At 41.3% G+C, this 268,042-nt stretch overlaps 2 protein-coding genes and 1 non-coding gene across 4 annotated transcripts; 2 read left to right on the top strand and 1 right to left on the bottom strand.

Annotated features, from left to right (window-relative positions):
• The first annotated feature begins 7,607 nt into the window (after positions 1-7,607).
• LOC124776728 (protein BUD31 homolog) lies at positions 7,608-51,882 on the top strand. The gene is made up of 4 exons (XM_047251847.1): positions 7,608-7,847; positions 26,883-27,005; positions 27,087-27,253; positions 51,675-51,882. The coding sequence occupies exons 1-4, from the start codon at positions 7,754-7,756 to the stop codon at positions 51,723-51,725; spliced, it is 435 nt and encodes a 144-aa protein (XP_047107803.1). The 5' UTR covers positions 7,608-7,753; the 3' UTR covers positions 51,726-51,882.
• A 65,808-nt stretch (positions 51,883-117,690) lies between these two features.
• Positions 117,691-117,765, bottom strand: Trnas-cga. Its single transcript has one exon. It is a non-coding gene; the product is annotated as a tRNA-Ser (tRNA).
• A 10,654-nt stretch (positions 117,766-128,419) lies between these two features.
• Positions 128,420-243,004, top strand: LOC124777017 (probable serine incorporator). Of its 2 annotated transcripts, XM_047252269.1 has the most exons (10): positions 128,420-128,652; positions 129,744-129,908; positions 138,211-138,383; positions 156,322-156,531; positions 180,898-180,982; positions 185,464-185,647; positions 221,559-221,756; positions 231,071-231,109; positions 235,612-235,765; positions 242,033-243,004. In XM_047252269.1, the coding sequence occupies exons 1-10, from the start codon at positions 128,617-128,619 to the stop codon at positions 242,169-242,171; spliced, it is 1,383 nt and encodes a 460-aa protein (XP_047108225.1). In that variant the 5' UTR covers positions 128,420-128,616; the 3' UTR covers positions 242,172-243,004. The 2 variants fall into 2 exon arrangements, with proteins under 2 accessions (XP_047108225.1, XP_047108226.1); XM_047252270.1 differs by lacking the exon at positions 231,071-231,109 and having other exon boundaries at positions 128,421-128,652.
• The last annotated feature ends 25,038 nt before the right edge of the window (positions 243,005-268,042 follow it).

Genomic DNA, 268,042 nt, shown 5'->3' with positions numbered 1-268,042 from the left:
AAATCTCGACGCAATAAAATTGTATCGAAATGCAAGAATATCTGCAGAGGAGTGGCAACTGACCCTCAACATAAATAAATATAACCTATTGCGAATAAATTGAAATATATTGCTTCTTCCTATGAATTTCTTGTCAAAAGACCATCAATACAAAATTAGAGAGCTATGAGCCCACACGATGAATTACCAGCAATCGCTCTTCCTGCAAACTGTAAGTGGCTGGAACAGGAAAAGGGGAAGTGACATCGGTGCACCAAGTACCCTCTGCCACATGCCGCACGGTGGCTTGGAGAGTATAGATGTAGATTTAAATGTAGATGCAACTTATGATGTTAGCAGATGATGTGACTGTCAATATTTCCTTCCTGGGGAACCTTGGTGTCGTGTGACGGTCTGTTGAAGGGCTATGTGAATACTGCTACTTGGAATGCATTGCGGGAAGGTGATGTGATAGCCAGTGAGAAACTGTGTTTTGACGTTATTAGTTACATAAGATAAAAAACAAAATAGATAAGGTAAAAAAACTGTATTTATTCCCTTATAGTTAGTTAGTTACTTTCATGTTCCACAGATCATTTTGCACAATAAATCGTCATGATGTCGAATGAGTCATTTTAAATTCGTATTCCAAATTAATTCGTAAATCTATTGGTGTTCTAAACATCACCATATAATAATTATTTATCCCCCAAAATGAAAAAAAGTTATAAAAATTGAGTTATCAATTCCTACCCACCTCCTTTTACACATTACATGCATAGCAATTCTTCTACAGAATGGAAGGAGTTGTCAAGCAGAAACTTTTTCAATTTATTTACAAATTTTATCTTGCTGTCTCTTAGACATTTTATATCACTGGCTAAGTGGCCAAAAATTTTTATTGTAGCGTTGTGCATCCCCTTCTGTGCTAAAGAAAACCTTAATTTTGAGTTATGAATGTCATTTTTTCTTCTAGTATGGTAATTATGTACCTCATTGTTCCTTTTGAACTGTAGTGGATTATTTACAACAATCTTCATGAGGGAATAAGTATACTGTGAAGCAGTAGTCAGAATGCCCAATTCCTCAAAAAGATGTCTACAAGACAATCGCGAGTGAGCACCACATATTATTCTTACAGCACGTTTCTGGGCATTGGAGACATTCTTTCTTAAAGATGAGTTATCTCAGAACATTATTCCATATGACATTACTGAATGAAAATAAGCAAAATATGTCAACTTACAGATTTCTCTCTCCCCAAAATTTGCTATGATTCTAAGTGCAATGTGGCTGAACTAAGTTATTTTAGGAGTTACAAAATTGTTTTATTTTTCAATTTAAATTCTCATCAATATGGAGACCTAAAGATTTTGAATTTTCCACCCTACATATTATTTCATCTCCATGTGTTACACTTATCACTGGTGCAGTCCCCCTAGAGGTCGAATATGATGTGTCTTTGTGAAATACAAGGTGAGAGCATATGCAGAAAACCAGTCAGTGATGCTTTTGAAAACTTTGTTTACCATTTCTGAATGTATACTGGGAATGATTACAATAGTGCTGTCATCTGCAAAACGAACTAATTCTGCCTGTTGTACATTAAACGATAGATCATTAACATAGATGAGAAACAGTAGAGGATCTAAGATTGAGCCTTGGGGAACCCCATACATGATTTCTCCTCAGTCAGAATTATGTCCCTGGATTCTGTTGGTTGAATTACTACTAAGTACAGCTTTGTCCTGTATGAGGAGGAGACAAATTCAAAGAGGTAGGGTCTATTAATCAATGGCAGTTCAAACATATGGTGAATAACGATACCCCTTAGGGTAATGGCAGCAAGGGCCAGGAAGGATCATTAGGTGGACTCAGCGTGTGCGCCTGTGGCCTCATTAATCATTCTGAAGAGGCTATTCTGGCAGCTATTGAGGAAACACGATACAACCATCTGCAGACTGCTGCACACATTGGAGAAAATGAGATCTGTCGTTTAGGCTCTGAGGTCTAATTTGGATCATTCCAGTGATTGGCAGAGAAGGTTGAGAAGACCAGGCTCATGCATGGAGTTTCAAAACAGATCAAAATTTGCCGTATTGATCCCAGAACTGATCATGCCACCCTGTTTCTGAGTCCAGTAGAAGGACTGAACCAAAGACTTTGAAGGTTCTGAGACAAATTATGTTGTGAGTTCCTGGACTTGAAGTGCAGGATGGAGAAATGTAGGGCCCCCTATTAAATGTAGGGCCTCCTAAATGTGTCATGTGTGCACTACACATCAGAGGCTGTTACCCAAGTAGCTGACTGTGTGGGTGGTGCACACAAGGGTTTGTTAGACCAGGTAAGTCTCCTTCGGGTCCAGGAAGCAACAGCTGTAAAAGACCCAGAAGTGTTAGTGCAAGATCCAAAGGAATGCCCATTACAAAACAAAGTAGTAATATCTTAACAGTTTGCTGCCAAAGCATTCACAACAAAGTTCCAGTTCCTAGTATCCTGAAAAGCAATGAAGCTTACATAATAGTTGAACAGAAAGCTGGCTAAAACCTGCAGTTGATAGCAGTGAGATTTTTGAGGAGAATTTAACTTACATCGAAAGGAAGGGCTAACATAAAATGGAGGTAGTGCATTGTCGCAGAAGGCAAGACACTCAAATCCACAGAGATACATAATGTGAGAGTGTTCGGGCGAAATTCAGTATCAGGGGTGGGCATAAAATTGTAATTGGTGCCTCCTATCAACAACTTAACTGACTTAACTGTAAACTTCAGAGAAACACTCAGTTCGCTTGTGCATAAGATCCCTGTTGTTGTTGTTGTTGTTGTGGTCTTCAGTCCTGAGACTGGTTTGATGCAGCTCTCCATGCTACGCTATCCTGTGCAAGTTGCTTCATCTCCCAGTACTTACTGCAACCACCATCCTTCTGAATCTGCTTAGTGTATTCATCTCTTGGTCTCCCTCTACGATTTTTACCCTCCACGCTGCTCTCCAATGCTAAATTTGTGATCCCCTGATGCCTCAGAACATGTTCTATCACCCATTCCCTTCTTCTTGTCAACTTGTGCCACAAACTCCTCTTCTCCTTAATTCATTTTATTCAATACCCCCTCATCAGTTATGTGATCTACCAATCTAATCTTCAGCATTCTTCTGTAGCACCACATTTCGGAAGCTTCTATTCTCTTCTTGTCAAAACTATTTATCGTCCTTGTTTCACTTCCATACATGGCTACACTCCATACAAATACTTTCAGAAACGACTTCCTGACACTTTAATCTATACTCCATGTTAACAAATTTCTCTTCTTCAGAAACGCTTTCCTTGCCATTGCCAGCCTACATTTTATATCCTCTCTACTTCGACCACCATCAGTTATTTTGCTCCCCAAATAGCAAAACTCCTTTACTACTTGAAGTGTCTCATTTCCTAATCTAATTCCCTCAGCATCACCTGACTTAATTCGACTACATTCCATTATCCTCGTTTTGCTTTTGTTGATGTTGATCTTACATCCATCTTTCAAGACACTGTTCATTCCGTTCAACTGCTCTTCCAAGTCCTTTGCTGTCTCTGACAGAATTACAATGTCATCGGCGAACCTCAAAGTATTTATTTCTTCTCCATGGCTTTAATACCCACTCCGAATTTTTCTTTTGTTTCCTTTACTGCTTGCTCAATATACAGGTTGAACAACATCGGGGAGAGGCTACAAGCCTGTCTCACTCCTTTCCCAACCACTGCCTCCCTTTCATGTCCCTCGACTCTTATAACTGCCATCTGGTTTCTGTACAAATTGTAAATAGCCTTTCGCTCCCTGTATTTTACCCCTGCCACCTTTAGTATTTGAAAGAGAGTATTCCAGTCAACACTGTAAAAATCTTTCTCTATGTCTACAGATGCTAGAAACGTAGGTTTGCCTTTCCTCAGTCTTTCTTCTAAGATAAGTCGTAAGGTCAGTATTGCCTCACGTGCTCCAACATTTCTGAGGAATCCAAACTGATCTTCCCCGAGGTCGGCTTCTACCAGTTTTTCCATTCGTCTGTAAAGAATTCGCGTTAGTATTTTGCAGCTGTGACTTATTAAACTGATAGTTCGGTAATTTTCACATCTGTCAACACCTGCTTTCTTTGGGGTTGGAATTATTATATTCTTCTTGAAGTCTGGGGGTATTTCGCCTGTCTCACACATCTTGCTCACCAGATGGTAGAGTTTTTCAGGACTGGCTCTCCCAAGGCTGTCAGTAGTTCTAATGGAATGTTGTCTGTTCCCTGATCATACTGTATTTGTCAGGGGAGGCTTTAATCACCCAGCATCCAGTTTGGAAAATTACAATTCTGTTAGTGGTGAGTATGACAAGACATCCTTTGAAACATTACTAAGTGCCTTCTCTGAAAACTACCTAGGACAGATAGATGGACAATGTTACAGTCCCCAAAGGAATCTGTAGCAGATTATATACGGAATTTGCTGTTGAGTTAGTCCGTCTTCTAACTATAACCTATCACATGTACGACAAAAAAAAAAAAAAAAGAAAAAACCTGCCCAGTAGTTGCAAGAAAACACTGGCCACACCTGTCTGCAAGAAGGGTGGTAGAAGTGATTCACAAAATTACAGTCCACTATCCTTCACACTGATTTGTTGTAGAATCTTAACATATTTTAAACTCAATCTGAAGGAAACATGTCGAACAGAGTTACCTCCTCCATACCAACCAGCATGTATTCAAAATACATCAATCGTGTGAAAACCCAACTCATACTTTTCTCATATGACATACTGAATGCCTTGCGTCAAGGCAGTCCGAGAGGTGCAGCGTTTCCTAATTTTCGAAACGTTTTTGCCTCAGTACCAGTTCTACACTTATAATCTAAAGTATGATCGTATGGGGTATCCAGAGAAATTAGCGAATGGATTGAGGATATCTTGATAGTGAGGACACAGGGAGTTATCTTTGATGGAAAGTTACCAGCACAGGTAGTATGTAATAATTTCGGTGTGTCCCAAGAAGTGTGTAGGGACCCTTGCTATTCATCTTGTACAGTAATGACCCTACAGACAGTATTAATAATAATCTCAAACTTTTTGCAGATTATGCAGTTATCTATAATGAAGTACTGCCTGAAAAAAGCAGCATGAGACTTCAAAGTGATGCAAAGATTGGTAACTTGGTTTAAATGTTCAGAAACATAAAACTGTGCACGTCACAAAACGAAAAAACGTAACAGCTATAGTGTCAATGTCTCACAGGAGGAATTGGCAACTCATTCAAATGTGTGTGTGTAACAGTTTGTAGGGATAATAAATGGAATGATCACGTGGGGTCAGTCATGTTGAAGGAGGCAGTAGACTTCAGTTTATTGGTAGAGTACTGGGAAATACGATAAGTCTTCAAAGGAGTTTTCTTACAAATCACTCTTGCAAATCTTTCTACAATATTGCTCAAGTGTTTGGGTGCCATACCGAATAGGAATAATAGTGGAAACTGAATATGTATGTACAGGGAGGCCAGCACGAATGGTCACAGGTTTGTTTGACCCTTCGGGGAGTATTACAGAGATGCTGAAGAAACTTAACTGGCAGACTCTTGAAGATAGACGTAAACTATCCCGAGAAAGCCTAGTTATAATGTTTCACACACATAGGCTTTAAATGATGACCCTCATAACGATCGCGAGGATGAGATTAATTTATTTATAGCACGTACGAATCCGCGCTCCACACATGAATGGGGTGGGAAAACCTAATAACTGGTAGGCCCTACAGTGGAACGTACCTTCTGCTATGCACTTCACAGTGGTTAGCGGAGTAGGGATGTAGATGTAAATATAGACTTGACGTGGTGGTCCATAGTGTGAAGCGTTCTTTAATGTTTAACAAATTAACTTAACGTTTCATCTATCAGTTCAACGTATTTTTTCGATCTTAAATGTGTGCCTAACCATGCTGAACCTTAGCGTAGGTTAATTTTTAGTAATAGAGCCTCCTAATTCTGTCATTATATGTTATTCTGATATTTCATTTACTTGCATACAGTTGTCATCTAGGTAACACATGTAGTAGGATGCACCTTTGACGCTGTCAAGTGCTGTGGTAACTCGCCTCTAATTCACGTGTTTGGCTACTTGGTGCACACAGTTTCCAACACAGTCTAACATAACAGTCGCGAAACGTCGCCTCGATTTTGTTGCCTACCGTGGCAGCATCGCCCCAAGCGGCAAGTAAGTTAAACTGTGAGTTCGGCGCAACCGTGAAAACGAACAGTGGTTGCTTATTTTGATTTCTTCACTGGTTATTACAAGCGGGAGCTTTTGTAGCGCAATAAATAGCAGCAACAACAAGAAGAAGACACCACAGCTGTCTTTCTTTAGGTTTCCTAAGGATCCTGAGAGGTATATAACATCATGTTACTAAACTGTATCGTCAGGATTCACTAGCAAACTATATATGTATTAATGATTAATGTTTTGTTTTAAGAGCAGAAAATGGCTAGTTGATAGCAGACGAGAAGACCTTATGAAAAAGACCCGGTTTACTGTATAATAATATTAATTTTTGTTCGCTACATTTCGAACAAAACCAGTTCATGAACGCAGACAATAATAAACTTATGTGGAATGTAGTAGCCACACTGTTTGACATCCCAAATAATCCACCTCAACTGACGATGAAGAGGAAACTGCCACAAAGATTCGACAATCCATCTAAAGCTGTAAAACATTCCTATGATACAGAAGCATGTAGAGTTCAACTCTACATGTATGAGTCCCAGATTCGTGCCAATCGTCAACACAGATCTGCTTTGACGATGAGGTGGTTAGATTAAGTAGGTATTCGTGTCTTACAAATGCATAATGTTTGGTTTGTATTTCATTCACTTCTGTTGTTAGTCACTTAATTTTCCTTGCTTCCTTCGTGTGATGACATTATTTTGTTGGCACCTTGTTCACTGACATTGTTTGAAAATTATTCAAATATTTGGTTTTGCGTGAAATGTAATGTAATCAGCTCATTATAATGTTTTCAACGTATTTCTCCCACTATTTGGCAGTTGCTTGTCCCACTTAGAATAATATAAAGGTTGTACTTGTGGCAACGTGACAATGAGAAACACAGTAACGCTACAGAACGATAAATGAGCTGTCGATCGCTTTTGCATGTTGAGGTACATGGTACATGTCTGTGCTTCTTATGTGTGAATCTCTGTGTTTATATTCTTTTGATATCAACGTGGTAAGCTTCAATTCTACCCAACGTTACAAGTGTTTCTTCACGAACGTGTGGTAGCTTGCCAATCGTTTCATGGTTTTTGTCCATACTTGCGCTTATTTTAGAATCATTTTTAGAAGCATATATGCCTCCTGATACTACACAAATCCTTGGAGGCAAGAAAATAACTCAAATACTTCGTAAATTACGTGGGAAATATGCTTCAAAACAAACATTATGCTTACAACGCGTCTGACTTTCACCTTACTCGCCGCTTGGAGCGCTAGTGTCGTTCCATCTGTCAAACAGTAACAACTTTTGCAGCAGTGGCCAGCGAGTGTCGTGACTGCTATGTTAGACTGTCGCGCCCAGTTGTGCGTGTTTATTCTTAAAAGAAACTGAACGCAGATAAAAAAGTTTCAGCGTGCAAAATTTTCAAATCTAAGCGTGTATCGTACAATCCTTGGAAGACTTGCATTAATCTGTGTTATCTTTGGTTTTGTATTATAATTTAAAAGTTAATTGTTTATAATGTTTTGTTATAGTTAAGTACAAGTTACGTCGGAATGCCTAAAGTGCGGAGGAGCAAGAAAGCCCCCCCTGAAGGATGGGAATTGATAGAGCCCACTTTGGAAGAACTAGAGCAGAAGATGAGAGAAGGTAAACCACTGTTCTAGGAGGAGTGCAAAACATAGCCTTTGTGTATTTGATGCCAATCGTTTTCCGTAATATCTTCTTTTTTACTTGTCCGTCTATTACGATTGATATGTGTTCTAGTCAGTGAGCGCGACTGATATACTGAAAGACTTGATTGTAATAGTAATGTGAGTTTCCTATTGTGTCAGTCTGAAAAAAAATAACTTTTGTAAGTATGTGGATTTGTTTGCATGTGTACTTGCGCAACCTAGGCGAATTAACATACATGTGGTAGTTTCACGTGTTTGTGATTAGTGGATTTGATTCTGATCTAAAGGAATTAAGATCAAGCAGAGTGAATAAAAATCTTTAAACAATGCCGATGGCGTAATTCCGCGATAGATGGCCGATATTCTGGAAAATCAGTTGAACGGAATGGATACTGTCATTGAGTAATGGCTACAAATTGAACATCAACAAAACATGTGTATTGATGGGTAGTAGAAACTAAGTTAGTTGGTGCTGAAGGAACCAGGTTTACTGTCTAAAAGCGGTGATCAACCAAGTACGACTTCAGTTTAGATTTGAGGTGACCAATGTTTTGTATGTGTTTAATGGTTTTCCGAACCGTATATTAAAGTCTGCATTTGCTGCATATTTAATTCGATTAAACAATTAAAACTGCATGGTAAATCCATCGTTGAGACCCATCTATTCAACATCATTTACATAAAGAAGTATGTCACATTCTGATTGTGATTTTAAAAAGTTTAACTGTTTAGGACTCATTATTGACATTAGTGCACATTTCAGAATTTTCCAGTAAAAAAAATAGTGCAACAGCAGCTGATAGTTTTCCCATTGTGGTTTTTCATCTAATAGTTTCACACACATTGCTTTTTGTTTTACTGCATAGCATCAAGTCCATCCAAGGGGCTCAGTAAGGCTCAAGCAGAGATGAACAATATATTTTACTGTATATTGCTATTGCTGTAAGTCTGTAATTTTGTTTTCTCCTTTGCTGTCACTAATGTATTTTCCACCCATTAGGTAGTAGTAACAGTGTTTGTAGTGTCATGTACATAAATAGATACTCACAATTCATCCTAAGTATTGAAATGCTGTAATAACAGAATTCCACTTTGAAAGGCAAACAGCTTACTTTACAATTAACAGTGAAAATGAGTCATCATTACTAAAAAGACCCAAATGTTAGTGAAAGAAAAATCACAAACTAACAAGACCCTCATGGAATTGGAAGTGTGTTGGGTAGGGATACCTGTATTCTTATTAATATGTTCAAACTTAGTACAGTGGTTTTCAATCTGAAGACTGATTTGATGCAGCTCTCCAAACTAGTGCAATAAATCTCTTCATCTCTGAATAAGTACTACAATCTACGTCCATTGGAATCTGTTTACTGTGTTGAAGCTTTGGTCTTATTATACTATTTTTAACCCCACACTTCCCTCCATTACCATACTGACAATTCTATCTTGCCTCAGGATGTGTCTTATCAGTTGATCGCCTGATTTGCATGAAAATAGACCATAGTGAGAATACAGAGGGTTTTCATTGTGGTCAAAAAAGTAAGGCATGCAAAGTATGTCTTTTAAATGATTAATCACATGTATTAGTTTTGCCAGCTAACAAGCAAACAGTAACCTTCAAATCTAACATGGACATTGGGCTACTCTACAGTTCAGTTTGTCTGACCACATCATCAGTTAACCCTTTGAGAGAAGGAGAGAGGATGGTGATATCATGATTGAAGCAGATAGTGCCTATCTGCAACTCAGCATCTCCGCTGTACGATTTTGTAATTTTTTTTTTAATTCCTTTGGCCTGCAATATCTTTGTTAGGGGACCAGATAAAAATCTGAAAATTTTGCAGCGAATAGACCTTCTGATATCAAACTTCAGTAGAAATTTCAACTTCGAGGTTCAATTGCAGTGTATGGACTGATGGATAAAGTGTATCAGTTATATAATTTAAACATATCTATGATTAGTTTAAAAAGAAATGAACCAACTAATAACATTATCTTATTTGTTTTTACTATGTTATTCATTGAACAACTGAGAAATTTCTTCACTCAGAGTGGGCATTAGGTTAAAAGTTCACCCACTGTTGTAAATTCCAGGGGAGACAGCTTCTTCAGTACTTTTTCTAACAGGCATCCAGACTTAATCCTTTTCAGCTTTTGTAAAGAAGTTCTTTGGTCCTGGTTGGTAGTAAATGTAAGATAGACATCTTAGTTTTGACAGTCAATATTATCAACTTCGGCAATCTACGACTGTTTGCCATAAATGCAAGTCACACTGTCCTTATTTTGCTGCATCAGTGGGTACAAGTTTTCCACATTGGTGAAGTCAATATTGGGATGTTGATGTGAACTTACACTTGAGCAAGTTGTGTGACTGAAGTACAAAACAATGAAAAGATTGGGTGCCTTTAATCTTCTGACAGGTGTTGAATCGTTCCTCCAAGACGTTGGCATTGAGTTCTTGTATTCTGTCACATTTTACAAAAATGTAAGTAATGCCTTTTACCTGTTCTTTCAAGAGTTTAAACATTTCTTGAGGTGTCAAGATCTGGTTCTCATAGGTCTGCTGCAGACTAGTTTTTGTGACAGTTAACATTGTTGTATCTGTGATGCCATCACATGCATTCATCCCATCATGAAAGGGGGAGGGGGGAGTGCCATTCTGCATCAAGTCCTTGGTCTTCTTCATGAAAGGAGATGTTAAAATATTTTTGTATTGGCTTGTAGCGCTGTAGTATTGTGTTCACGGTATGCACTTATGACACAAAAACTGTGACTCTTTAGCTTGTCTTGATCTTTGTAATGGAACAAAAATGGATGAACTGAGGCATGTTTGTTTACCCAGTAGTGCCCTTGTACTTCATCTTGAACAACAAAGGAATAGTTTTCGGAAAAGTCAATGAGAACTAAGCATTCATCAACTTCCAGAGTTTGATTTTTGTCTTTCATAAACTTACTCTGAGCTTTGGCAATAAAATGATGCATTTTTTGGTTTTCAAGGTTAGCTATCAACTCTTCAAAAAACTGTTCTTGTGGGTTTGTAATTGTTACTATTTCCATTCTATCTTGTGTCAACCATTATTTCTATTCTATATTGTCAGACATCAAATCGTTTGTCTGATTCTTCAGACATGTCAAGTAAAGCTTGTTTGCCCGGACAGTCTTTACATTTTCCCATGATCATACTATTGTAGCGGTCAGTGTTGCAAACCAGACCTTCCAAATGATCCTTCTAGTCAGCTCTAAGATTGGCACAATCTATCTACCAACTTCACATTCTGGTGATACAGACAAATGCAAACATTGTGGGTGCCAGATGCCTGTGCAGCAATACACCATTTTGGTCTTGGCTCGCAAAATTTTTACCTTCCAATTTTAATGTCAAATTTTCTGTCCTTTTTTTTTTTTTTTAAATTCAGTGAACAGTTCGCTTAAATTACACAATATTAACGTCTTTTGTGTCTGAGGCTTAGTACCATTTTCTTCCATAGAAACAGTTTTTTTGCCAGGCATCAAACAGCTGTTATTGTCATTTACATAAAACCCAATAAACTTTATGATCAAGTTTTCATCCATGAAATTAGATGCATTTTTCTTTTGTAATGTAGTTAAATTCCCTGCTCTTTTACTAACTGCCTTGTTAATTTAACCAAATATTCTGACACATTAAATTGATCACCAATTTTTGCTCGACTCCAAGAATTTGGTAGTAAACTGATAGTCTTAATTTTATCCTCTTTGTTTGGAATATGATGTCTAATTTTTAGCTTTTCTACCAAATAATCATATTTGGTCAGATAATTTGTAGAACTTTGATCATGTATAGTGCAACTTTTCTTTTGAAATGAAACTTCCAAACTCTTGTTGACAGAAGTTGCCACTTTCTTCATTTTTGTATTCAGTGCAAAGGTCTTGTTTCTTAACTTAGTTTTCTAATTTTAGTAGTGTGCGATACACCTGGGACTTCACAAGCTAAATCCACATTTTTTTTATAGTTTCCAACAAGTTGAAAATTCTTTATCTGAACTATCACTTCCCTTACTTTAATGACGAATGTCTTAGAACAACATGTTGGACACATGACTTTCTGGTATTACAGAGATAAAAGGGATTTTATTTTTAGAATAATGGGTAAACATTATTTCTCTCAGACCATTTGTTACAGGCTTTTTTGTTTCTTAAGAGTCCAAGCAAGACTACCCAAAAAGGTGATGAAATTTCTTTAAGTACTTAATTTCATGGTTCTTGGAAGGTGAGTTAACCTCTGAACCAACTTATAAGTAAAACAACACTTTTTCTTCTTCACTGTAATTTTCAATTAAAGTAATGTCTGTAGGAAACACTCCATGGGCACTTTTATTGCAAGCTTCATTAATAAGAACACCAATACTCTATTGTTAAACTGCACACTTCAAGAGCTTATTTTTAACAGTGTGAGGATTACAAAGGCTTGTCTGTGAGCCTTTAAAGACTAGCAGATGCTGTCTGCTAGCCTGCTGAAACTTTCTGCAAGGGATTGTTTCAACAAATAATCATTCATTACTTCAGTTTTTTGTGTTTTTTCGTATGTTTAAATTATTCTTTATTCTGTTAGTTCATATTATTTTTTACTCGTATTTGTAATTTTTTTCTGTGATTTCCCATTGAGTCTCAGAGTTGAAATTTATGCTGAAGTTTGATGTCATAAACATCTATAAAGTGTATATCTTTCAGATTTTTACCTGGTCCCCTAACAAAGATATTGCAGGCCAAAGAATAAAAAAATTATCCCCCTCTCCCCCCCCCCCCCCCCCACCACCACCACTGTATTTCTTATAAGTGTAAGCTTCTTGCCCTTGATAGTTTAGAGAAGGTAACATACTGTGTAGTGTAATAGCACAAAAATATCATGGTTGAGGAATTACTACTCCTGTGCAAAAGTACTGTTAAAAAAAATCAGGTCTCTCTTTGTGTCCAGTAACTTTGAGCCATTAAAAATGTATTACAGAATACATTCCACTAGGTGATCATGGTTTTAATTTATAGATGTGTATGCTGAACTAATGCTTCTTATTTGAAAGGTCTGGGGTAACCCATTAATGAGTAATTTAAGAAACAGCGTATACTTGTCAATGCTGAAGAATACTTGCAGCCTGAAACAGAAATAGACACTGTTTTGAAATGATAACCAATAAAAAAAGTTTTAAAAATGTTTTTGAGCCTACTGAATGCAACCAATAATTTTTGTTTTGAATGACTGAAGTGGAAAAATCTAAGATGGCCTTATATGCCACATAAAGTGACATACATGCAATTGGCTTGCATGGTTTGCTAGACCCAAAATTATCTTCATTGGTAAAAGTTTAGCTTGTTAGAGTATTTTAAAATTTGGGACATTCACGACTTGATCTTGGTTTTAAATGACCAAATGTATTTTACTACCTTCACTCTCATAAGCATTGATTGATCTTTAATCAGTTCGCACTCCCTGTACAGTTTATGCCAACTTTTATGTATGATCAGTATTCTCCATGAATTTGACATTAATTTTGATCCACTGCACTTCCCTCCATCGAGATTCTTAATAGTTTGCATTTGCCATCTGGCACTAATGCATACACATGCATGTGTGTGTGACCTCCCATCCAGTATCCTTCCTCCGTCCTTCCCCCCCCCCCCCCCTCTCCCGCTCCAATTGCAATGTGCATTCCATTCAGCATTATCAAAAGCTTATTCTGAATCTGTAAACATGAGTTTGTGTTTTTGGAAGATGTGTTGTCAGTTAAGTTTTAGGGTCAGTATTTCCCGTGTGTGTTCCTACATTTCATAGGCTGATCAGTTTGGCATCTATCAGTAATTCCTTTCTTCCAATACGAGAGAAGGAAAGTTGCTACTCACCATAAAGCGAAGATGGTGAGTCACGATAGGCACAATAAAAAGATTCACACAATCATAGCTTTCGGCCATTAAGGCCTTTGTCAGCAGTACACACACACACACACACACACACACACACACACACCCACGCGCGCGCGCGCAAGTGCAATCTGCACACATGTCTGCAGTCTCAGAGAGCTGAAACTACACTATGAGCAGCAGCAGCAGCAGCAGTGCATGATGGGAGTGGCGACTGGGTGGGGGTAAGGAGGAGGCTGGGGCAGGGAGGGGGAGGGATAGTATGGTGGGAGTGGCGGGCAGTGAAGTGTTGCAGTTTAGACGAAGGGCAGGAGAGAAAGGGGAGAGGGTAAGTAGCGGAAAGGAGAGAAATAAAAAGAAATTAAAAGACTGGGTGTGGTGGTGAAATGACAGCTCTGTAGTGCTGGAATGGGAACATTGAGGGAGCTGGATGGGTGAGGAAAGAAGGTTGAGACCAGGAGGGCTATGGGAACGTAGGATGTATTGCAGGGAAAGTTCCCACCTGCACAATTCAGAAAAGCTGGTGTTGGTGCGAAGGATCCATATGGCATAGGCTATGAAGAAGTCGTTGAGATGAGGGGTATCATGTTTGGCAGCATGTTCAGCTACAGGGTGGTCCACTTGTTTTTTTGCCACAGTTTGTTGGTGGCCATTCATGTGGACAGACAGTTTGTTGGTTGTCATGCCTACATAGAATGCAGCACAGAGGTTGCAGCTTAGCTTGTAGACCACATGACTGGTTTGACAGGTAGCCCTGCCTTTGATGGGATAGGTCATGTTAGTGACTGGACTGGAGTAGGTGGTGGTAAGAGGATGTATGGGACAGGTCTTGCATCTGTATTTATTACAGGGGTATGAGCCTTGAGATAAGGGTTGGAAGCAGGGGTTGTGTAAGGATGGACAAGTATATTGTGTAGGTTGGGTGGATGGCAGAATACCACTGTAGAAGGGGTGGGAAGGATAGTGGGCAGGACATTTCTCATTTCAGGGCACGACGAGAGGTAATCGAAACCATGGTGGAGAATGTAATTCAGTTGCTGCAGTCCCAGATGGTACAGAGTTAAGAGGGGAATGCTCCTCTGTGGCCGGACTTAGGGAGGTGGTGGGAGACTGGAAAGATAAGGCACAGGAGACTTGTTTTTGTACAAGGATGGGAGGATAATTACGGTCAGTGAAGGCTACAGTGAGACCCTCGGTACATTTCGAGAGGGAGTGCTCGTTACTCCAGATGCAATGATCATGGGCGGCTAAGCTGTACGGAAGGGACTTCTTTGTATGAAATGGGTGGCAGCTGTCGAAGTGGAGGTATTGCTGGTGGTTATTAGGTTTGATATGGACGGAGGTACTGATGTAGCCATCTCTGAGGTGGAGGTCCACATCTAGGGAAGTGGCTTGTTGGGTTGAGTAGGGCCAGGTGAAGCAAATGGGGGAGACGTTGTTGAGGTTCTGGAGGAATGTGAATAAGGTGTCTTCACCTTCGATACAGATAGCACCCCTCCAGGTGGTACAGTCTCCCTGACCGAATTGGCTGCACTTGTCGCCCAACTCTCCACGCCTTTTCTTCTCCTGGGGGATTTTACACCCACAATCCCCTGTGGGGTGGAATGAAGGTTACTGGCCGAGGCAGAGAGGTCGAGAATCTCGTCTCCCAACTCGACCTCTGCTTCTTAAACATTGGCGCCTCCACACATTTCAGTGTGGCGCATGGCACGTTCTCGGCCATAGATCTGTCGTTGTGCAGCCCAGGGCTTGTACCATCGGTCCACTGGAGAGTCCACGAGGACTTGTGTGGTAGTGACCATTTTCCCATCTTCGTTTCACTACCACAGCGTCGCTCCCTTGAACGCTTGCCTAGATGGGCATTTAGCAAGGCAAACTGGGACACGTTCTCCTCTGCTGCCACTGTTGAATCTCTCCCCCACGGTACCATCGATGTGGCGGTTGAGACACTGACTGCAGCGATTGTTTCCGCTGCAGAACGTACCATTCCTCGTTCATTAGGTTGCCCCCGGCGAAAATCAGTGCCTTGGTGGTCTCCAGAGGTCGATGAAGCCATTAAAGAACGTCGGCGGGTTCTTCAGCGACATAAGCGGCACCCGTCTCTGGAGAACCTCATTTTATTCAAACGTCTCCGTGCTCAGGTCCGGAGGCTTATCAAACGGCGGAAACAGGAGTGCTGGGAGAGGTACGTTTCCAACATTGGTTCCCGTACTTCAACCTCTCAGGTGTGGACGAAGATTGCGGTACTCTACAGGTGTCCCAGGGCTTACCATCAACGGGGCGGTATCCACCGATGCCGATGCGATCGCCGAGCATTTCGCACAGCACTATGTTCGGGCCTCTGCGTCGGGGAATTACCCGCCTGCGTTTCGCGCACTCAAACGCTGGGAAGAAGGCAAACGGCTTTCTTTTGCTTCTCGCCACCCTGAGGCTTATAACGCCCCATTTAGTTTCCAGGAACTCCAAAGTGCCCTGGCACAGTGCCCCGATACAGCCGCTGGGCCAGATGGCGTCCACAATCAGATGCTCAAACACCTGTCCCCGGACTGTCAGCGATGTGTTCTTGCCATCTTCAGCCGCATATGGGGCGATGGTGTCTTTCCGTCGCAGTGGCGAGAAAGTACCATCATTCCGGTGCTGAAGCCTGGTAAGGACCCGCTTAATGTGGATAGCTATTGGCCCATCAGCTTGACAAATACTCTGTGCAAGCTACTGGAACGTATGGTGAGTCGACGGCTGTGTTGGCTGCTCGAGTCTCGGGGTCTTCTGGCTCAGTGCCAGAGCGGCTTCCGTCAGGGCCGTTCCACCGCCGGTACTTTGGTCATCCTTGAGTCTGCAATCCGCACTGCTTTTTCCAGGCGCCAACACCTCGTCTCTGTCTTTTTCGACCTCTCCAGAGCATATGACACGACGTGGCGGCACCATATTCTCGCCACGTTGCACAAGTGGGGTCTCCGGGGCTCTCTCACCATTTTTATTCAGAATTTTTTATCTGTTCGGACATTCCGCGTTTTAATTGGCACATCCCATAGTTCACTTCATATCCAGGAGAACGGTGTTCCACAGGGCTCTGTATTGAGCGTGCCCCTTTTCCTTGTGGCCATTAATGGCCTTGCAGGAGCAGTAGGGTCGTCTGTCTCACCCACATTATATGCTGACGATTTCTGCCTCTTTTTCAGCTCCTCCACCATTAGTGTTGCAGAACGTAGGTTGCAGGGAGCCGTACGCAAGGCGCAGGCGTGAGCCCTAGCCCATGGGTTTCAATTTTCTCCTGCGAAGACTTGTGTTATGCACTTTTGTCAGCGTCGAACTGTCCATCCCCACCCTGAGCTTTATCTTCAGGATGCCATGCTCAGGGTTGTTGACACTTACCGTTTTCTGGGATTGCTGTTCGATGCCCGGCTTACTTGGCTTCCACATATTCGTCAGCTCAAGCGTCAGTGCTGGCAGCATCTGAATGCCCTCCACTACCTCAGCAACACAAGTTGGGGTGCCAATCATAATACGCTGCTGCAGCTCTACAAAGTCCTCGTGCTGTCCCAACTGGATTATGGGAGTGTGGCGTATGGCTCAGCGTCGCCCTCAGCGTTGCAACTGCTGGATCCCGTTCACCACTGTGGGGTTCGACAGGCGACAGGAGCATTCCGCACCAGTCCTGTTAATAGCCTACTTGCTGAGTCTGGGGTTCCTCCGCTCCACATTCGGCGTCTACAACTCTTAGCCAACTATGCTGCCCACGTTCGTTGTTCGCCTCTCGTCACCCTAACTACAGTCTCCTTTTCGCTAATGCAGCAGTCCATACCCCACACCAGTGGCCTCGATCAGGCCATACCATTGGGATCCGTGTTAGGTCACTCCTTAGTGACCTCGAGTCTTTGCCTCTTCCATCTGCTTTTCAGGTCCACCCACATACACCACCTTGGTGTATTCGTCAGCCGCAGCTTCGGCTGGACCTCTCACAATGGCAAAAGGATTCAGTTCCTCCTGCAGTCTTGCGCCACCAATTTCTTGCTCTCCTCGACGCATCCCGCGACTCAGAGGCTATATATACAGATGGCTCGATGGTTGATGGCCGTGTGGCGTGCGCTTATGCTCATGCGGACTATGTAGACCAGCGCTCCTTGCCGGACGGCTGCAGTGTTTACACCGCAGAGCTAACAGCCATTTTTCGTGCCCTTGAGCGTATTCGTACCAGCACTGGAGAGTCTTTTGTCATTTGCAGTGACTCTCTCAGTAGTCTATAGGCTCTTGACCAGTGCTACCCACGCCATCCCATTGTTGTTGCCATCCAGGAGTCCGTTCATGCTCTTGAACAGCGTGGACATTCAGTAGTGTTCATATGGACCCCGGGACACGCTGGGATAGTGGGAAACGAACACGCCGACAAGTTAGCTAAAGAAGCCACCCGCAAACTGCCGTTGGAGATCGGCCTCCCGGCAACTGATCTCCGATCGGTGTTACGCCGTCGGGTCTTTGGGATGTGGGCAGATGAATGGCGCACTCTGTCTGTACCCAACAAGCTGCGGCGTGTAAAGGAGACCACGACCGTGTGGGGTTCCTCCATGCGGGCCTCTCGCAGGGATTCTGTTATTCTCTGTAGGCTCCGCATTGGTCACTCTTGGCTGACACATGGTCATCTGCTGTGTCGAGAGGACCCCCCTCATTGTCGCTGTGGTGAAACCATGACGGTGGCCCATATATTGTTGGAATGTCCTCTTTTAACCGCCCTCAGGCGAACTTTTAATCTCCTGGGTGATTTATCATCTCTTTTAGGTGACGATGTCTCTATGGCAGATCGTGTTTTAAGTTTTATTCGAGCAAGTGGCTTTTATAGGTCCGTCTAATTTTATTGCATCGCCCTCTTTTGTGCTGTATATTTTACTTAGTTTTGTGTTGTCATTCGACTCCACCCTAATCTTTTAGGCTGGAGGTTTTAATGTGTTGCAGAGTGGCTGGCTCATCCTATTATTTTCGTGATCAGCCAGCCACAGTCCTCTGCTGTGCAGTTTTAATTCCTTCTGCCTTTGTTCTCTCTGTTGGTTTTGTTGCTGTGCTCCGTTTTTCGTGTTGTTTTACCATTGACCATGGGGCTTTTCTTCCCCCGGAATTTTTATTTTAGTTCTTCGGCTGACTGGTGGAAAGTTTCACTGTGCTCTGTGTTTTTATGAAACAAGGGACCGATGACCTTTGCAGTTCGGTCCCTTTAATCATTAAACCAACCAACCAACCTTGCCTTAGTGTCCTATGATTCTGACATGGACGTGTATGACCCTAGTTGTTTTTGTGCCGTAAAATAAAACAAAACAGCTCATGGCATTGCTCCCTCTCTTGGAGAAACAGTGTCTCGCAGTTTCAGAAGTTCTCAATGGAGCTAATTACACCACAGTGGATCTAGATCTTGTCTATGGTCCTCTGTATGGATCCTTGTGTTCTGTCATCCTCTTCATGGAGATTAGTTTCAAAGATAACCCTCCCATCAAACATCGGTGATCGTCAAACGGATCTTAAGTTTCCTTGAACAAGAAACTTCAAAGTTCGACCTGTGCCTCAGGACTGTATTAGGGCTTCGTATGGAGGTCAGTGGGCGACCCCTCTACAATTTTGTGTTCTTAATTAAGTTTTGTAAACCTTGACTTCATATGCGACATCTGACGAACAAGTAAGGGTACAAAACTGCCCAAAGTAGCACTTTTGTAACTTTACTGCACATCCTACTTTCCACACTGACATAAAAATCCATACATAGTCTCCCTGGTCTGTATTCCACTAATCAGTGCTCGGTCTTTCTCGTGGGAGTCCAGGATCCATATACAAGCCAACTGCCTTGATTCTCGGTGCAGATGGTGAGCTGTTTCCGAGAGTCATCCTAAATATTGTCTGATTGAAACGGGAACTTGCACTCTATTATTTTGGATTTGTGACCATGAAGCAGAAATAAGTGTGAAGCCTTTAGTGTCTTGCTTCACTGTGTTATGTGCAAATATCACAACAGGTATTGTTGGATCCCAGTCTCTCTGTTAGAAATCACCATACGTTGAGAGCATATATGTCAACATCATAATAAAGCATTCTGTGAGGCCATTCATCTTGTATGGTAAGCAGTTGTCATCCTGTGGATGATATTGCAAAGTGAAACTATCCAAAATACCAGCATCGACTGGAAAAATTATCGTACTGGAGATCACCCACGGTGCTCCAAACTTCAGAATGATATCTTCTCTGGAGAATTTGTCAATTTCTGGAGATTCGACAGTCAGCACAGCTTTGGAGACGGCACAGTGGATGAGGTAATCAGTGTAGATTATTGTACGTAGATTCCTGTTTGTGGACTTTGGGCACCTCCCTAAGATGGGGATTCCAGTTTGTTCAGATGGTGCTGCTGCAGGTTGGATTAGTACCAAATGTCCCAGAAGTAATTGCAGCTTGTGCTTACAGTAGATCTCATAATGTCTAAAGAATTGATAGAGACCGAGGTGTGATACCTGTATCTTATTCTGTCTGTAGTATTCACAATGGAGCATCATGGAAGTACTTATGGATTGCTGGCTCCAAATGAGCTAGGATGGCAAGCAAACATTTCTGCCCCCATATGATCATCGTCCCTCTTAATACACTATTTTGTTCATTAATTGGAATTGTCCTATGATCGGTTCCTTATTTTTCAAGGTGTCCATGATTTTGTGCCATGCTGGATCACCCCTCCCGTCAGCAGCAGTGTCATTTAATGCAGTATGACAAAGCTTTTGTCCACACTGCTGTGTTCTGCCAAAGGATTCCTTGAAAGACAATCAGTATCATTGTGTTTGCATCAATTTTTGTATGCCATCATGCTGTCATACTCCTGAAGCCTCAAGTCTCCCATCTTGCCAGTCAACCTGACTCATCCTTCAGGCTAGTCAGCCAGTATGGAGAATGGTGCTCCATCATAACGCTGAATGAGTTGCCTAGCAAATATGACTGGAACTTGTTGATGGTCCAAACAACTGCAAGGCACTCTTTCTTGTTGTAATCTATCTTGGACATGGAGAGTACTCTCGGAGCATAAGCTGTCGCCTTTTCAGCACATTTCTGAATTTGTACTAAAGTGCTCATGTAGCTAAACTGTTAGTGTTGATGTGCAGTTTTGTGTTCAACATTCTTGTTAGACATTGCTAGAACTGGAAAATGTCTGTGTGCTGAGGAATTGGAAAATTGGTGACTGCTCTTACTTTCTCTGGATCAGGGCAGACTCCATTGCCATTTACTAGGTGCCACGGGATTTTTATTTCTTCGGTGACAAAGGAGGACTTCTGTGGATTGAGGCGGAGACCTACAGTCTGAACACAACTTCATCACAGTTGTCAAGTAACTTAGATGTTCTTCAGATATCTCTTGGAAAAACAAAAATGTCGTCCAGACGGCAAAGGTACATTGGCCACTTAGTCTCAAACCAAGTTGTCTGTCGTATGTTCTAAGATTGCTGAAGTGTTACACAGTTCAAAAGTCACAGCTTTAAACTAAGAGGCCATCAGGAAATATGAAGGCAGTCTTTTGCTAGTCAGCCTTGTCAAGTGACAGTTGTCATTCATGGCAGATGGTCAAACTTGTAAGCGCTCACCTAAACAGCAGTGATAAAAGAATACCACATGTTATTTTGGATACATTGCAGTGCTTATCATGATCTCTGGATGGTGTCTATGTAATACAGCTATTAAATATATCTTGCTCTTTCTAGTTTTCATTAATTTAATGTCTTCTGTGATTTCAAACTTACGTTCAGTGAAGGTCTGTGTACATTTGAGTGGTAACGTCAGCCTGATATCTAGTACTCAGGTGTTGTTTAAGATTCATTTCAGTGCTTTGCCTGATTGCCTGTTAGTGTTACCTGCCAAAGCATTCACAACAAAGTGCCAGAGTTTGACGTGCTCTTGAAAAATATCGAAGTTCACATAATACTAGGTGCAGAAAACCAGTTGAAACTTGATTGCAGTGAGATTTTTGGAGAAATTTTAAATGTATGTGGAAAGGATGTGCTAGTGGGAAATGGGGCTGGTGTATTTGTTGCAGTAGCCAAGACACTCAAATCCACAGAGGTAGAAATTGAAGCTGCATGTGAGATTGTTTGGGCAAGAATCAGTATCAGGGGTGGGCATAAAATTATAATTGGATTCCTTTATCAATAACAAGACTCACCTCCTTAAGTAACCGAAAACTCAGTTCGCTTGTAAGTAAATTCCCTAATCGCACAGTAATCATTGGTGGAGGCTTTGATCACCCTACAATCGAGTGGGAAGATTACAGTTCTGTTAGTGACCAGCATTACAAGATATCCTGTGAAACCTTACTAAATGCCTTCTATGAAAACTACTTAGGACAGATAGTTCAGAATCCCATGCACGATGGAAATATTCTAGAGCCTATGGCAACTAATAGACATGACCTCTTTGAGGATGTAGGTTTTGAAACTGGTATCAGGACTGTGACACAGTTGTGGCAACAATGATTACCAAAATACAAAGGGTGGCTAAAACACTAGAAAATTTTATTATGTTCAGTAACCTAGGGGAAAAAAAGCAATAGTGTCATGTCTCCATGAGGAACTTGAAACTTTCAGCACAGGACAAGATTATGTAGAGGAACGAGGGCTCAAGTTTGTTTATATATAAAACAAAGATGATATAACTTACCAAACGAAAGCGTTGGTATGTTGATAGTGACTCGTTTGGTAAGTTACATCATCTTTGTTTTTAGATAATTTTTCCCACATGGAATGTTTCCCTCTGACATGTACCCAATAGAACACTTCATGATGGGAGGAAACCTCCGTAGTATACAGTCACTGTAAAAAAAGTAAAAGAACAGTCTGTTGCATAATAGGTGTAAAACAAAGCATAGGGCTATAGATTGAGAGTTGCAAAATGAAACATGTTGGGCCGTCAAGAGAGCAATGCCTGAAGCCTTCAATGACTACTGTGGCAAAAATTGTCTAATGATCCTTCAGAAAACCCAAAGAAATTGTGGTCATATGTAAAAACTGTTAGTGGCACCAAAGTCTGTGTCCAGTCCATGGCGAATGAGACAAGAACTGAAATGTTGCGGTAACACAGCAAAAGCTGAAATACTTAACTCCATTTTCAAATTTTCCATTACATAGAAAAACCCAAGAGAATAGCCACAATTTAATCCATATACCACTGAACAGATGAATGAAATAAATATGTGTCAGTGGAGTTCAGAAACAGCTGAAAATGTTAAAATTGAGCAAAGCACCACGGCTTGATGGAATCCCTTCAGATGCTGTACTGAATTTGCAGCTAAGTTAACCCCCTCTTTTAACTATAATCTATCGTCGATCCCTTGAACAAAAAGCCATGCCCAGGAGAAAGCTCAAGTCACACCCATTTATGAGATGGGTAGTAAAAGTGATTCATAAAACTGCCATCCAGTATCGTTGACAATGATATGTTGTAGAATCTTAGAACATATTCAGAGTTCAAACATAGTGAGGTACCTCGAGCAGAATGACCTCAATGCCAGCAAGCATGGATTCCGAAAACATTGACCATGTGAAACCCAACTCACACTTTTCTCATACAACATACTGAAAGCTTTAAATCAAGGCAGTCAGGTAGACATAGTAATTCTGATTTTCAAAAAGCAATTGACTCATCACTGCACCTACACTTCTTGTTAAAAGCATGATCATATGTGGTATCAAGTGCAATTTGTGACCTGATTGAGGATTTTTGGGTAGGGAGGCAGCAGCATTTTGTTGTGGATGCAGGCTCATAATCACATGTAGAAATAATTTTGGGTGTGCCCCGGGGAAGTGTTTTGGGACCCTTGCCTTTCATGTTGTATTTTAATGGTAACCTCAGGTTTTTTTGCAGATGGTGCAGTATCTATAATGAAGAACTGTCAGAAAGGAGCTACATAAATATGGAGTCATTTCTTGATAAGGTTTCAAAGTGGTGCAGAGATTGGCAACTTGCTTTAAATGTTCAGAAATGTAAACTTGCACACTTCACAAAATTTTAAAAAAAGTGCAGTATCATTTGATCATAATATCAGTGAGTCACAGTTGGTATTGACCAACCCATGGAAAAAATTGGGTGTAACATTCAATAGGGATATGAAATGGAATGGTTACATGGGCTCAGTTGTGGGTAATGTGGGTGTTAGACTTTGCACTACCCCAGTATTTTACCAATAATCCAATCAGACTTTGCACTACCCCAGTATTTTACCAATAATCCAATCAGTCTACAAAAGTGATTGCCTACAAATCACTCGTATGACCCGTTCTAGAATATTTCTCAAGTGTGTAGGACCTGTACCAAATAGGAATAGCAGGGGATATTGAATGTATACAGAGAAGAGCAGCACGAATGGTCACAGATTCATGTGATCCATGGGAAAGTGTCTCAGAGATGCTGAAGAAACTGAACTGACACTCTTGAAGGTAGACGGGCACTGTCCCAGGAAAGGCTACTGACCAAGTTTCAAGAACTGGCTTTAAATGACTATTCTAGAAATATACTGCAACTGCCTATGTATCACTCGCAAAGGGATTTAAGGACAGATTAGAATATTCACAGAAGCACAGAGGCAGTCAGATGTTACTTCCTGCACAAGAGGCCAGTAGCTGCTATCTGCACCAAAAAGACAGCTTGTGTTTTACATGGATCAGTTTGTCTTCCGTTCTCAACTGCTGTGGTGTAATCCTGACAAAGTATTCTGGGGAGAGGAGGAAACCATAATTGGCATGTTTCTAGATGGGTTTATTGGAAAATGAAAATTAACAGCAAGAAAATTCTTTTTCACCAGGGCAACACTCAAGTCAGCACAGTGGTACTAATAAGTGTGAAAGGGCATCATCAGGGATGTAGATTTGACAATATTCCGATGTATTCTCCTAATTCAATCCAAAATGATTTGTTGTCCTGTAACTTACAAATTTAACATAATGGAAAGAAACTTTCTTCAAGTGAAGAAGTGGTTTACTTTAAGAATGCGTTGGAGAATATGATAAAAATAATTTTTCTAATAAACAGAAGAATGGTTTGCAACATAATTTTTTGAGTAAAAATAGAATTTTAGCTATGTATTTCTATTATTATAATATTGTTTGATTAATGCTTTCCTTTTACCAGGTCTATCACACACTTTACTAAATGAATAATGGAAAATCTCATATAAAGATGTGAAACAAATACTAACAAAGAGATAGAGGGGCCGGCCAGTAACTAACAGAGATAGAGGGGCTGGCCAGTACTTACCTCAGTCAGTACAGCCGATAGATACAGAAAACAACAGAAAAATTTTTACCCTAGCTTTCGGAATTTTGTTCCTTCTTCCCCTTTTTTCCTCCCTCTCTCCTCCCTGACAAAGGAACAAAGTTCCGAAAGCTAGGATAAAAAATTTTCTGTTCTGTGTATCTATTGGCTGTACTGAGCTAAGTACTGGCCAGCCCCTCTGTCTCTGTTAGTAAACACACTTTACTATTGGTCAGATTGAACCACACTTGCTGTTAAGATTACTGCCTGCTAATAGTGCCATCATTAGTAGTATTGATACCATTTTCTATTTGTCAGGTCCTCTAAAATATATTCCACAAATAAAAAAAAATACAGCTGTAAAAGGGTAATATATGTAGCTATTGGGAATAAGCTGTTGCAAACTAGCATTGAATTACTTGATAGTTGGGAGCCATTTTCTGTTGCCAGTTCATTAAATGGTTTTTTTTTATGATGAACAGTAGTACTGTGTGTTGTGACGAAGCAAGCTGGGATATTTTTACTTCCCCTCTTGTTTTGCCATCTGCCTCCTTAAAATTGATTTTTTCATTTCTGACTAATTGCCATTAACATACGTGAAAGTAATCTGCATGCCCATAAAAGGGAAAGGTTGGTCCTCAGTTTAAAAAAAAATATAGCGTCAGATCCAATTTTTTGCTTTAGTTTCATGTATGTAATTGATTTCCTAATTTATTTCGATTATTCCTAGTTAATACTTTTGTTATTGGGTAATTGTTTCATAACTTAAATGCTATTGTTGACTTATATTTGTTTATAAGTTCTGTACTAATTATAAATATTCAGAACAACTACTAATAGGATGCTTAAAATATTTATTTGGCTCTATTCGAAAACATGTTAGCAAAGCCAGTCCTTAATTAATTCCAAAGTAATTTGTTTGCGTAACTATATCTTTTAATTTCATCTTTTATACAAATAATTCGGCCTAACTCTTGCAGTAGAAGAAACTGTGATAAAGATGGAATTTTTCGATGTATTCAGTTAATTTAATGAGTTAAGTTTTAATTGTAATTTCTGTAAATTAAATATCAAATAGTGTGTAGTTTTGGTGCTGATATATAAGGGCCTGATTTTTGGTCCCAAGTCAGTCAGTCCACGGCCGAATCTCAGACAAGAACCCGTAGTGGTTAAATCAACAACAATGCATCAACTTAACTGTGAAATAAGTGTTACACAATTAGGCCGTGTGTTAAAACAATGACAGTGTCTGTTCCATATGTACCTTTTTATTCTTCGTGAACTATGTGGTTAGGCTTTTACTGCTCATCTACAGTAAACTATTGTAGCAGTATGTGGATGTTTGCTTGCAACCTATTAATGAGGCTTATCGAAAGTTTAACAATAGTTAATTGGCCATATAACTGAGTAATATTGGGGGATTGTGAACAGTGAAAGTAAGGAACTGTGAAATGCAACTGTGCACCTGTTGGCTACATCATTTAAAGCAGTCGTCGTTTAACTACAATCCCTATTTTTCAGCCGGTATCACAATGCAGTATATCGACACAGAGGACAATCGACAAAGAAATAAAGCAGGCGAACGTCACAGTGTGTCTACAGATCTTTTATATATGCAATGTATTAACCCGTATTTAACAATGGTTTCTGTTATTTTTAGAATAATAACTGAGAAGCTATACTGTAACTTTGTATGTTCTCAACATTACTTTATTATAATCAGAGGACACGCGCAAATTCAGCGGATCTACATTAAGATTTTAATCTGTTATTTAAGATGATTTGAACTAGTCATACATTCCTCCAGTACAAGCAGTCTTAAACTTTTGAAATATGTGTTGTAATGTTTTTTATTGTTAAAGCTGAAACGGAACCTCATGAAGGAAAGCGAAAAGTGGAAGCTCTGTGGCCCATATTTAAAATTCATCATCAGAAATCGAGATATATATATGACCTGTTTTATCGCAGGAAAGCTATCAGCAGAGGTAGGTAGACAGTATTTCATTAATAAAACTAATTATCAGAGGTGTGTGAGATTGTTGAGTTATATTGGCTTGTTTTTCCAGAGCTGTATGAGTACTGCCTCAATGAAAACATTGCAGATAAAAATCTGATAGCAAAATGGAAGAAACAAGGATATGAAAATCTGTGCTGCTTGCGGTGCATACAGACAAGAGATACTAACTTTGCAACAAACTGTATATGCAGGGTACCAAAGGGCAAACTTGAAGAGGTAAGCAGTTATTGATGCTCCAAAGAAAATACTTTATTTTGAATTTTATTTTTTATTGGTTTCAGACAAAGCTCATTTCACTGGATATAATAATGTCGTGTAACGATACAAATGAGATTCATTTGACTTCATTACAAAATATAAAAACACTATATTAAACAACCAAATTATACACAGGTGTGTAGGTAATGAAATATAAGTAAACTCCACAGTTGTCACCAACAGAGGTGTCAGTACTGAGGAGGCTAGTCCCCCATCCCAACTGGTCATGAAAAAATGAATTTCCTGCAGAGTAAATTTCTGAAGCTAGCAATTGCTGATTGAAACTACATATCTGATTGAAACTACATATCTTCTGCAAAACTGATTATAAGGGTGCGCTGTCGGGTGTGCCTGGATTTAGCCATACTGTACGATCATCATTCTTTAGATTTTGATTTATTTGACCACTGAAACATAATCCGCAACAGATTTTGTAATTTAACCATTTCCATTGTAATGGATAATTGATAGAGGATCTGATCCGCAACATGTTGTGGCGAGATAGAACTGTCGTCTCACGATTGAGGAATTGCCAAATTTGCATGTATTAAGGTCCTAGGAAGTTATTATAATACAGTCTCCACAAATATGCATAGCTGCTGATTGGATACAGTCCGAACATTTGGCCATGACACAAGGGCACAGTCATACATGTACCATATTGTTTCTAATTAAGTGTGTACAGATGTGTGTCCTATGGTCAGCTTCCCACTCAGTGCAGTGTAAGACAAAGCTTTCAGGATGTTGAGTATCTTCCATGCTTAGGCTGGAGTTCAGTAACACATCTTTGGTAGTTCAGTCAAATGTGCCACATACCCACAAATATAACAAGAGTATCATTAAAATAGTATGGTTATTAATAAGCAACTGAAAGGTGGCACTAATTCTAGCAGTTCATTCTCCTTTAAACTGTAGTAAATTATTTTTTATTATTATTTTAGATGAACAATATCTACACACACACACACACACACACACACACACACACACACACACACACACACACACACACACACACACACACACACACACCATCTCACTTGAGCAGTGTAAAAGTCCATAACGAAACAGAAAAACAGAAAATAGCAAATTTTTGCATAAATTTCTGTTTTACATATTCCCTGTAGTCTCTCTCTCACGGTTTTTCATAGAATAGAGTATTCGGAAGACCTGCTTCACACTCTGTACATGCAACACTTGTTCTGTGTAGGGATGTCTGTTGATGAACTCCATCTGCCACTCACCACTCAAGGAGTACCTGAAGCAAATAATATAATAAAAAAATAAACATTTGAATGTAAACATAATGCAGGTATGGAAAGTTTCAAATTTCTGGTACTGAAGGGGAAGACAATCATGAAACTGATCGAAAATGTAAATTTTAAATTTAATTTTTGTTTATTAGTAGAACTCCTGGACAGTAATTTCCCATAGTTTCAGTGATGAAATTTCATCTGAAGTGCCTCAAAAGTAATTAAATGTGTGACGTGGTCTTCCTGCCACGCCCACTTTTCTAAGTCGGTGGACAATGATTTTGTGGATTAATTCCGAGCAAACATGCACAGGATACATCTAGAAGGCTGTGATATACACTCTTTGGTTTTATAATCATCTGTGATTTCCACTGGAAGACAGAAAGGGCATTGAACACAACAGACTCAAGACGACGACGATGATGATGATGATAGGCACTCTGAAAGTGTATTATGGCAAGGCTGTCAGACTGCCTATCCAATGTAAGTGACATCAAAAGTGTAGTATGTGCTACATGTTTCCACATAGTCAACAGATGAACATCCCGTTCATCTTCTGTGCCACATTTGGGGGGGGGGGGGGGGGATAGTACACCTGGAAAAAATGACGTCGATTTTGATCCAATTACAGACATCCCACCTGTGGAATAGTACCCGTTCTGATAGTGGTTTCAGCATCGTCCACCAACAGATAGCACAGTGGCATAGTTACCTGAGCAACATCAGTGTCTACCATTTAATACAGGGTGTTTGCGCGGACAAAGAAAAAAAATTCCCAGATTTTTCCCGGTTAAAAATACTTTCTCCTGGATGAAAACACACTTTTATCATGTTAAGTAACTGTATATTTTCCATCGGAACTGTAAAACTTATCAATCCTTTGAGTGGTTATGGTTTGATACACAGGCGTAGAACTTCCGTGCACTTTAGAAAACGAAACTCAGGGATAAAGACAGGTTTTGGAAATATCTGTGATGTGCAGCAACACATACTCTGCATTTTTTCGTATTACGAAAGTATATATTGGAATTCCAACAAACACCACATGTTACTTTCAGAGTCACTGAAATTGAGATTGCGATGCTCTTTTGTAAGCCAGTCATAGCTCATGTCACATGATCTCGCCAGCCGATGACAGCGGATATTCAGAGCATAGGACACGTGATGTAGTCAGCCAACAGCAACATCACTGTTAAGTAGCACGAACTCACAAACAGGAAAAGTTAATAGTTTAAATTAACACACACAGTGTAACTACAAGAAAAGCAAAGCTTTCACGTATTATATTGGTCTCTAAGGTTAATAATATGCAAGAGAAGCTGATCTTTCATGTATAGTGTTGATCTTTTTTACGTGTGTTACACTGTAAGATACATCACACAAATGTGAAAGTAAAATTTTTGATATTGGCATAAATGTCTGATCTAAAGGGTTCGAAATTTTTCTAAATGCCTCATCATCAAAGAGTTGATTTTTAAATGAGAGTCAAACGCTCTGAGAGTTAAGAAATTCATAGTACATTCTCGCACATAGTTCAACTTACGTAAAAGGATATTTACTTTGAAAGTAATACTTTTCAGACCACCATTTGCAATATTTTCCCACGGCCTGTTAGAAATAGGTTCGTTCCAGCAGTTGCCAGAGAGCGCAGATAACAGACGACACCGCGCTTGCGCAGCTACTATGACGTAAGAAGCCTGTACGTACGTATGTGTAAAACACTAAAAGATCATACATCAGAGGATACTCCAAAAGCATCGGAATTTTGTGAACCATACTAAAATGTGCACATTTCAAGTGCACATTCGTATGTCCAGATTCCCAGTGAAGCTTTTCAGTATGGTTTTTGGGATGTAAATTTTCTTGGAGCACCAGTATTGTATTATATCATGTTTGGTTCTTTATTATGGCATAATGCCATACGTGCTAGACGATGAAAAACATGCACTTGAAGTGCAGTGAACAGTTGAAACTAACCAGTACTGTGGAATTAAACATTTTGTTTCAAATACGTTAACTGCCTCTACAGAAAAGGTTAATTAAAGTCAAATTTCTTTAGCAAACAGACAAAAATAACGTCATTGTTCTGCAAGGCGATTAATGCTTGACTGTCAGAAAGGTGGAAATAAAATAAAAGCTGAAACTGATAACATATTTCAGCCTTCCATAATTATGTGAATGTATTTTAATTCACTTGATAACTCCTGGCCACAGATATCCATTTGTTTTCATTTGACATGAGAGTAAACGAAGAGGAAACAGCAAAATAAGTAAATGTAAACACGGATCACTTGGAGACTACCCACTATAACTCAGACTGCTCTGCACCTCAGCCCCAGATCTACCATATTTGCGAAACGGGTCAATACAAAAAAAATCGATTTTTCAAAAATATGTTCATCTTGTAGCGCACATCTTTCTGAAAAGTCTGAAACATAAAACGTGTGTTCGAGCAAATGTGAGCATGTTATAAGGTCTTAAGTGTGCCAAAATGCAGTGCCATGCCTCTTCATACAGCATTTTTCTATTGCACGTCACTGTATTTCACTCTGTGGAATTGAAACCTGTATATTTTGTAACGGACGCCATCAAACTATATTCAGGACAGTGGAAATTGACATGTCCTGTGGTGCCTCTCCTGCTCCCTGTCGTCTGGTTTCACAGCCTACCCCTCAAAAATCTTGCAATTAATAGCAGATGGCATTATTTGTAATAGAGAGAACAAGAACTCTTCAGAAAATTTGCCCTCTTTATTGCCTACTAGCTAATAACTTGCTGTTTTGTCTGACATAGAATTAAATATAGGATACATAAAACAAATAAAGACAAGAGACAGGCAAGAAAGTACAGATTTCTTCAATCCTTGGCTCCTAGAATTTTCCTCTCTTATGTTGCTACAGATTTACATGGCATGCTTTCCTTTCTGCGAAGGAATCTATTACCTCATCAAAGTTTGTCAAACCTTTTGCTACATGAAAATTCGAAATGTTATGTAGTACTGAAAAAGCTGTTAATACAAATAATACCCAAGACTGGTGTGGTTTCTCGATCTGATTACGACTATATTGTTATTGTCTGCTAGATACGGTAAAACAAAATAGGCCTTTCTAATATTGCTGCAATTTTGTAACACACACGAGGCTGTTTTGGCACAAATGGTCATTTTTATAACATGGCAGAATATAAATCACGAAGTACCAATATCAAATGCCTATTAGGCCTACTACACGCAAAAAGCACCTTATTCTTCCATAATGTGTGATGTTTTTGTTTCTTCTCCTTCCTCGTTCTAACAAACGATCTTGTCATCACCAATTACTTCCACAATAGAACTTAAGCGGCTGCTAGCAGGGGACTGTACAATCGGTCCTTACTAGTGTAGCAATCTCACCAAAAATTTTCTGTCAAAATTTCATTTTCTTGGATACACTGAGAAGATAATACATAATCTTTCTCACGTGTTATTCCTGTTAGTCGTATATTTCCATTCTGGTAGTCTGCATCTATGGATTTCGCTAGTTATTATAACAACTCTGATCATTCGCAAACCCAGTCGACATGATCAGACAGCGTTTGGCATTCATTTGTGCAGCTTCACTCCGCTCAGCTCATATAGTCCTGTCCCCTTTTGTCTGCGGAAAATTTATTTCTAGATGCAACAAGGATTCTTATGACAGAGACTTTACGTACACTATGCACGCATTCAAAAATAAACTTAAAATGTGTTCAAAAATGTTCAGAAGCCAACAGGGATGCGTTTCAAAATCATACGAATAATCTATAGACCAACTTGCACTGGATGCTAGGTGCTTTGTGAAAAAAGTTGTTTTTCCCTCAAGAATATGAATTTGGCGCCCCCTTTTCCCGGTAGCATCTAGCTGCTTGCTGAGACTGCTTGCACGGCCAACAGCCACATTCCTGTAGCCAGAAGCAGCAGAATCTACTGCTCAAACGCGACTCAACTGCGCATGCGCATGAGCCCGCTCATAAGTGCTAAAACGAATCTAATGTAAAAAGTTGTAACTTCACGCCCGTCAGAGGCAATTTGTTGTTATGAAGCATGCATAGTGTTCCTAAAGCCTTTGACACATTTTGCTGTTGGCAGACGCTTGCATGAGCACTGTGTGTCGTCGTGTATGGCACATTTCCTTTGCAGTTTAAGTTATTTTCGTTTTCTCTCGTTTATGTTTTGTTGTTGAAGTATTATTCTCCAGTAGCGGGATACAGTAATAATTGTTAGAGTATCGTTTCTTACCTGTCAGAATTACAAAAATTTCCTGAAAACTAAAACAATGAAAAAACTCCTATAATTCTAAAAACATTCCCAGGTTTTTCCCGGATCTCCTGGTTGTCCCGGGTCATATACACCCTTAATAGGGAATGCTCACAGTGAGAAGCAAGCAGGCAACCATGCTGCAAATGCACTCTTGTGCTTCCTATAGCTGACTCAGTGAGTTTGAAAGGGGTTGAATTGGGTGTTTCAAATGGTGGGATGGGCTTTTTAGAAATTGCCACACAAATTGTACATACTGCATTAGTTATGCAACGATGTTAATATCTGTGGACCACACCTATAGACGAGGTTCTGTACAACCACACACCACAGGTGTCTCCCCCTGTGGGTCCGGGGTTTAGAATAGGCCTGAGGTATTCCTGCCTGTCGTAAGAGGCAACTAAGAGGAGTCCCACACGTTTCAGCCTTTATGTAATGGCCTCAATCGAGTTTGACCTCCATCTTCCTAAATTTTTCCAAATAGCGAGCCTTACATGGTGCATTGTGTCCATCATGCATTGAGATCTTTAGCCCACTTTCTTGTCGTCGCATGGCTGTCCCGCTCATTCTCCATCTCTTAGGCGTGGACACCTTCCTGGATGCGTTTTCCACCATGCCTTATGCAGTGTCACTTTCTGCGCTGACAATGAACATGGACTTCTTGGCACCACATATCCAGCACGGTAGCCAATCCGTTAAGGTGGGGCTGCCATGTACCCTGTTGGTTGTAGCCCTCTGACAACACAGTGATTGCTCTGCTGATGCCTGCACTGTTAACTCCCCATGTATGCCATGGAGTAGGTGCCCATCTCCCTGGGGCATCAAGACTCCCGGCAATGGCCATCCTGCCAGGTGGCCCTTGTTGGTGCTGGGTGGTACCAATGCGGAGGGTCCCTGGTCAGAGTGGGTGGCATCAGGGCGGATGATGTGCCATGAAGTGTACCACGTCATCTCTTGCAGGTGATCAAATCGCCAGCAGTCCCTACGTGTTCCAAATCTCAGTAAAATGCAAGGAAGTACGACCCTAAATCATTCCCCTCTCTGGCCACACAATGGGAGGAATGCCCGGCTAAGGATGGCAGCAAACCTTATTCAGCCCAGTACCTCGTATGTACAGAACTGATGGGGGCACCTTTGTTTCGATGAAACAACAGCTTTTTGTAGACCATTTAGAGGGCAAGTTTTGGGAGGTGGAGGGTTTTTCCAAAATGCGGTCAGGGTCAGTCTTGATAAAAACAGCATCCTGTGCCAGGCACAGGCATTACTCGCTTGTGACAAGCTTTTGGGTGATGTTTCTGTTACCATCACGCCCCATAAGAGCTTAAATATGGTCAAAGGTATTATAGTCCACAGGGACCTTCTTCTGCAGTCTGACGAGGAGCTGCATGCAAGCTTAGTGACAAGGCGTTCATTTTGTCTGACGTGTCCAACAGGTCCGAGGAATAATCAGGTTGCCACCAGTGCCTTCATCTTGGCCTTAGGGTGACACATTGCCCGAGAAGGTAAAGTTGATGGTCTACCGCTGTGATGTAAAGCCATATATAGCCCTCCCCCTATGTAGTGCTTTAAGTGCTGGAAGTTCAGCCATAAGACTTCCCATTGTACTTCCAAGGTCACATGTTGAGATTGTGGATGTTTATCACATCGCAATACTCCCATGTGCCCCGCTTCCCATCTGTGTCATTTGCGGAGAGCATTATTCCCCTTGCTCACCAGACTGCAGGATTTTACAGCACGAAAGGAAAATCATGGAATACCAGACCCTGGATCGACTGACCTACACTGAGGCTAAGAGGAAATTTGAGCGTCTACATCTTGTGGCTACGGCCACCTCTTACACTGCCGCTATGAGAACAGTTGTAGCCCCATCCGTTCCGCAAATTCCGGTCGGCTCTCAGAGCCGGAAAACTGCACCTGCCCGCTTGATGGTGGGGCGCACTTACCTCCCTGTTGCTCCCACATGACCTACCTCAGGAGCATGCTCCCCCTACCCCTTCTCCTTCCCAACCATTGGGGGTGCCAGTCCCCATTTCTCAGCTGGAGAAACGTAAGTATTCTTCGGCACCTCTCACTAGGAAGGGACCCCTTGTGTCATTTCCTTCCCAGATTTTCTGCTAGTGGGAAAGATGACTCCCACCAGTTGCTGAATTGCTGAAAAGTAGCTGGTCATAGGGCTTCATGATCATCCTCAGTCCCGGAGACAGAATCAGTCAAGCCCTCCCAGCCAGAGAAACCCAAGGAGCAGCGAGAGAAATCCAAACAGATGGTCCCCAAGACAAAGGGACTTCTGGTGGCACCCACACCACCGCTACCTACAAGCTTTGCTTCTGGGGATGAGGTGGAGATTCTAGTGTCAGCCGAGGACCTAAATCCTGTCGGACCCTCAGACACCATGGATACAGACTGCTCAGGAAATAAAGCGGTGGCAGCAGGTGACCCTGAGGCATAAACTGCCTCATTGAATGTCCCATGCCTCCCAGTCTCATGATGATGTCATCCTCCTTGCCCACGAACACCTGCTCAGATGGGCTTTAATCAAGGCGGACTGGGAAACTTTTACCTCTGCTGTCACCATTGAAGCTCCCACACATGGTAACATCAATGTGATGGTTGAGCAAGTGACTACAGGAATTGTTTCTGCGACAGAAAACGTGATCCCTCGCTCATTAGGGTGCCTGTGGTGAAACACAGTCCCTCGGTGGTTGCCGGAAGTCGCTGAAGCCATTAAGGAGTGTCGGTGAGCTCTACAGCGGCACCCTTCGCTGGAGCACCTCATAGCCTTTAAACGGCTCCATTCCCGCGTGCGCCGTCTTATCAGATGACGGAAGCAGGAGTGTGGGAGAGAGATGTCTTACCATTGGGTGTCGTATGTCACCTCCCCAAGTCTGGGCAAAGATCAAACGTGTTTTCGGGTACCAGACCCCAACAGGTGTTCCCGGTGTTAACATAAACGACGTGTTATCTACTGGCAAAATTGCAGTTGCCGAGCATTGTGCTCAAGCCTCTCTATCGGAGAATTACCCCCAACTGTCGCACTCTCAAACGGCGGCTGTAAGGGAAAGTGATTTCGTTCACATGCCACAGTGAATCCTTTAACGGCGCGTTTACAGAGTGGCCTATCCTCAGTGACCTGGCATATTGCCCGGACACAGCTCCTGGTTTAGATCGCATCCACAGTCACATGATTAAACATCTCTCATCTGACTAAAAGTGACATCTCCTCGTTGTCTTCAACTGCACCTGGTGCAATGCGTCTTTCCATCGCAATGGTGCGAGAGCACCATCATTGTGGTGCTCAAACCCGATAAAAACCCACTTGTTATGGAAAGCTATTGGCCCATCAGCCTCACAAACATTCTTGGTAAGCTGCTGGAACGTTTGGTGTGTCGACAGTTGGGTTGGGTCCTGGAGTCGTGTGACCTACTGGCTCAATGTCAGGGCGGCTTCCGCCAGGGTCTCTCTACCGCTGATGATCTTGTGTCCCTTGAGTCTGCCATCCGCACATCCTTTTCCAGACACCAACACATGGTTGCCATCTTTTTTTTGTTTGCGAAAAGTGTATGACACGACTTGGCGACATTATATCCTTGCCACATTATACGAGTGGGGTCTCCGAGGCCCACTCCCGATTTTTATCCAAAATTTCCTGTTGCTTCGTACTTTCTGTCTTTAATTTAGTTCCTCCCATAGTTCCACCCATATCCATGAGAATGGGGTCCCGCAGGGCTCCATTATTGGTTGTCTCTCTTTTTAGCGCCCATTGACGGTCTAACGGCAGCTGTAGGGCCATGCGTCTTGCCTACTCTGTATGCGGTTGATTTCTGCATTTCTTACTGCTCCTCCAGTACTGGTGTTCCTGAGCGGCGCCTACAGGGATCCATTCACCAGGCGGTGTCATGGGCTCTAGCCCACAGCTTTCAGTTTTCAGCTGCAAAGTCTTGGGTGTTGCACTTCTGTCAGCATTGTTCATCCGGCACCAGAACTTTATCTTACTGACAATCTACTCACTGTAGTGGAGGCATATCGATTCTTAGGACTGGTTTTCGATGCCCGATTGACTTGGCTACCTCATCTTCGTCAACTTAAGCAGAAATGCTGACAGCATCCCGGCGGCAGCCTCAGTGTCACGTTTACTCGACCCAGTGCACCACTGCAGCATTCGCCTAGCGACGGTAGCTTTTAGAATGAGTCTGGTGACCAGTGTCCTGGTGGAGGCCAGAGTTCGCCCATTCAAAGTTAGGCGTGCACAACTGCTTGCTAGTTACGTTACACACGTTCATAGTTCTCCTGCATATCCAAATTACGTCTCCTTTTCCCACCCCTGGCAGCCTGTCTCCCGCATCAGCAGCCTGGTCAGGGCCAACGATTGTGGTTCGCGTGCTATCCCTTTTGTTTGAACTGAGTCCTTCCCTTTACCACCTATCCTTGAGGTCCATTCACATACACCTCCATGGTGTACACCTAGGCTGCGGCTTTGCCTGGACCTTTCACATGGCCCTAAGGACTTAGTTAACCGTATGACTCTCCGCTGTCGCTTTCTTTAGATTCTCGACATGTACCGGGGCCGTGAAGTGGTTTACACTGATGGCCGATTGTAAAGTTGGTTTTGCGTATAGAACAACACTCCTTGCCCGATGCGTGCAGTGTTTTCACTACAGTGCTGGCGGCAATATTTCGTGCTCTTCAGCACATCCACTCGTGCCCAGGTGAGTCATTCATCCTGTGTACTGATTCCTTGGGCAGTGTACAAGCTAGTGACCAGTGCTCCAGCTCAGAAGTGGGACTGATATCACCGATGGTGGGCGGGGGGGTTTGCTCCCGAAGTAGGTGGTGCGAGAGCAACAGGGAGTGAAATGTCCCCCACCGTCAAGGGGGCAGGTTAAGTCTTCTGGTTCCGAGAGGCGACAGGAATGTGAGGAACTGATGGGACAAAAAATGTTCTCGTAGCAGCGGTGTAAGAGGTGGTCATAGCCACAGGATGTAGGTGCTCAAATTTCCTCTTAGCCTCAGTGTAGGTCAGTCGGTCCAGGGTCTTAAATGCCATGATTTCCCTCTCTTTCTGTAAAATCCTGCAGTCTGGCGAGCAAAGTGAATGATGCTCTCCACAGTTGACACAGGGTACGCTGAGTATTGGGATGTATAGATGTCCACAATGTCGACATGTGACACTGGAAGTACAGTAGGAAGACTTATGGCTGAACTTCGAGCACTTAAAGCATTGCTTAGGGGGAGGGATCTATAGCTTGACGTCAGAGGTAGACCATCACCATGACCTTCTCAGGCAATATGTCACCCTCAAAAGCCAAGATGAAGGCACCGGTGACAACCTGATTATCCCTCGGACCCTGATGAACGCGCCACACGAAATGAACACCTCGCCGCTCTAAATTTGCGTGCAGCTCGCTGTGAGACTGCAAAAGAAGGTCCATGCGGAATATAATACCCTGGACCATATTTAAGCTCTTATGGGGTGTGATGGTAAAGGATAAATCCCCAACTTGTCACAAATGAGTAATGCCCGTGACTGGGCAGAGGATGCTGTTTTTATCAAGACTGAGCCAGAGTGCATTTTGGACAAGCCCTACACCTCCCTAAACTTGTCCCACATATGCTTCACAAAAGGTTGGATTAAAAGAGGGAGGAAGGGACCAAACTAAGAGGTCATCAGTCCCTTGTTGCGAATAAAACAATGCCCCAAGTGTGAGAATAGAACAAACGAGACTGACAGAACAAAAGAAAATGAAAGGAAAAATCACAAGAACAATGAAGGGCAACAGATGAGTAAATGGACAAAAGGAGGACAAGAAAACCACTTCCCCATCTTCCTGTCACTGCCCCGGCATCAGGCCCATGGACGCCTGCCCAGATGGCCTTTAGACAAGGCAGACTGGGATACTTTCACCTCTGCTGTCACCATTGAATCTCCTCCACATGGTAACATCGATGTGATGGTTGAGCAGGTGACTACAGGAATCGTTTCCGTGGCAGAAAACACAATCCCTCACTCTTTAAGGTGCCCCCTGCAAAGGGCTGTCCCTTGGTGGTCGCCAGAAGTCTCTGAAGCAATTACGGAACGTCGGCGAGCTCTACAGCAGCATAAGCGGCACCCTTCCCTGGAGCACCTCATAGCCTTTAAACAGATCTGTGACTGCATTCGCCAACTTATCAAACGAGGGAAGTAGGAGTGTTGGTTGAGACGTGTCTCAACCATTGGGTGCCATACGTATCCTTCCCAAGTCTGGGCAAAGATCAAACGTGTTTTCGGGTACCAGACCCAACAGGTGTTCCCGGTGGTAACATAAATGGCGTGTTATCTACCTATGAAAACGCGATTGCCGAGCACTTTGCTAAGCACTATGCTCAAGCCTCTTCATCGGAGAATTACCCCCACCTGTCGCACTCTCAAATGGTGGCTGGAAGGGAAATTCCTCTCGTTCACTACAGGCCACAGTGAATTCTATAACACACCATTTACAGAGTGGGAGCTCCTCAGTGCCCTTGCACGTTGCCCTGACATAGCTCCTGGGCCAGATCGGATACACAATCAGATGATTAAACATATCTCATCTAACTAAAAGCGACATCTTGTCATCTTCAACGAGATCTGGTGTGGTGGAGTCTTTCCATCCCAATGGTGGGAGAGCACCATTCTGGTGCTCAGTTCTGATGAAAACTTGCTTGATGTGGATAGCTATCGGCCCATCATCCTCACGAACGTTCTTTGTAAGCTGCTGGAATGTATGGTGTGTCAGCAGTTGGGTTGGGTCAGGTCCTAGAGGCACATGGCCTACTGGCTCCATGTCTGGGAGGCTTCCACCAGGGTCGCTCTACCACCGATAATCTTGTGTCCCTTGAGTCTGCCATCCGCACAGCCTTTTTCATACACTAACACCTGGTTGCCATCTTTTTTGATTTACAAAAAAATGTATGACACGACCTGGTGACGACATATTCTTGCCACATTATATGAGTGGGGTCTCCGAGGCCCGCTCCAGATCTTTATCCAAAATTTCCTGCCGCTTCATATTTCCTGTGTCCAAGTTAGTGCCTCCTGTAGTTCCACCCATATCCAGGAGAATGGGGTCCTGAAGGGCTCTGTATTGATTGTCTCTCTATTTTTAGTTGCCATTAATGGTCTAGCAACAGCTGTAGGGCCATCCGTCTCACCTTCTCTGTATGCAGACGACTTCTGCATTTCGTACTGCTCAACCAGTACGTTGTTGCTGAATGGCGCCTACAGGGAGCCATCCACAAGGCGCAGTCATGGGCTCTAGCCCACGGTTCCCAGTTTTTGCCCACAAAGTTGTGTGTTATGCACCTCTGTCGGCATTGTACCATTCATCCAGAATCAGAACTTTACCTTAATGACGATCCACTCACTGTAGTGGCAACATATCGATTTTTAGGACTGGTTTTTGACGCCTGATTGACTTGGTTTCCTCACCTTCATCAGCTTAAGCGGAAGTGCAGGCAGCACCTCAGTGCCCTCTGCTGCCTGAGCAACACCAACTGGGATGTAGGTCTCTCTACGCTGCTGAAACTCTACAGAGCCCTTGTTCAATCCCGCCTGCGGCGCCCTCAGCATTACGTTTACTCGACCCAGTGCACCACTGTGGCGTTCGCCTAGCAACAGGAGCTTTTAGGACGAGTCCGGTGACCAGCGTGCTTGTGGAGGCTGGAGTCCCTCCATTGCAGGGTAGACATGAACAACTGCTGGCCAGTTACGTTGCACATGTTTGTAGTTCTCCTGCACATCCGAATCACCATTTCCTTTTCCCACAGACGGTGGTTTATCTCCCGCATTGGCAGCCAAGGCCAGGGCTTCCAATTGCAGTTTGTGTATGATCTCTTCTTTCCGAACTGGATTCCTTGCCTTTACGACCTGTACTTGAGGTCCATTCACGTACACCTCCATGGTGTAAACCTAGGCCGCAGCTTCGTGTGGACCTTTCACATAGCCCCAAGTACTCAAGTTGATCCCATGGCTCTCTGCTGCCACTTCCTCATGATACTTGACATGTACCAAGGTCACGAAGTGGTTTACACCAACGGCTCAATGGCTGATGGTCACGTCGGCTTCATGTATGTCCATGGAGGACATATTGGACAGCATTCCTTGCATGAAGCCACTGCCAAGCTGTTGGCTATATCTCGTGCTCTTGAGCCCATCCGTTCATGCCGTGGGTAGTCATTTCTTCTGTGTATTGATTCCTTGAGCAGCCTACAAGCTACTGACCAGTGCTACCCTCGTCATCCTTTGGTAGCAATCAGCCAGGAGTCCATCTATGCCCTGAAACGGTCCTGTCATTCAGTGGTGTTTGTCTTGACCCCAGGTCATGTCGGAATCCCAGGCAACGAACTTGAGAACAGGCTACACGGAAACAGCTTTTGGAGATCTATGCAACCGACTTGCATTCAGAACTATGCTGCTAGGTTTTGCGGCTTTGGGAGATGAAAGGGCATAACCTCAGCACGCACAACAGACTGTGTGCCATTCATTAAAGAGACTACGAATGTGTGGCAGTCCTTCATGAGAGCCTCTCGCAGGGACTCTGTTGTTCTGTCAGCTCTGCATTGGCCACACTTGGGTGACACATGGCTACATCCTGCACCATGATGATCCACCTCAGTGTCGGTATGGTGCTCGGCTGACAGTGGCCCATATCTTGGTGAGCTGTCCTTCGGCTGCCCTGTGATGGACTCTTCAGTTACCGGACTTGTTGCCATTTATTTTAGCTGGCAGTATCTCATCGGCTAATTTAGTTTTACATTTTATATGTGACGGAGGGTTCTATCATTCTATATAAGTTTTAGCACGTGTCCTTTGTGTTCTCCACTCTAATGCTTTTTGGGTGGATGTTTTAATGTCTTGCAGAGTGGCTGGCTTTTCCTGTTTATTCTCGTGGTCGGCCAGCCACTGTCATGCCCTCTCTTGTTTTTACCCCTTGTACCTGTTTCTTGTATCCTCCGTGGTTTTATTTTCCTGTTTTGTCCGTAGTAGTGTTGGTTGTCCTTCTGTCATTCTTCTGGCTCTTCCTTTCTCCTGTTATTCTGATGTGTGTCTTCTTTCTTTCCTTATTTCCTTTGTGTAATTATTTTACCAGGAACAAGGGACCAATGACCTTGGAGTTTGGTTCTCCCCCCCCCCCCCCCCCATAAAATAACTACCAAAGCACAGATGGGGGGGGGGGGGGGGAGTGAGCAATAACTATTGCAAACTGGTTATTATTGTGAGGCTAAAGGGCTGCAGACCTCTAGCCCGTCTTCTACTCTCACCACAGCATCAACATTAATGGCTGGACCAGTGCCATCAGAGGATCACTTGTAAGATGGCACGACATGCCATGGTCTTCAGTGATGAAAGGTCCCCCCCAGGGGGTCCACAACTCTTTTGTGGATACGTGCGTAGCAAGCACGGGACCCCGAGCTAATATGGCCTTCCTTCCTTTGCGGGCTGCATACCTTCCCTTTCCGCATCCCCCCCCCCCCCCCCCCCCCATCTTCGACCCGCCTCCGCCTCTTTCCTTCCATTTCTTCCTCTCTGGGAGTATGTTTTGTGCCTACGTTCGGAGACGGATGCTTGAAACTGTAACAAATTCTTTGCTTTCTCCGCTTGCAAGTCTTCGTCCTTCCTTTGTCCTTCTCTTTTCCTTACCTCTTCTCTTTCCCCTTTTCTCCGCTGCGGCGTTTGAGACCTCTCCTTTCCTTTCCCTTTCTCTTTTTTCCTCCCTGTGCCTGTCTGAAGGCCGACCCACGCCTTTCCATGCGTAACCAGTGACGGGGTAACGCGTAATTCCCCGCCCCGGGTAGACAGGTAGGACACGTACGTACCTCCTGGTAACGGCCAGGCCCAGGGAGGGGTGATACCCGAAAGTGCCGATTGGTCCCTCCGTCCATTTGTCGGGAGGTGTGACCTGAGGTGTGAACAATCACCTAAGGCGGGAGTGCCCTCAGAGAGGGCCCCCACAAGGAAGGAGTGCTCCATCGGAGACGCCGGTAAACATGGGGGATACTTTCGCAATGGTTTCCTTATCTTCTACTATGTCAGCTCACAAGCGCAAGTTCAATGAGTCTCAGCCACAGACCGTCTTTCCATTGTTGCCACAGTTTCTTGTTGTTTCTCGGTCTGACGAAGGTCACGACTTCTCCACGGTCAACCCTTTCATTATTCAGAAAGGTGTCAACGCAATTGCAGGTCCTGTAAAGTCTTGTTCCAGATTACGAAATGGCACCATGTTGTTAGAAACAGTCAGCGCCCTCCAGGCACAAAAATTGCTGTGTACTTCACTGCTACACACCTTCCCTGTCCAGGTGGACCCGCACCGTACTTTAAATTCATCACGTGGGGTCGTGTATACACGCTCCCTCGACAGATTGTCCGACGAGGAAATTCAACACCACCTGTCTGACCAGAGCGTAACAGCAGTTGATAGTCATGAAAAGGGTTGACACGAACATCATTGCAACCCGTACTGTCTTCTTGACATTTGACAAAGGTCAACTCCCATCGAAAATCAAAGCAGGCTGTGAGATAATTTCCATTCGCCCTTACATCCCAAACCCTACGCGTTGCTATCGGTGTCAGCGGTTCAGTCACACCAGCCAGTCCTGTTCCAATCCAGCCAAATGTGTTACGTGTGGCAAGGATGCCCATGAGGGTGCTTGTCCGCCTCCATCCCCTCGTTGCATCAACTGTATGGGGGACCACGCTGCTTCCTCTCGAGATTGCCCCATTTTTAAAGACGAAAAGCTCATTCAGGAAATCAGAGTGCTGCTCGAAAATTATTTGCCAGTCGACAGCCCACCGTGCCTCAGACAGGTAAATACAGCACTGTCCTTGCCTCTCCTCGGCCAACAAAGGAGGCGGCCACGCAGACTTGTGACCTTACCTTTAGTGCCACGGTCGTCAGATCGGCCAGCGCAAAGATCGCTCGTTCAACCTCCCCACTTTCGCCTGCCCACCTACGGCTCACAACCTTCATCGGGTTCTGCTAAATCTCGAGCCCAAAAGTCAGACACCAAGACTTCGAAAAAGAGCGTACTCGTGAAGATTTTTTACGTACCCCAACTTCACAACCATCGGTTCCTCCTTCATCTAAACATCATGTTTCCAAGAAGGCTAGTAAGAAACCCAGTTCATCTCCTTCTCCGCCAAGGCATGTCTCATCTACACCACCACCTGGCAGTAATCGCCCTCGGCCGTCTTCTGTGTTGCCGAGGCGCACTGCTGGCGGCCGATCGCTGGTGGCAGGAGCTGCTCCTGAACAACCTATGGATCAGGATCTCCTGCCTTCGGCTGAATGCCATTCCATGCTGTCGGTCACAAGCTCTGAGCAGTCGCTGAGTTGACGGCAACCTTGGTCACATTCCTCCATTTTCTGTTCACCCTATGTCCATTATCCACTGGAATATCCGCGGCCTTCGAGCTAATCGGGATGAATTGTCGATCCTCTTACGATCCTACTCGCCGGTCATCTTCTGTCTCCAGGAAACAAAGCTGCGTCCCCATGACCGCTTTGTTCTCCCCCATTTTCAGTCCATCCAATTTGATCTCCCCTCTGTTGAAGGCACTCCAGCACATGGAGGACTCATGATTCTTCTCTATAATACTCTCCATTATCACCCAATCCCCTCAAACAATTCCTTCCAAGCTGTCACTGTCCGTCTTTCCCTTTCTGGATATACCTTTTCTCTTTGTGCTGTATACATTCCATCGTCCACACCAATGGCGCGAGCTGATCTCCTTCATCTTCCTGGTCAGCTTCCACCCCCCTATTTACTGGTTGGGGACTTCAATGCCCACCACCCGCTTTGGGGATCTCCACATCCTTGTCCGCGTGGCTCACTATTGCTAGACGTCTTCCACCAAGCGGATCTAGTTTGCCTCAACACTGGGGTCCCTACATTTTTGTCTGCCTCCACGACAAATTTATCTCATTTGGACCTTTCGGTTGGTACTGTTCCGCTAGCTCGGCACTTCGAATGGTTCGCCCTTGATGATACACACTCAGGTGACCACTTTCCATGTGTCCTTCGACTGCAGCCTCAACAGCCATATATGCGCCCGTGACGCTGGAATTTTGGCCAAGCCGATTGGACACTTTTTTCGTCTCTAGCGACATTTGATGACCGCCACTTTCCTAGTGTCGACGATGAGGTCACACATACTACAGACGTTATTCTTACAGCTGCGGAACGTTCAATACCACGCACCTCCGCATTGCCGCCCCCCCCCCCCTCCCCGGTTCCTTGGTGGAACGCGGCATGCCGTGACGCAATACGTGAGCGGCGACGTGCTCTTCGCGTTTTCCGCCACCATCCTACTTCGGACAACTGTATCTGCTATAAGCAGTTCCGAGCGCGATGCCGTCGCATCATCCGCGATAGCAAGAAGGAAAGCTGGAAATTCTTTACTAGCTCATTTAACACCTTCACTCCCTCCTCGGAACTTTGGAGTCGGATTCAACGGTTCTCAGGCGCGCCTAGTTTCTCCCCTGTCTCTGGGCTCACTGTTGCGCATGATACATTAGTGGACCCCGTCGCAATTTCTAACTCGTAGGGTCAGCACTTTGCTGAGATTTCGAGCTCTTCAAATTACCCGCCAGTGTTTCTCCCGAGGAAACGTGCAGCGGAAGTGCGACCTCTTGCTTTCTCCTCTCAAAATCGCGATAGCTACAATACTGTTTTCTCCATGCGGGAACTCCAACATGCACTCTCTTCTTCTCACTCCTCCGCCACAGGACCGGATGGTATCCACATCCAAATGTTGCTGCATTTATCATACCATAGTCTGCTTTACCTTGTTCGCCTTTATAATTGAATTTGGACAGACAGTACTTTTCCCAGATGATGGCGGAAAGCTATCGTCGTTCCTGTTCCAAAACCTGGAAAGGACAAACATCTCCCTTCTAACTATCGCCCCATTTCTCTCACGAGTAGTGTATGTAAGGTTTTGGAGCGTATGGTGAATTGCCGTTTCGCTTGGTGGCTGGAGTCCCGCAGTCTTTTAACACCTGCCCAATGCGGTTTCCAAAAGCATCGTTCTGCAGTTGACCATCTTGTTGCTCTCTCCACTTATATCATGAACAATTTTCTCCGGAAACGCCAAACAGTAGCAATATTTTTTGATCTGGAGAGAGCATATGATACCTGTTGGAGGACAGGCATCCTCCACACACTGTTCTCTTGGGGCTTTCGAGGTCGGCTGCCCCTTTTTCTTCACGAATTTATGGCAGAGCGCACATTTAGAGTGCGGGTGAACACCACTCTCTCCCGTACTTTCTCCCAAGAAAACGGGGCACCCCAGGGCTCCGTGCTGAGTGTTGTACTGTTTGCCATTGCCATAAATCCAATTATGGATTGTCTCTTTCCTGATGTCCCGGGCTCCCATCTAGGACCTGTCAACCTTCCGTTTTCGGACGTCGCTTAATTCTTGGGTCTTATGTTTGACAGAAAACTGTGCTGGTCATCCCACGTCTCCTATCTTTCGGCTCGCTGTCTGCGATCCCTCAACACCCTCCGTGTCCTGAATGGTACCTCCTGGGGAGCGGACCGAGTGGTCCTTCTCCACCTCTATCGTGCCTTAGTGCGCTCGAAATTGGACTATGGAAACATAGTTTACTCCTCTGCTCGGCCGTCTATTCTTCGGCGTCTCGACTCTATCCACCACCGTGGATTACATTTAGTGTCTGGAGCTTTTTACACCAGCCCTGTGGAAAGCCTTTATGCTGAGACTGCTGAACCTCCGCTGTCCAATCGGCGAGCTGTCCTTCTGAGTCATTATGCTAGCCATCTGTCTTCCATGCCTGCTAATCTGGCCCATAACATTTTTTTCGATGCGTCCTTGGATGTAGGGTATGCAGGCCACCCTTCTTCCCTACTACCACCGTGAGTCCGCTTCCGTCAACTGCTCCATTCTCTTTCCTTCCGCTTTCCTAAAACCTTCTTGACAACTTGGGGTACAGCACCGCCTTGGCTCCGTCCCCGGATCTGCCTGCTCCGTGACCTTTGTCAATTTCTCAAGGATGGTACCCCTTCACTTGTTTATCGTCGGGCATTTGCTGCTCTATGTGCACAAATGAAGGAAGCCACATTTATTTACACTGATGGCTCGAAAACATCGTTAGGTGTAGGGAGTGCCTATATTGTTGGCGACACCCCAAATCGATTTCGGCTCCCCGACCGGTGTTCGGTTTATACTGCGGAGCTTTACGCTGTTCTCCAGGCTGTCCAATACATCCACCGCCATCAGTGGATACAGTATGTTATCTGTTCAGATTCTCTCAGCTCTCTCCTCAGTCTCCAAGCTCTCTACCCTGTCCACCCTCTGGTCCACCGGATTCAGGACTGCCTGCGCTTGCTCCATTTGGGGGGCGTCTCTGTGGCGTTCCTCTGGCTCCCAGGACACGTTGGTATCTGTGGCAATGAGGCAGCCGATATAGCGGCCAAGGCTGCAGTCTCTCTTCTTCGGCCAGCTATTCGATCGATTCCCTTCGCCGATCTACGGAGCGTTTTATGTCGTCGTGTTGTTCTTTTATGGCACGCACATTGGTCGACACTTCCCCATAATAAATTGTGGGACGTGAAAGCTCTTCCCTGTGCTTGGACCTCTTCCTCCCGAACGCATCGTCAGGAGGAGGTAATTTTAACTAGACTCCGGATAGGGCACTGTCTTTTTAGCCATCAACATCTTTTAAGCGGCGATCCTCCCCCACTCTGTCCCCACTGCTCTCAGCTGTGGACGGTAAGACACCTTTTAATTGAGTGCCCCTATTTTACTCCGTTACGCACCCGTCTACAGCTGTCGCCTGATATATCGTCCATTTTAGCAGATGACACGCGCTCGGCCGATCGCGTTCTAGAGTTTTATTAGTGCCAGTGAGATGACGTCAGTCATTTGAAGTTCTTTTTGGGGACAACCAACCCCTTTCTGTAGTGGATTTTTAAGCTTTCCTTCTGCCTTTAGTTTCTCCAATTTTTTGAGTTTCATTCCCATTGCTGCTGCTTTCCATTTTCGTTTTTTACCGTTTCCTAAGTCACAGACCGGGCGCTAATGACCATAGCAGTTTTGCACCCTAAAACCAAAACAAACAACAAAAAAGTGATGAAAGGAGATTCTGCCTACTTTGCGCATACGATGTAGACTTGGCAAACACTGCTTCTAGAGTGATCCCATCCCAGGGCTTATGGTGTGGGTTGTGATTAGCTACAAATCTCATTCATCTTTTGTGTTTCTAGAGGGGACGATGACCAGCACTTAGTGCAGATGTGTTGTTAGACCCATTCCGCCGTCCTTTCAAGAGGAAGGTGAAGTGTTGTTCCAACAGGGTAAAGCTCACCCGCACACTGCGTGCGAGACTAGACGTGCTTTGCGAGATACGCAGCAACTTCCCTGGTCAGCACGATCTCTGGACTTGTCTCCAGTTTGAGCATATGTGGGATACAATGGGACGAGAAGCGACTCGTGTGCCTCCTCAACAAACAGCCTGCAGAACTATGTGAGTAGGTCGAGCAGATGTGGCATAACATATCCCAGGACAGTATTTACCATCTATACAATTGACTGGATGCCACAATAGTGGCTGCCCATGGAGGCTACACAACATACTAAATGGGAGTTTCAGCATGGGTTGATATCTGGTATGCCAGAACCACTTGTGCTGTTAATCTGTAAATGTAATCATTTCGTGTAATTCATATGCACTGTTGCAACAATAAACTTTTTTACACGTCCAACATTGAATTATTCAGCACAACTTTTTTATTCTGCTGAAGTATGATGCAAACCAGCTGTGCTGAAGCCATCAATTCCATAAAACTCAAGTTTTTCAAAGAGAGTAACATGATGTACACAATGAAATACCTTGGGAACATCACGAAAATACTAGCTAATGATGTTTTATTATTTGTGAATTGTGCCGTTTGATGAGTGGTTGTATAAAAAGGATTCTTTTGAGCAACCCTTCTAGAATCCAAACTGTGACATGCTAAGTAAATTGTTTCCACTTATGTATGAAATTTCTCTTGAGTACTTTGTTTTTAAATATTTTGGAAAAGTTGACAGTGTAGGGAAAATTGCATATTTTAACCTGTCCGGAAAAATTCCCTGTGCCACTTACGCATTCATATATCACTAAGGACATTACTTACTAATCATCTCAGGTACAGATTTGAGGGTGCAAATAAGACCTCTTCTCAGTCAGAGGTGGAACATCATGCATTGGACTACTACCCCCTCTGATAAACTGCACACTACCAGGGAGGCTACTGCTTCAAAGTGTTCCTCCTTGAAGAAAACCCGTGTTGTCTCCGCATTTGTTGTGCCAGACCAATCCATAATTTAATCTTGTTTAATGAGTCACCCCCATGTTTTGGTTGTGAAGCCTTACAGACAGTAGTGTACATCATGGTGGTGCTCCCTTCTTATAGGTATCCCTGCTAAGCTTGATCTTCTGGATTCCTCATCTCTAATATCTGCAGACAATGTACAGGCATTTGAATGGGTTTCCTTGTTTCGCTGAGAATGTGGTTTTCATTCTTAGCTATAACATTTTAAACTACTTTTGGAGCAGGGGCAGGATCATTGGGGTTGAAGTGTGGCACCACATATTACTCGTGTCGAGAGCCTGTGTTTCAGGAGAATGACTCGTGTGCACAGTGACATATGGTTGAGTATGTAGTTCTAATTTTCATCCATCAGAGTCCAGTAGTGCTCAGAGACATTCAAGAAACAGGTCAAGAGAATGTTTTTGTGAATTGTTGTTTATTTATTGAAGGCTTTTTTGTTTATTTATATTTGTACAGTTTTGTATATGCTTTTAATAACGTGAATGATGCATGAATGTGGTGTAAAGTAAATATGTGTATCATTGTTCTACTAATAAACACTGTACGATCTAGGCTGAGAAAGTTTTAACACAGTGTGAATGCAGACGACGGGGAATTTTGTATCACAATACGTTAAGTAAGTTTATGGTAAAAGGAAAGCTAATTTGAATGCAAATGAAAATAGTTATTAACGTAAATTATAAACAAAGTGTCAGAATGGAAGTATTTATTTCGGTGGAAAAAGTACAGTTCGAAAGTATGTTATTTGGTGATTGGTTAGTCATGAAAAGTGCGGACTAAAGCAGGAGAATAATCTTTTTGTATTGGCTTAAAGAAAACTGACAAATCAGAACAGAGTATTCTTCGTGCGTCTTTTCTCTTGGATATATAGAATTCTTACAGCAGTCTAAAGTAGTAGGAGCCCAGCCCTTCAATGGTACGGTCGTGTGTAGTATAAGCTCTGAAGGAAGTTATAATTTGCCGGTTTTAGTTGTGCTACATGTTCCAAAAGTGTTTTAAACTGAAGGTATATTTATTCCGTGTGTTTTTCAGAAAGTACGGATTTTTTAAGTAATTTTGTGTATGAGAAAAGACAGTAATTCCATGTGGTGTATTGAGCAGATGGGTGACTAAAAACTTGAGTGCATTAGACACTGATAAACGTAATAGTATGGCGAGCATTTTCATTTATGAACAATCCATGCTTAGTAGCTGCTCAGATTTCGAGAAATACGTTACCATAAACTTACTTACCTGAATGAAAGGGTTTGTGTAGGACTGGGTTAAGATTAGCACGGGCTTGGCAGAGAACATGTACATTATCAAGATTCAGAATACACTTACCGGTAAGTTTTGCCAGTATTTCTACCTTTCATTCGAAATTCAGACCTTTTCCTGATTTTTGGAATAGTTAAGTTTTACGCAGCCTGATGCGTGTTGCCGTACGGTAGGTTTCTGCTCAGCTTTCTTACTGGCAATCTGCTGCAATGAGTTCACAAGTAGGTGCAGGTAATGGACGAAAGGAACTGCACCGCCACAGCGTGTCCTGCTGCATGCTGGGTCTGGGTCACCATCGACTCTGCCAGCTGCCTTGGTCATCCCTCTTTTACTCTGTTTTAGTTGTGTTTAGATGCTGGTAGCCCATTTTTCTGCTGCAGCCTATTTTACATTTTAGGAGTAGTATTCTGATAAAGACAAGACCTTAAGGTCTTGGTAACCTGCCTGCTGGCTGAAGACAAAACAACAGTGGAGCAGATTTTTATACTTTCTCAAAGACAGTAGGTGCTGTTCCCATCTTTAACACCTTGACTGTAATAGGTCAGGGGAGTGTGGCTGCTGTTGAGGGATGGCCCCTGTCACATGTTGAATCTCGGGACATTCACTTGGTCCCACCCACCTACTGACTTTATGTTCATTACGTTTTTAGCCTTTTTTCCTATTACTGTTGCGAATCCTCCCCTCTAGAAGGCATTTTTTACTCCGTAACTGTTGTAGCCCTTCGTCTTCGAAGGGGTCAGTTACACACAAGGTTTCACGTGCCACAAATGAGTGCTAGGGAGGTATTTGTTAGCTCTCTGATCTGCATTCTGGACCATTTCATATACTTTTACCTCCCTGAATTATTTTTTAGCTGTGGCATCAACACCGCTTTCAATGTCTTGTTTTAACCCTGCTATACACTTTCATAACTCAAAATTCCTGGCTGACATCAATAACTCCAGATCTCTCTCTTTACCAAGGGCTGACAACATTATTGTTTAATCCCTTAACTCTGCAACCAACCATCCAGTGACTTAAATTGGTCGATGTGGACTTGCCTCTTCTTTTATTTTTGCAGGGGGTAATGCATTACTCAAATTAATTTGATTACTTTAGTAAGGAAAATAATTATTTTGTGTAGTCAAATTCATATGATTATTGCACCGTATTGTTTTGAGTCTTCTGTGTTGTCTGAGTATAGTGTCCACTATTTACCCCACTGAGTGATGCAGATTGATATTATTTTTTAATGCATTTTTGCTTGCAGGGTCGCATTGTGGAATGTATTCACTGTGGCTGCAGAGGGTGTTCGGGATAAATTCACACTTCGATGAACTGGAGTGTATGAAGTCAGTGACAGTACTCGACAGACTGATTGCCAGCAATAGAACGAATTTTCACAGACTTGATTTTTATTGTAATTTTTTCATGTACATTATTACCATTTCTTAATAAAGTTATCTGTTTAAATAGAACAATGTTTTAATTTCAGAAAAGGAGAAATGCTTGTTATTAAATCCTTAAATGTGTACTGAGATTTAATGAAAAATGACATCCACTTAATTGGTGGTACACGAAGGGTTAGTTAATGATGTTCCTTTTTCAAATGCCAACTGGTATAAAAGGAGAAGACACTACAAATATAATGTTTTGATTTTGTCTTAGAGCATCTTTATGTAGGTATCGTCTGCTGACATATGAAATAAATTCCTGTTCAGATGTATTAATAGGAGGAAATTTGATGATGCTCAGAGGATGTGGTAAAGTATATCCAGTCCAAAGTGATATTGAGTAATGCTTCTTTTCATCGGGGAGTGCAGGCAGTTGGAGAAATAGAAGCATCCTAAAGTCCTTGTTGGATCCAGCTTCATTGGGGCTGTCTGTTATGGGGACCCAGAGCCAAGAAAGTATCCTCTCCTGCGTTACCCAGTATCTTCCAAGATTGAAACAACTTCAGCACAGCCATCACTAGGGCTTACAATACATATCATTCTGCTCTGATATGAGGAAAATTCTAGTCGCAATACTTCCCATCTCTCCTAAACAGGTCCTCAGTTGTTCAACTAATCTACACTATACAGTGATCTATCTTTATACCACATCTACTCCCAATCCCTCATGAAACCAATCATAGGACTGTGGAAGACCCAGGTGCTAGACATATTTATGGACATGCCAAACACATCCTTTTCCAGTTCAGTCACATTTAGAGTCAAATATGAAAGCAGTCATGTAATATACCAGCTCTACTGTAATGTATGCACCAGATTTTATTTTATCCTGACCATGGATCAAATGAATGGCCAGTTTTGTGGCTGACCACCCAGTAACAAAACCCAATGTGTTAGATCATTAACAGACACTGTTTCAGTCTGTCTCTCCCATGGTCTGGTGAAGATTATTGTGGGAGCACATCTCCTTGAAGCATGATACCATTTGATGACTTGACTTGGGAAAATCATAGGAGAGGTTTTAGTTTGAGCCCATAAATAGCATTGTGTCGTAAGTTGAGTATTTATTTATTTATTTTTTTGGGGTGGGGGTGGGGGGGGGGGGGGGAGGGGAGGGTTGTAAAGTGTTTTGTATTGTTATATATTTAGCTTATCAGGTTACCTTCCATTACCAACATGGGCGCACTCGGCGACTGTGATATGATTTACAAATGACAGAGCACAGCAATCAGTCATCCTTTTTTTTGTAGGTATTATTTGGCAGATCTAGATTTCATATAGTGCTTAGCGATTATCAGTGCACCATTACATAGGATTAGTGCATGTCAGTTCCCTGTTTTCGGGTGTCTTTCACAGTTCTTTCAAGACTACCGTATTTAGCCCACCCTGTTCTAAACCCCTTATTTCCTGCAGTTGTCCCATTAATTTCATTTTATTGTTGGAGTGAGATGTTTGTTTTTATTTTTGTTGGCATGTGTGTGTAGTGACTATACTGTTGCCATTTTGTATAAGCTGGAATTAGGCATTTCCACCATATTGATGATGTCATGGATCAAAGCAAACATGTGGAACTGCATGCTTCCCTAAATGGCAAAATAACAAACAGGGAGTTTCCAGCTGCCATTTATGCCCACAAGCATGAACACTATCACTTTTTTGCTAGCGGCAGTCGATACCACATCCCATATCAACATGACCTAAGTACTGATGGCCATCAAACTCTACGTGCTTTCGTACTGATATACATTACAAGACTGCAGAGGAGAGGAATATGTGAATGACCTGAGGCAGCTTTCACTTTCCAAACTTAAATGATGCCAGTTGTGAATCCAGAAGCCCCATCTACAACTTAGTAGCACTTATTGTTCAAGGATGTGGCAAGCGAGTGTCAGAGATAATTGTCACATGATTCTATGCTTTTGGCATTAGTGTAAAAGACTTAAGTTGAACCGAATTTTCTGGGAATGGCCTTGGCACATTGGTGAGACAAGTCCTCTTCATTTATGCCTGACACTCTTTTAAGCACAGAAATATTGTCTTCTTCTAAGTAGTTCTTCTTCCACAATGCCTTGATAATGTCTGCCAAACCAAAAATACGCTTCTTGAGACAATGGATTGACTGCTGAATAAGTTTTATCTTCTAACACTGTGTATTTGGCCTCAGACACGGCATTCAATGTTCACTTGATACTAGCAACAGTCTCGTGAGGTGAGGTGAGGTGCTGGGTCTGGGTTCAGAGGTACTTCATTTGACAACACTAGAAAACAAACAGATGCCTAAAATTACTCAAGCAGCATGTCACACAAGTGTGAGATGAGCGGAAGTTGTTACCAATTTCTGGGGCAGTGATTCCCAACCTATACTCCACAGATCTCTAAGGAGTCTGCACCCATCTTCCAGAATTTTTTGTAACCACTACTGAAAAACAAATAAAAATAAGTCTCCTTTGCATCCCACCTTTGTAACATTACTCTCCAACAAGATTAGAAGGTGGGTTGTAAATCAGGTTGAAGGAGCTCTGCCATAGTAAATCAATCTAAAAAAAAAAAAAAAAAAAAAAAAAAAAAACTTCACAGGAGACGAAAAGATTGGGAACTACTGCGAAGTAGCTTAACACACAATGTATGCCTTACCTTCTCGGAACCTGATGGCTGGCCACCCTCTTCATTACATCTCACAGACATCATTTCTGTTGTGTGTTTCTCCAGAACACATCTTTGCTTAGGAACCTGCAACATAATAATACTTGCTTAGAATGCAACATATGTTAAAGAAGCTGTGCTCAGGACCAAAAAGCTGTAGCTGCAAATATTTTGAATACACCAGTAATGGAAGTGTGTAAGTCATAGGGACATTAGCAGAACATAAACATCAGAGGCGCTCAAAAAATTCCTTAGTACAGTTTAAATACAGGGTGCAATGAGGGAAAATATCAGAAAAGTGTGGGTTAATTGCCCGGTTGAAGGAAATGACAGATTTACTTTTGAGCAGCCTAAAACTTGACCTTAAAAGGCATTTCCATTAAAATTTTCAAACTGTGCACTCTTTTTTTTTCTTAAGGAATAGAACAGCTGCAAGGATACATGGGACAATACTTGTTAACTGTGTTTTCTTGAACTGTAACCACAGTAAAAGGCAGGTGCTTATACATGTATGTCCTGCTGACAGGTGTAGAATTATTGCAAACAACCATTTTACATACTACAGCTTCCATACAACACACACACACGCAACTGTTCTGTATTGTTAATTTAACCAAACAGGCAGACTGGAAATAGTCTGTATTGTTTTTCGGAACAATAATGAAATACTACTTGAATTTTGAAGTAGCAGGCAGATTCAGTCCTGTATCAGACGAAGTGAACTTTTAAGTAAAAAAGACAAACTAGATTAAAGTCTAAATCAGCTCAGTTACGTTGTTTGCAAGAGAACGTTTCGATAGAACAGGCATCACATCATATTCTTAAGGTAAACAATCACACTTCAGAAAATAATGTGTAATCCAGCCATTCACAACATTCTTTGTAAATTACTTTTCAAACTTACACCCTGTCAGTTTTGCAAATATATCTACATACACAGTGCAACCAAATTTATGTACAAGGACTTCAAGAAAAGTGAGAATCCACCCACATAACTGTAGCACAGTATGCAATAATCTAATATGAACAAAGAAAATTGTATGTTGAAAGAATGATTTCTTCCCTGGAAACAAAATTGCCTCCCACTCCCACCCCCAATTAGCTCAAAACATAAGTATTTTTGTAGAAAAATACAGTGTATCCACATCTGCTGCCACTGCCATACAAATCTACCAACACGAAATATTGTCAAATACATGAAACACTGAAATATTAAAATCAGTTGAGAAACATCTAATACCACTCACATTCTGCAAGTGTGAAGGAAATGATGAGAAAATGCACGGTACTGCACCATCTCTTATCCGAATGTGTGACAATGGAGTTTGGTCAATATCCACTTTTGAGAAATGATCAGAACATATTTTGCCATGATCTGTTGGTTTTCAGTCCTTGCGCCGCACTGCCTTGGCCCATAATCTTCTCACTATGGTGATCTTAGGGAACCTATACATAGTACAAATGAAAACTCAAAGTTGCTGAGTGAATGTAAACATAGAAACGTATAGGCCATATTTAAGCTGTGAGTGTTAATTGAACTACAGTATTTACTTGTGGAAAGAAACAGGTGATTTTCCATTTCTGTTTTTACATCCTTAGACAATGTAGTTAACCATTTTTCTTGAAAATCAGGGCACAGAGTACTGCTACAATTAAATATGAATACATACTAGACACCAATGTTTTGATGCTCCCAATATGGTAGTGTGTGAATTGAAGTGGCTTCACTCCTGTGGTGTAAGAGCATATCCACGTACTGTAACCTCCTTGGTTGGAATTAGCCAAAAGTGTTTTCACCAATGAGTAGCACAAATGCGCGGTGTGCATGTGCAGCATCTGGTAGCACAAGAAGGGTGGTATATGTGTATAAACATACGTTTATTTGTTAATTTGAATGCTCACATGAGATCAGTTGCTACTTGACAATCACTTAGTTTTACTGATAAAAGCCATTGCAGTAAGATATTTAGAGACTAGAATGGGCCATATGGCAAGAATGCTAAATGACTTTGCCCACAGAAAGAAAATTTGGTGCAAGTACACCAAATTAATTAGCTTTGAAAGACAGACTGGTAACAAAATTTCAAGTGTTGTGCCTTTGGAAGTTTTATTGATTTCATGAAGTTGATTGTTTTTATATTGTCTTTTATTTTATCTAATATTGATTCAAAGCAACATTGCGCAGTTGTAACACACTGTAGTCGCATTTGGGAGGACGGCGGTTTAAACCTGCCTCCGACCATCAAGAATTAGGTTTTTTCCCTAAAGTGCTCCAGGCAAATGTCAGGATGATTTCTCTGAAAGGGCATGGCCAATTTTCTTTCCTGTCCTTACTAAAACAATCTGAGCTTCTGCCCCATCTCTAATGAATGTGTTGTCAATGGTATGTTAAAGCCTAATCTTCCTTTCTTATTTTGATATTTCTTTTCTAACTCCCAAAAACGTTTTGCATGTTGTTTCCATTTTGTTATTGTTCCACTCCTTGTATACTTTATGTTGAGATATTACTGTGTATGGGAAACATCATCCCACCAAGGATGTTTTCTCCATTTTTATAAAGGGGTTAAGTTTAATTTAGTAATTCATCTTTATGCATTTTCATGCAATTCCTGTTGGATTTTTACATAAATTGTATAGATGCAAAAAAAGGTCATGCAATTTGAACATGTAAAGGAATGCATGTGTTTTATACCAGACACATGTAATAATCATTAAATATAAATGTGTTGTGCAAAATGAAAAAATGAGGAACACTGTGAGTGCTGAGCAAATCATTGTAACAAATGTAAATGAGATATGCTTGCTTCGTGTTGATCATTAAGTGCATTAGGAAAATAACACACCACAGTATGACATTAAACATTTTATGAAAACCCCAAATAATATGGTGGTCAGATCATACAGCAATTGTAGAAGATTAGATCATTTTTATTACATATTTTAAATTCTTTGAGTGTATAGAAGCTTTTTTGTTAAGGGCAACCACTTTGTAATGTTTCAGAAGACATTAACCCTAGCATTACCAACGGGGGGGCCTCGTAGGCCCACTGACTCAGTTTTTCTATGTTGTATCCACACCCTTTGATATATGAACTTGAAAGCAAAGGTAATTGTTCGTTATTGAATGTACTATTGAGTCATTACAGAATTTCGGAATAAAAATGTAATTAAAATTCATTTACTTGATTTAATTCTCTGTGGGCCTTAGAAGCCCACCCGTTGGTAATAGCAAGGAAAGATTTACGAGGTTGAGTCTCTCGTTTCAAATTCTTACCATGAAACGAATTTTGGCATTGTTGCCTTCAGACATATTATTATGAAGCGGACCATTGTTATTTTCAGTGTTTCTGCTGCTGTTGAACCAGCAACATGAGTAGTGCTGTTGAACCAGCAACATGAGTAGACATCGTTTACGTGATAGTTCCATTGAAAGAGTGCTAGAAGAAGTTTTGAACGAATCAGATTTAGAGGAAAGTGAAGTGGATGATGATGATGTGGAAGAAATTAGAACTGATTCATCGTCTGAGAATGAAGATGAGGTTGAAGCCAATCCACCAGATGATAATGATACGGAATGTGATAAATTCATTGCAAAAAGTGGACGAGAGTATATTACGAAGCCATCTCGACAATATCGGCGTTCTGTACAAAATATAGTGCGAGAAAGAATGGGGCTAGGACAACAAGGAAGAATTGCGTCTCCAAAAGAGGCTATAGAGCTCTTTTTTACACCTCAAATTATGAATCTAATAAAACTACACTCAAATGAAGAGGCTTCTCGACTAGGTATTCAGCACACAGATGAAGATGAGTTATTTTGTTATATAGGACTCTTGCTAATCATGGGTTCAAATCATGACAATAAGATACCTGTCCAAGATTTATGGTCTTTGCTTCAGGGCCGACAAGTGTACTATGGATCAATGAGTCGGACCCGATTTTTCGAATTGACTAAAATATTGAGGTTTGATGATAAGAACACAACTCCAATGAGGGAAATTTTTGAAAGCTTCAATTCTTCACTTCCATTGTATTTCATTCCTGATCTACATACAACAGTGGATGAGATGTTGTCTTTGTTCCGTGGTCGCTGTCCATTCAAGGTGTTTCTAAAAGAAAAACCTGGAAAATACGGCATTCTAATTCGAATGCTGTCTGATTCTGAGACTAGATATGTGATCAGCATGGACATCTATACAGGCAAGTCAGGAAATACACAGCATTCAAATGCACCGATGGAAATTGTAAAGAGACTAATAAAACCTATTGAAAAATCAGGCCGTAATGTTACCACAGATCGGTACTATACTTCAGTGGAGCTTGCGGAGACTCTATGGAATGATTTTCACCTCACACTTGTTGGCACCCTACAGTCTAACAGACGACACATACCTGAAGAGCTGAAGACTACAACTGGCCGCAGTTTACACTCTTCCATCTTTGCTTATACTGACCCTCAGACACAGAGGCCACCAGTTACTCTTGCATCAACGCTAGTCCGCGAGAAGCCAAAACGACTGCTGTTGATGCTTTCAACTTATCACTCAGAAGGGGTGTTGAATGAAGACTCAAAAAAGACTAACATAAATCTTTTTTATAATTCTACAAAGGGAGGCGTGGACACCATAGACCAGATGGCAAGACACTACAGCACAAAGAGAGGAACAAGAAGATGGCCTTTGTCCCTCTTCTACACACTCATTGACATAGCAGCAATAAATGCATATTCACTCTTCCTCCTCAACTTTCTGAATTGGAAAAAGAATTTGCTAAACCGCAGAAGAGTTTTTATCACTAACTTAGGTCTCTAACTAATAAGATCTCAAGTAGATAAACGGGCACAAAATTTGTATGGACTTCAGAAGCCAGTAATAATGGCAATGGAAAGCATCACACAACGGAAGCTCAGCTGCTCTGTAGAACCATCATCCGCAACAGCAGAACCAGGAACACGTGGACGGTGCCACCTATGCTGCCAAGAAGCTGCATCTAAAAAGATCAAGTACAACAAGCTGGGAAAGTCAACTGTTACCTGCTCTCTGTGCCACAAACACGTCTGTGGGAAACACTGCAGGAAGACAGTGTTGTGTGAAAAATGCGTTGCAGAATGAGACAGTAAATTTTGTTTGCTTCATGTAGTGTATCGAATTAAAAAAGTCGTTTTTATAAGAAAACACTATTTTGAAACATTATTCCAAAAAATATATAAACTGAATCTCGTGATTTGTTCATTTTATTCCTATTATAATAACATCTTTTATTATCCAGTATACAAAAACAATGTCTAAGCATTTTGAATTGTTATTAGAGGTATCAGAAGTAAATAAACTTGATTTATGATAAAATAAATTGTGGTATTCTTTATGGGCCTTTGAGGCGCCCCCGTTGGTATTACATGTAACAAAAAATACGTTGGTAATGCTAGGGTTAAGTGATACACTGCATGCTGAAATGGAGGGTTTCAAGTTGGCTCGGGCTCCATGGTGGTTTGTTATACTTCACCTCATGCACTAAACGCTTAAATAAGTTGCCACCTGAACACTCTTTTTATATGCAATGAATGTTGTGTACTGAATATTCGGTCGCTATTAATGAATATTTGGTCGTTATTAATGATTATTAATCAGGGTCCTCCTAATCTGTGCCCTGTATCCCTGCACCTTCTTCCTCCAACTTGGTTCAGAAAAGCTGCTGAAAATTAACTTTTCTTTCTCGTTCATGTCACCATATAAATAAGAAGTGAGATTCAATTCGCCATCTTATATTATCTTCAAAATTACAAATCAGTACATGATAAATGAGGTCAGCTACCAATTCGTATACTGCCTCTCTGTACTACGTACAGTACATAACAAATCTGATATTCAAGTTGACAATTAACAATAACAATGCATTTATTATCTTTGACAATTTGCATTCTTAGATTTAATGCAGCTCTTCTTCGGGACCACCCGCTACATGGAACTCCTATCTCCACCTCGGCAGGTAGGGTCGTCTGATTGCTACTCATTCCCATACAGTCACTGAATCGTTAGCTCTGGTATCAGCACCTATGATTTAAAACACCTCCCAACAGTGGGGCACTCATCACTTACTGACTACTCTGTCATGAACATCTTTTCTCTGACATATGTATTGAAGGACTTGATATCTCCCATTCAACATATGGGATGTATCACTACACATCTCTCCACTAAGAGAAAAGATGTCATGCCCACACATTCAACTTTAATTATTATACAACTGTTTGGCATTGTAGTATTGGTGCAAGTGTGTGTGTGTGTGTGTGTGTGTGTGTGTGTGTGTGTGTGAGAGAGAGAGAGAGAGAGAGAGAGAGAGACTTGTAATGTGTGACTTTCTCACACCTCCCCTGTAAAATGAACACAAACCCATTGAAAATACAATCATAAAATAAAAATATATATAATATTATTGTAGCAAGTATTACCATACAATTAGGACAGTTTTCTGTATGTTGCAATTTTTTGATAGTAGAGAAATTAATAGTTGATTGTTTAATTGGTATGGATACATTTAGAATGTACCAAGTACAAATTGATATAGGAAAGGGCCAATGTCATTTCACTGTAAATAGCCAGTAATCAGTTATTTGTAATAGGCCTCATCAGGGGAAGTACTGATAGACGTAAAGCTGAAGTTACGATTTTGAGGTACAATTGGTAAATCCCGTAGTTATGTTTGTCAACACATACAACAACGAACAGATAGCAGCAGAAGAAGTAAATGTCAACACAAATATAAGTGAATCAATGTGCTTGTCTCAAGAACAGCAAGTGGAACTTAGGGAACTGATACTTGCTTATATACATGTATGTGAATCACATTCTTTAATTAACTTTGTTGATATTTCGTCATACCCACTAGATGTTTTTTATTTTAAAGATTTTATGATGGAAATTATTTCTGCTGGGGTAGTGAGGGTCAAATTCATATTATGGAAGTTCCTTGAAATGTCTGGTCTAAGGTATTCCATAGCAGCATCTACAGAACCTGACAACCCCATCTTTTCAGTAACAATTATGAAATGTTTGTTAAAAAGTTCTGCAACACTATACACATCTGTCAACAATGTATCATTTACTCTTAATGCTATTTGTCCCTCTTCATGTCTGGTCCTACCAGTCTCCTCCTTCACTATATCCCATATTGTCTTTATTTTGTTATCTGATATGACTATCTTTTCCTTGTAATATATTTTCTTTGATGTCTGTATTACAATCTTTAATATTTTGCAGTATTTCTTGTAATGTGCTATAGCATCAGCATCAGAACTGTTTCGGATTGACAGATACAGTTTTCTTTTTGTTTTACAAGATACCCCCATTCCTTGAGTAATTCATGGCTCCTTTGTAGACTTTGCTCTAACCTTGGTTAGTTTTGGGGAAAACAATGTTCACTTTATTAGCAAAAGTGTTATATTTTTCATTCATGCCATGACCACTGTAAACATCGTTCCAGTGAATGTCTCTGAGGAGTGTCCTAAAATAATCAATTTTTGGCTTACTGATTACCCTCTTGAGCTCAGATTTAACAGATTCTATATCCTGTTCAGTATTAACATTTAACAGAAGGAACTGCATGTTATGGTCTGAGAGGCCATTGACTATTGGTTTTGTAATATAATTTTGTTCATTCGACTTTTCTATAAAGATGTTATCAATGGCTGTTTGCAGGCAATTGGCTACCCTAGTGGGGAACTTTATAGTGGGAATTAATTTTAATGATAGTGTTACTAATTCAAATAAGTTCTTATTAGGAGAGTCTTCAAGGAAATCTACATTGAAATCACCAGCAACCACTATTTCTTAGTTTTTGGTTGTTACATAATTACTAAATTCCCCTACCACGGGGCATACAGATTGGCACACAAGGACACGGGTAAAGACAAGGGGTTTTCACCCACACTAAGACTTGAGAACATTTATATAGTGAAGAAGGACTGTATACCTTCTAACTTGTATATATGTATAATAATCCCAGATCATGTAAGAAACAGATTGCCCCATCGCTTGGTCTAGGAGGCAACCCTTTTCAGGGAACGGCCACCAGGCGGCAACAGCGTCACACCCTTACTTGTGGAATCAACCACTAGATGGCACTCCGTTCTGTGAAAAATGTGGCAACATCGGCCGAACGCGTGCATCTTTCCACTGTTTCTGACATACCAGTGGCAGTGGATCGAGTCGTCGTGCCGAGGGCCTGCGATTATATCAATTGTGGAAGAAGCAGACGAACAAATCCAGAATTGAAATTGTTCAGATTTCCCGTCAAAGATAAAGAAAGGTTACGCGAGTGGATTTTAAATTCAGACAAATCAATAAATTAGTTACGAGTAAGAACTAATAAAGAGCCCTAAGCATTCGATCGTATCTAAATTTTGTCGATCTTATATTCTGATATAACGTGGCAGCCCTTCATGTACAAGAATCATATCATATAATTTTTAAATGAAATCGTTGCTGCGATTTGGACTTTTTAAAACTGTTTATTCACTTCACTATCGTAATTTTGGGTGTAGAGGCATTTTTGTGTGCAATATGAAAACTGAAACCAATATAAGATATGGATAACAAAATGCAAAGCATAGTGTGGTAACATTTGGTAAACAATTTAACAAGCATTACCTTACAAGACCTTTCCCTTGGTACTTGAAAATGGCTCTAGAGCTGAAATCGCAACAGTGAAATAAATGAATAACAGCCATCATCTAACTGCTAGGTCATCGGTCCCTCTAAATCCTGGTATATACTAGAGCGAAAGAAATGAAGGAGTGTAAAACCTCGCTTACACTGCTGCCAATGAGTATTCATAGATAATTCGCCAATGTTCACTGCCATTCGTTTATACGTGTGAACAAGCGTTTATACTGGAATGAAGGGAGGAGAATAGAAGAGAACGAGCATAGCATTTTTTTTTTTGATCTGTGCGCTAATAATTCTCACACAGCTTTCACTTGAGAACAACACTACTTATAGTTACAGGTCTGCGAGTGTGCGGATATCCCTAGTAATTACTGTGTTGCAGATAAAAGCGTACGTCTGTTGCGAATATTTGCGGGTTATCTTTAAACTGTACAAAGTAAATTTTTAACTTAATTATGGTTTGCCGTCTGTGGCTCTTCAAAGTTGACACCGCCAAAATATGCTCGAAAAACACACTTTCACTTATATATTACCGCGTTTGCAGCCCCCTTTCAACAACAATCCAAAATTAATCGTTTTGTGCCACTCTTTTACGATAAGTTACAGGCAAAGTAAACGAATTTAAATTTGAAATGACTGTCACTGAAATACGTCCAGCCTTAATTCGCATCGTAACTGAGTGCGGGCATCAGCACACAAAACTTCAGGCCAGGCACAAGTCTCTTTTCAGAGCAGTGGTGGGTTAAACAACTTTACAAAACGTTAATATCTGAGAATGCGGATACGCAACTTGGCAGATGTGGATAATGATCTTGTGGATGCGGTGCACATACGGACGGCGGCATTTTTCCTGTCCGCGCAAACTTCTAGTTACAGCTACGATGTAAATCTTTGATACTGAGGTAAGATTATTTTGCCTGAAGGTTTTGACAAAGCAAACAAAGTGGCGTAGAAAAATAAATATGTTGGTGGCTTCATCTGTTACGTAGATGTGAAACGCTTGGAAGTAGTGCCAGTGCACTTAACACTGAATTGCAGCTCCAGCCTTCTTTAGATTTATTCCAGAATTTTGCACATATGTCGGTTGACGCCTTTCGCTGGCTCCTCATTACACCTGACTAGGAAATTTAATAGCAGCAACATAAAGCAGTTCGCAAGAAGACGAGTACTCTCTGTGCTGGTAACGCCAAAGGGGACACGAGGCAAACTTCTTTTGATGCTTTGCTCAAAATCTGACAGCCAGCTGAACACTAACGAACACTACCGAATGCGTACCGAAAAAGAGTGAATGTTATTGTCTCGCAGTGGTGAATGGAATTGAACGCTACAGAATCAGCATTTCATCACACAAACACTTGCAAACATTGATGTTACGCTTTCGCTACTTAATTGTTTCTCACTGTGAAAAGCTAAGCACTAAATGGGGAAACAACATTATACGCAATGTTTTTTTTTTTATTACGAAGCAAGTAATGTCACGCAGAAGAGGTTAGAAATCAAGTGTTTCTTTACTTTTGCAGGAACTTCAGAGGCACTGTGGGCACCGAGTAAAGTTTACGAACCAAACACGACTGAATGACGTTTGCTCAAATTCCTCTACACACATGAGAATGCTGTTTTTCCTGTTTTAGTTCGCTCAGTGTTGACCAGGCTTAAAACGCCATAGGACCACATTCCCAGAATTAATCATAATATTTAAAGTCCAAAAAAGGTTGCACACAAAGATCCCTCTTAGCAAATATTTAATGAAAGATTCCTTTCTATCATGCTAATGTAGACTGAGCTACTAAATGTGTTAATGGTATATACATATATCGTATTTTTCTGATAGATAGTTATTGTTACAGGCAATGTCAAACTGCTGGATATGGACCCAGGAAAACTGCACAATAGACTCCTGTGTGATGTCCATTTTGATGGAATGTCATTTATGAACAGTACGAGACAACGGCTTATGCACACAGCAGTTCCTGCGAAATTTACATCTGACACTGGATCTTCAGCAGTATGTGAGGGAACTAGTGATAAGAATAGTTTGTCATCACCTGAATTGAAAGTGAACATTCCAAGGAGAACATACAGTGCAGCTAGTCACCTTCTGGTAGAAACAAACGCAACACCACAAAAGTGTGAACCATTTCCAGACCTGAAAGAAATAGAAATGCCTGCGAGACAAGTTAAAAGAAAACTCTGTATGCTACGTCGTGATGATGAGGATACCCCTAGAAAGCAAAAACTGAAACAGAAAATACATAACATGAACAGATCACTGAAAAACAAAACTTCCTACTTGTCAAAAGTTAAGAGTAGATTATTGCATTATAGGAGCTCAAATAATATTGCCCATGTGTTAAGCAGTTTCTGCTTCCCATCTGATTACTCCAGGGCACCGGCTGCAATGCAGTGCAAGAGCAAAAAACGCCCGTGGTCTTCTATCGAGAAAAATCTCTCTCTGATGTTGTTTTACAAATCTCCTGCAGCGTATAAATTTTTGCGAAAATTGGGTATCGTATTACCTGGACTGTCCACAATTAGACGATGGATTGGCGTCACAAAATTTCTACCAGGGTTTAATAAAAACCTTTTTAGTCAACTTAGCAAGAAATTTGAGGCACCAACTTATTTAGAAAAGGCATGTGTAGTATCTTTTGATGAGATGTCGATAATGCGTCATCTGGAATATGCAAAAGATCTTGATTTAGTAGAAGGTCTAGAAGATTTGGGTGATAGGGGAAGGAAACCACTTCCTGCAAATTATGCACTTGTTTTTATGATTAGAGGCATCTACAGTAACTGGAAATTGTCTGTTTCATATTTTTTGTCTAATTCAGAAGTAAAACATGTGGATTTATTGGGACTCTTACAGGAACTAATTATTTTATTGCAAAATGCAAACCTAGAGCCAAAATTAGTCGTTTGTGATTAGGGAGCTAGTAATCGAAGTGTTGTGAAGCATTTACATGTTACGCCTGAAAAACCTTATTTTATTGTAAATGGACAGAAATTGTTTTACATTTATGATGTCCCACATTAATTCAAAAGCATACGAAACAATCTGCTTAGTGGCGACTTCATTTTCAACAATGCTGTTGTTTCATTCGAAGATGTCAGGAAAACATATGACATTGATAAGAAGAACAAAAAAAGCAGAATGTTGGTAAAACTCACTGATAGTCATTTGCAACCTGATTCATTCCATAAAACGAATGTAAAAATGGCAGTCCAGGTCCTCAGCCACTCTGTTGCTGCAGCTATCAGAACTTGTGTAGCGACTAAAGAATTGCAGAGTGATACAGCAGAGAGCACAGCTAATTTTATAGAATTTATGAACAACTTGTTTGACGTTTTGAATAGCAGGACAGCATTTTCCTCTAATCCATATAGGTGTGCATTATCAGAACAATGCCCAGTAGTAATGGAAACGCTACAGAATGCAAAGGATGTCTTAAGTACCATAAATAAAATTGAAGAAAAGACAGGTAAAACAACGACACCACCGTGCATTACGGGTTTAATCCAGACTGTGAATGCTATTGCTCAGTTTTTCCTTGAGGAACAAACTGTCGGCATTAAATATTTACTGACCAGCAGATTGAATCAAGATGTTCTTGAGAATTTATTTTCTGTGTACCGTCAGAAAGGAGGCTACAACCGTCATCCAACAGTTAGAACACTAAGGTGCTTGTTCCGAACAAGCAGTATTAACTCACTAATGAAGTCTTCTGACGCTTCAAATTGTGAGAATGACACTGACAAGATGCTGTTACTGAACAACTGTGTGTTGCAAAAAGAAGGTGATGAATCTCAGCTGTTGGAGAGCTCTGGAAAGGTCGGAATTCCGAACACCCCTGGTTCCTCTACGGATGAAGAAGGGAGTACCATCGAGACCGACGAGTATTTGTCTTCCTCACAGCAAGAGCTTTCCTCTGAACAGTGTCCAGTAGCATATTTTGCTGGCTGCTTAGCACACATATGCATCGAAAGGTATGGTTGTTTGAAATGTAAGGAGACACTTACTTGTAGCAGTGAGCTTCAAGAGAAGAGGGAATTATTTATTCCCCATAAAAAATACGCAACTGGGAATTTGTGTCATTCTTCAGTGGGACTCAGCGCTCCAACTGTTGAGTTTAGCAACATTATTCAAATGTCTTTACAGGCATATGAGTCCTGTTTTTTACAGTTGATTTATAAGAGAAATATAAAGTTTAGGATTGTTAATTACATCAAATCAAAACTTGAAAACTTTCACTGGTTGGACGATGAGGAATGTGGAGAACACAGACTTTTCATTTTGAATCATCTTGTGAAATGTAAATTGTATTTCAGTTGCAGAACAATGTTCAAAGACAAGTGTAGTAGAACTGTCTCAAAACTGAAAATTATAAAAAATATGTAGTTTATTCATGTTGAATTTAAGTACCAAATAAAGATTCTCCGTTAGGCTGCACAAATAAGTTTCGTTGCCTTTCCTTGATCGTTCTACCACGTTTAACTAGAAAGAAGTAATGTGTTAAATCTGAGCAAAACAGTACTGCTTGTGACAATAGTAGATGTGCTGACCGCAAAGTTGTTTACCGTCACAGATTTTTTTTTTAATCACGATATTTGAAGTTTCACAATATTTATTTTTTTCGAAGATATCGTTGTTAAGTGCATACATGAAATTATATTCGTTTACAACAAACTGTAATCAAATGCAAAATGTGGTTATACTTAAGAACGCTTACAGAAATACTTAAAAAGGAAGCAAAATCTGTTTCTTAAACTATTTACAGTCTCGATGTGAAAAATATATTGTCGTTATAACTCACCTAATCCCTATACATACTCTATGCAAAATAAATAATTATGTCGGTAATGTCAGGACGCGAAACCCACTGCTCAGTGCAATATTTGTCAGTAAATTATCGGATTATATTTCAAAGACGTTGAGAAGGTTTTGAAAACTTTTTAGTGTTAACCTGCACATGGAGATCTTTTTTAACCCCATAATCCGTATCAGAAGAGCTTTATAACAAAGAGGAAATAGACGGCGAGTATAAAACCTATGCGACTGCAATACAGTCTGCATTTAAACAGTAACTCACGAGAAATATTTGTGTGTTACTTTTCATTTATTTCATTTCGCATATGATTGTGAGAAGTATCCCTACAGTAGAAATAAACTTGGTTTGTAGAATTACAGGAGCTAATTTACATTCTTCGATTGAAAACTCGGGAAAAACCATAGCCGATCATGGTCTACAGTCAGCTGTGTGAGTGTGTGACGAATGCATTTCGCGCGCAGCGCTCTAGCCGAACACAAATCAGCGTCATTCACGTCACCGAAGATACAGCGTTGCCAATTCCGCGACATGGAAAGGTCAGTTAGCATTGTAGCGTCACCTGCGACATCTGTTGACCGACGGGAAAACTATTTTTACGGTTGCCTGTTCCGCCGTAAGGACGGTCAATCTGTTTCTTACGTGATCTGGGATAATAATATTAGATTAAGGGTGCTGGAAAATCATGTTCCATAATTTACGTTGTTAGTTGATAAGGAAAATTTTTGTTTGTATTTTTCCAAGGAAGAATTTTACTTTTATGTGTCTAGAGACGACGATACTCTAAATACAATGCTTCGCCTTGCGCGTAGCCCAGTTGTAAACAAATAAAAAAAAAAAAACTTGTGAAACGCACGGTAGCGTGCAATGCTAGAGACAACTCGCCGCGTCGTTAAGTGGTATCAGAGCGACACAGCGCACGCGCAATGGGGAGCATGCAAGGCAACAAAACACAAGCGCGTGCGTCAGACAGGCACAGCTCGGAGAGTTGGAGCGCAAAACCAAAGGAAACCGATGAGCTACAGCCTGCACTAGCATTTGTAAAGCCTATTGCATAAACATGGACATAAAAAATTGTGGGAGAGTCTAAACTACAACTATGACTATCTACACCAGGCTCATCCAAGAATTGCGCTCGGCGGGCGACCGTGTGTCGCTAGTGTCGCCATAGCGCTGGACTGTCCCGCAGTCAGATCCAGCGCAAACAAAATAACAGAGGAAGTGCACCTCTGTAAAAGAGGCCGATGAGCGGTAAAACAAGCAAACCACTTACCGTTTAGGTAACAACTAGTGTTCGTGTGGCAGAATTACTACGCAAAGCTTTAGACAACAATATCCAAAACAAGAATCGAAGAAGATCTTAGTTGTCTTCCGACCTACAGGTTCATTCTATTAGTACAGCACATGCACACTCGTCATATGTACAATAGGCGTCTTCTGAAAAATATATCAGTTTCTTAAATGAACTAGAGTCATAAATATTCTGTTTTAGAAATAACTTTTTGTAAGGGATATAGAGTCTCATTCTTACTGTTAGCAGTTACAAGTAAATATTTTTTGTTGTACTTCGGGCTACATCTCTTTGTATCCCTTTTCAGAGTTTAGAAATCGGATCCTTATTTTGCTGTTTTGTACGTAATAATTGTAACCGACCAAGTTTGAAAACTTATTAAAAAATAAAATTAAGGTTATAAAGCTCTTTAATTCTTACAGTCAACATTGGTAAAGAACACAATTAACATTTTACACTTTTTTTCTTTTTCGAGGAAACGGTTTTGTCAGTGTTTGGTACAATATTCCCTGAAACTGATAACCTCAAAGAATTAGTCAAATTTTTATCGCCAAGTAATGAACGGTTCTTAGTTTTAGCACGCTTTAAAAGAGAGAAAAAGCGCTCACAGATATACGTGGAACCAAACATTGAGAGAACTTAGGCCGCGTGCTTGTGCAAAGGAGGATATTTCTCTCGTGGAAGACAGCTGTAAAAGTCATCCAAAGTTTTATACATGAGAAAGCGGTCCTTCAGGCGGATATGGCACTGCAGGCCAATCAGCTCTAGTTGAAGCACTTGTGAGACGTCCTATGCCGAAGGGAAAACGGGCGAACAAATATATCTAAGGCCGATTGAAGCTCACTTATCTCCAAAAATCTGTTTTCAAACCGTTCTTGTAATTCACAAATGATTGCAACATAATCTGAAAAATCCACATCTTCTTTAACGCTGTCTAGTGCAGGAAAGTGTCTACAATTCTTCTCACGCAATTGTTTTTCCCACAAAATAAGTTTTTTTTTGTGCTTGTATCGTCTGCACTAAATTAACGACATAGTGATTTTCGCATTGGAGTGAAATATTCAAAGTATTTAAATGACCAGCAAGGTCACTCAAAAAAGCCAAATTCGCCATCCACTTAGGATCACAAAGTAATTCTTCTGGACGTCCTTTCATTTCCAAAAAGGTATTTATTTCGCCCCTTTGCTTCGGTGTGGTAGGGGATGTCTGGGTATTCCGCTTCGACATCAGCCAGAAATTCTTTAAAGTGGCGATGTGTGAGTCCATGCAAGCGAAGATAATTAACTGTTCGAAGAACTGTGTCCATAACATTTTTTATGTTGACAATCTTCACACAAAGTGCCTCCTGGTGTATCAGACAATGGACTGTCGCGAATAAGGAACAGCCGACTTCAGCCATTTTTGACCTGACGTAACTCAGAAATCCAGAGCGTATCCCTCGTAGCGCAGGGGCTCCATTCGTTGTTACACTGGTCAGGCGTTCCCGTTTTAAACCCATTGACTCTAACACGATTTCCATGGCTAGAAAAATATCCAAACCCGTGGTTGTGTCTTTTAATGGTATAAGATCGAGAAATTCTTCGGTGACACGCAGATTGTCGTCGACACCTCGAATGAATATGACGAGCTGAGATTCGTCCGCAACATCCGCGGACTCAAGAGCGATAGAAAGTGAAATGAAGTTTGCCGCTCTCTCCATTAATTGCTGCTCCATATCTGAGACCATATCTTCGACTCTGTGAGCAACAGTTTGAGGCGAAAGCCCTATTTTTTCAAATTTTTCCATGAGGTCTGGTGGACAAATACGAGCCACCGAGTCGACCAGGCAATCCTTGATGAGATTCCCAGCAGCAAAGGGTTTCCCTGCTTTCCCAATTCTCAGCGATCATTTGTAACTTGCGCGCAAACTTTGCCCACCTGTTTCCTGCTCGTACCACGCCAAAAAAGAACATACAATTAATTTTGTACAATCCTGTTTTTAAAACACTTTTATCACTTTAACAATTAATTGTTTCATTCATTGAAACTCAAATAAAAAACTAACAAAAAAGATTGGTTTTAGATGCATTTTCCCCCAGTTCCGCTGAAAAGGAGAGCGATGTGTAGTCGCAAATAAATTTTTATCTATTGCAATATTTGCGTATAGCGCCATGGCGAGGCTCGACGGGCAGTCTGCACGGCCAGCTAAGCGACACGGCTCGGCCACTGTGACAGCATACGAATTCGCCCGGGGCGCTGGCCCCGGGCTATCTCGGGCGCTAGCGCACCAGGGGCACAGTTTGGATGAGCGTGATCTACGCAAAACACACATTCAAAGATAAGTTAAGGAATTATATACACAGGGAAGGGTCGCTAAACTACGAGATGTTTGGAAAGCGCACACACTAATTATATTTGATGGACGAGAGTAAAAAGTGGCAAACTGAATAAGAGGCCGCACCACGCCTATAACACACTTTATTTTTCCGATTTATAAGGTAAGCAGAGACGCACACATGACATTAAATAAGTTTCGTGATATGATGACTGCACACTGAAGTGAATGAATACAAGGTTGAACATATGAAAAAGGTATTGGTAGCCATCGAGCGACTATTCACTTATCTATGAAGATTTAGTTTTAAGTTAGCATTAAGTTTTTTTTTTCTTCCAGAAAACGATGAAGAAAGATAAATTCTTGTAGAGTATTAGCTACCGTATAAATATAAAGAAAGGACCTCACCGCAAGATAGTTATAAGTTAATGATACGTATGGATGTGATAGTGTGAAAGTATGGGAAGAAGAAAACAGTTGCAATATGTCACATATCACGATGCTGAGCTAAGGTTGAGCACTACCAAATAATCAAGTGGTCAAACCTTACTACTGTGAGCGTCGACTACCCATGAAAGCATGAAACACGTGATTTATGTTGAAAACTTTTTATGCACATTTGTTACTTGTAAACACTGTTTTATGCTCATTGTACATAACATGTCTTACTGTTGATACAACTCTGTATTCCTCAGTGCACAAAATGGTTATCCTTTATACAATGAACATAACAAGTAAATATTGAGCTGCACTTTTAAACACTGAATAAGTATGTGATACGATTGGTATCGTCAGATTTGAGTTGCGTTTGTAAACAACAAACTATTTTGCTCATAGGATCACAGTTAAGTCTATCAACGAGCTGTAACTGAGCACATAAATGCTTTTCTGCGAAATTTCAACTCTGTAATTTGTAGATCCTTCCTGAAGAATGCCAGAGGGGTGAGGCCATGCACAGTTATCTGAGCGGCACGTAGTATCTATTATAGCGAGTATTGGAATTGATAAACATGTTCCAACAAGAAGTCATTGTAAACTGATAAGAAATGTATTTCAATTTATGCCATAAAGGAAAACAAAATATATTATTGTATGAATGTTATATGAGGAATGTATAACCAAATGAGAGTAATATATGCACTCAAATAATTGGAATCGAATCAATGGATGTCGGATGTACGACTGGAGTCCCCACTGAATAAGTGAGAGTGATGAGATGAAATGAATTTTTTGGGCCGCTGATATGGAAACCAGTTGACACCGCATCGATGATTCCACAAATGGTCACGCCGCTGAACACGAGCTTCACAAATTTGTCCAGTGAAAGCTACTGTAAACATATGCCTCGAACACTCTGGCCTTGTACTAAACGTGAGCACGAGCTGAGACGATAACAAACGTTGCATTGCGCACACATGCTTCGCAAGGTAAACAATGTACAGATACTGACTGACAACGGTGGGATTATGAGGTTACAGCAAGTACTTTGTTAGGAGAGAAAACTTATGCAAGTATGTATGTGTTAAAAGAAGCTGACGTGCCCATATAAATTGGTAACCATACAAGATAACTCCGATGGCCGAAAATAAAGGCTATGCCCATACTGTTAGGTTTATCAACCCTCAAAAAGGGAAATAAGCTCAGACCCTGTGCACCTCCGTATGATGTCAGTGCACAGTGGAGGGCAATTATAATGGATGATATTATTTTTTCTTTCTTCATTTTTTATACATGTAAACTATATATACACAAAGCCAAAGGTAAATCAACGAGTTGCTCTGTGGCAGCGATAATGTTTTGGTACAAAAAAGAGAAATTGTGAAATCGTAAATTGTCTTGTATTTAAGACACCAAATGTCTTTGGTCGCTTTCTTTGTAGAGTAACAATGTTTTGAAACCAATTCCTGGCTATACAGGCTTGATTGTAAAACTACATGGAAGGGCTGTTTTTGTATTAAAGTTCTTGACAATATTGTAATTTTTCTTATTGATGTCTTCTGTCGTGGTTTGTTTAATTTTTTTTTTAGTGTCAGACTTTGGATAAATTTTGAAAGTTTTAATTTAAGCTTGATTTTGGTTAGGTAGAGCGCTGTGTGTATTTTGGGTCCTTTTCTAGACTGAACAATCATGATTTCCTTGTAACTGGGAAGTGAATGTATGTGTTTGTGGATCTCCAGTTCCTCTGCTTTCTAATTTTCTTCTTAAAATAATTTTAAGATTTAAGGTTTCACAAAGTTCTAATAATCTCCTTTTCCAATCTGGTTGGTCTGTTTATGTGCAGCGAAATTGCCAGTTGCTTTTTTAGTACTTTCTTTGTTTGCCATTAATAAACCAGAATTATGTATTAATACGACTTTAAATGTCAAAAATTTTGTGAGAGTTGTTGTATTATTACTTTGTCATGAAAAATAAATAAATATTTGATGACAAAATACTGGATATTTTTATATTGTAAATAAAATCATCATTAGAGTGCATACCCCAACTTCTCTCATAAGTTCTTTTTACAGATTACATATCTGAATATATGTGCACTAGTGAGTGGAAAGAAGGTGTCTGACTCGATACTGTTGTTACAAACCTAAATAGTTGGAACTACTAAGTAAGTGTGGTTGACACTACACTTGCAGATCAGAGTGCAGTAATCATGGAGTTATGGACAAACTCATTAAGCACTCAACAAATTCCCAGCTGGAATTCAAATTATGTCTTCAGAAGTAGGGTGTTTATGTAGAAAAATTTAGATAATTTCAAATCTGCAGTGTCTTCTACAGATTAGCATCAAATGTGTGAAGAACTGGCACCAAATGATACATTCAGTTCCATGTTCCAAAGTCTTAAAGCCAAATCTGATGAAACATTCCACTTAAACCCAAGAGAGACATAACTGCCAAATGAAAATACATGCAGAAAACCATCAAAGAAAAGAGATTGTACACCTGTAGATAAGCTAAAATAAACTGCATTGTACAACTATTAAATGATAGTCAAAGCCACTGAAAATATTGTATCAAGAACATACTATAATGCAGTTATCTACAGACCAAAAGGATGTACAGAAAGGAAGTAGAGAAAGTAAAGCAATGTCAGATTTATTGAAAAAGCTCACAATCCTTAGAAAGCAGCATGGGATCTGATTAATGGGCACAGGTAAAAGCCCACCTCTTGTTCTAATTCTTGCAGTCCAGATGAATTTAATGAATATTTTATAAACATAGTAGAAAGCACAATAGATGAAATGCCTGACTTTGGAACAGATCCTGCAGTTGCTGTGAAATTTGGAAATAAATGCAGCATGGTAGAGTGGAAGAGGGTGTATCCAAAAGACATAATGAAAGTAGTAAAAGACTAAAAACGCTTAGGGAGCCCTGATATTTACCCCAGGTCCTGTATTAGTCTACAAAACTGCACAACCGCTGTCCCATGCTGGGAATTCCAACAGTTCCTGAAAGTAGTGTGCACAGTACCAGTTTACAAAGGTAATCTATATGAAGTGTTAAGTTACAGGCCTATATTTATGATAATAGTGCTAGCTAAGGCGATGGAGTCCACAATGAAAGATCAGCTATTACGTTATTTTAAAGGAAATAACCTCTTTTGTTATACAGAACGGGGTTTTTGGAATGGCAAGCCAACTGCAACAGCAGTACTTGACTTAGTTACGAAAATAAGTCAGGGTTTTGAAGACAAGGAGTCTGTAACACTGGTGCTCTGTGACCTTAGTAATGCATTTGATTGTATCCCCCACAAGGCCCCATGCAGCAAACTAAAATCACTAAAATCATGGGGTATTTGGGCAGCTGTAATACAGACTCTTGAATCCTACCTAAATAACAGACAACAGATTGTATCAGTGCACAGAGCATAACCAGGTGAAATAAAGTTAAAATGTGGTATGCCATAGGGATCTGTAATAAGGCTCCTGTTGTTCTTAATTTTCGTTAATGACATGTGATCCAATGGGCACACTTTGTAGTTTGCAAACACAAATCTTTTTTCTCAAAAGGGGAGAATGTACTTCAAGCTGTTCAGCAAGCAGAAGTCTTATTCAGTGAGGAATGGTTTATCACGAACAAGATAAAAATTAATGAAGACAAAACACAGAGGATGATACGCAGCCTAAGTGATACTGGAGCTCTGGGTGACACAGCAGCATTTAAGCTTCTGGGCTTTTTCATTGCAACCAAGATAACCTAGCAACAGCACACTAAACATATATGTTCCAAACTCTCACGAGCTCTATACCACACCAGTACTTACTTATTAACTGTATACTATGCAATGTTCCACAGGCACATCAGCTATGGGCTGTTTCTGTGAGTCATTCTGCAGGCTGCAAGACTCTGCTTTTATTATGGAAGAAAGCAATGAACATTATTATCTAAAGCAAAAAGACTGACTGCAGTGAATGATGGAAAGTGAAAACAATTAATCATATCTGTAGTCTTGGTTGTCACAAATGCTTCACAGTTTTCTAAGAATGTATGATGATTTTCGATGTTGTAGTAAGGCAGGAACCTAACAGCACTGCTTAAATTATTGTGAGTGAAACGAACAGTAATCGTTTCTTAAGAAAGTGGAATCTCATTTGCTATTTGTATCTTGATCCTAACTGACCTCCTTCATTTCACATAATTCATCATGATGATACCAACATCCATGTGTCTTGTAAAAACTGCCAAAACCTACACTTCACATTTACCAATATACTGGTCAACATTTTTCAAGTTTGTTCTCTTTAATTAGGTGAAATAAAGATTTTACAAAACACTAGAATACTGTTTTTCATAAAGTGGCATTTAGTTAAGTCTCCACTGAAGGTGTAAAACATGCTATTTTGTTCTTGATAAACGAAAACTCTACAGGGTGAGATGAAATACCCACTAAAATAATTCAATTTGTCTATAATAAAATTGCACACCCTGTATCTTTAATAACCAATTAGTCATTTGAGCAAGCCAATTTTCCTGATGTACTTAAGTATGCAGAGGTTAAACTACTACACAAAAAAGATCAAGGAGGATACAAATAATTATGGTCCTATCTCTAAAACAATAAATTATACATCTCAGTGGGATACAATTTCACAAGGAATTCCTCAAGAGTCAAACTTATGGCCAACCTTATTTCTCCTTTACATAAATGATTTACCTCTCAATACTAGAGCCCAACCAGTTGTGTTTCCAGGTGGTGGATGGCGTAATAAACACACTGAAGAACTTAAATACAAGGTTTCAACGAAATGTTCCTCAACTTAATATTTCAAAGACACTGTTTGCTCAATTTAAAACCAAACAATCGAAATCACAGACATCAGTATCACACATAATAATCAAGTTATTAAAGAAGCTCAGCCCATCAAGTTTTTTGGACTAAACTTGGATAAAAATCTAAGCTGGCAAGCACATATCGATTATTTAGATATTAAATTAAGCACCCTGCTTTTACAGTGAACATGCTATCTTATATAACGTACATAAACAGCAGGAAGGTGGTGTACCACAGCTACTCTGAGTTCATAATTAAGTATGTTTTAATTTTTTGGGAGAATTCAAGTCAGATGTCACGAATGCTACTACTTCTAAAAAAGAATTGTTACAAAAATGTGTGCAACCTCTCCATGAACATCCTGTCACCCACTCTTCAAGAACCTAAAAATATTACCTATCCCTGCATTCTACACATTTGAGATTATCGCTTTTGTACACACTAATTCTGAGGTAACAGAAGAAAACCATTTCAAGCATATGTACAACACTAGACACAAAAAATTTAATGCTTTCAACACATTACCTAAAACTGTACCAATAGAATGAATGTCCACAATAAAGTCAAGGTTAGAGATGTACTGACCATGGAGATTCACTGAAGTGAAAACTGTATGTTCTCCTGGTTGAAAATGCTACTACTCAACTGAGGAATTTATGAAAGATGAGATGATCATTTGAACAGTGTGAGTATTTAATATCATAGTGTTGTATATAATAGTATATGTAAAAAAAAGGTCTGAAAATTTAGACACTAAGGATCGTACATCACGAGAAAGACAGTTGAATAATGTGTTCAACATAAACCTGTGCTAGTAAAACTAGCGACAAAAATTATGCAATGGTATATCACAAGCCAAAAATGAACTTGATGTTACAGTACAATACAAAACAATACAATTCATGTATCGATACTCACAACATGGCGGATGCCACGCCTCCTGGCTTCATCCCAAGCCTATATATATATATTCTAACCTCTTTGATGCAATACTTCGTAACACTACTGTCTAACATAAATGGTCGCGAAGCTACTGTTCATTTTTGCTTGTCTCTGAACATCTTTTATTTCTGCCCTCTCTCCCCTAAAAAAACTGCTGTTCCGCCACTTGTAACCTCTGGGATTTACCACTTGTGATAGCACCCCCCCCCTCCCCCTCCATAAGTTGTTTGCTATTAGCCAGCCAGATTATCCTTCCCTTTCCTGTTGAGGTGAAGGCCATGCCTAGTATAGTCCCACCTGCTGATAGCGTCAAAAGGAACCACACCAATAAGAGACTCCATACCTGATCCAAGCAGCTGTTCCACCTCTAAATTAACTCTCCTAACAGAACAGTTTAAATGGTCATGGCGTCTCAGAACAGATACAAGCCCAACTCCAGTACATCTCATTGCTGAAACTATCTTTACCCGGTCACCCTCAATTGAATAATTAGGGTCTCTGTCTATGCTGTTGCCTGCCCCACTCGTTATTATCATGTTGTCTTCATTTGTGAGGTCTTTGCAAAGTGAACCTACATCCCCTACCACCTAACCCAGACTTACACGAGGTTAAAAAAAAAAAAAACTTGTGATCTGGTAACCTGACCCTAGCTCATCCTGCAACAGTTGGCCAATACCTCTACCATATGAACTACCTAACAACAAATCTTTCTTCGTCTTCACAACTTTTTCTGACTTCCTACTTTTCAAATACTACTTCTACGTCTAGTTACGGCTCATCAGTTTCCAACTGTGACAACAGATCAAACCTGTTTTCCCCATTCACAACAACACTGTCTGAGAAAGTGCTATTCCTATTTCTTCAATAACCTGTTGTCACTTCCCAACTGTCTTTTCCCTTCTCCCCCCCCCCACCCCCTTAACCTTTCCAGATCTTGTTTTGCTTTATCTAGTTCCACCTGAAGGGCAGCAATCTTCTCCTCCTGCCTCCCGTTCCACTATCTTCCTATCTCTACAGCAGATCCTGCACAACCAATGAGCCTTGTTTACTTCCCAGTTCCCACGCCATTACAGTCACCTACATGAAAGAAACTGCAGCAACCCCAACGGCACACCCTGTAGCTAACAATCCTATGTCAAGCCATACTCTTCTCATTCATGACAAACAAATTTTTGCTTAAGTTAAACAAGAATAACTTCCTAGACTATTCAATTAATATACTAAATTTCTTAGAAATTTTAGGCCTAAAATTCGGATACTAATTCAATGCTTACATGACGAAACAAAAAATAAATGAAGACCTCAACCTGTGCTATATAAACTTTTCACTTATTTGGGAACTTTTTCACTTTGGCTACTTGCTAGAGAATCAAATGGATAGCATTTAAGAATACACTAACAACACAAGCTGTAGATGAATATCTTAGCCCTTTGAGTGCTGCACCTGCGTGTGCAGCTGGCCATGTCAAACCTGCCCTTGGGGCCGCCTAATCTGTGTACCTGCGCTGGCAGCCACTTCCGCAGACTATTGTGTATGCCTGGCCTGAGTATTTCTGGTGGTCATGACAGTCTCGCAGTTAGTGTGATCGCTGACGTTATACATAAACGCAGGATATCTGGATACGTATTCCATAGCTTTGAATCTGGAGATGCATTGCTCAACAGACCTAATGTACACTGAAACTGCTCACACTGCTAACATGTAACTCCTCATCAAAGGATTTCTTTCATTTGCAATTAGTTCTTGAGAATCGTCATAAGGTCTCAGTATAAATCTGTGTTGTATTTGGCATACTGATACTTAATTATCAGATTTTTGTACGCAACTTACGATGTAAACGCTGTAGAATCCGTAACGATCAAACATTGACATTCTTCTGTACTAGCGCAATAATTCGCCCACAAACAACCTTCGAGGGAAGCGTCTGGATGCCGAGACACAGTTCTGAAGCTAAACACTATGTTTTGAGAGCATTAACACAATAAATTATCCCCAAGGAAACTTCAAAATAAAAAAATTCAACATTTGTGAATTCTTTTTATATAGGGCGCAATTGTTATTGTACAGTAGAAATAAACAATGATTTATAACTTTTGTTTAAGAATTAGATAAGTAAATACTCAAGTTTCTACACTACCTAATTAAATGCCACCTTCAATTCCTAATGACCTTTTGTGCCTCAGAAACGAGAGAGTGTGTGCAACGGAACAACGCGTGCTGAGATGCCCTTTCCAAGTGTAGGCCTAGAATTTTTTCTTAAATCCAGTGTCCTGGAAAAATAGGACAGAAATCCGTTACTGGATATTACTAGAAAATTATAGCCTGTGTTGCGGTAAAAGATATTTATTTAAGTGGCGACTAGTTTCAGGTGAAGCCCATTTTCAAACAACCATGTCAAAAAGGAATGTGACAAACACATTATAGCTATTAATAAAACCTCAGGATATCGATAGCTATCCATCTTTTATGGTTTAATTAACAGCTATAATGTGGTTGTCACAGTCTTTGTTTTATATGGTGTTTGAAAATGGGCTTTGCTCGAAACTAGTCACCGCTTAAATAAATATTTTTTACCGCAACCCAGGCTACAATTTTGTAGTAATAGCCGGCCAGAGTGGCCGAGCGGTTCTAGGCGCTATAGTATGGAACCCCGTGGCCGCTACGGTCGCAGGTTCGAATCCTGCCTCGGGCATGGATGTTTGTGATGTCGTTAGGTTAGTTAGGAGCCATTTGAACCATTTTTGTAGTAATACACTCCTGGAAATTGAAATAAGAACACCGTGAATTCATTGTCCCAGGAAGGGGAAACTTTATTGACACATTCCTGGGGTCAGATACATCACATGATCACACTGACAGAACCACAGGCACATAGACACAGGCAACAGCGCATGCACAATGTCGGCACTAGTACAGTGTATATCCACCTTTCGCAGCAATGCAGGCTGCTATTCTCCCATGGAGACGATCGTAGAGATGCTGGATGTAGTCCTGTGGAACGGCTTGCCATGCCATTTCCACCTGGCGCCTCAGTTGGACCAGCGTTCGTGCTGGACGTGCAGACCGCGTGACACGACGCTTCATCCAGTCCCAAACATGCTCAATGGGGGACAGATCCGGAGATCTTGCTGGCCAGGGTAGTTGACTTACACCTTCTAGAGCACGTTGGGTGGCACGGGATACATGCGGACGTGCATTGTCCTGTTGGAACAGCAAGTTCCCTTGCCGGTCTAGGAATGGTAGAACGATGGGTTCGATGACGGTTTGGATGTACCGTGCACTATTCAGTGTCCCCTCGACGATCACCAGTGGTGTACGGCCAGTGTAGGAGATCGCTCCCCACACCATGATGCCGGGTGTTGGCCCTGTGTGCCTCGGTCGTATGCAGTCCTTATTGTGGCGCTCACCTGCACGGCGCCAAACACGCATACGACCATCATTGGCACCAAGGCAGAAGCGACTCTCATCGCTGAAGACGACACGTCTCCATTCGTCCCTCCATTCACGCCTGTCGCGACACCACTGGAGGCGGGCTGCACGATGTTGGGGCGTGAGCGGAAGACGGCCTAACGGTGTGCGGGACCGTAGCCCAGCTTCATGGAGACGGTTGCGAATGGTCCTCGCCGATACCCCAGGAGCAACAGTGTCCCTAATTTGCTGGGAAGTGGCGGTGCGGTCCCCTACGGCACTGCGTAGGATCCTACGGTGTTGGCGTGCATCTGTGCGTCGCTGCGGTCCGGTCCCAGGTCGACGGGCACGTGCACCTTCCGCCGACCACTGGCGACAACATCGATGTACTGTGGAGACCTCACGCCCCACGTGTTGAGCAATTCGGCGGTACGTCCACCCGGCCTCCCGCATGCCCACTATACGCCCTCGCTCAAAGTCCGTCAACGGCACATACGGTTCACGTCCACGCTGTCGCGGCATGCTACCAGTGTTAAAGACTGCGATGGAGCTCCGTATGCCACGGCAAACTGGCTGACACTGACGGCGGCGGTGCACAAATGCTGCGCAGCTAGCGCCATTCGACGGCCAACACCGCGGTTCCTGGTGTGTCCGCTGTGCCGTGCGTGTGATCATTGCTTGTACAGCCCTCTCGCAGTGTCCGGAGCAAGTATGGTGGGTCTGACACACCGGTGTCAATGTGTTCTTTTTTCCATTTCCAGGAGTGTAATAATGCTAGAAATAAGTTGTGGAAGAATCCATAAATTTGTACTAAGATTTTATTTTTGCACCTTCTGTATGAACATGTGAAGCATCCAGTATGTGTTCGTCAGCACAGACTGATGTTTCACGTGTTTGTACATAAGGTGTTTCTCAGCAAAGTAATTCATCTGGACAGGCTCTTCAAACTCAGATAATTCGGTTTTTCTTTTTTTTTTTTTTTGCACCGTTATATTTCCCATCCTTCTTTCTCATCAGGGCTTTGGACTGACAATGGCGAAGTTAAAAATATTTTTTTAATTTTTGTAATTATTTTTATTTTTTTAATTTTTAAGTATTTTTTTCAGGAGTAAAGGGTTCATTTCATCTTCCAACTGTAGCAACTTGGCTAATAGTTCTTCTTTGTGTGGATTCTGTTTCGAGCAGACTGCACATCTAAGCCGTAGTCTGCGTTTCTTGGACTGGTCACTTGTAATGACATGTGGAAAGTGCCTCCCAGTAAAGCGAAGAGGATTCTCGTCATCAGAGTGTCTTCCTTTCCTGTCTCTTCTTTCCGCAAGTTCTCATGCCAGTCATAAATGAAAATCTGCTAATGATATTTTGCTCCCTGTCAGCGGTCTGTGAAGAGCGTGGGCATTCAAAACACAGAGGTCCACAACATGAAAAAAAAAAAGCTTTTTGTGCCATTTAGCAGATTTACGCACAGATACAGCAGAGCTTAATAGCATATCGGAGTGGTCTACTGCTCCCATATTGGCACTGTAATCAACAACACATTGCGGCTTCATTACTTTTTCGCCAGTCGTCTTGTTTGTCTTTCCCATGTCGCGCATTTCTGTAGTGTTGTAGGTAGTCAGCATGAACACTTCTCTCTTGTCGCACCACTTCGAGTCAGTTGACATAAACTCAACTTCTCCTCGTTTCAGTCCTTTTTGTAGCTTCGGAAAGTTGCGCCTGTTCCTACGTACAGTACCGCATGCTGCTGTTCTCTGGTTGTGAAGCCAGAGGAACAAGGCTGGACTTGAATACCAATTGTCGACATACAGGGTATGTCCACGTTCAATGTATGGATTCATCAGTATTGCCACAATATCACCAGATTTCCCCAAATTATGGACTTCAATTTCTGTTGTTGTGCCTGTGTATACAATGAAATCCAAGACATATCCAGTTTTACAGTCGCACAACACGAATGTTTTGATATCAAATCTACTTTGGTTCGAAGGAATATATTGTTTAAAAGATAAGCGACCTTTGAACAATAATAGCATTACATCGACACAGAGTTTTCTGTATGGATTAAATGCACTGCGGAACACCACACGAACTGTATCAATTATTTTCCTAATTTTAAACAAACTGTCATCTCCACGATTGTCCGAGTTGTCACTAAAATGCAATATTCTCAAAAGTAACATAAAACGGTCAGGGAACATAACTTCGCCAAAAATTGGAGTACCCAGAAGTACATCTCTGGACCAATATTCCTTTATTCTCAACTTTTTAACACGAGTCATGAGAAGCCAAACACCAATGAAGCTGCACATTTCCTCAAAAATCCTGTATCTTCCCAGGTGGATAGTCAACAACAAACTGATTCCGACGTATTTGCCCTGGTGAAAGTAAAAATTGGTTTGTTTCAAGTGCTATAAATTTTAACAAATCTTCTGATAGAAATAGCATGAAAAAGGATAGAACGCTTGAATCAGGCGCTAGTTGGCAATTATGTCCTAAAGATGAGTCATCAAATGCATGAGGTGCTGGTCTGAAATCACATTCTTGCCAATCAAATTTCTCATTCTCACTATGGCGTGTCCTTTTACTGATCGATTCGTCTTCCCTTTCATAATCTGAAGAACTGTCCTGGCGAGCTCTACTAGGTGAAGTATGTGGAAGTGTATTACTACGAGATTCTTCTGATGAATCTTCATCGTCACTACATTCATTGAAGATGCCACACTCACTGTCACTGTCACTCCTTGTCAGTATCTCCAGTATATCTCCGTCACTGCAAAGACGCCGATGTGCCATTGGTCTGAGGAACTCAAAAGTGACAGTACTTTAAATACCTTGATGAAACATCAGATAGCTGAACGACACCACAGAAGCAGAATATCACCAGCTAGAACGAACGTCGAACAGCAACTGCGAAATCCTTAGCAGAGTGTTTCCCAGTTAGCAGGGATAGCGGCACAGAACAATAAATATGGTATATCCATCCCAGGGAGTGCAAGGGGCAAAAGAACGTGCGACGGGCTGGGGAGCCCTGAGCGGCTATTGACGTCCGCAGGCCCACAGGCAGTGGAACCGGCTGCGGTATAAGCCGTCATTAGGACTCAAGTACCGGTCAGGCCGCGCGGCGAGATTTCAGTTTTGACAGCACTTGAGTACAACAATCAAGATTAGGTATTTTGCGTATGATAAAATTTATAAAAAGTGGCATAACGATGCCTCATTCTGATGGTGTATTAATTCCGTAAATGTTAGCAGTTCCAATTTACTGTAATGTATTCACCTATTTTGACAATCTCCTGGCACACGATCGGGGTAGTAAATATTATATTCAGCTGTTTTATGTTTTTATGTTATACTTTCTGACATGTTCCATACCATGAGAATCATCTCACTTTTGGGTTTATGCAACGAAAACTGAATCTAATCGAATGCTATGTGACAGCAGCGCTCCAAGTGGTCAGAAAGCTACATTACCGCATACGATATCGGATGAATGCAAATACTGTCATTTATATTGATTTGTAACATAGGTTTTACAATGGGGAGCGTATGTAATGCCGTAAAAATCGACAATAGCTATAAAATGACATATTTGTCTTTCTTTAGTTTCCTAAGACCGTGGGAAGTATGAAATGGCACAGTCCAGAAAAGTTTATTTACGCTTCTCTTGTAACCCACGGATATTTAATGAAAAACCTCATTTCTCTTAAGGACATAAAATGGCTAGTAAACAGTAGAAGACCTGACCTTTTGCAGAAAGACGTATATCTGCTCAACAACGTGCGGTTTTCTTCACTGGACTTCCAGTCAAATCAGTGAATATGGAGTGTAGTAAACTTGTCCGTAAACCAGGTAATCTTTGACCAATTTTCAGATTCAAATGTGATTATAATGACTATTTTTAACTGATGTGAAGTTTAAGTTCTCAATTTGGGGGCATGTATGAAAGGATTACACTGTAATCAGTACAACGCATTTTATAAAATACGGAGGAAGTTACGGGAAAAATTGTTGGTGGTCAAAGTTACCATGGGTTAAGGGTTACATTGATCAGTCTCAATCTCCGCCACAACTGTCAACTACAGTTCCATCTGTGGTCAATATTTCAACAACATAGTGAAACTTTGACTACACAGAGATAAATACACTGCCCTAAATTTATCTTAAAGTGCTTTAGTAAGTTTATAAAAGAGAAAACATAGTGAGGCACATAAATGAAACAGTGTGATCCATCATAAAAATTATAAAAATAATGAAAGTTACCAGGATGAAGTACTACACATACAGCCCCAAAATTAGTTCAGCATAATACCCTCAAGTTTATCCAAATCAAACCTAAATCCCCATTTTAGAACATCTGGTGCAGTGAGAATTAGGGGTACCTGTTCTTCATGTATCAAGTCTGTGTTTGGCACTTGTGGCCAAACGAACTTCTTCCCTTGTTTTAGAAGGTATTTGACATTATACGTCACACCTGAACCACTGCTTCTACATCTACATCTACATCTACATACATACTCCGCAATCCACCATACGGTGCGTGGCGGAAGGTACATCGTACCACAACTAGCATCTTCTCTCCCTCTTCCACTCCCAAACAGAACGAGGGACAAATGACTGCCTATACGCCTCTGTACAAGCCCTAATCTCTTTTATCTTATCTTTGTGGTCTTTCCGCGAAATGTAAGTTGGCGGCAGTAAAATTGTACTGCAGTCAGCCTCAAATGCTGGTTCTCTAAATTTCCTCAGTAGCGATTCACGAAAAGAACGCCTCCTTTCCTCTAGAGACTCTCACCCGAGTTCCTGAAGCATTTCCGTAACACTGGCGTGATGATCAAACCTACCAGTAACAAATCTAGCAGCCCACCTCTGAATTGCTTCTATGTTCTCCCTCAATCCGACGTGACAGGGATCCCAAACGCTCGAGCAGTACTCAAGAATAGGTCGTATTAGTGTTTTATAAGTGGTCTCCTTTACATATGAACCACATCTTCCCAAAATTCTACCAATGAAACGAAGACAACTATCCGCCTTCCCCACAACTGCCATTACATGCTTGTCCCACTTCATATCGCTCTGCAATGTTACGCCCAAATATGTAATCGACGTGACTGTGTCTAGCGCTACACTACTAATGGAGTATTCAAACATTACAGGACTCTTTTCCCTATTCATCTGCATTAATTTGCATTTATCTACATTTAGAGTTAGCTGCCATTCTTTACACCAATCACAAATCCTGTCCAAGTCGTCTTGTATCCTCCTACAGTCACTCAACGACGACACCTTCCCGTACAACACAGCATCATCAGCAAATAGCCGCACATTGCTATCCACCCTATCCAAAAGATCATTTATGTAGATAGAGAACAACAGTGGACCTACCACACTTCCCTGGGGCACTCCAGATGATACCCTCACCTCCGATGAACACTCACCATCGAGGACAACGCACTGGGTTCTATTACTTAAGAAGTCTTCGAGCCACTCACGTACTTGGGAAGCAATCCCATATGCTCATACCTTAGTTAGGAGTCTGCAGTGGGGCACCGAGTCAAACGCTTTCCGGAAGTCAAGGAATATGGCATCCGTCTGACACCCTTCATCCATGGTTCGCAAGATATCATGTGAAAAAAGGGCGAGTTGCGTCTTGTAGTAGCGATGCTTTCTAAAGCCGTTCTGATGCATGGACAGCGAACTTCTCTGTCTCAAGGAAATTCATTATATTCGAACTGAGCATATGTTCGAGAATCCTGCAACAAACCGATGTTAAGAATATTGGTCTGTAATTTTGAGGATCCGTCCTTCTACCCTTCTTATATACAGGCGTCACCTGCGCTTTTATCCAGTCGCTCGGGACTTTACGTTGGGCAAGAGATTCGCGATAAATGCAACCTAAGTAAGGAGTCAATGCAGTAGAGTACTCTCTGAAAAACCGAATTGGAATCCCATCAGGACCTGGCGATTTATTTATTTTCAACCCATTCAGCTTCTTCACAACCCCAGGGATGTCTATCACTATGTCCTCCATACGGGAATCTGTAAGAGACTCAAACGGCAGTATGTTTATACGATCCTCCTGCGTGAAAGATTTCTCAAATGCCAAATTTAAAACTTCAGCTTTCGTTTTGCTGTCTTCCGTTGCCAGGCCAGACTGATCAGTGAGTGACTGGATGGAAGCCTTCGACCCGTTTACCGATTTTACGTAAGACCAGGATTTCCTTGGGTTTTCAGCAAGATCTTTTGCTAAGGTATGACGGCCGTAGTGGTTGAATGCTTCGCGCGTCGCTCTTTTTACAGCAGCACGAATCTCTACTAACTTTTGCCTGTCCTCATTCTCCCGATCTTTCTTGTACCGCGAGTGCAACTGCCTTTGCTTCCTGAGCATTCTCCGAATTGCGCTGTTAAACCACGGTGGGTCTTTTCCGTCCGTAATCCACTTTTTCGTCGCATACTTGTCCAATGCGTGATTTACAATGTGTTTAAAATTTGCCCATAATTCTTCCACGTGCATCGTACCGGAAGTAAATGAAGTCGATTCATTTACTAAGTGGGATGCTAACAACTGCTTATCTGCTCTTTCTAGTAAGAATACTCTCCTAGTCTTCTTGACCGACTTTTTAACTTTCGTGACCATAGTCGTAATGACAACATCATGATCACTAATCCCTGTCTCAACACTGACACCGTCGATGAGGTCTGGTCTGTTCGTCGCTACTAGATCTAAAATATTTCCATTACTCGTTGGCTGTCGATTTTGCTGCTCAAGACAGTTTTCGGATAATGTGTTCAAAAGTAATTCACACGACGGCTTGTCTGTACCACCCGTGATGAATCCATACACATCCCAGACTATACTAGGTAGGTTGAAGTCGCCTCCGACTAATATAGCATGATCCGGGTACTTCTGTGATACAGAATGTAGACTCCCTTTGAATGATTCTATAACTGTCACGGTGGAACCTGGTGGCCGGTAATAACACCCAACAATTAACTTTATTTCCCCTAGCCCTGTTAAACGTGTCCAGATAACTTCACCGTCACACTCTACTTCGACCTCAGTAGACACAATATTTTTGTCAACTGCAATGAAGACACCACCTCCTACGGTGTCTAATCTGTCTTTCCAATACATGTTCCAACCCTCACTAAATATTTCAGAACTTCCTGTCTCAGAGTTCAGCCATGTCTCAGTCCCGAGAATAATTCGCGCGCCACACGCTTCCTGGAGGGCAGTAAATTCAGGAACTTTATTCCGAACACTATGAAAATTTCCTGCTAATATCTTGATAGCTGAAGTGTCTTTACACTGAGCGTGTCCTGATTTCCCTGCTTGCACGTCGACTGGTGAGTGTTCATCAGGAGACCTCGCACTACTGCCTAGCCTAAAAAAAACCCGTGTGCACACCACAAGTACTCTGCTACCCAAGTAGCTGCTTCCTTTGTGTAGTGCACCCCTGACCTATCTAGGGGCGTCCTACAATTCCCCACCCAATAGCGCAAGTCTAGAAATCTGCAGCCAAGACCGTCACAGAGTCGACGAAGCCTCTGGTTGAGACCCTCCACTCGGCTCCAAACCAAAGGACCCCGATCCACTCTGAGAACGATGCTGCAAATAGAGAGCTCTGCTTGCACCCCGCGTGCGAGGCCAGCGGTCTTCACCAAATCCGCCAGCCGCCTGTACGAACTGAGGATCGCCTCAGAACCCAAGCGACAGGCATCATTGGTGCCGACGTGAGCAACTACTTGCAGACAACTGCACCCCGTACGCTCGATAGCCGCAGGCAAGGCCGCCTCCACATCTTAGATGAGGCCCCCCGGCACACAAACCGAGTGCACGTTGGATTTCTTTCCAGCCCTGTACGCTATTTCCCTAAGGGGCTCCATCACCCGCCTAACGTTGGAGCTCCCAATAACCAGCAAGCCTTTGCCCCCGTGTGCCTGCTCGGGCCCTGGTGAAGGAGCGGCCACCTACCCACTGACAGGATGAACGGACGAGGCCAGCTGGCCAGCCTCCACATTGGCCCTCCGCCTCGAGCGACGCGAACGCGTTGCAGTCCGCCACTCACCCTGAGGTGAGGGCGGCCCCATCGCGCCGGGTACACTAGAAGGTGCCTCGGCGGCTGTCAGCGGACGCAGCAAGCGACACCTGCGGTGTCTCAAGCGACGCGCCAGACCCTCCGCCGTCGCTGCACCTCGAGGCAGCAGCCTGAAGGCGGCTGACCGTGGCCAACAGCACGCTCAGCTGCTCGAGAACCGCGGCCAGTTCCTCCTGCGCTAGCACACAGCACGCACACACCCTATCCACCCTACTGCTAATATCTAACGACTCCGCGAATTTATACTCTACGGCCATCAATAAGCAATATTACTCCTCTCAAATACGAGAATACGCAAGGATTTTATGTAATTAAATATGCAAACGCACAAACACTCGGAAAGAAATTAAGAATCAAACTACAAAACAAATATGAAAGCTAAATATGCGACTCGCTACTGCACTGCTGCTGCACTGATACTTCACCAGCGGCTGCTCAAGGCTTAAACCACAAACACTTATAATTTGAGCAATGTATGGCTGATATTTGCTTTTATTTGTTGTAGGTACATTAACAATCACAAATGAACCTTCATCTGTATACTGACAGTTAATGTTTCTGTTTGTGAGTTCTACTCTGTCATCAACACTGTTTAATAAATTATGTTCAGAAGGGTGCTGATCTCTTGTATCATTGGTCTCCAGTGCTTCCACATCATGCCCCTCTATGCTGAGTTCCTCTGCATAGCCACAATCTAAGCTATCCATATACGAAATATCTGAGCTGTTCGCAGATTCAGCATCTGAGGACATGCTGCTTTCTTGTGCACATCTCCTTTTCTGTCCTTTGTTTATTTTCTTCTCAGTCGTTTTGGCATCAGAGCTTGAGGAAGTGTCAATATCCTGTGGTGTTATTCCCTGTCCTGGGGGTACATTTATTTCTCTCTGGCTGTTATTAGCATTACCACAATTGCCCTCACCTCCATGTCTCATGTTTTGCAAGAGTTTCACAACACAATTTGAAACAGTAGGAGAAATAGTACTCAAATACTGAGAGGGATTTTCAGACAAGCGTTCAATCACATTATCCAAGTTAAAGGGCACAATCGTACATTTATTGAAGCCCACAATCAAATTTTGGGATACTGATTCATCGTCTCCTTGCTTCGTGTCACAGACTCTCTCAGAAAGAATTTTCAAAAGGTTGGGAAAGCTCTCCTTAGTGATTGCTTGTGACTTCCTCCTTTGCCTTTGTTTCAAATGGTTCAAATGGCTCTGAGCACTATGGGACTTAACATCTGAGTTCATCAGTCCCCTAGAACTTAGAAGTACTTAAACCTAACTAACCTAAGGACATCACACACATCCATGCCGGAGGCAGGATTCAAACCTGTGACTGTAGCGGTCGCGCGGATCCAGACTGAAGCGCCTAGAACCGCTCAGCCACTCCGGTCGACCTTTGTTTCCATGTGTTAATTATCTGCCTCCAATACTTGTTCATAGGCTCATAAAATGCTACATCTAGTGGTCGACACAAATGTCTTGCATTCTTCGGAAGGCATATGAAGACAATGTTGTGATCCTTTGCTAATTGTAACACCTGTGGTGAGAAACGAATGGAAAAATTGTCACCTATAAGAGTAACTTGACTGTCAAACTTTCTTACGTGTGGGATGAATAAATTTTGAAACCAGTCACAAAATATGTTTGTATCAAACCAGCCGGATCAGTTTCTATTGCACCAAGCAAATTTTGGTCCACCTTCTGTCCACGAATCCCACATGTGTGCAACTTTGTACACCACGTAAGGTGGAAGAATGTGCCCTGATGGCGATCCACAAAAAATAATTGACACACTTGATTTTGTAGAGTCCTTCACACGTTCTGTACACTTAACGCCACGCTTAAAAAGACATTTCTTCACTCCTGGATCGTCGCATACGTTTGTCTCATCATAACCGAAGATTCTACAAGGTGGTATCATATCAGTGGAATTTCTTGCTGTTAATGAGACTTTCAGATGATCAAAATACTCCCGACGTGAACTTGCAGTAATTTCTGCATTTGAAGTCTTGAAGTTTTGGCATTTCCGATGGGATAAGAGATCCTTATGACGCTTCATAAAACTGCAGGTCCATTCGACACAAGGTGTATTGGCTGGACCAAATTGAGATACTTTTTTCCTCTTGTATCTAAATATAGCTTTCCCAAATATCGCAAGTCTTGCACATCAAAAGGAAAACTCCATTCACTAACTGTCAGAGCATAATGAACAAATGTTTCTTCGTCTTCATTTGTAAATATACTTGGTCTTCCACATTTACGTTCATGTTTTGAATGCACCTTATTATATAGTGTCCTTTTGCAATACTGTGTTTCTTTGATGCTGCTTTCACTGAAATTGTACCACATTTTATTTCGTCTAATGCAGTCTGCAAGTCTTCTTCACTGTGAGTGTTACCTTGTCTTGCACCAGGCACCTTTCTATGACTTCTCGGCATATTGTACCTGTGTAGGAGAACAATAGAAGCATAAGAACACAATTATAAGAGTGTATCTGTAAGCCTGGGGTAACATTGACTAGCGGTCAAAGTAACCCCGAAACAGAGAAGTCATGCACATGACCTCAGAAAAAGTAATATACTGGTCGATGTATACATATGAAAAAAAACAGTGGTCTGTTATGATAATTAATAGAGCAACATACCTGATGGTTTTGTTGTTATGAGATGTTGGTGGATTTTGCACAACTAACTTTAAACGCACTTTCTCGTAAAGAACTTCAGGTCTCAACAGGTTCACAAACTGCTGCGTGAAGGCGGGTCCACACTGAGCGCGCCGCGCCGTGCTGCTGCCAGCTGTTAGACGGGCCGCAAGATGAGACGCAGGGGCTCACGCCAAATTCCTCGCGGCAGCTTGAGTCACGGCGACAATCATCGCAAGTTGGATCGCAGTTTCAATACGCAGTTTGCTGAGGAACTTTGGCTCTGGCAGAGATGTCGACTACTTCTGCTATGTTAATAGATATAAGTTCAGAATCGGATTCCGATTCTGAGTTTGAGTTCCAAACGGTGTGTTACATCGCTTTGATGAAACAAAAAGCAGAAAAAGTGCGTACATGAAAAGAAGACTAAGTCATGGGGAGTTCGCTTTAACTAAGGAATTTGCTACAGATTTTTAACAATATCAACGTCACGCTGCGCTCTAACGTGCGCAGGACCATTCAGTTGTGTGGTTCGCAAAAACTCACCGTGAGTCACCCTGCGTCACCTCACGGACCTGCGTCTCATCTTGCAGCCAGCCTTACAGAGAGGAGTGCGCCGTCCGCGCCGCGCCACGCCGCTCCGAGTCGCGCACTGTGTTCCAGTTGGAGCGTGCGCACGGTCTGAAGATGGAGCGAGCCAAGATTGTGAGTGCCGCATTCATTGTGCTGTAACATCAGTTAAAGGAGAAGAGGAAACATTGTCGTCATTGGGTAACTCCAGTGTTAAAGAGTAGGGCATTGTACTGTGGAAATAATCTTTTTAGTGAACTGCTTGCAGACAATAGTGGACAGTTCGAAAACTTTTATCGAATGTCTTTCGAAGACTTTGAACATCTGTTGAATGTGATCGAACCCGACACAAATTGTAGACGTGCTATATCTAGCAAAGAGAGACTGGCAATTACTCTGCACTTTCTGGCAACCGGAGATTCCTTCACAAGTTTGATGTATCTGTTCAACATATCTAAACAAAGTATATCAACGATTGTCGTAGAAGTTTGCACCGCTCTCAATAATGCACTGAAACCCTTTGTAAAGGTAAGAAGTTATTATTCTTCATTGTCTTTAAATGGAATCATCCTTTTTTAAAGAATTTGTACTTAAGTTACCTGCATAAAGTTGTTACCGGTCTGAAGTCAAATGAGTATAAGGTAAAGAGGTTGAACGCTGATAACATTGGATCAAAGGAAGTTCTTTACAAACAATTATATATTGACTGCGGTTTTGTTGTTATTTACAAGCTTATGTACATAAATATCCACATATAAATAAAAATGTTACTCAAATCGTAGAAACACGTTATTGTTAACAGAATGCACTTAGGAATCAAATGTATTTGTAAAGGGTTGCAAAACAGTATATGTTGGAGGTTCTTGGAGCAGAGCTGAATCGTGTAGACGGAGCGAGATAGAATCATGTGGTTCACTGCTGCTGCATGGTTGATTAGGAGCAGCTGTTTGATGTGAGACGAGCACAGGTGACTGGGAGTGACGCGAGGGAGAAGTTGGGGAATAGGACTGCATTGGGGAGAGGAGCGGTTCGGAAGCAGGACTGCACTGGGGAGAATGGACAACAGAAGGAGAAATATCTGATGTGAGGCGCTGTGAATACAAATCAGTCTCCGCATCGAAGATCAAATTGTTTATCCTGTGCATTAGAACTGATCTCCTTCGGTTGTCAAATTTGCGGAGCTTCATTGTAATATGCTCCCCGAAAATAGAACACTCGTCAGGACGTACATTTCCCACACTTTCCAGCATTGTATCGTCTTTCTTCTTACGTTTACTGGCCGGTTTTTTTTGGGACTGAAAAACCTTTCCCTTGCACGTCATTTCTTCTTCTTTGTTTGAAGGCGCTGACTCGGCAAGACTCTCATGAGAACTGTCACTTACATGTAATGCTTCTTCTACGACATTTAGCGTAGAATCGTGTAGGCATTCTTCATCGCCAGAACTCTGAAATGAAACAGTAGGCTATATTGTATTAATTTTGACAGTAAATGCCAGAGCCAAAATCCTGTTTCATTATGGTACAGTACCAAGTAATTTATTTTTCTTTCATTGTCTTATACGGCTAAATCGCTTCTACAACTAGCATAACTCGAGTCCGAAAGCCAAGTGAAATAAACAACTATATTTCTCAGTGAATTCGGAATTCGCACTAGGACTAGTGTCACAAGTACGGTTTCATTTGTGAACAATAGTAGATGGATTGTTATCTGATGTTTTCTGACGGCAATCGTGATGCCATTGTCTGTTAACAGATTTCATTATAATTTCATGGCTGCAGTTTCGGCCTTAAGCCATTCTCAAGTTGAATTTCGAAATATGTTAATGTATATCATTGTAACAGGCATACACTTGTTCTGAGCATAAAATATTGCAGTATGAATTTCGTATATGGAATTAAAATTCAATGAAAAATGTGTGACAATGGCCTAAAGGCCGAAACTGCAGTTGTGACATTATAATAAATATTTGTCAACAGTCAATGGCATCATGGTTTCCTTCAGAAAATATTGTACCACTGTGGGCCCCTCACAAGAGAAATTCTTCTGTCATCGCAAGGTTTCATTCTTGCACTGCCCCATTGTACACATTCATTTCAACCACACTTGACACGATTGTGTAACAATGACATATTTCAATTCTTCAATTTTTAGACAAGATATCTTTTAACTTCTTTGAAACCCTTTCTTTTCAGCTGCTGAGTTCTACAGAAGAATGGAAACGATGTTCAGAGGAATTTGATAAAACATGGAACTTCCCTCATTGTCTGGATGCTAAGGACGGTTAACACATGATGTTATAGGCACCAATAAACACCGGCAGCGAGTACTATAACCACAAGAACTTTTTTAGCATTGTGTTGTTTGCTCTAGTGGATGCAAACTACCGTTTCTTGTATGCTGATGTGGGTTCACAGGGTCGTATATCTGATGGTGGAATATTCAAAAACAGTAAATTGTGGAAGATATTGCAAGACAACTCCCTTAACATACCTCGACCTGAACCACTTCCTGGACGTGATCGGATGACACTATATGTTATATTGGCCGACGAAGCATTTGCTTTGCAGGAGAATGTGATGAAACCTTAAGCAGGCGTCTATGAGAAAGGTACAAAAGTGATAACATTCAACTATCGACTTTCAAGAGCCCGTCGAGTTGTCGAAAATTGTTTTGGAATCCTAACATCCGTTTTTAGGGTCTTGAGGAAACCAATGCTTCTGGACCCAGAAAAAGCTTGTTATTGTTCTGACAAGTATTTGTTTGCATAATTATTTTAGACAGAGAAAGAAATCTTCCAGTTTGTACGCTCCAGACGGCACAGTGGACAATGAGCTACCAGATGGTACTTTGGTGGAAGGAACATGGAGACGGGAAGCACAACCAATATCATTATGCAATTTAAAGGCAGTGCCAAGAAAAAGTTCGTCAAATGCCCGAGCTGTTCGAGAAGAGATGGCCGACTATTTTGTCGAAAATGGACACATACCTTGGCAAGATGAGGCAGCATGAATGCATATACGTGCTTGTTATCACTACACCGTTGTCAAGATCACATTTTGGCCTAATTAAATAGTGTTTTAAAGTGCTAATAGAATCTGACTATACAGGGTGATTCAAAAAGAATACCACAGCTTTAAAAATGTGTATTTAATGAAAGAAACATAATATAACTTTCTGTTATACATCATTACAAAGAGTGTTTAAAAAGGTTTTTTTTCACTCAAAAACAAGTTCAGAGATGTTCAATATTGCCCCCTCCAGACACACGAGCAATATCAACCCGATACTCCAACTCGTTCCACACTCCCTGTAGCATATCAGGCGTAACAGTTTGGATAGCTGCTGTTATTTCTCGTTTCAGATCATCAATGGTGGCTGGGAGAGGTGGCCGAAACACCATATCCTTAACATACCCCCATAAGAAAAAATCGCAGGGGGTAAGATCAGGGCTTCTTGGAGGCCAGTGATGAAGTGCTCTGTCACGGGCTGCCTGGCGGCCGATCCATCGCCTCGGGTAGTTGACGTTCAGGTTTCATAACTAACCTTTTTCATAGGACTCCCCATACAGTTGATTGTGGAATTTGCAGCTCTCTGCTAGCTCTGCGAGTCGATTTTCCTGGGCTGCGAACAAATGCTTGCTGGATGCGTGCTACATTTTCATCACTCGTTCTCGGCCGTCCAGAACTTTTCCCTTTGCACAAACACCCATTCTCTGTAAACTGTTTATACCAACGTTTAATACACCACCTACCAGGAGGTTTAACACCATACTTCGTTCGAAATGCACCCTGAACAACTGTCGTCGATTCACTTCTGCCGTACTCAATAACACAAAAAGCTTTCTGTTGAGCGGTCGCCATCTTAGCATCAACTGACGCTGACGCCTAGTCAACAGCGCCTCAAGCGAACAAATGAACAACTGAATGAAACTTTATAGCTCCCCTAATTCGCCGACAGATAGTGCTTATCTCTGCCTTTTGTCGTTGCGGAGTTTTAAATTCCTAAAGTTGTGGTATTCTTTTTGAATCACCCTGTATTATAGATAGTTGTTGTGTTACGTGTTACTACTGTGTCTGCCAGCCCTGAAACAATAGAGCGATGTTATAATAAGTGTAAATGGAAAACTGTGCTTTTACAAACATTGTTTATGAATAGTTACCTTTCCCAGTGCCCCTTGACTTCTTCATTTTCATTTTCTCCCTTCTGTACGAAGACAACAAAGAGGTCATCCTGTTTTTTGCTTCGTCGATTCCACAGCCGACGCCACTTGCGACCCACTGCCAAACATCATTTTTTTTTTTTTTGTTTTTATGTGGTAATTCCCGGCTTTGTCCATACAGATCTATGAGGTTTTCAGTTTGTTTCCCGACCCACTCCATAAGGAGGACACCTCCTGCTTCCAACGCGAATTCACGCACGCAGTAAACTACTGCGCCCGCCAGCCGAAGCCCCGTCTAAACTGAGCGCGCGCAAACGCGCCACTTCCTTTGATGTACCGACAACAGCCGGAAAACTGCGCGGCGCGCTCAATGTAGACCCGCCTTAAGAAAATCGGCACTGCATGTGCGACATCTAGCGTAGATTAATGGAGTATTCACAAAAGACGCTATTGAGAGCCAGCAGGGAGATATAAAACATTTCTTGAAACTTCCTGGCAGATTAAAACTGTGTGCCCGACCGAGACTCGAACTCGGGACCTTTGCCTTTCGCGGGCAAGTGCTCTACTAACTGAGATACCGAAGCACGACTCACGGCCGATACTCACAGCTTTACTTCTGCTAGTACCTCGTCTCCTACCTTCCAAACTTGCCCGCGAAAGGCAGAGGTCCTGAGTTCGAGTCTCGGTCGGGCACACAGTTTTCATCTGCCAGGAAGTTTCATATCAGCGCACACTCCACTGCAGAGTGAAAATCTCATTCTGAAAACATTTCTTGCTTGATTGGTCGAAGTGACCATGGTGGTCAAAGTATACCCGGTTGCAATACCTACATTATTAAGACGCACCAAAGAAGTCATCACAGCTGTAGTAGAAGGAAAACCACACAGACATGATGCTAAAACGTTAAAAATAATAAACTCTTTTCCAACACAGTAGAAAACAATTCCAGTATTGTTGCCACATCTGAAACACATGTTCACTTTTGATCCGAAAGCATTTACATTCACAAAAATATTCGTGCACTGGAAAGTCGAGTGATATGTAAGAATGTGCGGATAGTTAGACTTCATACGGTACAAAATGGTTACGTGTCAAGGAAGGTGCCTGGCATAATAATAATAGACAACAGAAATATATGGATGAAATGTGTTTATATTCTCTTGATTTCAGCTGTATTAGCTGTAGTTGTACACATATTCGAAAGTATTTCTTCATGAACCAGTTGTAGCTTATGGCACTAAATTAGTGAGATTCCGCTATTTTTACATTTATTTCGCTATAATACATGTCCATTGATAATTTACTAGTTTTAGAGAGCAAAACTTCAATAACTATTTCGTTAATTAAGTAGAAAAATAATTAGAAACAAACGTAATCTCATTGCTGCCTTTTCGCCACTAGCAGCGCAAGTGTCTGTTTTATCGGCATTTCTCCGTGTTCCATTCGCGTGTGGAGTGCGGGAAGAATGAGTGAATACCTCTGTGCGTGCAGTAATTATCCTAATCTTACCCTCATGATCCCAATGTGAGAGATACATAGGGGGTTGTACTATATTCCTACAGTAATCATGTAAATCCGATTCTTGAAACTTTGCTAATAGACTTTTTTGGGATGGTTTACGTCTATTTTCAAGAGTCTTCCAGTTCATTTCCTTCAGTATCTCTGTAACACTCTTCCACAGATTAAACTAATGTGTGACCATTCCTGCTGCCCTTCTCTGTATACGTTCGGTATCCCCTGTTAGTCCTATTTTGTATGAGTCCCACACATTTGAGCAATATTCTAGAACCGACAGCACAAGTGATTTGTATGCAGTCTGCTTTGTAGACTGATTGCACTTCCCCAGTATTCTAGCACCTAAACCAAACTGGACTACCTGCTTTACTCACAGGTAAGCCTACAAAGTGTTACACCCAGGTATTTGTATGAGCCGGCCAATTCCAACAGTGATTCATTGACATTACAATAATAGGACACTACGTTTTTTTTTTTCGTTTTGTGATGTTCACAGTTTTACATTTCTGAACATTCTAAGCTAGTTGAAACCTTATCAAGATCTGACTGAATATTTATGCGTCTCCTTGCAGACCGTACTTCATTATAGATAACTACATCATTTGCAAAAGGTCTCAGGCTAGAACTAACATTGTCATTAACATACAGCATCAACAGTATGGGCTCCAAGTTACTTCTACATCTGACGATGACTCTCCATCCAACGTACCATGCTGCGTCCTCCCTACCAAAATGTTCCCAAGCCGGTCACAAATTTCACTTGATACTCCATATGTTCATACTTTTGACAATAACCGTAGGTGTGGTAATGAGTCAAATGCATTTTGGAAATCAATAAATATTGCATCTACCTGGTTGCCTTGATCCAAAGCCTTCAGTATGTCATGTGCGAAAAGTGTGAGTTCGCTTTCACATGAACAATGTTTTCGAAGTCCATGCTGGTTGGTACTGAGGAGGTCCTTAATATGTTGTAAGATTCTACAACAAATCGATGTCAAGGAAAGTGGATGGTAGTTTTGTGGATCACTTCTACTACCCTTCTTGTAGACGGGTGTGACCTGTGCCTTTTTCCAAGAAGTGAGCATGGTTTTTTGTTCGAGGGATTTATGATAGATTATAGTTACAAGAGGGGCTAAATCAGCCGCAAGTTCAGTATAGAATCTGACAGGGATTACATCGGCGCCTGAAACTTTGTTCAGTTTTAAACGATTGTAGCTGTTTCTCAACGCCATTGACACTAAAATTTATTGCATTCGTCTCTTCAGTGGTATGAGGATTAAATTCGTGCGATTCTCCTGGATTTTTCTTCGTAAAGGAGCGTTTGAAAACGGCGTTAAGCATTTCAGGTTTTGCCTTGTTATCCTCGATTTCAGGTTCTATCTCATTCACTAGGAACTGGACACTAACTTTGGTGCCAATAACAGACTTTACATGAGACCAGACTGTCTTTGGGGTCTGTAAAAGATCACTTGACGATATTCTGCTACAGTAGTCACTGAAGGCATCACGCATTGCTCTCTTGACATTCAAACGTGTTGCACTCAGTATCTATCTATAGACCTACATTTGTTTTACAGCTATTATACAGTAATCTCTGTTTCTTTAGAAGTTTCTTTAAAGTGAATGTATACCATGGAGGTTCCCTCCCACTATGAACTGTTCTACTGGGTACAAATCTATCCAGTGCATGGTCAACTATGCTGTTAAAATTAAGACATAATTCCTCTACATACTCCTGCCCTGTGCTGAATGCTTCAAGTTCCTCATTGAGATATGACACTGTTATTTTTTATCTAGTTTACTGAACATACATACCTTCTGCTTGTTTTAGTTGTCTTTTATACTTTGGTAATCATTGCTGTGATTGGCACTGATACCAGGTTTGGTGTCGGCATCGTCAAAGAGGTCAGGTCCATTTGTTGCCATCAGATCCAATATATTTCCATGTGTTCTATGTAGTTTTCAGAGAAGACATTTAGTTATGCCACAGTGCATCTTATCATGCCCATCCCAATAAAGCTGTAATTTGCACTATTAGTTGTTGGATAATTAAAGTCTCTACTTATGATTACAGTATGATTGGGGAACTTACATACAAGTGAACAGAGGGTTTTTCTAAATTTTTCGGTTACACCAGGAGATGAGTCGGGTGGGCGATAGAAGGATCGAATTATCATTTTATGCCCACACCTGATACTGAGTCTTTCCGAAACAATCTCACATGCATCTTCTATTTCTACCTCAGTGGGTTTGAGTTTCTTGTCTATTGCGACAGATACACCATCTCCATTTCCCATTTGACTATCCTCTCGATATACACTTAAATTTTTCCCAAAATTCTCACTGCTATCAATTTCAGCTTTCAACCAGCTTTCTGTACCTAGTGTTATGCGAGCTTCACTGCTTTTCATTTAACTGCAAATGCTTCGGCAGTTTACCATTAGGATTTGAATACCCTCACTTGTGGGAGGCATTTCTTTCGATCTTACACTGACACTTCTGGGTTTCCTACAGCTGTCGTTATGTATATTTGATGGAGAGTCGCCTAATCTAAAAAAAAAAAAAAACAACCTTGCATGCATCCCACACACAGTCAGCTAACTGAGTAGCAGCCTCTGGTGTGTAGTGCACACCTGGCCTATTTAGGGGAACCCTACAATTCACAATCCTATGATGCAAGTCCAGAAAGTCGCAGCCTAGCTTGGCACAGGAGCCTTCGAATTCTCTGGTTCAGTCCTTCCTCTCGACTCAGAAGCAAAAGGACGTGATCAGTCTGGGGATAGTGCTGCAAATTGTGAGCTTTGTTGAAACTCCCCACATATAACTGATCTTCCCACCTTCTTTGCCAGTCACTGGAATGACCCAATAATCACCTCAGAACCCAGATGACAGGCATCATTTGTTCCAACGTGCACCACAAACTGCAGGTGGTTGCATCCTGTTCCCCCAATGGCTACCTGAATAGCCTCTTCAACATGCTGAATGGGGCCCCCAGAGATACACACTGAGTGCACGTGAGTTCCTTTCCTGTTCCTTGCTACCATTTCCCCAAGGGGTACCATCATTCACTGTACGTTTGAACTGCCAGCTATTAATAGACCCCTACCCTTTTGCCTTTGCCTCCTCTTGACACCGGACAAAACTGTTTTTTTCCAAAACATGTGAAGTGAGTTCCATTGGCTCAGTTTCAGTTTCAGCGAAAGATAGCACCTCAAACTTGTTGATTAGGGGGCTCAGTACAACACCATGAGTCCTCCCCAGCCCCGTCCACCCCGTACAGGATGCCCAGTTCTGCCACCGACATGCTGCTCACAGTCAAGTGGACGGGTAAAGACAGATCCCGTACTTACAGCAGAGAAGACAGGATGCACAGAAGAGAATAGTACTTGAGATACCTCTGGTATAGGTTTTGCCGGTACATGACTCTTGGGAGCTCTTCCAACACAGTAATTCACACCAGCTGCCAATCATTTCACAGTAGTCAGGGATATTTCCAAAAGCTTATCAATATGAACCAACTCATCCCCTGTTTGAAAACAGCATTCACAGCAGGGATGCATTTTGGCTGGTGCAGTGAATTACAAGGCAATGAACAAATCACTTGAAACTAAACCCACTGATTATCTTTTAATCTGTTGCTAATTACTTATAAGAACTGAAGCCAATACACGAAAACGAGATTTCTATTACAGGGTGTATACGACCCAGGGCAACCGGGAGATCCGGGAAAAACCCGGGAATTTTTTCATCCGGGAGAAAACCGGGAAAAACCCGGGAATTTTTTAGAATTCCGGAAATTTTTCATTGTTTTAGTTTTCAGTTAAATTTTTGTAACTTTGACAGGTAAGAACCAATACTCTAATAAAGAATATTACTGTATCTAGCTACTGCAGAATAATACTGAAGTAATAAAAAACGAACGAGAGAAAAAGAAACGAAAATAAAATTTAAGTTGCCAAGGAAATTCCACCGTACTCAACAACAAAACACAGTGCTCTTACAAGCGTCTGCCAACAGTAAAATGTGTCAAAGGCTTTAGGAAGACTATGCAAAGTTTCATAACAACAAATTGGCTTCGATGGGCGTGACGTCACATCTTTACATTAGATTTGTTCGAGCGGTTGCGAGCGAGCTTATGCATGTGTGCAGTTGAGTCTCGTATGAATAGTACCTTCTCCTGCTTCTGGCTACAGAAGTGTGGCAGTTAGCTGTATAAGCAATAGCAGCAAGCAGCCAGATGCTATCCGGAAAAATTTTACTGGTGCACCTAAGCTGCCAGGTTCACGTATGCGCAACAGGCCGGGAACTAGGGGGCGGGGGCAAACCGGGTTATCTGCCCCAGGTGATAGTTTCAGAGGAAGGGGGGGGGCGCCAAATTCATATTATTGAGGAAAAATACCTTGTTTTACAAAGCCCCTAGCACCCAGCGCACGTTGGTCTTGTTGGTTTTTTGAACATTTTAAAACAAATTCTAAGTCGATTTCTGAAAGAATCGTAAGTTGATTTTTGAATGCGTGCATAGTGTACGTGATGTTTCTGCCAGGGGAATCCCCGTCGCATCTAGAAATAAACTTTCCTGTAGACAAATGGGGACGGGTCTTCACGAGCTGAACGGAATAAAGGCGAACGGATGAATGCCAGTCGCTGTTTATGTGGTTGAATGGGTTTGCAAATGATCAGTGTTGTTATAACTACTAGCGAATTCCATAGATTCAGACAACCAGAGTGGAAAAAAATGACTAACAGGAATAACAGGCAACAAAGATTGCGTATTGTCTCCTCCGTGTGTCCAAGAAAATGAAATTTTGACAGAAAATTTTTGTCACACAACTCAGCAAGTTATTAGCTAATAGGCAGTAAAGACTGTAAATTTTCTGAAGAGTTCTTGGTCTGCCGGTTACAAATAATCCCAACCAGTATTAATTCCAAGATTTTTTTAAAGAGGAGCAGGACGTCAATAAAGAGGAGAAAGATGTCAAACCGGCCGACTCGGAGCAGGAGACTCACCATAGGACATTTTAATTTCCACTGGCGTGAATATAGTTTGGTGGCACCCATTCCATTACAAAATATTACATGTCTGAATTCCACAGAGCGAAATACAAGAGACGTGCGATGGAAGAATGCTGTGTGGAGAGGCGTGGCACTGCACTTTGCCACACCTAAGACCAAATAACATGTCTTACGTTCCCTCGAATATATATGTTTTATGTATCAGACTCTTCAGAAAGATGCCTGCTACAAAATGAAGATATTTCTGAAAAGTCGATTTTTAAATTTTTGGCGTCCTACCTCAAATGCTCAAGGGAGGGGGGAGCGCCACTGTCTTATATCGCCCCGGTTCGGGAATATCGTAGATCAGGACCTGATTTACAGAGCAGTCTCAGTTGTAGTGGGAGGTGGTAGTCTCCACGTGACCCGTGTTTACGTTAAGTGATGTTGCTGTTTCCGCTTCGTTTATTGCTCTCACTTCAAATGAAAACAAAACGGATTTCTGTGGCCGGGAGCTATCAAGTTAATTAAAATACATGGCCTTGCAGAACAATGAAGTTATTTTTGTCGGTTTGTTAAAGAAATTTGACTTTTACTTATCTTTTCTGCTGAGGCAGTCAATTTATTTGAAACTAAGTGTTTAATTCCACACTATTGGCTAGTTTCAACTGTTCGCTGCATTTCAAGTTCACGTTTTCATCTTCTAGCATGTATGGCACTATGCCTTAATAAAGAACCAAACATGAGATAATACAGTACAGGTACTCCAAGAAAATTTACATCTGAATCTGGACATACGAATGTGCACTTTAAGCCGAATGATGCATTTTAGTATAGTTCACAAAATTCCCATGCTCTTGGAGTGTCCTCTAATGTCTTGTTTCTTTTATGACATAATGTAAGATTTTTTAATGTTTTACACGTACGAACGTACGGGCTTCCTGCGTCATCGTAGCTGCGCAAGCGCTGCGACACCTGTTATATGGCGCGCTCTGGCAACTGAAGAAACGATTCTATTTCTAACAGCTCGTGGAAAAATATTGCGAATGGTTGTTTGGAAAGCGTTACTTTCAAAGTAAATTTCCTTTTACGCTAGATGGACTCCGTGCGCGCGAATGTCCGATGAATTTCTTAAATCACAGAGCATTTGACTCTTCATTCAAAAATCAAATCTTTGAGGGCGACTATTTAGAATATTTTCGAGCCCAGAAGATCAGACATTTATGTCGTTGTTAAAAAATTTACTGACACATTTTTGTGATGTATCTTTAAAGTGTAACACGCGCAAAAATGATCATTACGTGTTAAAGCTTAGCTTCTCTTGCAGCTTATTAATCTTAGTGACCAATATTAAACGTAAAAGCTTTTCTTTTCTTGTAGCAACACTATTTACATATGTATATTGATTTAGACCATTACCTTTTTCTGTTTGTGTGTTCGCGCTACTTTACAGTAATGCTGCTATTGGCTGACTACATCACATGTCCTATGATCAGAATATCCACTGTCATCGGCTGGCGAGATCGCTTGACATGAGCTACAACTGGCTTACAAACGCGCATCTCAATCTCGATTTCAATCCTTCAGAAAGTAACATGTGGTGTTTGGTGGAATTCGAATTTATACTTTCGCAATACGGAAATATGCAGTGCACATGTTGCTGCACATCAGACATCTTTCTAAAACGTGTTTTTCCCCTGAGTTTCGTTTTCTAAAGTGCCGGGAAATTCTACGCCGATGTATAAAACCACATCCATTTAAAGGATTGAGAAGTTTTACAGTTTCGAGGAAAAGTATACTGTTACTTAACATGGAAAAAAATGTATTTTCATCCGGGAGAAAGTATATTTTTAACCGGGAAATCCGGGAATTTTTTTTCGTCATCCACGTATACATCCAGTATTAAGACAACACAAACCTGGGGTAAAAATTACTAGCACGTTTTGATGTCAGTTATAGTTGTTAGGAAACTCGAGAAAGAGTTAATTCACGTTAAATGCAGATAATAGATAGGGCTATTCCTCTTTAAGATTGGATTGGATTGGGTAGTTTGGAGGAAGAGAACAAACAGCGAGGTCATCGGTCTCATCAGATTAGGGAAGGGCGGGGAAGGAAGTCAGGCATGCCCTTTCAAACGAACAATGCTGGGATTTACCTGGAGCGATTTAGGGACATCAGAGAAAACCTAAATCAGGATGGCCAGACGCGGGATTGAACCATCATCCTCGAGAATGCGAGTCCAGTGTGCTAATAACTATGCCACCTCACTCGGTCCACTTTAAGAGAATACTAGGTGTTATACAATATTTTAGTTAGAAATCTGCTGCATAACTAAATCACAAACGCCGATTTGCTATAAATTGTACGTAGATTATGCAAAGGACAATTGTAGCTTCCGAAAATTCTCAAAAATGCTTGTTTATTTGCACTGATTTACAATGAAATTCACAGGTGATACATTCTTTGGCTAAATTGTAAACCACAAATGCTGATTTCACAGCAGTGAGTGTCGTGATTGTTTATGTTAGACTACTACCAAACTACTTTCGATGAGCATGACGTCACACTGTTTAAAATTTCTAAGACTGCATTTACAGTGGCACCAACAATGGTCATTAGATGCTGTTGTTAGATGCCGCCCGGTAACGTTGGCTGCCACCTTGGACACAGTGCTTCCAATCTCAGTCACCAGTTTTTGGTGGGTCAAAGGTGTTAAGTTAGGTTATGTTGGAATCTATTCTATGAATGAAGTAGGTTAGATATTAACCTCCAAGGATGGGCTGGATACTATGATGCCTCTGTGCTTGGAGATGAGTGTTGCAATGTGGTGTTTGCTATTAATCATATGCCAAAGCCATGTAAATGGGCTATATCTGTCTCAAATAGAAGTTCTGTATACTTTGTCTTCAGTTATTGAAACTACCAGACAAGTTCTGCGAATGCGTGAGATGAAAGGAAAAACGCCATGCCACGAAAGTTTAAAACGCTTTAACTTTGTGGTGACCCCACATTTTTTCTCTCACCACTGATTAGCATCAGAAATGGTAGCACATTTGAAACTACTGTAGTTTCAGTGATACACACCGCTAAGGATCTCTCCAAAACATGTTATTCAGAGAATGATTTACAACTTTAGAGTTCCAGGAAGTGCAACTTCAGTGCACAATGCGAAGTTTTTGCCAGTGAGGTTATGAGCTCATAATTGCTAATTCATGGGGTGAAAGTAGATATTTCTGTTATATGATACATATATACAATTTATGTGGGCGTAAGAAACTATTATTTAACTAGTAAAAGTTACAGTTCTGGTTTCACAACAACTCACCTGATTCTGAAAATGATGAAAATTAATGTGATACTTGTATTAGGCCAATATTCAGATAATTAGATTCTAGTACCTACAGGCAATCTACATCCATACCTATCCCTACAAACCATTGTGACATGCCTGGCAGAGAACATGTAACATTATGCCACTTACTGGGGTTTCTTGCTGTTCCATTCAAGTATGTAGTGCATGAAGAATGATTGTTGAATGCCTCTGAGCACGTAGTAATTATTCTAATCTTATCATCACGATCCCTATGTGAGTGTTACATAATGGGTTTGTAACATATTTCTAGAGTGTTTATCTGCAGACAGTTATTGAAACTTTGTTTACAGAATTTCTTGGATGCGTGATTTGTAAGTAATCTCCTTTATAGACTGATAGCACGTCCCCAGTATTCTACTAATAAAGTGAAGTCTGCCACCTGCTTTAGCCACAACCGCGCCTCTTTGATCACTCCGTTTCATATCCTTACAAAGTATTACTCCAGGTATTTGTATGAGTTGACCGAGTTCAACAGTGACTGATTGATGTTATAGCCACAGGTTACTACGTTTTTCCGTTTTGTGAAGTGCACAATTTTTTATTTTTGAACATTTCAATCAATAGTCAATCTTTGCACCACTTTAAAATATTATCAATATGTCACTGAATATTTATGCAGTTTCTTTCAAATAGTACTTCATTACAGATAACTGCACTGTTTGCAAAAAGCCTGAGGCTACTGCTAACATTGTCTACAAGGTCATTAATATACAACGTGAGCAGCAAGGGTTCCAAGTCACTTCTCCATCTGACGAAGACTCTCCATCCAACGTAACATGCTGTGTTCTACCTACAAAAAATTTCTCAAGCCAGTCACAAATTATAATTACTACCCCATACGATTGTATCTTTGACAAAAAGCGTAGTTGTGGTTCTGAATCAAATGATTTTCGCAAATCAAGAAATACTGCATCTACCTGGTTGCCTTGATCCACTGCTTTCGGTATGTCATATGGGAAAAGTGTGAGCTGGGTTTCATACAGACGATGTTTCCGAAATCCATGCTGGTTGGCATTGAGGAGGTCATTCTGTTCAAGATTTCTTATTATGTTTGAGCTCAGAATATGTTCTAAGATTCTACAACAAATCGATGTAAAGGATACTGGATGGTAGTTCTATTGCCCTTCTTGTAAACGGGTGTGATCTGATTTTTTACCAAGAACTAGGTACAGTTCTTTGTTTGTGGGATCTAAGATAGATTTTAGTTAGAAGAGGGGCTAACTCAGCCACAAATTCAGTACAGAATCTGACAGGGATCCCATTTGACCCTAGAGCTTTGTTCAATTTTAACGATTTCAGATACTTCTCAACACCACTGACACTAATATTTATTTCAAAGTACTGGAAACATGCCCATGTTGAAAACTTGCCAGTGGATTTGAGAAAGGAAGTAACAAGATTACTGGTGGCATTATTATTTCAGAGCCGGCCGGAGTGGACATGCGGTTCTAGGCGCTACAGTTCGGAACCGCGCGACCGCTACGGTCGCAGGTTGGAATCCTGCCTCGGGCATGGATGTGTGTGATGTCCTTAGGTTAGTTAGGTTTAAGTAGTTCTAAGTACTAGGGGACTGATGACCTCAGAAGTTAAGTCCCATAGTGCTCAGAGCCATTTGAGCCATATTATTTCAGATAGGGTGTAGATTTTAATAAATAAAATCGACTATATTACAATGTCTTTTAGTGAACTTCCATGAAGCATCGCTCCAAAATTCGGCATAGAATAAAATAAAAATTTCATTCTATTTAGGGCGCAAGAGTGAAGATATAAACTTTTAAATTAGTAACAATTATGTTTGCATGGCCGTCCTCCACAGCAAGCATAGAATTGTGCAGGAAGAAAAGGTGGTTTTTATGAATAAAAATATATATAAATTAGTTATTAGGGCGTTGTTAATAGCATCCAACGTATCCCACACAAACTTTGAAACCGCACATTTCAGAAAGTATGTTGTTGTTGTTGTGGTCTTCTGTCCTGAGACTGGTTTGATGCAGCTCTCCATGCTACTCTATTCTGTGCAACTTTCTTCATCTGCCAGTACCTACTGCAACCTACATCCTTCTGTATCTGCTTAGTGTATTCATCTCTTGGTCTCCCTCTACGATTTTTACCCTCCACGCTGCCCTCCAATACTAAATCGGTGCTCCCTTGATGCCTCATAACATGTCCTACGAACCGATCCCTTCTTCTACTCAAGTTATGCCACAAACTCCTCTTGTCCCCAATTCTATTCAATACCTGCTCATTACTTATGTGATCTACCCATCTAATCTTCAGCATTCTTCTATAGCAACAAATTTCGAAAGCTTCTATTCTCTTCTTGTCCAGACCATTTACCGTCCATGTTTCACTTCCATACATGGCTACACTCCATACAAATACTTTCAGACACGACCTCCTGAAACTTAAATCCATACTCTATGTTAAAAAATTTCTCTCCTTCAGAAACGCTTTCTTTGCCATTGCCAGTCTACATTTTATATCCTCTCTACTTCGACCATCATCCATTATTTTGCTCCCCAAACAGCAAAACTCCTTTACTACTTTAAGTGCCTCATTTCCTAATCTAATACCCTCAGCACCACCTGATTTAATTGGACTACATTCCCTTATCCTCGTTTTGCTTTTGTTGGTGTTCATCTTATATCCTCCTTTCAAGACACTGTCCATTCCGTTCAACTGCTCTTGCAAGTTCTTTGCTGTCTCTGACAGAATTACAATGTCATCAGTGAACCTCAAAGTTTTTATTTCTTCTCCATGGATTTTAATACCTACTCCGAATTTTTCGTTTGTTTCCTTTACTGCTTGCTCAATATACAGATTGAATAACGTCGGGGATAGGCTACAATTCTGTCTCACTCCCTTCCCAATCACTGCTTCCCTTTCATGTCCATGAATCCAAACTGTTCTTCCCCGAGGTCAGCTTCTACCAGTTTTTCCATTCATCTGTAAAGAATTCAAGTTAGTATTTTGCAGCCATGACATATTAAACCGATAGTTCGGTAATTTTCACATCTGTCAACACCTTCTTTCTTTGGGATTGGAATTATTATATTCTGCTTGAAGTCTGAGGGTATTTCGGCTGTCTCATACATCTTGCTCACCAGATGGTAGAGTTTTGTCAGGACTGGCCCTCCCAAGGCTGTCAGTAGTTCTAATGGAATGTTGTCTACTCCGTGGGGCCTTGTTTCGACTCAGGTCTTTCAGTGCTCTGTCAAACTCTTCACTCAGTTATCATATCACCCATTTCATCTTCATCTACATCCTCTTCCAGTTGCATAATATTGTCCCCAAGTACATCGCCCTTGTATAGATCCTCTGTATACTCCTTCCATCTTTCCGCTTTCCCTTCTTTAGGTAGAACTGGGTTTCCATCTGAGCTCCTGATATTCATACAAGTGGTTCTCTTTTCTCTAAAGGTCTCTTTAATTTTCCTGTAGGCAGTATCTATCTTACCCCTAGTGAGATAAGCCTCTACATCCTTACATTTGTCCTCTAGTCATCCCTGCTTAGCCATTTTGCACTTCCTGTTGATCTCATTTTTGATACGTTTGTATTCCTTTTTGCCTGCTTCATTTACAGCATTTTAGTACTTTCTCCTTTCATCAATTAAGTTCAATATTTCTTCTGTTACCCAAGGATTTCTACTAGCCCTCATCTTTTCACCTACTTGATCCTGTGCTGCCTTCACTACTTCATCCCTCAGCCCTACCAATTCTTCCTCTACTCTATTTCTTTCCCCCATTCCTGTGAATTGTTCCCTTATGCTCTCCCTGAAACTCTGTACAACCTCTGGTTTGGTCAGTTTATCCAGGTCCCATCTCCTTAAATTCCCACCTTTTTGCAGTTTCTTCAGTTTTAATCTACAGTTCATAATCAATAGGTTGTGGTCAGAGTCCACATCTGCCCCTGGAAATGCCTTACAATTTAAAATCTGGTTCCTAAACCTCTGTCTTACCATTATATAATGTATCTGAAACTTGTAAATATCTACAGGCTTCTTCCATGTATACAACCTCCTTTTATGATTCTTGAACCAAGTTTTAGCTATGATTAAGTTATGCTCTGTGCAAAATTCTACCAGGCGGCTTCCTCTTTCATTTCTGAGTCCCAATCCATATTCACCTACTACGTTTCCTTGTCTCCCTTTTCCTACTATCGATTTCCAGTCACCCATGACAATTAAATTTTCGTCTCCCTTCACTATCTGAATAATTTCGTTTATCTCATCATACATTTCATGAATTTCTTCGTCATCTGCAGAGCTAGTTGGCATATAAACTTGTACTACTTAATAGGTGTGGGCTTCGTATCTATCTTGGCCACAACAATGCGTTCACTGTGCTGTTTGTAGTAGCTTACCCGCATTCCTATTTTCCTATTCAGTATTAAACCTACTCCTGCATTACCCCTACTTGATTTTGTGTTTATAACCCTGTAGTCACCTGACCAGAAGTCTTGTTCCTCCTGCCACCGAATTTCACTAATTCCCACTATATCCAACTTAAACCTATCCACTTCCCTTTTTAAATTTTCTAACCTACCTGCCGATTAACGGATCTGTCATTCCACGCTCCTATCCGTAGAACGCCAGTTTTCTTTCTCCTGATAACGGCGTCCTCTTGAGTAATCCCCCCCCCCCCCCCCCCCGGAGATCCGAATGGGGGACTATTTTACCTCCTGAATATTTTACCCAAGAGGACGCCATCATCATTTAACCATACACAAAGCTATATGCCCTTTGGAAAAAATTACGGCTGTAATTTCCCCTAGCTTTCAGCCGTTTGCAGTACCAGCACAGCAAGGCCGTTTTGGTTAGTGTTACAAGGCCAGATCAGTCAATCATCCAAATTGTTGCCCCTGTAACTACTGAAAAGGGTGCTGCCCCTCTTCAGGAACCATGCATTTTTCTGGCCTCTCAATAGATACCCCTCCGTTGTGGTTGCACCTACAGTATGGCTATCTGTATCGCTCAGGCACACAAGCCTCCTCACCAATGGCAGGGTCCGTGGATCATGGTGGTGGGGGTCAGAAAGTATATGCCTAATTATTGGAAAGATGTAATCACCAGATGTCAAATATCAGAGTGCTAGTTTTACTTGAGCTAGAACTGCACCTTTAACATGAGTATCAGATTTTTTAATAGAGCTCAAATCACACCTCCACATACCAAGGGAGGTGGTGCAGAGGTCATAGCACTGGATTCGCATTCGGGAGGACGATGATTCAAATCCGTGTCCCGCTATCCTGATTTAGGTTTTCCGTCATTTCCCTAAATTGCTTCAGGGAAAATGCTGGGATGGTTCCCTTGAAAAGGCATGACCAACTTCCTTCCCCATCCTTCCCTAATCTCATGGGACCGATGACCTGACTGTTTGGTTCCCTCTCCCAAACCAACCAACCAACGAACCAACTCCACAAGGAGACCTACTCGAATTCTGGTTTGCTGAATTTATTTGAACTTGTGCAGAACCGCTTCATGCAACAAAGTCACTGGCTCCTCGTATTAAAACGCCAGTAAGCAGTAATACTATTTGTAGAGAGCTAATGTCCACTTACCACAACTCAAAAAGATACACTACAGTAATTTTAGTCATAAGATACGCCATCCTTGTCACTTGAACAAATTATTTTTAGAGGCTATCATCTACATCTAAAGCTTCTGACAAAGATTTTGCCCACTTATAGTTTCTAACAAACCAGCGATTTCAGTCCACAGATTCTGAACGATATCCCGATTTCGAAATTTTTCATCCTCAGGATGTTACGAACATGTGCTTTGACGTAATTTATCGGTTTCTCAGAGCTAATGTTTCGTGTCGTGTCGGCCATTATGACCGAAAAAACATACTGATTTGAATTGCGAAGATTGTCACCCGAAATCTGTACATTCATGTGATGAGGCTAGCTACATAGTGTGACCGCTCACTAATGTTGCATTGGTTTGAAAAGATCGACCGTCTTCGGCTGATGTCGGTCGTTGGCGGAATCCAGCGATTTCGGTGCCACTGTGACCGCAAACTCAAAGGTCGCGGGAAATACTGTGAATGTTGGTTTGAAAAGCGTTAATTTCAAAGTAAATGTCTTTTTACGCATGATGCATTATGTCACGTGTGAAATAAACGGAACGAATTTCTGAAATCACAGAACGTTTGACTCTCACTCAAAACTTAACACTTTGAGGACCAGCTAATTAGAAAAATTTTAGGCCCAGAAGAGCAGATATTTACGTCGTTACTTAAAATTTTAGAGGCACATTTGAGATTGATATTTTTTAAAGAGTAACACACTCAAAAAGACCAATATTATAAGTGAAAGATTAGCTTTTCAAATATCTATACTATATGTGTATTAATTTAACCATTAACTTTTCCTGTTTTTGTGTTTGTGCTGCTTAACAGTGACGTTGCTACTGGTTGACCACATCATGCAGCCTATGCGCTGAATAGCTGCTGTCACTGGCTGGTGAGATCATGTGGCATCAGCTGTGATTGGCTGACAAAAGCTCATTACAATCACGATTTCAAAGCTTCGGAAACTAATGTGCTGCGTCTGGTAAAATTCGTGTTTGAACTTTCGTAATATGAAAATATGTGGGGTACATGTCACCTTGCACCAAAGATCTTTCCAAAAAGGGTTTTTTTTTTTTGCTAGATTTCTATTCCTTAATTGCTGAGAAGGTCTATGCCGATACATGAAAACCTTCACCATTCAAAGGATTGATAAGTTTTACAGTACTGAGGGAAAGTGTATTGTCACTTAATACAGAAAAAATATACTTTCGCCCAACATATATAGCGTATTTATACAAGGGAGAAAGGGTATTTTTAAACTGTGAAAAACCGGGAATTTTTTTCTTGTTGTGTATGCACCCAGTAATCACAAGATGCTTGTGAGATGCACTCACAGTTGTAAAGGTTATTTCATTGTGGAGTCATAAATAATGTTAATAATTATCAACAAATGCCCACTCATCTTCCTATGTCAAAAATCTCAGTTAACTAAAGAAAAGTGTCAGTAGTTAAAAGTTCCTGGCTGAGAGGCCGTGGTCGATTTGTGAAACTACTTCTTCCTCACGTTTCGTTACCACCTGCAGGCAACATTTGCCGAGGTGAGTCAATGACTGACTGCCAGGCCTTTTTTTCTTTTTTTTCTTTCTTTATTGTATTTCAACTCCCCATTGGGGTGGGCTGGCTGCAGTATATGCACTGCTCTTCAGCCGAAAGGCATAGAACATGGAACGGAAGACATTTAAAAATAAGATAAAGGAGAAAATATGGTGTACATAGATATAAAAAAGGGGGAACATTATGGAAGACAATAGAGAAAAGGGGCGACTGTAAAATGGAGATAAAAACCGTAAAAAAGTAGTGCACACAAAAAACCACACACTGGGACAACTAAAAGAACACAAGGCGAAGTATGACCGGAGCATAGAAGTATCGACAGACAGTGTAGCACCACATAACAATCACTGACATTAACACTATGTACAAGTCCAGCACGCAATTCAAATCACACCTCTTGACGCACAGGAGAACAGCACCAAACACAACACTGACATAGCACACTGATGACAATGAGCAAAATGGAGGATCTGCCAGGTGTAAGGAGATGAGGGAGAAGGAAAGAGGGGATGGACGGGAAGAGGGGGGGGGAGACAGGTGGGGGGGGCGCTGAAGAGGGCTGGGGAGGGAAGGACATGGGAGAGAAAGAGGCGAGGATGGGGTGCAGGGACTCGGGGGGGGGGGGGGGGGGAAGAGGAAAATCCGCTCTGGGAGATGGAGGGGAGAGGAAAAGGGGGGCCCAGGGGAGGGGGCAACAAGGCCCGGTTACAGTTGGAGGGAAGGGTATATGTTATGGCGAAGTTCAACATCCGGGAGGGGGAGGTGCTCGAAATTGCCCTGATGAAGGAGATGGAGGGTGCAGAGGTGGAGAGAGGAAGGGATACAGCGATAGAAGTGCGGCAGTGGGTCAGGGGTGGAGAGGAAGGAGGAAACCAGGGGGTGGGGGAATCAAGCCTACAGACAGTGTAAAGGATGCGGAGATGTTGGAGGAAAAGGAAGAGGTGGGGCAAGGGGATGAGGCCGTACAGGAGCCATGAGGGGGAAGGAAGGTCGATACGGAAGGCAAGGTGGATTACATGGCGTTCGAGGGTTTGGAGGGCCTTGTAAAAGCAGATGGGTGTGGAGATCCAGTCAATGCTGGCATAACAGAGGATAGGATGGGTGAGAGATTTGTAGGTGTGGAGGACAGTGGAAGGATGCAATCCCCATGTCCGGCCAGAGAGGAGTTTCAGGAGACAGAGGCGGGAATGGGCCTTCTGCTGGATGGTCAGGAGGTGAGGGGTCCAGGTGAGATGACGGTTCAGGGTGAGGCAAGGTATTTCAAGGTATTTCTGGGTGCTGGTGAGCTGGATGGGACGACCATACAGGGTGAGGTAGAAATTATGGAAATGGAAGGAGTGGTTGGTGCGGTCTATGAGATTGCTTGGGTTTTGGAGGGGTTGAGATGAATGAACCAATGGTTACACCAAGTGGTGAACTGGTCAAGGTAGGTTTGGAGGGTACGTTGGGAACCTTGAAGGGTAGGATAGAGAGCCAGAAAGGCAGTGTCATTAGCATATTGGAGAAGGTGGACAGGTGGGGGTGGCTTGGGCGTATCAGCCGTGTACAAGGGATAAAGGAGAGTGGAGAAGACAGAGCCCTGGGGGATGCCAGCAGCGGGATAAAAGATACGGGAGTTGGTGTTGTGGAGGGTGTCATAGGAAGGACGGTGCGAGAGGAAGGAAGCGACCAAACAGACAAAATTGATAGGCAGGGCGTAGGTTTGGAGTTTAAAGAGGAGACCGAGATACCACACACGCTCATAGGCATTTTGGAGGTCGAGGGAAACAAAACTGGCGGAGCAATGGTAGTTAAGTTGGAGGGAGAACTGCCAGGCCTTGGAGGTCCCATTTATATATAGCTCATAGAGGGCGCCACTATACATCACATGAGGCTGATTATAAATCTGTCTCTGACTAACATCATTATTCTCAATTGAAAGTAATTGATGGTCACATTGTTGGTGCAAAGTCGGCTGCCATACCTTATCTAACTTTAAGCCTTCATCTTTTTTTATTTAAATTATTGCGGTGCTTCTGAATCTCTATAGCACTTTTTCCTGGGTGAAAATTCGCTACATATTCGGTGAAAGTACATTTTTTTCTGTGTTAAGTGGCAATACACTTTCCCTTAGATCTGTAAAGCTTATCACCCTTTTGAGTGGATAAGGTTTAATGCACTGACATAGGACTTCCCAGACCTTTGGGGAACGAGATCCAGCAAAAAAGGTTATTTTTGGAAAGATCTTTGATATGTGACTGCATGTACTCTGCATATTTTCGTATTACAAAAGTATAAATATGAATTCCATCAAATACAGCAAGGTAGCTTCCGAAGCAGTGAAATGGAGATTGGGATGCGCTTTTGTCAGCCAGTCATAGCTCACATAATGTGATCTCACTAGCCAATGACAGCATATATTCAGAGCATAGGATATGTGATGCAGTCAGCCAATGGCATCATCACTGGTAAGGAGAGCTAATGCACAGATTGAAAATATTCATGGTTTAAATTAACATACATACAGTATAACTACAAGAAAAGCTAAGTTTTTGCGTATAGTGTTGGTCTTTTTTATCGGGTGGTACCCTTTAAGGTATATCAAACACAAATGTGCCAGTAAAATTTTAAAGGGCCTACACATGGACCAAACGAATGACAGCCAAATTGAATGCATGTTGGGATTGTGACTGACTGACCAACGAACATTCCTTGTCACGATATTGCGCATGTAGGACCACCTGACAGCCGACCTCCACACCACTCCATCCAACAAATTGTGCCGTGTATAGCATTGTCGTGCCAAACTCCCAACAAAAGTTCGTCTTTTGTTACTGTGAATGGGATTAAATGCCATTCTTATATACATAGCAGGGTGCAAGGCAGATGAAACTTTAAAGGCAGACTCAAGATGATTCTGGTACACATCATGCAAGGAGTGTAGTAACATAGATGCAAGAAATGAAGCACTATAATGGTTTCATGTGGCGCTTAGAGAGAAAAAAAGTTCATCGAAATTCTGTATTTCTTATGTTAGGTTTTGTTTCCGATACTTATGAAATTAAAAACAGATATTTCGGTACTCAATTGATGTCACTTCCTAAAATGTTCTTGCTTCATTTTCATAAGTATTAAAAAAGTCCAGCCTACATCCAAGCCCTCTGTGATGAAGAGCTAAGTATAGGATTTTTTTTTTTTTGCAAGTCTAACAGTTCTTATGTGCTTCATTTATTATGTATCTGTTGTATTTATTAGATGATGTGCTCCACCGCTAAATGTAGCCTTTCTTGTTCGAATTCTAAATCAGTTTCTTAAACTTACAGGTCACCCTTTATGCTACATGCATACATAAATTAATAATGTTTACATGAATGTCTTTTTCATTTATTTTGCGGTAGCATGAAGTATTTCCTCAGTCAAGTATAAATCACATTGCAGGTTTCAGGAATCAATTTAGTTAATAGTTGCTGGGATACAACAGCACTGAATTTGAGGTCCTCTCGACTCTGCTAGTCACTAGAAATCGTAAAGTAGCTAACAACATTTCCTTGCACTTTACAGTTTCTCTCATGACTGTATTTGTATTCGTTAAAGATGGTTTGATGACGTATAGCAACTACAAAATGCATGATTCACCCATTCTTTTTTGATTGCCAAAATCATCAGATCATGGCTGCTTAAGTAACAGAACATGGGTGAATTTCTTTCGTTGCATTAGCCAGTTCTTTGCCCACAGCTTATTCTCAGCTTTTTTGCCCTTGTTGCCCCTAAAACATCCAAGGCAAAGCCTCAGTTTTGTTTCTGTGTAAAACCAAGCGAAATCTCGTAGAACTTAAATACAGTGAACTTTTTCTAAACAACTCACAACACGACGGCACTGTAGTCGCTCAATGCAGTTTGTACAGGCATCTAGGGCTAACAGAAATGGGGACGCTCGACTACCAAACAATCCGATACATCCAGAATGAGATTTTCACTCTGCAGCGGAGTGTGCGCTGATATGAAACTTCCTGGCAGATTAAAACTGTGTGTCCGACCGAGACTCGAACTCGGGACCTTTGCCTTTCGTGGGCAAATGCTCTACCAACTGAGCTACCGAAGCACGACTCACGCCCGGTACTCACAGCTTTACTTCTCCCAGTATCTCGTCTCCTACCTTCCAAACTTTACAGAAGCTCTCCTGCAAACCTTGCAGAACTAGCACTCCTGAAAGAAAGGATACTGCGGAGACATGGCTTAGCCACAGCCTGGGGAATGTTTCCAGAATGAGATTTTCACTCTGCAGCGGAGTGTGCGCTGACATGAAACTTCCTGGCAGATTAAAACTGTGTGCCCGACCGAGACTCGAACTCGGGACCTTTGCCTTTCGTGGGCAAGTGCTCTACCATCTGAGCTACCGAAGCACGACTCACGGCCGGTACTCACAGCTTTACTTCTGCCAGTATCTCGTCTCCTACCTTCCAAAATTTACAGAAGCTCTCCTGCGAACCTTGCAGAACTAGCACTCCTGAAAGAAAGGATACTGCAGAGACATGGCTTAGCCACAGCCTGGGGGATGTTTCCAGAATGAGATTTTCACTCTGCAGCGGACTGTGCGCTGATATGAAACTTCCTGGCACATTAAAACTGTGTGCCCGACCGAGGCTCGAACTCGGGACCTTTGCCTTTCGCGGCCAAGTGCTCTGGGAGTACCGGGCGTGAGTCGTGCTTCGGTAGCTCAGTTGGTAGAGCACTTGCCCGCAAAAGGCAAAGGTCCTGAGTTCGAGTCTCGGTCGGGCACACAGTTGTAATCTGCCAGGAAGTTTCAAATCCGATACATATCCTTACGGTCTCTTTGCGAGACTAGGGTGCCCATTTCCGCTATTCAGCTCGGGACGTCGAAAAGCCAATTCAGAACAACGGTGTACTGAAGATTTGCCACTAACACGTCACTCTTTTTTACGAGTTGTTATAATTGTCAGTTAATGATATAGCGGTCTTAAAAGGCCTCCAGTTCGTTGTAGTATGCCTGTCACTTCGCTTGCTGTAGTGCCTTTGGCCTATAAAATGACGTCGAAGTATGTTTAGTGTGTGACTACCAACGCAATGATCGTTGCAAAGTATGAAAAATACGACGTTTTTAGCTACACAAAGCACGCCTATTACAGGAACCGCAATAGGCGATTAGAATGTTGCAAAGAAATAGGTGGAGCAGTCAGGTGTGTTTGTAAGTGCTGCACATGACGTAAGAAGACATTAAATGGACTATAAGGAGTCGTAGACCGTCAAGCGTAGCAAGTAAAGACTAGGTTACCTAACTTAAATAAATGTATTTATTTGTGCTTTGACTTACCCAATCTAACTGTCATAAGTTTCCCTTTAAGTGATTTATATTTTGGTTCACATGTTTGTGTAATAGTAGTCAAATGGTACGCTGTAGGAATCAAGTTCTGTACTGCAAGCCAGAATGGCTTTCGTCTGTTGGTAAAAAGCTAAACCTAACCGTGAAAGGATTTAAGCGGAAATTATATTTTACGTCTACATTTACCTGTATACTCTGCAAACCACCGTCAGGTGCATGGCAGAGAGTATGTACCACAGTATCCATCACGAGAGATTCTTTCCATTCCATTCACGTATAGAGTGTGGGAGGAATGATTGTTTGAACATTTCTGTGTATGCAGTACTTATTCTGATCTTATTCTCACGATCCCTAGGTGAGTGATACATAGGGAGTTGTAGTACATTCCAATGGCCATAATTTAAGTCCATTTCTTGAAACTTTGGTAATAGACTTTCTCATGATAGCTCAAGAGTCTGCCAGTTCAGTTACTTCAGTATATCTGTAACACTCTCCTATGGATCGAACAACCTGTGACCATTTGTGCTGCCCTTCTGTGTACATGTTCAATGTCCCCTGTTAGTCCTATGTGGTATGGGTCCCACACATTTGAACAATATTCTAGAACTGATAGCACAAGTGATTTGTAAGCAGTCGCCTTTGTAGACTGATTGCACTTCTCCAGTATTCTACCAATAAACCAAACTATACCACTTGCTTTAACCACAACTGAGCATGTGTGATAATTCCAATTTCATATCCCCGCAAAGTGATACACGCAGGCATTTGTATGAGCTGGCCAGTTCCAACAGTGATTCGTTGACTTTACAATAATAGGACACTACGTTTTTTCGTTTTGTAATGTTCACAGTTTTACATTTCTGAACATTTCAAGCTAGTTGTTAATCGTCACACCACTTTGAAATCTTATCAAAATCTTACTGAATGTTTATGCATCTTCTTTCAGACAGTACTTCATTATAAATAACGGCATCATTTGCAAAACGCCAGAGGTTACTGCTAACATTGTCTGCAAGGTCATTAATACAGAGGGGCCAAAAAAAATGTATCCACTGTTTAAAAGTCCATAACTTGCAAAATGATTGACGGAGTTGTCTCATTTTTGGTGAAAGTGTTGCTTAAAGTCCAATTTAAAGATATCACTTTAGGTGTTAGGAATGGTCACCATTACCATCCACACACAAACGATGCCGCCGAATTGCAGCACGAACTACTGACTGCAACGTATTCAGTTGGATATTTGCACATGATTGTACGATGGATTCTGGAAGTACATCCAATGTGCGTGGCTTTTATCGTTAAACGACGTCCTTTAGTGTTCCCCACAGGTAAAAGTCCAGAGGAGTTAGGTCTGGGGAAGGTGGTGGATACTCCACAGCACCTCTACGGCCTATCCATCTTCCTGGTTGATTTTCGTCAAGATACGCCCTAACACGATTTTGGTAGTTGTCTGGGGCACCATCTTGTTGAAAGTAAACTCTTCCGTCTCCATACAAGTCTCGGATGGCAGGTAAAATGGATGTCTGATGCTTCTGAAGGTACACCTCACCTGTGCCGTCAAAGAAGAATGGCCCAATCAAGCACCGGTAAGACAACCTACACCACACATTTACTCCTGGAAAATTCACGGCTTTGTCTACATGGACGTTCGGATTTTCGGCGGCCCAGTAGATGGAATTGTGGCGATTTACTGTACCATTGAGTTTGAACTGTGCCTCATCTGACCACATAATCATTTCTGCAAACACTTCATCGTTGCGCACCATGTTAATAAACCACTCGCAGTACTCCATTCTACGATCTGGGTCGTCCTCGTTCATTGTGTGTAGCAATCGTGGGAGTAGCACTTCCACTTTGCTGTTTTCAAAATTCGCTGAACACTTGAGCGACTCACTCCAGTTTCACGGGTACACTGTCTCACAGACTTCTGTGGTGAGCGAGTGAATTGTTTAACACACGACGGGAGTTAGCTGGACTTGTTACTGTTACAGGTCGTCCAGATCGTAGTTTGTGTACATCTTTAACATAGCTTTCGGCTTCAAATTTGTCTCGAATGCGACGAATCGTTAATCGTGTCGGTGGCTCTGTTTGATACTCATTTCGCCATTGCCGTTGAACCTCATTAATGTTTTCGTACTTAAAATACCACTTCAAAACTGACTTCTTTTCATAGAATGTAAGCCTTGCGACAGCCATGTTTACTCGAGTAATTAGGTGCAACTAAGAACAAAACACTGACTATCTGGCGACTGTCATCTGACAAAACAAAACAACGCAATACAATACTTGTATGGCGATAGCCGGAACTACAAACTATTACACTACCAACGATGAGACAACTCCATCAATTAGTTTGCCAGTTATGGACTTTTAAACAGTGGATACATTTTTTATACCCTCTGTATACAACATGAACAGCAAGGGTTCCAAGCTACTTCTACATCTGGTGATGACTCTCCATCCAACGTACCATGCTGTGTCGTCCCTACCAAAATGTTCTCAAGCTGGTCACAAATTTCGCTTGATACCCCATGTGATCGTATTTTTGCCAATAGGTGTATATGTGGTACTGAGTCAAATGCTTTTGGGAAATTAAGACATACTGCATCTACCTGATTGTCTTCATACAAAACTTTCAGTACATCTTGTGAGAAAAGTGGGAGTTGAATTCCATGTGATCGATGTTTATGGAATCCATGCTCGCTGGCACTGAGGAGGCCATTCTGTTCCGTATATCTCATAATGTTTGAGCTCAGAATATGTTCTAAGATTCTACAACAGATCGATGTCAAGAATATTGGGCGGTCAGTTTGTGGATCACTTCTACTAACCTTCTTGTAGATGGGTGTGGCCAGTGCTTTTTCATATTCATGGTTTAAAATGGGAAACATGGGACCAGTTACATATTTTCTCATGCTTAGTGCGACATGTTTCACAGGTACAAATATTTACATAAGTATTTTCTGTGGTGTTACTGACAATCAGAAAAAATAAATCTGTCTGATTGCAGTGAATCACAGTTGGGCAACCAGCAGCCCATGGGCTGGATCCGCCATGCGATTGATTTCAATCCAGCCTGCAGATGATATCCGCCAGAGAGGACAAGGTACTTATACTGTACTCCACCTGGGACGCATTTTCGGGTATTCCTGCCAGTGCTCGGCTAGGCTTAGCACAGGTCTGCAGCTGATGATGCAGACCAGCGAAAGTCCTGCTTAAAGACTTGGCCAGACAGAATGCAGCCTGGTGACACGTCTCAGGTCATGGCGGATAGCTGGTGTTTACAAGGCAGGGGACGCCACACAGGCAAAAGTTGGCCTCAGCAACTGGCTGTTGCTGTGTCGACAGTTGCTGTGGAAGCGGCTGATACTTCATTAGCACCATGCATGTGTAGTGCAGTACAGAACTACCTCTCACCACTGCTACAGCACAGCAGTCAAATGTGCACATTATTTACAGCCTACATCTGTGCAACACACTCTTAGAGCGCAAACGCTTGTAGTAGGCAACAATGCTACTAAAATTACCGACTGCCCACGAAACATCCGGACTTCAACAATGGCAGCTGGTGCCGCTGAAGAAACCAGTTCTCAGTTGTCAGTTTGCACTTGAAGTTCTGAGCTAGCTGTTCCTTAATTTTGTGCAAGTGTCTGTGCATCGAGTTTATTCACAAAATGTCTGGTGTTAAGAATAGGAAAGTAGGTGCTGAATTTCGTCAATTCCAGAAGAAATGGACTGAGGATTACTTCTTCTTGAAGTATAACAATAAACCTGTTTGCTAAATTGTGCTGTGAATCATTTCTGTTGTGAAAGAAAATAATATGAAAAGGCACTTTTCTGCGAAACACAATACTCAACAGCAGCTTACAGGGCAACTGCGGAAAGACAAAATGAAGTTATTAGTTTCCAGTTTGGACAAGCAACAGCAAATGCTTGCCAAACCGAGAGCACAGTGTGATGATTAGGATAAAGTTAGATTTAAAGTGAACAGTACCACTACCAAGTCATTAGTGATTCTCTGACATTGCAGGTGTACTATGTCCTCATAAAAGAAAGCGTTTGAACAAATAAGTTTGTCGTGATGAAGAGAGGTTCGATGATCTGAGATGATGGCTGGTGACATTAAAAAAAAATATGTGTGGCCGTGCTGCCATGTTCGAAGCATTTTCCATTGCTTTGAACGAGAGAACTGGTGTGTCAGAGACAGCTCAATTAGCTATTTTTGTTCATGGTGTAGATGTCGACTTCAAAATAACAGAAGAAATATTAGCATTAGAACCATTAAAATGAACCACTACTGCTGAAATGTTTTCCACGAAGTTGAAAAAATCATCGAAACCTTCAATCTGCAGTGTAGACAACTCAGTGGAGTTTGTTCAGAAGGAGCACCTGCCATGGTTGGTTCACGAAAAGGTTTTATTGGCATATTAAAGGAAAAATCTCCTGAACTAAATATTGACAAAGAGAGTTTAACAATTCCTCAATGCATTATTAAGCAACAAAATTTGTGTGCTAAATTAATTAACATGAAACATGTCACTGACATAGTTGCCATGAGCATCAGTTTCATTAAGTCACATGCACTAAATCACCGCCAATTCAAACAGTATTTGGACGATCTGTGCTCTGAACATGAAGATTTAGTTCATCGTTGTGAACTGAGATAGCCGAGTAAGGGCCAAATGTTAAAACGTTTTTATGATCTTCCACAAGAAACAGCAGATTTCATGGCTATCAAAGCGAACCCCTTGGCTGAAATATATGATCCCCAATGGATTTGTGATTTAATATTTCTGGTTAACATCACAGCTCATTTAAATGAGTTAAACTACAAACTCCAGGGCAGTTAATTCACGAATTATACAGTCACCTGACAGCTCTTCAGACTTTCCTACAGTGTCAGCTCTTGAAAATGTTGATCATGTCACTTATGCTGATGAGCTGAAATCATTATTAGTGCAATTTACAGCAAAGTTTTCTGATTTCAGGAATGCAGACGGCACGTTTGCTATATTTGCGAACCCAATAACATGTGATGTAGAAAACTTTCAAATGGATCTTATTGAACTTCAGAAAGATTTGTCTTTAAAATCTAAATTTGAAGGAGTAGGCCTGGTCGAATTTTATAAAACTTATTTGACTGAAGAGAAATATCCGCAGCTGAGGTCATTTGCAACAAGGAAAATTTGTCATTTTGGAAGCACATATAAGTGTGAACAACATTTTCTCTCTTAAGGAAACAAGTGCAACACACGTACGAGGTTAACAGGCTACAATCTGGAAAATACCTTAAGAATCAGTATTGTTGACGAAATCCAGATGTCAATAATCTTGTGTTGAAAATTCAAACTCAGAGGTCACATTAATGTGCTGTTCAATATTTTTTTAAATCAGTAAACCACTGTAAATACAATCATTAAGTGTAACTTTTCAACTTCCCTGATGGCTGATGGCAAAATCTGTGTGTTCATCGTACTGGGTTGAGACAAAGTCGCCATGTCTCACATGGGTTTCTGTACAACCACATGATCTTGAAAAGTTTTATTTTGGAGTACAATCAAGACGCTGAGACAAAGTACGGCTCGAAAATAGGTATAAACATCTGAGGATGTGGTTTCGCGTATTATCACAGTCACAGATGATGAAGTTCCACCTTATGCACTGGGCAAGCTGCTGTCAAGTCAGGTGAATTTCCTTTTGGCTGTATAGTCGAGTTTTTGTGTTTCAGTTTCTATGATAATACTTATGTTCTCTTGAAGAGCTTAGGTGTGATTCCAAATATCTTATTTGGAAACCTGCATATCACAGATGTCTTGGAACTTATGAATTACAGGCACTGCTATCACATCACATAATTACTGTCTTATTATTGACTGTATGGTCTGTAAAACCTCTGCTGTCTTTGGTGTGAGCAGTTTCGTCCTTTTCGTGCAGTGTAAACATTATACGATCTGTGTGTACTATTAGCAATGATACAAATTTCACACGGGAGTCAGGAGGCCCTGACACATTCAATACTATTGTCAATACATCAATATAATGACAATCTGAGGGTGAGTGTTATGTTATTGTTAATACTAGAAATATAGAGGAACAGTATTGATGCCATCCAAAATATTTTCAGTATTACCAAAATTTATTGAGCCTTTTAGGACATTTATCATCTGTTTGACAAATCGCCATTCTGTTCACTTGTTTACAGTTCTTTCTCATATAATCTTTAGCAACTAATTCTTGTGTGTTTTGGAGATATTAGAAAACTGAATCTGTTGAAATTGTGGGTAATTTATAATGAATTAGCTGCAACCAGTTAGTTTTATAGGAATTTATTTGTCCATGATGACATTTCAAGATGACTACCATCTCATCTTCACATAAATTTATTTATTAACATGTCATGAGCATAGTTTCTTTACTAACTGTGTTACAGAAGTTTTCACTGGAAGTTTTAAGCCAGCTATTGAAAAAGGTCATAGATAAAGACGAGTAAATGAATAAAAACGTGAAGAGTGGGTGAACATAAACTTACATTCAACAATGCTATTTTTGAGTCATAATTTGTTGGCATGACTTGTAGCGAAAGGGGTGTCATTCATATCGGTCCGTTACCCTGTAAACATTAACGTCGCAGACCCATTAGTTTTGACTTTATGTGTTAGGAACACTGCTGTCACATCATGTGACAACGTGGCCTGCAAGCTGAAATATGTCTGTGAATCCAGCCTGCGACTCATCAAAGGTTGCCTGCCCATGGCTGCAGTAAACCATAAACAGCTGCAGGACCCGAGAGGCTGAACAACACACATTTAAATATCACATAAAATGCCTATGTACTGTAAATGTTTGCACTTGATAATGACAATAATTTCTCGAAACGTGTCATGTTGAGCATTATAACGTTATTTAAATCATGAATAACACATCTGCAGGAGTTTGCATGCCTTCTAAAAACATCGATTATGATGACATGAAATTAGGAAATGACATTTGTTAAATGGATGTCTTGTTTTCGAATATGGAGGACGACTTTTGAAAGGACAAATTGATGTGTTTAGTCACCCATTCTCAAATGATTTCCTAGTTATTTGTGTCCTCGCACTTTACTTATGCAACTAATTCTGGTGAACACATTGAGCTTTTCTCGTTATCCACAGGTTCACCCACAATAATTTCCATTTCTGCCTCTCTCTCTCTTTTCTTTTTCAATAATGAGCTTGCTACCAACATTTAATTAAATGCTGTTGTACAGACTATTAACCGTTCAACGACGGTTCCTGAGCAACTTTGATCAAAAATTTTAGTATAGTGAGTCTCCAGTGAAGTAGGTTAGTAAAGAAATTTAACGAGCATATTGTATAGTGACGTGTCTGTTTTGAATTGTCTTCTTCCGATTTCCCGAGCTAAACAGTGGAAATGAACACCCTGTTTTCGCAAAGGATTACGGTAGCTTGACCATAGAGACATCTATCGTGCTGCTCCACATTTTGTAGCCCTACACTATAATCCATAGTTAATACATATGTTCTATGCCCACTTAGTTCAGTCCTGGCCTCGGCTCAGCTACATGACCGACTAGAGATGTATCTTTAGTCGGACTTGGCTAGGCCAGAAATGACATCATGACTCTCGGCCAATGAGGGACGAGACTTTTCTGTACGTAAACACTTTCCGTATCGCAGCTCAGTAGCTAGCACAGTCTAACATAATAGTCGTGACACTCACTGCTGTAAAAGTTGTTACCGCTTGACAGCTGGAGCAACACTAGTGCCTCAAGTGGTGAGAGAGGAGAACATCAGGTGCATTGTAAGCGTAGTGTTTGTTTTGCATACCTTCCGCACGTGATATACAAAATATTTGATTTTCTTTTTTGCCTCCAAGGGTTTGTGTAATATCGGAAGACATAGGGTTTTTTTAAAAAAATGATTCTAAAATAAGCGCAAGTAGGGGTAAAAATCGTGAATGCAGTGGCAAGTTACAACATATTCGGGAAGAAACACTTGTGACGTTGGACAGAAATGCAGCTTACCGCGTTGATATCAACGGAATATAAACATATAAATTCACATGTTAGAATCACAGATATGTACCTCTATGTGCAAAAAGGATCGATGCTTCATTTGCTTTCAGTGGGAGAAATATACTGTGAGTATAAATCCCAAGTCCTCAAAGCCAATAACACTATCAGAAGTGCTATCATATGTTAAATTTGCCATTAGAGACTTTTCATCGAATTACATATGCGCTTCCTTATCAGTCTCGGAGAAATGTTGTACTTTGTGCTTTAAAGGGTAGAACATATTTTCACTTATCCCACATTTTATTTCTATGCCTTCCACATACCTCTGTAATGTACACACTATTGAAAACATAAAACATTCTGACCAAACCTATATGCCTGAGTGCTGTAATATAACAAACTTAGCGCAAACAGCTTATTTTCGTCTTTCCATCTTGCAGATAGCATGCTTATCTGGAATAACAACAAGTCAAGGGCATCATCTTTTAAATATCGGGATCCTACAGTCTTCAAATTTTGTTTGTCCTTCTTCACTTGATTCTTCTGATACAGTTTCTGTTGCGTCTATACTCAAAATGATAGGCGCTTTCCTTGTCCCGTAGTTGTTTTGCATGAAGTCTAGTGATCTGCACATTTTGAAACTTCAGGCGCTTTTTCTAGACATGAATAACTTCACTTAATTTTACCACTTCATTGTCAAAACAGGGCTGTGTTGACGATTAAGATGGATCTGGCATTGATATATGGAGAGTTGAACTGGCTACTTCTGTGCCATAGGAGTTTTTTACAGCTTTAGACGGGTTGTCGAACCTTTGTCGCAGCTTCCTCTCATCGTCAGTTGAGATGGTTATTTCGGGACGTCAAACATTGTGGTTACTGCATTCCATACGAGTTTATTATTTTCTGCATTCATGAACTGGCCATGTTCGACATGTAGTGAACAAAACTTAACATTATTTTAAAGGTAAGCAGGGTCTTTCTTCATAAGATCTTATCGTCTGTTATGCACTGGCCATTTTCTACTACTAAAATGAAACATTAATAATTAATATACATGTAGTTTTCAAGTGAATCTTGAGGATACAGTTCAGTAACATGATAGTATATACCTTTCAGGGTCCTTAAGAAACCTAAAAAAGGACATGTACTATCTTCTCCTTGTTGTTTCTGCAATTTATTACGCCACTCTACGTTCAAGTTTGTAAAAGCCATTGTACAAAGCAAAATAAAAACTACTATTTGCTTTCGCGATCCCGCCGAGCTCAACAGTTTTACTTACTGGCCGCTTGGCAGCAGGCGACGAAATGGAGGCGAAGTGTCGCGACTGTGGTAGCTAGTCTCTCCCTATAAGCACGTAATGTCTTTGGATGGTATTCAATGTACTCTTTGACTAAAATGTGTTTGTGGGGTATCTTTTTGACAGTGTGTAGTTAAGTCATAATGTGGGATGCGTAGTGGGGAAATTTTCTGTCACACTCCTAAGGAAGTGCATGAAAATACCATCAGTGTTGAAACATCTCGTTTCTTTACGTCTACTAGACCAACTACAAGAAAAAGATAATTACTAAAAATCGTAAGAATTAAAGTCCTTCATCATGGGAGCAGTTTTTGGTCTCCTGTCAGTAGGCCAGGTAATAGCTGTCAATTACATAATGCTTTGTGAAAATAAGTTGTCACGTCTTTATTATTGATATAAGGTGCAAGAGCCTACATCATTGTTATCAACAGATATTGATGAGATTCTTTTTGAAAGAGAAATTATGTCCTACTAATTTCATGAAGCTTCAACATACACCTATGAGCGCATGTTTAGAATATGTTTGTAACTGATTAATGAATCCTTTTCATAGTCCTATGCATTTGAAAATCGACGACAGGCAAACGAGGTAAATAACATCAGAAATCTCCTGCATCACTTAGTTTATTCTGTATGTTTAAGAAGGGGCTGTTATCACGCCGTGAACATACGCAAATATAACATATTCCATTATTTTTAAAAAAATTAAAGAGCATTGTGAGTTTCTATTTAAATACAATAGTTTTCTTGACGTGGTTTAGGCGTGTGGTGTAAGCAGTTTTTCTTATGATATTTCATGAAGACGAAATGACATTGTAGGCTATATAGAATCATCAATACAACCAAGACATTTGTCGCCATCAGAATAGCAATTATAAACAAAGTATCGAAATGCATTATTCGCCAATAACCCTCCATATCACGAAATGTACTTAACCTCGTAACAGGTTGTTCCTTAGCTCTGCAAACTCATAATCGAACTGTCATTTACCATCCAACCTTGATCTCTTGTTAGTCTGGTTGCTTGGTTGATTTGTGGGAGGGAGGTCATCGGTGCCATCGGATTAGGGAAGGATGAAAAAGGAAGCCAGCCGTCCCCTTTCAAGGGAATCATCCCAGCTTTTGTCTGAAACAATTGAGGGAAATCACGGAAAGCCCAAATCGGGATGGATGGACTCGGGTTTGAACCATCGTCGTCCTGAATGGGAGTCCAGTGTGCTAACCACTGCGCCACCCTGCTCAGTTTGTTACTCTGTAAAAATTATATAGGAGCAAGATAGATTTTGCCAGTGTCTCTTTGAGCACTGTTGTCACATGCCACAGAATCATTGTCACAGTTCACAGCCATTATAGTACTGCTGAGTTCAAAACATAGTTTTGTTTTCTGAGTGGGCCTAATACTACTAAGTGTAATGTCTGTTACAGTTGGCTTGCTGTTGTACAAGTGCAGCCTGTTCCTTATGCTGTGCAGCTTGTCCCTCATGTCGTAACTCAACATCAACACGCATCATGTATGCCGTTATGTTGTTGTTGGGTACCATAGCTGCATGCATAACGCTCTCTCCAGGTCTACAGAAAGAACTTGAAAAGGTGAGTAGATCAATACTGAATTGTACGTAACCATTGTCTTTTTTTTCTCTGTGATGTGTTCTGGTCTTATTGGCCTGTAACAGTATAGATTTGACTTTATTCTGGTGTGTAACTGGTTTACTACACTAGTCTCTAAGTCCAGAAGTCTTGAAAAAAGGCCATGACAGTGACTTGTGTGCAGTGCTTGTACAGTTTCTGGTAATAAGTTGTAGTGTCTCCCTAAGGTGGTGCTAAAATGGTTTGCACACACAATAAGGCAGGTGGTGGAGTGATGTATACTGGTGTGGGGCAGTGCACCATCTGACATTCCATCCATGTGTAACTGTGTCTGCTTTGGGGTGCTTGTAGAACATTTAGTGGTGATTTTCAGTTAGTTCAGGTAATTTGAAGCTATTTAGCCACTATACTCTTCACTATAGATGGCATAACACAAATATTACAAGCATTAGCCTGACAAACTGTGACGGTTGTGTGTCCCCATGAATTTATGTAGCAACAGTCGGAGGCAGAAGCAGTGACCCAATGTGATGCTTCCTCTGGCACTGCCATTTGCCATTCTAGGCAGTGGCTTTAAAGTTTGATGTGGGACAAAGACAAGAGATTTATTTTAAAGTTCCGTGGATTCTCAGTGTGTGTGGCTGTAGGACGTAGAATATTTCAGATTATTACAGTAATATCATCATTCAGATGGTTACAGTCTGAATCATATGTAATCGGATACATGAAAAGTGAGGTCCTGAGTGATCAGATAATTGTAGTAGTAATAGCCACACAAATTAAAAGGCTTGTACTCAAATTTATATGTAAAACATTGTCAATAATCAAGTTACCAGTTGCCAAATGCTTGAAATTAAATACAGTTCACAAAGTGTTGCACATAGTCATAAAATTCGTGTAAAGAATAGAAAGGGCTGTCCAAAAGATAGTTTTAAGTGTTTTCTGAATTTAGTCAGATCTCCAGTGACCAATTTGATATGAACCTAGTTCATTGTGTACCTTTATGCTTCACCAACATGCTCCTTTCTGTACAAAGCTGTGATTTTTATATCTTTATGAAGATCATGGGTACTTGCTGTACAATAATCATGATATGCACTGTTCATTTTGTAAAGTGTACTGTTCTTGTTCAGAAAACATGATGGAAAAATGTACTGACCTGGCATGGTGAGGTTCCTCAGCCGTTCAAGAGCATATTAGGGTGGACTCTAATCATAATTCTGATATGCTCTTCTATGCTGTACAGACTTTATTTGCTTGTGACAGGTTTCCTCTGAATATTATCCAAAATCTATCAAGTGACTAGAAATATCCAGGGTCATGCCGCGGAATTTTGCCTTGTACATAAGTTGAGGATATGAACTCATCGGTTAAGTTTGTTATTAATACGTAATCCCTGGAATTTCGAAGACTCAGTTCTCAATATTTCTTTGTCATCACATTTTATTTCAGCATCTTCGTGTGATGTGGTGTGTGAAACTGAATTACCTTAGTGTTGTTAACATTCTGGGGCAAACTATTTAAACCAAGCCAGTCTAGAGCTTCATTGAATACAGTAGTCGTAGTTTCTCTAGCGTGCAGTTTTGTTCTTTATCAGATGTAATGGATGTGTCATTTGTACTTTTTGGCTCATATGCAGGTCATAGATAAAAATGATGAATAGTAAGGGACCAAGCATGGAGCCAAGCAGTACCTCACATTTCACTGTACTCCAGGCAGAGCAGGCAGGTACCACTGCAAAATTTTTGTACACTGCCTTCTGTGTTCTGTCATATAGTCATGTCTTGAAGCACATCCTTACATTACTATTTAAGCTATAGCGTTCAGCTTTCCTTAGTAAAATTTTGTGATCTACAGAGCTGAATGCTTTACATAGAGCTTGTAAGATTCTGACTGGTGATATTTTATTGTTTGTGAGTTTGAGGGGGTGGTTAACAAGAGATAATTGCCTCTTCAGATGAAATAACGATATAGAATGCAAACTGATACCCTCTGCGGGTCTTGGTTTAGAATAGGCCTGAGGTATTCCTGCCTATCGTAAGAGGTGACTAAAAGAAGTCTCACATGTTTCGGCCTTTGTGATGGTCCTCTGTAGAATGTGACATCCATTTTTCAAAATTTTCCCAAAGAGCGTGCCAATTGAGGAAGGGCTCCTTACATGGTGCATAGTGTCAATCATGTGCTGAGACCTCTTGCACCCTTAGTCAACGTGGATCTGCACTTGTGCTCATTCTCCAGCTGTTGGGTGAGGTCACCCTCCTGGGTGTGTTTTCTTCCATCCTCCATGCAGTATCGCTTTCTGTGATCTCGACGATAATGGACTTCTTGGCTCGTTTGCGCATGATATCCAGCACAGTAGCCAGTCCATTGCGGTGGGGCCTCATGTACCCTGTTGGTTGTAGCCCCCAGGCCACACAGGGATCATTCGGCTGATGCCTGCACCTTTAACTCCCAACGTCTGCCAATGAGTAGATGCCTGTCATCCTGGGGCGTTGGGCCTCTTGGCAATGCCCATCTTGCCAGGTGGCCTTTTCTGCGGCTGGATGGCACCTGTAGGGTGGGGCCCTGATCGGAGTGGGTGGCATCAGGGCGGATGACACACTGTGAAGCGTAGTGCCTCATCTCTTGCTGGTTGTCAAACATCAGCAGTCTCTAAGTGGTCAAGGTCTAACTTCAGTGCTAAGAAATAAAACCCCAAATCATCATCAACCCCCCCCCTCCCCCCTCTGGCCAAACCATTGGAGGAATGCCAGGCTAAGGATGGCAGTGAAGTCTACTCACCCCGGTACCTTGTATGTACAAGAGTTGATGGGGTGCCTTTCTTGTCAATGAAACCTCAGTTTTTTGTCGAGAATTTAGAGGACAAGTTTGGGGAGGTGGAGGGTTTGTCCAAAATGCAGTCAGGGTCGGTCTTGATCAAAACAGCATCCTTTGCCCAGTCACGGGCGCTACTCACCTGTGACAAGCTAGGGGTTGTTTCTGTTTCCATCATGCCCCATAAGAGCTTGAATATGGTCCAGAGTATCATATTTCACAGGGACCTTCTTTTGCAGTCTGACAGTGAGCTGTGCACCAATTTAGAGCGGTGAGGTATCCGTTTCGTCTGGTAAGTCCACTGGGGTTAAAGGGATAATCAGGTTGCCACCGGTGCCTTCATCTTGGCCTTCGAGGGTGACACATTACCCGAGAAAGGCAAGGTGATGGTTTACCGCTTTGACATAAAGCCATATATCCCTCCCCCAATGCGGTGGTTTGAGTGCTGGAAGTTCGGCTATATGTCTTCCCACTGTACTTCCAGTGTCACCTGTTGGGACTGTGAACATCCTTCACATCCCAGTACTCGCTGTGCTGTGCCTCCCATAGGTGTCAACTGCGGAGAGCACCATTTGCCATGCTCGCCAGACTGCAGGATTCTCCAGAAAGAAAGAAAAATAATGGAATAAAAGACCATGGACTGACTGACCTACACTGAGGCTAAGAGAAAGTAGGAGAGGATACATCCTCTGCATATGACATCAACCTACGCTGCCACGGAGACAATGGTTCTACCATCTTCCATTCTGCCACGAGCAGTTAGCTCTGAGCTGTCATGCTCCACACCTGCCCTCTTGATGGTGAGGGGCACTTTCCTCCCTGTTGCTCCTGCACAACCTACTTAAGGAGCACCCCCCCCCCCCCCCCCTCCAACCATTTGCAATGTCAGTCCCCACTTCTTAGTCGAAGAAATGTAAGTCTTCTTCAGCTCCTCTCACTAGGAAGGGACCCTTTGAGTCACTCACTTCCAAGGTTCCTACCAGTGGCAAAGCTGATACCCACCAGTGGTTGAAGCAACCACACGTAGCTGGGCGTAGGGCTTCATGGTCCTCCTCAGTCCCTGAGACTGAATCAATGAAGCCCTCCCAGCTGGACAAACCTAAGCAGCAGCGAGAAAAACCTAGAAAGAAGAAGAAGAAGAAGAACCAAGGCATTGCGGTGGCATCCACACCACCACCACTACCTACAAGCTCTTGTGTCTGAGGATGAGGTGGAGATTCTGGCGTCCTCTGAGGACCTAAATCTCGCTGGGCCCTCAGGCACAAAGGATGTCGATCGCACAGGTACTCAACTGGTGGCAGCAGGTGACCCTCAGGCGTAGACTACCTCATTGAGTGTTTCATGCCTTCCCAGTCTCATGATCATGTAATCCTCCTGTGGAATTTTGGTGGTTTTTTCCACCACCTGGCTGAGCTGCGGCAACTGTTAAACTTTACACCAGCTTTCTGCATTTCCTTCCAGCAAACTTGGTTCCCACCAATGCGGACCAGTGCGCTCCGCGGCTGTAAGGGGTACTACAGGAACGGCAGTGACTATAATCAAGTGTCGAGTAGAGTTTGCATCTGTCCTGAACTCAGTACGTAGTGAACCTGTGGCTCCTCAAACCCCTCTTGAAGCTCTGGCTGTCAGGATAAGGACAATGCAGGAAATAACTGTCTGCAATGTATGTCTTCCTCCAGATGGTGCAGTACTCCTGAACGTATTGGCTGCACTGATTGATCAACTCCTTAAACCTTTCCTACTTTGGGAGATATTAAAGCTCATAACCCCTTGTGTGGTGGCGCAATGCTTACTGACTGAGGGAGAGAGGTCGAAAATTTGCTGTCACAACTCGACCTCTGCTTCTTAAGTACAGGTGCCGCCACACATTTCAATGTGGCACATGGCACATATTCAGCCATTGATATCTCGGTTTGCAGTCCTGGCCTTCTCCCATCTATCCACTGGAGAGCACATGACGACCTGTGTGGTAGTGATCAGTTCCCCAGTAGTGATCAGTTCCCCATCTTCCTGTCACTCCCCTGGCATCATGCCCACAGATGCCTACCCAGATGGGCTTTAAGGCAGACTGGGAAGCCTTCATCTATGCTGTCACTGCTGAATCTCCCCCACCTGGTGCCATCAATGTTGTCATTGAGCGGGTCACTACAATGATTGTTTCTGCAGTGGGAAACACGATCCCTCATTCTTTGTGGTGCCCCCAGTGAAAGAGTTCCTCGGTGGTCACTGGAAGTCACTGAAGAAATTAGAGCATCAGCGCATTCTACAGCAACATAAGCAACATGGCATTAACATCAATGGTATGTTATCTACCGACGCAATCGTGATTGCCGAGCACTTAGCTGAGCTCTATGTGCGGGCCTCTGTGTTGGAGAACTAGCCCCCCCCCCCCCATCCTTTTGCACTCTCAAACGGTGGATGGAAAGGAAATTCCTCTCATTCACTACACGCCACAGTGAACCCTATAATGTTCCGTTTACAGAGTGGAAGCTCCTCAGCGCATTTGCACGTTTCCCCGACACAGCTCCTCAGCCGGTTCGGATCCACAGTCAGATGATTAAACATCTCTTGTCTGACTACACGTGACATCTTCTCGTAATCTTCAACCGGATCTGGTGTGATGGCGTCTTCCCATTGCAGTGGTGGGAGAGCACCATCATTCTGGTGCTCAATCACAGTCAAAACCCACTTGATGTGGATAGCTACCAGCCCATCAGCTTCACCAACTTTTATTGTAAGGTGCTGGAATGTATGGTGTGTCGGCAGTTTGGTTGGGTCATGGAGTCACGTGGCCTACTGGCTCCATGTCAGGGCGGCATCTGCCAGGGTCGCTCTACTGCTGATAATCTTGGGTCCCTCGAGTCTGCCATCCCAACAACCTTTTCCAGATGCCAACATTTGCTGTCTTTTTTGACTTACGTAATGCATACGACATGACGTGGTGACATCATATCCATGCCACATTGAATGAGTGGGGTATCTGGGCCTGCTTCCAATTTTTTTTTCCAAAACCTCCTGCTGCTCTTTACATTCCATGTCCAAGTCAGTGTCTCCCATAGTTCCCCCTGTATTCAGGAGAACGGCATTCTGCAGGGCTCCGTATTGGGTGTATCTATTTTTAGTGGCTATTATCGGTCTAGCAGTGGCTGTAGGGCTGACGCTTTCACCTTCTCTGTATGGGATACCTTCTGCATTTCTTACTACTTCACCAGTACTGGTGCTGCTCAGCAGCGCCTACAGGTAGCCATTCTCAAGGCGCAGTCATGGGCTGTAACCCAAGGCTTACCAGTTTTCAGCCACAAAGTCGTGTGTCATGCACTTTTGTTGGCGTCACACCGTTCATCCAGAACCAGAACTCACTGTAGTGGAGACATTGATTCTTAGGACTGGTTTTCAATGTCCGATTGACTTGGCTATCTCACCTTCGTCAGCTTAAGCGGAAGTGCTTGTGGTATCTCAATGCCCTCCGCTGCCTGAGCAACACCAACTGGGGGTGCAGATTGCTCTACGCTGCTGCAGCTCTACAGACAGAGCCGTTGTTCAATCCTGCCTTGACTATGAGAATCTGGTTTACAGTTCGGCGGCGCCCTCAGCATTGCATTTACACAACCCAGTGCACCACGGCCTTTGCCTATCGATGGGAGCTTTTAGACTGAGTCCGGTGACAGGTGTCCTGGTGGAGGCTGGAGTCATTCCATTAAAGGTTAGGCATGCACAACTGCTTGCCACTTAAGTTGCACACATTCGTAGTTCTCCTGCGCATCTGAATTAGCGTCTCCTTTTCTCAACTACGGCGGTTCATCTCCCGCATCGGCGGCACAGGTCAGGGCTTAAGATTGCGATTCGTGTCTGGTCCCTTCTCTCTGAACTGGAGTCCTTCCCCTTATCACCTCTCCTCGAGGTCCATTCATGTACACCTCCATGGTGTACACCTAGGCCGCAGATTCTTCTGGACCTTTATCATGGCCCTAAGGACTGCATTAACCCTGCGGCTCTCCGCTGTCACTTCCTCTCGATTCTCAACAAGTACCGGAGCCATGAAGTTGTTTACACCGACAGCTCGATGGGTGATGGTCACGTAGGCTTTGCGTATGCCCGTGGAGGACATATTGAACAGCACTCCTTGCCAGATGGCTGCAGTGTTTTCACTGCAGAGCTGGCAGCCGTATCTAGTGCTCATCCCCTGGGGAGTGATGTCTCCTGTGTACTGACTCGAGCAGCCTACAAGCTATTGACAAGTGCTACCCTTGTCATCCTTTGGTAGTCACCATCCAGGAATCCATCTATACCCTGGCATGGTCCCATCTTTCAGCGATGTTTGTGTGGACACTAGGACACGTCGGAATCCCAGGCAACGAACTTGCTGACAGGCTGGCCAAATAGGCTCCGTGGAAACTGCTTCTGGTGACGGGCATCTCTGAAACTTACTTGCATTTTGTCGGCTTTGGGAGACGGAATGGCAGGACAGTATGCACAACAAACTGTGGTCCTCTCGCAGGGAGTCTGTCACCCTCTGCCAGCTCCACGTTGGCCATATGTGGCTAACGCATGATTACCTCCTCCGTTGTGCCGACCCACCTCGGTGTCGCTGTGGCTCACAAATGGTGGTCGTCCACCTCCTTCTGGACTGCCCACTTTCCGCTGCTCTGCAGCGGACTTTTAACTACCCCACCTCCCTACCTTCGGTGTTGGGCGACAATGCCTCAACAGCAGCTTTAGATTTAAGTTTTATTTGTGAGGGTGGGTTCTATCATTTGATTTAAGTTTTAGCGCATGTCCTTTGTCCCTCTGTGTCCTCCACCCTAGTGCTTTTAGGGTGGAGGTTTTAATGTGTTGGAGAGTGGCTGGCTTCTCCTTTATATTCTCATGGATAGCCAGCCATGGTAATCTGCTCTCTTGTATTGATCTCTTCATGTTTCTTGTGTCTCTGTGATTTTCTTGTCCGAGTTTGTCCATTTTAGTGTTTGTTGCCGTTCTGTCATTCTTGTGGTTTTCTGCTTTCTCCAGCTGGGTTTTGTATGTCTCGATTATTTTGCCCCCACCCTTGTGGAATTATTTTAATTGGTATGAGGGACCAATGACCTAGCAGTTTGGTCTCTCCCCCCCCCTCCCCCCACCTTCTTTTAAACCAACTGACCAACCCCCTGTCCCCCATGTAAGATTGGACGAGATTCAGCTTGACACCCCACCCGATTCCCCCCCCCCCCCCCCCCCCACTCCCTCCTCCCAAGCACCTCACATAATTAATGGGTGGACTCCCCTCCCAACTTGTTCCTCCTGAGAAACACTTAAATTGAAAACACAATCTAATTTTATGGTGCTGCTCATGATGTAGTCAGAAAGTACATTTATTCAGATTTGCGGGTTTAAACATTGATTTGCCTGTAGCAGAAATGAGTGATAGTGTGTCACACATGAATTTGTATTGCATTAAGTTCTATTTATTACATTTAAGGCCTCTGTTGCAAATCTGAAATTTTTCTGTTCTCAGGTTCCATTCTGTGGGAATAGTGGGATAATGCCTGATGTAAATTGTCAAAATGCAGTAGGTTATTTGGCTGTCTACAGGATATGTTTTGCACTTACATGCTTCTTTGCACTCATGGCTCTTATTATGATTGGTGTTAAGACGTCTAAAGATCCTCGTTCAGGAATTCAGAATGGGTGAGTCACATTGCAGTAAAAGATTTCTGTGAATGTTAATGGAAAACTGTAAACATCTGATGATAGAGAGCTCACTTGTAAAATACTAGCCTGTAAGATTATTTTTTAGACACCTGACCTGTTTGTTTTTGTGGCTTTTCATCTGTCTTTCCATTGTATCTGTCTTTCCATTGTGTATGAAGTAATAAATGCTGTATGGTATAAAACCAGTTCACACTCAAACATGCCCCAACTTAGCTTTTTGTGTGAACGGGTATTGTAATACATTTGACAGTATTCTGAGTCACTGTTGTTAATGAAATCTATCCAGTGGCTCAACAAACTAGTATCTAAGCATTATCCATTCTACTTTACTTAATAAGTCAGTGATCTTTTGTGCCTGGTTATGGGTTAGACTACTGAACAACTAATTTCTCTCTGTGAACGATATAATCCTGCTGTGTTCTCCAAGGCTTTCAGTCTGGAAGCTTCAAGAGAATCGGATTGGTCATCCTCACCTGAGCAAAACTGCTTGTAAGTTGAAAATACAAAGATCAAATTTCCTTGTTTGAGCCTTCCTCAGAATACATTTTGCAAACTCAACCATATCATTTGTTGGTACAGTAAGAACTAGTTACTGTCCACATGCATAAATGGGATGACTCACAAATCTGTGGCACAAATGGTGCTAAGTATCATAATGGACTGTCCATTGTGTTCTCGCTTCCTGCGCCCGGGCTCCCGGGTTTGATTCCCGGCGGGGTCAGGGATTTTCTCTGCCTCGTGATGGCTGGATGTTGTGTGATGTCCTTAGGTTAGTTAGGTTTAAGTAGTTCTAAGTTCTAGGGGACTGATGACCATAGATGTTAAGTCCCATAGTGCTCAGAGCCATTTGAACCATTTGACTGTCCTTTGTGCACTACTAATGGATTGCTCGAAGATTTATATCAAGCTTGCACCAAATCAATTGTTCGGTTGGAATAACTGAATATTGAAATTTAATTTTTCCTTTTGTTTGCTCTGTTAATGGTTTCTGTTTCTTATCATTGCTGTACCAGAGTGGTATACTTACAAGTAATTGTCCAATAGTATAAAATAATAATAATACACAACAAAATAAATGAAAATACAACTATGGAAGAGTTACAACTACTGGTTTATGTAGGAGCACTCACTACACTAAATATACACACTAGGCAGAGATCAGAACCAACTAACACACAGAAGAAACCCACAAAACCAGCATGGCAACACAGGCTACAGATCACAATAGATGAACTGAGAAAAGACATCGGACAGCTAACACAATTTATAAGAAATGAAATATCAGACAAAAAACGAAAAAGGTTAGGTAAAATCTCACAACAAGAAGCAATAGAGCAATTAGATGAAAAGAAGCAGAAATTACAAGCATTGGCCAAACGACTTAAAAGATACAAAGAAAGTGAAAATAGAAGGAAGCAAAACCAAACATTCAACACAAACCAAAAGAAATTTTACCAGACAATAGATAACACACACATTAAAATAGACAATCCACCGAACATAACAGACATGGAACACTTGTGGAGCAACATGTGGTCAAACCCGATACAACATAAGACACGCACGGTGGATCAAGCAGAAACAGACTCATACAAGATGATACCACAAATGCCTGAAGTGATAATTTTGCAACATGAAGTCACCCGAGCAATTAATTCTACACACAACTGGAAAGCCCCTGGAAATGATAAAATAGCAAATTTCTGGCTAAAGAAGTTCACCTCAACACATTCACATCTAACTAAATTATTTAACATAATTGTTGGGTTCAAATTAATGATATGAATATAATAGAGGGAAACTTCCACGTGGCAAAAATATATCTAAAAACAAAGATGATGTGACTTACCAAAAGAAAGCGCTGGCAGGTCGATAGACACACAAACATACACACAAAATTCAAGCTTTCGCAACCCACAGTTGCTTCATCAGGAAAGAGGGAAAGATAAAAGGATGTGGGTTTTAAGGGAGAGGGTAAGGAGTCATTCCAATCCCGGGAGCGGAAAGACTTATCTTAGGAGGAAAAAGGGACAGGTCAGGTACACACACACACACACACACACACACACACATCCATATCCATCCGCACATATCTGCATATGTGCGGGTGGACGGACATGCGTGTGGGTACAAGTGCATACCACCCCCCCCCCCCCCCCCCACCTGCCCTCCCCCCCAAAGGTAAGTCCCCCCGCTCCCGGGACCGGAACAACTCCCCACCCTCTCTATTTTCTCTTTCTGTTTTTGCCAGTAGTTTCACTTTGTATTCACCTTCTCCTTTTTACCGTAATCTACTATACAATTTTATCCCGCCTATATATACTCAATAATACGTAATCCACTTCCAAACCATAACCAAAAAATTTTTTCCCGCTTTCAACACTACCGCTGCTATAAAATCCACCGTTTCTAGTTCACAAACGGTTCCTTTCACCTATTAAACAACCATTTCGGTTTAGTTCTAATAACTTTCGCTTTATTTCCATTTCCGTTTTTCCCACATCACTGATCATTTTAGCCGCTCCCCACAGGTTTTAACGTCATTATTTCTTCGTCAGACAATTGTTAGCCTCATTTTGATAATCTGCCACCACAAAACCACTCCTTTTAATACATTTACACATAGTATTTCTCCACCCTTTTATGTGTTTTGGCGGCAACACAACCACCTAACCTTTATGCACATCGTTGTCTACCAACCCAAGTTCACCACAGATCAACATAGACCAGCTTTAACCAACACTTTTTCGCCTTTTTTCACACCAGATCTCCAGTTGCTTTCTAGTTCACCTTTATCTCTCCCAATATATTTTTATTTTCATTTCAGCCTCATGTTACACTTTCCACCTTCTAATACCATGTCACCCCCACAACGACCCCATTAAGTTTTATTTCCATTCCCTCCGCAAACATGCCTTCGCCCTAGCCTGATTACGCTCCCATATTTTATTTTCTCAGGCTTGTCTGACATTTGGCATTACCCCCAAAGGCCTCACACTTAGTTCCCATCTCTGGTTGCAACCCTTCTTTCCATCAGTCAATATACCAGTTCCAAACTGAACAATCCATTGCCCTCACCCACCTAATCCTTCACCTACACATCAACTCAGCCAATGAACACACCCGTCAACTGCTATCCTTAATAAAAGTCCTCAATCTTTCCTCTCCCACATCCACACTGGCTGTTCAGAGCATCCTCATACAGGCCAACCACAAATTAGAACAGCGTGCCACCCTCCACCTTAAAAAACTATCCAGTCTCCTGGTTTCCCACCTCCGGAAAGGCAACTCACTCACCCTTCACAACCTTTCCAGCAAACCTCAACCTCCTCTCATTGCACACAAACCCAGTCTCTCCCATCTACTCAATCTCCCACTTCCAGCTCCACTCCCTCCAAAACCTCAAAATTCCAATCAACACAATCTGGAACCACAACACCCTAATTCAGTAGTTAACCTTTCCTCCAAACCTCTCTCCCAGTCCGAAACCTCTGTCCTATCCAAAGGCCTCACCTTCAGCCCCGCTCTCAGATTCAACCAAACAGCCCTCGTCAAAGATTTACTGTCCTACACCCGTACTCTCTGCTGGAAATATCACTTTGCCACGAAGAAAAATGATCCTAATCCTACTCCTAATGATCCAACTCCCCAAGACACTATCCAAATTGGACCCTACCTGGAACAGTTACGTCCTCCCTCACAGCGGGACCCACCTCCTCTTCCTCAAAATCACCCTCTCCAAACCTTCCAGGAATTTCTGACTTCCAGCCTTGCCTCTCAATCCTTCTTAAAAAACCTTAATCCTACTCACAACATCACCACTGCTGATGCCCAGGCTATCCATGATCTGAAGGCTGACCGATCCGTCGTCATTCTTCCGGCGGACAAGGGTTCCACGACCGTGGTACTAGATCGTTTGAGTATGTGGCTGAGGGACTGCGTCAGCTTTCAGACAACACCACATACAAAGTTTGCCAAGGTAATCCCATTCCTGATGTCCAGGTGGAGTTTCAAGGAATCCCCAGAACCTTAGGCCCCCTACAAAACCTTTCACCTGACTCCATCAACCTCCTGACCCCACCGACACCCTCACCCCTACCTTCTTCCTAAAATTCACAAACCCAATCATCCCGGCCACCCCATTGTAGCTGGTTACCAAGCCCCCACAGAACGTATCTCTGCCTACGTAGATCAACACCTTCAACCCATTACATGCAGTCTCCCATCCTTCATCAAAGACACCAACCACTTTCTCGAACGCCTGGAATCCTTACCCAATCTGTTACCCCCGGAAACCATCCTTGTAACCGTTGATGCCACTTCCTTATTCACAAATATTCCGCACGTCCAGGGCCTTGCTGCGATGGAGCACTTCCTTTCATGCCGATCACCTGCCACCCTACCTAAAACCTCTTTCCTCATTACCTTAGCCCGCTTCATCCTGACCCACAACTTCTTCACTTTTGAAGGCCAGACATACCAACAATTAAAGGGAACAGCCATGGGTACCAGGATGGGCCCCTCGTACGCCAACCTATTCATGGGTCGCTTAGTGGAAGCCTTCTTGGTTACCCAGGCCTGCCAACTCAAAGTTTGGTACAGATTTATTGATGACATCTTCATGATGTGGACTCACAGTGAAGAAGAACTCCAGAATTTCCTCTCCAACCTCAACTCCTTTGTTTCCATCAGATTCACCTGGTCCTACTCCAAATCCGATGCCACTTTCCTTGACGTTGCCCTCCATCTGTCCAATGGCCAGCTTCACACGTCCGTCCACATCAAACTCACCAACAAGCAACAGTACCTCCATTATGACAGCTGCCACCCATTCCACATCAAACGGTCCCTTCCCTACAGCCTAGGTCTTCGTGGCAAACAAATCTGTTCCAGTCCGGAATCCCTGAACCATTACACCAACAACCTGAAAACAGCTTTCGCATCCCGCAACTACCCTCCCAACCTGGTACAGAAGCAAATAACCAGAGCCACTTCCTCATCCCCTCAAACCCAGAACCTCTCACAGAACCACCCCAAAAGTGCCCCACTTGTGACAGGATACTTTCCGGGACTGGATCAGACTCTGAATGTGGCTCTCCAGCAGGGATACAACTTCCTCATATCCTGCCCTGAAATGAGATCCATCCTTCATGAAATCCTCCCCACTCTACCAAGAGTGTCTTTCCGCCGTCCACCTAACCTTTGTAACCTCTTACTTCATCCCTATGAAATCCCCAAACCACCTTCCCTACCCTCTGGCTCCTACCCTTGTAACCGCCCCCCGGTGTAAAACCTGTCCCATGCACCCTCCCACCACCACCTACTCCAGTCCTGGGACCCGGAAGGTGTACACGATCAAAGGCAGAGCCACGTGTGAAAGCTCCCACGTGATTTGCCAACTGACCTGCCCACACTGTGAAGCTTTCTATGTGGGAATGACCAGCAACAAACTGTCCATTCGCATGAATGGACACAGGCAGACAGTGTTTGTTGGTAATGAGGATCACCCTGTGGCTAAACATGCCTTGGTGCATGGCCAGCACATCTTGGCACAGTGTTACACCGTCCGGGTTATCTGGATACTTCCCACTAACACCAACCTGTCAGAACTCCGGAGATGGGAACTTGCCCTTCAGTATATCCTCTCTTCTCGTTATCCGCCAGGCCTCAACCTCCGCTAATTTCAAGTTGCCGCCGCTCATACCTCACCTGTGTTTCAGCAACATCTTTGCCTCTTTACTTCCGCCTCGACTGACATCTCTGCCCAAACTCTTTGCCTTTACAAATGTCTGTCTGTGTGTGTGTGTGTGTGTGTGTGTGTGTGTGTGTGTGTGTGTGTGTGTGTGTGTACCTGTCACTTTTTCCCCCCTAAGATAAGTCTTTCCGCTCCCGGGATTGGAATGACTCCTTACCCTCACCCTTAAAACCCACATCCTTTCATCTTTCCCTCTCCTTCCCTCTTTCCTGATGAAGCAACTGTGGGTTGCGAAAGCTTGAATTTTGTGTGTATGTTTGTGTTTGTTTGTGTGTTTATCGACCTGCCAGCGCTTTGTTTTTAGGTATAAATTATTTAACAGTTACATTGCAGACCCATACACATTCCCTGATACACTTACGCATGGAATAACCTATCTGAAACCTAAAGATCAAGCAGACACAGCAAACCCAGCAAAATATCGCCCCATAACATGCCTACCAACAATATACAAAATATTAACTTCAGTCATTACACAGACATTAATGACACATACAACATAGAACAAAATTATACATGAAGAACAAAAAGGCTGCTGCAAAGGAGCACGAGGATGTAAAGAGCAACTGATAATAGATACAGAGGTGACATATCAAGCTAAAACTAAACAAAGGTCACTGCACTATGCATACATTGATTACGAAAAAGCTTTCGATAGTGTACCCCACTCATGGTTACTACAGATATTGGAAATCTACAAAGTAGATCCTAAATTAATACAGTTCCTAAACATAGTAATGAAAAATTGGAAAACCACACTTAATATCCAAACAAATTCAAATAATATCACATCACAGCCAATACAGATTAAGCGTGGAATATACCAGGGAGACTCATAAGTCCTTTCTGGTTCTGCCTTGCTCTCTGAACCCACTATCCAACATGCTAAATAATACAAATTATGGATATAATATTACTGGAACATACCCACACAAAATAACACATTTGTTATACATGGATTATCTAAAACTACTGGCAGCAACAAATCAACAACTCAACCAATTACTAAAGATAACAGAAGTATTCAGCAATGATATAAATATGGCTTTTGGAACAGAGAAATGTAAGAAAAATAGCATAGTCAATGGAAAACACACTAAACAAGTAGATTACATATTGGATAACCACAGTGACTGCATAGAAGTGATGGAAAAAACAGATGCCTATAAATATCTAGGATACAGACAAAAAATAGGAATAGATAATACAAATATTAAAGAAGAACTAAAAGAAAAATATAGACAAAGACTAGCAAAAATGCTGAAAACAGAATTGACAGCAAGAAACAAGACAAAAGCTATAAATACTTATGCTATACCAATATTGACCTACTCATTTGGAGTAGTGAAATGGAGTAACACATACCTAGAAGCACTCAATACACTTACACGATCACAATGCCACAAATATAGAATACATCACATACATTCAACAACAGAAAGATTCACATTAAGCAGAAAGGAAGGAGGAAGGGGATTTATCGACATAAAAAACCTACATTATGGATAGGTAGACAATTTAAGAAAATTCTTTATAGAATGAGCAGAAACTAGCAAAATACACAAAGCAATCACTCATATAAATACATCAGCTACACCATTGCAATTTCATAACCACTTCTACAACCCTTTAGATCACATAACATCAACAGATACGAAGAAAGTAAATTGGAAAAAGAAAACACTACATGGCAAGCACCCTTATCATCTAACACAGCCACACATTGATGAAGACGCATCCAACACATGGCTAAGAAAAGACAATATATACAGTGAGACGGAAGGATTCATGATTGCAATACAGGATCAAACAATAAACACCAGATATTACAGCAAGCATATTATTAAAGATCCCAATACCACAACAGATAAATGCCGACTTTGCAAACAACAAATAGAAACAGTAGATCACATCACAAGCGGATGTACAATACTAGCAAATACAGAATACCCCAGAAGACATGACAATGTAGCAAAAATAATACAACAACAACTTGCCATACAACATAAACTAATTAAACAACACGTCCCCACAAAATGTACTGGAGACTGATGAATACAAATTATACTGGAACAGAACCATCATAACAAATAAAACACCACCACATAACAAACCTGACATCATACCAATAAAAAGAAGAAATTAACACAACTAATCGAAATATCCATACCCAATACCACAAATATACAGAAGAAAACAGGTCATAAAATTGAAAAATACATCCAACTGGCTGAGGAAGTCAAGGACATGTGGCATCAGGATAAAGTTGACATTATACCAATTATACTATCAACTACAGGAGTCATACCACACAATATCCACCAGTACGTCAACGCAATACAGCTACATCCAAGCATATATATACAACTACAGAAATCTATAATTATTGATACATGTTCAATTACCCGAAAGTTCCTAAATGCAACGTAACATATACCGTACAGTTACAAGGAAGTCACGCGTGATCGAGGTCCGCGTCACTTTCTATTTTTGCCCAGACATAATGTCTGAGAAAAGAAACAACAATAATAATAATGGTAGTAGTAAAATATATATATATATAAAAACAAAGATGAGGTGACTTACCGAACGAAAGCGCTGGCAGGTCGATAGACACACACAAACATACACACAAAATTCAAGCTTTCGCAACAAACTGTTGCCTCATCAGGAAAGAGGGAAGGAGAGGGGAAGACGAAAGGAAGTGGGTTTTAAGGGAGAGGGTAAGGAGTCATTCCAATCCCGGGAGCGGAAAGACTGACCTTAGGGGGAAAAAAGGACAGGTATACACTCGCACACACACACATATCCATCCACACAGACACAAGCAGACATATTTAAAGACCATATGTCTGCTTGTGTCTGTATGTGTGGATGGATATGTGCGTGTGTGCGAGTGTATACCTGTCCTTTTTTTCCCCCTAAGGTAAGTCTTTCCGCTCCCGGGATTGGAATGACTCCTTACCCTCTCCCTTAAAACCCACTTCCTTTCGTCTTCCCCTCTCCTTCCCTCTTTCCTGATGAGGCAACAGTTTGTTGCGAAAGCTTGAATTTTGTGTGTATGTTTGTGTGTCTATCGACCTGCCAGCGCTTTCGTTCGGTAAAGGTTATGATTATGCTGTTTCCCGCTGTTTTCAAACCTTACTGTGTCAAGCTTATGTCAGTTTATCACTGTGGACTGAAAGGCTAAAATTTCAACAATGGTGGTGCACTGGCATATGGAATTATATGGGTCTTGTTTGAAAACACAGGTACACTGCTTTGGTATTTATGAGCAGTGTATTCACACAGTGTGTATAATATTTATGATGCCAGATAATATTCACAATAAGTCTTGGAATACATACACAATGACCATTGTTCACTGCTATATTATATACACATATAGTGCTGATGGTTGAGCAGTTAATTGCTCACCTGCTGCTATTGTCTTCATAAACATGGTACTCAATAACTTTTATAGTACCCATGCATGATATACTCTACAGGCTGTGCTTTCGCAAATACACTGCCCGATTACCTTGCCTGTCCTCAATCCCAGCTATTCATAGCCTCACTCCTTGGCAGCAACTTCTGTATTGTCTCTTAGCTCCCATGCAGACTGTAGAATGTCTACCTGAATTGTCTGCAGTCCTTTTCATAAAAATTGTCATTTTTTGACTTATGCTCATTCACATGAAATCAGAGCTCGAAATGTACTGGGTAGAAGAAACTTAAAGAAGCATGTAAAATGGAGCCGAATTTTGTTCTCTCAGGGGCTAGAGTTAAATATTAAGCCTAATATCTCGTGTGTTTATGTATGAAGAGGCAGTTGACTGGGAGAGGGAGATAGATCAGAGAAAGAGGGAGCGCAGAGAGGAAGGTTTGAGTGAAGTGTGGAGAGGGAAGGGTATGTGGACATGGGTGCAGGATGGGGACACCCGAAGATTGAGGACAGGAGGATCATGGGATCAAAGGATTGTATTTCAGGGGAGGTGGTGGAGGTGTTGTGGGGGGAGCGGGCAGTAGGCAGTGAATTACAGGTGGCACAGGTCTTGAATCAGTCACTGAAGCCAAGCATGCAGCAATATGTTCTGTCATTGGGGTGTGATCTTAGCTCTTGGCCTCAGTTTGGTGATGGCATTCATTTGGATAACCCCAGGAGAGCTTGAAGCCAAGAACAATGTGCCAAGAAACAAACAATGGCCACTGCTGGCTCCCGCCTCTGCTTCACCAACACCCTTCAGCAGCAGCAAAATGTGATAACATTCTTGGTGTTAATACCATGGGGCCAGCCTCAGATACGCCGTTCTGGCATGATCGAATTCTGCGTCTTCGATGCGCATTGCCAGTTACAACAGCCACCGTAGGCATTCTGTGCTCCAGATTGTTCAGTGTGACATACAAACACAGCTGTAACTGTGAAGTCAGCAGGGAGCAGCAGCATTTAGATCCAACCGTGCTAGCTCATCTTGTCAAAAAGCTGGGGCAATTACGTGATGCCCAGTCCGATGGTCAGTATTGTTACAATGAGGGGGGCTTCATTCCCTCCACATCGTATGAGCATGTGTATGCTCGAGCAACTCAGCCCTTTGCAACCGTCTCAGGTGTATTATGAGGGACCCAGTCATCCTCGCCCTTAGCGAGGTGTCAGTGAGGGACTTTCATGTCCTGCAACATTGGATGTGGTATAGTCAGATGTGTTCAGTTGGAGCAGCCGATATTAGGCCGGCACAGGAAGTGCCAGGAAACATCAGCCTTCACTTGCGCAACACCCACTATAGTATTGTATGCTCAGCTCTATTTCCTTCGCACTGTGGTCGTCACACTGGGTGGTGCCAAATACGCATCCATCTTCAGCAGGGGACTGCCACCTGTACCTTGCCATATGTGCTTAACATTGTAGGTAGACAGCTGGTTGGTGGTGTTAACTACTCCATCGCAAGTACCCACCTCTGTTACGCTGTGGCTCCCAAATGACAATCGTCCACCTCTTGCTGGACTGCCCACTTTTGGCACCTCTTTCGCGGACTTTTAACTTTCCCAGCTCCCTACCTTCGGTATTCGGCAACGGCTCAGCAGCAGCTTTAGTTTTACATTTTATCTGTGAGAGTGGGTTTTATACTTCTATGTAGGTTTTAGCGCATGTCCTTTGTCCCTCTGTCTCTGCCACCCTAGTGCTTTTAGGGTTGAGGTTTTAATGTGTTGCTGAGTGGCTGGCTTTTCCTTTTTGTTCTTGTGGTCAGCCAGCCACTGTAATTTGCTTTCTTGTTCTACCCTACTGTTTCTAGTGTCTCTCTGTTGTTTTCTTGTCCTCTTTTGTTCCTTTCAGTGTTTGTTGTCTTTCCTTCATTCTTGTGGGTTTTCCTTTCTTTCCGTTCAGTGTTATATGTCTTGTTTGTTTTATTCTCACACTTGTGGCATTGTTTCATTAGGAACAATGGACTGATGACCGTGTAGTTTGGTCCCTTCACCCCCCTCCCTCCCGTATTTTAAACCAACCAACCAACCTGGCTGGTTGTTGTGCCCACATAAAATGCTGTATAGACATTACAGAAGAACTAATAAATCATACGGCTGCTTTCATAGATTCCGTTTCGTATAGGAGGTGGGACAGGGGACCCTTTACAGCTGGTTCATAGGATTGTTCAGAGTATTAATCTACTTGCAGGCAAGGTTTGGGTATAATGCCAGACTGTGAATCCCTCAATAAGATGTATCAGCACACCAGACAAGGAATTGCTTCTCATTTCAGATTCGCTGTCCACAGGGGGGCCAGAGTATATGATAGAAACTTCGTGTGGAATGGATGATGGCTATAAAAATGCAGGTGCTGCTGATTATTAGTGGGCTAGATGTGAAGTCTGGCATTTTGATTGCTGCCATCAGTTTCACAATGAAGTGTGTCTGATATAATAAAGCCAGGAGTGGACAGTGGAGCATCTTCAGTGATGGGCAGTCTCCTACTCAGTATTCTGAAGGTCTCACTAAAGCCCTTACAGTCAGGCATTATCTCCAGACCTAGTGTGAAGACAGTTTTGTGTGTCATATCAACTTGTGCCCCCTCCCCCCTATGAACCATGGACCTTGCCATTGGTGGGTAGGCTTGCGTGCCTCAGCGATACAGATAGTCGTACTGTAGGTGTAACCACAACAGAGGGGTATCTGTTGAGAGGCCAGACAAACGTGTGGTTCCTGACGAGGGCAGCAGCCTTTACAGTACTTGCAGTCTGGATGATTGGCTGATTTTTCCTTGTAACATTAACCAAAATGGCCTTGCTGTGCTGGTACTGCGAATGGCTGAAAGCAAGGGGAAACCTTTCCCAAGGACATGTAGCTATACTTATTGTTAAACGATGACAGCGTTCTCTTGGGTAAAATATTCCGAAGGTAAAATAGTCACCCATTCGGATCTCCAAGCAGGGACTACTCAGGACAATGTCATTATCAGGAGAAACAAAACTGGTGTTCTACGGATCGGAATGTGGAATGTCAGATCCCTTAATTGGACAAGCAGGTTAGAAAACTTAAAAAGGAAATGGATAGGTTAAAGTTAGACCTAGTGGGAATTAGTGAAGTTTGGTGGCAGGAGCAACAAGACTTCTGGTCAGGTGAATACAGGGTTATAAATACGAAATCAAATAGGGGTAATGCAGGAGTAGGTTTAATAATGAATAAAAACAGGGGTGCAGGTAAGCTACTACAAACAACGTAGTTAACACATAATTATAGCATAGACAGAAATGAAGCCCACACCTACCACAGTAGTACAATTGTATATGCCAGCTAGCTCTGCAGATAATGAAGAGAATGAAGAAATGTGTGATGAGACAAAAGAAAGTATTCAGATAGTGAAGGGAGACAAAAATTTAATAGTCTTGGTGGGGGTGGGGGGGGGGGGGGGGTGCTGTAATTCGTAATTCGATAGTAGAAAAAGGAAGAGAAGGAAAAGTAGTAGGTGAACATGGAATGGGGGTAAGGAATGAAAGGAGTTTGTATACGTGGAAGAGGCCTGGAGACACTGGTAAGACAGAGATTTGGGAAACAGGTTTTAAATTTTAAGACATTTCCAGGGGCAAACGTGGATTCTGACCATAATCTATTGGTAATGAACTGTAGATTAAAACTGAAGAAACTGCAACGTGAGAATTTAAGGGGATACGGAATCGGATTTTGGGTTAAAAAATCGAATTTTTTTTTATTGGCGTATTATATTCTGCCATGTTTCCTCTTTAAAATGACGTATCATACATAGCTCTACTACAATTATAACTATTTTATTTTTATATATTTGTGAGATCGGGTATTGCGCTTTAGTTATACACGTCTCTCGTGGCTGACCATGAACTTTTTGGCAGTACCTTTAAAGTGACATGAATTCAAATATCCCGGTTTCCAGCGACTATTTATACACTAGTTGCCCGAAAATGTTTCTCTCTGGTTTCCTCAAGTTACTCTTTGACTTTGTGGCGGGACTGTTTTGTAAACAGTGTGATATAAGAAAGTAGTTGTTGTTGAGTTATTTCGTATTTAGTGCTTCATTTTTCGCAGTGAAAATGCCTAGAGCTAAAGCAAAAGTATTTAAAAAGCGTGTGAACTGGCAAAAGAAAAGAAATAATGATTCATTAGCAAAGCAAAGCAGTTCATCATCATCACTGTTGGAAAATGTGAATCCACTTATTACTGATTTGCCGAACGAACTTACACCAAATGAAAACAGTGCTTCTCATAAAAAACTAAGAGATTTGGAAGAGAAATATAATTTACTTGATAGAGGGAATGAAGTTTTTGAACTCACTGATACGAATATATTGTGTGAAGCTCTTGAAAACAGTTTGTGCTGCAAAAAATGTCATGGAAACGTTTCTCTGAAAGTAGAATCCCATGTTGGCCTGGCTGCCCAGTTTAATTTAATATGCAGTGTTTGTAAATACAGCTGTAAGTTTCCAAGTTCGGTTTCAGTAACTGTAAATAATGGATACAAGAAAACTGAACTTTATAGTGTAAATATTAGGTTAGTTTATGGATTGCGAGCAATTGGTAAGGGCAAAGCAGCTGGTGATATGCTATGTGGTGTTCTAAATCTTCCAAGTGCACCTTCAAAGTTTGAAGCTTACAGTTATGTACTAGGATCTGCAGTTGAAGATGTAGCACAGAAGTCAATGCAGGTTGCTGTGGAAGAAGCAGTGGAAGAAAATGACGGCAGTCGTGGCCTCACAGTGGCGTTTGATGGCACGTGGCAGAAAAGGGGCCACACCTCCAACAATGGTGTTGTAACAGCAACTAGTGTTGATACTGGCAAGGTTATTGATGTTGCAATAATGTCTAAATACTGTAGGTGCACAGGCAGGCTGAAAAATGAACACAGTGATGACTGTATTGCTAATTATTATGGTAGTAGTGGTGGCATGGAGGTTGCTGGGGTGAAGAAAATTTTTCATCGCTCTTCACAGTGGTATAATGTTCGCTATGTCAAATATCTGGGAGATGGTGACTCTAAAGCATTCAAAGAAGTTTTGGAAAGCAAACCATATGGGAACAGTGTAAATATAAGCAAACTTGAATGTATAGGACATGTGCAGAAGAGAATGGGTGCCAGGCTGAGAAGGTTAAAATCAGTTATGAAAGGGAAAAAACTAGATGATGGGAAAACCTTGGATGGCAGAGGAAGATTGACTGATTCCATAATAGACCACATTCAGAACTGCTATGGCCTTGCAATCAGGCAAAATACAGGCAATCTTGAAGAAATGAGGAGAGCTATATGGGCTTTATATTTCCACACCGCATCCACGGATGAGCATCCACAACATGGTTTGTGCCCCATAGGTGAAAACAGCTGGTGTAAATACAATAGGGGACTAACAACAGGAGAGAAATACATTCACCACCACAGTCTACCATCAGCCATCATGGCAGAAATAAAGCCCATTTTCAGAGATCTGGCTGACAGAAGTCTTCTGATGAAATGTCTTCACGGAAAAACGCAGAACCCCAACGAGTGCTTGAATAGTGTGATATGGCATCGTCTCCCAAAAACAGTGTTTGTCGGAATTAATACACTACATTTTGGTGTGTATGATGCTGTGGCAACCTTCAATCTTGGAAATATAACTAAATGCCAGGTCCTTCAAAAGTTGGGTATGTGTGTTGGTTCCCGTACGGTACGTGCTATGTTCTTTTTAGATCAGCACAGACTAAGGCATGCTGATAATATAATCAAGACATTAGTGAAAAAAGCAAGACAGGTGCAGAGGGGTGCCAAAAGAAGACTTGAAGATGATTATGAAGACTGTGAAGGGGGTATTAGCTACGGATCAGGAATGTTTTAATCTTCTTTCTCCGTTTCCCGTAAGTTTACTTTTTACTTCATCTAGGAACATTATCTCAGGTACTGGTCAACCTAGTAGTCTGAAATTTTTATGACGTAGTGACATAGGTCCCTATTACATACTGAAACAACGATTTTTTAATTACTTGATTTACAAAAGACTTAGGGGTGATAGTCTAGTAAAAAGCGATGGAAAAAATTTACTTAAAAATAAATGTACAATATCTCTGTAAGAAAATACTTTGACAATAAACTGTTGTTTCAGTATTGTTGTAACATATGAATGCACATACAGTAAAATTTTTACCTCTCTGTCTCCAGTAGTTTGTGAGAAAATGTTCCCTATAGTAGGCATATATTAACATTGCGGGGATAGGTGATTCCGTATCCCCTTAAGGAGAAGAGACCTGGATAAACTAAACGAACCAGAGGTTGTAGAGTGTTCCAGGGAGAGCATAAGGGAACGATTGACAGGGATGGGGGAAAGAAATACAGTAGAAGAAGAATGGGTAGCTTTGAGAGATGAAGTAGTGAAGGCAGCAGACGATCAAATAGGTAAAAAGACGAGGGCTAGTAGAAATCCTTGGGTAACAGAAGAAATATTGAATTTAATTGATGAAAGGGGAAAATATAAAAACGCAGTAAATGAAGCAGGCAAAAAGGAATACAAACGTCTCAAAAATGAGATCGACAGGAAGTGCAAAATGGCTAAGCAGGGATGGCTAGAGGACAAATGTAAGGATGTAGAGGCTTATCTCACTAGGGGTAAAATAGATTCTGTCTACAGGAAAATTAGAGAGACCTTTGGAGAAAAGAGAACCACTTCTATGAATATCAAGAGCTCAGATGGAAACCCAGTTCTAAGCAAAGAAGGGAAGGCAGAAAGGTGGAAGGAGTGTATAGAGGGTCTATACAAGGGTGTTGTACTTGAGGTCAATATTATGGAAATGGAAGAGTATGTAGGTGAAGATGAAATAGGAGATATGATACTGCGTGAAGAATTAGACAGAGTACTGAAAGACCTAAGTCGAAGCAAGGCCCTGGGAGTAGATGACATTCCATTAGAACTACTGATAGGCTTCGGAGAGCCAGTCCTGACAAAACTCTACCATCTGGTGAGCAAGATGTATGACAGGCGAAATACCCTCATACTTCAAGAAGAATATAATAACTCCAATCCCAAAGAAAGCAGATGTTGACAGATGTGAAAATTACCGAAATGAGTTTAATAAGCCACGACTGCAAAATACTAACACGAATTCTTTATAGACAAGTGGAAAAACTGGTAGAAACCGACATCGGGGAAGATCAGTTGGGATTCTGTAGAAATGTTGGAACATGTGAGGCGATACAGACCCTACGACTTATCTTAAGAAAATAGATTAAGGAAAGGCAAACCTACATTTCTAGCATTTATAGACTTAGAGAAAGCTTTTGACAATGTTTACTGGAATACTCTCTTTCAAATTCTGAAGGTGACAGGGGTCAAATACAGGGAGTGAAAGGCTATTTACAATTTGTACAGAAACCAGATGGCAGTTATAAGGGTGGAGGGGCATGAAACGGGAGCAGTGGTTGAGAAGGGAGTGAGACAGGATTTTAGGCTATCCCTGATGTTATTCAATCTATATATTGAGCAAGCAGTAAAGGAAACAAAAGAAAAATTTGGAGTAGGTATTAAAAGAAGAAATAAAAACTTTGAGGTTCGCCGATGACATTGTAATTCTGTCAGAGACAGCAAAGGACTTGGAAGAGCAGTTGAACAGAATGGATGGTGTCTTGAAAGGAGGATATAAGATGAACATCAACACAAGCAAAATGAGGATAATGGAATGTAGGTGAATTAAACCAATGATGAAGAGGGAACTAGGTTAGGAAAGGACACAATTAAAGTAGTAGATGAGTTTTGCTTTGTGGGGAGCAAAAAACTGATGATGGTTGTAGTAGGGAGGATATGAAACGTAGACTGGCAATGGCAAGGAAAGCAAGTAGTTACTTGGAAATAAAGAAGCTTGCACAGGATAGAGGAGCGTGGAGAGCTGTCTCAAACCAGTCTACAGACTGAAGATGATAACAGCAACAACATCAGCATGTGCTACTCCTTCAGACTATCCTTCGAAGCAGATGCAATGGAGCGTGCCGTCATCTGACCTCCCACCTGCCCCTTCCTGCCCCACTACCCCTCCCCCCACTTTTCCCCTCAAAAAATCACTAAATAATACTATGGACTATAACAATTAACAATATACTTCACCTGTCTGGAAATGAGGAACATGCTTTTCAAACTCAAGACATTGATAAATATCTCAATAGTTCTGCAAATAGTTTGAATAACTTGTCAGGCCATTTTTTTATGAAATTCAGTTTATACGGTTTGTTTTGTTGCCTGTGAGGGAGTCCGTCTGTATCATGGCTTACTAGATGTTTTCATAGTACCAAGTCTCTTTTTTGGATATGTGTGGAAACAGATGTACTGTCCTCCTCTGATACTTGTCGCATTAGCATTACTAGTGACCTGCATAACACTTTCGTAACAAGTTCACTTTCTGCTAGGCAGAGATGGGGCTTCATGTCATTATAGCTGTTGTTAGTATCTTCTTCAAGCGTATGCTTCTAAAGTTTGCTTGCACAGTGGATCTTCTGTGAGCATACTGTCCATATTCCTTAGTGTACACCACCATTGTTTAAACTCTGTAATCCGTAGTGTTAGTTAAATAATAAATGTCATAAATACAGCAGAGTTGAATATTCCAGCACATAATACACCATTGGTCATTATGATATGATGTTAAATTTAATTATAATCCAATTTCCAAAGTAAAATTGTAATATACTGTCTATTATTTCAGGTTTTGGGGCATAAAATATCTTTTGGTTATAGCTGGCATTGTGGGAGCTTTTTTCATACCAGAAGGCTCATTTGGAAAAACATGGATGTATTTTGGGATGATTGGAGGATTTTTGTTCATCATTATACAGCTTATTTTGATTGTGGATTTTGCCCACTCATGGGCTGAGAATTGGGTTGGAAAATATGAAGAGTCTGAATCCAAGAAGTGGTAAGTGTAATATTAACAATTTACTGTTATTGCTTTTAGATGACTTTAGATGACTTTTGAGGAAATTCAAAACTTCTCATGCTTGGTGTCTTCAGTTATTGTATGTAGCTGTTACTGCGTCTGTGAGAATATTTACTATGAAACAGGAAGCTAATCTGAACTGAAGTAGTGAGATCTGCCTGAGATGCTCAGATATATGCACCCTGTTATGAGAAATGATCATTTATTCATCAGTCTTTCTTCAGAACATAGTAAGTGAACGTGTGTATTGAAAAGTGATAACTTAGTAATGTTAAGAGTTAAACAATTAGACAAGAGCTGCTCTATTTATTCTGTTTTTGTGGCAAGTTTGGATTATCTTTGCAAATTTTTTAAAAAGACAGTGAAGAATTGAGATGTCTTTGTTCTCTTAAAAAGTTCAGTTTTTGCTGCTTTAATGGTGTACCCAAGTTTTTTCAGTTAGTATTAATGTGTGAGATACAGCCATTTTATTCCACTTCAACATTGGTTTTGGGCCCTGGAGTGCTAATAAAAAATAGATATAACTGCATTAATGCCTGTTAGCCACTCTAAAACCCATATGTATGGCAAAGATGAAACATTTGATGCTGACTATTTCTGTGCAACATGTTTGGAAAACATTGACACCGATCTTTGTTCGCAAATTTCACATTAAAGAAATGTATCTGGTGAAGGTGTACCAGTTCCTGATAAAAAAGAAGATATATCTTTTCAAATTAAGGCCCTAGCAAAAGTTGTTCTTTACATATGTGACAAACTGCAAATGCTTACACAAAGTTTGACAAATCCGAAATTAGTATGGGGAGAGCTTCAGAAACTGTATGCCTCGAAGGATAGCAAATTTCGCAGGGTGCAACTGAAATGTGAAATAATATTCACTAAAAATGAAGAATTGTAAATCTGTGGAAAATTTTCTAGTACTGACAAACAAAGCTGTAGCAGATCTAGTGACCATTGGTGATGAAATTAAAGATGGAGGCCTGGAAATGACTATTGTATGTGGACATTTAGATGAATAGGATACAGCTTTGTGCAGTTTGTATGATAATGATTTTAAATGTGCTGCAGATTAAAGGTGTCTGCTTGCTCAGTATGCTAGACAATATGAATATAATGAAGATAAGCATTCTGCTGTGTACTTGAAAGCTAATACTGTTAATCAAGGATATAAAAAAATGCCACTTATAGAATCATGTGACAAAGGACAGGAACAACGAAAAAATAACACAAAAAAATAGGCATGTTTGTTACATCTGTCAGTCACACACATCCACAACTTGCCCTAAAAATGGGAAATTTAAATAAAAGAGCAAAAGAAATGAGGTGCTGTTAGTAGGTGTGCTTTGTGTTTCACAGTTACGTTGAATAGTGGTAACTGGATGGTTTATCTAGGGACAACTCATCAGAGTTCCAGATGAACATTTTTTTTTTTCAGCCATTGACAAAAATACTATAGTTGAAATCAACTTTAGTTCATGACAAAACAAAAAACAGAAAGCCACTCAGAAACAATAATTAACAACTCTGGAAGACTACTCGTGAAACTCAACAGAAAGGTTGTTTACATTACAAAATACAGTGGCTTGTGCACACGACCAGTAAATGTACTGGGAAATGATGAATTAACTCAAAATCACTAGACTGGTGGCATCGTCAAATGACTTATGTTAGCAAAAGTACAATCAACAATATGATAAAAAAGGAAGCAGTCCTCAGATTAGACTGTGAAGAAGGTGAAATAGATATGTGTGATGTCTGTCTGGCAGGTAAATCAACACAGACCATATACGAAAACTATATTGCAAAATTCAAAGGAATGAACAACCACTTCATAACTTATTCATAATGATCTTGTAGGTCCTAACTGATGCTCAAAGTTTGGGAGTGTGGATTATGTAAGCACAAATATTTATTTGTGCATCTTATAAAATAAGGATGAAGTGGTTGAAGAATTCAAGAAATGGAAGAATCAAACAGAAAAACAAACTGGAAAATACGTGGAGAATCTTCACTGACAATGGGCCAGAATTCTGTTCTCACAAATGGTTACAGTTCTGTGAATATGAAGGAATTTGGCATGGAAAAACCATGATATATATACCGCAACAAATCACGCCGATAAATTGTTGAAATGGTAAAGCCACGGTTCTTAGGAAGTGATTTAACAAAGAGTTTGTGTGCTGAACTGACGTACAACATAAGAGATCATATTACAAATACCTCAAAAGCCTTATGAATTATGGACAGGTAGAAAGCCTAGTGTATGACATTTACACGTGATAGGATGTGCAATTTATATTCATGTGCCCAAACAAAGAGGTCATTCTAAATTTTTAAAAAAGCATTCTTATATAATTTTATCTGTGGGCATGGATATGGGATCCGAATGCCAGAAACAAAATAGGTTGTTTAGTGTAGACTGTTTATCCAAAGAATTTTTGGATAGCAAATGCTCAACTTAAAATACACAAAGGATTTATTGAACTATACAATGAAAGAGCATTACCATTTCCAAGTATTGAAGATGGAATACATCATAGCAGAGGAGATTCAAACACTAAAGGGAAATTTTGTGATTTCTCGTATTAGGAGGAAAATTTGTCTGAAATGTATTCATTAAATTAAGGTAATCAGGAATTGTGGAACATGGTGAAACTTCATGAAATCGACGCAAGACAAGAAAGGGTAAAACAAAAGAAAAAATCGCTTTAAGCAAATGTTGTTGGATGGTATTTCATTCTATTAGGAAGTCTTATACTGAAGAAGCACAAATAATGAGGAAGGAAGAATGACAATAACCCTGTTGTGAAGTAGTTATTTCTGATCTAGCGGAGTGAATAGGTCTGTTGAATGAAAAGATAAACTCCCTGAAGAGTCATGATGCTTGTAAATTTGTCGAGCTACAGTCTGGTGTAATTACAGTGGAGAACGGGGGAAAGGGGGGTATTAAAAAAGACCACAATTGGTGAGAAGCAAATTTTTGATGGTTGTTTAGTTGTAAAGGGCTTTAGTCAAGTTGAAGACATACACAATAAAGATATTTATGCTCCTGTTTCAAATTTTAAAACAGTTTATCTTTTGGTAGCAGCCAGTGTTGAGAAAAAGTGGCATGAAACTTCCTGGCAGATTAAAACTGTGTGCCCGACCGAGACTCGAACTCGGGACCTTTGCCTTTCGTGGGCAAGTGCTCTACCAACTGAGCTACTCAAGCAAGACTCACGCCCTGTCATCACAGCTTTACTTCTGCCAGTACCTCGTCTCCTGCCTTCCAAACTTTACAGAAGCTCTCCTGTGAACCTTGCAGAACGAGCACTCCTGAAAGAAAGGATATTGCGGAGACATGGCTTAGCCACAGCCTAGGGGATGTTTCTAGAAATAGTGGCATATTCATTAGTACTATATGCTGACTGTCTGCATAGGATATTAAAGGAAAATATATATATATGCTCTAGCCAGGTTTCTTCAGGAAGGTACAAGAAAGTTTGGTTTACAAGTTAAACAAGTCAATATATGGGCTGAAACAAAGTGGCAGATGCTGGAATGGTCAATTAAATAACTCACTAGGAAAGCAGGGATTTGTTCAGAATGGTAAGGACAAATAAGGTGCAAAGGAAGAGGAAAGCTATTCTGTCAGTGTATGTGGACGACATGGTTGTGTTAGCACAGAGTGAAGAAATGAGGCAAAAGGTGGAAACTCTTGTAGAAAAGTGCTTAGACATAAAGCACATGGGAGTAGTGTCACACAGTAGGTGTGAAGTTTGAAAGCAGAGATTACTTAACAATTAATCTTTCTCAAAGGGAGTAAATTAATCAACTACTTGACAGATTCAGATGTAAAAATGCCGAGAGCACCAAGGCCATGATGGAAATGAAACCAAATTTCCTTGAGCTGCTCATAGAGGACTCTACTAGACACAGGTCACTCAGTGGCAAAGTTATCACAGTATTCATCAAAATTTAAAGTGAATTTCTTGGAACGCAGAAAAGAGTACAAAGATATTTGAAAGAAATATTACAAGCTCACAGATTATCACATTGGTCAAATACTTAAATTATTTGGTGATTCAGATTGGGCTTCTTGTATAGATGCTCACAAACCTATTAATGGATAACTGATATTACTGGGCAGGATCTGGTGCACTGGAAGAAAGTAAAAAACCGCAATTGCATTGAGACCAATAGAAGCAGAATGTGTCAATGGCACACTGTTTAAGAGAGGTGGTATGGATGGAGAATTATTGAAGAGTTTTACCTGAAAGAACTGCTTGGAGAGTCAACAAATGTCTGATATGATAAATGTTGAGATTTAAATTTTACTGCCATGCATCTGTTCGGTATCTATAGATGTTGCTTTGCACGTTTTCATGTCAGTTCTTGGTAGTTCTGTGTTATTCTTTGTCAAGTGAGTTATGAGTAAAGTTGTTTTGTAATGATGTTGTCCTGCCAGTATTGTCAAACCACATCCCAACAGGTTATGGGCCCAGGTTACACGATCTGCAAAAGAAACATTTTTCGATTAAATGAAAATTTAAATTCATAAGCTTAAAATGAGGTTGTTGATAGAATGAAAGTGACATAGATGACTGCTGCACTTGAAGTTAGACTGGGAATGCTGTCACACGACAATTATGACACATGGAGAATAAAAGTCCAAACACTACTCATTATAAATGACATATGGGGATTTGTAACTGGAGAGATACTACTACTTGCCATGACTGGTGAAGATCAGATGCTCGCTGCTGAAGAAGCTGCATACAAAGTGTGGCTAGTGGTAGACAGGAAAGCAAAAGCAGACTTGATTTTTATCCGTCACTTACCAAGCTAACGCAAGTAGAGAACTACACTAAATCATGTCAAGTATGGCTTAGCCTCAAATCAGTCTGTATTAAAAGGAACTGCTCACAAAGCAACTTTGCTCAAATGCGTCACATTTCACAAAATTCAACCTAATGATAAGGTGACACATCATATTACTGAATTCTTAGACACTGTGAACAAGTCAAAAGCAATGGATGTCTACATAAATGGTGATTTTACTGTCAGTTATGCTGCCTAACAGTCTTCCAGATAGCTACTGCAATTTTAAGTGTGCTATTAAATCCCTTGACAGTCTGCGAGAGGTTGAGACTCTGACCGTAAAAATCACATAACATCACAAAGGATTCAGAAAAACAGTGAAAGTATGAGTGCACAATGTTTGTTAAATCAGGTGAAAATTTTGAGAAAAAGCTAAAAAGGTCTATGAGTGACAGTGACAAATTGGAACAAAAATCAAAACAAAAACCAAAAGCTAAAATCCACATACAAATGCAGCTTTTGTAACAAAAAAGGACACCTGGAAGATAAATGCTTTTTCAAGAAGAAACTAAGTACACTATGTGCAAACAGTGTCAACAAAGCTCATTGCTGTTTCTCCATGAATGAGCCTACTTCAAGGTTTTGTGACTCCAACATTTTTTGGCACATAGGCAGTAGTTGCACAACATGCATGTCCAATGATCCAAACATGTTCACACATACAGAAATGCAGGAAAATTTAGTGCCTAGAGGCAGTTGAGCTCTGCAAGTATCAGCTAAAGGTGGCATTTGTATTGCAGCTGCAGTTACTGACACCAACTCCATAATGCCAAAAAAAACTTCATTCATGTTGTACCAAAACTCAGAACCAACCTCATTTCAGTGGCAAATGTTATTGACAACACCATCACCACATGCTGTTGTACAAGATACTAATGGTAAAATCGAAGTGATTGCAGAGTTGGTAATTTGTTTTATTTAAGAAAATGGTCCAAGGGCTTCCATCATTGCCAAGTCACAAGTTACAAAAGTGATATGCAAATCTGGCATACTTGATTAGCCCACTTGAACTTACAAGGTATGATCAAGATGCTTAAAAATGAATATGTGGCAGGTCTGAAATTCAGTGATGTCCATCTGACCAGATGCCCCACATGCCTTGAAGAAAAAAAAAAATCGCAGCCTCTCCCTTCACTAAACAAAAAGGGAACTCATTAACTTCTGGAATTAATCTACTCTGATTTCTGTGGGTCAATGAGGGAAGCATCTCAAGGTAGTGTGAAATGTTTTGTGACCTTTGTAGACAACTACAACAGGTGGAGCCAAATCTATTACTATTGACATAAAGGAGAAATTGTTGACAGATTTATTGAATTTGAAAACCTAGTGAAAATCAGACTAGTCATAAAATTAAATCGTTTTCAGAAAATGTTAGCGAGTACTGCAGCTGAAGAATGGACTCCAGCCTCAAAAGGGCAGGAATACAGTGACGTCTTAACAGAGTCAAACATACCGTAGGAGAGATGTCAAACGAAAGAACTGTTTCTTGGTTGAAGTGGCTTGCTACATGGTGCTAGAATCAGGGCTACTGCATTGTTTTGGGTTAAAACCATCAACATAGCTAACCATATCCAAAATTATTGCTTAACTAATGCCCTGTGTAATGTAACTCCATATGAGGAGTGACAGAAGGAATCATGACCTATCTCACCTTTGCACATTTGATAAAAAGTTCTCATATTGGATGAATCTCCAAAGGAAATTTTGACTATAACGGCAAAGAAGGGATTTCTATAGGCTATTCAGAATGTTCGAAAGCCTACCATGTTTGGGTACCAAGAGTGCACAAGAATCACATCCAACAGATGTGAAGTTCGTTGACCATTACAGTTTTGAGCCAAAACTATCTTATCTGGACTTCTATGAAGATGAACCAAATCATCCCCAAAGAGGAGGCATCAACAGGAATTTTGTTGGGGGAGATTTCAGTGGTGATAGAAACATGGAACTAGTGCCATTGTCAGACAATGAACCATTCTACAGCTTTGAAGACGATGGACTTCCAATCATTAAAGGGCAAGAATTCAATTCCTATGATGACTTACGCGATGAAAAAAATAATTCTTAAAATGTCACACTTTCTCAATAGTCTGCACCAGATGTAGATTCATCAGATGTTTCAATTTATAATGCTAACTTCATTTCAAATGTAATAGAGGTCAGTGTCAGTGAAGCATTATGTGGTCCAGTTCAGGGGTTTGAAGCTATGTGTTATGAAAACAGGCCATTGGCCAAAAACAGTGCCTAGGACATTGTAGAGAGCTAATAAGTGAAAGGGTATTGACTAGGGATTGCTTTGAGGAAAGAATACACAAATGATTCCTCATTGCTGAGGAGAAAAACAAGAACAATTGTTTGAGGATTCAACCAAAGGACTGTTGTTGACTTTTTGGAAAAATTCTCTCCAGTTGCAAGAATTGAACCATTCTAACTACCCATGGCTTTGTTAGTCAAATTTGACTTGGGTGTATTGCTGTTGTATATCTCCATGCGTTTCTCAGTTGTGAAATTGGCATAGAAATAATTCATCGAACAGCTGGACTCGGTTGTCAAATTCTTACAAAAGGTGAAAGTTTGGAGAAAGATAACCATAGTCAATTTTTTTGAGGGCAGGGCTCCAAACATTGAAATCCAGTAATAAAATTTGTAAACTTGGAAATCAAACAATGGAAACACCAAGTTAGAATAAAGCAATACTAGGAAAATGACAGATTGCTCCTCACCATAAAGATGACATGTTGAGTTGCAACAGTTAAGATGACCCTTTGAGTTGCAGACAGGCACAATGAAAAGACTGTTCCACAATAAGGTTTTGGCATTTCGTTGCACCTATTTGCAATGCAATGGGTCATCTTTACTGTCAGTAGCAAATCATTTTCATAATTTTGTGAAACTTGAACAAGCCATTTATGGGCTGCACGAAGCTGGTTGAGAGTAGTATTCAAAGTTGAATGAAACCTCAAAATAAATTGGATTGCAACCCACAAATTGAGAGCCATGCACTTTCATAGACAGTGTAGGGAAAGTAAGGTCTTCCTACGCTTTTATGGTGATGACATTATCATCATTTCAGCTGACTCAGACATGACAAAACAAATTGAGGATGAGTTATCGGCCAGATTTGATATAAAGGATCTTGGTGCCATAAGGTACTATCTGGATATCAAAGTCAGTCTCTTGACAAAATTACATTATGTCAAGTGATAACATCAGAGAAACTCTACATCAATTCAGAATGGATGACTGCAAGCCAGTAAGGACTCCTCTGCCAACTGCAAGTAGCAAGTTATAAGCAGCAGCTATGAGCACAGAAGCTTGTGCTCATTATGCATTCAGAGAACTGGTTGGGGCATTGGTGTGCATCGCTTTCAGTGCTAGACTGTGATGTATGCTATGAAGCTAATAAGCTAAGGCAGTGCATTAACAGCTATACTTTCATTCACTGGCAAGTAACTAAGGGAACCCCTAGAGAGCTCTGATCTACACAAGCTATAAAATGATGTAACCACTATTTAAATAACTCTTCTGAAGTTTGTTCATTGTATATAACAATTACAATACTGTGTGAACAGATCTCTTATTAATTCATAAATAAGAACATCTCCGAATAGGATCTTATGTCTCCAACTGTTTATTGGGCATTGATGTTATTGCCTGCCCCTCTGTTCCTTGATTTCCTATACACTGTCAAGCTGTGATGCTAAAGCATCAGTGATCCCTTCACAGCAGGTGGAGATGCTCAATTGCCACCACACAATGTGGCGTTCTGTGCTCACGCTTTTTTTTTTTTTAATCTGCACTTACATCAGTCCAGCATGCACACAGTGGGAAATTCTGTGCATACTAACTACCCAAATAACATTTTTACATTAAATTTTTCATTGGCTTGTGAGGAAGAAGTGAAATGTTATTCTGGGTGAATGTTATTTTCCACCACAGTATGCAACTGTTATGTTGTAGATATTGCTATGCATACGTTTGTTTGTTGTCATCTGTATCAGATGACCCTGACAATGGGATCTACGCCTGAATAGCAGTTTAGCTACTAAATATTTTAAATTCAGTTCATGGTTTTTATAAAAGTCCTTTAACAAATATTGACAAGTTGTGGAGCTCCAAGCAGTCAAAATTTGTACAATTTGAATGAATTACACAAATATGTTGCCATTTACCATGCCACAAAAGGTGCCCGTATTTTCCAACTACAATCTGAGTTAAAAACTTGGAGATACTCTCTATCCACTGACATGTCTATTTTCGGTATCTCGTGCAGTTTTCATGCAGCCATCATCTGAACTCTGGAGGTACTTGGGAATAATCCTGTGTTACATCAAATTACACAATAGCACTTACTTGGATATTGCTAAAATTGTTCAGATTTTACAGGCTGGTATACAGGATAGGCTTTGTACTGAGTGTGCTAAAGTACACTTCATTAACTTTACCACTATACTTATAAGCTTGTATTCATTTCTATTAATATTTACACTTTAATAGGTATGTAATTTCCCTATATGTCCGGTCTCTTATGTCCCATCTTCTTAAAATAACTGTAAGTTGGAGGAGACTTCTCTTCTCCAGAGAGTACATTCCTCATTTTGGTAGTTTAGTTTCCTTCTTCCTTAGTTGCTTTCAACAAAGTTCTATCTACACCATATGTTGTTGTTGGTTGGGTTATGTCATGAAATAGATCAAACTGCATTGTATAGTTCTATTTGTATCTGATATTTGGTCAAAATGTTTAAATATTAGCACATATGTAGATATACAAATGGTTTCTCCCCTAAAATGTATTATTTTTCAGTCTCTGTAGATCCTGTAGGATTACTAAATCCAGGCATTTCTCTAAAGTAGTGTGCACAGGTTAGCATTGGCAGATTTTCTTTTCTTTTTTGGTGTTTACTTTACGAGACTCACTGAAGAGTCTATGTTGAGAAACAGATAGCATGCCCGCACTTGCATGGGTAGTTGTGTGTGTTAATGTGACAGCTTCCGGTACAGGGAGGTATGCTGGTCCCGGGCCGAATGCACCCAGCGGATTGATAATGAGGGGTCGGTGTGCTAACCAACCTGGGTGTATTCTTAGGCACTTCCCCACATCACACTGGGTGTATACTAACGTGTTCATATGTTCCATCACAGTTAAAGGCTATATGAACATTTAGAATGCTTTCTCTCACTTGCAGACAGCATTTAATCTATACACACACTGCTTATGTCCTGGGGAGATTAGGAGGATGACGACCCTACCTCGTGGTCTCCGTAAACAATTACTCAGCATTGGTAATGTGCCAACGAGTGTTCTTTATTCCACACATTTATATTCACGAGACACAGCTTACACATAGTTGTATGCAGGTAAAACTCGTCATACAAAATAGTTATGGACCACAGAATCACTGCATGTGCCAAATTTGTATACATTGAGTCATTTTGTATGTAAAATGTGGGGTTAGGTTCTCGTTTACTCATATATTAAGTTTAAGGTAGCAGAGTCTCTTAGTACTTTCACCAAAAATAACCATTATCTTCTTTCTGAAATGCATTTTAACACAAAATTAATGCACACAAATATTTAATGCTGACACATGCAGTAATACACTCAAATCATTTTCATTAATTCCATGTACAACCTAATACGGGTTTTCAATCACAAATGTAAAGTGGGTGGCTGGGAACGTCGTCAAGTAGGAGGAGAATTTTGAGAGGGATGTTTTGTCTTTCACAGACAAGTCTGAATGATTCAGAGATGTGAAAATGTATGTATAGCCAAAGCCCCTCAAACAAACAAAAACTAAACGAAGCCAAAATTAGTGTGAGGAGAGCCTTGTGTGAAGCATTCAACAAATTCAAAAGTAAAATTCTATCCACCAACTTGACAGAAAATCCTGAAACGGTTTGGTCTTTGAGTAAATCAGTAAACATGTCGAAACCACCTGCCCAGACACTCTGTGATCATAAAGGCACTGAAACAGAGGATGACACAGAAAAGACAAAAACACTAAATGTCTTTTTCCAAAACTGTTTTGCAGAGGAAGAGTGCCTCCTTCAAATTGTTGCATGAACTGCAAAATAGCTGATAGCAAAATAAGTGACCATGGGTTAGAAAACTGAAATTGCTCAACAGAGCCCCGGAAGGCCACTGGACCTGATGAGATACCAGTATGATTCTACATACAGTTAGCAAAAGAACTTGTCCTCCCCCTAGGAGCAGTTGGAAAAAAGTGCAGATCATTACTATTGCCAGGAAGGGTTGTTGAATGGATATGCAAAACTATAAGCCTATTAACATTGGTCAGTTGTAGAATTTTGGAACATGTTTTATGGTCATGTATTATGGCATTTCTGTTGGCCAAAAATCTCCTTTGTAGGCACCTACATGGGTTCCAAAAACAATGATCATGTGAAACCCAGCTCACTCTGTCCATCCACAAGACTCAGAATCTAAGTAGGTGATATAGATCACCAGGTGGAAGCCGGAAATTACCTAGTAGGTAACATCGGAAATTTGATGAGGATTTTCATGGATGATGCTGTTGTACTCAGAAGCTGCTGTGTTAGAAAAATGTAGTCAAATGCAGGAAGACCTACTGAGGATCGACAATTGGTGCAGGGGTGCCAAGTGACGCTCAACATAAACAAACATAACATACTGCAGTGACAGAAAGACCCTTTATTGTATGATTATCTGACTCAAGATGGTCACTGGAAGCAGTTACTTCCATAAAATATCTAGGAGAATGCATATGGAGTGATTTTAAGTGGAATAATCACAAAATGAATCACAGGTAAGGCACGTGCCAGACAGATTCGTTGAAAGAATCCTCAGGAAATGTATAGGGAGAGGGGAGTGGGGGACAGAATAACATTGCATTGGGCATAACTTGTGTAGTATGCATTTCTGCCATTAGGCATGTATAGTGCAACTTATTTCCAGTTCAATGCTGCCTTTGTTGTCAACTTGGCTTGTTCTGTTTATCTACAGTGATTTTTTTGCTAGCAATGTTTTTTTGTTTGTTTTTTGTGATAAGTGTAAGTGAACAACATAGGGCTGTGAAATTTTGTTTTCTACTTCATAAAAATGCTGCTGAAACTGTTTTAATGTTGAAAACAGCGTACCAAGATGATGTTATGGGAAAAACTCAAGTGTATGAGTTTCTTGCTCAACTTAAAAATGGCGACATGTCGATTAATGACAACCTCGTTCTAGCTGTCTATCAATTGACTGAATATACATAAATTTTGAAAAATTCATGAGTCTATGCTCACAAATCATCGGCAGACAATTGATAAACTGTCAGAGATTAGTGGGTTATCTTGAAGCTTGGTTCAGCAAATTGTAACGGAAGATTTGGAAATCAAATGGATTGCTGCCATGTTTGTTCCTTGCGTTCTGACTCAGTTAAAATGAACGTTGAGTTGAAAAATGTCATGCTTCGAAACAACAGCTTGAAACTGATCCAGATTTTCTGTCAAAGATCATTACTGGTGATGAGTCATGGTGCTGTGGCTATGACCCAGAAACAATGGAGCAGTAAAGCCAATGGAAGACATCAGTCACCTCATTCAAAACAATACTGATTTACATTTTAGATGCCAAGAGCATAGACTGTCAATCAAACTTTTTATTTATAAGTTTTAAGACAATTGCGCAACAGTGTTCGTCATAAAAGACCCAATTTGTGGCAGGCAGGAGACTTGTTCTTCCACCACAAACACCACACCTGCACGCATAGCCATCTCTGTTAGACAGTTTTTGGCTAAAAGTGGCATTGTTCCTGTGCTCCGTGCACCTTACTCATCGGACCTGGCTCTGTGTGAATTTTTCTTATTTCCACACATGAAAAGGGGCATGAAAGGACATTGATTTGACAATATTGAAGAAAAGGAAAAAATGAGCGATGAGCTGTCAGCCATTTATATAGATAACTACAAAAAATGCTTTGAACAGTGGAAGCTCTGTTGGGACAAATATATTAGTTATAACGGAGAGTATTTTGAATGGGATAAGGTTGATCTGTAAACAATTTGAAATTATATAGATTTCAAAAAAATAGTTCCATTTTTAAAAATTTTTTACCCCTTCATAATCCAACAAAACAAAATAGCTTACAAAACACTCGTTGAACCAGTGCTTGAATATTGCTGATCAGTTAGGATCCATACCAGTTAGGACTGATTAAGGAAATAGGGAAGATCCAAAGAAGAGCAACACATTTTGTTTCAGGTTCATTTAGTAAGCATGAAAGCATCACAGAGATGACCAACAAACTCCAGCAGCAGATGCAGAAGAGAGGTGTTCTGCATCACAATGTTTATTGTTAAAGTTCCAAGAGTGTGTGTTTATAGAACAGCCCAGCCAACAAATATATGGGTTCCTCCTTTGTATATCTCAAGAGAAGACTATGAAGATAAAATTGGAAATATCTGAGGAGTCGACTCGGAGACTTACCGGCAATTCTTTCTATAACTATTCGTGCCTGGAACAGGAAAGTGAAGAAGTGGCAGTGGTATACAAAGTACTCTCCACCATGCATAGTGTGGTGACTTGTGGATGGAAGATGTAGATGGTAGACATAGATCTAGCCATGTGACATTTGCCAACATGACCTTGCTATCTTGGTGCTAAATCACAGCTTGAAAGCCAGGAAAATCTGTAGCCATTATTTTTTCCAAGGACATTGTGTGTGGCTTAATAACATCATCCTCCTCCATCTGGACTCCTGCACAGGGACTACTTGGGTTGCTGTAAAAGTTAGAGCATGAAATCTTACATCCCTTAATTGGGTTGTTGGTTAAAGAACTTGAAAAGAAAAATGGAAAGTCTGAAGTTGCAGTGGGAATTAGTGAATTGAGGGGCAGGAAGAACGGCTTTTTGGTCAGGTGAGTACAGATTAAAAAAAAAAAAATCAAATAGGGGCAGTGAAGGAGTAGATCTAATAATAAGTAAGAAAACTGAATATGTGCGACTATATGAGTAGCATAGTGAAAACATTGTTATAGCAAAGGTAGACACAAATCCAAGACCACCACAGTTGTAAAAGTATGTATGCCAGTTAGCCCCACATATATTCAAAGGGTTGAGAGAAATATATAGTTTGCCAAGATAAAATATGCTCAGTTGTTAAGGAAAATAATGTAATTGACGGATTAGAAGTTAATATAAGGAAAAGAAAGAGAAGAAAAATAGAACATTCACTGAAATCATTGTTGTCTTACTTTTTTTCTTTATGTGATAGAAGGCCAGGTTCCCCACCATGAACCATGGTCCTTGCCATTGGTGGGGAGGCTTGTGTGCCTCAGCGATACAGATAGCCATACTGTAGGTGCAATCACAATGGAGAGGTATCTGTTGAGAGGCCAGACAAACATGTGGTTCCTGAAGATGGGCAGCAGCCTTTTCAGTAGTTGCAGGGGCAACAGTCTGGATGATTGACTGATCTGGCCTTGTTACACTAACCAAAACGGCCTTGCTGTGCTGGTACTGCGAACGGCTGAAAGCAAGGGGAAACTACAGCCGTAATTTTTCCCAAGGGCATGCAGCTTTACTGTATGGTTAAATGACGACGACGTCCTCTTGGGAAAATATTTCGGAGGTAAAATAGTCCCCCATTCGGATCTCTGGGCAGGGACTACTCAAGAGGACATCGTTATCAGGAGAAAGTTCTATGGATCGGAGCATGGAATGTCAGATCCCTTAATCGGGCTGGTGGGTTAGAAAATTTAAAAAGTGAAATGGAGAGGTTAAAGTTAGGTATAGTGTGAATTAGTGAAGTTTGGTGGCAGGAGGAACAAGACTTTTGGTCAGGTGAATACAGGGTTATAAATACAAAATCAAATAGGGGTAATGCAGGAGTAGGTTTAATAATAAATAAAAAAAATAAGAGTGTGGGTAAGTTACTACAAACAGCATGTGAATGCATTATTACAGGCACGAAGCCCACGCCTACTACATTAGTACAAGTTTATATGCCAACTAGCTCTGCAGATGACGAAGAAATTCATGAAATGTATGATGAGATAAAAGAAATTGTTCAGATAGTGAAGGCAGACGAAAATTTAATAGTCATGGGTGACTGGAATTCGATAGTAAGAAAAGGGAGACAAGGAAATGTAGTAGGTGAATATGGATTGGGGGTAAGAAATGAAAGAGGACGCTGCTTGGTAGAATTTTGCACAGAGCATAACTTAATCATAGCTAACACTTGGCTCAAGAACCATGAAAGAAGGTTGTATACATGGAAGAAGCCTGGAGATACTAGAAGGTATCAGACAGATTATATAATGGTAAGACAGAGATTTAGGAACCAGGTTTTAAATTGTAAGACATTTCCAGGTGCAGATGAGGACTCCGGCCACAATCTATTGGTTATGAGCTGTAAATTAAAAGTGAAGAAACTGGTGGGAATTTAAGTAGATGGGACCTGGATAAATTGGCTAAACCAGAGGTTGTACAGTGTTTCAGGGAGAACATAAGGGAACAATTGACAGGAATGGGGGAAAGAAATACAGTAGAAGAAGAATGGGTAGCTTTGAGGGGTGAAATAGTGAAGGCAGCAGAGTATCAGGTAGGTAAAAAGATGAGGGCTAGTAGAAATCCTTGGGTAACAGAAGAGAGATTGAATTTAATTGATGAAAGGAGAAAATATAAAAATGCAGTAAATGAAGCAGGCAAAAAGAATACAAACGTCTCAAAAATGAGATCGACAGGAAGTGCAAAATGGCTAAGCAGGGCTGGCTAGAGGACAAATGTAGGGATGTAGAGGCTTATCTCACTAGGGGTAAGATAGATACTGCCTACTGGAAAATTAAATAGACCTTTGGAGAAAAGAGAACCACTTGTATGAATATCAGGAGCTCAGATGGAAACCCAGTTCTAAACAAAGAAGGGAAAGCAGAAAGGTGGAACTAGTATGTAGAGGGTTTATACAAGGGTGATGTACTTGAGAACAATATTATGGAAACGGAAGAGAATGTAGATGAAGATAAAATAGGAGATATGACACTGCGTGAAGAGTTTGACAGTGCGTTGAAAGACCTAAGTTGAAACAAGGCCCCGGGAGTACACAACATTCCATTAGAACTATTGACAGCCTTGGGAGAGCCAGGCCTAAGAAAACTCTACCAGCTGGTGAGCAAGATGTATGAGAGAGGCGAAATACCCTCAGACTTCAAGCAGAATATAATAATTCCAATCCCAAAGAAAGCAGGTGTTGACAGATGTGCAAATTACTGAACTATCAATTTAATAAGCCACAGCTGCAAAATACCAACACGAATTCTTTACAGACAAATGTAAAAACTGGTAGAAACTGACCTCAGAGAAGATCAGTTTGGATTCCGTAGAAATATTGGAACACGTGAGGCAATACTGACCCTACGACTTATCTTAAGAAAATAGATTAAGGAAAGGCAAACCTACATTTCTAGCATTTGTAGACTTAGAGGAAGCTTTTGACAGTGTTGACTGGAATACTATCTCAAATTCTGAAGGTGACAGGGGTCAAATACAGGGAGAGAAAGGCTATTTACAGTTTGTACAGAAACCAGATGGCAGTTATTGTGGTGTAGGGGCATGAAAGGGGAGCAGTGGTTGAGAAGGGAGTGAGACAAGGTTGTAGCCTCTCCCCGATGTTATTCCATCTGTACATTGAGCAAGCAGTAAAGGAAACAAAAGAAAAATTTGGAGTAGGTATTAAAATCCATGGAGAAGAAATAAAAACTTTGTGGTTCGCCGATGACATTGTAATTCTGTCAGAGACAGCAAAGGACTTGGAAAAGCATTTGAACGGAATGGACAGTGTGTTGAAAGGAAGATATAATATGAACTTCAACACAAGCAAAATGAGGATAATGGAATGTAGGTGAATTGAATCGGGTGATGAAGAGGAACTAGATTAGGAAATGACACTTAAAGTAGTAGATGAGTTTTGCTATGTGGGGAGCAAAATAACTGATGATGGTTGTAGTAGGGAGGATATGAAACGTAGACTGGCAATGGCAAGGAAAGCATTTCTGAAGAAGAGAAATTTGTTAAGATAGTGTAGATTTAAGCGTCAGGATGTCATCTCTGAAAGTATTTGTATGGAGTGTAACCATGTATGGAAGTGAAACATGGATAAATAGTTTGGACAAGAAGAGAATAGAAGCTTTCAAAATGTGGTACTACAGAAGAATGCTGAAGATTATATGGGTAGATCACATAACTGATGAGGAGGTATTGAATAGGATTGGGGAGAAGAGGTGTATGTGGCACAACTTGACAAGAAGAAGGGATCGGTTGGTAGGACATGTTCTGAGGCATCAAGGGATCACCAATTTAGTATTGGAGGGCAGCGTGGAGGGTAAAAATCGTAGAGGGATGAATACACTAAGCAGATTCAGAAGGATGTAGGTTGCAGTAGGTACTGGGAGATGAAGCAGCTTGCACAGGATAGAATAGCATGGAGAGCTGCATCAAACCAGTCTCAGGACTGAAGTCCAGAACAACAACAACAACAACAGGTTCAGATGTTTATTCCACTTCTCCACTTTTCTCGTCTTAAATTGACTGATTAGTTCACTTTGCTGTAGGTGGCCCACTTGCTCCCAAACTGGGCCTCCATCATTCATTTTGATATTCTTCCACACTTTGCACATGTCTGAACCATTTAACCTGTTCTTCTCAAGTCTCTTATTCAGGTTTTCTACTCCAATTTCGTTCATAGCATGTTCATTTCTGACTTAGTCTCTCCTCGTTTCCCTTTGCATACTTCTTGGGAATTCCATTGATCAGACTTGGATTCTAGTCTCCTCTCTTCTTGTCATTGCCCAGGTCTCCAAAGCATATTTCAATGTGGGTGTAAAGTATGCCCATTGCAGCACTCTGACATTTCATTGGCACCTCCCTTCCCCACACTAAGTGCCTCACACACTGCTAAAATGCATTGTTCCATTGTACCCTTTTGATAACTTCTCCCCCCATTCTTGCATTCTCCATTATTATACTTCCTAGACGTTTTAAGTTATCCACAATTTCAATATGCTGTCCTTTAATATAGACAGCTGGTAGCATTTTGCACAGTGCATAATTGAAACATTGTGGACCCTTGTTGATTTCTGAATCATGAAATAAGGTTGTGTATGAGGCAATGAGGAAGAGATGAAGAGACATTGTAAAGTCTAGAATTGTATAATATTAGGACATAGATTTCAAAACCAGATTTTAAACTACACAACATTTTCAGCAACTGTTGTTGACTCTGAGCATAATTTATTGGTTATAAACAGCAGAGTAAAACTAAAGAAATTTTAGAAAAATGGAAAATCAAGGTATGGGTCCTGGATAAGATACAGAACGAAAAGTTATTGTTAGTTTCAAAGGCAACATCAGGTAACTATTGACTGAAGGCTGGGAAAAGAATAAAATAGAAGACATTTTATTTAGCGTATGGCTAATACAGACATATCATGAAATTAAATTACATAGACATATGTTCATATTGACACACAAGAAACTTAAGTTTGTCTTTACAACTTAATATCCAGTCCTTCAATCCAGCGCACTGCATCTGGAGTTGCTAGCAGGAAGTCCTCTTTGGCGGCATGATAGGCTTGAATCCTGCATTCACTGACAATGTGGTGAACAGTCTGGTATGGAGCCCCACAGTCTCAGGCTGGATCCGGCATCTACTTCCACTTAGAGAGAGCATCCCTGCATGGGCCATGTCCGGTACAGATTCTGTTGAGAGTAGTCCAGGTCTTGCGTGGTATGTCGAATCCACTTGGAAGTCTAGCACCTGAGATGATGATATGCAGGTGTACATCTGTCACTGTTTCCCACCAACCTTCCCCTTCTTCAAGAGGTTTGAAATCCTTAGCAACCATGTCAGCAGCATCGCACAGAGGTGGATGGCGTGATTTCAGTCTCTTAAGATTTAAAAGTGGCAGGTCGCTATGCACCGGTAGGCTAGAATTCCTGGAGATCTTGTGGAAGGCAGTACATCTGCGTCGATCAGGAGGCATTATACCGGTTAACAGTGGAAGCCAATAAACTGGAGTAGATCTGATTGTGCCTGATATTATGCGCATTGTCATATTCAGCTGGGTATCAACAAGCCTTGTATGATGACTGTTCGTCCAAACAGATGCACAGTACTCAGCACTTGAGTACACCAAGCCCAAAGCTGAAGAACACAGGGTGGTTGCTAAAGATCCCCAGGTAGTTCCGCATAGCTTATGGAGGATGTTGTTTAGAGTCCTCAACTTTTGAGCTAAGTTAAGGTGTTGTTTGAAGCATAGTGTACAATCCAGGATGACACCAAGATATTTTGGGTTCCAATTGTGACGAAGAATTCTGCCTCTGAAACTTACTTCCAGTTTTACGTTCGCGAACTGGTTATTTAGATGGAAGCAACACACTTCTGTTTTACTCATACTGGGCTGGAGTCTCTAGATTTTGAAGTAATTATCTAATGCAGACAGGTCATTGGCTAGAATCTCTTCTGTTGTCTTCATTTCGTGGTGTTTTATGGCTAGAGCCAGGTCATCGGAATAGCAGTATTTTCTGGACGAAGTGTCAGGTAGATCAGATAGATACAGGTTGAACAGTAAGGGTGAGAGAACTGATCCTTGAGGCAATCCGTTGTTCAGCTTCCTCTCCTTATGTTGCTTCCAGTGATTACCTGGAACTTCCGATCACTTAGCATGCTATTAATCAGTCAAGCCATTGTTCTGCAGGGTATGATGCAGATAAATTCATAGATAAGGCCTTCCCTCCACACAGTGTCGAAGGCGGCAGTTAGATCAACAAATGCCACGGATGTTTCTTGCTTCATTTGGTATCCTGATTCTATGAAAGATATGAGAGACAATACTTGGTCGCAGCAACTACACCCTGGTCTGAAGCCTGCCTGATCAACTGGAACGTTCTCTAGGATAGCGCTACTTATTCTGTTATATATTAGCCTTTCAAAAAGCTTGTAGCAGCAGCTAAGCAGGGCAATGGGGCGATAGCTTTCTACCTTGTTGCTGGGTTTGCCAGGTTTCAGAACAGATTATTATCTTCGCCTTTTTAAACTCCAATGGAAGTTGACCAGTCAGCAGGATGTCAGTGACAAATGGGTAGCTTTGAAGTATTACAGAAACAATTAGGCAAAAAGACAAGGTGCAAAAGAAATCCTAAAAATGATGGATATTGAATTTAATTGATGAAAGGAGGAAAATACAAAAACACAGCTGCTGAGGAAGGTGAAAGAGACTGGTGGGAAGTACTTAATAGCAAGGCAGGAATGGTTATTAGGAGAAATTCAAAGCTGTTGAAGTATACAAGACTATAGGAAAAGCAATCATGACTATAGGAAAATTAAAGAGCCCTTGGGAGAAAAGAGAAGCAGCTGTATAAATATCAAGACCTTAGACGGCATGCCAGTATAAAGCAGAGAAAGCTGAAATGTGAAAGGAACTTATATAAGTGCTATATAAATAAAAGGAACATGAAGACAGTGTTATGGGAAGGGTGGAAAAAGTAAATGAACATGATGTGGGGGATGCGATACTGAGAGAATAATTTGACAAAGCATTGAGAGAACTAAATCAAAACAAGGCAGCTGGAGTAAACAAAACTTTCTCAAAATAATTAAAATTTTTGTGAGGATTGACCAAAACAAAACTGCTCTACGTTGTATGCAACATATATATACCCTCAGATTTCAAAAAGAATGTGATACTCCAAATACCAAAGAAAGCAGATGTTGACAGGTGCGAATATTACTGAACCATCAGTGTTATGGTTTCAGAATACAAACGGAAATTATTTTCAGAAGAATGAAAAGACTGGTTGCAGCCAGCCTTGGCGAAGATCATTTTGGGCCCTGGGGAAATGTAGGAACACATGAGGAATATGCGCTCTATGACTTACTTTAGGAGTTAAAGGAAGCTGAAATTTTGTTTATATCATTTAGAAATTTAGAGAAGTCTTTCAATATTGTTCACTGACTTACATTGTTTGAAATTGTGAAAGTCGCAGGAATGAAATACAGGGAACGAAAATTAATGTACAGCTTTTACAGAAAACACACTGTAGTTATGGGAGTCAAAGGACTTAAAGGGAAGCAGTTGCTGAGAAAGGAGTAAGATGGATAACAATCCTATCTTCTATATTATTCAGTCTGTACATAGAGTGAGCAGTAAATGCAACCAAGGGGAAATTTGGAATGAGGATTTAAGTTCAGAAGGAGTAAATAAAAACTGGGGGGTTTACCACTGTTATTGTCTTCTGTCAGAAACGGCAAAGGACTTGGAAGAACAGTTGAATGGAATGAATAGTGTTGAAGAGAGGTTATAAGATGAACATCAATAAAAGTAAAACAAGAGTAATGGCATGCAGTAGAATTAAATTACGCAGTGCTGAATCAGTTAAATAAGGAAGAGAGATACTAAAAGTAATAGGCAAGTTTTACTATTTGGTCAGCAAAGTAAATAACAATGCCTGAAGTAAATAGGGTGTATTATGCAGGCTGGCAAAATAAAGAAACAATTCCCTGAGAAAGAGAAACATGTTAGTATTGAATATAAATTTGTGTGAGGAAGTCTGTCTGGAGTGCAGCATGATACAGAAATGAGATGTGGATGATAGAGTTAAAGATCAGATAAAAAAAGAGTAAATGTTTTTGGAGTGTCACAGTATAGAAGGATGCTGAAATCAGGTGGATAGAATGAATAACTAATGAAGAGTCCTGAATCGAATCATGGAGGAAAGAAATTTGCGACACAACTTCATTTAAGAAAGGATCTGTGAAAATGACACATTCTGTAGCATCTTCGAATATTTTAGTACCAAAAGGAAGAGAGAGAGAGAGAGAGAGAGAGAGAGAGAGTGTGTGAGTGTGAGTGTGAGTGTGAGTGTGAGTGTGTGTGTGTGTGTGTGTGTGAGAGTGTGTGTGTGTGTGTGAGTGTGTGTGTGTGTGTGAGTGTGTGTGTGTGTGTGAGTGTGTGAGTGTGTGTGTGTGTGAGTGTGAGTGTGTGTGTGTGTTGGGGGGGGGGAGTGGATTGTAGAGGAAGACAGTGGTTTAACTAACCAGTCTTCCAACCAAGACCACAGTATAAGCAATATAATTCTGAAGATCCATATTTGGGATAGCTGATTGAATTTGAGTGTGCAACAGCATTGTAAAAATCACTTTGTGTTTCAGCATTAGAAATGATTCAGTTGTCAAAAGTTTGCTGGTTACCTTTTTTCAGAGTACACTTGTCATGCACGTTAGTTTTGGCAGTATTTGATGAGGGGAAAATTAATTTAAAATCATAATGTATTGGACTCTCTCTAGTCAACCCAAGGCCCACAATAAAGCAAAACACAAAGTTTTCCTGTATTATAACTCTAGATATCACCAAAATGCAAAGTCTGCATTCCAGAATTATACTTGAAAGTTATGGTTCATTTGTCTTTCATACCACATATGGTGTTACTTTTATTCACAGTTTGCTGTGAAAAACACTTTTTTTATTTTTTTGTCCTGTCAGCATATCTGCCTCTTGCCATTTTGTTGCTTTCACCTGAGAATATCATCAGCTGATATTGGATTTCACATCTTGTTCAATATAGCTGTCTTTCCTTATTCCATTTTTGCTCAGCTACCTGTTGGAACTCTTATTTGTGAAATGTCAGTGTTTGACATGGGCTTAATACACCACCGAGATTTGGTGCTCTTCCAGTGATCCTCTCATCTCTCCCTCATTGTTTACTTTTTATCCATCCTGTACATTCCATTTTTTTGTGTTCCATTGATCACAAGACTGGTCCCTTCCATGCTACTCTGCCTTAGGCAGCCTTGGTGCTTTCTGTGGGCTTCAGCCATTGTGTGGAATTTTAAAAGCTTTCTGCTGCTCCATCCCCTCCCTCTCCCCTTAGTTTATTGACAGTATTCCTATAGAACTGCCCTTTCCATTGACCATAACTTGTCCATTTCTAACATCTACTGCAATTTCAGCTTTCTGTCAATCTTTTGTATATGAAACAAAATATGCTGTTTCACTGATATTTCCATCAACTAGACAGATTAAAAAACATTTACATTTGTCATCCCAACTCATTTCCTGCATAAAGTTCTTTATTAAGGAGTCTATCTTTATTTTATCAGCGTGTCACAACTAATAGGTTAGTAGTGTTTATTACTGACTCCCACAGTGCTGTACTCAGTTTTGATAAAACTGATATCAAACATTAATTTTATGTAGTGTGAGAGTAAAAGAATTTGCAGTAACAATTTGTATTAAGGTTATAGTCTGCTGTGCTCTGTAGGTTTCCCATCACTTTAAGTGGAGACAGCAATTCAGATAATGCCTGATTTAAAAATATCTAAACCATGCTATTTTAGGGGATAAAATGTTGTGGTTTCTCACTGCACAAATTATTACTTAAAAACAGCATTTAAAATATTCTTTCCACAAATGAATTCCATCCTTCATTCATCTTATCAAAAACACTTTACAGCTTTTTCAATACTGTAATGTCAACGTTCTCCAAGTCATTTTGGGGATAAAACATTGATAGAATTTGGCAGACGCTAAGAAGGACAATTGTTTCTAATTCTTTATTTCAGTGGATTTCATTATTGTTTCCATTTTTGCAGGATTTTGCCTGATACTTGCACAGTAATTAATATGGTCCAGGAATTTAGTCATTACAACTTTCCTAATTTAATTGTAATGTTGTGCTCATCCAGGTGTCATAACACCTCTATTCTCTCTGTATTCATTCTACAGTTCATATTCATTCTACAGTTGAAATATGTTAAAACCATTCCTATTTTGAAAGAATTCATGCCTTTATCCTTCACACACTGTACTAACTACGTGCTCTACTAAAAGCAGATTGGCTTTGCTTTCATTAAGTAAGTCTACATTAAAAGTAGGCAACACACAAGATTTCTGTTCTGAATCCCGTATTCATAAGATGATAGGTGTTTCGCTCACAAGTATCTCCCATCAGTTATTGGAGGTACATTCTAACGTATGTCCATAGATGGACATGGCCTTTTTGTCTTCTTACTAATATATCTTCCCATAACTGTATATTTATGACTAACATGGCATTCAGTGTTTATTTTGACAAGTCCTATGATTAATTTCATGAACACTAACTGACAAGAAGTTGTTACCATACTACTTAGTTCAGTTTGGAATCTTGTATGATGAATGTTGCAGTTGCATAAATGCCTGTAGGAATCATAGTTTAGTGAAGTAGAATAAGAATTTCTGGAAACCTCATTGATTTTTATTTCAGTATTTAAGTTCTAAATTTCCATTGCTATTGACAGATTCCGTCAATTGTTGCTATGAATTAGATTTCAGTTGTTGAAGTTTTGATAACTGATGCTTTATGTTTATCAAAATGAAGATTGTTTTGCACTTCCTACTTAGATTGTGCAATTAGATAGAATATTCCAGAGTTAATTACTACTGTTTGTAATAGCGGTCTTTAAGATAATTTTCTACTTGTTGCAGGTATTGTGTCTTACTTACGGCAACCTTTCTAAACTATGCCCTGGCTATTACTGGATTCACTTTGCTGTTTGTGTATTACACCAAGGTCAGTTTTTGTTAATGTTATCTGTTGAAAGTTGATCTGTTTTTCATGTTTTGTGTGTGTGTTTTTTTATGTTTTTATTTATGCTGCTATTAACTTTTTTGTTTCTTTTGGGCATTTAGTTGTGTAATGTGCCTGTGTTTCAAATTATTTACATGTTCCCTCTGAAAGACTAGAATCTACAAATGGAAAGAAAGGAGTGGTATCTTAAAGGGGTTCATGACAATCCTGTACTTGGGAGATGATTGTTGGAAGCAGTCTGATAATGATCATCTCAACCATCTCTACCTGTCAGACAAGTACCTGGGGGGTAACATGGACTTGGAGAGTAACAGCACCCAAACATGGAGTATGTAACAGTTGAAACAAATGATGAACTATTCTTCAAGCATTATGTAAAATCTCTGAGGAAGTGCACCATGGAACTTATTAGTGAGAGAATCACCAAGGGGAAAGGGACATTCAAAGTGTGCCATGCAGCATTGCCCCTCATTTGATTGTGTGTTACAAAAGACAGTCTGTATCTGAATGTTCAAGGTGTAATGTGTAGCTAATGACCACCAGGATCCATTCTGGCCAAACTGTTCTGCTGGCTTCCAGATTTGTATGTCTTCTTCAACAACATAGGGTTTATTGAACAGCAATTAAGTACAAATCAAATCACAGAAAATAGTAGGTCCTGACGGTTCTTGAACAAAACAGAAACATAGACTTCTAGAAATGGATACCTCTTGACTGTTAAAATACTGTAGAAATTTAGTGAATAACTCAAAACATTAGTTTTAGGGGACTTCCTCAGATTGGACCACTCTTTGAGTGCATGCGCACACAGTCGGTGTACTTAGGATAGGTACAACATGCAGTTGAGGAAAATAAACATGTCTGTTTTTCAGCCAAATGTTGATGGACGGAAATAAGTCCAAATCAGTGTTGAGAAAATAGACAAATATCACAAGGTTTTCATAAATAAGTCCACCGGAGAGCTTTTAGTACACATCTGGAGCTGAGACATGTGAGACCACGACAGTCTGCAGAAGTCCCTGAATCTGTCGTCGTTTATCCATGTGACCTGGTGCCAGTAGATGTCACACCTTGCCATGTCTGCCACCATAGCCAGACGTTTGTGTAATTATATTGATTGGTCCATCAATATATCCGGTTGGATTACAGGATCTGAAACTTTGTTAGCGTTTTTAGAGTAAATTATCCAGGTAGATATAGCTGCAGAGTAAATATTTTTACAGTTGAAAGGATGACTAGCAAAGCAAAACATTAAAATATGGACCAGTCTCCAGATCTGAAGGGACACTCATTCCTTCATTTGTCAAAAGATGAGTGGTCATGTAGATAGGGAGGATAACACCAATATAGGAAAATGAACAAGTTGAATATCACTGGATGGTTATGCTTATCAGAACATTATTAGGAAATCACTGTAACCAAACCGATACGTTTATCTAAATATTAGCTGATATTATACTATTGTACAATCAGAAAAAAGGAGCTACTGTAAACAAAAATCAGTATTAAGTCCCAGGTTGTGTGTCGGTTAGCATTCAGAAGTTTTTCATATGCTGTCATGACAGTGAATCTGAAGATACAAAAACTGGTAGTTTACTCAGTTTTTAAGATGCATCGAAAAAATTTCCACGTTTTTAATTATTTTTCACTTATTTTAATCTTGATAATAAAACATTCTAACCTGTTAAATCAAAGCACTGCCAAAAGCACTACAAGATTACCCTGACCATTACCAACACATGTGTTACACACAAAAGACACTTCAAGAATAAATTTAAAATAACAAAAGAGATGGGCAAGAAACAACTAAAAACATTAAGGAGAATGAAAATGAGTTCACAAATAACAACAAAAAATTCTTTGCATGACACCAATAGATGTTAGAGCATAAGGATATAGCATAATTGGTTTGGCTGTCAGAAGTGGTGATTTTGTTAGCTGTGGTGGGAGTCATACAAAAGTGGTTAAACCTTGAACTGACTAATAGGACCACTGTAGTAAAAGTGCCACAATCAATGACTCAAGAGCTAGTTACCAACAAACTTAAATTTGTTTCAGTGGCAGCCACCTATAAAAATGGAGTTACCAATATCCTGAAATCACAGGTTCATTTCATTTTGTTCAGTCTTTTCAAAGATTTTATTTGAAAAGTGGCTTACAGTAATCATTCTACACAGCATTATTTGCTAAATGACTCAGTTTGACATTTGTAATGGGTTCTCTACGTAGAAGATAACGATCCTACCTTTTCTCCCCATCTACATTGCTTTGAGCCAGTAGAAATCTGTAGCAATATCGTCAAATTCATATCATTAGAGTGATCTTTAACTACTGCTCTCAGTAATGTAAAATATTTTGAGTATGTGGTAAAAACTACACTTCTGATTGCATTTGAAGTTATCAGGAAAAGGATACCAGTACATTGCTACTCACTGTAAAGATGCAAGTTATGCTCTGTGCAAAATTCTACTAGACAGCTTCCTCTTTCATTTCTTACCCCCAGTCCATATTTACCTACTAAATTTCCTTCTCTTCCTTTTCCTACTATCGAATTCCAGTCACCCATGACTACTAAATTTTCATCTCCCTTCACTATATGAATAATTTCTTTTATCTCATCATGCATTTCTTCAATTTCTTCATCTGCAGAGCTAGTTGGCATATAAACTTGTACTACTGTTGTAGGTGTGGGCTTCGTGTCTACCTTGGTCACAATAAGGCGTTCACTATGCTGTTTGTAGTAGCTTACCTGCACTCCTATTTTTTTATTCATTATTAAACTTACTCCTGCATTACCCCTATTTGATTTTGTATTTATAACCCTGTATTCACCTGACCAGAAGTCTTGTTCCTCCTGCCACCGAACTTCACTAATTCCCACTATATCTAACTTTAACCTATCCATTACACTTTTTAAATTTTCTAACCTACCTGCCCGATTAAGGGATCTGACATTCCATGCTCCGATCCGTAGAACGCCAGTTTTCTTTCTCCTGATAATGACATCCTCTAGAGTAGACCCCGCCTGGAGATCTGAGTGGGGGGACTATTTTACCTCTGGAATATTTTACCCAAGAGGATGCCATCATCATTTAACCATACAGTAAAGCTTTCAATATATGTAAGAATTTCTACTAACTTTTGCCTGTTGAAATTTCTGTGACCAGTTTTTTAACTTGGAGTGCAACAATTTGTGCCTCATTATTTCCTGAATTTTGTAATGGGTCTTTCCAATCCTTAATACACTTAGTCAGCACATACTTCTCTTGAGTGTGATTTACAACTAGTTTAAACTTTATTTAAATATGATGGACACAGGGGTTATGAGCTAAGTGATGGCCATTCGTTGTCTAAGTAGGCTGCTGAACTGCTTACCTGCTCTTTCCAGCATAAAAACTCATTGCTGTGATATGGTCACTATTCCATGTCTCTCTACTGACACTGACAGTAAGGTAAGGCCTGTTTGTAGCTACGAAGTTTAAAAGATTTCCATTGTGCATGGGTTGTCAAACTGGCTGCTTAACATAGGTTTGAGGAAACATGTTCAGACCTTCTTCACAAGAATGTCTGACCATACTAGCTACAGGCAATCTGCAATCGCTACTGAGTTTAGATTTTCTTAGAATGATTCTACAACTGTCACAACAGAGTTGGGTTGCTGGTAAAAACATCTGATGGTTCAGTTGAGTTCTAGACAGGTTACTTGTGTCTCAATAACTTCAGTCAGACTCCATTTCAACCTTGATAAACACAATAGTTTTTTTCAGTTGCTATGAACTCTCCCCCTCTTATTGCAACTAACCTGCCTGTGTGATATACATTCCATGCCTGATAATTATTGCAGAGCTTTCTACACATTGGGTTTCACCCAACTGTTGGTTCTGAGTATAATTTGAGCATGACAGCTGTAGAGTCATTAGGTAGAGAGTGAAATCAGGTTGCATTTAAACTAAACTAAAGACTCTTTGACTGTCAAAATTTTAACAGTAGTTTGTCAAAGCATTCATAACAAAGATCATGAATGCACCATCCTTTAGTGTTAAAATGGTAAGATCTTTACTTTTTGCTGTTTCCTATCTCCCCCTCCACTTCCCCCTATCCTTTCCAAGACATTACTAAGAAGGTATGAATGCATTTCATCTAACATACTTGATATTTATGTAACATAGGGAGAGAGACACTCTCACCTAGAGCAGATCAACGCATGAAGCACAGAAACATATCACAGAAAAGAGCCTCCACATTAGCTTTTGAGCGATGACTCTTTTTTTCTAGCACAAGTGCAGTTTCAGTGCTGGCATCATGTTCTTTCAATGGGAAACTTGTATCGAGTAGAATCTTAAAAACACACTCTCATATTCTGTAACTGCTCCTTATTTTTCGATTTTCAGTTTCTCGTTATTAACTAATGAAAAATTTTACCATCAATGATATTGTAAACGTGATTGTGCTTTTCATTTCAGCCTGATGAATGTGCCTTGAACAAGTTCTTCTTATCATTCAACTTGATACTGTGCCTCATTGTGAGTGTGGTATCAATTCTGGGCCCTGTTCAAGATGCGCAACCGAGGTCTGGCCTTCTGCAGTCTTCTGTAGTAACACTGTATGTTGTTTACCTCACATGGTCATCCCTTTCCAATCAGCCAGGTAATTTTATTAACTTATTTACAATTATATTTTAAATTTTGAATAATCTTGATGGGTTAATTTTTCTGTCTCAAGGAAATTGTTATACAGTTGAAGTTAGAATTTAGCTTAAAGCTTTTATGTACAATGTATGTTAGCAGCAGGGTGATTTCATCTTAAATCATACAGGTCATGTCAACTTGTAGTTATGAATTTCTGTGAAGAAATATATATTAGACCTCTATATCATAAGTGTTAAGAAATAAAGTATTTTCGTTTTTTGTGTGTGGCACGACTCTTCTAAAAAAATTTTTTTTTTGTAAGTAACTCTTAAAACAGTAGAGAACAAAAAATATAATAAACCAAAACTACTAGAGACCTGGCAGTTGTTTTACGTTAACACTTCTCCTTAATGTGTTGAAATTTAGTTGGCATCCCTACACTTATGGGCTTCCTTTAACTTACAAATTTGACAAAAATAAGAAAGTTAAGTTAATTTTTCCTCTTAAAAAAATTATTTTTGTCTGATCTGGAGAGTCACAGAATGCTATCTTGTCATATTACCAGATACTACTGACGTAATTATAAACAGTATCTTCTCTGCTCCAGCTAACTGTATTATGTAAATATTTATTATTAAAATGTAAACAATAGCATTTTTACTAGTTTTTATGAATTATTTGCGTGAAAACCATCTGAAAACTTTTAAAAATTTGCACAAAGTATTGTTTGGTTAGTATGTTACTAGTCAGTGCAGTCACAGTGGGCAATATTTTTGTCTAAAGTGTTAAAATTTTTTCGACATTCTGCATATTTCGCATCACTGAATTTCTAGTGTAAAATGTGTGTTAGCAACAATGTTTCCAGTGCTCTTCTGTTTATCACAGATGTGTGAGAACTTGCACATAATCCATTCTGTATTGAGTTTTGTGTTTGGTTTGAATTTTTTTTTTAGATACAATATCAGTGAGGAAACACAATAGTGAAAGAGTGAGATGTGTGGGCTATCAAAAAGACACAAGAAATGGTATTTAAGGAAAGTGGAAAACAACATTCACAATTGTTGGAAAACTGTCAGAGGTGCTCAAAAATCGTATTAGCGTCATGTCCATTGTGCAGGAATTGCTACATTCACTAAAAGAAGAAATTTAGTGACAACCCACCTGAAGAATCACCATCACCCGAATGTGAAACTGAAGAAGACAGTGCAGATATTTATATTCCTGGGTGTGGAGTTGCTGATATGTTGAATGTTAGCATTTCTGCTCTAGCCCCTACTACACCTCTCCAGAAATGTCCAGGAAAAGTAAGAAGCACAAGAAGAAAACAGTATGTGAAAAGAACAATGGAAGAAATTGAAACAAGTTTTACAAAAGCAACATTTTCAAAACAGATGCACTTGATGCAGAACCTGAAGATAGTGATATGGGCATGAAACGTGCACTTCATGCAGAACCTGAAGATAATGATATGTATGCATGAAACACGATGCATGATTTCGAAACTTAGATACTGCTATCTCAACAGCCACCTATACTGAGAAAGTGCAGTCACTGACACAGATACCAGGTAACTATTCTAAGCAACAGACACAGAAATACATACTCTCTTCCTCACACTATTTGATTTCAAAAGCTCATAAAATAATGACAAGAGGATTTGGGCATGTCCAGATTTTTACTGTGGGCATCAATTGCAAGATGATACACTTACTCTGGAATATTACTTAAGTGATGACAAAAATTGCAGCAGCCAAAGTCCTAATCAGGCTGATGTAGTTAGTAAAAATGGTGAAAAAGGTAAGATCTCACAAGGTTGATAGTAGAAGCATATCTCCTACTGAGAAAGGAGAATCTGAATTTAAAAACTGGTCTCACAAAATTCTATTCATTAGACCAAAATGGGTAAAATGGCAGCTAGTGAAGGAAGTATGCACATGTATTTACTGCACTAATTTGAAACTTGTTTGTTTTGCTATAAGTAGTGCCAGAGGAGAGAAGTAAACAGAGTTGGACCTGATGCTGTTGTGTATATATCAAGAGCTGCAAGATAAGTGTTGTTTGCAGAATGGCATAGTGTCCTGATACTGAAGTGATGACTGTTGAAGCATTTGACAGGCCATAGCAGAAGTAAAATCAGCCACATCCCAGAATACTGACCATTAGTTCTTCATTTCGTCTTTGCTGAGAACTGGTCTGTTGCTTTGCAGAATGAAATTCAAAGTTTCCACTGGCACACATCACAGGTAGCAATATTCACATTTGTTGCTCACTTCCTTACTTTCTTGCTACTGTCAATGGTAATCTCATTCACGACAGTGCACATGCATGCCACGCTGTCAGCATGATAATTGATGACAGCATCTAGAGGCTATGCATTTCCTAAACATGTGTATGTGACTGATGTGCAGTATCTCATTTTAAAAACCACTTTCAGCTTTGTGAATTTGGTCAACACTGTAGTACAGGAATTAAGAAAAAAAAAATATTTTCAGCAACATGTCATGGGAAAAGTGCATGTGATGGGGTAGGAGGTATCTGTAAAAGTGTTGCAATAACATTTAATCTCCTGCATGAAGATGTTGATGCTATGAGAGCAGCATCCTAGAGTAGCACATACATTGCAAGAACAGTTCTCCACGAAATGCAGCCTGTTACTGTTTCTGAAATGCAGAGACCACGGTAGATGTCAGAAGACTTTGGAGTGAGGCACTTCATTTCTTGTGTGTATGACAATCAGTGGGTGGGTCAGATAGTAATTGTCTGTCTCCTTAATGACACCTCGTGGTCTTGCTAATGCTTTCAAATGGCCATCACCAAAAGATCAGTGTGCAGTTCCCATTTTCCAAGTACTGCTCTTCTTGGATAATCCTTGTCCATGTGCAAATTCAGCTCGGCTATACAAGTTCAGTGAGAAGCAGATGACGAAAAAAACAAATGAACTCTTTTCAACAGTGCAGTGTTGATTATTACATTTTAGGCAATTTTAATTCATGGAAAGTCATGACAAGACACTAATAATTTGTGAATAATGTCATAAAAAGAAAAATGGGTATAAATTTCTGTATCTCATTTTTGTTATAAAATGCTTTCGAAGAAAATTATGAATTGTTTTCCGACTCTCTTATAATATTGTAAAGTAATTACTTTGATTCAGACATACATTTTGCATGACATTTACTAAAAATCAGCAATCAATTTAAATAATTAAGCGCCCATGATTTTCTGACTTTGAGAGAGAACTATTCAACAAAACATCATCAATGTGAGCCTTGAGAGCCAAAGGCCCACTTTGTACCCTTGATTACTGCACGAGACATAACTTTACCCCTCGCCTGGGCCTGTTAACACCTCCGTTGGACTGTTGATAACTGGAAACATGTTTCTTGGTCAGACGAGTCTTGTTTCAAATTGTATTGAGCGGATTGACATGTATGGGTATGGAGACAACCTCATGAATCCGTGGACCCTACATGTCATCAGGGAATTGTTCAAACTGGTGGAGTCTCTGTAATGGTATGGGATGTGTGCAGTTAGTGATATGGGACCCCTGATAGGTCTAGGTATGACTGACAGGTGGCACATATGTAAGTGTCCTGTCTGACCACCTAAATCCCAACAGACCCAGGCAATTAGAGGAGAATAGTGCGACACCTCCACACGTCCAGAATTGCTAGAGTGGCTCCAGGAACTCTCTTCTGAGTTCAAACACTTCTGCTGGCCACCAAACTCCTCAGACATGAACATTATGGAGCGTATCTGAGATGCCTTGTGTCGTGCTATTCAGAAGAGGTCTCCACCCCTCATAACTCTTAATTTATGAACAGCCCCACAGGTTTCATGGTTTCAATTCCCTCCAGCACTACTTCAGACATTAGTTGAGTCTATGCCACATCATGTTGGGCACTTATGCATGCTTGCAGGGACCCTACGCGATACTAGGCAGGTGTAAGAGTTTTTTGGCTCTTTAATGTATGTAGATAACAGTGGCCCCCTCACACTTTACTGGAGCACTCCTGATGATACCCTGGTCTGATGAACACTTCCTGTTGAGGACAGCATACTGGGTTCTATTACTTAAGAAGTCTTAGAGCCATTCACATATGTCCTTTTCACAAATGCTGTGGAACTTGGTGTGTTGTCCTTTTCTGAAGTTCGTTATAAGCAAAAATAGATCACCTTCTGGCCAGCAACTTGAGTGTGAAACAGACTTATCTGAGTAAAGCTGTTTAATATTTTTGTTCCATTATTGAGAAACCTACTTCAGTCCATAAAGGCTTTTCATAATTCGCAGATTGAGGTTGAATTATCATTGATGAAACCTTCAGGCTGTTCCATGAAAACTACTTCGTGCAAATCACGACTGAGAAAGGCAGTTGTTACATCAAACTGCTTCCAGGCCATATCATACACTCCAGCCAAAGCTAAAAGAGTAAAAATTGATTCATACCTAACAAGTGGAAAAAGTTTCTCCATAATCAATTCAGGATTTGTGAAACATAGTTTTTCACGTAATCTAGCTTTGTACCTTATTTTACTATTATGTGCTTCACATTTCATTTTGTAAACCTATTTAAAACCAATAGCCTGATGATCTGGAGACATTCACTAAGTCCCAAGAATTATTTATTGCCAACCAGTCTCTCTTGAAGGCCATTTCCACCTTGGAAATTTGCTTCATCAGTGACTGCTGTGTAAGACACATAATTTTGGAAATGAACAAGAAGACAAAGTTTGCCAGTGTTTCTAAGATTCATTCCAAGTTGAGCAACTTTCTCAGTAGCCCAGGGTCTTTGTTCTTGCATGACTACATCTCCATTTTCCAGAAGCTGTTGAATTTCACATTCTTGTGCTTCTTTTGGGGAGCTATATATGTATTTAATGTTGTTGTTCCTCAGTTGTTTGGAACACCTTGTGGTGTGTTCATTGAGAACTGTGTGTCATGAAAGTTATTTTTTTTTTTTTCATTACAGGATCATACAGCCTACAATTGTTACTGAAAATAACCATAACCATCTTTGATTTGCTTTGAAATTTGGATTAAATCTGTTTGGGAGTATGCATGAAGCATTCAGATCCAAATCGCCTCGTATACTTTAATAATGTTTTCTTCCAAAAACCATCTGTCCTAAGGTATCTTTCCACAAATAGACTTACTTGCGCAAAGACTTGATGTACAGGTTGCTGTGTTAACAGCTTCTGCCCAAATTTTGCTTGGAAGACCAGAATATAGTAGTACTGTGCACTTGCTACTGTTGACATAACATATTCAGATTACCAGTGTTCTTTCACGGCTGATGCTAGTCATCTTGAAATGATAATGAAGCTTATTTTTAACAATTTTTTATCATTTCTGATAACTTTAAACCGATTCCTTGCCTGCCTTCACACCACCTGCTGAAACACTAAGAATACAGAGGTAATGTTACGTTTGTTCTTAGCACAATATACAAATCTGTATGAAGTAAAATTATTGATATGAGTGTCATCTTCCCCCATACATCTGCTTGGGCAGATGTCTGTGGAGTACATGCACATTTCCCCACAGGGCACACTCAACTCTCCTGTGGAGCATGTGCTCGGCTTCCATGTGGCCCCAGCCTTTGCAGCATTACTCCCTTCCCATGTTGTAAGCTTATACTTCCACTACCCCTTTCCCCCTCAGCCTCTCCATTGGATGTTTTCTTGGTGTAGACCCTGCTTGGACCTGGTTTTTGATTTGGGACTCCAGGTTCCACTTCTGGTGTTTTCTACAACTTTTCATTAATTAAACATGGTCTCCATTGTTGAGCTTGACCTGCCACCAATTTTCAAAATTCCTCAGAAGTTTGAATCTTGCAGGTAAGTTCACCCAATGTGGTGGTAGCCCCCCTGACCACTCAGGGATCAGTGTTGGCACCTGAGTTGAAAACTCACTGTGTATGCGAAGAAGAGTGTGTGTGTGTGTGTGTGTGTGTGTGTGTGTGTGTGTGTGTGTGTTTGTGTGTGTGACTGGGGCATGGGCACTATGAGCATTGTGACTAGCCAGGTAGCTGTTGCTGAGGCTGGGTGGCGTCCTTGGGAGAGGCTCCATTTGAAGTGGGTGGCACCATGGCAGATGAGCCACAAATCAAGTGGATAAAGTTCTCTTTCTGGTGGCCACATGGCCCCAACTGTGTCTATGGAAGGAAAATAATATTTTAATGCAGAGAGATAGGGCCCTAAAATGTTCCCTCCCCAGCCTACGTGATGAGAGGGCTAAGCAGCAAGCAGAGCAATACTCCCAGCAATACTTGGTCTGCACAAGGACTCATGATTATTCCTTCTTGGCCACAAAGCCCTTAGAAGCAGCATTGTCTTGGGGAAGTGGCACCCATCTCTGAAATGAAAAGTGCATCAGTTTTGATCAAAACAGCATCCCCTGCCTAGTGACGGGTTCTTCTGACTTGTAACAAGTTGGGTGACATACCGGTGCCTGTCACTCTCCATAATAGTCTAAATATGGTTCTGATGACAAGCTACACACTAACTTGGAGCGACAGGATGTGCACTTCATTGGTCATATCCATAGGGGGCCGGAAGACAACAGAGTTGCTACTGGTGCCTTCACCTTGACCTTCGGAGGTGATACATTGCCTGAAAAGTTCAATGTGTTGGTATATCATTGAAGTGTGAAACCATATGCCGCCAACCCCCCCTCCCCCATGTGGTGCCGCAAGTGTTTGAAATTTGAGCACATCTTCGCATCGCGACACTAACCCCATCTGTAGAGATTGTGGATGACTGCTGCATGCAAATGCTCCATCTACCCCCCCCCCCCCCCCTGCCCCCTCTGTGTTAATTGTGGAAAGCACCATTATGCCTGCTTGGAATAGAACTCCTCTCCAGAAAGAGAAGAAAATAATATAAGACTATGGACAAACTAACTTGTCAAGAGGCCCAGCATGTGTAAATGTATCATATGGTGCAGCTACGACGACATTTCCCCTTTTGTCAATGGACTCCCACCTATTATGCCTCCTTCAGTGGACCCTCAGAGCCGCTCAACCAAGCCTGTCTTCCTGATAGTTCAGGGCCCTCCTCTTGCTGCTCCCCTCTTACCTTCTTTGGGATCATTGGCTTCCCACCCGGAGACAAATCGCCTTCGTCCAGCTTCTTTCACCAGGAAGAAAACTCTCGAGTTACTTCCTTCCAAGGCTTCTGCTGGTCTACAACCGGATACCAATCTGTAGCTGAAGGAGCCACAGGCTGCTGGCAGCAGGGCCTTCTGATCATCATAATTACCTGAAACTAATTCAGAAAAGCCCTTGCAATCTTCCAAATACTTCACTGACACTGTGTTGGAAGAATTAGTAAATAGCTCAACAGATGATCAGTTTCTGAGTTCAAAGATGTCAGTAATGCGTCTGAAAGTGAGTGTTCTGATGACATTGACAACAGTCCACAGCCTGTTCAAAGTAGTGTATAGAATTCTATATCTAAAAACGAGAACATACAATGGCAGTTAAAACCACCAGGACAATACGGCCGCCTACCTGCTTCGAATATCATCAAGAATACCCTAGGAGCTACCAGGTATACAAGCTGCAGAATAAGTGGTGTAGAAAGCTCATTTGAAGTAATACCAGGGTGGCTGAAAAGTTCTTGGAACAGAATAGAAAAAAAGTACTTACATCTTTGAAACTTTTTTTTTAATGTAGTCTCCTGGTAGATTAATGCACTTGGTCCAACGATGTTCCAGTGCCTTGATCCCATCACGACAATGACTTTCCTCCAGGCCTGCAAAATATTTGTCAACTTCGGCTATCAATTCTTCATTGGAAGTGGATCTTCGTCCACCAAGAAAAATTTTCAGTTTTGGGAAGAGATGGAAGTCTGACGGAGCCATATCAGGTGAAAAAGGCAGGTGTGGCAGCAATTCATACCTTAGTTTGTGTAATTTTGCTATGGGGACGGCATGTGTGCAGGCACGCATTGTCTTGATGGAAGATGACTTTCTTCCTTGCTAAACATGGCCTTTTTTCGCATATCTTTTATTGCAATTTGTCCAGGACATTACAATAGTATTCTCCAGTAATTGTTTGCCCTGTGGGGAGATAATCTACAAACAGAATCCCCTTTGCATCCCAGGACACTGATGCCATGACCTTCCCCACCGAAGGAATTGACTTTGCTTTCTTTGGTGTTGGATAAGCAGCATGTTTCCATTGCTTTGACTGTTTTGTCTCTGGGGTACAGTAGCACACCCAAGTTTCATCTGTGGTCACAAACCGGTGCAAAAAATCTTGTTCGTTTCTCCTATGCAGGCCAAACATTGTTCAGATATGTCCATTCTCATGCGTTTTTGATCCAAGATTCGTGGCACCCATCCTGCAGATATTTTTTTTCATTTCCAATTCTTGAGTTAAAATGTGATATATCTTTTCAGCCGACATTTGACAAGCATTATAAATTTCATGCACTTTTAATCAGCAGTCCTGCCTGACCATTTTGTGCACTTTAGCAATTATTTCTGGAGTAGTGACGCATCTTGGCTGACTGCTGTGCAAATCATCATCTAAGCTATCCTGACCAAATCTAAATTCATGTGTCCACTTAGCAACAGTTGAATGTGAAGGAACAGAGTCCCCCAATGTATCCTGGAAATCTGCATGAATGTCTTTTGCTTTCATACCTTTCTTTACGAAGTACTTCATCATTTGCTCGAATCTCGATTTTTCCATCTTAACAAATCACTGTGTGGGAACAAAAAGAGAGCTATGTCACTGCCAGAGTGCTCTTCCAAGAGCACTGATGTGGCACGTGTTTACAGGCAACAGTCCAATGAATATCATGTGAACAACTTGTTGTGCTAGCGCTCACCTCTCGTGGTCATTCCGAGAACTATTCAAACCGGCCTCATATTTTCTACAGCACTTCAGAATGAAATAAGAGATGTCGGATATTGAGGGGCAACGAGTTTATGGTAAATAATGGACAAACATTGATTATTCTTTTTTACATGCATAATGAATTAAGAAGGGAGACAGAAAAAGCAAAGGAGAAATGGATGACAGGAAAATGTGACAAGATAGAGAAATTAGAGAAAGAAGGAAAATATGATGTGATGTAGAGGCAGCAGATGGTAAAATGGTGAGTGAATCCCAAGAAATAATGAGAAGATGGGAAGAATGTATAGAATGGCTATATGGTGCAGACAGCCGACCAAGTGAAGAAGACCTTGGGATAGAAGAAGAAGCTAAAGTTGCAGATGATGACAAAGGAAATGCAATACTAACTAGTGAGGTGGAAGAATCTTTGAAGGAGATGAAAAATGGAAAGGCAATGGGAATTGATGAGATTCCGGTGGAACTGTTAGTCATTGGAGAAAGAAGGGAAAAGGGAGTTGATTGAATTGTGTAATCAAATATACATGACAGGAAAACGGCCAAAGGACTTCACAGAAAGTTTCTTAATACCTATAGAAAAGAAAAAGAACAGCAAAAAGTGTGAGGAACATAGAACAGTAAGCCTGATATTGCATGCAGACCAAGTCTTGCTGAGGACATTCAACAGAAGGCTATATCGAAAGTTGAATTACATAATAGGAGATGAACAATTTTTGTTTCAGGTGAGGAGTGGGAACTAGAGATGCCATTGGGCTATGGAGAGTGATAGGGGAGAGGTACATAGAGAAGAAAAGGAAGGTGTATGTTGTGATCATCGATCTTGAGAAGGCTTTTTATCAGATGGGACAAACGGATGGAAATCCTAAGGAAACATGGAGTTGACTGGAGGGATAGACAGCTAATTAGAAATTTATATTTGAACCAGAGAGCAAGAGTAAGAATAGGTGGTGTGATGAGTGAAGAAATTGAACTGGGAAGAGGTGTAAGACAAGGTGGTTGTTTATCAACAGCACTGTTCAATATCTATCTGGAGGAAATTATTAATGAAAGTTTTGATGGAAGGAGAGGAGTTTGTATAGGGAGTCGGAGAGTGGAGTGTATAAGATTTGCAGATTACATGGTTGTGATGGCAGAGACTGCAAGAGAGATGGAACAAATGTTAGTCAGTCTAAACACAAAATTAGCAGAATATGGAATGAAGATTAACAAGAAGAAAATGAAAGAGCATGGTAATTGGAGGAAAGAGGAAAAAATGCCGTATAAAAATAGGGGGAGAAGAAATAGAGCAAGTAAATAACTTAAATTACTTGGGACGTGTAATAATGGATGGTATGTATTGCTCAACTGAAATTAGGAAAAGGATTGCAATGGCAAAAGGAGGATTCAAGAGGAAACAGAAATTACTTTGTGGATGACAAAACAAAGATCTGAGGAAAAGACTTTCCAAATGTTACATCTGGAGCATTGCACTATATGGTGCGGAGACCTGGACATTGAGGAAGGAAGATGAAAGAAGATGGGAGGCACTAGAGATGTGGATGTGGAGAAGAATGGAAAAAGTGAAATGGGAAGACTGAGTAAGGAATGAAGAAGTATTAAGAAGACTTGGAGAAGAAAGAAACATGCTGAAAGTCGTCAGAAAGAGAAAATGGAACTGGATTGGAGATTGTTTGAGGAAGGACTGTTTATTGAAGGAAGGAATAGAAGGAATGGTGGAGGGAAAAAGGGGAAGAGGAAAAAGAAGATATCAAATGCTGGACAATATCAAAGGAGACAAATATTCATAAATGAAAGGATAGCTATGGACAGACAAAAGTGGAAGAGGCTTAACCCATGACAAGACCTGCCGTAAGGCAGAATACCATACTACTACTACTACTACTACTACTAGTAGTAGTAGTAGTAGTAGTAGTTAGGACTCCTGTTCTCCCTTGTTGGTGTTTATCACTCACATAGGAATCTACAAAAAGTTTGTGGGATAAGTATGTTGAGCAGAACATATTTCGAGCAAGCATGTCCCTAGAACCATTGTGTAAAATATAGCCTGTCTTGTGATTTGATAAAAACTCTACAAGAGGGCAAAGATGACCTACTGGTAAACTTGCTGCAATTTGCAGTATCTGGTAGAAGTTGTTAGAAGTCAGTGCTAAACTGTATAATCCAGGGGAAATGTGGCCATAGACGAGCAACTGGTAGGATTTAGAGCCACTGTTGATTCAAGCAGTACATCCCAAGCAAACTGGCAAAATATGGGGTCAAGATATGGACTCTGTGTGACAGCGAATCTTCATAGATACTGAAAGCCCAAATTTATACAGGGAAGGATAGTGGAGCGGCACCAGAAAATAAAATCGGGGAATGAGGGTAGTTGCTAATCTTACCTCTGACTTGCGAGGTCAGAATGTAATATGTGACAACTTTTTATGTCATACAATTTGGGACAGCTCCTCCTGAAGAGGAAACTAACAATGTTAGGAACAATACATAAAAATAAGCTGGAGCTTCCACAAAATATGACTAACAAGGAGGTTCATAGCTTTTCATTTTGCTTCGCAAATGACACTACGGTGGTCAATTATATTCCTAAGAGAAATAAGATTGTTGTTCAATGAGCACTCTCCATTATAGTGGGGAAATAAGTGACAGGGCTGACAAGAAACGAAAAAGAAAAAAATAATAATAATAATTCAACCAGAGGGGCTGTAGACACTCTCTGTTAACATAATAGTTTTCTGCAATATTCTTGATATTGCTGCTTATAATGCATGTATCTCATGGACTTGGATTGACATTAACTGGAATCCAAGAAAAGTGACTAGAAGGAGCGTATTTTTAAAGGAACTGGGAAAGTCACTGGTTGCAGAGCACATTGCATCAAGGCAGCATTTTCCAAGAACAGAAGATTCTTTGAGAATGGACAGGAACATCAAAGACCCTGAAGGAGTGACAGGTGTGGCAAAATTAGTAACAAGAAGAAACTGTATTAAACGTGAATGCTGTAAGTTCTGTTCTACAAGAAATGACAATACAACAAACATGTTGTGTGGAAAGTGTAATAAAATTGTACGCAAAACATGTGTCACCTACTTGTGTCCAAACTGCAGTGCACAAGAAGGAAAGAGAATGATACACGCAGAGGGATGGTTGTTGAGCCTGGCTTTTTGGTGGAAATATCTGTTGTACCTGACATATCCTGCATGAATATTAAAATAATAAATTTTCTTTAGTGTAGTTCTGAGTATCATCATCATCATCATCATCATCATCATCATCATCATCACTGTGATAATTAACATCTGTAATATAACAATGTCGATGGCTTACAACTGTAAGAATAATACATGTGGTAGAAGTTTTTCCAGTATTTTATTATGTCGGGTCATATTGACGTGAACAGTACATTTGTGTAGTGAAAGGGTTAAGCGCTTCACTTGCATTCTGCATTGCCCTTCAGGAGACTTGGTTTCCAGCAATGCAGGCCCCAGCCTTTCCTGAATACTAGGGATATTATAAGAATCATGCTACCTTTGACTGGGTGTCAGGCAGAGTTTGCACATATGTTCTGGATAGTGAACTTGGCCTCTTAATGCACATTTGGAGGCAATGGCCTTTCAGGTAAGGGCATTTCAGGATATTACCGTCTTTCAGTGTTCACCTCCTTCCCAGTGGTGAAGTGTCCTAGAACATATTGTTTGCATTGGTTTCTCAGCTCCCCCCATCTTTCCTAATCATGGTTGATTTCAATGCCCATAACCCTTTGTGGTGTGGAACCAAGATTACTGGTTGCAGTAGAGAACTCAAAAAGTTACTGGCACAACTTGACCTTTGCCTTTTTAATGCTGGTGCCCCCACACACTTCACTGTGGCACACAGTACTTTCTTGGCCATTGATGTTTCCATCTGCAGTCCTTGTCTACACCCATCCATCCCCTGGAGAGTCCATGATGACCTGTGTGGTAGTGACCACTTCCCATTCTTCCTTTCTGTCCCTCAGCATTGTTCCCATGGACACCTACCCAGATAGGCTCTCAACCATGCTGATTGGGATGCTTTTGCCTTTACTGTCAACCTTGGATCCCCACTGCACAGAGATATTGATGACGCAGTCCAAAATACAACTACAGCCATTCTTTTGGCAGCTGATTGTGATCCCCTGGTCCTTGGTCCTGCCCTGATGGAAGACAGTACCTTGGTGGTTATCAGAAATCACAGATCCCATCAGAAATTGTAGGCAGGTTCTCAAACACCATGAGCAGCATCCATCGATGGAGCGACCTCATTGCCTTTAATCGGCTCCATCACCTAATGAAACAATGGAAGCGAGATTGCTGGGTACTATACATTTCAACCATTGGATCACGCTCCTCTCCTTCGCAGGTTTGGGCAAAGATCAGATGTCTCTGGATACCAGATAGCTGCAGGTGTATCATTACCTCGAATGGCACTGTCTACACTGTCCCAGATGATGTCACTGAACATTCTGCTCTGCAATGTGCTCAAGCCTCAGCATCTAGAATTATCAACTTGCCTTTCGTGTCCAAAAACAGCAGGTAGAGCCAAAGCTCTTATCTTTTACTACATGCCACCTGGAGCCATATAATGCTCCATTTAGCAAGTGGGAATTTGTCAGTGTCCTAGCCCATTGCCCTGATACAGACCCAGGGCCGGACCATGTCCACACCCAAATGATAAAGTACCTACCAGTGGACTGTCAGTGTCGTATCTCTGCCATGTTCAACTGCTTGCCATCTGTAACTGTGGCTGGAGCGAGGGTGAGTTCTCATCACACTGGTGAGAAAACATCGTTGTCCCTGTACTGAAACTGGGTAAGCACTTACTAGAGATGGATAGTTACTGTCCAGTTAGTCTCACCAGTATTCTTTGTCAGTTGCTTGAACGCTTGGTGAGCCGGTGGCTGTGTTGGCTGAGTCTCAGCGTCTTCTGGCTCCATCCCAGGCTGGTTTTCGCCAATGTTGTTCCACTACTGATAATCTGGTTTATTTATTTACACATCAAGTTCCGTAGGACCAAATTGAGGAGCAAATCTCCAAGCTCATGGAATTTGTCAGTACATGAAATTACAACATAAAGGTAATAACAGATAAAAATAAAATGTTTAGAAACCCAAAAAGTCAATCCATAAGTTGAAGTAAATGCAATCAACAAAAGAAGAATCAGCTTAATTTTCCAAGGAACTCCTTGACAGAATAGGAGTGACCCATAAGGAAACTCTTCAGTTTCGATTTGAAAGCATATGGATTACTGCTAAGATTTTTTAATTTGAGTGGCAGCTTATTGAAAATGGATGCAGCAGTATAATGCACGCCTTTCTGCACAAGAGTTAAGGAAGTCCGATCCAAATGCAGGTTGGATTTCTGCTGAGCATTAACTGAGTGAAAACTGTTTATTCTTGGGAATAAGCTAATATCGTTAACAATAAATGACAGTAAGGACTATATATATTGAGAGGATAATGTCAAAATACCCAGACTCATGAACAGGGGTCCACAAGAAGTTCGTGAACTTACACCACTTATTGCTCAAACTGCCAGTTTCTGAGCCAAAAAGATCCTTTTAGAATGGAAAGAGTTACCCCAAAATATAATACCATACATAAGTGATTGAAAATAAGTAGACTAATTTTCATGTTGAACGATCACTCACTTCAGATACCATTCGAATAGTAAAAATTGCAGCATTAACTCTCTGAACGAGATCCTGAACTTGGGCTTTCCACAACAGTTTACTATGTATCTGAAAACCTAGAAATTTGAACTGTTCAGTTTCACGAATCGTATGCCCATTCTGTGAAATTAAAACATCAGGTTTTGTTGAATTGTGTGTTAGAAAGTGTAAAAACTGAGTCTTACTGTGATTTAGCATTAATTTTCTACAAACTGGGAACTTAGGTCATGAACTGCACTTTTTGAAACTGAGCCAGTGTTGCACACAACATCCTTTTCTACCAAGCTAGTGTCATCAGCAAACAGAAATATTTTAGTTACTCGTAATGCTAGAGGGCATATCATTTATATAAATAAGAAACAGGAGTGGCCCCAACACTGATCCTTGGGGCAACCCCCACTTGACCGTTTCCCACTCAGACCCCAGATCACAGCCATTCTAAACACTGTGAATAATGGCCTTTTCCTGTCTGTTGCTTAAGAGGTGAACCAATTGTGAGCTATTCCCAGTATTCCATAATGGTCCAACTGCGGGAACAATATTTTGTGAGCAACGCAATCAAACACCTTAGTTCAATCAAAAATTATGCCCATGAAACCTTTTGTTTAACTCATCCAGTACCTCACAGAGAACAGAGAATATAGTATTTTCACTTGTTAAACAACTTCTAAGGCTGAACTGTTCATTTGATAGCAAATCGTGTGATATAAAATGGCCAATTATCCTTACATACACAGCCTTTTCAATAACTTTTGCAAACGCTGATGGCACAGAAATAGGTCTAAAATTATCTTCATTATCTCTTTCTCCCTTTTTATAAAGCAGCTTTACTACTGAGTACTTTAATCGTTCAGGGAACCGACCATTCCTAAAGCAAAAATTACAAATGTGGCTAAATATGGGGTTAACATGTGCAGCACAGTACTTTAATATTCTGCTAGCCACTCTGTAATAACCATGAGTGCCCCCCCCCTCCCCCCCCCCCTGCAGGTCCACAGGTCCAGGTGTTAGAATAGGCCCATTGTATTCCTACCTGTTGTAAGAGGCAACTAAAAGGAGTCTCACACTTTTCAGCCCTATGAGTTCAGGTCCCATTCTGTGGTTTGACCTCCCACTTTTCAAAATTCTACAGAAGTGCAGGCCATATGGGGAAGAACGCCTTACATGGTGCACGAGTTATCCATGGTGCCCTTAGATTCAGTCTCCTGAATCTCTTGTCATGGATTTGCATCTCCACCTGTGATTCAACTTCTGTGGGTGAGTACACTTTCTGGGGTATGTCATCTTCTTCCATTGTCTCCTGTCCTCTTTCACCCCACTGGATTTCTCTGTGCCCAGTATCCAGCATGGCAGCCAGTCCATTGTGGTGGGGCTGTCATGTACCCCTTTGATGGTAGCCCCCTGATAACACAGGGATTGCACTGCTGATAAACTGTAAACACCCCATGTATGCCAAGGAGTAGATGCCTATCTTCCTTGGGCATCAGGACTCCCAGCAACGGCCATCATTGGTCTTTGCTGTGGTTGTGAGGTGTCTGTGGGGAGAGCCCCCGATTGGAGTGGGTGGCATCAGGGTGGATGACCCACAATGAAGCGAATTAGGTCATCTCTTGTTAGTGACTGTACGGCACCAGCAGTCTCAAAGAAGGGCAAGATCGAATACAATGCCGATGGGTATGACCATAAACAGTTTCCCCCCCTCGCTACACCGTGGGAGGAACGTAGGGCTACGTAACGGAGAGAGCTATATTCGCCTCGGTTTTTAGCGTGTAGCAGAACTGATGGGGACTCCTTTGTACCTATGAAGCCTCAATTTTTCATTGAACACATTGAGGATAAGTTTGGAGAAGTGACAGCGCTGTCAGAGATGTGAAACGGTGCAGTCTCGATTCACACAGCATACCCAGCCAAATCCTGTGCGTTGCTTGCCTGTGTCAAGCTGGGTGATATTCCTGTTACCGTTGCTCCCCATAAAAGCCTCAACATGATCGAGGGGGTAATTTTCCATCGTGATCTCTTCTTGCAGTCTGATGACGAGCTCCATGCCAATTTAGAATGCCTGAGTGTTCATTTCATACGGCACGTTCACAGGGGACCCAAAGACAACAAGGTAGCTACCAGTGCCTTCATCTTGGCCTTTGAGGGTGATTCAATGCCTGAAAAGGTCAAGGTGATAGTTCACCAGTTCACCACTGTGACGTCAAACCGTACGTCCCTCCCCATATGCGGTGATTTAAGTGCTGGAAGTTTGGGCACGTCTTCCCACTGCACTTCCAGCGCCACATGGCGAGACTGCAGACGTCCATTGCACCCACATACTCCGTGTGCACCTCCTCCCACTTGCATCAGCTGTGGAGAGCACCACTCCCCTGCTCACCAGACTGCACAGCAGTCCAAAAGGAGTGGAAAATCATGGAGTAAAAGACCCTGGACCGGTTGACTTACACAGAGGCTGAACATAAATTTAAAAGATTACACCTCATTAGGATGGTGTCAACATATGCTGCAGCTACATCAGTCACCATCACTGTCCCAGGTGCCAGTGGTTCCTCAGTCTGTGCCACGAACAGTGGGCCCTCCGGGCCACCAGAATACATCTGTCCCAATGGTGGTAGGGGGCAAATCTTCCTCCGATGCTCCCAAAGCACCTACTTTGGGAGCAAGGCCCCCCCTAAACACAGGGGACATCGGTCCCCTCCCCCCTGCCGGAGAAGCAACAGCCTCCTCCGGCTCCTTTCGTGCAGAAGGGGGCTCTTGGGGCCCTCTCTCCCAAGATCTCCACTAATGCCACGGCAGTCACTCTCCAGTGGCTCGAGGAGCCAAACGCTGCTTGACGAAGAGCTTTACGGTCTTCCTCTGTGCCTGAAGCTGCTTTGGAGAAATCTTCCCAGCAAGCCCCTAAAGAGAAGCGAGAGAGCAAGCAAATTAAGTAGTAGTCTACTAAGAAACAGGACCCTCTGGTGGCCCCAACACTACCACTTCCTATCAGTTCTGCATCTGAGGATGCATTGGAGATCTTAGTGTCCCCTGCAGACCTGGATCTCACTAATGCCTCATCCACCATAGAAATGGCTACAAATACTCAATCGGTGGCAGCAGATGACCCTGAGGCATAACCTGCCTCCTTGCGTGCTTCGTGCCTTCCCAGCTTCACGATAATGTTATCCTCCAGCGGAAGTGCGGCGGTTTTTTCCACTGCCTGGCTGAGCTACGGTAACTGTTAAGCTTTACACCTGCATTCTGCATTGCCCTTCAGGAATCCTTGTTCCCGGAAATGCGGACCCCTGCTCTCCGTAGCTATCGGGGATATTACAAGAACTGTAGTGACTATAATAGTGTCAGGTGGAGTTTGTGTCTATGTCCTGGACTCAGTATGCAGTGACCCTGTGCCCCTTCAAACCACTCTTGAAGCTGTGGCTGTCAGGATAAGGACAGCGCAGGAAATAACTGTCTGCAACGAATATCTTCCTCCAGAAGGTGCAGTACCCCTGAACGCATTGGCTGCACTGATTGATCAACTCCCTAAACCTTTCCTACTTTGAGATTTTAACACTCGTAACCCCTTGTGAGGGGGCATTGTGCTTACTGGCTGAGGCAGAAATGCTGAAAATTTACTGTCACATTTCGACCTCTGCATCTTAAATACAGGTGCCCCCCACAAATTTCAGTGTGGCACATGACACATATTCGGCCATTGATATCGGCTTGCAGTCCTGGCCTTCTCCCATCTATCTACTGGAGAGCACATGACAACCTGTGTGGTAGTGACGACTTCCCCATCTTCCTGTCACTGCCCTGGCGTCAGGCCCATGAATGCCTGTCCAGATGGGCTTTAAATAAGGCAGACCGGGACACTTTCACCTCTGTGGTCACCGTTGAATCTTCCCCACATGGTAACATTGATGTGGTGGTTGAGCAGGTAACTAAAACAATCCTTTCTGTGGCGGAAAACACGATCCCTCATTTTTTAGGTTGCTCCTGGTGAAAGACAGTCCCTAGGTGGTCACTGGAATCGCTGCGGCAATTAAGGAGTGTCAGCAAGCTCTACAGTGGCATAAGTGGCACCCTTGCCTGGAGCATCTCATAGTCTTTAAACAGATCCGTGCCCTCATTCGCCAGCTTATGAAAAGATGGAAACATGATCGTTGTTAGAGATAAGTCTCGATCATTGGGTGCCATATGTTACCTTCCCAAGTCTGGGCAAAGATCACACAAGTTTTTGAGTACCAGACCCTCAACAGGTGTTTCTGGTGTTAACATAAATGGTGTGTTATCTACCAAAGCAAATGTGATTGCCCAGCACTTTGCTGAGCACTATGCTCACGCCTCTGCGTTGGAGAACCAACCCCGGCCTTCTGCACTCTCAAACGGAGGATAGAAGGGAATGTCTTTTTGTTCACTACATGCCACAGTGAACCCTAGAACACTCCATTCACAGACTGGGAGCTCCTCAGTGCCCTTGCACATTGCCCCGACACAGCTCCTGGGCCAGATCGGATCCACAACCAGATGATTAATCATCTGCCGTCTGAGTACAAGTGACATCTCATCATTGTCTTCAATAGGAACTGGTGTGATGGTCTCTTTCCATCGCACTGGCAGGAGAGCACCACCATACCAGTGCTCAAACCCGGCAAAAACCCACATGATGTGGATAGCTATTGGCCCATCAGCCTCACCAATGTTCCTTGTAAGGTGCAGGAACGTATGGTGTGTCGGCGGTTGGGTTGGGTCCTGGAGTTAGTGGCCTACTGGCTCGGTGCCAGGGTGGATTCCACCTCGGTCACTCTACCACTGATAGTCTTGTGTCCATAGAGTCTGCCATCCGAACAGCCTTTTCCAGACACCAACACTTGGTTGTCATCTTTTTTATTTACAAAAACCATATGACATGAACTGGTGACATCGTATCCTTTCCACATTATACGATTGGGGTCTCCGAGGCTCGCTCTGGATTTTTATCCAGAATTTCCTGTCGCTTCGTACTTTCCAAGTTGGTGCCTTCCATAGTTCGACCCACATCCAGGAGAATGGGGTCCGTCAGAGGTCTGTATTGAATGTGTCTATTTTTAGTGGCCATTAACAGTCTAGCAGCAGCTGTGGGGCCGTCCATCTCACCCTTTCTGTATGCAGACGACTTCTGCATTTTGTACTGCTCCACCAGTACTGGTCAGGGAACCATCCACAAGGTGCAGTGATGAGCTGTAGTCCACGGCTTCCAGTTTTCGGCTGCAAAGTCGTGTGTTATGCTCTTCTGTCTGCGTCATACTGTTCATCTGGAACTAGAACTTTACCTTACTGATGATCCCCTCACTGTAGTGGAGACATGTCGATTTTTAGGACTGGTTTTTGACACCCAATTGACTTGGCTTCCTCACCTTCATCAGCTTAAGCGGAAGTGCTGGCAGCACCTCAGTGCCCTCCGCTGCCTGAGTAACACCAACTGGAGTGCAGATTGCTCTACGCTGCTGCAGCTCTACGGAGTCCTTGTTCAATCCCACCTTGACTATGGGAGTCTGGTTTATAGTTTGGTGGGACCCTCAGCATTCCATTTACTTGACCTAGTGCACCACTGTGGCATTCGGCTAGCGACGGGAGCTTTTAGGACGAGTCCAGTGACCAGTGTCCTGGCGGAGGCCAGAGATCCTCCATTGCAGGTCAGGCATGCACAACTGCTCACCAGTTATGTTGTACATTCATAGTTCTCCTGCGCATCCGAATTACTGTCCCCTTTTTCCACCCATGGCAGTTCATCTCCCACATCAGCAGCGCAGGTCAGGACTTACAATTGTAGTTCGCGTCCAATCTCTTCTGCCTGAATTGGAGTCCTTGCCTTTACCACCTATACTCGAGGTCCATTTGCTTACACCTCCATGGTGTGCACCTAGGCCGCGGCTTCGCCTGGACCTTTCACGTGGCCCAAAGGACTCGGTTCAACCCACGGCTCTCCGCTATAACTTCCTCTAGATTCTTGACATGTACCGAGGCCATTAAGTGGTTCACACCGATGAGTTGATGGCTGATGGTAACATTGGCTTCACATATGGTCGTGGAGGACATATTGAACAGCGTTCCTTGCCTGATGGCTGCCGTGTTTTCACTGCATTGTTGGTGGCTGTATCTTTTGCCCTTGAGCACATCTGTTCATTCTCTGGGGAGTCATTTCTTCTGTGTACTGACTCCTTGAGCAGCCTACACGCTATCGACCAGTGCTACCCTTGTCATCCTTTGGTTGCGACCATCCAGGGGTTCATCTATGCCCTGGAATGGTCCGGTCATTCAGTGGTGTTTGTGTGGACCCCAGGACACATCGGAATCCCAGGCAACGAACTTGCTGACAGGCTGGCCAAACAGGCTACATGGAAACTGCTTATGGAGATCAGCATTCCAATAACTGACCTGCGTTCGTTTTTATGCCACCAGGTTTTTCAGCTTTGGGATATGGAATGGCCTAGTCTAAGCACGGACAATAAACTGTGTGCCATTAAGAAGACTACGAATGTGTGGCAGTCCTCCATCACAGGGACTCTGTGGTTCTCTGCTGGCTCCGCATTGGCCACACTTGGGCGACCCACGGCTACCTCCTGTGCTGTGAAGACCCGCCTCAGTGTCGATGTGGCGCCCGGTTGACAGTGGCCCATATTCTGGTGCACTGTCCCACTTTGACTGCCCTGCGATGAAATCTTCTGTTACCAGACTCGTTGCCGCTGACTTTATCTGACGTTTTAGTCGTGAGGGTGGATTGTATCATTTGATCTAAGTTTTAGTGCATGTCCTTTGTCCCACTGTGTCCTCCACCCTAGTGCTTTTAGGATGGAGATTTTAATGTGTCGCAGAGTGCCTGGCTTCTCCTTTTTATTCTGTCAGCCAGCCATGGTAATTGTTTTGTCATTTTAATCTCTTCTACCTGTTTCTTGTGTTTCTGTAGTTTTCTTCTCCCCTCTTGTCCATTTAAGTGTTTGTTTCCCTTCTGTCATTCTTGTGGTTTTTCTCTGTTTTGTGTTGTCAGTCTCATTTGTTTTATTCTCACCCTTGTGGCATTGTTTTATTCCGAACAAGGGATCGACATCTTAGCGGTTTGGTCCCTTCCCCCCCTCTTTTAAACCAATCGGCTATAACCATGAGAGTCCTTAGTCTTCAGTAATTTAATTATTGACTCAATCACCTTTTGTCTGTATCACAGTATTTCAGACATCAATCTCAGAAAGGCATTTGCCAAGAAAGTGATATGATTCTGTGCAGAAACTAAATTTTTATTTAATTTACCAGCAATGCTCAGAAAATGATTGTTAAACACTGTACATACACCTGATTTATCAGTAACAGAAATATTTTTGGTATGAACTGACTTTATATCGCCAACCTTGTGCTGCTGACCAGAGACTTCCTTCACAACTTACCATATGGTTTTAATTTAATCATGTGAATTAACTATTCTATTTGCATACCACCTGGAATCTGCCATCCAAGCAGCTATTGTCTGACCTCAACATCTAGCCTTCTTCTTCGATCTGCAAAAGGCCTGTGACACCACATCCTCACTACCTTGCACAAGTTGGGTCTCGGGTCCGCTCGCAATTTTTGTCCAGAACTTCTGACCTGGTTTGAGTTTGTGCTTCCCACATTACCATCCACATCCAAGAGAAAGAGGTTCCACAGTGCTCTGTACTGAGAACCCCTCTCCCTAGTACCTATCAGTGGTCTGGCAGCAGCTGTGGGGTCCTCAATATCAACCTCCTTGTATGCTGATGACTTTTGCCTCTACTATCGCTCCTCTATCACTGCAAGTCAACTGCAAGGTGCCATACAAAAGGCACAGTCATGGGTCCTCACCTATAACTTTCAGATTTCAGCCACTAAGACTCATCATGTAATTCTGTTGATGTCATACTGTTCAGCCACAACTAAAACTTTACCTCAATGACCAACTACTCAATGTGGTGGAGACTTGCCACTTTTGGACTGTTCTTCGATGCTTGTTTGATGTGGATTCCCCATTGCAGATTGTGCTCCACCAGCAGCTTCCCAAAGCATCCAGACTACCATCTCCTCTTTCCAAACATGGAAATCCATCTCCTGCTGTAGCGGTCCAAATCAAGGATTATGATTGTGACCCACACCTAGCCCTCCTCTCTGGACTCCAGCTGTTTCCTCTACTCATCTCCTTCGGGCCCACTCACATACACAACCGTGGTGCATTCCTTAGCTACAGCTTTGTCTTGACCTATCCCGAGGTCCAAAAGACTCCATTCAACCTGAGGGCCACCAACACAAATTTTTCTTCAATCTTTGTGCATCCTGGCGTTCAGAAGTAGTCTACACTGATGGCTAGATATTTGCTGGCCATGTAATCTTTGTGCATATAATCATGCAGGACTTCCTGAACTCCGTTTCTTGCTGTGTAGCTGTAGTGATTTCACTGTGGAGTTGGTAGGCATCTCTCGCATTCTTGAGCGTATTGCGGTGTAACGACGTATTAGCTTTTTGGTTGGTATATGACCATGTGCAGACTTCGTCACCTACGTCAGTTACAACCCACTTCAAAAATGATTCATATTCTTTTTAAATTGTCATAGAATGGTTCTTGAACGAAACTGTAAAACATCAGTTGAGTCGTGTGCAGAGAATTACATCACTTGGGCCAATTGGTTTTCGTAACTTTTTCGAATTTAAATTTCGTTTGTTTCTCCTCAGAAAATTATATCGACACACGTTATCTTGATCTAATCGATATCAGAATCACACATTAAATAAACTTTTTAGATTCAAAGTTTCGGCCAACGCTGTCTGAATCAATAATCTTGTCAAATATATTATTAATCCGTTCACATAACTCTTCATAAATAAATCTTCAAGACACGTGTTTCAACTTTAGTAGCATACACTATTTTATTAGCTTCCTACACATACAGATGTGAACTTGAGCGTTGACAGACAGTGACTAACATTTCAATAAGATTAAGATCTATATGATGTCATTGTTGTACAAAAAGAGTATAAAACTTCATTTTTAATTTTTAGAAGCACGACGCAACAACTCGGTTCCAGGATCTTCTGTTGCTCCTTGGCTGTCGACCCGCGACGTATAGCGGCCAGCAATTTCCTCTCTGGTCGCGGCAACGAAGATGCTGTCCCCGTTCGTTGCGCCGACCTCTCCGTACATGAAACACATAAAAAAATACAAACTTTTAGATAATTCACATTTATTACAAATAATAAGAAAACACATAAACAAAACTAAATTAAACTTATAGTCACCTGCAAACTGGGCTGACTTTGGTGGATGGGTGACGCTTAATTTCGTCCCACTACAGTATCCGTTCCTGCACCGGTGGGACTTTTCTCATCTGCAGTGACTCCTTGAGCAGTTTGCAGGCTCTCAACCGGTGTTACTCTCATCGTCCCTCGTCAGGACTCAAGGCCACATTGGGATCCCGGGGAATGAACTCGCTGATAGATTAACCAAACAGGCTATCAGTAAGCAGACTCTTATGATAGGTATTCCAGAATGGACCTGATTAATATTATGCTATCAATTTTTAGGGATCTGGCGTACGGAATGTCTCACTTTGATTTCACCGAAAAGGGGACTGATGACCTCTGATTTAAGTCCCATAGTGCTTAGAGCCATTTGAACCATTTGATTTCACAAAACTATGATAAAGGAGACTAGAAACCTGTGGAGGTCCCCCATGCTGGCTTTCATAAGGACTCTACTGTTTGTTGGCTCTGCATCGGCCATACTTGGCCGACGCATGATCATCTCCTCAATCAAAAGAATCCACCCCACTGTCATTGTGGTTACCATTTGATGGAGGTCCACATTTTGCTGGACTGTACTGATCTAGGCATCCTGTGATGGACTCTTAATCTCCCTGACTACTACCCCCAGCTAATGCCATCGCCATTAATCCTATAATGGCCTGTCTCCTGTCGAGCATCTCCGGCTCCCTTTTTGTTGACAATTTTGCCATCTATTGCAGTTCTCCAAGGATCTGTGTCACTGAGTGGCATCTTTGGCTTTCTTTTTTTCACTGACAAAACCGTTTGCATGAATTTCTGGCAGCACAAATGATTTCTCCCACCATCATTACATCTTGGGCCTGTTGCTCTTCCGTTCGTTAAAAACTATAAAATTCCTGGGGCTCATGCTTGATAGGTAACTCTTGGTCCTCCAATGTCTCATACCCGGCAGCCAGCTGTACACGGTCCCTCACTGTCCTATGTGTCCTCAATGGTACTTTGTGGGGTGCCGACCGAACCACTGTCCTCCGTTTTTACTGGTCCCTTGTCCATTCCAGTCTCAACTATGGGTGCTTTGTTTATGCTTCTGCCCATCTATCCCTCTTACGCCATCTCAACACTATCCACTATCGTGGCATCTGTTTGGTCACAGGCGCCTTTTACATGAGCTTGGTTGAGAGTCTGTATGCTGAAGCTGCTGAACTACCACTGTTCTACCGCTGTGACTTTCTCATCAGCAGGTATGCATGCTGTTAGTCTGCCATGTGTGGCCACCCATCCTATGCCTCCTCCTTCGATGATTCCTTTGATCACCAGTATGGGGGGTGTCCCTCTTCTCTGTTACCTCCGGAAATCCACTTTAAGCACTTGCTTCGGCAGCATAACTTCACACCACCTACAACTTTCCCGATGGATGTGAATCCTTCACCACCTTGGCTTCGTGAAATGGCCTGTGTTAACCTTGGCCGTCTTTCACTTTCTAAGGATGCTATCCCAGCCTCGCTGTATTGCCTTCAGTTTCACAACATTTGTTTGGAATTTCGCTATAGTACCTTTGTGTACACTGATGGCTCTTGGACTGACTGTGGTGTCAGGTGTGCCTTCGTCATTGGTGCCCATGTCTTTGGATATCGGCTTCCGGCACAGTACTCGGTATTTACAGCCAAGCTCTTTGCCCAGTATCAGGCTAGGGAGTACATCCAGCGACACCGACTTTTCAGTTGTGTCCTCGGCTCATTCTCTCAGTGTCCTCCAAAGTTTATGTGCGCTGTGCATCGCCCATCCCTTAGTGCAATGGGTTAAGGAAAACTGTCCCTCCTTCATTGTTGGTGGAGCCACCCTGCAGTTTATGTGGGTTTCTAGTCATGTCGGTCTGCCAGGAAACGAGACTGGTGATGAATAAGCTCAGAATTATTAAGTCTCTCCCAGCAGCTTGGATGTCCTCCTCTTGGCCCTCCTGCCAGGAGGAAGTCATTTTAACTCGGTTGCGTATTAGGCACTGCCTTTTTAGCCATCATCATTTGATAAGCGGCACTCCCCCACCACATTGTACATATTCTACCAAAGTTTTAAGTGCCACGTCCTGACAGAATGTCCATTTTTTAACCGTTTACGTTCCCGCCTGGGTTTGCCGTCTGGGTTATCAGCCATTTTAGCGAATGACATATGGGCTCTCATCCACTTTTTACTTTTTATACATCAAAGCAATATGGGAAAGCCATTTAATTTTTAGTTTTTGACCTCCATTTCTCTATGGTGTCTTTAGTAGCCCTTTCTCCACCTTCCTGTTTTTAGCTGTCTTCTCTTGTGTCAATTGGGGCTGATGTTTAGTCATTTTTTAACTCCTTTCTGTTTTCATGGTCTATAGTTTTGACGTGTGTGTGTATGACCTCAGTTGTTTCTGTGCCCTAAAACAAAAACAAACAAACAAATAAACTTGGTGCATGAGGTTTAATTGAATTACTTTCTCTTCACAATTAGTTTTTTGCACTCAGTATTACAATGACATTTCTTGTGACAATAGTAGCACTCAGTGTTTTTCATGTTCATAGAATTTTTCTTAAATTGCTTGACAAACACTGAGTTTTATCCTTTTTATGATTAACCTCAACAGCAGCGAATGCAGCTGTTGTTTATTAATCAGTGACAAACATTGTTCTTCTTTCAGTAATTGTGGTGTTAAAGTATCAAACTTCTGCCTACTTTCATCACAGGAGTCTCAAGCAACAACAAAATATCCGTAGCTTGTGGAAGTCCACTTAATAAACATGTTTTACTGGACCCATAGCATCTTGGACAGACTGTAACAAAGTTATTACAGTTTGGGATGAAGTAGTTTTATTATTTGAATAAAAGAAGACACTTCAAACACATGCCAGAGAACAGATTCCATTAATAATGGTAAAAGGACAAAAAAGTATGCAAAGGAAGAAAAGATCATGTGTCGGATGCGGCCAAGATATAAAAACATCAACAGTGTAGGAAAAGATAGTGGTACTTACCAGAAAGAAGACATGTCAAATTGCAGACAGGCACAATTAAGAGACGCTCACATGTAGCTTTTGACCACAGCCTTTCATCAGTACACACACACACACACACACACACACACACACACACACACACACACACACACACACACACGACTGCCATCTCCCGCATCTTGAGTCAGAATGTAGCATCATAGGGGATGCAAGCAGCAATCTGGAAGGGGTGGGAAAGGGGAAGGCATAGTAATGTACAGGTTGGGAGGGAGACGAACAGTCTGGTGGAATGTGCAGTGAGTAGACTGCCAATGGGTGCAGCATCAGGATGTTGCGGAGCCAGAGGTCGGAAAAAGGGGGGGGGGGGGGGGGGGGGAAGGAAAGGAGTTGGGAAAGATGGGCAGATGTATTGGCAGAGGGCTGCAAATAAGCAGGGTGGTAGATGAAAATGGGGAGGAGATGATAGCACAGAAGGGGTGGAAACTGTTGGGTAGACTGTGTGGGGACAGTATGTTACCATAGGTTGAGACCAGAATAATTATGGGAGCAGAGAATATATTGTAAGGATAACTCCCATCCGCGCAGTTCAAAAAAGCTGGTGGTGGAGGGAAGGATCCATATAGCTCAGGTAGTGAAGCAACCATTGAAATAAAGTGTGAAATCAGCGGCATGTTGTGCCACAGGGTTGTCTGCTTTGTTTTTTGCTGCAGTTTGGCAGTGGCCGTTCATCCTGATGGACAACTGGTTGGTAGTCATAACAATATAAAGAGCTGTGCAATGATTGCAGCAGAGCTAGTAAATGACGTGGCTGCTTTCATAGGTGGCCTGGCCTCTGATGGGGTGGAGTAAACCTGTGACAGGACTGGAGTAGGAAGTGCTGGGTGGGTGGATTGGGCAGGTTTTGCACCTGGGTTGTTCACAGGGATATGACACTTGTGGCAAGGGGTTGGGATTGGGAGTGGCAGAGGGATGGAGGTTGGGTGGGCCATGGAACACCACTTTAAGAGGGATGGAAATTATCTCCTGTGATTTCAGGGTACGATGATAGGTAATCAAAGTCCTGGCGAAGAGTGTGGTTCAGTTGTTCCAGTCCGGGGTGGTACTGGGTGATGAAGAGGACACTTCTTTGTGGCTGCTTTTTGGGGTTGGTTAGAATATTGGGGATGTGAGGGGAAATGGCACAGGAGGTCTGTTTGAGGACTAGGTCTGGGGGATAGTGTCTGTCTCTGAAGGCCTTGGTGAGACCCTCAGCATACTGAGGAAGGGATCTTTTGTCACTGCAGATACTGTTCCCAGGTAAAAAGGCTATATTGGAGGGATTTTTGGTGTCAAAGGGATGATAGCTGTCAAAGTGCAGGTACTGTTTGTGGTTGGTGGGTTTAATGTGCACATAGGTGCAGATGGAGCTGTCAGAGAGAGGAGGACAACATTCTAGGAATGTGGCACACGAGGTTGAGGAGGACCAAGTGAAGTGGGTGGGAGAGAAGGTGTTGAGGCTGTAAAAGAATGAAGATAGTGTCTTGGCCCTGGGTCCAAAGATATCACAATGAACCTGAACCAGATTAGGGGTTTGGTGTTTTGAGAGGCTAGGAAGATCTCCTCTACATGGCCCATAAAAAGGTTGGCATAGGAGGGTGCCATGTGGGTGCCCATGGCAGTGCTGCAGATTTGTTTATATACCCTCCCTTCAAATGAGAAGTAGCTGTGGGCTAGGATAAAGTTAGTTGGGTGTTTGAGGAATGAGGTAGTAGATTTGGAGTCTGACGTATGTTGTGAAAGGTAGTGTGCAGTAGCAATAAAACCTTGGGCATGAGAGATGTTGGTGTATAGGGAGGTGATGTCAACAGTGACAAATAGGATTGAGGAGGTAAAGGGGTGATTGGTGTCTTTGACGTAGGAGGCTAAATTATGGGCAGTTGGTTGGAAGTGTTGATCAATGTGTGCTGAAATTCTATCAGTGGGGCACAATAACCAACCACAATGGGGCGTCCAGGATTGTTGGGTTTGTGGATTTCGAGGAGCTGGAAGGTGGGTGTGCGGTGTGTCATAGGAGTGAGAAGGGAAATTGATTGAGGGGAGATGTCCTGGGAAGGGTCAAAGACTTTAAGCAGGGATTTGAGTTCGTGTTGGACTTCTTGAATGGGATCAGTCTGCAAGGCTTATAGGTGGAGTAGTCAGACAATTGGCAGAGGCCTTTTGCCAGATAGTCACTGTGATTCATAAGTGATGGAACCTTTGTCTGCAGGTAGTATGATTAGGTCAGGATTTGTTTTGAAATTGGGAATGGTTTTTCTTCTACTGAAAGATTGATGTTCTGAGGAAGGGACTTGAGGAAGGATGGTGAGGCTAAGTTGGAGGTAGGAATTCCTGGAAGGTGACCAGCAGATGATTAGGTGGGAGTGGGGAGGAGGAACACAGTTGGAGTTTGGTACGAACTGGAAGAGGCTGGGTTCAGTGTTGGATTTAGGGTAGTTTTGGTTGGAGGGATTGGTGGCAAAGAAGTGCTTCCATTGCACGCATCGGGAGGAGTAGAGTGTAGGTCTTTGACAAGACCCAACCTCCACAGCATCCTAGTCCATCCCTATGCCCCTCCCAATCCCAACCCCTTGCCACAAGGGTCGTAGACCTGTGGACGACACAGATGCAAAACCTGCCCAGTCCACCCACCCAGCACTTCCTATCCCAGTCCTGCAGGTTTATCCTACCCTGTCAGTGGTCGAGCCACTTGTGAAAGCAGCCATGCCATTTACCAGCTCTGCTGCAATCATTGCACAGCTCTTTATATTGGTATGACTACCAACCAGCTGTCCACCAGGATGAACAGCCACTGCCAAACTGTAACAGAGAGCAAAGTAGACCACCCTGTGGCACAACATGCAGCTGATTTCACACTTGATTTTAATGGCTGCTTCACTACCTGAGCCATATGGATCCTTCCCCCCACCAGCAGCTTTTCCGAACTGCACAGAAGGGAGTTATCCTTAAAACACATTCTTCGCTCCCATAATTATACCGGCCTCAATCTACAGTGGCGTAATTTTAGGTAAGAGGTCTGCCAGTCATGATTACCTACTTGTTTCACTTCAATTTCTGTTCTCTTTTCCTTGTGTTACCTTCCCTTTTTAGTGCGTTTCTTCTCTTGTTTTGCCTCTGTATGTGAGGATTTGGAACTGCGTCAGGTCTGTGTCTTTTAGCTGTTCTCCTTGTTCGCTGTCCGTCTTCGTTCATTCACCGCATGTGTTACTATTTCTATGCGTTTGGGCGCTGATGACCATGCTGTTTAGCGCCCCAAAACCTCAAACCACACACACCTACAGTGGTGTACTGTCCCCATACACTCCAACACTTTCCACCCCCTCTGATCTATGATCTCCTCTCCATTCTCATCTCCAACCTTGTTCATTTGCAGTCCTCTGCTGATGCATTAGCTCACCTTTCCCCACTCCTCCATTTTTTGTTCGTTTTTCCCCACCTCCCTGCCCAACAACCTCCTGACAATGTACCTGTTGGCAGCCTACTCCCTGCACACTCCACCAGACGGCGTTTGTTTCTCTCCCCACCCGTACACTACTGTCTCTGCACCTTCCCCCCTTCACCTTCCCCCCTTCACCTTCCCCCCTTCACCTTCCCCCCTTCACCTTCCCCCCTTCACCTTCCCCCCTTCACCTTCCCCCCTTCACCTTCCCCCCTTCACCTTCCCCCCTTCACCTTCCCCCCTTCACCTTCCCCCCTTCACCTTCCCCCCTTCACCTTCCCCCCTTCACCTTCCCCCCTTCACCTTCCCCCCTTCACCTTCCCCCCTTCACCTTCCCCCCTTCACCTTCCCCCCTTCACCTTCCCCCCTTCACCTTCCCCCCCCTCCCCCCTTCCCACCCCTTCCCCCCTCACGTGATGTTGAATTTCGGCCCGAGATGGAGTTGGCGGTCATGTGTATGTAAGGTGTGCTTTTTGTGTGTGTGCGTGCATGTGTGCTCACCATACCATTATTTTCTAGATGTAAGTATCTATCTCTCTCTCTCTCTCTCTCTCTCTCTCTCTCTCTCTCTCTCTCTCTCTCTCTCTCTCTCTCCCCCTCTCCTGACAAAGGCCGTGGCTGAAAGGTACTGGTGAGTATCTTTTAATCATGCCTGCAGTTTGATGTGTGTTCTTTTGGGTAAGTAGTTATCTATCTTTTACTACATTGTTGATATTCCTATGTGCAGTTTCCATTTTTTGATATAAAAACATCAGACACCTGCACAAAGACATGGCAAGAGAAGTGTCATAAGAAACCACACTACATATCAAATCTCTCGTCATTTAGTGACTTTGGAACCATTGCATTGAGTACTGTCAGTGGCAAAACAAAACCTGATGTTGCTAAATTTTAGCATTGAAACAAATAATTTTCTTGAATATTAAATTCTTGACATTTGGGAATTCTTTTCACAGTTCAAATTCTTTCCTTGGTAGACAAATTTCTGTTTTCTAAGTATTAACAACAAATGTAGATGGAAACAAAAGGTACCACAAAATGATTTATTAATCCATTTGGGGAGGGTAAAGCATTCAAGAGAATGAGATTATATTGAAATGAGGTAAAAAAAGTTGTCCAGGCAAGGAGAGAATTCAAGATAAAATGAATGGAAATGCAAATTGTACTTTTATTTGCCTCGTCATGAAGCTAAAATCTCCTTTTGCCACTACAATCTTAACTGTGCGGGAGAGAATAGTCACTGTGGCATGAAGGTTGCAGAGTTTGTCGTGTAGTGAAATTTGGATTGGATTCGGTTGCTGAGCCCATAAACCTGGACCTACTGGCAAGGCAATTCAAAAAATAATGAAAATATAGCAGTGATTGTGATGATCCAAGACCATGGCTCTATTTCTTAAATGCTGATGTCTTGTGATAAGGCGCTGGTACTTCAATGGAAGTGGTCTAGATGAAATGTGACAGATTGCAGTCATATGATAAATTACATAGCTTTTTCCTTTCTTTTTACATCTTTTGTGTTTTTGTTCGGAATCAAGTGTGGAATGAGTCGTAACAATTTAATGATTGCAAGTTCTGAAATTGTTGCATCTCAACAGTATGCCCATAACATGTTTGTGGTATAGGCCATTCACTGTAAGTAGTACTTTGCCTTGAGTCGAAAAACATTTCCCATTTTCTGCTTTGCAATGTTCATTTTGTGTATTAGAAACTTGGAACAAAATAGTGAAATATGGGATTTCCTTTCTATTGTTCTTTCACTTTTAAATGTTTTCATTGCTCCCATTAGAGGAAAAAGGCCGCACAAATTTGACTGTGTATTGGGTCAGTAAAAAATGTAAAATATTATGTATCACTGTGTTTCCTCAACATTAGCTGAGCGAAACAAGTGGTTGAAATTTATTTATACGGTAAATAAGTTAAATCTTGTTGCTACTAAGGTTGAAAGGTAAAGCTTATTATTACAAGGTACTGCATTTTTTAACAGTCAATTGCATGTCAGTGCAATGCTCTGCACAATTCATGTAAGTCTGTACTGACTGTATTAAACATCACCCATAGCCTTGACTCTTTTATCATGTGGGGTTATCTGTTGAAAAGTACCCATTTAATTTTATCTTTATGGGGGCAACAGATGCTGCAGAGTTTAATAGTTCTCATCTTTTTGTTTCTTACCATTTATTGGTAGTTTGATGATTGTTCTTGTACACTTGAAAAATTCTGCCAAAAGCAGTTACCTTCAGCTAATTACCATTCATGTGGGCTATTTAGCTTGCTTTATTATAAGCTTAGTGCTGCTTTTAAGTAGTCAATAAGAATGTGCAGATCTGCCAAGTATCACTGGACTATTAACCAGTCTACACTCTATATTCTTCTGTGTCAAACACAAACTTGAAGTAAAAGCCTTTAACAACTAGTTTTAAGTATTAACAAATTGACCTAAAAGTTCTGTTTTTAGAGCTAAATCATCACAAATTGAGAGGAAGGGGTGGGGGGCAGGGTAAGTAAAACATAGATGTTTGTAGGGGAAGGAGGGGAGAGACAGGTGAAGTGTGAAGTACAACATAGATGTTTGTACTGTTGTCTGATGTCCAAACAGGTTCAGTCATTTTCATAATATGATGTTTCGACAGCATACGTATCATCTTCAGGTGATACCTGTAGAATGAGCATATTTGCTACCTCCCACCTTCTGTATACTCTTACCACCCCCTACATCTTCCTCCACTGCTGGTGGCAGGCTGTGACAGGTGGAGTGGTGAGGGCAACAGCGCTGTCCGAAGCTGGGCATGAACTCCGGTCCTTCAGTACTTCTGCAGCCTGCATCAGTTGTGGGAGCCACTCTCGGCTAATGCTGTGATTGTAGTTGGCCGAGTGCTGACTCCCAAGCTTTGCTGAGTCTGAACCCAGTGTGTCTGTTGATCAGCTGATCAGCCACCTCTATTTCAATAGCCTCCATCAGAACACACCATCAGAACACAAGGTCTGTCTTAGGGCTTCCATTTCTTTGTGTTTATTGAGTCCCCTGTACCTATGCATGGTTCGCCAACCGCAGATTTTGTGGATTGCATAAGTTTGAGGTGTCTTCTGTGTTCCTTGCATCTTTCTTAAATTGTCCTTGCAGTCTATGCAATATACACCGTCTATGCAATATACACCTTACCACATTTACATGAAATATGGTAAACACCTGGTTTATGGATTGCCCAAGTCATTTATCACCATATTGAATAGGACGTGTGTTTTTGGAGGTGGACAGAAAACACATTTAATGTTAAGTTGTGCCAGGGTTGTACCGATTTTGTTCAATACTTCCCCAGTGTGTGGTGGATATGCCATTGTCTTTTCCTCCTCGTTGTTTTCTGTCTGCTGGGCTTGTGCTTTCTGGCTGAAAGCATGTTGGATTTCTCTCTCGTCATATCATTTTTCTAATTGCCATTATGAACAAATGGATGGCATTGCCATGGGTGCCATCTGTCACTAGTGTGGCAAACTTGTTTATGAAACACTTCGAAGAGGAATTACTGGAAACAACTGCACTGAAGTGGAAAGCCTACGTGCTTTTCCCAGTATTTTGATACGTCTGTTGTGGCCACATGGCAGTGAAAGACTACAGGAGTTCCTCCAACATCTCAACTCTCTGAATCACAGTATCAGATTCACCATGGAGGTGGAAGAGAATGGTGAACTCCCCATTTTGTACATCTCAGTCAAGCTCGAAACAAACGACACTGTAGGACACAGGAAAGCCACCTACACTGATTTCTATCACCACACTGCCTGCTGCCATCATCCTTCACAGTGTGAGGGTATGCTACATACACTGGTTCACAGGGTCCATGTAATATCGGATGAAGGAAGCCTACCAAGGGAGCTTAACCACCTTAAGAATGTTTTAAAGATGAAAGGATATGACAAGAGACAAATCTGACATGCTTTCAGACAGAAAGTGCAAGCCCAGCAGGCAGAAAATGAGGAGGAAAAGACAATGGCATATCTGCCATAGACTGACAAAGTATTGAACAAAATTGGCAGAATCCTGGCTCAATGTGACGTTAAATGAGTTTTCCATCCACCTCCGAAAAATGCATGCTGTTTTAGATACCGTGAAAGATGACTTTGGGCTCCATAAACCAGGTGTTTACTGTATTCCATGTAGATGTGATAGGGCTTCATGAAGTATGAAGAAACAAAGTGCTAAGATGGTCATCATTGTTCTGGGGTTGTGTTCAGAGGAGACTATTAAACTAAGAGCAGCTGGACTATTTGATTTCAATAAACGTGGAATTAACAGTTGTGGAATAACTGACACTTTGACAATACAATATTTTGTTAGTGTTAACCTACATTTAATGTATTTTGATGCCGTTTTTGCCATGAAGAAACGGCTCTGTGTATGCAATACAATCAATTAAGTACTTTGTGCTGGTGAATATTTAACATAATTTTCCATAAACTATTCCACTAGCTCCAGATTCAAAGAGTACCTGTCTGCAAGTAAAAAAAGCATAACATTTGCTTATTTTTTGTGGTATGTGAATGATGATTTGTCTTAATTCTAGTCTGCACTGTAACAATATCATTATTTATAAATATTTTATGGAATGAAGGTAACTCACTGAATAGTTGGTGGGGAGTAGATATGAATGTAAACAGGACTGTATGAACATTGCTAATTTTCAGTTGAGTCCTCTTCAGAGCTAAATTGTGGACATCCTGTCAATGGTTGTGGACCCTCCAATCGACGGCTCAGCACATCAACATTTCAGTGAATTGTTAGCCTCACTCCTTAAATTAATTGTTTTCAATCAAGACTTTCCACTGCCATACCTGAAAGATAATTTGTAATGCGTAGGGTGGAGACAACTTTCTAAATAATAGGTAACAAAATTCATCTGGATGTGCAGTACACAAATTCCTTCCATCATTTCTGTTGTTTACTGGGTGTAGTATTTTATGTCTTCTGCAAAAATGTCATACTTGGTTATGGGATCAAAATTGGAGAAGATCAGAACTGATATTTGAGATTGTAACTGGAGATGAAAGCTACAGAGATGAAACGTGATTGTGTAGAATTTATTCTGAGGCAATGTTATACAAAGTTTATCCTGAGACATAATTTTTCATTGATGATGCATATTCAGCATTAAAACAGGGTATATGAGGGAAAAAATGGCCTATTCACTATTCACTCTGAATCAAATTTATCTGTTGTCACAAGATTATCTGAAGAAACTAAGACGGTGACCATTCAGAGTAGTTTGTATAGCATGCTATACATGTCCTAATAAGTTTAAGGATTGTAATAGTAGTGGCCAAAGGCAGTCCAGCGGTGTACATGGTCACAGGGTGGACAGAACCTAGACTAGTATTGAACTCGTTATGAAGCAGATGTTCATCTTACTATCCTTGACTGAAATTGTATGCTTTTGTTGTCTTCTTGAAAATCATTTAACTGCCACCATGCATTGTTTTGTGCTCACAGAAGTGAATTCTACCAACAAAGCAGTCCTGAACTGCTTTCCCAAGGGGCATATGGTGGAGTCTTCATTCAGATATTGGCGATTCTCCTGTGTACACAACTTGAAATAATATGAATTACTTTGAGGAAGTTTACAGAGGATTGCAAAAAGGAAAATAAGTATTTTCATCTACAAAATGCTATTTTGCTTGCTTTTGCAGATACAAACTGTAAGCTGAGTCTTCTGAACACTATATCTGGAACTACAGAGGATCCTAATGGCAGCAATGTGAAAATGGAAGGAATCATTGGGCTTGCTATATGGATGTGCTGTGTATTGTATTCATCCCTGCGTACAGCCTCCAGTTCATCAAAGATCACTATGACAGAACATGTGCTTGTTAAGGATAATGGTGCAGGTAAGTTCTTGTTGCTATTAATGTAAAGGAATGCAGATGTTTCTTTGTAATTGGTAAGCCTCTGACTTGTCATGTGTAAAAAACTGTAAGTATTTCAGCCAGTTTGGCAACTAAGGGTCAAAACGCCAGGTATAGCACCTTCTCATTTACTTCAAGATGATACAATGAATCATATGCTTCCATTGAAAGTATTATTTAAGTCACTGACTATCTCTGAGCTTCCCAGAATGTATAGCCATGTAAGGATGATGTATTCTCTGTGGTGTATTGGTGAATGTATATACTTTTGTTTCATTAAATACACAATTTCTACAGCTACATCAAAATGTATGATGATGTCTACTATGTAACACACATTATAGCAGCACCCTGCAATGTTCTGTCTGTCTTCAGTCTGAAGCAGCACTGTGAGCATACACTCTGATGTCCATTTTTATGCATCTGATGCAGGTTGCTGCCAGGACAGCCTCAGAAAAATGATTTAGTCATCATTTGAATACTATTTCATTACTTGCATCTTCCCTCTAATGAATGTCACTCTCAGGCACTCGCAAGAGGATCATGATAGTCAAAACTTGGCCGAGTCAGAGCAGGGTGAAAACGAGGGGACATCTATTTTGGCTTAGGCACCAACACCCAATAGTTGCCAAGAAAATGATGGTCGAAGTTTGGATGCCACTTCATCAGTAACGGAAAGGAGAGAAATAAAAAGAAATTAAGACTGGGTGTGGTAGTGAAATGATGGCTGTGTAGTGCTGGAATGGGAACAGGGAGGGGGCTGGACGGGTGAGGACAGTGACTAACGAAGATTGAGGCCAGGAGGGTTACGGGAACATAGGATGTATTGCAGGGAAAGTTCCCACCTGCGCAATTCAGCAAAGCTGGTGTTGGTGGGAAGGATCCATATGGCACAGGCTGTGAAGCAGCTATTAAAATGAGGGATATCAGGTTTGGCAGCACGTTCAGAAACAGGGTGGTCCACTTGTTTCTTGGCCACAGTTTGTCGGTGGCCATTCATGCGGACAGACAGCTTGTTGGTTGTCATGTCTACATAGAAAACAGCACAGTGGTTGCAGCTTAGCTTGTAAACCACATGACTGGTTTCACAGGTAGCCCTGCCTTCGATAGGATAGGTGATGTTAGGACTGGAGTAGGTGGTAGTAGGATGATGTATGGGATAGGTCTTGCATCTAGGTCTCTTACAGGGGTATGAGCCTTAAGGTAAGGTATTGGGAGCAGCAGTTGTGTAAGGATGGACGAGTATATTGTGTAGGTTCGGTGGATGGCAGAAAACCACTGTAGGAGAGGTGGGAATGATAGGACATTTCTCATTTCAAGGCACAATGTGAGGTGATTGAAACCCTGGCGGAGAATGTAATTCAGTTGCTCGTCCCAGATGGTACTGAGTTAAGAGGGGAATGCTTCTCTGTCCTTGGACTGTGCGACTTTGGGAGATGGTGGGGTCACTGCAGATGCAAGGAGCACGGGTGGCTAGGCTGTACGGAAGAGCTTCTTGGTATGGAATGGATGTCCCATTACCGCCCTGCTCGTCACTATTGATGCCATCTCCCTGTACACAAACATTCCTAGTGCCAATGGCCTAACTGCTATTGAACACTAGCCTTTCCAAATGCCCTATGGATTCCAAACCAACCACCTCCTTCCTAGACGCCATGACCAACTATATCCTCACCCACAAGTACTTCTCCTTTGAAGGCATTACATACAAACAAATCCGGGATACAGCTATGAGCACCTGCATTGCACCATCCTATGCCAACCTATTCATTTACCACCTAGAAGAATCCTTCCTAAAAGCCCAGAATCCTAAACATCTCACCTGGTTCAGATTCATTGATGACATCTTTGCTATCTGTATCGAAGATGACACCCTATCTACATTACTCCAGAACCTCAACAAGTTTTTCACCATTTGCTTCACCTAGCCCTGCCCAACCCAACAAGACACTTTCCTAGATATTGACCTCCACCTCAGAGATGGCTACATAAGTGCCTCTGTCCATATCAAACCTACTAACTAGCAGCAATACCTCCACTTTGACAGCTGCTCATTCCATACAAAGAAGTCCCTTTATGTACAGCCTAGCCACTGATCGTCGTCGCATCTGCAGTGACGAGTAGTCCCTCTCGGAATATACCAAGGGTCTCACTGAAGCCTTTACTGACTGTAATTATCCTCACAACCTTGTACAAAAACAAATCTGCTGTGCCTTATCTTTCCAGTCTCCCACCACCTCCCAAAGTCTCACAGTCCGGCCACAGAGCAGCATCCTCTTGTAACTCAGTACCATCCAGGTCTGGAGCAAATAAATTACATTCTCTGTCAGGGTTTTGATTACCTGATGCGGTGCCCTGAAATGAGAAATGTCCTGCCCACTATCCTTCCCACCACTCCTACAGTGGTATTCTGCCATCCACCGAACCTACACAATATACTCGTCCATCCTTACACAACCACTGCTCCCAATCCCTTATCTCATGGCTAATACTCCTGTAATATACCTAGATGCAAGACCTGTCCCATACATCCTCCTACTATCACCTAGTCCAGCAGGTCACTAACATCACCTATCCCATAAAAAGCAGGGGTACCTGTGAAACCAGTCATATGGTCTGCAAGCTAAGCTACAACCACTGTGCTGCATTCTATGTAGGCATGACAACCAACAAACTGTCTGTCCACATGAGTGGCCACCGACAAACTGTGGCCAAAAAAACAAGTGGACCACCCTGTAGCTGAACACACTGCCAAACATGATACCCCTCACTTCAGTGACTGCTTCATAGCCTATGCCATATGGATCCTTACCCCCAACACCAGCTTTTCTGAATTGTGCAGGTAGGAGCTTTCCCTGCAATACATCCTATGTTCCTGTAACCCTCCTGGCCTCAACCTTCGTTAGTCACTGTCCCATTCCAGCACTACACTGCTGTCATTTCACTGCCACACCCAGTCTTTCAATTTATTTTTATTTTTCTCCTTTCTGCTGCTTCCTCCCTCCCCTCCCCAACTTCTCTCCTGCCCTCTGTTTAAACTGCAGCACTTCACTGCCTGCCACTCCCATCGTATTATCCCTCCCCCGTCCCTGCCCCAGCCTCCTCCTTACCCCCACGCAGTTGCCATTCCTGTCATGCACTGGTGCTGCTGCTTGCAGTGTGGTTTCAGTTGCCTGAGACTGCAGGTGTGTGTGTGTGTGTGTGTGTGTTGTTAATGGCCTGAATGGCCAAAAGCTATAATTTCGTGCATCCTTTTGTTGTGCTTATCACGACTTAGCATCTCTGCTTTATGGTGAGTTGCAACTTTCCTTCTCTAATAATGTAACAAAAAATATTGTCACATATTTCCATGACAGCAATATAGAGAACAAGACTAAAAGACTGTTTTTAAAGCAGTTTCTGAATTCAAACCCAGAACCTGGGACAGTTTGATCATTGGTTAAAGATTTTAACCTTAGGCTGTTACATTGTAACGCCAGGAGAAACTCGGTTCTCACTTTACCTAGACTACCAGTTCATCCAGTCAATATGCTACCATCCCACATGGGTGCATACTGCATGAGAGGACTGATTAAGTAGTTTCAAAACTGCATTTATTACATTAAATTTACAGTTATGAATAATTCATCAAATGAAAAAGAAACTCGCCATTTTTTCTTTAAAGTGTTAAATTTGAGCACCATTCAGCACTTGACACACATTGATTTGATGGGCGACTTCTTCTCAAACCTTAATAAATCAGCTGGTAGTGGAGGCACATATACATGGTCCTGTATGTATGATCTCACAAAGGTAAAACTGCATGGTGTCAGATCAGGTGAGCATAGAGCCCTTGTGAAACGAGCCCTGTCACCTGGCCTCTTGCAGCCAACCTAGCGGTCAGATACATCGTTATTAAATCAATCTTGTCCACCATCTCGCTGCCAAATAAAATTCAGTGGTTCAGCTTCATCCAATTGGAGGAGGAGCCATAATTGTAGCCCATCAAGATGAAAAACACTAGTTACAGTTGCTTCACTGAAAAAGAAAGGCTCCAAAATTTTCTGCTGGGATATGGCACAAAAATTTAGGGAAGACTCATTTCAACCGTACTATCTTATGGGTATTACATTAAGTTCAAAACAAAGCATTTATAGTATTTTATTTATGGAAAGCCATTTGTCAATTTACTTACATTGGTATTAATGAAATTCTTGTTTGAGCGAAAAGTGTAGTATATTTTTCACATGACTGTGAACAATTGACCTGTCTTGGTAACATATTGCAGGCTTATTTCTGTGACCAGTGTGAAACAGCAATGTCTATTTTCAATCTTTTGCTGAGTTGTCCACCATCTCATTGGTATTTTCAAGGCTAGTTTAATAACCGCCCATTTTAGGAATAAAGATACCATTTTTTTGCAAATCAAATTATTTTCCTTTCTTTTTTCAGAATACTCCTATTTTAGGAATATATACTTTCCTCCATGTCTCTCTCTCTCTCTCTCTCTCTCTCTCTCTCTCTCTCTCTCTCTCTCTCTCTCTCTCTCACACACACACACACACACACACACACACACACACACACACACACACACACACACACACACACACTCACACTCTGTTATATAGGTGTATGTCAACAATGAATAAAGTATTTGAGTGCACTCATTTTCAGATCCAAAAGCAAAAAATGTGTCCCAGTTAATGGTACTGAGCTTTACACTTATCACAAAAAACCACATAGCACAACTCACTGAAATGGGTGGGTAGATAGATTCAAAATAAACCCTAAGTCAGTGTCATTTTGGTATTAATATAGTCTGACACCGGCTTGCATTAACAAGTCATCAAACGCTTGTATAACACTCTTTCAAACTAGTTTCAAAGAGCCTTAATCAACAAAAATTTCTGTGGTCAGTAACTTCATTGTTATTTAACAACTGTTGAATAGTGGAACTTTTTTCTACACTTGATGCAAAAGTGGAATTCTTTCAGGCATAATCATCTTAAGTTTTTGATTATCGTCAGCTTGAACTGGTGTAGATTTTTCAGTGTGTGAATCTTTTGACTTTCATATTGTCATCTTGCTGCAAGGTTACATCTATAACTGAATAGATGATCAGTGTTAGCCTTTTTTATATTGACAATAGTTGTCAAAGAAAACTTTTTATCCCACCTCTTATTTAGTATCACTAGACCTTTAGGAGCCCATATGACTTAAGCCAGCAATATGCCTCATTTCCTACTTTATTGGGACTGCACTGGCTATGTACTGCCACCCCCCATCATCCAGAAGCTTCTATATAATTTTAAAAAAAGAAAAATGGGCAAAAGGAGTGCTAGTTCACAAAATAATTCCAATATATAAATATTTATGGAAAATGAAATTTATTCTCACTTGCATTGTAGCAGCTCTAAGTCTATTGCGATAACACATGCATTATATCAATGTATAAAATTCTGAGTCTGGCATGTAAATACTGTGAGTTTTATGTTCTACGTGGCATTAAAAATGAGTCATCAGCAGCAACAATGGCCAGTATTAAAGTATCATAACATAGTTTGCTGAAATAAGCTAAAATCTCACTCCAGTTTTTGGTATTAGCAGGGTGTATACGACCCGGGAGATCCGGGAAAAACCCAGGAATTTTTTCATCCGGGAGAAAACGGGGGGAAAAACCCGGAATATTTTTATAATTCCGGGAATTTTTCATTGTTTTAGTTTTCAGTTAAATGTTTGTAATTTTGACTGGTAAGAACCAATACTTTAACAAAGGATATTACTGTATCCCACTACTGCAGAATAATAATTCCACAATAAAACATAAACGAGAGAAAAAAATGAAAATAACGTAAATTGCATAGGAAATGCGCCACATACGACGACACACACATTGCTCATGCAAGCGTCTGCCAGTTGAAAATGTGTCAAAGGCTTGAGGAAGACTATGCAGTGCTTCATTACAACAAATTGCCTCCAGTGAGCGTGAAGTCGCAACTGTTTACATTCGATTTGTTTTAGCAGTTACGCGCAGACTCATGCGCATGCACAGTTGAGTCACATTTGAGTAGTAGATTCTCCCACTTCTGGCAACAGGAATGTAGCTGTTGGCTGTGCAAACAGTCACAGCAAGCAGCTAGATGCTACCGGGAGAAGGGGTTGCCAAATTCATATTCTTGAGGAAAAAAACTTGTTTCACAAAGCGCCTAGCATCCAACGCACGTTTGCCTACCAATTATTCATATGATTTTGAAACACTTCCCTGTTAGTTTTTGAACATTTTTGAACACATGTTAAGTTGATTTCTGAATGAATCATAAGTTGACTTTTGAATGCAAGCATAGTGTACGTGATGTCTCTGTCAGGAGAATCCTCGTCACATCTAGAAATAAACTTTCCGCAGACAAAAGGGGACGGTGCTATACGAGCCAAGGGAGTAAAGCCTAACGGGTGAATGCCAATCACTGTCTGATTATGTGGTTGATTGGATTTGCGAAAGATCAGCATTGTTATAATTACTAGCGAAATCCATAGATTCAGATTACCAGAATGGAAATGATGACTGACAGGAATAACAGGTGTGAAAGATTATCTTCTCGGTATATCCAAGAAAATGAAATATTGACAGAAAATTTTTGGCCGGATCGCTACACTAGTAAGGACCAGTAGTATAGTCCCTGGCTAGCAGCCGTGCAAGTTCTCTTCTGTAATGCGGAAAACGTGTTGTTCAAACACGTAATAACGCCTAACTGGGAAATTACGCAGGATAACTAAACCTGTGGTTCTGGCAGGGCTAGTGAAGTTAATTGGGGAACAAATTTTGACAGTGGCAGAAATAGCTACAGAATTGGTGATGACAAGATTGTTTGTTAGAACGAGGGAGGGGAAGAAATGAAGATATCACACAAATTATGGAAGAATAAGACGATTCCAAATTTGTATAAAAATTTCGTAATACTACTTTTCGATCTCATGCTTGAGAAGCAGGTGCGTATGAATGAAATGTGAAACTATTTCCTAACATAAAGCTTTTTGCTTGTAGTAGGCCTATTAGGCATTTGATATTGGTACGTATTGGATTATATTCTGTCGTGTTATAAAAATGGCCATTTGCACCAAAACAGTCTCCTTTATTTGGTGTGTTACAAAATTGCTGCGATATTAGAAAAGCCTATTTTGTTTTATCTAGCAGACAGGGACAAAATAGACGTAATCAGCTCGAGAAACAACATCAGTCTTGGGTATTCACCCTTTATCATGCCACCCATGCACCTCACGACACAGGCTTTTTAATTGTCCTATATGCTCAGATTTTCTCAGTTCCCTTCAGAGCCTCGGTGTGCTGTACACAGTCCACCCCTTAGTGCAACGGGTCCAAGAAAGTTTCCACTTGCTCGCTGTTGAGGGAGTCACTGTGATGTTCATATGGGTTCCTGGTCACGTCGATCTGATGGGAAATGAGGCTGCTGAAGCTGCTGCCAAGGCTGCCGCCCTCCTATCTCAGCCAGCTAGCTATCCGTGTTGCCATCTGTTAGCAGGTGGTGTCACTTGGGCATCACCACTGGTCTTCTCTTGACGAGGACAAGTTCCGGGAATTTAAGCCTCTCCCAACAGCTTGGCTGACCTCCCTCAGCCGTCTTGTCGTGAGGATATCATTTTAGCGTGTGTGCGTATGGGCACTTGTCTTTTTAGGTAAAATTCAGTCATCAGTTGCACTGGTAGGAAATTTATTTTGCTTTGCTGGTTTCAGCAGATTAATCTGTCATGTTCAGAAGTTTAATATTGGTTTAGGAGATGTAAATATCATTGTAGGAGCATAATTCCATGACATGTCAAAAATACACACATTGTATGAGATGATTATAAACACATTGATAATTTACAGTGAATTAATCACATTTATGTACATAGTCAAGTTGCTCTAGTAAATCATGCCACTTTGTGCAGATATTAAAGAACACATCAACATCTGGATAACCTTCACATAGTTCATGTCATTTCTTGATGTGCCTGCATGTTAGGCATATAACTTCACGAACCTGTGTGAAACTTGGTCACAAGCCAAACATTGGGTAATTTTGTGAAATCGGTCAGTGAATTGTTTATTTGGATTGAAGTGGTATGGCAGATAGTATCTATGGAACCCATCCAAAACCTTTCAGGTTCGATCACATAACATGCATGAGCTCCCACATTTCTTGATGACTTCACAAAATGACTTTCTGTTGCCTGCATATGTGTGTGACTTTCAGCACAAAGTAATGTATACGTTATATGCCCAATGTTGGAAGTAGAATTATTTTCTGTGTTTGATTTAAGTTCAAAATGTGATATGCATCTAGTGCGTATATCTTGAGGGCTACTTTCAGCCTGGAATAACTGCTGCTAGTTAATATGAAGTTGTTACAATCTTACATTGTCGCCCAAGATATTTGATTTTAGCTTCATGAACTGTTATTACAGGGCTTATCTTCTACAAGTGATGGAACAAAACTTTGCCAGTTATATACATTGTTATGAAAATAAATTCCCTATCTGTGTAAATAGTTATGAAAGTAGTGTAATACATGCCTACCTTAGAAATTTGTTTGAAAATGATGTCTTATTTTTAAGAATGACTTAATAGATTTATTTATATGATAAAATAATAAGAAATGGCTTACATTTAGTATGTATTCAGTACTTAATTGCACTTTTTTTCTTTAAAATGACTATTTGGTTGTAAAAATAATACTGCATTGTTAAAAATCTGTGACACTGAAACTGTTAATAGACTATCTTGGCCCTTCAACTTTTTAAGAGAGCTGCATCAACCTCTAGTTTTATATTAAAGCTCTTTTCTGTTCCACATTTTATACTAATATGAATAATACATTTTACTGTTTCGTAATTATTCAGCTCAACAGCTATAAAATTAAATAATGAATATGTGCATTTACAGAGCCAAAGCTCTCTTATTGATAACCAGTTATCTTCAGTATTAGTGAATTGACATTACACTGGAATATGGATTAAGCATTGTAGTTCGAAACGATTTCCAACTGTATTAATTTTTATTGGCTGTAGATCATCTTAATTACTTATAGTAAACATCAGGACAATTACCGACGCATAAAGCATCTCTGCTGCTTGCAAAAAGTTTGTCATTCGAGTATGTTCTGATTTAAACCAAAGGAAAGAATCTGTGTGATTTTTAAAACTGGATTCTTATTGCAAAAATACTTTTGTAATTAAAAGAATATAATCTGTTCTAAGTAGAGAATTTAGCATATGTAAGTATTTTGCCAGTAACATGCATTTTTTGTATCCTGCAGTGCGACATACAGGGGAGGCATCATTGGTAGCTAATGAAGGTAGGCACCCAGTTATATATCTTTTTCCCTATGGTGCATTGTCTGTGGTGTGAAATTAAAACTTTTAATAATCAGATCCAGCTGCAAGTATATTGACATTCATTATGTACAGAAAATCTGTGATGCTCCTGTAGTCATTCATATCTCTGTTGCAAAATCTCAATCGACAATGAGACATACAAGAGAAGCACTCAGTTGCTTGAGGTTAAAAACTATTTTGAAAGAGTGTGTGCATCTTTGGACTACTCATCTCTTTGTGTGTGTGTGTGTGTGTGTGTGTGTGTGTGTGTGTGTGTGTGTGTGTTCGGGGAAGGGGGGGGGTTACTGGGTTAAGTAGGTATTTGCAACCTCCACCAGCTTTCGAAATATCCAAGCCAACTGGTTAATTAATGTAGTCTCTTTCTCTTTTGATTGTTAGTATCCTGATATGGCAAGATTGTGAACTTTTGAAGTGACCAGTGATGTAGAATTGTGATGTATTCCATTCTGTTTAATTATGGCAGATGGAGCAAATTATTCAAATGTTCAAATCTCCTTTGCAATAAAAGTTGGGAGGGCGGAAGGGTGGGATTAAAATATAAAGTAATAAGAGAGAGATGTTATGTAGCTAAAATCACTATAACAGAAGGAAGAGCTGGTGCAGTAGTAGGTATACATTTATAGCCAACAAGCTGAATGAAGTGGAAGTGCAGTGTCCTCACGAACTGTAAACACGCAAGTGGAGCAACTAGATTACAAACTAGGAACTGCATGAGTTGGAAGCCAGCCAGGTGGCTGCTCTTCAGCAATGGAAGTATGAATGACATGTAGGGGAATGAGAGCAAGGAGGTTAAATATGTAGGGAACCTTATGTATTAATATGAATGAATAGGAGGGGGGAGAGGGAAGAGGTAAAAGAGGAAATGAGTGATGTAAGGGTCTTGTAAGAGAGAGAGAATGTTACACGAAAGGTAAAGGAATTTGTTGTGTTAGATAAAAATTTTGACCTGGGAAGAATGGAAAGAAAGGTGCCATAAGTGTTGAAAGAAAGGGAGCTGGGAAACCAATTGGTTTTAATGAGGAAATAGGATAAGAGTGGGGGGCAGAAAGATTTCATTTTGGGAAGACAGCAGATGACGTAGTATCGCAGAGTTAGATTTTTGTAATCAGTTGCTTGTTGCGACGGTGGTCTGCAGACCGTTTCACAAGCTTGGAAATTTCTAATTCTTCCAGAAGTGAAAGTCCTTTTTTCCCTTTGGGGCCAGTGTGGAGCATTTGCGACTTATTTAGAGGATGATGATTATACTTGGTTCTCTTGAGTTGTTTTTGACAGTGCCCGTACTAATTAAAAGGTGTTCTTGATATCTGGTTTTAAGGGCTTGATCAGTTTGACCAGACTGTAAGCACCGGAGTGTGTAGGTGCTGAAGGACAATATAGGTCTTTCAACAATCATTTGTTGTGATAGAAACATGTTGGGCCTGATCGTTAATTGTGAAAGCTATCTTCATGTGATGACTTTTAAGAAGGCTGGCAATTCTGTAAGAGAGGTCTCCCAGAAAAGATGAAGGGACATAGATGGGCTCAGAAGTACTCGCCCTGAGGTTGAGGAGGTGCTATTTTTAGAGGGTTTCTTCTTCTTTTTTTTTTTTTTTTTTTTTTTTTTTTTTTTTAACTTGTGCATTCAGTGTACCAGACTAGAATGGTAAACGTTGGTTCTATCACTGTGTCAAATTTGAGCACTCTTGTTAAAAATAGTTTCTACGTATAAGGGAAGGTCACATAAACCATCAACCATAGAAGAAAAGAAGCTTCTTTTGTAACTGAAAGGTAGGTTGGCAAGATGTCAAACAGATGGTTGTCACTGGTTCTGGGCTTTCTATAAATGCCAAATGTGATTTGGTTATTGGATAAAGTGAATGTTAGATACAAATAGTTGATGGAGCACTCAGTTGACAAAAGTTAGTGGGTGAAAAGACATCTGGATGAAAATGGAAAAAAATCATCTACGAGTAGGTGTAAGTCATCCGTGCACACATTCACTATAATAAAAATATCGTTCACATTTGTGCAGTAAAAAAGCATTTTCTTGCAGAGGGCGGAAGCTTGCTTAGAATAAGTTTTTGAGGGGACTGACAGATATATCTCCTAAACACCCTAAGAGCCCCTTGCCCATTACAAGGCCATCTATTTCTTTAAGCATGTTGCTGTTAAAAGAAAAATAATTGTATGAGGTAATGAGACAGAGGAGAAAGATCAGTTTGCATATTTCTTCTGGACTTAATTTGCCTTTTCTGGGCATGTCAAAAATATCTGTTCTCTCTTGAACAAGAACATCAGTTTAAAGGTTAGGTATGTCAAAGGAAGACAATTTCTGGGCATGTCAAAAATATCTGTTGTCTCTTGAACAAGAACATCAGTTTAAAGGTTTTGTATGTCAAAGGAAGACAGGTTGTTTAGCAGACTCCTGGTCTCCAGTAGCTCATTATTGAGTAATAGTGTTACTGTTGAATAGTAGTGTTACTGTTGTCAATAGCAAGTACAGTGAGAGAATGGAATAAGTTTGTTTCCAAACAAGACACATAGTATATACCATTGGCATTGGCACAAAATGTAGTTACTCTGTTATGAGTGGGGGAGACCATTCAGAAAATACCTGCATCTACGCTTACACTCCACAAACCACTGTGAATTATGTGGCAGAGACCATGCACAATAAGTAAAAGGTAAGTGTAGAAAATTTTTTTGGGCAAAGTTCTGGAATTTTTGAACAGATCTCATAAAAGGATTAAATTGAGACACTTGTCCTGGGTGTTTCTTTTCTCATAACAATCTCCAAAATTTTGCCTGTAGAGTTAAGAGTTGATTCAGCTTAGAGACGGTAGCATATATTGTAAAGGAACTGTGGAGATTATCAACATGTCTTAATTGTTGTGATATTTGCTGATGTTTATTAAAACATTTAGTAAAACAGTTACTGCCTGATTAGAGTGTAACCGAAGAATTGTGTCTGCTTGTGTAGCATTGGGGAAAAAACATGACAATCAGATTTGGTAGTGGACTAAAGATAATGAAGACAGTTGCTCAGTAGCAAACTTATTTTCTTAGACTTAAAAAAAATCTGTTCTTCCATATACTTTCTTGCCCATCTCCACAGGCATCACTTTGCATTACAGACCCTTTTGTGAATCAGTCTTGGTGTGTGACAGAAAAGAGGTTCTTGAAGATATAAGATTCTTGTAATGTTCATTACCAATATGAATTTAAGATCTTGTGCAAGTTTTTTAGTGACTAGACTTAGATACAAAAGTTTCTGATTCGTCATTATTAATATAACAATCTAAAGATATCTCACTATATTGTACTTGTTTTCGACCGTAGAAATGTAATTTCAAGCCAATAATGTGTTCTTAAACTGTATGTATACTTCTACATCAAACAAGACATTCCAGCATTGTCACTATTGATAATCACATCCAACAATAATTTATACTTGACATTTTTGTAAAGTCATGGTTTTACAAAATCCTGTCTTCATTTAAGTAGTCTAAAGTATAATCAGTGTTTGGGAGAAAACATATATCTTTCATAGTAACATTTTTCACACTCTAAATTGCAAGATGACATCAGTACCCATCCTGTTCCTCACAAAAAATAAAGTATTCCTTCTGAGATAGTTGAATAATCCCAGCATGTAGCATTTTGTGTACTGCTTTCTGAATTGTGATGCTCCATTAGCATACTCTTTGGCAGTCTACTGGCATCACTTGAATGTATTGACTGTTATCATTGTCTCTCTTATAAAAGAACTGAAAATAAAGCTTAACCACCTCTTAAAATGAGCAGTTAATTCACCCTCCCCCCATCCACCTCATAGTGAACAACATTCAACTCCTCTGGCAGGTGCAAGGGTGAGCATGCTGGTGTCATATTCCTTCTCTGTGCACTTGTCCCTCCGTACCAGCTGTCAACATCCATTCTCCCCAACCCTACCCCCTTTCTCTTCTCACCCAGTTCACCTTACACAGCCCCTTATCCAAGTTAACTAAAAGCTTAAAAAAGATTTCCAGTATGTAGTTGATCAGTATTTCTCACTAGAGTATAGTTTCTGACTACTGCTAAATACACTATATCCACTGACATTGAATTTTGTCATTGCAGTACTATGTGGGCATTACTACCAAGATAATTAGTAGCTCTGTTGGTAACGATACAGCCTGTAAATGCAGAGAGACTAAGTTGAGTGTTCCGAGCACACATTTTTAATGTCGGTGAAATTTTTCATAATCGCACACTCTTAGTACTAAGTGTTCGTTCCAGTGCTAGTAAGAACTAGTCTCCCCCCCCCCCCCCCACTACAACATCAGCAAGAAAACTTCTTGATAAAGAGATACAGACTTTGTTGTTAACGATATGCTGATACTTCTTTAGGTATTCTTTTCCTTTTTTGTGGTGCAACTGAATATATAACTATTTTTTCAGATCGTGAGCTCTTCAAAGAGTCTTTTTCTTAAATTTGTTTCAGAAACTAATTCTCATGATGGAGGAGAAAGCGGTGGTCGAAGTTCCAAAGTATGGGACAATGAAGAAGACTCTGTTGCTTATTCTTGGTCATTCTTCCACATCATGTTTGCTCTGGCTACACTTTATGTCATGATGACTCTAACAAACTGGTATTCGTAAGTATTTGACAGAATGTTTCAACACCACATGAATTATTTATGTTCACTGTGAGTAAATCGTATTTGCACTCTTCACTGACTATCTTCACTTTACTGTTTTACAGCTGTTGTTGCTATTTGCACCAATATTTGACCAGTTGACAGCTACAGTTGAAGCTTGGCTGTCAGTCCGTTTAAATTACATACTCATAATATTGCATTATTTGTGTGGCTTCTTTTTCCCACACCATTTGAATAATTGATCCCAGTATCTGATAGCTCTGACTTGTTTCTTCCTTCTCTTTTGCCTCTGGTTTCATATGAGATATTCTTTTCCAGACTCAGAACTACTTCATGCATGAATGTTTAATGTTGCTGTAAGTCCTGATTGGCATAATGGAATCAAGTTGATTGCTTCCGAAGTAGATTTTTTTTCGTCAGCAAACAGAATACTAGTCCCAAAGTGTTGACAGCAGGTGAAATAAAGCAGTTCATCACATAAATGTTGCCAGGAAAAATGCAACCAACAAGAGAAAATACACTTGGAATGAAGAGAAAAAAAATCATAAAACATAAAGGAGAGAGAGAAGCTAATACATGGCAGAAGTTTGATCTAGACAGATAGTATCAGAAAGTAGATACCATCTGTAAAACGGAGTTACGGAAAGTTTCTTTCCATCTGTGTAGAGAAGCATTACGGAATAATATTTGAGTGTTTAGAAAAGAAGGCACAGTTTGTCCATGATAATTTTGCCCTCTATGCAGGGGCTTTTGGGAGTGGCATGAGGCCAATTCTTGCCCCAGCACGGGGACTGCTAGGAGGGAGGAGTGGTGAAAGGGAAGTGGCATAGATTCCTTCCCTCAGAGACAAATGAAAATCTTCCTGCTAATGCTAATTTTCTCCACTACTGGCAGCACCAGTAAAAAGGGTCAATTTATTGTGGATTCACTGTAGTTAAACATTGTCTGAAAGCACCAATTACTAATGAGTCTTATACATTGTATAGAATCAGTGATTAGCAGTCGAGGTTTCACAAATGTAAATTGCCAGAGGATTTGGTAAGCTGAACTGGTTCACACAGACAGACATTTGACGACAATCTGTGAAAACACACCACATGTCATAAAGAAAGCGTGTAAACCGTCTGAGGATGAATCACAATGATTCGAAACCGGTAACGATTTCCTTTGAATAAAGGAACTGAAAGTAAATTTGTGACTGGGTGCTATCCTAACACAATCAACATTTGTCTTCAAACAACAGTCACGGTCTCCATCATGTCATCATATGACAAAATTGCAAATATATTGTTTGAATGAGTACAAGTATTTCTGGTGCTTTTTACAATCTGTTTTGGCACTCCTTGTTTTTGTGGCTACTTGAGATACAGCATCTGGAGCCACTATATGGTTGTTTTGAAGACTGTAATATTGAGATGTGGTGACTGGTAGCCAGGGAATATGCAACAATTAGTCCTCATACTCAAAAAATCAATCCTGGATGATGGTAGCTGAGTGAAATGGTGCCCTATCATCTTGAAACACAGCATCTCCATTGTGGAACAAACACTGTACCATGAGATGGCTCTGACTAGCCAAAATGGTTACATAATCCTTGGCAGTAATGCAGCCTTGCAGGTAACCATGGGCCCTACAGAATACCATGATACGGCTACCAAGTCACCACCATGTTTCATTCTTGCGACGTAAACTAAGCCTGAAATTGGACCAATTTGAAATAACTCATTTGACAAAATAATTTTCTTCCATTGCTCCAAGTTCAGGTTTTATGGCTTCAGCACCATGTTTTCATGTTACGGGCATTTGCATCACTGATGAGTGGTTTTGATATTTCAGCTTGCTCTGCAATTCCATTCTTACGGCGCTCCCTTCATGTTAGTTTGATGGTGACAGGGTTTGTAAGTGTGGCATTCAGTTCTACAGTGACTTTTTGCAGCTGTCATTCTCATATATCTCATGACAGTCCTCTTCAATGATCATCTGTCACAGTCATTCGAGATGCATTTTTGTCCGTGTTTTGATTTAGCAGATGATGTTTTCCACTTTCCCTGTAACTGGTATAAATCTTTGACATTGCCTGTTGAAACACCAGCCATTTTGGCTGCCTTGGATACAGAAGCACCCACTATACAAATATCAACAATTTACCTAGCTTCAAATTCACTTGGCTTGATCATAATGTACTCAAAACTACACAGAGTGCTGTTCTGACCAAGACTAACACTTGCAACATATTGAGAACATCGTACAGGTGCTGTTCAGGTCAAAAACCCAAGTGCAATTTGTGGGTTTGGCTAGTGACTGTATTTATGTTCAAGCATGCAGTCCTGTGATGTTTCCATATTTTTGTACAACCCCTGTATTTCACAAGAATATTTGCTATGACGTACATTTTCCTCTCAGAAAACACAGAAGGAATCAAAAGTGCGGTCTCAAAATATCTGACCACAACAAAATTACATTTAGATGTGTTAATTCGCCAACCAAATTCATATTAACATACTTTAGTAGCAGATGGCAAGTTAAAAGTACATGATAATATACAGAGGGTCCTGCATCTCCCTATAATGTAAAAAAAATTAAGGCAATGGCAACTAACAAACTGTTTTATGCTTAATTTTTGTAGATTCTCTCTTAAAACATGTTAGAGTTATACAGATTTGAAGAGAGGGAACTTGCTGAAGGTAACACAAATGTGCTAAAACAAGTTTGGATCTGTTTGAAAAAAGTGTTTTCCGTAACACACATACCTTATATCCAACAATTTCTACCAATCATATTTTTGTAGAATAGGAGAAAGACCTTCATAAGGTTGTGAATTTGATATTCTTTAAGGAATGCTAGATCACAAAACACATGAGAGGTCTCTGAGAAAAATGAATGTCATTTGGAGAAAGTCTTATTGTGGCTGCTTGTCAGTTTTCTGTCAACATTAGCGAGAAGAGTTCCTAAATTTAAATTGGTGCTTAGTGCAGTGTTATGCAATGTATCGGAATGGGATGTAGTGCTCACAATTTGTTGGGGAGGTTCTCCATTGTAGGGCCAGAAATCTGCCTACTGCAAGGCAAAATGACAATATATATAAATAAGTAAATAAATAAATAAATAAATACATGGTCGCAATAACTGTTGAAAAACAAATTGAAAACTTATGTAAAGTATAACATTATGGAAGTACAGCATGATTATAACTTGTTTTAGATTCAAGGTAATGTTCTTCATGTAATAAATATAATATGAAAACTAAGTCTAGAAGTGCCACAGTGTGACTGTACTTTGCTGTATCATGCACTATGCTAGTGGCAACAAAATTGCTACCAATATAGCTAAACCACAGGGCTGGGATCACCAGCCAGAGTGGCAGTGCTTTGAAGTCCTCAACAGTGCACTTCCATGTCTGGATGGCACAAATAATGCTGTTCACTCTTCGACTTATCTTAGAAGGAAGATTAAGGAAAGGCAAACCTACATTTCTAGCATTTGCATACTTAGAGAAAGCTTTTGACAATGTTGACTGGAATACTCTTTCAAATTCTGAAGGTGGCAGGGGTAAAATACAGGGAGCGAAAGGCTATTTACAATTTGTACAGAAACTAGATGCCAGTTACAAGAGTCGAGGGGCATGAAAGGGAAGCAGTGGTTAGGAAGGGAGCAAGACTGGGTTGTAGCCTATCCCCGATGTTATTCAATATGTATATTGAGCAAGCAGTAAAGGAAACAAAAGAAAAATTCGGAGTAGGTATTAAAATCCATGGAGAAGAAATAAAAAACTTTGAGGTTCGCCGATGACATTGTAATTCTGTCAGAGACAGCAAAGAACTTGGAAGAGCAGCTGAACAGAATGGACAGTGTCTTGAAAGGAGGATATAAGATGAACATCAACAAAAGAAAACGAGGATAATAGAATATAATCAAATTAAGTCAGATGATGCTGCGGGAATTAGATTAAGAAATGAGACACTTAAAGTAGTAAATGAGTTTTGCTATTTGGGGAGCAAAATAACGGATGATGGTAGAAGTAGAGAGGATATAAAATGTAGAGTGTCAATGGCAGGGAAAGTGTTTCTGAAGAAGAGAAATTTGTTAACATCGATTATAGATTTAAGTGTCAGGAAGTCTTCCTGGAAGATTAAAACTGTGCGCCCCGACCGAGACTCGAACTCGGGCCTTTGCCTTTCGCGGGCAAGTGCTCTACCAAGTGAGCTACCGAAGCACGACTCACGCCCGGTCCTCACAGCTTTACTTCTACCAGTATCTCGTCTCCTACCTTCCAAACTTTACAGAAGCTCTCCTGCGAACCTTGCAGAACTAGCACTCCTGAAAGAAAGGATACTGCGGAGACATGGCTTAGCCACAGCCTGGGGGATGTTTCCAGAATGAGATTTTCACTCTGCAGCGGAGTGTGCGCTGATATGAAACTTCCTGGCAGATTAAAACTGTGTGCCGGACCGAGACTCGAACTCGGGACCTTTGCCTTTCACGGGCAAGTCCTCTACCAACTGGGTTCGCAGGAGAGCTTCTGTAAAGTTTGGAAGGTAGGAGCTGAGAGACTGGCAGAAGTAAAGCTGTGAGGACCGGGCGTGAGTCGTGCTTTGGTAGCTCAGATGGTAGAGCACTTGCCCGCGAAAGGCAAAGGTCCCGAGTTCGAGTCTCGATCGGGCGCACAGTTTTAATCTGGCAGGAAGTTTCATATCAGCGCACACTCCGCTGCAGAGTGAAAATCTCATTCTGTCAGGAAGTCGTTTCTGAAAGTATTTGTATGGAGTGTAGCCATGTATGGAAGTGAAACATGGATGATAAATAGTTAGGACTAGAAGAGGATAGAAGCTTTTGAAATGTGGTGCTACAAAAGAATGCTGAAGATTAGATGGGTAGAGCACATAACTAATGAGGAGGTATTGAATAGAATTGGAGAGAAGAGGAGTTCGTGGCACAATTTGACAAGAAGAAGGGACCGGATGGTAGGACATGTTCTGAGGTGTCAAGGGATCACTAATTTAGCATTGGAGGGCAGCATGGAGGATAAAAATCATAGAGGGAGACCCAGAGATGAATACACTAAGGAGATTCAGAAGGATGGAGGTTGCAGTAAGTACTGGGAGATGAAGCAACTTGCACAGGATAGCGTAGCATGGAGAGCTGCATCTAACCAGTCTCAGGACTGAAGACAACAACAACAACAACAACAACTACTACTACTACTAGTATTTTCACTGCACACATGTACCAACTGATTCATTTAATTCATTGTAATGGCTGTTGGGCTTGCATCTAGCATGCAGAGTTTGTTACCATGTATAAATTTCAATTTTGTAGTATTTCAGTGACATCTGCTGCTGATCTTGGTATTTAGTGTACAAGACAGCAGTCTCCTTGTGGAGTGCTCCTGTTCCCAGTGCAACTCTTGTTGCTGGTGCAGCAATTGCTGACTTTTTAGCTGGCACTGATGCTGCAGCTGCTGCAGTTGGATCTTTCTTCTCTAGAGTAAGATATGACAGCAGATCTTCGGCATTTTCTTCTGAATCTGCCACATATTTGAGTTGTTAGTGGTCGCCACTACCATATATTTCACCTTCTTGGTAAACTGGACTGCAACAGCTGCAATTGTGAACTGGCAAATGCTGAAAGATTTGACCTAAAGTAACCCTAATGTAGTGGTCTTCTATGCAGAAAGTGGTGGTAGAAGACAGTGTGGTTGGTTTTAGACATCATAAAAATTTACTCAGATGGCTTTTCAGTGTTTCCAATGGAACTGCTTCCAGTACATGTAGATTTTGTACACAGCTGTTAACTGAACCATTGAAAAAAGCATTGGAGATGTTTATCCTTTGGAAAATGATACAGTCTGACAACAATCAGTTGGAGTGGCACTAGTTAAGGTCAAGAGGAGTTCTATCAGTGTACTATAGGCAAACCGAAACATGCTACAAGGGTCAGTGAGGATGAGGCAGTCTAGATCTGCTGTAAAACACACCTTTAGAAAACCAAAACACTGCACTGAGTGTTATGTTTGCAACCAGGGGAAGTGGATGGGAGAAAGGAAAAGGCATAAGGACAACAAGGTAAAAAGCATGAATAAGAGTTTAGAGAAAAATAACAACGCCCTTAGGGTATTAAAGAATTACTGATGTTACAGATCTTTTAGAATAATCCAAGCTATTATCATTAAAATCTGGCTTGGCAAAGTTAATATCAATAAATAAAAATTTTATGCAAATGCATGTAATTTGTGAAACTTCTCAGATGGCTGTATTTTTGTTACAGTCCTAACTCAAGCCTGGAGACACTTAATGCAAATGAAGCATCTGTGTGGGTCAAAGTAATATCTAGCTGGCTGTGCCTGGCCCTGTACACCTGGACACTGGTTGCGCCAATTTGTCTTCCTGACCGAGACTTCAGCTAAGTCAATAAATATACTTTTTCAGTCTCACCTTTGCAGATACTGATTTCTTTCATTGATGTTAATAGATTTATAATCAATGTGATGGTTTTTCACATACCTGTGTAGTAGTCACAGTTAGCTTCAGTGTCTTTTAATGAATCTAATATTTTTAAGACAGTTTTATTGTGGTGTAGTATGGGAAATGTATATAGGTGAAGAATGTTGTAAGTGTCTAATCCTTTTCAGTGCTGTGAACTAATACTGGATATTCACAATTAATAAGCTGAGCCTTGAGACTAAAAGTGTATCTCTCGATTATTTCATTACTGTACATAGTACTTGAGTTAGAAAAATCTACATAATTGTAGAAACAAGGAAATTATTTCCACTGTGATATTTTCATATTTATGTCATGAGTCTGATCTCTATAGATGTTTGTCATTTGCATTTGAATATTGTCGCATATAGAATTTGGATTTGATTGTTCCACAATTTAAGTTTTTATTGGATATATATCTCATTTGAAATATAGTGTAGTAATACATAGCTATTATATTATATTTTCATAAATATTCATGAAATAAAGTTATAAAATACCCTTATTCCAAAAGTACAATTAATTTATTGTATTAACTGTCAAGAATAACTCTCTGGCCTGTGTAAATTGTAAAAGCTTTATGATGTAGCATATTTGTAAACGATGTTGTAGAAAGTGAGCAAATGAAATGGTGGCTATGCTTCAGTTAATAATAGTCAGTATATAATCATATAAATTATGACGAATGTATAATTTTAGTCCTGTGGTATTACCACCACGGGGAAAAAACAGTAATAAAATATTGTGATATCACAAATTGTCTAACAAATTATTCCATTAATTACATATAAAAGACTCTCGAATGAGAGTCACAAGTTGCTTTTGCTAGTTCTGGCTTTATCTGATATGTTGTAAAAATAGTTTTTTAACTCAGGTGACATGTTCAGTGTTGTTGTACTTTAAAGTGAACTGCATTACAGATTCTTGTTGACACATTCTGAAAGAACGAACCTATTCACAATATATGTCCCACCTGCTTGAGTGTGAAAATAGTCTATTAATGTACCAGTACATGGTGATGAGCATAGTGTTGGGAACTGCTGAGTCACATTAGTTAAAGCAGCCTAAAAATGACAAAGGTGTGTCAAGACAAGTCTGTTCTAGTAGGGTCTCTCAGAAATTGTCTTGGATGAGGATACAAAACTGAGCAAGATGACATATTAGTTAGCACACTGGACTTGCATTTGGGAGGAAGATGGTTCAAGCTCACCTCAGTTCAGACTCGCCTCTGCCCATGAAGCTGCCCATGAAGATTTAGGTTTTTTGTGATTTCCCTAAATTGCTCGAAGCAAAATTCAGATATGGTGCTTTTGAAAGAACATAGCAGATTTCCTTCCCTATCCTCAATACAGTCTGAGATTGTACTTTGTCTCTAATGACCTTTATCGTTGACGACGTTAGACCCAATCTTCCTTCCTTCCATTTTGTGGAGACAAAAATTAGTCTTAACTCTTTCACTGCTCTGGGCATGTTAACGCGCGTGCCTTTGTGTTTGTCCTTGTGTGCTCTGAACGTGTTTACGCGCTCCACCAGTCCTTCTAGCTGGTACTCTGAATGTGTCTACTGGACTGGTGGCGTGCGTAAACATGTTCAGAGCACACAGGGACAGGTACAAAGGTGTGTGCGTTGACATGCCCAGAGCACGTAAAGGGTTAACTGTGCAGGTGGGAACTCTCCCTGCAATATATTCTGTGTTCCCGTAACCATCCTGGCTTCATCCTTACTTAGTCACTGTCCTTCAACCATGCACCAGCATCCTGTTCCCACTCCAGTGCTACACAGCCTCTTTTCCACCAGTGCACTCACAGCTGTTTTTCTTTGCTCTTTTCCTGCACCTCTCTCCCTCTCCAACCCGCCCTCCATGTAACCTCCCGACTGCTCCACCCACCCTCCTTGTAACCTCTTGACTGCTCCACCCACCTTCCTTGTAACCTCTTGACTGCTCCACCCACCTTCCTTGTAACCTCTTGACTGCTCCACCCACCTTCCTTGTAACCTCTCGACTGCTCCACCCACCCTCCTTGTAACCTCTAGACTGCTCCACCCACCCTCCTTGTAACCTCTCGACTGCTCCACCCACCCTCCTTGTAACCTCTCGACTGCTCCACCCACCCTCCTTGTAACCTCTCGACTGCTCCACCCACCCTCCTTGTAACCTCTCGACTGCTCCACCCACCCTCCTTGTAACCTCTCGACTGCTCCATCCACCCTCCTTGTAACCTCTCGACTGCTCCATCCACCCTCCTTGTAACCTCTCGACTGCTCTTAGCTGCTCTGCCCCATCGTCTCTATAGCTCATCCCTGTACACTCCCACGAGCAGCACTTTACTGTCCCCCATCCCTACTCTGCTATCCCTCCTCCTTCCCAGCCCAGCCTTCTCCTATCCCCACCAACCAGATTGCTTCTCCCATCATGTGCTGTTGCTCATAGCAGCCTGTTCATGAATTGGAGCATCATTCAGTACTTAGTTTTCTGTGATTGAAGGTGGACACTGCTACAGTTCGTTCTCAGTTGTTGGAATTGTATGGTAACAAAGCACCATCACATAACACAGCTGTTAAGTGAGACAGATACTTCCAGTGTAGTCAGACAAGTGAGTGACCAAGAACAAAGTGACAGATCATCTCTCTGTGAAGAATTGGGAATTGCAAAAAATGTGAAGGCCTTAGTGCTCAAAGATCAGCTTCATAATGAAAGTGAGGAAAAATGAAAATAGTCGTGGAATATTTTTCAACTATTTGCATTACAGTTTCAACATGACAGTGGTCACAGCCCACTAGGTTTCGTGGCTGCTCACACCTGTAAAAATGCCTGGCAAAGTGAGGCAGCAGTGGAAATGTTGCAGTGGTATGAGGCCATTCCAGAGGATTTCTTCAGCTGCCTAACCATCGTGGACAAGTGCTGTGTGTATTGCTATGACCTCAACACAGATGAACAAGGCAAATAATTGAAACACAAGGAGTCGCCACCACTAAAAATGGAAGATCCAAAATCACTGGACAAGTAGGTGCCGAGTGTGTTTTTTTTGGATTGCCATGATATGGTCCTAAGAGGTTAGGATTGTAGGGGGGGGGGGGGGGGGGCCAAGACTAGGGCATACAACTGTAGTAGTAGAGTCTCAAGAAGAAGTTGTCCAGGGCAGTTTTATTGCACCACAACAACATTCCAGTTCATTCTGCACAGGACAGCAACACGTTGTTTGGGGGCCATCAAATTGTGCCTCACCTTGTCCATGTTCCTCTCACATTAACCCAATGACTTGCTCTTCTTTTCTCAGATGAAATTCCGTATGAAGATTTGTTGAACTATTTTTTACTACTTTTGTAGAGTAGTAACTCGTTAACAATACCTCAAATAGCTTTGTTCAACTTTTATCAATAAATCTCCATCATAAGAGACTGTTCACAATTGGTTTGCAGAATTTGGTGTGGTCCTGTTTTGGCCAGCAATGTATTTGATAGGGTGACCAAAATTGATTATTCTGGAAACTGTTTGTGTGCGCGCATCATCATTGATGAGGATTGGTATGTGACTTACAGTGAGAAAGAGGGATGGCTAGGCATATATGAGATTGCAGTACATTTTATTTTTTGTGCTCATTTACTCTGAAACTGATGTGTATGTGACAAATTCTGCTGAATTTGGCCAAAATTGTGAAGCAGATTTGATTGGTGTAAGGAAACGCTAATAAAATTAGTTTATTGTTCTGTCTGCCCCTCCCCACTTCCCCCAACAGAAAAATCACTCGCCATCATACCACTTTTAACGTGCCACAAATATGCTCTGTGGAGACCCCATTCTAGCAGGATAAAAGTGAACAATATTGATACGGGTGGTATATAATCTCAGAAGAAAGGGTAGTCATGTTTGTTATATTTTTAGTGTGTAAGCTGTCTGGTTTTGGAATGTCATTTGGTTAGATGCTGTTGTTTGTGTTGTCATTTAATAACAATGAATCTGTATTCAGTGTATGTCCAGTTAGTTCTTCATTCTGCATGAGTCCTGCTGTGGTTTACCTACACACTCCATCTCCCAAGCAAATGGATATGGGGTTGGTTGCCTTAAAGAATCCTTAGTAATTAACCTTGAGACGCATATCTGTCAACCATTGAAGTAGCCATAGCTCAGCTGCTGCTGTGGCCAAGGCTATCTGTTCAGCTGCAGTTGAAGATAGAGACACAGCATTGACATTTTTTCATCCAAAAAACCAGTATTTCCAAGCACTTGCTAAATGAATCCTGTTGTAGACTTCTTGTGTCTTCCACTGCCAAAATCTGCAGCTGCACAGTGGAGAACCAACTCAGCTCCTCCATTTCCATAGTAGAAATCAGTGTTCCTTTGAAGTATCTTAACACTCTTTTTAAATTTCCACCAATGGCTCTCCATTGGTTTGCTTTGGTATTTGCTGTCATAATTTATTGCTACGCTCATTCTGGTCTTTTGTAAGCATAGCATATGTCAAACAAGCTGTCAACTGATGGGATGGTTTGGATTCACTTACGTAATCTTAATCATTAATCAGCTCAGCTTTCCAGTGGAGGTTTGGTGTCTATTGGGTTACAGCTGTCCATCTCAAAACTTTCCAGCAGTTTTTGTACCATAAGTGCATAGGTTGAGTCGTAACCAATCTATCATCTAGCCTTTTGAAATAAAAGCCAAGAAACGATTTAAGTTTTTCCATATCTTCCATTAAACATTGACTTTTCAAAGCCCTTTCAATCTTGATCTTATCAGTTACATCCAGTTGTTATATCATCTGCGTATAACAGAAGATATACCCTACTATCTTCCAGGTTACCAATATGCAAACATCTGTCAACACTTTACTGTCTTAAGTCCAATATATCTCATTTGCATCCATACTCTGCAAACCACTATGAAGTGCATGGCAGAGGGTGCACTCCATTGTACCAGTTATAAGGGTTTCTTCTTGTTCCATTCATGTATGGAGCATATGAAGAGTGATCATTTGAGTGCCTTTGTGTGTGCTGTGAGTATTCTAATCTTGTCCTCAGTCCCTTTGTGAGTGATACTTGGGGGGGGGGGGGGGGGGTTGTAGTACATTCCTAGTGTCATGATTCTTAGCTGATTCTTGAAACTTTGTTAGTAGACTTTCTCAGAATCTTCAAGAGTGTGGGAGTTCAGTTTCTTCAGCATCACTGTAACATTCTCCCAGAGGTCAAACAAACCTGTGACTGTTCTTGCTGCACTTCTCTGTATACGTTCAATATCCCCTTTTAATCTTTCTTAGCATGGATCCCACACACTTGAGCACTGTTCTAGAACTGATCGCACAAATGATTTGTAAGAAATCTCCTTTGTAGATTGATTGCACTTCCCCAGTATTCTACCAGTAAACCCAAGTCTATCCATGTCTTAGCCATGTGATCAATCCATTTCATATCTCTACCAAGTGTTACATCCAGTGAGTTGCTAGATTCCAACTATGATTCACTGTTATCACAGTCATAGGATACTGCATTTTTTCATTTTGTGAAGTGCACAGTTTTACATTTCTGAACATTTAAAGCAAGTTGCCAATCATTGCAGCACTTTGAGATCTTACCAAATTCTAACAGCATTTACGCAGCTTCTTTCAGACAGTACTTCGTTATAGAAACTGCATAACAAAATTATCAAGTGTCACATTCCATGTATGAGGATCTTGTTTCAGCCCATACAAGGCCTTTTATTTTTAGATTTTTGTTTGAAGATATGATTGTTTTGAGCTGTGACACCTTGAGGTATCTTCATGTAGTTCCCCATGTAGAGAGATTTTTGACATACATTTAGTTGTAAATAATATATCCTCTTCAATGTTGATGGACACTAGTGTTCTCAACATAGCCAAACGTGCAACAGGAGCGGCATATGTTTTATCATAAGCAAACCCCTCTGAACACAACCATGACTACAAACCTCACCTTATAAATTTCAAGGTCTCAATCTTGATTCCATTTAGTTCTGAACACCTATTGTGGTTGTTGGTTTCTTTGCTGGACAGCACTCTGCCAGCTCCCATGCCTCATTACATTCCGATGACTTTTATTTCTTCCCTCCATTCATGTTCATCATGTCTCCCTTGTAGATCTTCATAGCACTCAGGGACATCAGCAACAAATGGTTCAGCATGCAAGGCCAGTACTGCATAATGGTCAAATTGGGCAGTCATCCTTTGTTCCGCATTGTTTTGTTGAAGTGTTTGTACCTTTTCAGGCATCTTGATCAGTTCTCATGAAGTTACCATCTTCTTTTCTTCTTTCTTGTTTCACTTGTCTCGTATTCCTCTATCTTGTTTTCATTGTCTCCTGAAAGTCACTGTGTAATGTGAAATGTCATTTGATGTATAGGAGACATGACAAGATTTGCAACAAGACACACTGTTTTGAGAGAAATAAAGTAGTTTACATTATTTTACATACATTTTGGGATACTGCTCCATAAATACACACTACAGTTTGAAGTACATAAAAAAATAAAATGTATAATTGCCTTGTTCGGACTGTGAAATTGTCCTCAATTAATTCTTCAATAGACAAACAATACTTTCCCACGAGAAGAGTCAAGAGTAATCATTTCAGTGAACCAGTCTCCTTGTTGAAGATGTTATTGCCTTTTATTTTGTTGTAAATTTTTAATCCCATGTATTGTGGTGTTTGGGCATAGTTTTAAATGGTGTGTCGCAAGTTTAAAATTCTGTGGTGGATACTGTAGTTCTTGTGAAAATGAAGAGAGTTTAGTACAGCTGATTTTTACCTAAGAACACCACCACTCTTGTGTAAACCAAAGAATAGATACTATTTTTAAATTCTTTAACATTGGTTGATAGGATACCTGTTTGGCAGCAACACACATTCCATGTTTTTTTCTGTTGTAATACTAAAAGTCTCATGACATTAGCTTGATTTCCCCAGAAGATCATGCCATAATGAATATCTGAGTCAGAGTAGTGTTGATTAACTATCTTTCTGGTGTGGCACGAAATACACATTGCAAATTTTAAGCTGTTAACTTTATTTGCTAAGTAATCAAAAGATTTTTTGACTAGGAACTTTGCGCAGTTATCTTCGTGATATCGTCATCACTGCATGTTACCTTTGTTTTATTCCCGTGTAATTATTTGGATTCAGATTATATAATTTTGATTTTTGTCCATTCTGTTGGAACCAAGGTTTCAGATTTTCTAAAGTATTTTGACACCTTCTGCAATTCTTTTGGGCACCTCATTGTTAATTTGAACTCGTATATCATCAGCAAACAAAACTAAACGAACATCAATACCAAGTGATAAGTCCTCTTCCCCCCCCCCCCCCCCCTGCCTGTCCGCCCCTCCCCCAGGACCCCCAGGAGGGGACTCGCCACTCTTTGATGGGTTTGTGCTTGGCTCCAATTGGGCCCTATCCTCTACAGTGTCTTTTCCCTTACATGTTGCATGTCTGTCATCTTTCTTAATTCCCTTGCTGACACACTGGTTTGGCCATTGTAGTGTCGATGGACATTACACATCAAGTAATGATCTGCCAGCCAAAATAATATTTGATAGATTTTTTAATGCATTCTTGACCCTATTTAACCATAGTATTCCCATAAAGAAAATCAAAATAATGGACAGCAGCCACAAATCCAGATCTCAAAACAGACAAAATATATGGTACACTAAACAGCTGACAGATCTAAAGAAACAAGTTTTGTTACTGTAAAACATATACAATAGTATGAAGTCTGACTGTGCCAAATCAGCCTATGTGGAATGCAGGAATGAATACAAAAAAGCCATCCTGCAAGCCAAAAAAACCTACAATGCCAACAGCATACATAATTCCACCAATAAATGCAAAACTGCTTGGAAAGTAATTAACAGTGCTGCCAGAGATACTAAAAAAGACAAAATTAATATCCCACCACAAACACTCAATGAGTTTTTTATTAATTCAGTGAAAGAAATAGGAGACGCAATTATCAAACCAGACATTAGTCCATCAGAGTTACTCTCCCAAAATTGGGGTAGACAGTCACTAAATACAAGCATGGTAACCTTCTCCGAAGTATCGCCTAGATATGTACAAGGGGTCATAAAACAACTGAAATCATCTGATAGCTTAGATATATATGGCATATCATCCAACCTGCTAAAAAAAGTGACTGCATTCTCTACCCCTTAACCCATTGCATAAACAAGTGCTTACTTGAGGGATATTTTCCTGATGAGTTAAAACTGTCTAGGATTGTCCCAGTATACAAAAAGGGAGATAAAGACTCTCCATCTAGCTACAGGCCTATTTCAATAGTACCCACATTCTCCAAGGTAATAGAATGCATCATGTACCAACATTTATCATCTCACTTTGAGAATCTAGGAATAATTAATGCTACACAATACGGGTTTAGGAAGAATCTGTCGACCATTGATGCAATCAACACGGTAGTCAGTTACATCCTCAAAGTTTTTGAGAACAAAGGCTTTGCTCAGGTCTCATTCTGTGACCTAAGCAAGGCCTTCGACTGTGTTGAGCACATGCCACTACTAGAGAAACTAGAATTCTATGGCATCAAAGAAAACAGTCTCAGACTATTAAAAGCTTATCTCAACAACCGTAAACAGGTAGTTTGTGTTGGTAAGGAAATGTCAAACATAGAAAATGTTAAAGTAGGTGTGCCTCAGGGATCTGTACTGGGGCCCTTCCTGTTTCTGATAATGATCAATGACCTCCCCTCGTTTATTAGATCCACCACTGTATTGTATGCAGGTGATACGACTTTTCTCCATAGCAGTAACAGTCTTAATGATCTTAAAACCTGTGCTGAAAATACTCACTCATGCAGCATATTGGTTCAGAGCAAATAGTTTTCTGCTAAATGAAAATAAAACTCGGCAGATAATCTTCACTCTAAGAGACAAGCCACTATCTGATGACACTAGTTCTGTTAAATTCCTGGGAGTTTATTTAGACGAAAAGTTATCCTGGGGCCAACATGTAAACTATATTAGTAGTAAACTATCTAGAGTAATTTATTTATTAAGACAACTCAGAAATTGTGTACCTGAAACATACATCAGATCATCTTATTTTGCATTTTTCCAGAGTATAATATCCTATGGCATTATCTTGTGGGGTAACTGTAGTCATATACATGACATCCTATTATTGCAGAAGAAAGCCATTAAGATAATTACAAATTCTTCACATAAGGCTCACTGCAAACCCTTATTTACTAAACAAAAAATTATGACTGTAATAAGTCTCTATATATACAATGTCTTAATCTTTACGAAGAAGAACCTACAAGATGTGAAACGTAGAGAAAATGTACATTGTTACAACACAAGAAGCATCGAACACATATACACGCCTTACCACAGACTATCAAAATCAATAAATAGCTATGAAGTCACAGGGCACAAGCTATTTAATAAGCTGCCACATGCCATACAGGATCTTCCTGAACATACATTCAAAGAAAGACTACATGAATGGTTTATTGCCCACCCGTTCTATGATATCAATGAATTCTTCAACTGTAAAATGCAGTAATCCAACAGATGACCCACTGTACATTTATTGTAATATAAGCTAAAATATTTCAGTAGTCTATACCTTATCACACTGTATTATAAATTGTAACTTCATTTGACGTTGTCAATTGCTGTAATGGCCTAAAGACAATAAAATCTTTATTATTATTATTATTATTATTATTATTATTATTATTATTATTATTATTCTTTTCCCCCTCCCTTGAGGAAAATGTCTGGGTTGTTTTTGGGAATGTTCTGCACTGTCCATAACTCACATACGAACAGTCCCACCTCTGGTTTTTTATTTATTTATTTTTATTTACTTATTCATTTATTTATTTTTATTTACTTTATTTATTTATTTATTTATTTTTATTTACTTATTTATTTATTTATTTTTATTTACTTATTTATTTATTTATTTTTCCACATTTTCCTGTCTCTCCTCCACTTTGGCGTAAGAGGCTCCTCTTTTTTCTTCTTACTCCCTGTGCGATCCTGAAGGCCCCACCACGCGCCTGACAAAACAGGTGACTGGATAATGCATAATTCCCAGCCCTGGTCTGACAGGTAGGGTTCGCATGTACCCACTGGTACAGGCCAGGCTCACGTAGGGGTGATTGCCTGAGCTGCTACCTTCCCAAATCGCCAATTGCTCCCTCTGTCAGTTGTTAGGGAGGGGTGACATGAGGTGTGAACAATCACTTACGGTGGGTGTGCCCCCTCGTGAAGGGGTCCTCCAGTTGGAAGGAGAATGCCATCGGAGACACTGACAGTGGGGGATTTCCTCACAATGAGACAATCGTCATCTTTGCAGTCCATATGTACCATATGTAAATGGAATTAAGCTCCCAATTGAAAGATCCTCCCAGCTGCTTCACAGTTCCTCATAGATGGTCAGTCCTTTGCAAGGACAAATCCATTTATTGTTCAGAAAGGTATTGATGCAATAGTCAGCCCTGTGAAATTATGCTGTCGTTCACAGAATGGCACTTTGCTTTTGGAGACTACTCCTGATTCTCAGGCACGATAATTGCACGCTGCTTGGCTTCTTCACGGCTATCCCGTTTGTGCTGAGGCCCGTAGAAATCTGAATTCTTCCCACATTGTTATTTACACTAGGCTGCTCAACGGTCTGACCGAGGCCAAAATACGATCTCTGATTAGTGTCATTGCCTTCCATCAAGTGATGAAAAAGGTGGAGGCCTCCTTAGTGCCCACACCCACTCTTTTTCTCAACTTTGATAGGGTGCTGCTTCCATTAGAGATTAAAGCAGGCTATGAAGTTATCACAGTCCGGCCATACGTTCCAAACCCGATGCGCTGCTACTAGTGGCATCGTTTCAACCACACTCAAATGTCTTATCGACAGCCGACCAAATGTGTAACTTGTGGTGTCAAGGTATCATCACCGTCCCCTCGCCTGGCTGTGCAACGAGCCATCGAACTCTCTCCTCGTGGGGTGAAGTCACCAGCTACACAACCAGCAGGCTGGAAAGGTCGGAAGGAATGCTCCTGTGAAGACTTCCTACACCCCTTCAACCAACCAACATCTGACTCTTCCTCTGCTAACCAGAAACACTCTAAGTCACCATTAGATAACCTTCCCTCAGACAGTCTCTGTGTCACCGGTGCGCATCACCGACAATTTTTCCTGTGGTGGACTCCGCAGGCCGACAGCAGAAGAAAGCCGACACTTCTGTGGATCTCGTGCAGCGGGATTCTGCTGCCTCTGTGCTCTGTAGCAGTGAATCTTCGCAGGCTGGTGCTCGGAAGATGCCGAAGTAACACCTCATAATTTTTTCATCTTGACAACTCTCCTTCAATGGAATGTTCGTGGCCTCCGATCTGACAAAGAGAATTTACTGCTGCTTTTAGACTTGTAGTGTCTCCTTGTACTCTGCCTTCAGAAAACAAAATTGCGTCCTCATGAACAGCTTCGAGCTTTTGCATTTCTTCCTGATCCGTTTAGACCTTCCCCCTGAGGTCAACATTCCGACTAATGGGAGAGTCGTATGCTCGTATCCAAGCTATCTCCCTGACTACCCATCTTCAAGCTGTTGGAGTTCGCCTTTCCCTTCCTCACTTGATCTTTCGCCTTTGTACTGTTTAATCCCTCCGTCGTATGATGTCACAAGGGCAGACTTCCCCGAGCTTACTGGGCAGCTAACTCACCCATTTCTGCTGCTCGGCGACTTCAATGTGCACCATACCCTTTAGGCTTCTCCCAGAACCTGCCCGACGATGCCCTCTTGGCTGACCTTCTCAATCTACTTACCCTCTTGTGCCTTAACATAGGAGCACCTACGTTCCTTTTAGACTCCACACGCACCTGTTCCCATTTGGATCTATCCTTCTGCAATGCCCAGCTTGCTCATCATCTCGAGTGGCCTGTTGTTTCTGACACCTACTCGAGTGACCATTTTCCGTGTGCTATCTGTTCACTGACTCCTACCCCACCCACATGCACACCCAAATGGCAGCTTACTAAGGCCGACTGGAGGCTTTACTCCTACATGACAACTTCCGATGAACAAAATTTCCCCACATGTGATGACCAAGTGGAATATCTTACAAACATTATCCTTACCACTGCAGACCATTCCATTCCTCGCATTTCCTCTGTACCACACCATGTCCTGGTCCCTTGGTGGGCTGAGGCAGGCGGAGACGTGCTCTCTGTGTTTTCAACAGTCCTCCTACGATGGCAAACTGCATACATTATAAACAGATGCATGTACGGTATTGTCGCATTCTTCAGGATAGCAAAAACACTAGCTGGATTTCATTCACTAGTTCTTTTAACAGTTCCGCTCCCTCTTCCGTCGTGTGGGCCAACTTCCGACGGCTCTCTGGGACCAAGAGCCATTCGCCATTTCTGGCCTGAAAGTAGTAGACGATGTTATCGTAGACCCTATTGCTATCTCCAACACCTTGGGCGCCCAATTTGGCGGATACTTCAAGCTCTTCCCACTATCACCATGCCTTCCTCCATCGGAAACGAGCGGAGGGTACCCTTCTCTTCTCAGAATCGTGTGTGCTACAATTCCGCCTTCACTATGAGGGACTAGATCATCATCTGAGTTCATCCCGAACCTCCGCCCCAAGGCCAGACACTGTCCACATTCAGATGTTGCAGCACCTTTCTCTTGGGGGCAAGCACTTTCCGCTTAATACTTACAACCGCATCTGGGCAGAGGGCACATTTCCCAGACACTGGCATGAAGCCACTGTCATAACCATACCCAAGCCCGGCAAGGACAAACACCTTCCTTCCAGCTATCTCCCCATCTCTCTCACCAGCTGTTTGCAAGGTGATGGAATGTATAATTCATGCCCAGCTGGTATGGCGGCTTGAGTCTCTTAATTTACTAACCACTGCACGGTGTGGATTTCAGTTGCACCATTCTGCAGTTGAGCATCCCGTCATTTTGTCCAGCCAAGTGATAAATGTTTTTCTGCGGAAATCCTAGATTGTGCCCATGTTTTTCGATTTGGAGAAAGCTTACGACGCCTGCTGGAGGACTCATCTTCCATACTATTTACGCATGGGGCTTCCATGGCCGCCTGCCCTGTTTCCTTGAGGAATTTTTAAAAGACGGGTTTCAAGATACATGCAGGTTCTGCATTGTCTGACACCTTTATCCAGGAAAAGATGTGCCTCAGGTTTGCATCCTGAGTGTCATCCTCCGCTATTGCCATTAACCCTATAATGGCCTGTCTTCCACCAGGCATCTCTGACTCCCTTTTTGTTGACAATTTTTATGTCTATTGCTGTTCTCCATGGACCTGTCTCGTTGAGCAGCATCTTCAGTGATGTCTCCATCATTTTTACTCAAAGATCCTCGACACTGGCTTGCATTTTTCCACTGACAAAACCGTTTATATGACTTTCTGGCAGTGCAATTGGTTTCTCCCACCATATTTTACATCTTGGACCTGTTGCTCTTCTGTTCATTGAAACTACAAAATTTGTGGGGCTCCTGTTTGATAGGAAACACTCTTGGTCCTCCCACATGTATTACCTAGCAGCCCACTGTATATGGTTCCTCAGTGTCCTTCGTGTCCTCAATGGTACTTCTTGGGGTGCAGATCGAACAACCCTTCTCTATTTGTACCTGTCCATTGTCCATTCGAAACTGGACTATGTGTGCTTTGTTTTTTCACCTGCACATCCATCCCTCTTACCTCATCTAAATAATATCCACAATCATGGCATCCATTTGGCCACTGGTGCCTTTTACACTAGCCCGGTTGAGAGTCTGTACGTATAAGGTGTCGAACTACACTGGTCCTCCCTTCATGGGAATAAGCTCTGGGTTATTAGGCCTCTCCCAGCGGCTTGGACAACCTCCTCTCGATTCTATTGCCGTGAGGAGGTCATTTTAACTAGGTTTCATATTGGGCACTGCCTTTTTTAGCCATTGTCATTTAAGTGATGCTCCCCCACCACTTTGTGGACATTGGGCCCAACTTTTAACTGTCCAACATTTCCTGAAGAAACACCTTTTTTTTATCTGTTTGCATACCCGTTTGGCTTTGCCATCTGAGTTATCAGCTATTGTAGTGAATTACACATGAGCTGTCAACCACATTTTACTTTTTGTCCGTTGTAACAATATGGCGAAGGCCGTTTAATTTTTAGTTCTGGACATTCATTTCTCTAAGGTGTATTTTATAGACCTTTCTCCACGTCCCTGTTTTTAACTGTCTTATCTTCCATCTGTTGGGATTTATGTACAGTTATTTTTAACTCCTCTCTCTTTCTTCTTGTTTCACAGTTTTGACATGGGTGCATATGGCCCTAGTCGTTTTTGCGCCCTAAAACAAGTGATAGGTAATTTATGAAGAAAAGTAACAGACAGAGTATCGAATCTTATGGCACGCCTTGGGGAATTGTATTGCAGTTTGGGGAGTAATTTCTGGAATTTGAAGTTACAGTTATTCTTTGTCTCCTACCTGAGCAAGAGTTGAGCCATTGTAAAGCAGTGTTCCTGATTCCATACATCTGTAATTTGTGGAGAAGTAAGGAGTGCTTCACTGAATCAAATGCTTTTGTCAGATCACAGAATATTCTAATGACCTTTTTCCTAATATGTTGTGGAGCACATTTTTCGAGTAAATTCATTGATGGCATTTACAGTGCTTTCCCCTGTTGGAACCCAAACTGCTTTTTAAAAATTATCATTTATAGTATGGTAAGAAATTCAAGAATTTGTTTTGTTGCAATCTTTTCAAATAGTTTTGAGAAGACTCATCAGTCCTATATTAAGACTAACTTCGTAAACCATCGGGCTTTGCCAAGGTCTAATATTGATCAGAATTCATTTCTCAGAATATACTGTTCTAAACAAGCTGCCTGTTTGTCCGTACAATGCAAATTCCTGACAGCCATACATCTGTCTGTATTCTCTAACTTCACTGGGAAAATCAGACTAGATCATTATGAAAAATGGTGGTTTACCCCTCAGATAAAACCATTACTAGTCATTTATATGAATCAGTTAATAAGATAAGAAAAATTCAAAATTGATTAGTATTATCTGCAGAATAATGTCAATGAAAGGAAACATGAATCCACATGTAGCTTCTATTTCAGATATTGTTTGAAGGTTGGAGAAGTAAAGCCACTTCTTTTGGTATGACACTAGATGGCACTTATAAAACCATCAAATATAATATTCCATTGTTTTTAAAACTGTGAAACAAAATGTTATTTAGTGATTTATTTATCGATCTTTAATAGAGGAAGTTGTACAGCTGTGCATTATACAGTACAATTTTTAATATTCAGAGATAACATAATAAAGTTAGGAAGTAATGAGATTTTTCATAGAAATCTTTATGCTGTAACCTGTTTTAAATAGGAATGCTCCAGGGCCTCACAGGTAGGTAAAATAGCATTTGGGGACAAAGGTGCATTTGCCAGCATAAATACAACAAATGCATCTTTACATTCTACAAATACAACATTGGACAGGTGTTGTTATGGTTGTAGTTAATAAGAATCTCTGTAACCCCATTCAGAAATTTTGTAATTTAAATTCTCCAGTTAAATCGTATAATTACGAAATCCCTGCATTTTTGCTGCACAGGAAGATACGTTAATGATGTGGATTGGTAGAAATTTAATTTAGTACAGAATATAAATCATCGTAGATGTGGGGTTAATTTGTGTAAGAAGTTCAGTAACTAAAAAATTGTCATTATATAGGAAACTTTTCAATCCTGATTGTAAGTGTCCAGATTTTCAAAAGTGGAACTGCCCTTGCAAGCACTTCTGCGCCATTTTTGCAGTTCTTCTCTTAATGTGGAATGTGGATTTGACAGACTGAATTTAAGCTAGAGGACTAGCCTATTAATTTGGTTGTGTGAAACGTATAGGTTTGTCACAAGCAATTGCAGTGAACAAATTAGTACAACACCACATGGCTTACAGGGCAATTGTTAAACAAATGAACAGCGCAGTATTCCTGAAACATCAAGCTCTAGTTCAGTACTGCATCAACAGGCAAGAGATTTATAAGAATTTAATAAATCTGACTTTCTATAATAATGAAGATAAGGAAAATTTTGACAACTTTGCAATATGAAACGAGGTGAATTCTTGAAGCCTACACTGACTTCCATTAATAGTGGTGTTGGCTACCAAAATAAAGAAATGTACATTTTAACAATAACACTTCACCAGTGTGTATATAGAATTCTTGGTATTCTGCAAGAGGATTTTTTTTTTTTTTGGGGGGGGGGGGGGAATGGGATCTGGTCTGTTTTCCAAGAAGTTACATTTCTGTAGTTCATTTCTGATAATAAACAAAACATTTTATCTATACTTCCAGTTGCTTCAGCACTAGTTCATGCATGAACATCAAAGTACTGAAATGTCTTTGGATTCTTCATTTACTCCAAATTTTGCTTCAGGTTAAAATTACCTGTAATACAAGACAAAGGTTTCAATTAAGCTAGTTACAAACAGTTAAGCAAACACTTAAAACTTTGCAATTTAACAGATTAGGTTTTCTGGAGATTAAATACATTTTAAAACAAAACTTGCTGTCACATGCCAGGTCAAGTGCAAAAGTAATTGCCTTTTCTTCTGGCTGGGTCTGAGATTGAATCACCAGCATGTGTACACCCTGGCACAGTTCAGGCAAACTACAATGCCTTCCAAAATAAGAGCTTCGTTACTATTAATAGTCTGTATTTCAATGAAAATAATTTATGAAAATATAACTGGATAGATAAAAAAAATTAATCACCAAGCAGCAGCAGAAGTAAATGCAGGAAAAGGTACAAAATTGTGTTAGCTTTCGAAGCTTGTAGCTCTTCCTCCTGCCAGAATTTAAGGGAAAGGAGGGATGATGGAAAACTAGGTTTATGAAATGTGGAGATTTATGGAAAAGTCACCCAGAATCCCAGATCAACAGAGACTTACTGGACGGAATGTCTCCCCTTCTCATCCTGTCCCCACTGACCCAGGTTTTCCTTCATCCTCCCTCCTTTCCCTTCAATTCTGCCAGAAGGAGTAGCTACTAACTCTTAACATTATCGCACTTCTGTATCTTCTGTGCTTACTTCTGCTGCCACTTGGTGAGTAGATTTCTCAGTGTATCCAATCATATTAAAGAATATGATTATTTACTGAAACTTTGTCATCAGGAGCAATACGTAACAGACATAGCACTCTGATCTACTTCATAAATCATTCACCTGGAACTTCGAAAATCTTACTGCCTCTCTCAAAGCATGCTCTCCCTACAGGATAGAGAACACTACATTGTTTTCCAGACTCTATCAATCACAGATGTAAATGAGGAATTAATGGATAGATGTTTTCAGTCTAACAAGTCTTCTGTAGTATCATAGTGCTAATCATGGAAACAAGAGAAACTATTTCTGTTTGCAACAGCACTTCTACACATATATCTCCTCTAAAGCAGCTGATGAAATTTGTATTTTGTGGTAAGAGAATGGGCTGACTCATCTATCAGTTCCAAGCCAAAACTTCGTTTGGCCATTAGTGAAACTCAGACTGTAAGATTGTATTGACAGACCCAGTTGCAAAAGGTTACACCTCGAAGCCAAAATTCAGTAACATACCCACAGTACTTTCATTCCTTAACTTTATATTGAAATTCCTAGACTGCTGCATTTAAATAAAATTATTCCTACAGATATTACTTTTACCTACAATATATTTCTAAAACTGTCCTAGAGTTCTTATTCAGGCAGTAGGTTTCATTATGATCTGTGACTAACAATGGTTCATTCTTCATTGTACATCACAATGAGACACTGGCCAAAGACAAGCTATGGACACAAAGTAATTTTCTACACTTCGATCTCTAATCTTTATTCATGACCAGTCTCACTAAGAAAGCACTGGCATGTTGATAGACACACAAACATACACACAAAATTCAAGCTTTCGCAACCAAAGGGTTTTAAGAGAGAGGGTAAGGAGTCAATCCAATCCCGGGAGCGGAAAGACTTACCTTAGGGGGGAAAAAAGGACCAATCATCATTCATCATCATCATTCAATCATGAATTTGAACCCAACAATTACGTTTGTTATTGTCACTGCTGCATTTCGAAATCTTTTCTGTCGTCTTATTTTCTCTTTCCGTTTTTGCCAGTAGTTTCACTTTGTATTCACTTTCTTCTTTTAACTGTAATCTACTATACACTTTTATCCCGCCGATATATACTCAATAATACGTAATAATACGTAACCCACTTCCAAACCATAACCAAAAAATTTTTTTTCCGCTTTCAACACTACCGCTGCTATAAAATCACCGTTTCTAGTTCACAAACAGTTCCTTTCACCTATTAAACAACCATTTCGGCTAGTTCTAATAACTTTTGCTTTATTTCCATTTCCGTTTTTCTCACATCACTGATCATTTTTAGCTGCTTCCCACAGGTTTTAACGTCATTATTTCTTCGTCAGACAATTGTTAGCCTCATTTTGATAATCTGCCACCACAAAACCACTCCTTTTAATACATTTACACATAGTTTTTTCGAAATTTTCCTGAATTTCTCCACTCTTTTATGTTTTGGCGGCAACACAACCACCTAACCTTTATGCACATCGTTGTCTACCAACCCAAGTTCACCACAGGATCAACAGAGCCCAGCTCTAACCAACACTTCTTCGCCTTTTTTCACACCAGATCTCCAGTTGCTTTCTAGTTCACCTTTATCTCTCCCCATATATTTTTATTTTCATTTTCATTCCAGCCTCATGTTACACTTTCCACCTTCTAATACCATGTCACCCTCACGACACCCCCACAATGACCCCATTAAGTTTTATTTCCATTCCCTCCACAAACATGCCTTCGCCCTAGCCAGATTACACTCCCATATTTTATTTTCTCAGGCTTTTCTGACATTTGGCATTACCCCTAAAGGCCTCACACTTAAAGTTCCCATCTCTGGCTGCAACCTTTCTTTCCATCAGTCCCTACACCAGTTCTAAACTGAACAATCCATTGCCCTCACCCCCCTAATCCTTCACCTACACATCAACTCAGCCAATGAACACACCCGTCAACTCCTATCCTTAATAAAAGTCCTCAATCTTTCCTTTCCCACATCCACACCGGCTGTTCAGAGCATCCTCCTACAGGCCAACCACAAATTAGAACAGCATGCCACCCTCCACCTTAAAAAACTATCCAATCTCCTGGTTTCCCACCTCCGGAAAGGCAACTCACTCACCCTTCACAACCTTTCCAGCAAACCTCAACCTCCTCTCATTGCACACAAACCCAGTCTCTCCCATCTACTCAATCTCCCACTTCCAGCTCCACTCCCTCCAAAACCTCAAAATTCCAATCAACACAATCTGGAACCACAACACCCTAATTCAGTAGTTAACCTTTCCTCCAAACCTATCTCCCAATCCGAAACCTCTGTCCTATCCAAAGGCCTCACCTTCAGCCCCACTCCCAGATTCAGCCAAACAGCCCTCGTCAAAGATTTACTGTCCTACACTAGTACTCTCTGCTGGAAATATCACTTTGCCACGAAGAAAAATGATCCTAATCCTACTCCTAATGATCCAACTCCCCAAGACACTATCCAAATTGAACCCTGCCTGGAACAGTTCCGTCCTCCCTCACAGCGGGACCCACCTCCTCTTCCTCAAAATCACCCCCTCCAAACCTTCCAGGAATTTCTGAATTCCAGCCTTGCCTCTCAGTCCTTCATAAAAAACCTTAATCCTACTCCCATCACCACCACTGCTGAAGCCCAAGCTATCCGTGATCTGAAGGCTGACCATTCCATCGTCATTCTTCCAGCGGACAAGGGTTCCACAACAGTGGTACTTGATCGTTGGGAGTATGTGGCTGAGGGACTGCGTCAGTTTTCAGACAACACCACATACAAAGTTTGCCAAGGTAATCCCATTCCTGATATCCAGGCGGAGCTTCAAGGAATCCTCAGAACCTTAGGCCCCCTACAAAACCTTTCACCTGACTCCATCAACCTCTTGACCCCACCGACACCCCGCAAAAGGTCCTTTTTTCCCCCCTAAGGTAAGTCTCCGCTCCCGGGATTGGAATGACTCCTTACCCTCTCCCTTAAAAAAACCCACATCCTTTCGTCTTTCCCTCTCCTTCCCTCTTTCCTGATGAAGCAACCATTTGTTGCAAAAGCTTGAATTTTGTGTGTATGTTTGTGTTTGTGTGTCTATTGACCTGCCAGCGCTTTTGTTTGGTAAGTCTCATCATCTTTGTTTTTATATATATATAAACACAGATGATGTGACTTACCGAACGAAAGTGCTGGCAGGTCGATAGACACACAAACATACACACAAAATTCAAGCTTTCGCAACAAGCTGTTGCCTCATCAGGAAAGAGGGAAGGAGAGGGAAAGACGAAAGGATGTGGGTTTTAAGGGAGAGGGTAAGGAGTCATTCCAATCCCAGGAGCGGAAAGTCTTACCTTAGGGGGAAAAAAGGATAGGTATACACTCGCGCGCGCGCCCACACACACACACACACACACACACACACACACACACACACACACACACATCCATCCGCACATACACAGACACAAGCAGACATTTGTAAAGGCAAAGAGTTTGGGCAGAGATGTCAGTCGGGCAGAAGTAAAGAGGCAAAGATGTTATTGAAAGACAGGTGAGGTATGAGCGGCGGCAAATTGAAATTAGCGGAGATTGAGGCCTGGCGGATAACGAGAAGAGAGGATATACTGAAGGGCAAGTTCCCATCTCCAGAGTTCTGACAGGTTGGTGTTAGTGGGAAGTATCCAGATAACCCGGACAGTGTAACACTGTGCCAAGATGTGCTGGCCGTGCACCAAGGCATGTTTAGCCACAGGGTGATCCTCATTACCAACAAACACTGTCTGCCTGTGTCCATTCATGAAAATGGACAGTGTGTTGCTGGTCATTACCACATAGAATGCGTCACAGTGTAGGCAGGTCAGTTGGTAAATCACGTGGGTGCTTTCACATGTGGCTCTGCCTTTGATCGTGTACACCTTCTGGGTTACATGACTCGAGTAGGTGATGGTGGGAGGGTGCATGGGACAGGTTTTACACCGGGGGCGGTTACAAGGGTAGGAGCCAGAGGGTAGGGAAGGTGGTTTGGGGATTTCATAGGGATGAACTAAGAGGTTACGAAGGTTAGGTGGACGGCGGAAAGACACTCTTGGTGGAGTGGGGAGGTTTTCATGAAGGATGGATCTCATTTCAGGGCAGGATTTGAGGAAGTCGTATCCCTGCTGGAGAGCCACATTCAGAGTCTGATCCAGTCCCAGGAAGTATCCTGTCACAAGTGGGGCACTTTTGTGGTTCTTCTGTGGGAGGTTCTGGGTTTGAGAGATCGAGGAAGTGGCTCTGGTTATTTGCTTCTGTACCAGGTCGGAAGGGTAGTTGCGGGATGCGAAAGCTGTTTTCAGGTTGTTGGTGTAATGGTTCAGGGATTCCGGACTGGAGCAGATTCATTTGCCACGAAGACCTAGGCTGTAGGGAAGGGACCGTTTGATGTGGAATGGGTGGCAGCTGTCATAATGGAGGTACTGTTGCTTGTTGGTGGGTTTGATGTGGACGGACGTGTGAAGCTGGCCATTGGACAGGTGGAGGTCAACGTCAAGGAAAGTGGCATGGGATTTTGAGTAGGACCAGGTGAATCTGATGGAACCAAAGGAGTTGAGGTTGGAGAGGAAATTCTGGAGTTCTTCTTCACTGTGAGTCCAGATCATGAAGATGTCATCAATAAATCTGTACCAAACTTTGGGTTGGCAGGCCTGGGTAACCCAGAAGGCTTCCTCTAAGCGACCCATGAATAGGTTGGCGTACGAGGGGCCATCCTGGTGCCCATGGCTGTTCCCTTTAATTGTTGGTATGTCTGGCCTTCAAAAGTGAAGTTGTGGGTCAGGATGAAGCTGGCTAAGGTAATGAGGAAAGAGGTTTTAGGTAGGGTGGCAGGTGATCGGCGTGAAAGGAAGTGCTCCATCGCAGCGAGGCCCTGGACATGTGGAATATTTGTGTGTAAGGAATCACATATTTTAAATGTTATTTATATGGGAAAAGATTTCAGGTAGTGACAGATCTTGCTGCATTGAAGTGGTTTTTGGGGTTGAAGGATTCTACTAGACTCGCTTGATGGGCTGTGAGGCTTAGTGAATTCGACTACGAGGTGGTGCACAAGCCTGGGAAGAAGCATGGTAATGCGGATGCTCTGAGTAGGGAGGTGGCAAAAGTAGAGGTCGTAGGTTATGACCTAGCAGTATGGCAAAAATTACAGGACGCGGACAACGATTTTAAATTGTATTGGACACAGCCATAGTTTAATTTGTGCGACAGTCTTCTGTGCTGTCTGTGCAGGGAAATGAAGTTAGGGCCAAGGGTAGTAGTGAATAACTGGATTTTGAAGTTTGGTGTACTGGAGACAATAATTACTGACCAAGGGACCAACTTCATCGGAATTAATGAAGGGGCTGTGTAAATTCTTAAACATAAAGAAGTTTGGGATGAGCACGTTGCATCCACAGGCCAACGGAAGGACAGAACGGGTACACAGAACAATTGGGAAGATGCTGAGTTTTTATGTGGATTCTCATCACCATCAGTGGAACGAGTATTTGAAGCATATTTTATGCGCATACAATGCAAAAGTCCATACAAATACCGGTTTGTCTCCATATGAGGTAATGTACGGGTGGAAAATGCCATCACTGTTTGATTTAGTGAAGCTACAGAAAGGAAGGACCAGTGAATCTGTACGTCAATTCACGAAAACAATTTGGGATGTTTGGAAATGAGTACAAAAGGCGAATACAAAGGCTTTGGAAAGGCAGGAAGACGCAGTAAAGCAGAAACGAGGTTTACCGCAGTGTAGCGTGGGGCAATGGGTAATGCTGTCCAGCACCTATACACAAAAAGGGAAAATGAAGAAGTTTCTCATGAGGTATCGAGGGCCATACCAAGTTGTTGAAGCCACATCCCCCATTAATGTTAACCTTCAGCCACCGACGAGAACAAAGATAGTACACGTTAGGCGGTTACGGCCATTTAAGGTTTGCCCGGATGTGGTTCCAGGCATGTCACAGGAAGGGAAGTGGAAGAAAGAGAGAGTGAAGAGAGGTGGTAAGTGCAGAGAAAACGAGGAAGATAGAGTACAGCACTAGTACAGTATTTGTAGGTTTTGTTTTTGTTTTCGTGTCGTGTATCATTGGGTTTGTGTAGATTAATTAGGCATTGTGTTTTTATGTGTTATGTGTGCTTTCAAGTATTGTGAGCCCGCTAGGGGCAGCAGTCTTTTTGAAGAGGGAGGAAGGGTGATGGTGATCCCTGTCCTCAGGTCACTGAAAAGGAAGTGTAGTGTCTGACGTATGTGGAGTGTTGTTGGAGAAGAAATCAAATGCAGTTCTGGAGAAATAAATGCATTGGAATAAATTTTGCGGCAAAGCCGTAATAAATGTGTGTTAAACGATATCAGTCGTACGGTTTCTTGTTAAAATTTTTTGTTATCGACTGTGCTGGGTCAGGAAAGTAGAGTTTATTGCACCAGTTCATATAATGTAAATTTAAGGATGAAAGTAGTCACACGATCGGTGTTGAGTTTGGATCTTCTCCACCTACGAGAATTTGGTGGTAGTAGTAGTAGTAGAAGATTGTTTTAAGCAAGGAGTGTTTACGGAAGTAAGACGTATAGAGCTCGAGGGGAGCGGAATTTTAGGAACTAAGTGTACCATAATAGGACTAACCGTCCACCTGCCAGTGTCAATTTCAGGAGTCACACAATTGAATGTTACACAGCCACAGCTGTACTGGCCACAAACCAATTTAGAATTTTTACCAAGGCAGAATCTGACCTTGTTAAATCAAACTCTGGAGCCGGGTCTGTTGAGATCTCCAAACCAGTTCATTTTAGAGCAAGAGGGGCGCATATCAGCTGAACAGCTAGTTCAACATGTCACGCAGTACAGGGAAAGGCAACGGCAAAAAGCGATCATTTTGAGCACCTCTGTGCCATGTGTCATTGCAGCCTTTCAACTTTGTTATGTGTTGTTTTCTTTCTGATCAGACAGAGAGCCAATTCCCAGAGGGATCTGAGGGTAGTACAAGTCCCAGTAGTTTGGATACCGAGGACGTGAGACGAGTAGGTAAGGGGTGATCAAGCAGTGGTCATCCAGTAAGGAATTTTTACGTTTTGTTTCATGTCATGGGTTTAAGAAGGCACCACATTTAAATTTTCTAGTAGTAAGTAAGTATGTCATAAGTTCCCATCCAAACAAATTTAAGAGTTAGTTAAGGGACGATTCAGGGACTGGTTCTTTCCGAAGAGGGGAATAATGTAGCGGCACCACCGTTTAGGATAGGAAAAGTTAGTTTTATGCAATATTCGGAGCACCAGTTACAGCCAGGTGTGGGCTGGATTGCAGTAAGTTACGCTGCCTAGCGGTTGCGAAATGGAATGGAGGCCACAGGGGCCATCGAACCACTGTAAAGCATAAATGCAGCGGTTTGCATGTCGCAAGCTATAGGCAGAAGGGGCCCACTGGCGCAACTGGGGTGTGGGGCATACATGACTCGGAGCGACACATTAGCGAAACAGAGGCGCACAGCTGAGTATAAATAGGTGTTGTTTTCTAACGAGATTCATTCAAGTGTGGCAGTTCAGACACTGGATCGCGTGCGGTCATTGCTGCCGGGTTCCCAGCTACGCCAGCCGAGGAAGAAGCAGCAGCAGCAGCAGGGCCAGCCTACGGCTCCCGGCAGAGCAGCGCAGAGTCAACGGGGACGGTGGCCACTGAGTCGGCTGCTGGTGCAGCCATCCTGACGTAATCGGAACTCTACAGCTGGCAAACAAGGCCAGCACGACACAGCGTTGCGTTGCACAGGTTGCTGGGGCAGTGGCCTCAGCATCGCGGGGCCTGTGACGCAGACTGAGGTGAACGAAGCACTGTAGTAGAAGCAAATAAATTATTCTACGTAAGGTAGAAATATCTTATATCTCCAGGCCTGTTGCTGTCTAATTTGTGATTGTGCTCTCTACTTCCATCCTGAAGGCAGTATAATTCAAATGCTTACACCTATTGCTAACAATGAGCAGTTTTAAAAGTGAGTAACATTAGTAATATTACGGAACAAAAATAAAGAAGAGTAGACCAGATTAAAAATTTCTCATAGCTTCATGTTAATTCTGCAGTAGATATGAAAGCTTATCGTAACATATGCACCTTGCAAAAAAAAATTATAAAGTGCTGCCCAAGTGGCATCACCGTTAAAATGTGATTCTATGTTTTCAAAGTTGAAACTTTTTGAAAACCAAACCAGACCATTACAAATTACCCCCACAGGCAATACATTAAATGCTTTTGCTGAATACGAAGAATTCCATATATACTAGAGAAGTCACATCACTGTTAAAACTTTCGTGTCTTTCTTTTAGATGTTGATGTTACTGCTAACAGAAGGCCATTGTCTGCAGGGTTCAACAATCCTACATCTTATTGCAACATTGTGAGGACATAAATTTTCTTAACTGTTTAATTGCTGTAATTGTAAGTCAGATTTATTAAATGCTTACACAGCTCTCTCACCTGTTGACACAGTGGTGAATTAGAGCTAGATGTTCCAGAAGTAGCGTGCTGTGCATTTGTCTCATAATTGCTGTTGCTCCAGTAACTTGTTCACCATGACCGAGCGAGGTGGCGCAGTGGTAGCACACTGGACTCGCATTCGGAAGGACGACGGTTCAATCCTGTCTCCAGCCATCCTGATT

Source organism: Schistocerca piceifrons, chromosome 2 (genome assembly GCF_021461385.2).
Source record: "Schistocerca piceifrons isolate TAMUIC-IGC-003096 chromosome 2, iqSchPice1.1, whole genome shotgun sequence".
NCBI lineage: Eukaryota > Metazoa > Arthropoda > Insecta > Orthoptera > Acrididae > Schistocerca > Schistocerca piceifrons.
Note: the sequence above shows the minus strand (reverse complement) of the source record. Positions and strands in the feature narration are given on the sequence as shown.

Bases quoted from the DNA above. Each gene is read 5' to 3' on its own strand.
- LOC124776728 (XM_047251847.1), top strand. From the start codon at position 7,754: ATGCCTAAAGTGCGGAGGAGCAAGAAAGCCCCCCCTGAAGGATGGGAA. The intron at 7,848-26,882 runs GTAAACCACTGT...TTATTGTTAAAG, and splicing joins AGAGCAGAAGATGAGAGAAG to CTGAAACGGAACCTCATGAA. The intron at 27,006-27,086 runs GTAGGTAGACAG...TTGTTTTTCCAG, and splicing joins CAGGAAAGCTATCAGCAGAG to AGCTGTATGAGTACTGCCTC.
- LOC124777017 (XM_047252269.1), top strand. From the start codon at position 128,617: ATGGGAGCAGTTTTTGGTCTCCTGTCAGTAGGCCAG. The intron at 221,757-231,070 runs GTAAGTTCTTGT...TGTATCCTGCAG, and splicing joins TGTTAAGGATAATGGTGCAG to TGCGACATACAGGGGAGGCA. The intron at 235,766-242,032 runs GTAAGTATTTGA...TTTTTGTTACAG, and splicing joins ACTCTAACAAACTGGTATTC to TCCTAACTCAAGCCTGGAGA.